This window comes from Poecilia reticulata, chromosome 15, assembly GCF_904066995.2.
Source record: "Poecilia reticulata chromosome 15, P_reticulata-male-v2, whole genome shotgun sequence".
Lineage (NCBI taxonomy): Eukaryota > Metazoa > Chordata > Actinopteri > Cyprinodontiformes > Poeciliidae > Poecilia > Poecilia reticulata.
Window position 1 is genome coordinate 11,820,480 of NC_088844.1, and position 251,249 is coordinate 12,071,728.

Below are 251,249 nucleotides of genomic sequence, written 5' to 3' on the forward strand. Positions count from 1 at the left end.
TAATAACAGTAATCTGAAATCATTTTGCAACTAAAACGGATGAATGCCACATTTTTAAGGCTGTGAGGATTTTGTACAAGTTCTTTTTTATTTTTTGCTACAAATCTTTTTGATCATCTGGACTTCAACACATAAGAGACCTTTCCGGACAACGTGAAAGGTTAATTCTTCCCATCATACTGTCAGAGGTGAAGAATATTAATTACAAAATGTTCACATTTTGAATTTTTGCAAGAATACTGCCTGTTTTCATAAAGCAGCCAGCATGGAGGCAGACATGAAAGTGCCTTCAATGTATTATTGTCCTTAGCAGCATGAATTTTCACCATTTGCTGAAAATAACCTCTTGTTACATCACACCACTTTCAAAAAACAAACGGAGTAAAAAAATCTCAATTAAAAAAATAACACGTTCGGTGGTAATATTTGACAAAAAAAGAAAAGTGTACTTTCCCTGAATAGTATGCAAACCATACCATAACCGACGATGTGCTTTTCTTTTGTTTTCTCCTCAGTGTTACATGTTCCACATGTACGTGGGAGTGCGAGCAGGTGGCGGGATTGGCGACGAGATCGAGGATCCTGCTGGAGACGAGTTCGAAGTTGAACGGATCGTCTTTGATATTACGTTTTTCTTTTTCGTCGTCGTCATCCTGCTCGCCATTATCCAGGGTGAGCACCACGTCGGAAATATCGTTCCCGCGTGTGTGCAAACAAACCGCCGCAGTTTGCAGGTTGTTGGCCGCGGCATGCCCGCGACTCACAGAAATGGCTTTTAGTCAGGCTGTTTTTTTTAGAGTGAATCGTGTCATGAATTTTTCATGTGGGAGTGAAAAGTCGGCCGTGTATCTCTTCATCCCTCAGTGCCAGGTGTTATTCACATGAAATGACAGCTTTCGGTGCACAGTTACACAGTTTTGTCCCTCTCTTAGGCTTAATAATTGATGCCTTTGGTGAGCTTCGAGACCAGCAGGAGCAGGTGAAGGAGGACATGGAGGTAAGGGTCGATAAAAATATCAGGATATAATTTTTAATATATGGACATGAAACAAAAACTTAAGCCAATGTTGTCGAGGTTATGAATTATTAAAGGAGACGTTCCTTTAACCACGCAGTCCTCGGATGTCTTACAGAATGACGTCAACATTCGGCTGATCCGTCTTATCACCTGACATGACCTTTGACATCAGCTTCATTTTATAAGTTCTGTTGAAGTTAGAGCTGACACTGTGCACAAATGTTTATAAATAAAATTACAAGTTGCGCTGATGGTTGTTTTAAATATACCAGCATAGCTGCTGTGCAGACTGCTGTCCAGGTTTTGGAATAAATGCAAAAAAGAGAAAGCAGCTCATTGTCTATCGATTCATCCATCTATCTGATAGCGTACACATCCATCCATTCGTCTTATCTGCCTGTCCTTCATTTCTATCTTTCTTTGGTTCTTGCAGGTTCCACTGCACTCATACTTGTCTTAAATCCCCTGTGAACATTTCTACTTAAACACATAAAGACCTGAGCATTCTGGTAACAATATGTTTTCAACTATTGTCAAATTCAGTCTAAAAAAAGAAATCTCATGACTTGCAGTTGTTGAGCCAACATTTGCATGCGAAAACTATTCTAAAGGAATCTTTGGACTAAATTGCCACAAGAAACAACCATCCTCAACTAGATGCTGCAAAGAAGACCGGCATAGTTGAAAGGGAGAGGCAGGCCGACTCTCAGCGACAGCAGCTGCGGTTTGTGGTGGAAACGGTCCAACAAAAATGAGAAGCAAGTCACCGAGTGCAGCTTTGATTACTACACCCAGGAAACAAGTTGAAGATATGTACTGAAAAACCAAGCATAAAGAATCGTTTCATGTCATTGAACAGTTCTGGCCACTGATACTCGGTGGTCTCACTCCAGTCATCATATGCAACGCGGTATTCACAAAAAAGAAAACAAAAATGAAGGAGAAATGGTAGAGGGGCATGGTTCAGCGCACTAAAAAAATGATTCAAGAGGAATTCAAGCAGCAGAAAGATGTTTTGTGGACTGCCGAGTGCTGAAGCGAACAAAACCAAGCAGAGGCTTTGAAATGTCACAAGTATGACTAAATTATGTTAACATATGGCTCAGTGTTGTCAATGTTTTTACGGGATAAATAATTAATTTGTTTTGTCATGTAGTCCCAGTTCTCAGTCTCTTTGGCAGTTATTATGGTTTTACACCTTTTTCCCAGTTGCTACATTTCTGCAGCACTCGGTAATAATAAATGTGGTTCAGCTGCTACTTTCAGCCTCACATAATTATTTGTTGTTAATATGACTGGCCCAACACACATATTGCATTAAGCCCCCAAAACAAACATTTTACCATCGTTGTTTTTCTGTCACCATGTTTGAGCCAAAAAACAAAAAAAAATCCTCTGTGGGGACTGGAAGAATAAATTACAACATTAAATGGTTATTGCTGGAAAACTAAATCCAGCATTTTTTGTCACAGAGCACAATGTTTCCGCTCTTAGGGTTTAGATGTAAGAATTCTTTTTGATGTTTTTTATATTTTTTTCTCTTTTTATGTGTTGAATGAGTCATGAGTTCTTACTTCTTCCCTCCGCAGACCAAATGTTTCATATGTGGAATAGGAAGCGAGTACTTTGACAAGATTCCTCACGGCTTCGAGACTCACACTCTGCAGGAGCACAACTTGGCCAACTATCTGTGAGTTTTCCGCTGGCTACTGCAGCGTGCAGGCTTGCAATCTTCTAAATCCTAAAATGTATAAATCAAATGCAGAGCATTAAAAGTTTTGATCAAAAATCACACGGTTTAGTTGACTAAATTGTGAGCGCCTTTCAAAACAATTAGTTGAACTAAAAAGAAAATTAAAATAGACATTGTTTTATTTATTACTCATGTCACTTAAAAAATCTTTTAGAGCTTTTCTGTATTGAAATTTTCTAATGGCTTGATCTGGACCTGCTGATTAAGAACATGAACTCTATTGGATTTATAGCCAACATAAATCCAATAGAGTTTTTTTTATTTAAATCCTTCACTATATTTCAGATACTATATCAAAAATGCAGTGCAGAACTTCACTACACTGAATGAAAATGAGGCATGTTAAACAGACAGATAAAAGCATTGTCATAAAAATGTAGCAGTTTATAATGAATATACATATATTTAACCAGGATTAAGGGGAAAATAAATCCTATATTTAAATATGTCATAATACAGCATAGTAAGAAAATGTGTGGGGATAAAGAGCTAGTTTCAGTCATGTGCAGAGTTGCTGGGATAAATATATCATTGACTTCTACTTGGTTTTATAAGGCATTAGGTTTAAATTTTTTAATGCACTGTATCTCTGAGACAAGCTCTGACATTGAGCTTATTCAATAAAACAACAGATTCTGCGTCTCTTTGTTCTCTGACGTAGCTCACAGCTACATTACAAGTCTTTTTTTTTTAAAGCAAACAAAAATGACACAATAACTGCGAGTCTCAAATCTACTTTCAAATTGAAAGTTGCCCATTAAACCTAAATTGCAGAGGGGAAAATGTAGATTAGTATTGTTATTGTTTCCAACTTATTTTCCAATGACCCTCAAGGCACAATATTTTTTGTAAAAACAAAGTGTATTTTGTCCCAACAAGAACTTCTGCAGAACAGCCTCGACACGAGAAAACTTTGTCTTCCTTCTGCGGCTGATGTTTCTATGCTGAGCAGTTTATTTCAGCACTATTTCATTGTGGTCCCAGGCATATGGGGACCAAACCTACAGAAAAAGTTGTTCTTATGCATCATTACCTTTTCAGAGTCTGTCAGATAGCCGTACATAACAGACAGTCAGATCTGCAGCAGCTGCTTTATTCTTTCTCTTTAAATTTATTGTCACATGACAAAGTCTCACACACACACTATACAAAAAAACGGGTGTTTAGAATAGAGTTTAGTTAGGGACTTAGTCACCAAATATTTTAAAAGAATGTTTTCACAGTTGTAGTTGGGCCTTTAGACCTCTATATAGTATCTCTAAATAAGTTTTTCTTCCGGTAAATGCAGGAACGTCCCGGTTAAAACGAACAAACAAAAAAAGGGGAAAACGCGCCTCTGCCACAGATCGGGGAGAGGCTATGGTTATTTTTGCATGTTGCAAAGTTGCTTCTCCTTAAATTGCCACTGCCCAGAGCTAACTGAGTTCAATTATGGTGGAATCCCTGAAATGCTGTTGCAGCTGTCGACTGACTGACTTTTGCTACTCATCATTATACATACATGTCGGTTCTTCCCGTGACATTTTGTCCCACTTGAAAAACATTCCCCAACTCGGATAAACTGAATGATCCATTGTTTTCAACATTGCTTGATTCACTAACAAAGTCACTAATTTAATATCTGCAAGCATTAATACAAATATTTACCCTTTCTGTTGTTTCTCCTTTTTGTTCTTGAAAATGGATTCAAATGATATTCATAATCAACACAGCCCAACAAAATATGTTTCTGCACAAATATCGTCTTCTCTGAATAAAATTTTAGAACACTCTAACACTTTTCCCATCGTTTGTGCCCTTGCAGATTTTTCCTGATGTATCTCATTAACAAGGATGAAACTGAACACACGGGACAGGTATGATAATTATTTCCTGTTTTATAGTGCAACCGAAGGTGGAATTAGGTGGCCACTTTATAGGCCCCCAGGCAGTTTAACTGTCAGTGAAAGATCACGTCTCTTTTAATTTATTCATCGCCAACACTCCGCCCCCATGTCTCGGTAGCCTATTAGTTCCAACATTTGCTACGATAATGACAATCTGTAGTGTAACCTTTTCCAGTAAGGATGAATTTGCATTCATGCAATCTCTCTAAAGCCACTGTACGTATCACCCTAGGTGTGCACAGTTAATAGTGACAATCAAATCCACGCCGGGCAAGTTTCCCATGATTTACAGCTTCTTTTTCTTCTGGACTGATATCATTTTTGCATTAAATTTCTACTGCAAAGGGGGCACATTGGGTTTTAAGCCTGTTATTATTTTGCCGGAGATGTATTTTTTCGTTTTTGTAGCATGCACAGAGCAACAAAACATGCTTCATTTTTCTTCCACTTCCTTGTAAAGAGCTTTAATATTTCTGTCACTGGTTGCGTCTTTATCTATGAAAAGATTGTACATCACAAGAGATAAGGACTTTCTAATCTTCTCAGGCAGAGTGTTATTTTCTCACTTTATAATTTAGATTTTGGCGCAGAGCGCCTCCAAAATGCTGCTGTGCAATCAATCAATCAAAAAAATAAATTATATATTTTTTTAGCATTGTGAAACAGTTTAACATTTGGGTGATATTTCCAAATCGAAATGAGGGTTGACGCTTAATACTAGATTTTTATTTTTTTTTTTTCATTCAGGGGTTTAATCTTCTCTGGTGGTATATTTAAAGGCCATGCATTATCATTTGTGTAGCTTTTGCTTTCCAGTTGTGTTCAGGTGTCTAGCACATTGTAAATCAAGAAATATATTTTAAAATATCTTAAATTTATGATAGTGTCGACATTGCATTTGAAATGCTGATTTTAGACCTGATTGTATAAAAAATGTTCACTCTAGCCACAAGTAGTGGCAACGTTGATTTATCCAGTACAAAGAAGGAAGTCAGGGGAAATGTCTAAGCAGCAGCTTGAAAACATAGCATACTGACACCCTATAGAAGGATTTAAAATCACTGCAGTGGCAAATGACTGCTTATGTTATAAACTGTAGATCAGCAAAATCCTGGCAGCATTGAGATGAATGTAATTTCTGCTCCATATTTGATCTGCGCTGTTACTCTGACTTGAGTATATCGTCACAGTCCTCCCAACAACTTTGTTGCCAGAGAAACTTCTTTCTTTCTGTGTCTCATTCAGTGGTTGTGTATGTCACTTTTCCCCCTACATATTCAGCCCATATTTAACTGAAATGCAACTATGAAACTAGCAAGAATTTATTCTGTCATGCCACCTAAACATCATCAGTGAGATGGTTTCCTCACAAGATTATATTTGACCCTAAATGCTCACTTTGGACTGATGCTACGATTGATAAATGAAAAGAAAGTTGAAATATTAGTATAGAATTAGATGGCAGCTGCAGTCAAATACTTTCCCTTTCATTTGCCTCGGGCACAGAGGGAAAAAAAGGAGCTGTAGTTGAAGATGATTATCTTAGCTAAACATGCAGCAGCATCGTTTTCAGACAGCGGTTATAGATTTAGCTTGTAGACAGAAGAAATAAAAAAGTAAAAGCCACTCTTCTGTAAGCCTCTTCTTGCATCCAAACATCATGCTCACAAACTGCAAGCTGCAATCACCTCGGTCATTTCAAAATATGTTGTGTTTTTATTAGCTCTAAGATTGTATATATGCTCTTATAAATGTTTCTTCACTCAGCATAAAAAAGGAAGATCTCAGCCCCACTCGTTTTGTACACCGTGTAAACTCGTCTTGATCTGAATGTGTTCTCGATCCAGCGAACTCATATCACAAAGATTTAGCTTTGTGATAAACGACGACTGTGTTGACTTTTCAGGAATCCTATGTGTGGAAAATGTACCAGGAGCGTTGCTGGGAATTCTTTCCTGTGGGAGACTGTTTCCGTAAGCAGCATGAGGATCAACTCGGCTGACAGAACATCCAAGAGGTCAAAAGCCTCCCAACATAGTGATATCGCACGGGAGCCACATTGCTTGTTGCCTTTTGATTCAGTGAATTACCTTAAATTTGCGTGTTTATGTTAATCTGATATTAGCTTGTGGAGTGATTTATTTTTCCCCAAACAGACTGTACTCTGATCTGACATTGAATAAATGGCTCGGAATCAAAAGAATGACAACCGCTTGTTTGTGTTCTGATCTAAAATAATGTGATTTTCGTTTGGCGAGTCTTGTGGGTCAGAACCTCCTCATTTCGGATGTTTACGTCTCCAGATGTGTTCAGAGTGATGTGACTGGACTCGTTATTTCACACAGTCGAGACTGGCATTCCAAATTCATGACCAGGGCGATTTTTCATAGCTTAAAACATCTCTTGTTTTCTGAATTAATTGTTTTGTCTTATCATGGCTTGATAACCATTCCCTCTGTGGGACACCCACAGATAAACAATTCCCCTTCTGGCTTCTTCATCCTTCAGTTTCATCTATTTTCCCATCTTATTACCAGCCACTTTGTCGGTTGCTGTCAGATGTCACATGGCTCAGGTCAAAGCTCTGTCGTGGAAATAGATTATCAGGCTTACTGATGAGTTGGATGGATTCTCTAATGACCAGGAAAGGAAAAAAAAAAAAGGTTTGTGTATTTCTTGGGTGTAACCCATTGACTAAAATAAGTCTTACAGGTTTTGTTAAATATCTGAAACACATTGAGTTCAACAGCAGGATGACAGCTGCAGGAGGGCCACCCACAGACTCCGTCCTCATTATGCAAATGTCAAACACTGAGCTTACAATATTACGCATACTGATATCTGATGCTTTTAAGTGTATACCTGCAACAATCATTCAAAGATTGACCAGGAAATGAGCTGAGAAAAAAAAGCTTTTTTTTCTTTTTCCCCAACTACATAATTTACAACCAGAACCTTTTGTAATTAACTTGTGACTGCAGCAATAACACAAATGAGTTTTCATTCACCTTCACATTTAAAAATCAAAATAGACCCAATTAAGATTGTTTAGAATGAATTTTAAAATAGGAGATGTAAGAACAAATTGTGATTTACCTGTTTTTATTTACAGTGTTTTATGAAGACACTCTCTAGAACAGATTTTTAAAAATTTTTTCGGTAGAATACAATGTTTTTATTGTCACTATATACATGTACAGTGAGATTCAAAACTCCAGTTTCAGTGCAAACATCTAAAATAGAGGAATAAAATAAAATGCGCAAAGGATGTGTGTTGTTGCGTAGTGGAGTTTTCAAATAATTCATGCCGATACACTTGTGAAGACAAAAGCTACCAGGGCATTCTTCACAGTCTACAGAATTGATTTACAGCCTAATCAACCTTTAGACTGGAGGGTGAGGAATAGGAGGCAACCTCTAATCACAAGCTTTTACTATGCACTGAAAGGTGGCCCGTTCTTATGAACATAAAAATCAATCATGCCGTCATAACATCGAACCCACAGAAATCAGACCCCTTTTTCCAGTTCCCCTGGTGAAACGGGACACAGTTTTGGACGTAGCTACCAGCAAGTTGATTTCCTCAGACATCTGCTTTTGAAGCAGGGGACCTCACGTCTCCCGAAACAAACCCAAATAAAATATACCGAGTGCTCAAACTTTAATTGCCACGTTTGGCGGATCAAACGATATTGTGGACAAGATGGATGTCCTTTTGTTCCTGCCAGACTTCCTCTTCTATCTCCTTCCTGATCTTTTCTTTCTGCAGTTGAATAATGCCAAGGCGTCCCACATGGTGTGCCTATTTATATCTATTAGTATACTTTCAGAACGGCGCGTCCAGAGTCATCTGGTATTGCATGGCGCACGCTCAATTTGTACGTTCACCGGGATACGCAAAGCAAACTCAAGGCCTCAAATGCGTCACTTTTTCATGCAGGACAGTCTATTTATTTTTGTGTGTTTTCTGCTAATGTAATAAAAATATATAGAAATTAAAGTGCAACAAAGAAAAATCCACTCTATTACATGCTTATGTAAAGGATTTTGTACATATCTATAAAAGGACGATAGGCATGAATGTTAGGTACCATCTAATTACTCTAACAACAAAGTCAGACTTTGCCTTAAATGGGGTTGCACTATGCATGACAGAGTTTATATCTTCCCAAGGCAATTTTATGAGGAGTGCAAGGGCATGGACTGTACTGATGGCATGTAGCCTTGTTTTGTGTCATGGTTAGTTGCACAAAATGTTTAATTTAAGTTCCATTCATTAAAACTGAAAACATGGAAAGTCTAACTGGTTTATACAGCAGTTAAAGCACTTAGATGCAGCAAGCTGATAATAAAATCGGTTTGCTGTCGGTAAAAAAAGAAAAATCCTTGAGGAGGCTTGTAACGTTTATGCATTAATCTTAAGTTAAACATTTTCAACATTGAAATCTTTCAGTCAATCTTTACCCGTAGTATGACGGCATCTATAATTAACCCAGGAAATGTGTTTGAAGTGGAGGGACGGACAAAGCTGTTTCCTGTGTTATCGGTTTTATTCTTCTTTCATGTTCCCGATCAAACCGTACTTTGAGGTTTATTTTGTTACCTCCCAGCACAAATGAAAAACACATTTAGCTCTTTCTATGTTTATCTAATGTATATAACTATTCTGGTTAGTAAAAAAAAAAAAAATTGCATTAAGTTTAAATGCCACATTTGAAAAGACAAATTGAATTTTTTTTACTTCAATTAATCAGTAAATGGGAAATTGATGGGTATTTGACATTAAACAATATCAAGACGGTTTACCAAACTTCATGTTTTCAGTGTTTTGATCACCTGGAGAAACCAATAATTTTTGCTGGATAATTGGATTTGACCAATTTGTTTGATCATACTTTTTATCTGCCTTCAGCTGTAATTTTCTGAAATTATTTTTTTTAATTATTCTCTTTTGATCTATTGGGCCTCGGCATATCAAAATACTTGGAACACGTGATTTTTATTTTTATTATTATTTTTTTCTGAGCTGTGCCACCCACAACGCCTTATGTATGTCAGGATAATCCATATTTACCATTTTCTCTGCTCTGAAGACAAATAAGACATTGAGCACTTATTTACTCTGCTACTAAGCCTGTTTAGACCTAAAAGTCTTCAAAATTCACGTCAAGATTCACGAGTATTTCAAAGGACAAATACAACAGTGGATTTCTTAACATCAAATGGGGACAATAGTGTTTCCTCTTTCCATTTCAAGCCTTTGAAAATACCAGCTTTATAGTAGAAATGTTTATATATTGCAATTTAATAAAGTTGAGGATTACATTTTTTTATTTTGAGTTAACCTCTCTCTTAGTGTGGTTCAGCTGTAGATGGCATGATGTTTTGATTAACTCATTAATGTTGAATGAAACATCAAAATGGTGCAGAAGAAATAAACATGTGGCTGATATCAGACCAAAATCCTAAGTGAAAAATGCCTGAGTAATGAGTATTTCCACTAGTCTTGGAGAATCAGTCAATATTTGTATAGCACATTTCAGCAACAAGGCATTTCAAAGTGCTTTACATCATAAAAACAGTCGAAACATTACATTTAGCCAAGTACCATGGTTAAATTCTTAATCGATTATGCTTCAAAGGCAACTCTAAACAGGTTAATTTTTAGTCTTGATTTAAAGGCACTCAATGGTTCAGCAGTTTTGCAGTTTTCTAGAAGTTTGTTCCAGATTTGTGGTGCATAGAAGCTGAATGGTGAAGTTGCTCCATGTCCCAAACATTGTCTCATATAGGACCATCCAAAATCTAGAACTGACATCTGTCCTCTAAACCTCACTTGATTCAATCTCTGAATGTTTTCAATGGGATTTAGATGAGTGGAACTCAAGATTATACAGGAACGTCTGTCAAGATATTGATTATGTCACATTTCTTTGGTGTTTGAGTTTTTGGTGTGTTTTTTTTTTTGTCTATGTGTTTTGATTAATGTTCAGCTTCCCCTTTATTACCTCCAGCTGTCCCTTGTCTCCTTTTTATCTCACCTGTGAGTTTAAACTTCCCTGTTCTCTGGGCTGAAATAAACTCTTCTTCTTCATGAAGATCGCCGCAACTGGATCCTTTACCTTCATCAAATGATGGAGTTTGGTGTGGAACAACATGACTGGCCTGTCCTAACCTCTAAAATCAGGCATTCTCAGCCGACATCAGTGTCTGACCTCGCCAATGTGATTTTACAGAAATGGTCAAGAAATTCCCATGAACACACTTCTAAGCTTTGTGAAAAGCTTTGCCAGAAGAGTTAGAACTGTTATAGGTGTAAAGGGTGAGAGCTGACATATCACTCTCTGTCTATTAAGAATTAGATGCCACTTGATTTTATATATGTGTGCGTGTGAGAGAGCTGATATCCTGTGGGTGTGATGCAGAGTTAAAAACTCCATCAATAATTAAAGCAACACACACAATGGCTTCTATAAATCGTGATAAAATGTTATGCAACATTTACTCATGACGTCATGTTTCATGCTCTTCTGAGAAACCTTTGACATCATTGCATCATGTGTTATAACAATGGGAGGCACACGGTTGTCACACTCAACAATAGGTAACCCACGAGGTGTGCGTGTCAACTGTTTGTTATGCATATATGGCACTATGAAATAACTGGGTGGCCATGGCTGGAATATTTTTGAATGCTGCCTTAGATCCTTCCTTGGTTTGTTTCCAAATACAGTATTTCATGGAGATAAAATCTGAGTCATAAATCAATGAGACGGGAAAGACAAACGGATGTGTGTTGGGCGGATTGCAGCTATGAGGGAGCTTTCGTCTGCCACAAACTTGACACCCGTTTTTGCACACGGGATTTGTAATTTTACAGCCAGTATTGATGAGATTGTTTAATTACATCTTTTTTTTTCTTTTTTATTATTTGTAATGACATGAAGATGTAATCAATTAGACGGAAATGTGCAACTTTTGTTTCATCACAGGCGTGCGACAACATAAAGCATGATCAAGGTTCAAATTATCTTTGCGTATTTTGTAGCAAAACGTTTTGTATCCATATTGCCTTCACCACAAAGTATTTCAAAAGTTATTTCAGTTCCTTTTTTCTGACCTGTCAGAGAGAACTTGATCCCTGTCTACCAGCCTCTGTTGTATCTGGGCTTAAGGAAAGTTAAATCTTGTTCATGCATTGAAAATAAGGCAAGTTCTTTCTTTTTTTTTTTTTGAGGCCCGAAGTTTTTTATATATATTTCACCCTGATGCCACTGAGCTGTTAGGACCCTTGTGTTATTGTTACAGCTATGAATCACTCTCATTCTACTTAAAAGAAGTAATTATCCCACAGTTTATTAAATATTTAAAGCCTTATAAAAAATTATTAGGATGGCTTTGAAGTGTTACAGTGCTGCAGAATGATCCATTAATGTCCCTTTCTGCAAAGAAAAGATTATGAAGACCCTCATTTATTTTATTCCTCTGATATTATTCTGGTGTATTTCGGTTTATGTTACCAGAGTGGTTTTAAACGCAGCTTTTACGGGACACGCAGGTGCAACTGAATGGAACTGCAATAACTCACAAGTTAAAGTCAGTGATGAGAACACGACTGAAAAATCCTGTTGTGATCGAAGCAGATTAACTATTTTGAGTAGCCATTTTGTGTGTGATTATAAATAATTTATTTTGACTCTTGAAGGTGACTTAATTAATCCTTACTTTAGCAGTTTGAGGTTTCACCCAACATCCATTTACCTGCATGATAAATCTAGAAATTGAGCATTAAAACAATACATCACTGTTAAAATTATGTAATACAGTGCTTGTCTATTTATATACATTTAATAATAAAGTACATATTAATTTTAAGCTATTAAATAGCTGTTCTAATTTCCATACAGCCACAATAATTTTCAGAAGCAAATCCTGACTGCATTTTTGAAGTTATGATTTTTTTTAATTTATTTTTCCTAATCCACACAGTGACTCAATATTTCTATATTAAGTAAAGTAGCCTGCATAGATTAGAGAAAACTAAAACTTGTGCATCTAATTATTGTTTCAAAAGTTGCCATTATTCCACTCAGGGAAAATAATAATTAAAATCAAAGAACTAAACTTCTACATAGAACTGTCTTCCATTTGGACACCTCGTAAATTCTATGCTATAATTCCCCTGAAGCAAGGATTACCAGCAAAGTCATGGAAAGAAAACAATTAGGCAGAGAACCGAAAATATACTCAGGCATGTGTGTCTTTGGCATCATGCTTCAACTATTAAACTATCCTTAGATCTATGCAGTGACTTATTAGATTGGAGATTGAAGAAATTAAATTAGTTTTTTGTGTGTGTGTGTGGCTTCAGTTTGTCATTGTTAGCATTGTGAAAGGACTCTTCCTTCTTCCAACATCTACTTAGTGGAGGGCAGCCAGACACCTTGGACAGGTCACGTCTGTCAGCTAAATACAAAGAGAATGAAAACGTATAGGCCAGGACAAAAACACCTGCCTTCCATGCGTTTGCAACGCAAACTGAAAGCAGGAACACTTTGAAAACCCTAAACAAACAGAGAAAACACAGCAGAACAGGGGCTTCAGTCACAAATAAAAACATATCTCCCAATTCCTACTTCATCCTCCCTGTTTGCGATTGTGAAATCTGTTCAATATGTTCCTTATCAAACGGAGTGCCCCAGACCGGATATTTACATGCATTGTCTTATGACAATTTGACAGACTCCTGCCTTCTTATTGCAAGCCTTATTTTCATATCGAGGAACCTCCTTCCAGTAAACGGGCACCACTGAGCATTCTAAATTACCATTTAGATTGGACAACTCCATGCCAAGAGAAAGCCAATTACTCAATGACACTTTTGGTGGGGAAGAAGGATGGAAGAAGGCCGCAGATGAGTGCACGTCCCGTTGGAGGTCTGCTTGCATCACTCCTCTTTGAGCGCCGTACCTCACAAACCTCTCGTTTCATATCCGTGGCTTAACTTTTTAGATCTGCAGATGAAGCGGCTTTTTTTTGCCTCTGCGAGGCTGTTCGCACACTTATCCGAGACGCTAAAATCTGAAAGGAGACGGGTGCTGCCTTTAATAATTGAAATCGGCAAATTGGCTCGTTCAAAGGTAGGCTCGAGCCGAAGGGGGAATGACCCATTTTCCGGCCAAATGGAATTATGTGCTTTTCAAAAACTCACACGTTGAGAAGTCCTAGTTTATTGGCATGGCTTAGTAGAAATCTTACATGTGTTCACTTGCTGCTACTGCTGGTGCTGCCACAAACACCGGACGTTAAATGTTAAATGTTAAATGTGAGTCCAAATACGGGAAAGGAATATTTTCATTACTTATTATTATGTCTAATTTTGAAAGACTGCAGTCCTGACTATCAGACTCAGCTTAAAAGAAGGATATCTGGCTTATGAGCCCACGCGGTTCAAAAGAAAACGTGGCTGAAGGTGTGATGTGAATCGACAGATGTCTGGACACCTGCATGCTCAGCTGTTACCCAGAAGCCCATGTGGGTGGATTACAGAAGTTTGGGTTGAGATCAGGTTTTAAAGGGTTGGGTGAATTTCACCCTCACGACATCTTCAGGATAAATCGTATTCTGTTTCATGTTCATTAAAATGAGTATTCAGAAAAATCAATATTTCCAGTTCTTTCCAGACTTATTGGCTATATTGTAAATATGCTGTACAATTAGGCAACTTTTTAGCATTTCAGCAAATATTTCCTCCTGAAATTATATATGGTAATTGTATACATATATATATATATATATATATATATATATATATATATATATATATATATATATATATATATTTTTTTTTTATTCTCACAAATAACGCAAAAATCTTTTCATATATTTAATATTAATTGAGAATAAGTTTTGAAAATGTTTTTTTAATCTGTCTGTGCCTAGATTTCATGTTCACATTCACATATTCCCCAACTGTGTTTCTTTGAGATCTGTTGATTTTTTTTTCTTTTACTTTATTGTGATTTGTTTTTCTTCACTGGTTTTAATTTTCTTTTGAACTCAAAGCCATCCAACCTTGCATTCCTTTTTAAGATAATCTTGTTTTTTCTCCTTTAAAGTTCAGATTCTTGTAGAATCCAGAATCCATTAGAGGGGAAAATGGTGCATTAACCCTGTTGCATATTTGCGCTAACCCTTTAGCCTTTACTTTGCTAAAAGCAGCTTTTATACTTAATTTCATCATTTAACCGTCTTTGTAAGGATTTTATCAGAAACGTGTTGATATTGAAATATCTAACTACTCTCCCTTGCGAAAACCTCACCAGATCCTTTGGATTGCAAGGAATCCTTCAGTCCACCGCCCTCTTTGGGTGCCCCATAAATTTTTTATCAGGTTAAGTTTTGAACTCAACCTGAATGTTGGGCCATCCCATATCTTGAATTTTCCTTGTAAATCTGTCCTTCGTTTTGAAAAGTAGCTTTCATGCACAAATCTTAAAACAACCTAAAGGGTTGGGGGTATTAGGTAAAATTATTAGGTAAAATCATACAAGCCACTTCTCAGTCTGTTGCAATGTCTGCATTTGAGACGATGTGCTGAAGGTGGAGTGCTGGAAAGAGCGGGAGCTTCAGACAGGATCATTTTCAAAGTATTAAATTACAAAGTCAATTTTTTAAAACTTATGTTTATATATAAATATACACAGCAAGGTAATATAGGTGCTTAATTGTGCAGTAATATGGCACTATCTGGCTGAAAAACACATAAAGCCCCCCTTTAAAAAATACCCAGTTTTATCTGAAGAAAAGTAATACTATAGCATGACACCGCCACCAACAGGCATGCTGTTCTAAGTGTTGTTTTTGTGCCAAACATACCTTTTTTTTTATTTTATAACAAGATTTTTGTCACACTTCTTTAGTGAATGTCTTTTGAGAACTTTATTGTTTTTCATGTAATATTATTTCAATAAATTTCTAGCTCTATAAGTTATCAATCTTAAATTGGTCTCAATACTTGGATATATTTTGACTCCATACACACACACACACACACCCACGCACACGCACACACACACACACACACACACACACACACACACACACACACACACACACACACACACACACACACACACACAGACACACACGCACACATGCACACACACAAAAAAGCTAGCTGGTGACATGAAACTGATCACAATCCAGTTGCCAAAACATGATAAAGTATCAATGTTTCTGGACACTAAGCAGGTCCTTTAAATGATGCTGACAGTGATGGAGGGAGCAGACACGCTGTGGCAACATTACATTTTGTAGCCAGTGTAATGCCAGAAGTCCTTTAAATGCGAGGCAGCAGCTGCTACCTGATAACACACATGGTTGCAGAAGTCATCCTGTTCATTATGTCCAGAGCATCAGTTCTGCATAGTAATGTGAATCCTCACATTCAACCCTCCCTTGCACCGCTCTGTCTCAATAAATGAGCTTTTTGCTAGAATGTCATTATAAACAGCATAAATATTACACACTATGCTCCATACTTTCCTAAAAAAAAAAAGTTAGCAAGTAGGAAATAAAAAAAAAAAAAAAAGATCTTGTGGTCTGGAAATAAAAGATAAGCCTGGACCACCACCAGCACTACCTGGCCAGGACACAAAGCAGGGTGGCAGATGGCTTTGACAGCCTTTGATGGCACACACTTAAATGAGAGTAAGTGTGTTGAGTGTGAATAGCCTCACTGTCTTGTAAAATGACCTGGATATTGCCAAGGGGGAGCCACATGTGCACCCAGTCATAATTAGGCTTAGCGTTACAATAACACACAGTCGTACTAATAACACATGGGGCTTTTCTTATCCAGAGAAGAGCCAATTAGACACTTACAAGGAACAGATTTGATCGTATAAAAAAATTTTTAACCGCTTTTTATAGTGGTCGCCATAGATGGGGCTCAAAGCAAAGGCCAGGTAATCCATAAGTGCTCAAAAATTAGCTTTGCAAGTACTAGTCAATATTGACTCGCCCAAGCCAGCTTAGTGTTTTTCCGTTTGGGTTTCTTTCATCGTGTAGCTTTTGGCTGGAAAAAACCAGCTGTGGCTGATTGCTTCAAATCAGAAAAGCAACAGTCTTGAAGCCTTCGCATGCAGGGAGAAAGAGAAATGTGTCTGCACTGCTGGGAGGGTCACAGGGAAACACTTTTTTTTTTTTTTTACCTAAAGAAATGTCTGGCTGCACATTCTTGAAGGAATATTTTCACCCATTATGGACAATCACGATCACCTAATGACCCAATTATACAACAGTTTCTGTCAGGTACACACTTGGTTAGTAGGTACAACGGTTATCCTCTTAACCTAATCAGTCCTTAATTGGTGAAAGGTTTTAATTATGCCTTGAAAAGTGAGCTCCAGAGTTCCACTTAAATGTTATTAGCTCATTTTCTTCTTACCCATTTGACCTTTCTTCAGAAGACGGTGTTTCGGTATCATATTTGAGATGACGGTGGCGTCTTGCCTGTTCACAGCCGCCGGCTGACAGAAACGTACAGTAGGTCAATCAGTCAGTCCAGACTCCGCAGTGTTTCTCATCCACTGTTTGGTAGCAGGTGTTTTCTTTAGCTGACAAATTAAGTAGTTAATTCCCATGTTGTCTTTATGCCTAGACAAACCAAATTGTCTCCTCAACGTGTCACCGAGCCAGGCCAAATTGTTTGCTCACTTTTCAGTTTCCAGGCTGACTTCCCGCTCTCTAATTGCACATACACTCCGCACTCCTCCAAAACTTGCTGCTCAGCTTTTTTAAATTTTTTTATTTACTTTGAAATTAATCAGAAAGGAAAGGCCTTCTTATGATACATATAGCGTCTTTTTTTTTTCACCATGACAATAAATTGTTCCAGACAGAGAAAAGCTATATAATACACTCTCGTGTCACATCTGTGTTTTTATCTTTACTTAAAGATAAATGCATTAAGGTGCACCTTAAACTGGCAGACAAAATATGCCTGCAGGCGGTTGACACTAACTGATAAATAACCGTTTATTTGCACAAAACAGATCTGATACAAGAAGCAAAAGACTTGCAACAAGCTGAGCACATTTCCTTCTTTTTATTCCAGTGCAGCTCACGTTGGAAGAATACGCTTTGACAGACGTATTTTTTGTTTTAAAGAAAGCAACCCCTCAGACATATGAGTGCTTAACTCAATATCCCCGAGCCTCGTCTTTTTCAATATTTGTACCTCTTGAGGGATTTATGGTTATGAAGGGTAAGACTGCAGCTTTGTAATACTAATACAGTTTGAAAGAGGCTGGAGGGAGGGGGGGGAGAAAAAAAAAGAAAAAAGTTTCAATATTTTTTTTCCAAGTGGATTCTTTTCAGGGATATTAGGTGATGTGCAACGTGGAGAACATCGCGTGGCTATGATAAGAATGTTTTGTCGTCATTGGACACAGTGTCCCTACATAATGTAGCAGTGAGCTCGGTCCGTCACTCAGTCTCCACAGAGCAAGGTGTTGCCTTCAGTCAGCGAGGGGGGAAAGGGTGTTTCAAACAGATAGACTGAGCACGGCTGTCCCTGAATACAGATTCCAGCTTTACTCTCAGTGTGACACACACACACACACACGCACGCACGCACGCACGCACGCACGCACGCACACACACACACAAGGCCCTTTAAACCCTTTAGATTTTCCATTGTTTCCTTACATTTTTTCACAAATTGAGAAGGTAGTTTTGCCTAAGCTATCCAAGCAGTAGCAGACAGTAAAATGCAGGTTTATTATTTGATTTGTAACGGACTAAATAAGTTAAAGTAAATGTGAAAGTTGGAACCAGCTAATTAAAATCAAATACTTCCAGTTATCAGGCTGTTCTTTTGGTTTTGAACTGAATAATTATATTAATATCATAGTAATAATCCAATTTTTTTTTTCTTCCAGCTGAATCCTTGTTTCTCAAGCAATGTGGCCAATGCTTAATTTGGTATGGCAGCTCCTCTATTTAAGACAAACAAATGCAAAGCAGCTGCCTCTATCCTATCAATAGGAGCATGTATGTCTCAAAAGAAGAGTTCTTCTTGAGGAGGATTGCACAAATGATTTACACACTATGCAACATTTCTACCGAATCGGGGACTTTGAACCGACTTGCTGTTGAACTTCACAACGCAGTTACAGCCGTGCAATTAAAATAAATGCATTTATCCAAGAGTGACTTGATGTAGTGCATGACAAGTCGTTCTCAAGTTCAGCAAAGAGTAAAAAAGGTTGACAGTCATGTCTCATTTTCCTTTCACTTCATAATTATTTGCTTCCTTTTGTTGATCTTCTACACAAAACTCCAATAAAATACATTATGGCTGGCCGTTGTGATATGACAAAATATACATGATTTAAAGCAGTAAGAATTGTTTTTATTCAGGTTTGGTGTTTAGGCCTAAATGCTATTTTAACAGACTATTTATTGGGGGATTTTCTCTTACTGAAACTTTCCACACCTAATATCTAATCTGGCAAGGATCTAACAACTGTCTAAAAGATTAAGAAGCAGCATTTAATGTTAAAGCAAAACTGCTGCATCTCATAACACCAGAACATTCTATTCTATTCTATTTGTTTATACTGTTATTCTTGTATTCTTAATTTTTTTCCCAGTGAGACACATGGAGAAAACCTTATTCTATGGTTTACCTTTTACAAAGCCCTCATTATTACTGCATGTTACCATATTGTTGATGGATTAGTGTCATTAGTGTTGATGTTGATATGGGTCAGTTTTTGCTAATTTACACAAATCCAAATTAGAATGCTATTCTTGAAAACAGTAGCATAATTAACACTTCCTTACTTTTTTTTTTTTCTAATTGGAATAGCCTGCTGAGATCTCATTAGGGTTGCTGCAGCGTTCCGAAGGTGACTAAAAGTACCTTTGGGATTAAGACTTTCTAAATCCTGTAAAAAATAAAATCTCATTAGCACCTGTGTATTTGTAATTATCTAATGCAGACAAAGTGGAGTTGATGTTTGAATCAGAGCAGCAGTCGGTTGGTCAGCTGGCTGCGCTGGCCTTTCAGATAATGATTTTTAACCTCTCTGTGGTTCTTCTCCAACATTCAGACATCCATCGATCGCTCTTATTATCTGTCCTGAGTGCTCGCCTTTCATTGTCAACTTTTGCAGCTAATAAGATCTGTGCTCTCGTTGCTCCCTGCCTTTATCACCTCTATAAACTCTCCCTCCTGTACACTTCTCTGCGCGTCTTATCTGGAGACATTGCTCAGCTGCTCTAACCTGCGAATGCTCATCTCAAAAGTAATCATTCTGGATTCACTTGTGTTTTTTCTCGGCCGTGTCTCCGTCTTCATTGCTCGGTTTACGCCACGGTTTGCATAAGTAAATGGAATGAGGACTCCCATCAATAAGTGGTAGAGATAAATGTTTTTGTTTATTTATTTCTTTTTCAAGGGAATGACTGGAAATCACTTAATGCGGGATTAAGAAAAGCAGTGAATCTAACCTAGTTTTAGATCGCAGCTATATTACTCTCTCAACAAATTGGACTTAATTTACAAGCTGAAATTGTGTTATGATGATTGGCACAGGAGGAGATGGAAATTTTAACTGTTCTATGCAGCACTAATTGCTTCCTTACAGTCTAATTTAGAGAAAGCAACCAGCATGTCACAACCCTTCATTGTTACTCTAATAGGGAAGACAAACAAATCATGCCGCCTTATGGCATTTTGTTTACTTGAGGAAACGACACAAACACGCAGCAAGACACACTCACACAGCTATTTAGGAGTCCTTTAATTAAGCGACTCCTTAATTGTTTTTAAAACTTGGCTCAGTTTGTGTTGTGGAAATAGAGAGGGAATTTAAGTCTTCAATAGATGTGTGTTCTCTTCTCTTTATTTTTTCTCGGCTTTAGTTGTGAGCTTCATGGGATTTCATGCAGGGAAATTGGAAATGGAGGTGAAAGATGTGAAAAGGACTAAAGTGTAATCAATATGCAATCCAGATTTACTGAAAGATGTGGAGACCCAGCTATATATACAAGGCTGAAGCAGATGCCTAGTCAAAACCCTAAAATAAAAACGCTCTGACCATGAATAATGAGGCTGCATCTAGTAAAGTTGTTCACCACAGTTACCTGACAACAAGAAGGTCCTGATTCAAATCCTGACATGTGATCTTCCTGCAGGGAGTTTACTAGCTCTCTCCAAGTAATCCAGCTTCCTTCCACAGTCCAAAAACATGAAATTTCCATAATTTTGTCTGTCCAAATTAGGACCCTGTTTGTGATTGTTAAAGTGTATCGTTGTTTCAGCCAATGACGAATCGGGGATACACATCAGGCTCCTGGCAACACTGCGTAAAGGAATATTTCTGATGTAGCACGACGATGCAGAAATCGTGGCTTAAATAAAATTGTCTGCCTCCCTGATCCAGGGTAGGTGGCTGTTTGCAAGGGACCGGGTGCCTGCTGTAGATGTCCTGTAATTGCACCTTGTCTACATTTTCCCATGTGGCCAATTTTTCATCAGACATCGTGCCATATCGCTGACGCTCAAATCAACATAGCCTGTTGATACTGAGGGTTAATATCAACCCATTGTCAAACATGTGAACAGTCACGGCCAAAAGAATGAGACGCTGGGAACAAGGAGATGAAACTCATGCAGTAAGGATTGAGGAGAAGGGTTCAGGTCAGTTCAAGATGTTCAACCAGCTGATGTTTCCCTTAGGAGATTATTTTTCTTTGTTTGACTGGGGGAAACCCAGGGTAGAGCCAAACCTCGCTTGGATAAGTGGTTTGGATGGACGGATGGATAGAGAGAGGGACGGATGGATTGTGTTATCGTTGCATCGTTATGTGTCCTTGCTCTACTTTTATTCTCTGCACCCTTCTTTTTTTCTATTCTTTTTCTTTTTTCTAATAATCTCCTGATTTCTTTAAGTTGAATGACTGAGTAGAAGTCTGGATCTCGGGGTTATGCAGACTAAAACACAACGAAAGCATCATAAATGTTTCTCTTTAATGTGCAGCTAAATTACTGCAGAATCTGTCGGATTAGGAAATTAAATTACCATCTAAGTTTCAAATAGAATAGTTATTTAATTATTTTTCTTGCTTCGTTTATGGCGTCCTTAGCGTTTGCCTTTACACAGTGGGCTTCCCCTGCATTTGAGAAAAGAAAACAGGCAATTATGTTGTACCTTAATAAAACCCTTCAAAAGAACAGAAAGTATGATTTCTTTCTACAAGAACCTTACCCACCCAACTCCTACTTACGCCCTACAAAAACAACATACATTAACCAGTTGCTTTTTCTTTGTCTTTATGCTTTGTTTGTCCCCCTACCAAAAAGAAAAAAAAGAAAAAAAAATTCCACCACTGCATTTCCAAGTACTTCCTGTTTATTGTATTAAGCAATAAGCTTACATGGGGGAAAGATAAGACCAGTGGGAGCTCATCCCTGAGAGTGGGCGACTGGCCCTATCTCTGTGCTTTTGTCTGTGCCTGTTTTTGTGAGCACTCTCTTCCCAGATGTTATTTGCACCTGCGGCACACGCTGTGTCCGTCCTCCCGCTGGTGGCGGTCTCTTGGCAGTCTTCAGTGGCTGAACCGATAACAAGCAGGAGTGATCCTAAACAGATAACAGAATCTTGCCACAGATGAAAAGTGGTACTAACACGGAGACACGGAAATGCGGGTTGTTACTAAGGAAGCCCGGAAGTGACTTGATTAATTAATCACCCAGTAAGTCGAGGCAGCTGAAGCTGAGGTTTCTTCCCATGTGTAGTGAGATGAACTCAATTGCATTATTGATGCTCATATTGTTTTTAAAGATGTATTAGCCTTTTTAAAAATGCATTAAGTATTGCTCTGTTATATTTTCTGTGAAAAGACTGCACAGCTCTAAGATGCTTTTTAACAGAGACCCAACGCAGTGCATAGATGATAAATATATTCTGCGAGCCTCAATGTGCGGCACTCGGCAATTTATCAAACAGTTGAAACTTGATGAAACAGATCAAGCATGGAATTTCAAATTGTACAGATTCACGATTTCCTGTTTATCCATGCGTGAGACATCAGAGGCTTCACGCCCGTATAAACGGTCTTAAGCAAATTGTGAAACAGGTGAAAACAACAAATCATCCTGTTTGTGCAGAGCGACCAATGTGTTGTACATTATTTTTATGAACTCCAGTAAAACTTTTGAAGTATTTCAATAGAGGAGCTATAGCCTCAATGCTGCATGTGCTATTTGCAGACAAGGCAGGAACTATCTACTCATATTTTTAGCAGAAATCCTACGTTTTCATACCCTGCAGGAGAAAACAAACCTTTTTTCTCACTGCCTTACTTTAAGTCAGACACATTTAGGAAATCTTGGCCTAAAAAATAAGGAAGTAAGCGGTCCCAGCATCCCTTCATAATTTGTTGTCTTTTATGCACTTTATTCTTCAAGTATGAATACAGTTGAATCTAATTTTTTCCTTAACTTCTGGCTCAGAGGTTTAAGCACACTATGATCACTATAACTTTTAGGAGTGATAATGTCAAGATGTCATGACTTTTTCGTGAGTTATCATCTTCAAAGAAAATTTATTTTATTTTTTTTAAAGAAATGATCCCTTCTTAATCTGGCATTTAGCAACTATAAAAAAATTTGTAGTCTGAGTCACCTAAAATAGGAAGATTTTGCTCTGATTTAATGCCAGACAATGAGAACAGAAGATTATGGGTATTTTTATGCAGTTTATATAAATATCTGGTTTGAGTTGTTTGCTTCTGTGATTGTCATCTTAGTTGTTTTTTTTTCTTCCTAGAATAAGCTGCCTGCTTCATGTGTGTTTTCATACCCTTTTCTTACACTTCTAACCTCTTCCTGCAAGTTGAGGCAGATGGCCTCCTTGTTCTGTTGGAGGTCTTGGTAGAGACCCAGTAGATATTCCTCTTGGTGGGTTGTTTGTGTGTGTGTGTGTGTGTGTGTGTGGTGGGTGTGTGTGTGCGCGCATAAGACTGTGGCTCCACTTTACCAGTCTTATTTATTTAGGAAGTTTCCCAAAAGACTGAAACTCATTCATTGTTCATGAAGTAAATACATTTTTAATTGCCACTTTCTCTTCTGCCTGACTTTGGATCTTTCATTTGTGACCATTGTTAATATATCATCGACCACAGTAAATTTGATCTAATTTGAGCGGGCCTTGCTTTATTTTATTTTATTTATTTATTTTTTTTTGCATAGTGCCCTGGGTTGACTCCTTTCTTCTGGATCAAAAAACACTTGGCTATGTTAAGCCGTCATATTTGAGATAACTAAGTTGAGAGCAGCTAATAATTTGTGTGAGAAGCAAGACATTTGCCAAAATAATTTGAAAGGGATAAGTTGTTCTTGGTGAGGTTTTAGCTTTTTATTGCACAGTGTTGCTCCAGATATCCACAAGCCTATCTAACGCCATAAGCTTTGACTCCCTAGTCTGCTCTGTGAAGCCTGTTGCAAAATGCTTGCCAGATACAGTAGAGCCAAAACAGTATCTTCAAAGATCTTTGGAAAAAAACCAAAAAAACATTTTACACTACAGTATTACAGGTTTAGCTGCACAGCATCCACTTATCCTTTACAATAGAGGAGTTATCTGGTAAATTAAGGCATGTAAATTTATCCCACAAACTGCAAATAGCACACATTACTGATGACCGAAGTATTTCACTTACATTTGGTCTTATTGCTTCATGGTACTCTTTACAGGACGTAGCAAAAAAAACTCCTGGTGTTATTGATGAAATACTGCACACTAGCTTTGGCATATAAATGTTGCTTTTTTGTTGCAACAGTTGCCACATTTTATGTAGATTTTTGACAGATTAGACATTAACTGTGGAAGTTGAAGGCAAGTGAAAATCCCCCTGGTAAATTAATCTGTTGACATGGAATTAGGCCTCAACAACAAAACCTTGCAGATGTATTCATGTTACCCTCTAAGGTGGTAAATAATTGGGAAGTGAAAGGAAAATGACTGTTGTCAATATTTATTAGAAGTACTTTTCACTTGTATTGATGATTCTAATGATGGCACTTGACAAAATGTAATGTCTGTTAATAGTTTTTACAACTGTTGACTAGATTATGTGCTTATGTTTTTTTTTATGTTTTCACGATATGAAGCACTTTTATCTGCCATGTTGCTGAAATGTGACGCATAAATAAACTTGATTGACTTCAATTTCAGATGCTAGTCTTTTGAGGAATATCTCTACCGGCTTTCCACATCAGAAAAGTTTTTTTCTCTGCAAAACTAGGTCAAGCCAAGTCAAATTCAGCAGAGAGCTTTTCAAGCATTTTTGTGTTTTGCCACAGATTCTCTACTGGATTTAGGCCTGTACTTTAACTAGGTCGTTCCAGCACAGGATTATTCTTTGATCTAAATCTGGGTTATTCAAAGTGAAACCCAGGACTCATGTGAATCCTTGGAACAATTTTCTGGGACTCATGTCTACAATTTGAAAATGGTGCAAATTTGGCTGCCAACATTGGGTAGGGTAAAAAAAATAAAAAGAAATTCACCAATTCAATGTAAAATATTAATATTTTAAGCTCTTCTTAAAATATAAATTACAAAAAAAATCTACTCAGAAGGCCGACCTCCAGGATAGACACATTTACAAGTCCAAAAAGTGATTAAATTGAACCAAAAATGTGGCATATTTTCTGCCTTTTCTTTTAAAAAGGAAAAAAAAAAATTTTATGTTTTGGATTTGCAATGATTCACATATCTCTTCTGTGTAAAAATCTCACTATTTTGTTATTTCAATGAAGTTCAACATATTTTGTTTGTTCTTGAGTAGGCAGGAAATCCATTCATTATTTGTATGACACTGTGTTAATCTAGCTCTGAGCAACATCAGGAGACGCGTACTCCGTCATGTCAAACTTTAATTTAACATCACGATGAATTGGTGGCAGAACTTTGCCTCCCTGTCCATCAAAGCGCTATGATCCCGTATTATCCCGTAAGCCCAGCTGGGATAGCTATGATTAGCACCAGACGAGGAGATAAAATGAGTCCAACAATTCAGACCAGATGTGGGCTTTATTCAGATGGCCGAGGAGCCGAGGAGGAGGAGGAGGAGGAGGGTACATTTACCAGCACTTAATATGATGAAGTGCAGCCAGATAAGCAGAGGAAAAGCAGGTGCTCAAAGGTGGACATGCATACGTGCTCGTTCTGTGCGTTGAAGCCAAGAATCTGTTCTGGAGGCAAAAGGGATAAATATCTTTATTTTGATCTTTAAAGTTCAGCTTTTGTCCAGCACATATAAGGTTTGAAGATGTAGAATTTGTGCTCCGTTTCACTCCATCCATTCACTTCTTGTTCTGACGTTGCTTATTTTTCTTTTTCTTCTTTTCACCGTCGCACACTTATTCTTTATCACGCACACTTCAAAAGTTAGCTCTTTTGAGTTGCGCTCTTTAAAAATATCCTCAGGGCGGTTTTCGTTTTGTTGAGTATTTCGGGGGAGAGTTTTTGAGTAGCCAGGTGTACAACTGGGAAATCATTTGGAGAAGAATAGAGCAGGGCGGACTTGGGGAAGAGAGACAAAGCAACATATGGTGAGCGAGTGGTCGCTCTATGACATGCTGATATAAATAGGTGATTTATACGGTTTGGCTTTGTGTTGCTGGTTGTTGTGGCTCGTGGAAGATATGGTTCATCCGAGTCTGTCAAAGCTCCGAGCCGTGCTTCCAAGTTATCCGAAGCATGAAAAAGCCTCAGTCCGCCCCCATGTGAGCTTGTAAGGTGGAGAATGCCAGTGGATGTGATTTGGTGAAGAATCCTGAACAGCAAAAATTTTCGGATTAATTGACTTTCGAGCTCATGCATGATGTGCGTTGAGAGCAGACTTGTTGAGGAGCTTACTGACGGAAGAGAGAGAGGTCAAAAGATAATTAGATTCATGTTCTTTATCTGAAGGGGATGTTCCATACCATTGATAGTGGTAATTAATTAGCTTATTCCTCTGGCTTTAATTAAAACCCACGATAATCTGACTTTTGTTCTATAGGAATGACACACAGAAGAACTGACCTGATTTAAATGATTCGGAGCGATACGCTGCTTACACTCTCAGCTTTAAATGCTACATTGGTGCATTTAGAACAAGAGTTCATATTAACAGTCATTTAGTTTTATCTGACTGTATTCAGAGTAGCTTGGGGTTTTCTGGAGGACACATTATGCAACACGCCTTAAAGTGTGTGGTATCGCTGAATCATCTTCTATTTAACAAATACAACTCTATGGTGGCTTTTACTTTAACCCATTAGCTGTCAAAGTGACACCAGTGTCCTCATCTCCCTTCTGTGTCCCAGCTTTGATTTCTCACATTGAGTCTGATTTCTCCAGTTGAGTCTCAACTGGGCCAGTCAGCAAACAGGACAAGGAGTTGTGAACAACAATGTTTTCTGCGCTGTTTTAGGATTGTACTCTGCTGATTTAGTGAATGGGTGAAATGTAAAACTTGAGCAGAGTCTACAGGATGGAGAGACAGAGGTAAACACAGTGCAGTATGATGGAAAACATGTTAACAACTGAAATATAATTGAAGGTTTCGCTTTTGAGCAACACAAAGATACTAAACATAATAGCCACGGTTATAATAGTTTGAATCAAAGTATGTTTATGTGTTAGCGTGGCTTAGACCTAAATCTAAAGGGAAATGCTGGTAAGACTTCAAATCTATTGTTCAGACATTCTCATTCCAATCTGCGATGTTTACACAGAAGATGACATTTTAATTTCTACATGTGCAAAGCTCGTATAAATATGCATCAAAAGACGGCAGATGTTACTGCAATGAAAGGATTTTATGTAAAGCTCTAAGAGGAGAGCTGAATACAAATGAGCATATCATCCTTTTGATTTTTATTTGTCAAAAATGTGCAAAAAGAACATTGTTCGTCCATCACACGAACATTTTAATGAAATACATTCAACATAGTTGCATTACTCATCATTTATATCAAACAAATATGCACCAAACAGCCACTGCTTACACCAATAAACTTTAGGACAAAGATATTGCTCCAAATCAACAAGGCTCCTCCACTTTTTAAGATTTACTGTGTGGCATTAGGCATAAGGATGTTGGCAGCAGTTGGATGTATTGCGGTAACTGCTATTTGATCACGTTGTGCACCGTTGCCTTTATGCGTTCGACTTGTACATCTATATGCATAAATGACAACTGAGCCTCGCCGCTTCTATCCATCTTTGCCGCACAGGCATCAATGAAGACAAACTGTAAATTTTGTGTCTCGCTCTGCTTTTCCACTTGAAACAAACAAAACACCGAATGGGAGCCGAGCTGAAAGCTTATTGAATTCAACCATTACGCTGCGCCTCTCGAGACAACGGAGCGCTTTCTCTGCGTTCAGCTCTGTTTGATTGTGATTAATCTTTGTCACGATGAGGCGCAATGTCTGAAAGCAGGCTGTTGACCTCTCAGGTGTGACAGACTGATTGTCCTCCTCATGGTTTCCTTATAAAATGAGCTGCTGCGACTCAAGCGAGCGACGACATTCGGATGCAGTGCAATCCTTTGGTTCGGTTTGGCCAAGATTTCCACATCATGTGAGCAATTCTCTGTCATACGTTGTACATTTCTGAGAAAAATGTTGCCAAATATTTCATGCAACAAGGTTCACTTTGAAGAGCTTTCATGGTGATAAGCCCAGAGTCTGACTGACAGACTGTGTGGCAAATAAGCTCCACAAGGCGATCGAGGGAGACTGGGCTCACTTGTATATTCTTTTAACAACTTCGAAAAGGAATGGGATGACAGTGGCAATGATAAGTCAGGCTATGATCAAGGTCAGTGAAGAAATGTAAAAAAATATATATATGTGAAGCTCTTTGGAAATAGACACAGGATTAACTTTTTATTTATGGTATGAGAAAGCTGAAAGGTTGCTTGTAAAAAAAGAAGAAAAAAAACATTGGACATGATATAAGCAGCGCAGGTCTAAAAACCAAACAAAATTAGAGAATAATAGAGGAGCAGCAAAACAGAGTGGGGATTGCCTCAGAATTTTCCCCATTATTGGTATTCATATGCAAATATTGCTTCTGTCAAAAAGAGTCGCATGCAGACAAAACGACACACAGACACGGTGAAATTGCTCCTGGGATGACGACTTCTAATTTTTTCAGCACAAACATCCACAAATGCGGTTCTATGAAAGCCTGCATTTGATACTTATTTGTCTTCCTCTCTAGACATTCAAAGAGAGGTTGTTTTTTTTATTGTGCCGTCACCGCTGGAGGTCAAAACCAAGACATGTATGGCAGCGTTTACTTTTCATTTTGTAAATGCCGCTTCTGTTAATATGAAAGGTCTAGTAAAAATGTGATTCTTTACTTTTAGTGGTTTCAATTTGCCACTCTGTGCAAAGGTTTGAGCAGAATGATTGGATATTACTCACACTGTGAAATCACATCTACCACTCTGTATTTGAGGCAATAATTTTTAAGCAAAAAGAAAATCCTTTAAGGTTGAAGCAGTGACGCAAGAAGTTTTCATGTTGTTGATTTTATTATTCAAAAATAGCAAATTATATATATATATATATATATATATATATATATATATATTTCTGTTTAAACTAGTTTGCTGTTTTGTCTCATGGTCATCAAATATTGGTTCTTACTTCAGTCAACCAATGTATAAACTCTGCATTAATGCAGCACAGTAGATGCCGTCTTACCACTACAATTGTGTCTCACAAAATGAGACAAATAGAACAGGGAAAATAAGATAACGACAAATAAGTAAATGAAATATTACATAAGCCGCCGCAGGAAGACCCTTCACATTTTAACTTACAGCCACTGCACTCCTCTGTTTATTAGTGCTTATGGTCTATTGAAAATAAACTGATGCAACACAGTGGCAAATGTGCCATATCCTACATCTTATAAAACCCCAATAAAAATAAAATGAGTCTTTCTTTGTTTCCTAATATTGTCCTCTGAAAACCCTGGAAACCCTTAAAATATCCACATATGGCACTGAGGAAATTGTAAGTGCAAAAAGTTATAAAATAATTATTCATCTTCTTAATAAACTAATCTTAAAAGTTTCTATTCATGGGGGTTGTAATTAAATTATGTATGTTTTTTTTATATTACTTTTAATAATTAACATTCATGGTGTGTCCTTAGTATTGACAAAGGAAACTTCCCTGGAAGGAAAATGCTTCTCAGGAGAGTGTCCCTTTTTTTTATAAGAAAGAGGGAAAAAAAATCTCACAAATAATTTCTCTGTCGTGAAAATGTGGATTTTTATTTTTATATCACCTGTGTAAAATGTATGTTTTTGGTTCTAATGTGAGCTGGACTGCCTCTGAAATGCAGTGACCTTTTTAGGCATTTCTCATATTCTTTATGGCTTTGTTGTGCAGTTAGTATAACAAACATTTGTGGTGATTTTTTTTTCTAGATCATATCTTTACCTTGCAGTCTTGAGCTCCTCTTGCTCTTTACTCTTTTTCACTGACTGTGATTCCCTGTGGGCTATAGTAGAATTGGACAAACATGTATCTGAGAAAGGATTTATCTTTTTTTAGCTTAGCTGTCTGGAGCTCCGACTGCTTGTAGAATCTCAAAAGCTTCAGCCGACTTCATCAGATGCCAAGCAAGTAAACATTTATTCAAATGTTTAAAATTCCTTGTTTTTGGTTTTTGCTTACACCTTTCAGGAGGTGATTGAACAGGTCATATTAGAATTAAAGTGATATCTCAGCGCAGTGGTTGACAGTTACACTGTTATCAGACTGTTCATGCAGTTCTTCAGGAGTCAGACAGTGTGAAATTGCAGGAGGCACCTATGGAAAGTGTTGTTGCCTTGAGTCGAGTTTTCTTTACTTCTTTTACTATTTATGACTTGAGGTTTATTTTACCTCGATATGTTTGACATCTTATTTCAGATTCCTCAATGTAGTTTTTATAGCAAATTAAAAAAGCTGAACTTCATGAACAGCAGCTTTTCCTCCATAATTTTAGACGCGTCTTCTTCCTGCAGAGTTTTCTGTCTGGCTGCTACTACACAGCAAGGGGATGAATTGCCTTTCGGGTCAATATTGCAACAACATATATTTTCACACCTGCAGCCACAGAAACATTTACGTTGGTTTACATCAAACCCAAGTTGAACTCTATAAAACTAACTTTCTATCCTCCCCATGTATTTACAGCAGACACAGTTTTATGCACAGACCATCCAGATGGAAAGAAGCGGCTCTTTTCTTGCAGGATGCAAAACAACTGCCGATGGGGAAAACACGCTTGTAGAGTGTCAACCGGTCTACACGGCGTTAGGATGACGGGAGTATTGCATATTTTAGTGGAAGTTGGCTCGGTACCTCTCACCATTCTGCATTTTCATGCAGTGGGACAGGAAATGTAGTCCAGTGGGCTGCCGTGACGACGCTGAGCAGGAAGCTTTTGTTTGAAGGGTTCATTTCCCACATCCCTGCAGCCACCAGATGTACAGTGCCTTGAAAAAAAAAATTCATACATTTTAGAACTTTTGCAAACTTGAAAATGCTTTCATGGGATTTTTTTTTGTTTTGTTTTCCTGATAGACAAATCGTGAAGTGGTGCTTCATTGGCAAGGAGGAGAAAAATAATAGTTTTAGAAAACATAGCTGGGACAGCTATTAGTTATGTATTCCAGAAATCTGGCTATTTGCATAGGAGGGGCAAAAAGAAGATGCTCTGTTTTGACCAATGCAAAATGCAAAGTTAACATTGCACTTTGTCCATTCCCAGCATGAAACCAGCACTATATTATTCTTAGACTTTCCTTTAGCAGGCACAGGGAAGCTGCTCACAGTTTATGGAAAGCACTGGATGAATGGATTGGGTAAAATACAAAACATTCTTTGAAGAAAACTTGTTAGAGGACGAGAAAGGACTTGACAGAAGGGTCGAGGTTCACCTTCCAGCAAGAAAATGGCCCTAAACATTATTCCATCTGGAATATAAATCATTTGCAATAATGCTAGACATGGGATGGTGTTCTCATGCAACAATGTAATGGGCAAAATGTAATGTGCAAATGGAAAACGGCCTGCTTTTATCAAGTCCAACAACTCCAAAACACTTTACACTACAATAATTCATCCACCAAGTTATTCACATAGAAGAGCCACTTCTGCCGACAACCCTTGACTTTTTCTTTAAGGAAGAGAGAACTCCAGAAACAGTGCTTCCATGTTGCTTGAGTGTCTGCTCTGTCTTTCGGAAACCCCTAGTTTGGTTGGAGCAGATGTCTGCTTCTCACGCTGAGCCAAGTTATGCTGGAGGTTCTTTGCGTGAAAAGGGAATTCTCTTTTCCGACGTTCCCACAAAAGCGCTCGGTAAGAAGGATTGCTGAAAAATTTAAAGACGTTATGTAAAAACTTGTCCACTGTCCTGGGAGGAAGAACTGCTGTACAATCTCGATTCCATGCATCTGGTTGGGCTTCTTTGCACAAGTAAGTAACTGAGTTTGACTGCTTTGTATCATGAAATCTAATATTTTTTAATTTCTATATGACTGGATTGAATTGACTAAGTCAGACCAGTTTATTTTAACGGCCTAACAATGAGACCTATTATGAACAGCCACTATATAGATAAACTGAAAACTCAGCTCAGTTGAATTGGAACAATTTGACTACAACAATCATAAAAATAGCTTGTTAAACTAATTTGGTGAATGAGTGCGTTGAACAAAATGACTAATTTGAACAAAATACATTAATTGTTCAACATACTTTATTTTATTTTATAAATATTAACTAAAATCTAAAGTGGAATATAGTTAAATTGCTGCGCCATTTTAATAACTATATATATATATATATATATATATATATATATATATATATATATATATATATTGCATAGTTTTATTATTATCACACACACTACGTGTTGTCTTGTGCGTAATCAATTGTTTGAAATGACGCCATTTGTTTTATTTTCTCCAAACCGCAGTCAAGATATGTGACCTCAATTAAAAACTCTCTTCATTGTAGTTTTCGTTTCCTTTTTTTTTTTTTTTTTTTTTTTGAGCGCTAAAACAAAACAAGGAAGACGGTGCTCGTCTGGCTGAATGCGTTTTTCGGTTCGCCTCCCCAGAGCCATTGCCCATGAATGAAGCCGAACTGTTTTTATTCGACTGGTGTGCCACCTGTCGGTGCGTCACAGCTCCCCCTGGCCAATCCTGACGCAGTGACTCTCCCGTGCGCCCTTGGAGATCCCACTGTGCTCCTCTCCTCTCATCCCCGCCTAAGCCACGGGCTCGGCAAGCGTGGAAGGTGGAGAACCTGGCCAGCGAGATGCCGTTAGCGCTTCGTGTGTGACCGGACGGTACTGGAATTCCGGCGAAGCCACCGGAGCCATAAACACGGACTGAGGAGTTTGAATGGATTGTCATGTTATCTTCTGCTTCTGCTGAATGCGACCGCTGACTTTAATGACTGATGTGAGGTAAGTAAGGAAAGTTTATAATTACTGCGTGAAAGTGATTCGTTTTGACGTGTGGTACGGAACCGATTCCAGAAGCTGCGTAAATGTGCCAAATCTTCCTCGACGCACTTAAAACTTGCTGAGAGGTGTCTCATTCTCTGATTTACTTATTTATTTTTTTGTATTAGTTTTAAGTGAACGAGCTTCGCGCAGGTTATCTAAACCAAACTCGATGTAATCCGCTTTTATTCGACTGCAAGTTTGGCAAACAAGTGCTGCTGCTGCTGCTGCTGATTCCCCCCGGTGCATCCATCCCTGCCCATCCCTCAGCGCTCTGTTGCTTCTCCCGAAATACGACGTGGAGAGTAGTATTTTGTGAAGTTAATTGGAAACACTAAAAAAAAGAAGATAAATGCGTTACTCTTCTGAATAAATAAAAGTGAAATTTATCATTTTTAGGGGGGCAAAGTATTAAAAGTTGCGTAGTCTCTCTCTCTCTCTCTCTCTCTCTCTCTCTCTCTCTCTCTCTCTCTCTCTCTCTGCTTAGCTTCGGACCGTGCCGAAAATGAATGGTCTCCTTACATGGCAAGTGTATGGCTTTCATGTATTAGTCTTATTGCTTATTTATGAAGGCCGTAGATGGCAATGTGAAGGAATGTGACCGGGGGGTACTTTGACATTGTGCTGCACAACGAGCGAGAGCAGAGCGAATGGCATCTGTGCCATGGTACAAATATTTTCCTTCTGGCCAGCAGTTATTCATCACAACAGAAGCCAGAGTGCTAGTTTGACATTTCCAGTAGTTGTGCATAAATCACAAAGCATTGCAGGGTGACTGTGAACCTCTGTGGTGCTGAGTTGAATTCTGTTGCATACGTATAAACGCAAACAATTAAGGTGCATTTCTTTCCAGAAGTCAACAAATCCTTGCTTACAGAGCTGTGAAATGAAATTTGTGCCTTGGTGAAGGTAAGGTAAGGTCTGTTAAGGTGTAAACTTGGGGGGGATATTACAACTTTACCTGCATTTTCTGGTGAGAAAAATAGCAGAGGAGTCCTCCACCTAAAAAAAAAAAGAAAAAAAAAAGAGACATGTGAAGGAGAAAACACAATAGAGCTTTCAAGGAGTGATGTATTGTTTGAGCTGTGGTCAATAATATATATTTTTTAGGCTTTCTTCTTTTGATAGATAGTTTTGTTGTGCTTGAAGGGGAGCCGAAGCCATTGTATTGATCACGGTGATGACTTTCGCAAATGGGCTGTGGGTGGAGGGCAGGACACTGAGAGCGCCGACCCTTGTGACAGAGGTCTGGATGGCTCAGTGCAGGATGAGAATGTTGTTTGCTTTCAGTCTCTGCTGTGTGTGTTGTTCTACGTGGGTGCTGCCTCACCAGACTGCTCCGGTGCGTTGGTTTTCACAGACTGTGGATGTAAAAACTACATATTTTTGGATGTAGTCTGTTTTGTGGGATAAAAAATGGGATTCAGATGGATTTGTAGAGTGAATTTTAGGCTGGCTGTTGTTTTCTGCTTTTTAACTTGTGCTCGTTGTTTGCAGCTGTGGCTCTTCAGAAGACAAAATGTGTGAACGTGTCTCACTGTTCCGGCAAGATTGTCATCTTTTTGATATTTGAAAAGCAAAACCAAAAGTGTGAGGCAATTTATTTTAAACGCCAAGCTTCACTTCAGATGGTAAACTGAATAAAAAAATATATATGTAAAGAAGATCGCATTCATTTCTTTTAGACTTTATCAGCTTTTGTCATGTTACAACCATAAAATTCAACACCCCACAAATTAAGCACAACACATTTAAAGGCTTCCTTCGAGGAAACGTTGCCTTACTGAAAAATTAAGTAACAAACAGCATACCAAGCTCAAATCAGAATGGATTTCAGCTTGTTGATTAACACATCTGCAGAATCAAAGCAGTGTCTTGGAGGCAAACTTTCCTCCAGCCTTGGAGTCGCAAGCTGAAATATTCTGCCCACCTTAAGATTTTTATCTGGAATCAAAGGCTGCCTTAGATAACCAGATGCTGGCTACTTAATGCTCAGTAGCAGTATGTAGTGTGAATGCTGTGGTATTCAGTGTTGCGCAGTAGTCTTACAAATACTTCAAAATGTGTTCTAAAAACTACCAGTGTCAAGAGTTTGCTGGTATTTAAGGAAAGCTAAACATTTTTTTTCCAAATCTGTATAAAAATAAACATCTGATATGAATCGTGTTCACTTGTTCAGTTCCCTTTACTTTGATACCTCTTAATAAAATCCAGAATATCCTATCACAATCAGAAGGTGCCTATTTAGAAACAAAGTCCAACCATGTGCGATAGAATCTCAGTATAAATCCAGCTGTTCTGTGAGAGAAAGTAAGTGAACGAGTCTGTTCAGAAGTTTAAAGCAGTGTGTTAAGGTCAATACATATTAGGAAAAGATCTTTTATCTTTTATTTAAGGTGACAAGAACAAGAACAAAGTTCAAACAGGCCATGCTTCACAAGAACTCAAGCTAGGTACTCTTGAGTAGTCCTCACAGGTCACTCCTATGGCAAATGGTGTGTATAATATTTGTTCTGTTTGATGGAGAGTCCAGGAGAAGCTGCAAGAACTTCAAAAGCAGTGCTGCAAGTACAGAGTGATATTATTTTGGCAGAGAAGAGAGACTTCTCTGTTCTTGCAGAATTTGTCCAGGTATTACGGTTATAAAATAATATTCAAAGCTTTGAACATCTCACAAAACACTGTCCAATCAGTCATGAGGGAAAGAGAGTATTGTACTACAATCCATGGTCGTCCAGCTGCACTCACAGGCGTAGGTTATTATTGGAAAAAACCCCAACAGTCTCAAAGTTTGCCATTAGCCAATTAGAGGCCATGGCAAATGTGGCTACTATAACAGTTTGAATGTACCATCTCCACGGTGAAACATGGTGGCAGCAAGTTCAATCTCAGGGCATTTTTTAATTTAGTGACAGGTCAACTAGTCAGCATTGATGGCATTTAATCGGCACGACCAGACCTTTTGTCCACCGCCAGCAGGGCAAAGCGGGTGAAGTGTCCTGCTCAAGGACACAACAACAAACTGACTGAGATGAGCATTTTGAACTGGCAACCCACCGGTTACATGAAGGACCCCTGCCTCTCTTGAGCCACTGGGAATCTGAGGCAAGACTTGGAAATTAATGCTCACAGATACTCAGAATGCAATTTGACTTAGCTTTAGCTGTTTTGAAAAGAAGGACGGGAAAAAAAAAAGCACAAAACAAAAAAAAAAATCTATCTATATGTTCAAAGCTGTAGAGACATGTTTGCAACATGTTAATTCGCAAAGTACTTCCAGTAGGCATGCTACACTTTTACCTAGAATTCCACTAAAACCAATGGAAACATTAGAAATCAGGAGGTTTGATTACTTTTACAAAGCTGCGCAGCAACACTGTCATTAGGCTGTATGCTCTCTGGCACCAGCAGCCTGCTTCAAGAGCATGCAGCAGGAGACAGTGATGGGTATTTTACAGGAGTCAGCTGGCCAAACAGAAAGGCTAACTCCCCCATTGGGTTTCATTAGAGCTCGTCTTGATGTTAAAGCTCGTTTAATCCACTTTCACAGCCATGCAGAAGACAACAAAGCAAAGCGCAGTGTCTATCTTTAGACGGCACACGGGCTCAAACTTTTCCATCTTCAGCTCAATTATTAAAACAACTGCATAAAAAAATATCCCAGCAGCTGGCCTTTAAATGTCTCAGCTGGGGAGGCTTTTGTTTTTTATTTATTTGTATTTTTTTTGTTTTGTTGGTTATCTCCAACAGAGCTGACAGAATAAGGTGTATTTTGTTGTGTTTTTTTTTTTTTTTTTTTTAGCTTTGGATAGAAGGCTGTCAATCACAGTCCGCTCAATTAAGTTTCCCATAAACAGCTGTGTTTATGCAGCCTCCTTCTCCCGTCTCCTGTTGTTCCTGTGCTGAGCAGACGTGCTGCCGGAGGGTGTGATTACAGTAAAGCCTTATGAGGTGAGTGCTTTGCCTCCATGTCTTTGTCTCCACTTTCTGGGCAGCTACTGTTGTCCCACATTCATGGCGCCTGCTTTGCCTCAGAGACGCAGTACTGGGAAGACAGAATCAGACTTGAGCTTGACATTTTAGATGTCTTAGACAGAAGAAAGGCTGCATATTTAATGTGGCTGGTGATGAAGAGGTTTGGGCACGGTTTTACAGGCTCCGAACGCAAATAATATCTTGACAGAAGATGATGTTTTTCTTTTATTTATTTTTTTCCCCATGCTTTTATTGTTTTATTACTGGCGAATATTGTGCCTTGAGGATGCAATTCAGTCTTTCATCGCTAACACGAGATGCATTCTAAAGTGACATTTATCACTCCCTGACCTTTGCAGATCGTCTTAACTTCAGCCACATATTGGGAGCAATAAGGTAGCAACTTTGCAGCTGTTAATAACGCAGGTGGTTTGTGTTTACCTCCGGAATTTGTGCACGTCGAGCAAACAAAAATTTACACACAGATTAAGACAATGCGAGTCGGTTACAGTTCAAGTGTCGCGCACTGAGCAGGAAATGAAGAAATGAAGAGGCAGACAACGGAGCTTTGTGTACAGTATATCTCAGCATGCATGTTTGAATTTGTCCACTGTGGCCATAAATGTTTCCTTAACAAACAGACCACATTTCAGAAGCAGGTAGCACTATTTACATTTAGTTTGATTATGTATACAAAGTCTTTGTTCACTCCACTGCAATCCTTGCTTGGACTGATGTTTTCCCCCTTTTTTTAGGCTCCTCCAGGGTTGTCAGTCTTGGCCCGTGTTTATTCCCTTTCTTCCCTTTGAGTCTGTAGTTAGTCTTTTTTTTTGCTTTTGCTAACCCCCCCTCCGTTATATGCCACTGGTTTTCTCACACTGCCTCACTCTCTGCTGCTCCCTCGATGAAAGCAAACTCGTTTATGCCCCATGAATGACTGCTAACGGTGTGTTGCTCTCTGTCTGTTCTCAGAAAATAATTTGATAACAAGTTGCCTGTCATTGTTTCCAGTGGAGGTTCATTGGGACAAAGAAAGATCGATTAAAAAAAACAAAAGTTAGCAGGTGTGCACTAAAAATACTGAGCTTAGCATACTAAAGTTCAAATTGTGCTGAAGTTTGGGCCGAGCCATCACGGCTATTTCATGAGAAATGTTTTGTTATGAAATGTAAATTCTGGTATGGTTGTCTCACCGTAGCTCTGAAGAGTATTAGGGTTCTGTGCAAACAGACTTTTTTTTTTTTTTTTGTCTGACGTGGGAAATATTTAGTAAAGTCTGTGGTGGAACTATCACTTCTGTCTTTTATAAAAGAGAAGGCGGATGTAGTTTTAGATGTTGTGATTGAATGTGTGATTGGTTTGACTTTCAAATTTCTCTGCAAACCTTGAAAACTTGCAAACAACACAATTAAAGAGCAGGGACTGAGAGTGTGGGTGAGGGGCTGCTGGGGAAGAAGGTAAACTCTAAAGAACAGAAAATAGAATAATAAATGTGAAGTAAATCCTAACTGAATGTTTTGCATTTGGCATCTACTCTTCCATCATATATTTCCCTGATCATGAGCCCTAAATAACCTCTGACATGGATGAGAAGATTACAGAGACTTTAGAGGCAGCAGGTCGAGGTGTGGGTTGTGAACGGGCTGAAAAGGTGTAGAAATTACTAGGAGAAGTAGTAGCCTGTGACCAAGATGTTTGTATCTTAAATATACCTCCTGTCCATATTGAAACAAGATGTTTATATTGTGTGGAGTGTGAGGCAGATCATGTATGAAGGAGCAGCAGCACATTTCCAGCTGAGTGTCTGACCCAAGGAAGTAGTCGCTTCTAAATGCCTGATTGCAGGATTTCATTCACCCAAATTTTGAAAGCTCCTTTCTTTCATTCAGTTCTATCAAAAATTATTGCTCAGTGAGTGCCATGGTATGTTTTTGACACATACTTGACATCTAAAGTAAGGGAAAGAATAACACATTAACCATCCATGACTGCTCTGTGTGGCTTGTATTAAACTTTTGGCTGGCTTAGTTGATTGTGTTTTTGTCAGTATGGAAAATGGAAGACATGTAAACAATGTAAAAACGATAGGTCAAAAAGACTTGATTTTTGTCAGTTAACACGGGAAGACAAAGTTTGGTCCATGAGAGAATTTTAATCCATCGACAGCATAGATGAATGACAATGATTAGCAAGATGCTGTTACTACATCTTAGTGACACAAATATGCATTGATTTTGAGGAAAACAATTCACACAAGTCATTGTTCCCAAAGCCATCACTGGAAAATGATAAAGGGCCTTGAGGAAACTGTGACTCTGTGGGGTGTCTTGTCTCTTGGCTATTTGGACTTTATTGTGTTTACAGTAGGAAAGGTCAGTGCAAATCAATGGAGTGGTACTGAGTGATCACTGTTACTCAAAATGATCTGCCTCAACACTTTTACCCGTATGCTGTGAATCCCAAAATATCATCAATAAATTCATTAGATCACTCGAATGCAGACACTGAATAACTTTCAATCCTTCTGTAATATTTTGAACTCTGTTTAAAAAAAAAAACCTCCAATCACTATGATCAAAAATGTTGATTTCGACATCCATTGGAACCGTAAGGCTATCTTTCCATTGTCAGCATGAGATGATTGCAGATGAACCCAACTAATGTCAAAACAAGAGTCTGATCTAAAGCAAAATTGAAAGTGTTTGAAGTCAAATTTCTCCAGCATAAAACAAGATTACATCCTGCTATATCATTAGGTTTCTGTCAAAACAAATTTTTCTGCAGTTATCACCGCGTAAGGCTTTATGGGGTTCTGCCATGAAACGTTTTCAACATTAGATGGGAAAAATATCTGCTGCACCCTTTTTACCTCCATTTGTTTGTTTCTGTCAAACTCCCACTCGCTTTTGTAATACAGTTCATCAGGCACGTTTCAACCAAGGCGAATTGCACGGCGGGCGCTGGGCATGAAAGCATAGCCTTACGAAATCACATTTTAAGTTGTTGCAGAGACAGGTGTGTGGTGGAAATCTAACAAATGATTTTATCATTTCATCTGTCTTTGTTTCATACGCCTTTTATGCTTGTAATGCAGTGGAGAAAAGAAAGATGATGACGTGGGTAATAACCGAAGCACCTCGGCACGTCAGAAAATGCTGCATTTCATTATGCAATGGCAAAAAAAAAAAAATCATTTTCAGAAGCAAAAGTATATTTAATGTGAGCCAAAACCGATCCATAGAATTATAGAAGTAAACCTAAAATGGATTGAAAGTAGCAATATCCACATTGAAAACAATATCTTGAGGTGTTTTGTAAATTGTCATAATCACACCAAGCATATCTTTAGACAGCTCTTTGTTGGTGTTGCTGCAACCCCCGACAAGAGATGTTTAAAAGTATTTTTATTTCCAAGTCCATGTCAGGTCTCGAGTCTGACGGGCAAAACCAAGTCGAGCCTCAAGTTTCTAATGACTCCAATCACCTGTAACCTTGTGTTTGCTTTGGGTTAGTTATTAAGACCTACTGTTTGTCCTTAGAGCTAAAATATTACCTGGCGATTGTATAACTGTCTCTCAAGATGGTCATATTTGTCAAGTTATTTTTAATATTTAACTCACCACTCCACAAAAGCTGGTAAAAGGCTGTCTTATGCTGATTTAAAAATGTTTCGCCACAAAGCTTTTGTGTTTTGGTCACCCAAATGTTGCTTCAACATGAACAAATAACCAAAACAAATACAGTGTTTCTTTAAATATGAACACATGCAGGCTGTTTATATGCAGCACTAAGTGCGTGATGCAACAGTCCTTAAATAGTGACACCAAACCAAAAGAGACGATTTCCAGCTACCGCTAAAGTTTTATGGAGGTACAGGGGAGAAAGAAAGGTGGACTGAACCACAACATTATGTCAGCACACACATTTTTCGACAGCCAAAAGGTACGTAGCTTGCTCTGCACTTAACTGACGTACTCACCTGAAACAAAGTCAAGCTGAATTGTCACTGGCAGGAGAGAAAACTCAGCAAAATGTCCAAATCCAGCTGCCTGCAGCATTCAACCACTTCAAAACTGTGGACATCATTTGAGATGTAAAAATACACTCTGGTCTCTCTGACCAAAGCAGATAGATGTGTTTTTATGGTCTATTCAAGTATATCGCATACGCTGGATTGTCTAACTTAAAAGTGATATCAGCCTTTTTTTTAAAATCCATTAGTGTCTGCACAGTCCTATTTAAATTTTTGGCAATAAAACTGTCGAGGAAGAACATCAGAGCTCCTAAAACAAACATGGCTCTAAAAATTAAACTCGCTCATCATTGCATAATCTCCTCTGTAAACCAGTTAGTTCAGTAGAAGATTTATGCTTCTAATCAGGATGCAGTGTCGTCACTTAATGGTACTTAAATGATTTTATATTTATTTGTGCTCTCTTTGTCAGGCAGTGAGAGCTTAACAGCAAAAGTAATTCAGTCTTGCTGTCAGTTTTTATAGATTATAAAAGTGGTCAATTTGAGTTGATCATGATAAATCACAAATTATATCCTGATAATCCTTTTTCCCTCTTTGCTATGCAAATGCAAATCCTTATTTTGACATCTTGTTTTTTTCTGTTTTATTTTGTGTATGTCTAACATAAGTACTGATCCAGACATCCCCAATTGAAAGAACCTCTAACTTGTCAAAAAAACAAAAAAAAAACCGAAGCCAATAATACATCTAAACATTACAAAACGGAAGAACAAAACAGTGACAGGAAACAACATCTCAAAATAGTGGGATGTGTCTGTACTGCATTCTTGTGTATTATTAAACGTTTCATTTTCTCTAAATATAACTTTGTTTCCCGCTGAATGTATCTTTTCCAAAGTCTCATTTTTGTTACTGTGTCTCACATGCCAATCCAAACATAACCCAGTATTTCCTAAAGCTGCCTGTACAAAGGCCAACTTGTTGACAAGTCGAATACATCCGTCTAATCTCGTGGTCACGCTTGCTTTACGCAGTGAAAGACAATTTGTTTTTATCCGACACCTGTTATGCCATTAAACAAAGTGAGCGATCTGATTCTGAAGAACTAATTGAAAACTCCTTGAGGAGCAGTATGTAGCACAACAGAGACTGAATGCTCTAATGACGTGATCGTAATTGTGGATCGAGAACAAGGACGCTCACAGAGCTCCCTCACAATGCTATGCAGTTTTCGAAGGATGAGCAGGAACATTTTTAGAGGGATTTGAACTTGCTGATAGGAGCCTCTGCCAACTCCTTTCAGCTATGCGGAGCAGTTGCCAGCTGCACTTAATAAGGTCTTAGAAGATTTGGCTGTGATTCTTTTTGCAGAAATTCAATGTAGTACATGGACAAAACTGTGTTCTGTGGTTTAAAGTCCTACTCTGCAGCATTTCATTCAAGGTTGGTTTGTTTTTCTTTTTATGACTTAATATGTGTCTAACATGAATGTAGGGTATTTACCTCAACTGCCATGATGACACTGCCCCATTGCCTTACGTGTAAGCTTTTTGAGGGTGGCAGGTAAGGGGTTAATAGCAACTTTTACTGCCTTGTGACGTAAATATTTAGCTGGAAATCACACACATTAGTGCTTATGTGCCTTTTAGGAAAAGCATCTGTTCTAACTTGTCCCTGAACGGCAAAATTAACCACTACACCAGATGTTTCACTCATGCTTTGGGGATCGATTATTGGTCTTTAATGTTGCAGTTAACATGTAAACTTCATATAAACTGTTTTTTTTATTGTAGCCATTCGCCTGATGAATTCATCTCAGGTTGGGTTGTTCTGCTCCCATGCTTGATGAGGTTTGAAGGTTGCCTTTTGTGTAGCTTAGTGCTTGTCGCAGCAATATCAGCTTCCAACCAGGCAACAAAGTTGGAGCGGTGCAAACTGAAAAAAAAAAGCCACTTTGCTGCTTAATGTTTCTCAATGAAGCAGGCGGGAGCAAGGCAATTTGTGGCGTTCAGAGCGACTGGTTCAGCATCTGCCTTTAACTATTCGTCTTTGTTTGACATTTTAAAAAAGGAGCAGGGAGTTTTGGAACTTATGCCAGACTTGGGCAAGATTTTAGAGCAAACCCCTCTGGCTAAACTATGGGGAATAAAAATTAATCTAAGCCAGCTAGAGCCTCAGCCTTCAGGCAACATGACATTTACATGAGTCTGAAGCATCCCAAGGGAGTGGAAATAATTTTGTTCCACTTTTTTTTGTTTTGTCAAGCTGTGCCTAAAGAGGTGTTTGGGTCAATATTTTGTTATCTTGAGCGGCACGGTTGGTTACTCGTATTGGATGAGCTGAAAACGGAGAACAAAATTAGACAAAAGGGACACAGATGTGGACGATGCTCCTTCGGGGGTTTTAAAGCGTCTTTTTTGGAACTGCAACAAGAAAAACATCTGATCGCAATCTGGAGGAGAAAGAGATGCTGCCTTGGTTTGTTAACCTAAATGAAAAAAATCAAAACAAACAGTATTGCTTGTTGCCTTAATCATTTGAACCTTATCTTGGTGTTTCTTCTGTACATTCTGTATGTTTAGCGATTCCTTCCGGCACTTAACTAAGGACTCGATCAGATATTGATAATAATCAGCTATATTATTATAACATTGGTATATTCTAATAGGTATGCATTTGAACTTAGACTTCAGTGTCTTTTATTGGATTTTTAAGTAACGGACCAAAACAAAGTAGCACAATTGTGAAGAGCAATGAAAATAATGCATGTTTTTCAAAAATGTACTCAAAAATAAATTGTATGTAGCAACAGTACCTCCCTTGACTTTCTATCAAGCTCTCGCATAAAGGCCATCTTTATATATTGCATACTTAATATTTGCCATGTCAACTGGTTTTGACACCTCAGCTGTGAATCTCCTTCAGAGTTAGCATGAGCCTCCTGGCTTCTTCTCTGAATAATGTCGTCCTTGCCAGATCTGTCGATTTAGGAGTCTAGGTTGGTTTGCAGTTGTATCATGCTGTTTTTATTTACAGATCCTGGTTTGAATGGTGTCCTATCAGTTGTCAAAAGCTGCTGCTTTAGGTTGAACTTCTTTCTTTGTCTTTTTTTTATTGCTGTATCACATAAAATCTTAATGACAAACGTAAAAGTTTGTGGTTGTAATTTGAGAAAATTTGACAAAGCTTAGTAGACTTGAATGCTTTCACAAGGCCCTGCAGGTTTCAAAAATATTCTTTCTTATTTTTAAATGATTTGACTAGACCAGTGACAGAATAATGGCAGAAATGTCAATGAAGGAAATTAACACCATGTTCAATGGTGTCAGAAAAAGTGACAGCCCAAATGAAAGTTTATTCACTTTCACTTCAGGCTCTTATGACTTGTAAATAAAAAAGGTCAGTTTTTGAAGGCTTTTTATGTTTTTTTTCCCTCTAACATAAATAAATATATCCAGGTTGGTCTCAGAGTTATGAAGCTGTTATTGACTGAACCTGAGGATGTTTTTCAGGAGGAATAATGGAGAAATACTCTCGGGGAGAGATGGGCTAACCAACAATACAGCTACATTGTGGCTAATTTGCCTCACACTCTACATGCCAGCTTGACAACAAGCTGCCACGGAGAAAACGAGTCTTCTTAACCACAGCGACAAAAAGGCAGTCACAGTGCAGCGTAATTAGCGACTCTTAAACCTTTAATTAGGAAAAGAGGAATTAAATAATTGCATTCAGACCCACTGTTTTGATTCAGTCTCTGGAGTCACATTCCCTTCGCTTACTAAGTGACTGCCAGATTGACGCACCTGCTATTTTCGAACCTCTCAAGTTTTTTTGTGCAAACCTTTAACACATCTCCGAGGATTACCTCCTCTTAACCGAGAGATAAGACTGAAGATCATTGCAGGAATTTGAGTAACTTGGCACAATATGAAAGCTTTGTTGGAGAATTACAATGACATGAGTCGGTGAGCTACTTTTTAGAACCAGTCCTCATTTGTCTGTTTGTCCAAACTTAATTAAAAACTATCTCCAAGAATGTTACTGAAAGGTCGTCCATGAATACATGAGCTACAGTGGTGTCTTTGGGATAAGCTGCAGTCCAGAAGCAGGAGAGAGAGAGAGGAGGAGGAGGTAGAATGGATAGAAATGCCTGGCATTTTTCCGCACACAGGTTTTTGGCATGGCTAATGTTAGACAGACTGTTTATTGGCTTGATACCCTCTGTGTTTCAATGAAATGTAATCATAACCCGAGCGAGGCTTATTAATTGCACATACAGGCACCACAAAGAGGTCACTGGGCCTTATTATTTATTAATATTTAACCAACTAAAACTGTGATATAAACATAAAAATACAATGGTAAAATCTGCCTGGTTTGTTTCTTTAGATTCCTGGCATGAAAGTGTGGATCTGTCCAAATGAAAACGGCAAAAATGAGAGATGTAGGACTTGATGGACTTTTGCTGTTCTGTTGTGGCAGAACTGGCAAGAGGCTAAAGAAAGCAAGGTGCCATCTTAGTTGGTAGTTTGGGGATTCTGCGGCTTCAAATAAACCTGCTCACTGTGAAGGAGTGTATTTGGATTTGGATCTGTGTTTGTGTCGATGGGGAGGCACAAAGCAGATTTGTTAACATTGCTTGCCATTAATTTGTGTCAGCACCACTGCTCCATTAAACTTTCAGACCTTTTTATGATCTTTGAATTATTTTATCATTATTCCGGTGATTGATTTTATACATTTCTGGAGTGGGCACAAATTTTCATATGAAATTTGTTTTGCATTTTATTTCAAAGCTGGGATTAAGAAGATGTATTCAACAGGGGGGGTGGGGGGATGTCACAAACAAAATTGAGACAGCCACAAACAGATATGTTCTGGGAATCTTATTAAGTCGTGTGTGGCTGTGGTTAAATCTAGCTTCAACGTGCTTTTTGATGATTTTACATCTGTTTGCATTTATATCTCTCCTTGTTATTGCTGTTTATCTCTCTGTATTCGTTGTGAGGCTCTTTCTCAGCGTCTACGAAGCATTTAAATCAATTTTAAAGCTGACCTATTGTGTAATATTCTCCTTTTGCACGTTTTTGTACTTCCATTTGGATCTCTACTACCTCTAGAAACAGTCTAAGTGTCCCTAGGCACTTAGACTGTTTGTAATGTTAGCTAAAAAATGACTAGCTATTATCAATACATCACCTTAAGCTTACTAAGTAGCCTGTAGGCTACTGATGTTGTTGTCTATGTTCAGCTACGTACATTCATTTTGGCCCCATAAAAGTCGATTCCCCCTCTCCCCCTCTCACACGCCTCATTCAATCAGACAGCCATTTGTAATCCATAGTGGGGCCCAGAAAATGTTTGGAAACCACTGGGGGGGCGCAGGAGAAAAACTTTGGGAACCACTGGTCTAAGCACTTTTTTGGCAACAAGTAAATATTTTGTTGGTGTATGGAAAACTAATGGTTTCAAAAATCTCCTGATTATTAATTCAATCTACCAAACCTCACCAACCCGTGCCGTCAGTGGAAACAAGGCGCATGTCTTAGGTAGTGAGTTTGAGTCTTGGGTTGGGGTCTTCTGGATGGGGTTTGCCTTCTCTTCCTGTGTATATTTGAGTCCTTTCACGGTGCTCCGGCTTTGTCCGTGTGAAAACAACTATTGTTGTCTAAGTTGCCCTTAGGCTTTAGGGCAACCTTGCAAGGAACACCGACTACAGTCAGTGGATGGTGCAATGGCCAAACTTGTTTTAAACACATTTTGTAGACAAACAAATGACATCAAACACAACAGATCAGTTTTTTTGTTTAGGCCTTCATACCCACTGATTTTTTATTTTTATTTTTTTTATTATTGTAAACGACACACTAAAACCGTATATTTGTTGACATGTATCTTGGTTGGATAAAACTACTTACACTTCACAATAAAACTGCTAAATTTTTTTTTGGTAAACCCCTTTTTAATCCTCTGAAATTTCTCCTTGCCACCTTTTTGTGTTCTCTCCTTGTTGTCCAGGCCTTTCTCACTGCTCTGTTTCAGCCAGATTAGCCCAGTAAAGCTCTTTAATGTAATCTTGTTACATTTCATTTTTTACCAGAGTTCATAATTGACCGCCTAATATTTCTGATGCCTCTTTTATTACAGCAGTCAGATCTCATTTAATCCTCAGCTCGGTGAGAACCACCAGGGGTGAGGAGTGACCTTGTGACCTACCTCTGTTTGCTATTTGAACACCGAGAATCAGGATTCAATGTGATATAACAAGTTGACAACAACCAACTACTCTTTTGAGAACAGCAGTGTGTGAGTCATTTCCCTGGTTCAGTAATTACCTCTTTTATTGTGTCTTGGGTTTGGCAGCAGGTTTAAGCAAAACACTTTACTCTCCATATATCATAATCAGGATGTGGCAGAGGTTATTTATACTGTTCTCAATCCACTGTTTGGACTTCTTAATGCGGTGGTTAGTTCTCAAAAACTATCTTACGCTAATGTCGAGAAGCGTAATCACATTAGTGCCAGGTCCGTGTGTTTTAATTGCCAGTGGCTCGGTGGAGTTAGGGCTCAGACCATTTGGCTGTTGCTACGAAATACTTCAGCAGTGACCAGAAACATTAACAAGGCAAGCAGACGAAGGAGAGGAGGAGACTGCAGACGGTTTAAATTCTTCAGCTTGTAATCGTCTGATTCAGTCTTTGGTGTTTAGGCCAGTGTTTAATTTTCCCTCTGCTGAATGTGTCTGAAAGCAGCTGAGGAGGGAAATGAGACATCTGTCAAAAGGCTTAAGGGTGGTTAATTCCAAATACAGGTACAGCTCCATGAATTAGAAGTATTAAACAATAACTAGGAAATTTCATTCTGAAAGTAAAACTCATTTGTCATGACATTTATTGGACACTGACTGAAGTGATTTTTTTCTTCCATTTGTCAGCTGTTTTCTTCTTGATTGAGTGGGCTTTGAAATGAAATTTCAGTTTTATTTTTGCTGGTCTTATTAAATATATTATTTTTCTAAAAAAAAACATCACTTAATTTCAGGTTTTCATTAGATATAAGCCTGAAAATATGTGAAATATGCCACATCGCCTTGTGGGTCATAACACTGAGAGTGTGACATTTTAAACTGGATTAGCGAAATAATCTTTCTTATCGGTCTTATTTACACAATATTTCGACAATATTCTACGTTAATGAGAAGGTTTTAAATCAAGAAAGATGATCCTTACCGATTTTTCAAATGAATTGGGTTTCAATTTGTTACAACTTTACAGCTTTATGTGCTTCAGTGTTTTGAGAACATCATGCAATTTAACTTCCCTGTAAAACAGGACCAGCCTGTGGGAGTGCTGGAGCAACACAGAGTCATCCTAATTTTTTCAACCGTATGTTTGCTGACCGTAATAAAACTACAATAGCTTTATAAAAGAACCTAAACAAACAAAGCTGTTGACCGTGTGTTTTGCAGACTGGGAGCTTTCCAGAATCACTTTTGCTTCTTTGTGAAATGCTTCGAACAGCCAAGGACAAAATAAAATGAAAGAATGTTGTTCAGTTTTTGTCCAGGGGAGGCATTATTTCTCTGGAGCATTTGTCCCTGTTATGTTTAAAACTTAACTGCTGCCAAAAAGAGCACATTGTTTACAATATTTTTTACACCACTCCAGCTGCAATAACTCCTCGCCTTGAAGAAAAAAGCTACTTTTTAAGTCACTGCAGATATTCTGTTTAGTTTCCTCAACACAATACAGTGGACTTGGCATCTGGCTAGAATGAAAACAAAAAGTTAATTATTTCACATTTTTCCTGAGCGTCAATATATGGGCGACTGTGGCTCTGTGGGTAGAGTAGTCTTGTAATCGGAAGGTTGCAGGTTCGATTCCAGCTTCCTCCTGCCACATGTCGATGTGCCCCTGGGCAAGGCACCCAACCCCAAGTTGCCTACCGAGCTGCGTATCAGTGTATAAATGCGTGACCGTTTGCGAGTGCGAATGGGTGAATGTGGCTCTAGTGTAAAGCGCTTTGAGTGGTCAAAATGATCGGATAAAGCGCTATATAAGTTCAGTCCTTTTACCAATTACCATGCATTAAATAGATAGGTAACATGGTTATTTTATTTATTCTTTTTACACTCTTATTCATATTACATTTTACATCATGTCTGAGGTAAAACTATTTTAATCCATGATTTTTACCCTTTCTGACAAATAAAGAAATCACTCATATATTAAGATTTGCTAGATTGCTTCATCCACAAAAGAAAACTCAGTTTTGTTTTGTTTTTTTAATTCAGCAGCACACACGCTCAGATTTCTTTTCACTTCTAATTTGTCTTTCTGGCAGGCCGCACATTGATTAGCTCCCTGCTCAGCCCCTCTTAGGCCCTCATTGCCATTAACAGGGCCTCGTCGTGATTATCTGGGCCATTTTCACATTCGCTGCAATCACTCAGTGGAAGTGACGGGACGTGGCTCAACCTTACACAGCACTTGTCTAAACACTGAGGTCATTCAATCTTTGCTTATGTTTCATCCATCAGTAAGACACATGCTGCTTGCTGTGCATTCAGATGGGCCTCAAGACTGGCTGCAAAAACAATACCGTGCAATTGCTGTAAGGTTGAAAAAAATGCAATTATGAATTATTTTTAAAATTATAGTGTGTAGCAATACATTAGCTCCACCAGCAGGTGCATGATGTTCAAAAGATGAGATGCAATGAAACGAAGCTTTAGCCATTTCTTTTTGAATACCTTAAATCATTTTATTGTTATTTTTAGCAGAGTGACATTTTTGCAAACCACAAACTCAAATGAATATGTGATCAGTGTAGAACCATCCGGTTTTGATGCTTGTCTATTTCTATGCATTTAAAATACTCTCATTTTGGGTTTCCATGAAAGAAAAAAATGCTGAATATTTTTTTTCTTTTAGAAAGTGCTTGCACGAGCCTTAATAGGGACTAACTGTTTGCCAGTTTCAAATAATTTGCATTTTGCAGTCGGAAACTGTAGTTCAGTGACCCAAGCAGTCTAAACCCGTCTCCTCATATGTGATTCCAATAATTCATAAAGGGGGGAGGGGGAGACTACTTCAATTGGCTGAGAAAATGATAAATATTCACAGCTGGGAGTAACTCATCTCGTCAAGGCATTACACTCAGAAAAGAGATCAAAATAAATAAAATAAGGCAACACATAAAACGAAGTTTACAGAAATTATATAAACTTACGAGGAAGCTCACACTGTGAGAAAATTGCTCAGCGGTTAAAACAGTCTAGCAAACCAAAACCACAGTTGTTTATGAAATACACTCAGATTATGCCATTAAAGTGCAGGACATCGATTAAACATTTATCTACTGGAGACTGTTTGTTGTCAGAGGATGTGAACTTTCAGAAGTAAATGGTACAATTAGCTCCAGGAGATGTGAGCAGTAGTGGTGTAAAAGCAAAACAGTCACCAACTTAATATTTGATCTCAGATGAAACTCATAACATAAAGGCACGACAGTTGGGGAAAAAAAAAAAAAAAAAAAGACTTCGCTGTGAACTGTGCTTCTGCTCTGCTGAAAATAAATGCAGGAGTGGGACTTTATGTTAATCGGCATGCCTTTGAGTTGTTTAATTTTTTTTTCTCTCCCTTTTGGTGTTGAATTTGAAGTCACTACAAATAAAACCTTTAAATAGTTAATTCTAATGTTTGATTAAATGTCAAACTGTGTGTTTTTGTAAAGAAAAACTTGAGGAAAAGTGAAATAAAAAAAATTAAAAAAACAACAGAATAGGAATTGCTTACCAAAACACAAGACATTCATAAATCTTAAACTTGGCTAAGACAGAAGCCATGTTTAAGGAGTCGAAGAAAAGCTATTACTATCATGATTATTATTTTGTGGACTGTAACTCTACAGTGAAAAGCATATAGCATCACCTGTGATTGGCGGTACCCACAATAAACTTTTTTGTAAACCTTGTGATTACAAAACATGCCCACTGATGCAGTTTGTGATAGATCGCTGTTGTGATGGTCTTCAGAGGGAGCTGATAGTCTCTTTGTCTACCTAGCAACAGAGCTGGATGAGTTCTGATTGGTGGCCTGGCTTCCACCCAGTAAAAGATAAATCCCAACACTTAGAAAATAATGTCATAAATATAGTTTTGATACAAATGCAACATTTACATTTACATTATCATCAGTTTGATAGAAAAACATTCTTCCTTTTTTCTACCCAAAATGTAGCTACACGACTGATGTCTTCACTAATGCTTTTACAACTGAGTAGTGTTAGCCAGCCTGAAAGCACTCTATTCACACAAAAAGGCAACCTAGGAACTAATTTTTATTCTTTCTTGAAAATAAGAGTCTTTAACAAAACGCATACATTTTCAAATTTGAGGGCTAATTGTAACAGAACAGCAATAAATTGCTTTTATTTCATTGCCTCAACTGTGTCTGGCAACAAAAATACTATCCTATTTTTAATGTTGGGGGGATGTTGTTAGATTCCAATTCACTAGTGGCACCAAGCTGTTTTTAAGTAAATATTTATAGTTAAAAAAGATCCTATCATCTTTAATAACTTTTATGTATAATAAGGACTGTCACATGCCTTTTGATTAGTGTCAGAAAGGGGTTTGAAACATAAGAGGAGCAGATGATTTGTGAACTTCAGCAGCAGTGTCCTTTGAATAAACCACAAAAAAAAAGACTTTCATCTGTGAATCTGTTATGCTCGGCTGGATTTTGTGTTTTAGGGAATTCGTTGACACAGGAGAATAACGGGTTTGTTGTCTTGTACAGGTGGAAAAGCTGTTGTATTATTTGTTTGCATGAAGTTCTGAACTACAGACGATTTCCTCTATCAGACATAAGCACTTCCACATCAGCCACATCACGAGTAAAGGCTCCCCGTCTCTTAATGGAATATGCATGTACACCACGCTCTGCAATTGTGCAATTTTCTCCATATTAATCCCTCGCTGGAGAATTATTTTTGACATGCTCACTCAAAATTTTATGAAGGTCTTTTCAGCATCAAACATCCCAAGGACTGTGCAGGCCTTTTTTTTTTTTTTTTTTTACAGTTTTACTTGATCTTGTACCTACAAACGCATAGCAAGGTTGAACTGCAGCAGTGGCTCAAGTGGACCTGCCTTATTGAGAGGAAAATGGAAAATTCTTTTGGCCTCAAGCTTAGGGTTCCATACATCTCATTTATAATGAATAATTAGGAGGAGTTTTCAGGTTCTCAGACTTGTCAGAGGATGAATCTAACCAGAATTTTTTTTTGAAATCCTGTGGTTTTTGCTGCTTTTACTTTTTTTTTCCACTTGGGTGTTTGAATATTCTTTAATGAACGAAGAAATGCCACGGTTTGGAGCTGGATATGTGTATAAATCCATTTTGCTCCATCGCCGACTCGCTGTTTGCTTACACTAGGCGTAATGAATCATTAATTCACCGCTGTCACTTTGCAGCCCACAGTCGCTATGAGCAGAATTACCACTCGATTCAGCAGAGAGGGGAGGCATCGCAGATATGGAGGATCTCAAACCTTTTTGCATTTTGTTTCGGTCCGTACTGGAAACCAGGGATCTGTTTATGAGCTGAATTGATGGAGCTGTTACACCAGCAGCTCTGGCTGCTGCGAGTTGTTTGGATCGTGCTTCACACTTTCGTAATCCTATTGTCTTTTATTATTCTGCAACCTTCAGCTCATTTTGTTTTCTTTTTTGTTGTATAGGTACTTTTTAGATCAAGTATTCATTTAAACTGAATTTCAGTACTTTAATAAATTACTTTTTTAGCTGTGGTGCGTAGAAGAAGAGGGAATTCTGATTAAATTAATGTATATTTGCATAGAAAATAAAAGAACATGATGATGGTACGGTTGAAGTACTGTAGCTGAGAGCAATGTATAGTTGCTAAATGTTGAGTGTTTTGAAGTTATATTTGTAATTCAGTTACATATTCAAAAGCAGCCAGTTGGTAATTTACATAAAGTACTTTAGAATCGAGGAAACAACTTCAAGTCTCAAGTAATTCTGTTAACTTCTTATTTAAACCCAGCTAAAAACCATGATGCAGACATTTACGTGTAGCTTTCTGTATTTTCATGAAGAAAGTATCCTGCACAAACTTGAAGTGAAATACATTTCTGCTTGAAAGACACTCCTTGTAATCCTGTTAAACACCAAACGAATGCTTCCAGCTCGCTGCTAATGGTTTAAAAAAATATTGTGCTTTGAATACCCTCGTGCTATCCTCTCCTTAGTTTAGGGTTATGCATTTAATATTGCTTTCATTGTTTGACATGTTTTTAAAACTGAGCAAGTTTCTGTAGATGATTTTAAAAGAAAACAGTCAGCAGACTGTGTGAATGAAATGAACACATTTGTTCTTAAAGCTGCAATACGTAACTTATAAAAAGTAACTTTTATAAAAAGTTAGATATGACAGACATGAGACAGATAATCTGCTCCTCTGCCTTCTCCCTGTGGTCCTGTTGCCATCTGCAGTAATGCATCATGAATGGTCAGAAACAACCAATCAGAGCCTGGAGAGCTGTCAAACATGCTTGTGTAGGAGCTGCTCACACCCTCTACCGCACTGCATGTATAAGCTCAAGATTGCTGGTAAGCTGCATCGGTGCTAATTGCAGAGATGCAATCCAAGGCTATAGAGAAACTGTTTATCCTCCGTCATCAATGGCTATGCTTACCACCGCTGTGACGCAGCAGAGGACAGTTTGAGCATGATTGACAGTACTAAGGCCTCCTCCTGGCTCTGAGTGGCTCAGTGATGTAAAAGAGAAGGTAAAGAAAAACAGAATATCGAGTTGCAAGTTTATTCCCATGTATGCACATTTACTCCTAACCTTTAATTGTTTTGTGTTATAGTAAAAAAGAAATGCATTAGGTTCTGCTGTTTAATGTGTTCATGCACCTCTTGGTTTCTCTGCACTCTTTGAAAAAAAAAAATTATAATAAAAATGTAATTTATTTTCATGTTCTGTCTGCCACCTGCCAGTCACAGCAGATCAAGGGGGAAATTTGTTTGCTTACAATCTTTGAGCCACCTAATAGTTTTGTCTCCTGAAATATTCACTGTGAACGTGCAATGAATAATATTTTTTGTACTTGCATGCTTATTAGTAACTCCTTTGAGCCAGTATATCACTTCTATTTTATTTATTTATTTATTTTTTTTTTGATTGTATCTGTGTCTCTCCTGAAGCTCTGGCATTATTGAAGTTGTGTTCAAAGTGTTTCTGATCAATTTTTTTATCTGATCAAGTTGTTTTTCTGTTCTCACTTTGACTCCTCTGTCTGTTGTGGCTTACTTTCTCAATATACTCCGCCAGTGGGGAGTCCTTGGTTTGCCTTTAAGTGTTTAGATCCTACTGTTTGCGACATATCAAAAGGTCAAACTGCACAAATAACTTGGCAAAAACCAAACAAATCGCCCAGAATGTTGTTCCCATGGTAATACTAGCAAACGTATTATTCTTTTCTAAGCAGATTCTTAAAAATGACAAACATTTTAGGATAATTTATACTCTTCCCTTATAAAAGTTCCCCACACGTCTCGTCAATGTATGTTTTTGTTGCGACATCCAGTAGTATTCTCTGATTATGGGATATGTTTAAAAATTGCCATTTTTATTTATTTATTTTTTTTTTTTTTGGGGGGAAGATTTTGTCGATGTCACAAAATCTTTTAGGGACTGCAAAATAAAGGCTAGAAGTTGCTTTTTCTTGATGAATGACCTTTTTTTATGTGAAGACTGAGAATACTTCTGAGTTGGCACGGGAACTCTGACAGTGCAGCTGGATTCCTCTCCGTATGGATAACTCTTTTTGCGCCTTTCGGGACACAGCGATAAAGCCCTGTTTCTCCTAGCTAAATGGAAATGGAATGAGGTGCTGTGTTTGGGAGTCAGTGTTCTCCCATTTCTGATGACCGATGGTAGGAGAGAGATGAAAGACCCCAATGTAAAAAGCCTTACTTCTGCTTCTTTCCTCCCTTCTTCCTCTCCTCTCCTCCTTTCTGCCTCCTCACCTAGCCGCCGTTCATCTTTTGAGTGTCATCAAAGAGCGCAGGTGAGGTAGGGAGGGGGTCTCCCAGTACAGTTTATGTCACAGTAAATAAATGCAGCCTCGTCTACCGTCCTTTTCTCCAGTCTCTGTACATTTCTCTAATTCACCTTTTCTTTCCACTGGGATACTTTACCAAGGGAACCAGCAGAATAACAACAAAGACAGGCTTGGCTGAGGGGAGCTTATAAAAAGGGCTTTATTGTTGCTGAACTATTTTAGGTTTCGTTGTTATTGTGACGATGAAACCTTGAGTTACAGCTGGACTAAATAAGCTTAGGGATATTTATTAATGTGCAGCTAGGATGGAGGTGATTTAATTAGCAAGATGTCCTCAAATATCAGTTTGGCTTAATAAGAAGAAAATGAATGTCATACTTATTTTTACACCAGTACTGCGTTGCACTTCAGAATCCCATATGAAAACATGAATGATGTAAAGTCTGTAAAGCTATTAAAATTGTGGAAAATTATGGAATTACAAATTGGTGTCAATTACAGCAAGTCATCCGGATTTTGAGGCAGCAAACAGACACATACTATTATACTATTGTATTACCAGCACTATGTTTGACTGTCACTGTGATGTTCTTCTTCTGGATTTCCTAGTCAGATGTCAGTGGACATATGCCTTGAAAAAGGTTACAAATTAGTTTTCTCAGTCCACAGAATATTCTCCTAAATGTATTGGTGATCATCAAGATGTTTTCTGGCTAATGTGGGATGGTCAGCAGTGCGAAAACACAAAATCTTACCAAGTATTTTCGGTCTAGTTTCTAGTGCTGGTATCTTAGTACACTTGAGATAAGACAAAAATAACTTGGAAGTAATCTTCTAGCAAGATATAGGAGCTTGTTTTAAGTGAAAAAGTACTAGTTCAGTTTTCAATTTTCCCATGTCAAACTCCCAATGGAGCGAGTACTTTTTCCATCAATTTTAATGACTTATTTACTTACAAACAAGCTCCTACATCTTGTTGAAACGTTACTTGTAAGTTGGTTTTGTCTTATTTCAAGAGCACTAAGATATTTTCACTATAAACTAGACCAAAACTACTTTGTAAGATTTTGTGTTTTTGCAGTTTTCATTGTTAGATCATGAACACTGAACTTCTTTGGTCCCACCGAGGTCCACAGTGTTGTGGGTTTAGTTTTGGGCTCTTGTCTGGATGACTCTGCGTTGCTTTTGTAGATATTTGGGTGGAATGTTCAAAATCTTTCACGTTTTCACATTTGTGGATTGTACCCCTCACTGTACCAAAATGCACTGGTTGTACAGGTCAGGCAGTGGTCAGTCTTGCACGTAGCTATTGGATTTGACCTAAGCTTTCCAAAGATTATTGTTAATCACATCTCATTGTCCACCATCCATCCATCCATCCATCCTGTTCACACCTCAGTGCCTCACACATCTTCGTCTGCAGTCAGTTCACACTCAGATCGTCTCTAATTGAGTTTTGGACAGCCAGCCAAGCCTCAAACGCTCTGTGAGAGATAAAAGAAATTTTGCATTACAACATCAAAGTGGTGCCTTCCCCCTCACACACATCCTCACACCATTTCTCTTCCACACTCACCAAAACATGATGAGATCAAATGAACATCTGAGGTCAGTGGAGCTCTGAAGGGTTAATGATCTGGAGACGATGATCTGATTTTTTATTTATTTTTTATGTTTATTCACCCCGTGGGCTCATAACTACCCTCGACATGCGACTTCTGCCCCTCTGAGTGTAAACTCATGCAATTTACCCAACAACCTGTGTATTTGAAACACTTGCATGAGTGTGTTTGACATGGATTTGACTTGTCTTAACACAGAAGAGCCAATATTTCACACCGCTTGTTTAATAACATTAGGCTTCAGCAGCAGGCTTCACTTTTAAAATGTGTTGCATCCTGTCAGGTTTTTGTGTAATTAAATCTCCCCTTAATTACACAAACATCAAAAACTCAATTTCATTTTAAAATGTTGTGTGTTTTCTCAGTGCAACACATGGATTTATTTAAGAATATCCAGTCAAGTGTGTATTTGTGGCGCCGCTGTTTTCTGTTTGGCTGCATTTACAGACTCTGCTGCAGCTTTACGAGGAGCTTCACATCAGTCATAACCCGGCGATCTATTGACGCAGCTAAATTAAGTTGGGGATTTATACGCTGGGAGTAGCGTTTATTTATTTTATTTAAATGGTCGTGAGTCATTTACATCTCAAAAGCCTCTCGTCTCACATTCCATTATGTTTAAAAGTTTCATGAACTCAGCAAGTCTTCCGGGCCGTTCGGGAGCCGTTTATCGCATTCTTAACCATTACTCGTCTCGCTGCCACCAGGGCTGACCCCGATGCAGTAAAAACTCAAACTAATTTGTGGAACTGCGCTGTTTCTCATCAAAGATGAAATCAGGGAGAGCGTGCAGATTGTAAATCATTTTTCTTGCGCCCCTAATGAAATATTTTAGGTCCTTGTGTTTCTTCCATTTGATTTCATCCTTAATTTTTTTATGTCCTTTGCTTAGCATTACAGTAATTCGGTGCAACAGTGTGAAATATTTGTATATTACAAATCAAATAGACTGATGTAAACTTTTTGAGATATCCATGTTTATTTTATTTTATTTTTTTACTGTGTAGAAAAGAAAATCTATATAAAGTCTATCTAAAAATCACATTTGTTAAATTTAGATGTTAGTCTTTCTTCCTGATTAGACAATCTAATAAATATTTTCTTCTTTGGATGAGCTCATTTATTTTTCATGCCCTTTCAGGGTCATGAAAGGGAGTTTTAGGGAGTGAGGTCTGTCTGAACTATCATCAGGTAAGACGTAAGGTTTAACTGGAACAGATACCCAGTCCAGACGCCCGCACTCCCTTTTATATTTGTCATAATCATCAGTCGATCTAAAGTTCATGCTTTTGAAGTATCAAGTTTTTGTCAAGTCTTAATCCCCGTGGAAATGTTGGATAAGATTTAAACATAATTGCTGATGTATTTAACAACATAGGGAGGCTGGCTGTTGTCATCTTTTAAAATTGACAGAGATATTGTCTCCATGTGGAATTAGATGCCTTTCAATAATTGCTAAGCTGAAAGTGGTTTGCTTTTAGCAAAGGTTCAAGGCCTGGCTGTTGTGTTGTCTTGTCCTTTTCCCTGGAAATATTGCACAAGAATACTCAGCAACTGACAGTGGCAGATTATTTTCACCCTTTGTGAGTTTTGTGAATATTTTTTTATGGCAGTCAAAGACACTGTTCAATTATTCGTCTCACCTCTTGCTCTTGAAGTAATTCCAACACAAGAACAGACTCAGTTTTAACCATTCTGACTTTAAAAGATCCTTTATCTCCCTTTAAGCCTTGGAAAATTAAGCCCCATAGTTCATCCAATCTGTCCTTGATTTCATGCTGTCTGCTCTCCGACTCTGTCTTGTTTTCATCTGCACCCTTAAAGCCTCATGAGCTTTATCGGGGCTGCTTCGCTTCCATCTGTTTCCCAATCAATTTGATCTCATTTCCTGCCAATTGGTCCACCTCCATGGGTTAAGGCTCATTTAATAGGAAGCGTTGCATGTTGAGATCATCAGCTGTAGTTATGGTGATGAGATCACCAACCTCTTTAGCGTTGGAGAAGCTTGTCTGGGTTTCAGTGTTGGAGGTAATTTGGATGGAGATATTTTTGAAATGTGTGCTTGCATTAAAGAAATGGTGGGCTTTAGCAGATGGCTCATCTAATAGATCAATTTAACAAAGAAGGAAGTTAATGAAGAAAAACGGAGTCTGCAGGTAGGTCCTTTGTTAAAAGTTTTTTTTTCTTTTTTTTTTATCCATGTTTTTTCATTCACATTAATTCTGGAGAAACCATCGAAAGACACTGCACCAAATTAAATGTACAGTGACTCTTGCATCATTATGCAGCTCTGCTAAAAGATCAAATACTTGACACCACGGTAAATCTTGTTTACTATACAGCATATTGTTACGTTTATTATTGGAGAAAAGTAATCCATAACCGGATGCTGCCAGTTGTTTTGACAAAATGTCACAAAATTAAACAAATTCATATGGAAATGTCAAAATTTGCACAGAAACAAAGATAAAACCCCAGATAATCTATTTATACATTTAGACAGCAAAAAAAACTTGTTGTTGGCTTCTTAGCAGCCTCCCTGATGAGTATAGACTCAAAGTTAAATCTAAATCAAAAAGTATTTACATAAAATGCTAGATTAACGGCCTATATTAATGCTTTAGCACATGAATTGTACACGAGGTTCGTCACATCATACATGTAAACACTTGTGAAATGATTTATGAAGTTTCTTTTTTTTTTTTTCAGTCACAAAAACCCGGCCTCTCCGCAGGGGCGTGTGCGCTTTTGACAGCCGTCGTAAAACAGGCGAACCTCCCAGTCTTTCGAATATTCCTCCTTATTGCTTTATTGCCACTCTCTTAAATGCTGTAAAATTTTATCAGCACCTCACATTTATTTAAAACTACCCCAAGCACGGCGCCTTCCTGTTTTCTTTAAAGAGCAATCCGATACACGCGTAATATTTGTCGTCCACATTCCCCATGCTGTCAGAGCTTCTGTCCTTGATTCAAGTCCGACTCTGAAGAGCAGCAAGGCAGAGGGGTTTACAGAACAATCCTCTGCGTCCTCTGCTGGAGTGACAGCCAAACATATTCTTTGCTCTCATGAATTTTAACGTGTGCTTTGATTCACAAAGTGGAGTGCTGAACAGGAGAAGTCGGAGCAGGTCTGCCAGTCGGCCAGCTGCACACATTATTAACCTCTCCCAATTTATATAAGCTGGAAGAGAAGCTGTGGAAAATCTTCTGGACTCCCAACAATCCATGTTGCCTTGTTGAGTTCCTGTAATTTAAGCTAAGCTGTTCTGGCCCCCTGACTGCATGCAATTGAGTTTTCTGGTTGATATGCATAAACCAATTAGCAGGATATCTCTTTTCCATCTTTGTGTCTAGTACAAATCTATTTTGTACTTCCTTTGCATTAGCGTTCAAAAACATGTTTTTTTTTTTGTTTTTTTTTAATGCACGATCATCTAGATCTAAACCATTCCAGAAAGTCCGCCTTCTTTTTAGCAGGGGGTAAAAAAAGGATATTGATTTTGCGTAATTGCTGTATGTTATTCACAATGCAGAGCTGTGGTGTCTGCATGCTGTTCGTGGAGTAGCCGGTCTTATCAGCGGGAGCAGATGGAGAGCGTCCAAGTGAGAGGCTCGGTCTGGCTCCATGTATGTCATAAGTAAGAGGATGACCTTGGCTGAGTCTCAGCCACAGTTCAGCTGTAAGAAACACTCTGTTTCTGTCCTTTTCCTCCTGTCCTTCTGTTTGTGTCAGTGTTTTTGCTTTACTCACACACACACGCGCAAACTGCTTTGCTCCTAAACGTTCCAACACGAACAGCTACAGCTAGAGACAAAATATACTCCTCCACTTTATCACACTGAGGTGCAAAGACTCTTCCTGTACATGCATTTGATTATAAAAATATTTGCAATTTTTCTTTTTGTTCCAACTATAATACTATTTTTATTGATTATGAAAAATGACTTTTGTGCCTGAAATTGTTGTTCTATTTTTTTGCTACGCAAGCACACATGAATCAAAAGCAGTTTTTCGAGAATCAGTTCTTCTTAGTAAGTCAAACGGTGAGCAAACGAGGATGTCAAGAGCTTTCCTGGTAGATTTATATTGTACTTAAGCTGGGCGAGATAAGAGTCTTCATTTCGGAAGTAGAGAGATTTGAAGTTGTCGTGACTTTTGTGCCGTTTATGGTTAATATGAACAGCCCAGCCTCTCATATGCGAGTTGTTGCTGCAATACTTTCTACCATGTTTTCTTTTACTGTGATAATGTGCAGTAATTGCCAGTCTTCTCTGATAACTTAGGAAAAAGAAGAAGAGAAGATTCATTTTTCACATTTCAGACATGAGCTTTAGCTCTGTGTAATAGAACATGATGGGCTACAACAGTCTATGTGATACTTAAATGTAGCACAGCAAAGCATTTTGTTTGGACACTTTGGCACAAAATAGATTGAATGCAGGAAAAATCAAAAACTATTTAAACCTAAATTTAAAATCTCCACCTGGATATTTTTGCTTATTTTAACTGTACGCACTTCTCTAAATGTCCTGTGAGTAAATATATTTGCCCATTTATCCATAACAACTGGAACTTTCAATATCTATCAAGTCATTTGCGCAATTTACCTTCTATTAAAAGAATACCCCTCAGATTAATTTCACTCGCTGCCATTATGGTGAAATTACTGTAATAACCTGATATTGGCTGAAAAGCGCAACGTCTCCCCTTTCAGAAACTGTTGGAATTTGAGGGCGCAAAGTGTGGCTAAATTACGGTTCTGCAAATTTGACTGAATTGCCGGCGCTCCGATTAAGACTTAGAGGGTTAATCTGGGCAATAAAATTGACAGAAATATATCCTTATGTTTGATACATTAACTAAACTTTTAGATGCTTTTTTCACAGACATGCTTCAACCCTAGTTTTTAGGATAGAGTGGGCACCCAAAATACAGAGGCCGTAGTCCTCGACATGGCCGTTGTGAACCTCTAGTGCCAAAAATATCTTTGAAAATAATTAATAAAATTGAGAGGTTCGGGGTTTTCTTCCTTAGAATGATTTATTATGAGACTGGGAACTAAAACTTTTTGACATCTTATCTCTCTGCTTTACACAAGACTTCTTCATATGTACTGTATGACAATATACTGCCGTGTTTATCTGGGTATGACAATATACTGCCGTGTTTATCTGGGTATGACAATATACTGCCATGTTTATCTGGGTAATAACCGTTCTCATAACATTGTGGGAACGTCCTCGTCATTACGTGGACGTCATTACGTTAATTGCCGTGCCATTTGAGGCTCAGATCAAGTCTCAGCGCAGATTTAAAGTGGAAACTTGAAAACGGTAATTGTATCGCTCAGTCCTCTTCACGGCTCACTCGAAAACGCCCCTGCAGACCCAGCTTAGCTTTAGAGCAGATAGGCCAAGCGAGGTTGTTAGCATTAAGATGAAGCACTCCATCCTGTAAGGATGCCTTAAAATAGGATGCAGCAGAGGAAATATTTAAATTCTACATGGTTTCTTATTTGTCTGCGTGCAGCTAGTGCAAATGTCAATAGTGGAGAAAAAAGAAAAAGATGCAAAAAGAATTGTAATAAATACCTCGTGGATGTCTTTTAGAACAAATATTTTACACATTGACCTATAGGATATAATTTGTATTTGCAACACAGAACATCCAGTGTTCATTTACTTAATGTTTCTAAAGGTGTTTACATTATTTGTAAATTAGTATCAAGCCTCAACCTTCTCCGTCTTCCACTTCATAGCCTTTTTTTTTGTTTCTCCATTTAAACCAGCTTCCACTTTTTTTTTTATTAAATGTACTTTCAGTCTGGGAACAGCTCCATTACTTCTGATTATTTTTAATGGCAGGCTCATTCTTTTGTAGTGCATTCATATTTGTCTCTCAAGACTTGAAGACTGTTTTAATGAGCTCTCAAAAGGTCTCCTTCCTTAGCCCTTGGCTACATCCAGCTATGTGCAGCAGGCAACTCTAGTAGACCCAGACTATATAAGGCATGAACACTTCCCTAGACATGAAGACATGCCATTCTTCCCTTTGACAGATATTATCCAGTGGGGAATTGTAGACACATACCTCAAGCAGATCTTTGATTAAAATGCATTAAACAAACAATGAATAAAGATTTTAGCAATGCCGCAATGTAAAGGTATATTGCAAGGACCACATAAAAGATCATCATAGACACTGAAAAAATTGTTTGAAAAGCAAGTAGAAGTTTTTGGGGTTTTTTTTGCTTTGCTTTATGATGAAAAATGTATAATTCCTTTCTGGAGAGAGCAGCCATTTTGGTTCAAGGCAAACATTCTGAGTGTCATAGTTCTTCCCTCCTGTTCATGTTTGACTCCGTTTTCAAACGCAGTGATGCTATAGGTATTCAACTTCCTAATTTGGACATATGCTTTTTAACACATTCGTTGTTTTTATTGTCTCTTTTCTTCCTCCCTCCATGTCTACCTCCAAGACACTATGATCCGACCGAAAGAAGATGATCGTGCACCTCCAGTTGACAGCATAGATGCCGAAAAGCGCTCTGCTGAAAGGTGACCTCCAGACTCTTCACCTCCCGGCAGCGTTTGGTGAGTTACCCATGAAAAAAGAAAAAAAGAAAGAAACCTTTTGTATTCACAAATGACACTGTTGTCTTTCCCCCTGTCAGCTGTTTGTACCTCCAGGGCATTTTCCTAATGTTCACGTTCACAATATTTTAAATTACGCTGTCAAAAACAGAGCTCATTATATAATGGTGACTTTTATTACCATCTCCTTTTTTGTTTTTTGAAAAAAAAATCAAATAGAGATTCAGTTTTTCTTTTAGCCATTTGTTGAGTCATGTAATGTTAAGTAGAATTGATGTTTTTACCTGTAAAGTGGTAATTTATATTAAATATTGCATCTCTCCCCTACAGTGAATTATGCAGTAGACAATATGAATCAAGATGTTCTTGGAAATATGTTTTTTTTTTTGTTTTGTTTTTTTCTGTCAACGAGGAAAACAGTAAAATATGGGTTCAGCAAAATCTCAATATATATAGCAAGTTCATCGCAATTACATATTTTCATGGGATCATTCATCTTTGCCATCCATTTATGGATTATTACTCTCACTGTGGGTCACTGGAGTCCCAAAAACTATTTTTGTCCCTTTCCAGACTGATAGACATGAATGACATTTTTTCTCGTCTGTTCTTAAACGTTGTTTAATTCAGGTATGATGACTTGATATTTGAGATCTTTTGCCCTACTTTGTGTTGTCAGCGCTTGTATTTATATCCATTTCTTGACTCCACTAGTTGGGCTGGCTATTGCTACTGAAATAAAACCAACATGTTCATAGTTAATTCGTGTTTTAACAAAGGATTATACTTCCACATAGGGCCTTGTTGGTTTGATAACTTTTCCCATTAATTAAGAAAATCTTAAGTTGAAATGAGCTTTTTCTATCCACTCAAATGATCTTTTATGCTAAAATTTGTTTGATGATTTGAAACATAAAGGTGTGCCAAAAAAAAATCCAAATAAAAAAATAAAGCAGTGAATCTATTTCGTTTTTTCAACACTTTATATGATGTATCTTGTTAGTTGCAACTATGCATCAATGTTTTCGGCTGTAACCCTGATCGTCTCACCTAAAATTTAACCCAAATATAACTTGGTTGACATCAAGATTTATGACAGAATCGGGTCCAGTACTGATATTTTTTATTAAACTTCTCCCTTTTCTATAATTTACATCTATTGTTAATCTTTTTTTTTTAAACAATTGCAATTGTTCTTTGCTAAACATACCCCTAAGTTACCTTCCTTTAAAATAAACAAAATGACTCCAGGCATGAAAATCAGCTCTTTTGAAATAAATGGAAGATTGTTCTGCTTGCAGTTTACATGCAAATTATGCTCAGTTATTAAAAATAACTAACAATATAAAAAATAAAAAAAACACCACAGTCTTGAGCAGTCCTTGAAGTGTGTTTTTGTCTTAAGTCTCATTAATTGGGCTAGAACTTTGATAGAGGGATCATGTTGTTGTCTCTTTGTATCTAGGAGATCAGCGGTTTGAGTTGGTATTCTCACTGCATGTCTAAAGTCTTTATATGTTGCTTCAGTGTCCTTCCAAAGTCCAAAAATGATACGTTAGATTTGCTTGCGAGTCTAAATAGACCGAAGGCAAAAGCAAATGCGTGCATGCTTTTGCTGTCTGGTCTTTCTTTGTAATGTGCTTTGGAGGTACCATTTTCTTACCTGATGATAATTGTAAGAAGCTTCAGTCCTAAAGCAACTCTGAACAATACAATACTCAGTGAACAATACAACTTCTATTTTGCTACGGCGGACGAAGGAAAATGGTCTGGACTTTAACCTTACATTGCTTTAATTCCATCTCTGGGATTTGCACATTCGTATAAAAAGCACCCACAAAATGTGTCTGTGCCTAAAAAAAGGAAATGGCCATGGGAAGCAATCAGTTGTTAAAGACTTCACTTGTCTCTGAGCTTGTTTGGACTTAGTGACATGTCCAACTTACTCCTGCTGTTACTTCCTTATCAAAAAAAGTGCACAGAAACTCACTCTCACCCTGAAGCTAGTGTGGGATGATTTAAAACAATCACAAAAGTAACTGAAGTAGTTTTCCCGTTTTTTTTTTTGTACCGATGTGATATACTTACTGTGATGAGGCAATTAGGGGGGCTTTGGAGATTTTTTATTTTTATTTTAATTTTTTTGCTTGTAGTTTTTGTGTTTTTGTATGCAGCAATAAGCTAAACTTCCAGTTTCAGTTTCAGTTGGCTTACACTATGATTATTACTCTAGATATGAGCAAGTTTAGGTCTGGATTCATTTTCTTCTAGCGATTTCCTAGAAGATCAACACACCTGCCATACATGGAAGTCCTGTTCTCTCTTTTTTTTTTTTTTGGCATTTGAGGAGTAATAATGAGAAATGGTCTACTCTTCCATGTTATATTTATTCCCTAGCAAAACAAAAATATATATATTTGTAATATGTAATTCCTGAATCAGTAACCTTTAACACAGTCTAAATATGATAATCTTATCCTGAAATAATATTTCTATCATTCTGATGAGAGGGCATGTCTTTTTTGAACATTATAGGTCTGGTATTGAATTGATGATTGATATTAAGCATTTATTTGAAGGTAAGGAACACAGAGTGATAATTGTTGCAGTCAAAGGCATACAAAAATGTTAACTCAGGCAAGTTAGCCAAAGGGGAAAGAACATCTATTATTGAAGTAATGGGTACACAGTAAATGCTGCTACTTTGTAGATGTCAGTGGGTTTACGGTTTGTCACCCAGCATTTCCCTGAGTGAGGGTATACCAGCAAGAGTGGTTAAAAGCACTCAAGCATCAGACAGACTTCCCTCAGTGCACATGTAATTTGGGTTTGTGGTAGCACAAGGCCCAGACACGGTTATACAAGAGATAATAATAAATACAGTTTTGTGCAAGTGTGACAGTACACATTAACAATCTGTCTGGTTGTGCACTGTTTTTTCTTCTTGTTGTTCGAAAAAATATTTGAAGATTTTTCATTATGACTCACAGTACATGGTGAAGAAGTGTTGTTGGTTCTTTTCTAATTTGGGGTTTTTAAGCACTTTTAAAATGTTCGTTAAAGATAAATCACAAGTGTTTCACATTTAATTTTCACTTTTTAATGCTATACATAAAAAAATCTGCCATTTGCAGATATTATACTGCTTTGTCAGAAACAACCAATCAGAGCCAGGAGGAAGGTGTTAGCGCTGTCAATCAAGCTTGTGTATGCTACACAACAGAGAGTGTTTCCTTTAAGTTGGTGATATTGATGTTTTGTTTTCTACAACATGATTGTCCCGTGTTTTTCTTGACAAATTAATGAGTTTGTGTTTTTGATTTATTTACTTTTTAACAAAGGTAAGGGAACAAATACAAATATTTCTCTGTCACCTCAATAAAATTTCACCAAAGTCTAATTAATGATTTTTGAACCACAGAAATTATATGATTGAATTACTTTTTAAATGTTCAATCTGTACTTTTTAACCCTTTTTCCAATAAAAAATATCAATAAGTGCCATTCAACCCAACCACTCTCCTGCATAAAAAAAAAAGTTTTTTTTTTCTTTTGTACATTGCTGCACTTCAGTGACACTTTAAGAAAAATCTCATTTAAATGAAATTGTAGGCTGTAGGTTAAATCATGGGGTTAAAATTCAGTTAAACCGCAATCAATCTGCTTGAGCCAATGGGAAGTTTTTCCATCAACTTTTTTAAAGGACCTCGCTAAGTCTCTATTATTATTCCTCTCAATTTTAAGCTGGAAATCCGTCAAAGTGGAACTGATGAAGGGATTGTGAGAATAAAAGGTGAATTGTAGTGAGGGATCCAGTCCACAGGGACTTCATTAGCTAGTCAGGGCTCCGTATTAATATACTTCAAACATTGTAAAGCCCTATTTGGTATTCAGCTCCAGTTCTCAGGGACTCAAATTCACAATTAATGACTAATCTTAGTCCTTTAATAAACACATAAATAAACACGGGTATTTACACTGAGGTCTCTCTGCTGGAGAAAAAAACATAACAAGCAGAGTGTTTTTTTTTTCTTCTTCTTTCCGTCCTACCAAAAGAAACTCTTCAACAAATGGCTATCTCTGTTTAAATTCCTCTGAAACCATGTTCGTGTTTAGAGGCATATCAATCATAATTTATGGCGTAAAACATGAAATGCACTATGTACAACTTGACATTTCTTTGCACAGGAGCACAGCAGCACAAGGCTTGCTCAGGGTCACTGGTGTTAATGGTCATTTTCCTGTATTTCTCCCATTTTCATAATGGCCCTTCAATACAGTGGGATCTGCAAGGACAGAAATATTTTATAAGGAATCTTTGCATCAAAGATTAAGCACAACTCTCTACCTTGCAAAGTGTGGCACCTTTGCCCAAACTTGTACCATCACTGTTTTTGAGCTTGGTTTTCTTTAAAGACACTTTTGTGAATATCTAACTAAAATAGCTGACTCCTCTTCATTTTATTTCTAGAATCCTTTCATCTTCTGCTCGATTGGTGAAACTATGTTTTTTTTTTTTTTTATAGCGGCTAAAATGTGTGCCAAATTATCTTATGCAGATAAGGGACCTTGTTAAAACAATCATACCACTTGAACTTAACTTCTGTCACATTACAACTACAAAATATGTATTTTTTTCTGATTTTGCTTGACTGACTAAAGCAAATTATGGGATCTCCGATGAGGTCTGATGCAAAACAGTTCAAGGATTATGAACACATTTCCAAAGTGCCTTATATTGCTCAGTTATGTCTGGAAACAACGTATTATACATGCTGCTAAGTGGAGCTGAACCGCCAGCCTGCATATTTTGTTCATTGTGAATTAGTTTTTATGTGTGTTTTGTTGTTTGGACCCAGTTTTCAGTAAAATTCATATTGCTCCATAGAAAAGCAGTGCTTATGAAGGATGCTCTATTTATTTGATATCTGAGTATCAACAACATTATGGCGAGTAGGATTTAGTTTGTGCTGGTTTTTATTAACACACCTGTTAGGAAAAAAAAAGTATTAGGAACAAGTCGAGACAGAAACAAATCAGAGACAGATACCGACAAATGTTTGTTTCAAGGATTTTTACTTTATCAAGGAGTGGGATGAGTTTACAAATTCAGGTCAACTCACTCTCTGTCTGCAACAGAAATTAACTCACCTTTATAGTTTGTCTTGGCAGCGTTGAATGTGGGCGACCTGCAAGCCCGTAAGAGCATTTCATGTGATGGCTTTTTGCGATACAGCACAGAGAACGATACATTTCTGCAACGTTGAAGAGTCTGAACAAAGCCACAGACAGCAAAAGTCATCAAAAGGTTTCATTGACCTTTCCACAGACAGATGTCTCAGAGCTTAAAAGGTAAATGAGCATAAAGTAGCATGAATGAGTAAATGATACGCCAAAAACAATTTAATTATTAAATATGAAAAGAATATTATGAGTAAAAGATGGAAAGTGGATATATGGGTAGATAAATATCAAAACTGAATATAGTAAAATGAGTGAAACACGGGTAACATAAATATTATAAAAATGATAAACTACATAATGTTTTTCCATAGCTTCACATTATGTTTTCTAAAACTTCAACTCGCTTCAATTACACAAACGTTCAGTCAGTGAGAGGACCAAAAGTCAGCCAAACTGGACAGCCTTTGGAATATATAGATGAAAAGGTTGGGGAGAAGACGAAATGAATCGCTCCATCACCAGACTGAGGTGATGAAAACCTGATTCATTTACCTCAGCTTACCTCACTACTAAATGTTACAAGAGCCAATAAAAAAAATAAAAAAAATGTATTTTACACCCAATTTACTCTTAGCATGCACAATTTCTCAGAAAAGGCACAAATATTATGGCAACATAGTACAAAATATTTTATGTTCTTATACTCAGTATCTTTAACTTTGTAAATGTATTTGTGCCCATGTGTGTCGGCTGCGTTTTGGGGGACACTATTGGGCTTGAAAAGCACACAGAAAGGTCGCAGAGATGGAGCTGCCCTGCGGGTAAGCAGTGAAGTCTATGTGTACAGATTGAAGAAGTCATGGGTGTTAAAGAAAGGAGAAGTATCACAGCTGGGATGGCGCAGAACCACAGGCGTGACATTGTGTCTGATGACTTTTCATGCTGGAGTCAGAACTCATAGCTACTGTCATGTAAAAATGAAAGCCGTCTCACCACTCCCACCACCCAGAGCCACGGTAAAAAAAAGGAAGTACACCCTCTCTCGGTTGGTGGTTTGTGATAGTCGCATTACTGATGAACTTAGCCAGGTTTGATAAAACTATGCAACTATTTTTAAAGAACTTTTAAGAAACGATAATACTTTTGTTAAAAGTATGCCACAAAAACCAGACATGAACCAACTAGAAGTTAAAATGAGGGTATTTTATTCTGTCATGACTGAAACTTAAACATGTCGGGTTGTCCTCGCAATTATTAGTTATCTGTAAGTTTTGAATGTTTATAAATAAGTTGTTTTGCAGTTCTAGCTCAATGCGTAGTGTAATGAGTTTCTGTTCTAACTCGGTATTTTCTGAGATCTTGACACCTGGTAAATGTATTGCATATTGTTCTGTTCCAAAATAAATTATGTCTTCCTTACTTTTTTTCTACATACAACTTAGACTCTTCCTTACATCAGATTTCAAACATGTCATATATGATATGTAAATAACCCTCCAGCTCTCACTTGCTTTAAATAGAAATTTAAAGTAGTCTTTTGATAGGTGTTGCACTTTTAATTCTGTTGTTTTAACGTATTCATTGAATTCCATTTGAAAGTAAACTTGTATTTGGAGGCCTAAGGAAACTTTATTTTTGTTTGAGTGAAATTTCCTTCTCCTTCTTCCTTTCTCTCCCTCCTACCCACAAAATCTCCTGCTTTTATTATTCCTTCCATTTTTGCTGCCAGAAAACACAGTACCTTCGACAGACACTGTGCAGATGGACCTTTCCAGCTTCTCTCCTGTGGCATAAATATATTTCTATGAGTGGTTTCGATTTTTTGCAGTTCTTCAGTCAGCTTGTAGGCGTGTTTTTTTTTTTCTTTCTCTGTGAGGCACAGAATGGTTTAGCTGGGAAAAAAAACTCCAAAAAACAAAAACGACAACAACAATACCCAACCTGTTCTCAGTTCTGAAAACATCTCACGGACCTTCAACTCTGTCTTGGCATAACACGAATCTTACTGGACTCATCCTATACACGGACCTTCAATTTTGGCCTCAACTGCAACTTAAATAAGTTTTTCTTACAGGTTAAACACACATAATGAAGCATTTTCTTTTCTTCACGATCATGGAAACTGAAACTACGCAACGGCATACTTTAATCCAACACTAAACCTCTAATTTCAGGGATAATTTATAATGATGTTCCTCATTCTAATGTGGACATTTACATTTTATTAGCTGTTGGTGACTCAGTCACACTAGAAGTGTTATTTTAGCACTAAAAGTTATAAGGCGACACAATTTGTCACTGTACACTGCCAGCTAGAGAGAAAAGTTTATTCCATGATTTTAGTGCTTGCTTTTAGTTTGAGGCTGGATACTTATATAGCCTCATGTGGGATGGTTGTTACATTCTAATTCATGCTCAGTCTACAGCAGACAGGTTGTTGAGAATTGCATTGATTCCAAATACATGAAACTGTGAAGAAAATGTACGTGTAATAAACAGCAAAAGCATGTGGTTTGGGCTTAGGGCTAAACAATCAGATGAAACAGGATGTCACACAGAGATTACTGGGGGGGGGGGGGGGGGAACCTGCTTCACATTGCATAAGTAGCAATTTAGATGGAAAGAACTGGGTTTGGTGTAGCTGGACGGTACGGCTGTTGTGCAGGGCTGCATCGGTTGAGTGGGGAGGAGAGAGGAGCTGCTGGTTTGAGTGGGTGAATGTCATAGAGCTGAAAGTGTGACAGCCTTGGTGGAGTCGCTTGGCAAACTGAGGAGTTATGCTGTGGAGACACTGTGATAAGCAGCAAGAATGAAGGTCTGGATCTGATGCACAGGAAAGGAGGAAAAAAAGAATGCACACAAAATATGTACCTGTAGAAGAAATCCATGCTATAGTGCCACATTTTTGAGCTTACAGATTTAACAGACAAGTGCAGCTATGTATTGTTGTAACATAAGTTGTCAGGTTTCAATATTTGAGCAAAAATGGTCTAAGAGAAAAGTGCTTGACCTGTCTGTTATAAAACGGCTACCATCTCCTCTGTAGGAGATTTTAACTAAGACCTTCACCGAAAATGTTTTTTAAATCCCACTGCATTGCAAAAATGAAGAAATTGTTGTTTTTCAGTCCATCCAAAGAATAATGCGAACAGATGTCAGTCTCTACATGGGCAAAGATGGCAGAAACCTAAAGACCCTCGACGTCATTTGCAGTAAAATGTCATTCTACATTTTTGATTAAGAGTGGATGAATACAAAGTCATGTCACACTTTTCAGATTTTTACTTTTAAAATTTACAGAGCAACAATTCTAAACTTTTTTTTGTGTGTTGGTCTATCATATAAATTCTCATGAAGATGCATTAGCGCTTGTGCTTGTATCATGGCAGAACCATTTTGAGAGATATGAATAATTATGCAAACACTGTACAATACACATTTCTACACTATTATTTTTTATTTAATACTATTTTAGCCTAGTTTTTTCATTAAAATTTGATTTCATAAAGGAATCTTCACTGAGATTTCATAATATCCATCCATCCAACCATTTTCTTTACACCTTGATTTCATAATAATGGTAAAGATTTTCACTCTTGGTGAACCAAAATCGAGATCAAGAGAGGATGGGCCTGTGTGATTGAGTTAAACCGATACAGTTGGCCTCGGTTGCCAGTGAACTTCAATGAAGTGAGCAATGAAGATTGCTGTTTGCTCGTCAAATCATCGAATGGTCTGAGACATATGGGTCATTTCTAAACATTTTACCGTGAACTTAGCTGTGAAAGTAGCCAAGAAAGCAAAGCTTACCTTGGGTCTGCGCCATTCGCTTTGAGTACAGTATGTTCTGTTTTTTTAGTCGAGGGTACATTAGAGAGACAGGCACATGCAAGCAACAACCGAATGTAAAAGCTGACCTGATGGTTAATGAGTGAAGTATCCTATCTGGTTTTTGAAAATTATGCCAAAAACATTTCAGCTATTTGTGTTCCCTCAGGAGTAGTCAGGATAAGGTCAGTGAAGCACCACAGTCATGATGACTTTTGCAGGAAACTCGACATTTTTTTACTCTGTGCGCAGTCCGGCAGGGTCACACTGACCCTGTATGCGCTTCTATGAGGTGTTTTTTTGTGTGTGTGTGTGTGTTTTTGGAAATTGGCGGTCTGACGTGTTGCACCTTCTCCCAAAGTAGTCAGAAAAGATAAATGAAACAAAAGCTTGAAAATGAATGCTCATATCCTCTTCATTTTATCTTTTGAACTTCTGTCTAAGCAGTTTAATTATTTGGATTACGCAACTGCACAAGAATCTTCCCTTTTTTAAGTCTATGATAAATAGCAAGCCATGCGTCACAGTGGGCCGGTGAAGAATTGCTGAACTGTATCTCCTGGATGTTGTTTCTGGGATGCTCATCACTGCGATGATAGATTATTACAGTTTCCACATTTGCTAACCTCTGAACGGCAGTAAAGCTTCCAGCTTTGACCAAGAGGCAAAATCTCAGGTGTTTTATTGAATAAACAAGCCAAGCCAAACAAAGGGAACGTCATCCTTTTGACATTTAAGTCTCAAACTCAAAGTCAGAGAAGTAACTTAATTATAATGCTTTTGGCTTAACTGTACTACTAGTCCTCTCTTAGGTCACCTACCTATACAGGACATTCTGCTGTATTTTATTTTTTTGTTATCCAACAATTGTATTGTTATTGAGCTGGTGGTATAAATTAGAATATATCTTTTTTTTTTCTCAAAACAAACTCATTTATTTTTCTGTCAAACTGGACATTTTTTATTTTCATCTTGGATGTTCATTTCTGCCCTATCCCACTCATCTGTTCTGCTCCCTCCATTTCTCTTTTATCAGGCCATTCATTGTGTGTTGGGCGTCATTCTGGTGTGATGCATTGTGCAAATCGTAATCCCCAGATTTGGCTCCTGTCTGATAGAAATCTACTTATTCTGGGGTGGAAGTGGGGTTTTCTATAAGCTAAAAATTAACCATGCGTTTAATTTCAGAGAGGGATTCTCAAACACAAATTATTGTTTGATTTAAAACAATATAAAATGCATTTTTTTCCCTTTGCAGTACAGAAAATGAGTTAACTCTGTTTTTTTTTTTTGTCAACCACCTTGTTTCTGATGCTAATGTTGATTTGTTTCTAATTTTAACCTCACTTGCAGCGAAACCTTTCTGTTTTAGGAACCCAGCTGTCTGAAGATCAAAATTGATGATTCTGGCTTTAATTAGTATAGCCTGTTTTAGTGATATCAGCAATTCTTTACAGGCTATGCTAATCTGTGCCAGAATCAGCAATGCAATTGGGATGGATGCATGTTTCTGGCACCGATGACACCTATAACCCAACAAACCCCACGCATTGTATTATTTAGTGCTTTGTCAAAGCTTTGTTATATAACTGACACAAAAAGATGGATGGCTACTGGTAACGAATGACCTCTTGTCCTGGTGTCAGACTGCAGTTGAAACAATAATTTGTAATAATGAGAATTGGAAAATACCAGGTGGCCCATATGTCTTATGTGATACAATCAAGTGGCCTTTACAGAGATTGCTGGGCGAAGCCTTTATTAGTGTAAATGTCAAAGATGATGTCAGTATCTCGAGCTCATCGCTGGAAAAAGTGGATGATCATTTTGAAAAAGGTACACACAGTACTGGATCCATAGCAGTTATCATGTTTGTATGGAATTTTTTTTTTTCCAATTAATCCGCTGTGACCTGAAAGTGTCTTTCAGGTCATGACCTGAAAGACACTTATTTTACAGTGTGACAGTCTGTAAGCGAAAAGGTCAGCACTGCAGGAGCTCATTTGACCTCTGTAATAATAAATGTTAAACCTGGTGCCAAACATAAAAAATGTCCTAAAAACAAAATATTTCTTTTTGGAGAAAAGCAACTCATTTTTTTGTGTGTGTCTGTATTTTTCTCAATTTATTTCTTTATTTTTAAAGCAATAAAAATTTTGACATATCAATATTACAGTGACCCTTTTTTGAATGTGTATGTATATATATATATATATATATATATATATATATATATATATATATATATATAGAGAGAGAGAGAGAGAGAGAGAGAGAGAGAGAGAGAGGGAGAGAGAATAAGAACAAGTTTGCAAGACTGAAAGTTCAGTAATGCTTAAAATAAAATACAACAAGCCACACAAAACTTTCTTTTTAAATAAGAAAGTTAGCTCACTTGTGCACTCTAATTCCTAAACCATGTCTGTTTCTTCTAATTTCTCTCTCACATTCCTTCTTTTAATTTCAGGGCGAATTGTATTTTTTCTATGACAGAAATGCTGGACACAACTTAATACCAAAGTTTAATCATTGGAACATCTGCTTGATGGGTTTTCTATTAAATGGCTTTTCTAGATGCAGCTAAATGGTTAAAATTCCAACTTTTATAGCCTCAGTTTTCCCATTAAGTGAAGCTCTTTTCCAATTAAATTGAACATGACGCTAAATTCTTGTCATGTCTGTGCAAGATGAGTATATAAAAATAATTTGCTCCTGGAAAACCGCAATTTGTGCTGTTGCCAGGAAAACCTGTATTAACCAGTTTTAACATTTGAAAAATGACTTGATTTGTAATCTTGATGTTCTCCCTATGGTCCAACATATTATCTTATGCGGAAAATTACAATATTTTCAGCTGTGGACAATAGTTTGTCCACGATTCTTTTGACGTGAGGCTTTCTCCCCTGATTTTTACTTAACTTTAATGTTCATATACAACAGGATGATTCTATGCATTTAAAATGTTTCAATTCACAACAATCGTCTTAAAAAAAACAACCAAAATCTATGAGGCCGGATTGGTGGTTTCTCAGCTGCTTTCATGTTTGCACATAAATGAGTTTTGTGAAAGCAGAAGATTGCAACTTGCACCTGGACTATTTTTGGTGCTGATGTTATCCTCTATGTTGAAAAGAATAAGGCTAAATTCGGATTAAGGCATAAGACTTGATAGACAATAATCAAACGCATAGCATGACCATTGTCTTCTGACGCAATTCCTCTCGATTCTCACCTCGCTTCAGTTCTTCGCCTGCAGTTTCTCCTATTGAGCTTGATTTATCCTGTTGAATTTCAACTGGGCCAATCAGCAGACAGACGGAGGAGTTGTGAACGATGACATTGATTTTCTGCTCTGTTTTAGAATTGCAATCTCTCTATGGTGGCAATTTGCTAATTGCAGATGAGGAAGTGAACAAAACCATTCAGCCTGTTCAAGATGTTATTGTCTGTTTGATGCCAACATATTATTTGACTACAGTCTTTGCTTCTACCATATTGTACATACACTTATTTAAATTCAAAATTGCATACCGAGTAATATTATTAATAAAGAACAATGCAGTCGGTCAATGTCATTTTTATACAATGAATAATCTGAGATCGAAGTGCAAGAGGATACACAGAATCTGCCTCTAGCACTGCTAAACTATCTGTAAAATACAGTTTTCTCGAAGCGTCTTGTTTAAAGTTATTCATTCATTTTTATGGCTAACATGCTTCATCTTGCCATAAGAGCAGAGGATTCGAGTATTGCTGACTAACGGGTAGAGTGGCGGTAAACTGGGACTCTGAGGAATTGCCATTCTGCTGTGGCCTTTGATTGGCAGGGGAGTAAATGGCAGCAGCATCTGGAAGCACTCGGATCAGAGCCTGCAAAAGTACACACACCCACACGCACACAAACATCTAATACATTTACACACAGATCCACATGCACACGCACACACACACGCGCGCGCAGATACACATCCGCTGGCCTTGCACTAAACCCTCAAGCCCCCTTTGCTTTGTGAGACTTGGAGCAGGAGTATCAACCCACCTGTGTGGGCTTCACTTTGAAGCAGCTGGGAGAGTAAATGCACTCTCATTAACATGATCCCCCTCAGAATTTCTCTAATGTACAAACTATAAAGCTTAATGTTTTAAGTAATTTGCCATTAGTTTGGACGGAAATTGGAGTTTAGCAAGGAAAATGATTGGGTTGCGCAGTCTCTCTATCTCTCTGAAATTTGCAGTGCGCTGAGGAATCTGGAAGATTAAATTTAATAAATTAGTCAGCAGCCTACTGTGCCATTGTATCTACATTTATGTTGATGAATAGTCGGTTTTGGTGGCTAACAGCCATTAACTTAGCTGTTTAACAGTCCATCCATTATGTCTGTGTTTAAAAAGCTAATGTAGCTGTTTGTATCTTTCCACTGTACGGAAAATCAAGGATTACATTTCCGCTCTTTGCATCAGCTTGTAGCTTGTAAAGCTAATGCTGCCAATTATCTGTTCCCCAGTCAGGCTTTTATCCCCGGCAATCTTTTGTCTCCTCAATTGTCTCATCAGAGGAAATGATGTTCTATTTACCTGGATAATTGTGAGTTCTGTAAGAGGAATTCACATTCTTTGCTCAAGCAGTATTACTAAGCCGCACTGTTCTTAAAATATACATTTAAAATTGTTTTCAGCAAATAACTAAATGGAAATAAATATATATATACTTGTGTTGATTTAATGACATCTTTTAGATAATCAATTTTGTTCTGTCTATGTATTCTCTACTAATTATTGGATTGTATTGTATTGCTCTTTATGTGTCTTAAGTGTTGTTCCTAGTGCTTTTTGCCAATTTGTGTTCAAGCACAGAACCAAATTAAATGTGATTAAAACCACTTTACTCTGCCACATTCTATCAATGACATCCTCTCTAAACATTTCATTAGATAATTTTAATTCTATACAGTGAAGAATTAAGTGTAATTTACAGATCGTTTTTCTATTACGTAGCAGAAATAAGGCTCCCTATTATAGCAAATGTATTCACCTCATCTACATAATGCATTAGTCTGCTGTTTGTGATTTTGTAGCTCTGCCTGCTATGAGTGTGGCTGCTTGACTGATGCTTCATGCTGAGAATCTCTCACACTTTCTACCATCACTGATAAATCACATGGAGGGGAATTTCCTTGTTTTTTTTCTAGCTTCTCATTTTGCTGTTTTGTCACACATAAATGTTTTGCATTTCTGAGGATTTTTTATTTGTATTTTTTTTTTAGGTCAAACATATAATTTGAGTAAAAACAAGGGGTAGAATCCAAATAAAAATGTCATTTGTTAAGGGGAAAAAAAGGCTTTCCAAATCAATTTCATTCTATGTGAAAACAGAATCTTTGCTTCATCTAAATGTTAGATGTTGGTGACCAAATTTTTAAATTGTGAACTCCTAAAAGTCCGACAAGCGGGACTTTTAGGAGTCCCGGTTGTGGTTCTTCTTTAATAATTTTTAACAAAATCATGAGCAATCACTTTTCCAACAGATGCACAGTGTTTGTATTTTGCTAAGTGTATAAATGATCAGATTATTTAATGTGCTACCTGTCCATCCTTCCTACCCTACAATGACTCTTTGTAGAAATGTCATACATTTATTTTTCCATTGGTACTAATAAAGTATTTTTGAATTGCAATATAACAGCATAGCTTATGTGTGATAATGCCGATGCTGCAACAAATGGTTTTATTGTTTTTCAAAGACATTGTTAAAAATATGAGAATTCGGTCCTTGATCTGATTGCACCAAAAATGTTTCTTTCAATAATCTGTTAGGTAATTAAAGTAGATTCAAAGAGGAATGTTTCATATCAGCTTTGTTTATCTTTGTCCAGAATTTTTAAATGTTCTTTTTCAAAATATTCCATGTTCTCAAATATTTAGTTCACACCGTGTCTTTTTTTTTTTGTTTGTTTTTGTTTTTGCTGTTTCGTATAACGAGCTTAATAATGTAATTTTTGACTGAACTTATCTTGTTCTGTAATTATAATTAATTGTTTATGTCATGGAGACTTTGAAGTGCTGCAGCCTCTTGTCTGTGGCATAGTGATTTGTGGAGTGCAATGATGCTCACGGTCATTTCCTGAGTGAAATATCGGTGCCAAAAATACCACCCCTCCCCGCAATTAATGACTCTTTGTCGATTCAACGTGTTCCCCTCTAACCTCTCTGCAGGGTTGTGCTTCCCTCAGGATCTGCTGTTTGTCACAGTTTCTTTTATTTTTTTTTATAGCTAATGCTTTTAGTAAAAAAAATTAATAAAAATCCTCAAGGGTCCTAACCATTAGAGCTTCACCCATATATTAAGCTAAACAGACTGCAAACTAACTCCACCTGATAATTAGTGTGCAAGCAACATACTGTCTGCCTTACTTGTGGAGTGTTATGCCTAGTGAAACATTTTAGCTTTTACTTCACCCAGAGATACTGAGGTCAGTTCAAGTTCACTGAGGCCTGAATATTCATGATCAGTTCAGGGTGCTTTTGGGATTTAAAAAAAGATCCTCTTAAAACGGGGAATTCAACTAGCGCGATTATGGTTTGAATTGAAATTTAAGATTGCCACAATTCTTTGGATTATTCCTTATCCCAGCAGATTTCTGAAGAAAGACCGAGACCAGTCGCTGACATTTCCATGATATTTCTCCCCCGTCTGTTATTCTGAGAAATGGCAGCAGGTAGAACGATTGTCATCCTGTACCCGCACTCGGTCTCTCAGTTATTGTTCCTCCCGTTGTCTTCATCTTCCCTTTCTTTACATATTGCACACCCAGATCAGGCAGGAATAGATGTACAGATAAGCTCCGAGATTCTCATCTGGCAGATGGCAGAGAAAACCTTCCATCAGCATTATAGGACCAGGGAGTGTATTACTGGTCCCAATCCAATACTAAGGGACACAGATTCCAGCCATATGAGGCAGAGGAGAATGCCACTGATACGAAGAAAACCATCTGGATAGACGGCAGGTGACATAGCAGCAGGGAAATTGAAGTTGTGAGTGGATTGTAGTTCATTTAAAAAACTGCTAACTTCCCCATGTTGTGGCATGAGGCATAAAAGATTTACCCTGAATAAACCTCCAATAGATTTTCCTCACTTGAGCTGTGTATACTCTGAGAAGATATGATTCTATAAATCTCATGCAGCTATAAAAAAGTAGGGAGTGAACGATAACAGTGTGACTGTACACGCATTTTTTGACCCCGGGTTGCCTTCCATAAAAAATTGTTATACAATTCCTCAACCAATCAAAGTGGCTCTGCTTCATACAGAGTTCACTGTATAACATTTGCACAGATTTACTTATTTAACACGACTTAAGGCCAGTTTACAAGATGGCGCATTGTTAAGCAACTGTCACTCTGTTTCTTATCTCACCGAGTTCGCTGGTGTGTCGAAAAAAACCCGTGTTAAACCAGACTAAGCATGAAAAAATGAAACATTTTGTAGAACATCAAGTTCTTTCTCACCTATAAAGCAAGTGTTTCACTTTTATGCAACCGCCTTTTGTATTTCAGTGAAGGGTGAAGAATTTTGTATTGTACAATGAGAGGTCTTTGCTACTTTCGTTTTATACTTATGTTTCCGTATGCATTCATAAGGAAAATTAAGCAAACATTGGGTTGTGCTGTTATTAGTTGAGCAGTTCAGCATATGGAGATGCAAGAACCTGTTTTAGTGCAGAAACAGCATCTGCATACTGTAGATTTTTGATTAAGTTATGTTATTATTGGTACAGGATTATTGAGCTCCTTATATTCATTATAAAGTCGTGTAGCATTTCAGGACTATATGATGCAAGTTCTGATGCATATCCAAAAATAATACATGGCTCAGCTGATTATTGTAAATGTCACATGGTCAAATGCCTAAAAAATTTAAGATGGTGTAATTTAATTGAAATTATGCATCTTTATAAGGCAGTGAAATACAAAGCATACAAGCAATAGTTTGCATCCATCTGTAGATTTTAATGACGTTGCCTTGATCACTATGCTACTAGTTGATTGAATCTGAATTTTTTTTGTTAAATTAAATGTAAGCATGCCTTGAACCTCTGAAAAAATGATGCATGTAATTCTTCTCAACTGACCACATAACCAGTGGGACTGTCAGTGATCAGGTTAAGTACTATTAGCAACGCAAGCCTAAATACATATGTATGTATGTTTTTTCTCCTTTTTTGTACATTCATCAAACCTTTCACAAAAGGTTTTAAAGAATCGGCTTCTGGTGCTGAATGAATCTGTGCAAGTTTGACCAGTAAAATATGGCTTTTCTGCCTGTTTCAATCTGTAGTGGTCTGAATGCCAAAAAGAAAAAAAAAGTTAATTATGCATTTTCACAAATTGATTAAAGGTTTTATTACCATAAAGCTGTGTTTTAAAAGAGCTGTTCAGGATATACTATTCCAGTTCACATCTGATGATGGTGCAGATCATTTGTGAATAACTAGAAACATGTTGGCATTCTAATGTCTTGAAACCTCATCCCCTGTAATATTTCTAAACTCTGTAGATTGTGTGTTACTATGTGTTCCAGTATTTAGATGTGATACAAATAATCAGAGCAGCAAAACAAGCCAAATAATAAAAAAAAACAACTGATAAATCTTTGACTTTGACAGCTATGCTGGATTTGGGAAACTCACAGCTTTTTGAAGTTTATTTCATTGTGGGTGATTTTTATTTTTTAAGTTGAAATCCACTAATTCCTACTTCCAATTACAAATTAAACACACCATCAGAGAAGCTCTGTAGGATGCAGAAACTTAGACCAACAAGTTTCCACTGCTATTTAGAGGAGTAATGATTCACATTTCAGGAACATGTGCATGACATCGTCATTTTCTTCAGACTAGAAAATAAATGGGTGTTTAATCTTCTAGCTTCCTCCTTTGCAGGGATGGAGTTTGACCTCAGTTATGACGTTTTCCGACCTTTCGCAAATTTCCTTCTAATGATCCAGCCTGTGATAGTTGCTGCAGATCTAGATAAAATATAATCAGGTTACATAGATTGGTTGCAAGACAGATGATTTTTCCATCCAAACATGGGTTACTCCTAATAAAGCCTGCTTTAGCTAGCCTCATTCCATTCTCTTCAGGTTACTGTCAATGAAACAAACCATTCCTTTTTATTTTCCTTTTCCTTTTTTTTTTTTTGTTTCACCAGATACACCCTGCTCATGCTGTAAACGTCTTGTTTTTGCACTCTGGTCTTCTCTGCTTTAGGGTCCCCTCCACAAAAATAGAAAATCACTTTTCCGACGTGACCTGCTGCAGTGAATGGTGTCTGGTCGATTTCGCAGCCGCACCTGCTGCCAGTGGAGAGAAAAGCCGAGACAATGAGCTTTGATCTGATGCGGGTTCTGACAGCCACCTCTGTGTGGCTGCTGACCGAGAAACATTTGCAGTGGCATGGTGTTAATTATTTTTACTGAAGCAACATAATTCAGTAACGCTAAGCGAGCCGTGCTTATGAATGTGTCCTTGTGAAGAAACGGGAGGGGTGAGCGTAAAAACATTTCTCTGTATTTTCCACTGTGATCGAGTGGGATAACGAAGAGTTGATTAATTGCTGATGCTGAGATATATTTCATTATAACTGCAGCCAAAACTTTGTAAAGTTGAATGTTTTGGTTTCTTTCTCAACATTCAACTTTTTTTTTTTTTTTTTTGAGAGGAACACATCCAATCAAAACTTTGGAAAATGTTTAGGACAGCTGATGGTAGAAGGAAACATTAAAAAGAAACGGCAAAAGAGAAAAGAGCAAAGAAGTGTGTGAAATCAGAGTCGTGCTGCAGGAAACGTCTGCTTTACCAAATTCTGTTGCAAACTAAATTAAAAGGCATGCATGTTAAAACTGACAGCTCTTTGTCAGCGGGTTCTAGTCTTGCTAGATGACACCAGCAGCAGAATCTTTTTTAACGAATCCATATCTGCTGGAATTAATTTGAGCTGCAGCTCAACATAACTGTGCCATGACATGCCTGACAGGTTTGTTTTCTCCCGACTGCTCTGAGGTCCTTTCCTTGACATTTTACATAATGCTGCAAGAGTTTAAATGGGATTCAAGCAGGCAGAAGTAAAACTAAGCCGATGTTGTTTTGCTTTGTGTTTATGATTGTTTAAAACCAGCGAGCTGTGGTTACCGAGCTACTGAGTCTTTTATTCACATTCAAAATTATTCACACCCTTTGAACTTTTCCATGTTTTGTCATGTTACGATCACAGACTTAAGTGCCTTTTATTTGAATCTCATGTGACAGACCAACTAAAAATACATGAGACGCTGTCTGGGCCTGCCCTTTGTGTCCTTCATGCACAGCCATCGCTCATGTACCCTACAACTGTAAACTTCAGTAGATTTTGGGGTGATTTTATGTGGTAGAGCAGCACAGTACAATTGTATAATTAAAAAGTGAAAGATAATGACATATAGCTTCAAAAATATTTCTACAAGCAAAAATTTGAAAACTGGTTTATTTACTGGGATACATAAAAATCCACTGCATAGATTTCCACTTTGAGTTACGCTCTGATTAAATCCATCTGTCTTATGAATGATTCGGAGATGTGAAAAGGAATATTAATGAACAAAAAAGACCAAAAAAACAAACAAAAACACACCAGACACATTTAGGAGAAAAGGGTTTAGATAAGTTTAAGTCAGGTTAAGGTTATGAAACCATATTTTAAGATGTGAACACATCAGAATACTCAGTCCTGATGTGTTAACACAACATGTGACAAGTTGGGCTACAAGACCATTAATAGGACAAGTAGCCAAGAGATACGTGGTAAATCTGTAGGAGCTGCTAAGAGCCACTTCTCAGGTGGAAAAATCTGTTTACACGTTAATTATGGATTCTACAAATATGGCCTTTAACAAGAAAAATGCCATCTTTGAAAGGAAGTAGAGGAAGTCATCTTTACAGTTTCTCAGAAGCTATAAAAGAGACATAAAAACAAGTGCAAAGGCCTATGTGTAATATATAAATGTACATCGTATTGACCTGGATACACAATCTGTACGCTGTAGTGGCACATGGTGGTGGCAGCATCATGCTTTGGGGGATACTTCTCCATCGAAGGCATAAGATAAAAAGCTGCTAAACCTCCAATACACAGAAGAGAGAAGGAAGACATCCACCTTCCAGCTTGGCATCAATTCCCAAAAGAAAACAAGACCTACAGAGGAATTGTGCAGCATAATGCTGCAGTACGTTACTTTTACAAAAGTGTCATTTTTACATATTTGTGGAAGCTGTCGCTATAACCTGATAGTAGAACATGAGCCAGATAATCTATGAAAACAAATCATTCTCTTCTGGTTCCTCCCAACGGAGCCTGCCATGATTTATGCTCAGGCTTGTTAGCATAGCTACCGATGATGGCTGAGAAACAGTTTTCCCTGGTGAGTTGTTTCTCTCTTTCGCACATTGAGCAGCGTGTATATGAGGATGATTGACAATGCTAAGACCTTTCTCCTGGCTCTGATTGGTTGTTTCTGACTGGCTGTATTTCTGCACATGGCAATAGGAACACCAGGAGGAGCTGGAGGAGCTTGATCTTTTCATACCGTCACAACACAGTGACAGTTTTAACAAATATGTGAAAAACATATTTTTGCAAAATTCACATTCAGCTGCTTTAAGACACAAACATACTTTTGCAATGCGCTGTAATGCAACTGTCATCATCGTAACAAAACGATTTACATTAGTCGTGCTTGTCAGCATCAACTGTTGCACTATTGAGAGCGGTGCTTCTAAACACAATGTTTATAGACCGTTTTCTTTTTTGCAGCTTTACCCAGAATGACTGCTGTGTCATCACTGTATCTTCCTTAATGGATTTCCTCCTCTTAAAGTAACTTTCAATCCTCTCTCTTTTGGAACGGTCTTAGCTCGTATTTGAAGTGACACCATGCTGCTTAGAGGTGCTCGTATTTTTTTTTTTTTTTTCCGGGGGTGAAACTACCCTTTTGTGCTCCGTGAGCGAAGCCTGGCTCAGTGGGTTGTGATGTTCGCTGCTTAGCAGGCGCTTATTGTGGAAAACCCTGGATGAACAATTGTTAAAGCAGCCGAAAAAGTTTGCCGTCGCAAAGGTTTCTCCAGGTGGATGTGTGTGTAATTCTGCATAGTCGGGAAGCCTGTCTGCTTACTAATCAGCCTGCTGTTACTTGAAGAGGGTGATGAATTTCTTTCCCCTGTCTTGGTTTTAGATACCAAGACAGATTCCTTCAGTTTCTGCCTCTGCTTCATTCATCTCAACATAATTTCCCAGGATCGTCCTACTTGTGCTACGCTCATAGCTGAAAAGGCTCTTTGACCAAATGAAGTTTACAGCACTCGTTCTGCTTGTTTTATTAAATTGTTGCTGTTAGCTAATTTTGCAAGGCCGTTTTTGGTGTTATAATAAAGGCACTCAGTCAAAGCTGTCAGGTTTTGTAATTGGATGATTATTTTGAAGTGGGACTGCCAAAGCCTCTAATGTCAAACAAAGGCTCGCCGTGCATTTTGATGTGGACCACTTGTCATTCATCTGAAGTGTATGGGGTTTGGTGGACTGCTAACATGATCACCTTCTCTTAGTAATGAGCCCACTAAGGACACCATTACTCTTTGTACGATCCCCTATTGTGCAATTAGACTTCAAATTTAAAAAGCTGTAGTAATTACCTCTTGTTTACAGTCTTATGTGAAAGTAGGTGTCGCTATTACTGGCGAGGTCTGTTGGAGACTCTGTCCCACCTCCCTGCATATGTTACTATGGGGGTCATAAACATCGAAAAGCGGCATTGGTAATGATCTTTTTTGTTCTCATGGTCGGCCTCAGTGCTTCAAAGACTTCACAAGTCAAAGCCACCGTATTCGTCTGTATTTTTTCCATAATTTATTTTGAATAATCCTGACAGATAGCATTAAGATCGGCTGCGGGGTTGAAGCAAGAGATGAAATGTGTTGCCGGATGAAGAGAGACTCGCATTTCTATTATTCAGGTTTCTGCAGCAGGAGAGAGGAGAGTCACTTTTATTAGATACTAAGACAAGGGCTTTTCACTGTGTCATGTCTTAGGATCAGTTCTGTAAGTTCACAGTACTTTTTTTTTTTGAATGTTTGAAAAGGAATGTGCAAAGGGGAAGCCTGTCTTACATCCAAGCTGATTATATATATATATATATATATATATATATATATATATATATATATATATATATATATATATATATATATATATATATATATATATATATATATTTTATTTTATTTTTTATTTTTTTTTAAATATAAATTGCCAAAAGAAATAGGTGGTGAGAGATTGTCGAGCTGAAAGTTTTCTTTGGTGTCTTGTTAATCCTTCAATATGTACTTTCAGTTTTTAGTTGATTAGTACATTATTGACATGTCAGCTATTAGAATTAGGACTTGTTTTACACTTGCTGATGAAAAACTCAATAAGTATTTCCGGGATGCAATAAATTTCTGGTATTATTCTTCTGGGCAAATAACTTGTTTCATATGACAATAATTAATTTTTTTAGAATTAAAGTTGCACGACCAATGAAAAAAAAAAGTTGAGTTAAAAACTGCTGTGGAAATCATTTTGATTGCTTAAAGCATGCCGAGGGGTCCATTTGTTCTTGTGAATGTAGAAAACAGGTTTGCTAAATATCCAAACCTGTCCATACATATTCATATTCATTGTACACACAATATTTTTAATGTTGTGGCATAATTAAGCAATATTAAGACCAAGCCTGCACTTCAGCAGCTTTAACACCCTGAAGGTAAAATGCTCATGGAAGTTCTCAACATGTTCAAAAATAAAAATCAGTGGTTAAATTAAATTATGTACGCTACATATCTGCAGAGCTGAAACTTCAAGCAGTATACCTTAAACAATTAGGAAGATGCAAAGTAAGACTAAGATTATTACCATCAAACCTATTTAAATGCTTTAGATTTATTGACTATTGGGGTTGCAGTGTTGTTTCAAAACTTGCGAATATCTGGAGGAACTAAATATCTGAACTTATTTTTCTGCACCTTGGCATGAAAAATTAGTCAAAGAAGAAAATACTAATTTTTCCTCTCTGAATCTCGTTGTGGTCGTATGTCACTGCTGCTGTGCACTGAGGAGGAGGAGGGAGCAGCGTATCCAGGTGGAACCAGCAGTAATTAGACCGCGGAGAGAGATGATGGACACGCAAACCGGTCACAGACAATTTACCTCACAAGAGAAGATGCTTTCTCTGCCTTTCTGCTCCAACAACGCCACCCCCCTCTTCTCTCCCTCCCATCCTGCAATGCAGATCCCAATACTTGTCTATCCCACTCAGATGTTACAACGACATAATCACCTCACTTCATAATAGCTCATAGCCGCTCTTATGATTCTTATATTTTATCTCTCTTCATGTCTTTTTTTCTCGCTAATGTCATGCATTGCTGCTTTTGTTATTTTTCTGGACTCTTCTGCTTCCTCAGTTTTGTCCTCTGCAGTTGCAACCTGTGTACTCTGTCCCCCCTTTTTTTCCTCGTCTGTCTACATTTTGTAAAGCCAAGTTTTTTTGTGATCTCTTCAGTCCATCATTGTTTTTACCTGGAGCAACAAAGTTTTTCATTACCTACTACCCTAAAGTTTATTTTTCATGATAGCTCGTACTTTCATTTTGGCGAAAGGCCTCCTGGCACTGTGACTCTGAATGCTCTCCATTCTTACTCTGCCTTTTCACATTTTAACAGCCCGGCTATCCATCATGAATGCATGTTTGAATGTCTCTGGGGTGTGGGTGATTTATTATCCAACTGGAAATTGCCCTATGGATGTTGTTGTTTGGTAAGAAGTAAAACAGCCTAACTTGGAAATTTTGGGGAGAGAAATGGAAACCAGCAACGCATTTTGCTGTTCTACTGAAAATGAGACTATTGTACTTTCACTTGTCTCTCTCTTGGGTAATTTCTTGATTGCATGTTCCTTTTCCCCCCATCAGTATAATTTGAAGAGATCTTTTATGGATTGCATTGAAGTTGCATCATCTTGCAGGTGTCATTATATTATTACCTCCTTTTTTTTTCTGATCACGTTCTGGAAACTGGCTGCAGGAGAGTTGCTCGTTTTTTTGTGGGGGAAACTCCTCTTATATGCTCAGTGAGTCGTGATGTTCACTGCTTAGCAGACGCTTCCTTTGAGTGACTGCGGACGAACAGGAAAAGTTTTCTGTCACGTTTGGATGTGTGTAACTCTGCACTGTTGAGATCCTGTCTGCTTATTGATCTCCCTGCTGTTACTTGAAGAGGATTGCTTCCCCTGATAGACACAAAGACAGACGCCTTCAGTTTCTACATCTTGTTTAATAATCCTAACGTAGTTTCAAGAATCATCCTCTTTTTATTATGCCAATAACTGCAAAGCATTTTCATCAAATCAAGACAGTGACGGCGTTTGTGTTTAATAATAGCACTCAGCCAAAATTGTCCGACTTTGTAATTATGGTTGTTTTGAAAGTGTCATTCCATTTATTGTTCTTATTACATTCTGGAAACTTACTTCAGCTACTTCATGTGAATAATCTGCATTGGTGCTGGTTTTTGATACTTTTACTTTTATTTCTGAGTGTTTTACATAACAAATTGGCAGAATTATTGTGAGAAGTAGTTGAATAAGATTTCTGGTCAAAGCCATTGGATAATTTTTTGATGTTGTTGTCTTGGTGTATCAAAAATACATTGTTATTCATGTGAAACATAGTTTAAAAAGCAAGACTTGTTTGAACAGGATTGTTGTTACAAATAGTTATTTTCTGAATATTTTCAGGGTCATTTTCTGAATAGAAAATAACTATTTGTTATTTTCTAACAAATAGTTAGAAAATAACACATTTTCTAACTATTTAGAAAATTAGTTAGTTGCTGTAGCTACTAAACAAAAATGTTGTAGCTACTGGTGCCTGAAGCTGGAATATAGTACTTTGGAAATCATCGTTTTAAGATTAGCCTCATGAAAGCTGTATTTTTTCCAATGTTATGTTGTTTAAATAAAGAGATTAGTATCAAAACAAAAAGAAAAAAAAGGTTTGCATGCAGAAAGTCAATTTTACCACTATAAAAATCTTAAGTAAAAGGGATACTTGTTGCAAACCAATGTCAGAAATGTGACTCATTCAAATAGTTTTAAGTTGGCAGATTGTTGTACTTTTGGGTTTAGAATTTTTCATCCCAAATGGATTCCTACAAATGTTTGTGTCTGTATAAAGCATGACAAATGCACAGAGGAGAGAAGCACACGGGCACATTTATGCTGTCTTTTTAAGTGAAAATGTTACTTTAGCACAAAGTGCGCCATCAGTCAGAGTTACTGCAGACGCCGTAAAATGCTTTGGCTTCTTGCCTGATTGCTAATGGAAAGTGTCATAAAAGCACATAATGCAGTTATGACATACTGTAGGGAATTAGACAAAAACAAATTACTTCAATTTGTGCAAGAAATTCATCACATTGTGTTGATCAATAATGTACATCTCTCCAACATTATTCTTTCTTTTTATTAGAAATGCATAAAACAGTTGAAAATGGCCTTTTAGCTTTTTTTTCCCCCTTCAAACAAGATGGGCAGAAAGTGTACAAAGTATCTTTCTTTTAGCATGTGACAAGAGTGGACGGGGCACATAGGGTCAGATTTTGAGCTGCAATTATCTGGTTTCCAACAGAGCATACCAACTCAGTAGTTTACGATGGGGAGAAAAGGAGGGCAAACTCTATTCGTGGCGAAACCCTCCACTAAAAACCTACCAACATGTACAGACTGGTGAGATAAACAAGATAATGAGTCGTGTGACTGAGCACACAGCAAACGTGGGAACTGTGGTTTCCAGTCGCAAAGCTCTGGGTTTATCATTGAAAGTTAATTAATTTCCCTTCGTGTGATGTTATCTCTGCTGGTCAGACACATTGAGGTGGATTATACAGAAAATACGTTTTCAGTTTCCCGTGGCATCCAGTGTCATTTATCGACACATTAGTGTCATTACAGACACTGATGCAAGGTCAGAGCTCAACGTTTGTTAATTAAATCCCTCATAATGGCTCTTTAACTCAGACTTCTATTGACTTTGACTCGCTGGAAAACAATACTCCATTAACCAAAAATAACAAGAGTAGAGCCTTGTGAAATTATCTTTTAAAGATTAAATGGCATAGTGTTCATACATATTCAGCTCACTGAGCTGGTGAAAGGTGAGAGTCTCCATTTTTGGTTTGCAGGCTCATCATTAAACTGTGTTTTGTTGAGCAATTAACCAAAAGTGTAAACTTCCATTTGTCACAAGCAAACATTTGGGCAGTTTATGTAAAAGAAACAAAAAGAGCTTTAAATTATCTTTAAATAGAGAAGGTTAGTCAATGAGAAGGATAATGCATTCCTGTCCTTTTGCTAAATTTCAAGAAACCTTTCTCAACAATTTAAACCGATCGCTCATTCCCCAATCATCAGAAGTCACAGATGATTTACTACACCTCTGTTTTGCTGCACAACGCAGATGATGTCTGTGAGTGATGGGCTACAGGGAAGGAGACCTTCCAATCTCATAGACTATCACTAAATATAGACTTGTCCTTTTCCCTTTTAGAAACAAGCTTTAAAATAATTTTAAACCAGGGGGTAAGAATAAAGTGGGTTTGACTATGCATATAAATCACTGATCAAATGATCAGGTATTTTTGCTTTGTGCAGGTGGATCATGCTGGTTGTAAGTTGAGAGTCTAATACAAAAGAAAAAAGAAAAAAAGAAAAAAACAGGAAATGGCACCAAGAGACAAAACACAAAAGCTGATTAACAGCTGAATTAAGCTTTACAGCAAATGTTAATCATTTCCTTGGTCTATTTTTACTTTGACATTGCAACATTGATCTTATTTGCATGGAAATAAGAGGAAAGCAGAGTTTAGTCTGCACTGACCTACTTCCGTAAGGTTAATAAAATGTAATACAAGACTGTTAAACAAGAATATCATCTAACTGGTAAGTTGATTAAAGAATCATGATCATCACTGTTACCAAATAGGAACAGATGTCTGATAAATTACGAATGATTAATTTCTCTCAAGATATTAATCAAAATAACAATTAATAATGATAATAATAGGCTTTTAAGCCACTTTGAAACTTCGAGCTATTGTTTTTGGTGCTGCGATACTTAGCATTTCTCCAATAAAGTCAAGGAAAAAAGTAACAACAGCAGGAGAGGGGAAGAAGTAACACAACTTCAAACCAGATGGAAAACGCCAATTCTTGTTCTGTTCCCTGGGAAACAATATTGTTGTTACACAATGCACATTATGATCTAACCAGCAGCAAGCTGGCTCACGTAAATTAAATGCTGTAGCTCTGAGTGAGCTTCACTGGTTTCATATCCCAATGAGCTCATGAAGGCTTTAAGCGTGAATGGCTGACATAATAGATGGCTGCCTAGAAGCCACAGAGGTTGCATGGGTTCACTTGGTCTCTAATCACAACATGATGTGATCTCATTGCAGCACGCAGTGACCCGAAGTTTATGTTTATTAATATGCTAACTTTCTAATCAGTTTGAATGTGCAGTGTCCATTGCCTGGTGCCGTTGTTGGTTTGATGTAATAGACTTTTTATAGACGTTTAGTGCCACATACAAAAACAGTGCCGTGAAAAAGAGTTTTCTATTTTTTGCCTGTTAAACCTATTTAAACAGGTGGCATTATGTTTTATCCAGGTTTTCTCCAGTGCCCACTTTGTACTGACTTAAAATGCAGATAAAAAACTGAACACTTTTACTGAATTAGCAGATTTCTTTCCCCCTTTTTACTTACGTGTCTCCTAATGGAATTGCTTCCTGGGTGGTTCCATTTAATACGAGTCGCTACATCGTCACAACTGTGTCTTTAGTGACTTATATTTCCATGACACCAAGAGAAAAAAAGAATCAATACCCATAGAGTAAGTGGTTTCCTACCGGAGGGTTTTTTTAAATGTTTGTTTATGCTTTTTAAGACACAGCAGATTTCCATAACTCCCGACTGTTATTTACTCACTTTTTTAGAGTCCAGACATCACAAAATCCACAAAAGGTCAGATTGCCTTTTTTTGTATCTTTTTTAAATTACAGAATTTAGATAGTTGTCAAATCTTAACACAAATGGATTTAACAAAGCACCCTTGCTAACTCTAATAATAACAATATGTATGTCCGTGTTAAGAAGAGAAGTGAGAAAGTGCAAATAACAACATTACTGTCATTTCACACCAGCCTACGTTTCTTTTGTTGTCCACCAAGGCAGCCTGTCATCGTTCCCCTTTTTATCCCACACAGTCAACAGAGCTCATTCGTCAGTGTTAACGTCCACAACTAGATTAAGTAAATGGTTCTGACATTTAAAAAAATTCAAAGGCTCTGCCAATTTTCCAACTTGCAGCACTGAAACTCTGGCTTATTTAGATACATCTCTCAACTGACTGAGCTTGATTTGTAAAATGAAAAGTGGCAGGCATGCCAGAAATGCTCAAATCTTTAATCTGATTATTTTTATTGATTCACGCCTGTTGAGTAGCACATCATAGTACTGGATATTATCTAGAAGCATTAATGTGCCATGAACCTGTTTCTGTTTAAGCTGGTAATGGTTGAGGTTTTGTAACAATGGTAGGCAGGTAATTATTGAAGATCCTGAGATGATAATTTGAGGATGACATAAGAAACATTTGTTTGTTGTTTTTTTTTTATTATAATCTTGGACATGTGAGATATGTGATTTGGATAAGTAGATTTAGTCTAATTTCACATATGCAAAGTGCATTAACTAAATGCACTATGCACTTAGTTTATGGGATATTTCTACTGTATTATTTGACAGTTTGTTAGTTTATAAGATCAGATATTTTGCATATTTTAAAATGGAATTCTTGAGCCGGATTTTCTTAAATATATGGCCATAAAAATGTAGAAATGAAAGCATAATGGTTATTTACATTGAAAGTGTATTATAATAAATAAACATAAAATAAATCAAATGAAATAATAAAACAGAATTGGCTAAAATAAGTACACAAAAAAATGAAAAGTGGAGGTGTTTAAAATTTTGAAAAATTTTCAAAAGTCTAAAAATAGAGAGTTTACATTTAATAATGTTGCACAAATTGTACAAGTACAAATGTAGTTTTGCCACAGATAATGCCTGTAAACATTTTAACTACATATCAGATTCTTCACATATTCATAGATAGCATTTAAAAAATAATACTTTTTTGCACAAGTTGATCGTCAAGAATTATGCAAATATAAAAGTAAGCTGTATAACTGGTTATATTTTACATTCCATACGGTCTATGAACTTTAATGAAGAGGGGAGAAAAAATATCATATTTTTCAGTGTTTGACTTGTCATTGCAGGTCAAAGCCAACAGAGAAAAACTGATTCCTGTTTCTGGATGATTAGTGTGTGCATCCGCACCAAAAAGACCCCAAACCTTTAAGTTCCTTGTAAACAATAACAATAACCAGCATATAAAATATTTATCTTCCCCGCAGTACAAGTAATCTACATAATATCCTCTCTCTGACCTCTCCCTGGGAACGTAGTCCTATCAGGAAAGTTTTCATTTAGCTTCCAGTGCGGACACGCATAGAGACCACTGGACAAACCTTCAGCTGAGTTTTGACTGTTTTAAAGATTTAGATTCAACATGTGACCCCGGGACTTGTGTTTGCATAAGATGATTTTGCAGGGAACTTTTTTTGGTCTCTTTTAGATTAAATAATTACCATGCAAGTAAGTGAGTGGGAGGTCACAGAGTCAATGATGTAACTGGAGCTCAGGCCTCATTTAGCTCTACAAAACTCTTAGATCTTCTATTGAGTTCCAAATTTAAGGTGAAGCTGCTGCAGGGAAACTGGTGTTTTATATATACATATATATATGTTTTTTTCTTGCCCTGCCTCTGGACTTACAATCCCTAGCAGGAGAAAAATATGAAAAAACAGAGTGCAATAGCCCAGAGCTGATGAAATAAAGGGATGCTTGCTTCTATTTTCCAGACCGGCGAGCTGCGTTTTCTCGCTGAAGAATGGGCGTCATTTGTACTGTGGTAATCCATGAGATTTTGAAATATGATCCATAAATTTGAGCTGTGTTTACAGAAGAGCCTGCCCTCACGGCATGAGCAGCATCGTGGCTGAAAGACAAACAACTTCGGAGGCTGCAATGAATCCATTAACATGACAGGTCCCGGATGTGGATTATTCCCAGGCTTCCTGGTTCAAACTTTTTATGTGCCCTAAAAACCTCAGTAGTGACAGGCACTGTTAGTCAGCACCTAATCTCTTGATTGATCTTAGAGATTTGTGCACTCACTAGTGAAGTGAAGCAGACCATGTCATCCAGTTTTGTTTTGTTTTTTGTTTTGTTTCTTTTTTAAAGAGGAGTATCAAGTTTCATAAAAGGTGTCCAGTTTCACTATTTTGGACAGATGGTGGAGAAAAAACCCCAGCAATTCCTTCCTTGTTCTGAGGATTTATTCACCAAAAATGGCAGGCACCTCACCCTCAGGCTTTGTGTGAATCAGATGAAGGTATTTCACATATTAATGTTTTTTCTGGGATTTAGCACATGAGAAGATATCACTTCCTTAATATGACTTTGAGTTGCTAAATGTTTTACTCTTTTTTTTTTCTTGCCATCTTGGGACTTGAAAGAAGAATAGATAAAGCAAGCTAATGAAGCATTGTGTTTGTTCAGGCAGGATATGTACTAAGTCATGTGCACCTGGCAGCTGGTTGTCAGATGATTCATGAATCACATTATGGAATTCGAAGAAGGAAGCTGTCTGCTCAAGCTGATAATATAGTAGGTGTAGATCTTTTAGAAACATTGCAGCAGTAGCATCAAAAGACAGAGGTGTGTAAAAAAAATAAAATAAATAAATAAAGTCAGAAGTTTTTCATGATGCTGACTATACAGCTAGTAATTTTTGACCTAATTAAGTTGCTCAAAAATCATAATAACCCCATAAAACCTAATGATCACTCAAACAAAACCTTTGTTCAGGTCCTCAGTGAAATCCATGACAATGCCCCAAAAGTGTTATTATTATTTGCTTAACCAACTGTAGATTTATAAAGGCAACTTGAGGCGTTTGATTAATTCAATATAAAACATTCAAAGAGCAATTAATTACAATGAATGTGTCAAATTTCATGTGCCTTGAAATTCAGTTTCAAGCACATGAAAGTCAGTTCTGTCCAAGTTCAAACGAGTTTAATTTACATTGCATTTGATCCAATATGGTAGAGTGAAGTTTAGTTCATCATATTGCACCAGTTAGTAAAAATTTGGTCTAAGTTAGCCAGCCACTTGAATCAAGTTGTTGGCTTTGCAGCAATTTGTTCTTATGCATGTGGGGACATTGGAAAGGAAAGATTTGCTTTTAACAGGAAGGAACCTCCTGCAAAACCAGCTTCAGTTTCAACCCCATCGACCCGGGGTTACAAGGAAGCAGACATGCTGAAAAACGCAGATGTAGTACTCTTAATTTTTTAAAGTGTTCAGATGGCCCTGTCACACTACTCCACATCTCCACATCTTTTTCTTTCAAGGGCTTTATAAAACTTTACTACGCATAGGACACTGAAGCATACAGTTTGATCACCACATAAACCACAGATTTTTATAGACATGTCATAAAATGTGCAGCAGCTTTCACAAAATATTTATGCTGCAGATGTGCATCACTGCTGGACAATTTCCATCATTATAACTCAAATACTACAGCAAATAAATACATTATTCAATCAAGCCACTGTTGCAGATGCTTTACTCACCAGACATGGCTTTTGCTTGAAAGTGAAAGTCGCCAGATGCTTTGTGATTAATTTGGATAATAATAAGCAGACTTCTTTATGGGACTAATCAACATTGAATTTCATTCTTAGACAATCAGTCAATCACTTAATATGAGAAGAAAGGAGACAAGAGAGGAATTGTCATGTACCCCTTCCAGGAGCATTATGAAGTCTACATTCTTTATCCCATTACTTAAACACTGTTCAGGTCGAGTGTGTATCAAAAGTAACACACAAACCTCAAAGATCTGAAGTACATTTAAAACGTTATTCTGCTAAATTTTTGCTCAGAGTTGGGAGTTATTTTTTACAGACGTTAACAGTGAAACTGCTGAGAAAATGTTTTTTAATATAATTCTCTCAATGAAAATCAAATAGATTTTTTTTTATCATTAGGAAAATTAAGGGTTCAGTTTAAGTTCAGAAGAATAAAGGTTTACAACAACATTATAGAAACCCATCTTTCGTATAAGGAGGATTGACACTAGTAAGTTTTCCTTAAAAATGACTGTCATACCATCTATCATGAAAAATGTGAGGTATATCAACATTTAATAAGCTAACTTTACAACAATGCTACTATAAATAGAGTTGCAGTCCATGCTCAGTCTTTGTCTTAGCTCGATGTCTTGCAACAACTTGTGTTTTGACTTTAGAGGACGACAGGTAATAAAATCCAGGACATTTATTAGAGGAATCCGGGACACTCTGGGATTTTGTTGCTGCCATTCATTACTTATGCTACACTTTCCACTGCCTAACTGCTACTTTGCCTTAGTCTCAAGCACATCTATTTCTCATGCTGTAAATTGAGTCATTGAAATGCATGAAATAAAGCCGTTAGCCCATAGGGTTAGAAAATCTGCACATAGAAAGATATAAAGCCAGAAGCTTTCCTGACTGGTATGTTTGATGTTGAATATGTTTAGTTTTTTTTTTTTTTTTTTTTGTTTTAAGCCAATTGTTGGAATCTTTCTATCATATCGACTTAAAAAATTACTGTGACACTTGAGCGGTTATGTGGTCTGTCTTCAGCCACTAACCTCGGCAATGAGTAATATGCTCACTCTTGCCTCTGTTTAAATAAGTCTAAGAGACTCAGAACCTCCTTCCTTGATTCTGACATCTGAAGAGGGAGCCTCTCTACTGCCTGAAGGGGGAAAAAAAAGTTCCAGTTTATTAAAAAAAGAGGTAGTTCAAAGTATAAAACCCAGAAAAACTAATTTCTTCTGCTACAAGTGATAGGAATGTGATGAATATTATTTCTGGCAGGATATAGTAAGATGTGAGCAGGAAACAAGAGCTTTACATCTTAGAAGTAAATCCATTGCAATTTCATAATTTCAAATGATTACAGTTCCTGCTGCCCTCAACAGAGTTAAGTGCTGCTTCACTTATTTTGTTTTTCATTTTCTGGTGTTGGAAATCATTGTTTTTTATTACTAAAGACAGCTTCTAAAATCATTCATGCTGATACTTTTCACAGGTCATGCAACAACCACAAAATTCATTTTGTATTTTATTAGAATGTTAATTGATACACCAACACAAAGTGGGGCATGACTGTCAAGTGGAAGGAAAACGATGCGTTGTCTAAAAAAACATTTTCACTCTTTAATACAGTATTTGAAAAAGAAACTGGAAAATTACCAGGGTATGGCTGTCTGTCCTAATTGAGAAGCTAAATGAGGAGAGCAATAATCAAAAACGCAAACAAGAAGCCCATGGTTATCCTGGAGGAACTTTAAAGAGCCACAGCTCCAGATAACAGATCCAATAGGCAAACCCAAACATCCCTGTGACAGGTGTCTCTTGAAAATAATGAGGCAATGAGTCTCAAGAGATTTGTCCTGTATAAATAAAAGATTGTATAGCCATCTTACGGGCAACGCCTGCTGACCAGTCCAAGGCAAGAAAGCATTGTTCTAGAGGCAGCAAATGACTGACAAGTTGGGTAAATAAATGTCACTAAACATACAAACAGAACTGTAATGTCCAGACTTAAATTAAACAGAAAATCTGTTACAAAACAGACATTTGTTCTTTGGCGCCGTCCATCCGATCTGACTAAAGACTAAAGACAAGTAAATCTAGAGCAATACAGCATTTTGTTTCAAAAAATACTTGAGTTGTGTTACTCTTTCATTTATATATATATCGCAAAAGCACTCACATAATATTGTGTTGTGATCTGCAACGTGCCTTTCATTGAGGACTTTCTTTGATGTCAGCGGAGTTGCGGGAGCAACGGGAGCCAAAGAGCGTGTTTCCCCACAGCATGGATCCATGCAGTATTAGAGGCTTATGAGGATCTCATCACTCTCCATCCTGGTAATGTTTCTGTCAGTGTGCCGGATGGGAACCATTACATCCCACTGATCATCATTCACAAGATGCAGTCTTACGTAGATGCTGTTGGTTTTATTGCGCACCATATTATACTGTCCGTGTGATGTAGCGCAGGAGTTTGCCTCAATTTAGGAGTTTGCCTAATTTCAGAGGTTTTTTTTTCAGGTAAGGGTGGCAAAAAATAAAACTAAAAATAGAGTTAAATGTTAATAGCCTGTTGATTTTGTATCATTGTCTTCGTTTCAGAACAGCTTCCCCATCTATGATACGGTTCATTCTTCATGTTTCGCTCAGTCAATCTCTGTGGCAAAAGGCCAGTGTGTCTTATCCATCACTAATCTGCAGCCATTAGCATTCATGGTCCATTAGCCATCAAGTAGCTAATATAAAATTTTAATTGTAGGCCATAAACTGTGTTGTAGCACTCTAACACAAGCTCCCATTGAGAATGTTTTATTACTCGGGCTTTGAGTGTAACTGTTCACATTATGTGGGCTGATGAGTTTTCATATTGTATGTCTGAAGTGGTCAAGTCACATTTAGTGTTATATTTGTGATTGACTACTAACTTTGTATTTGCATGAACATTAGTAATTAATGTCTATTTCAGATGTGTTTACAGAATGTTTGAAAATTGATCTTTACAATTCTGATCAGTGTATTTTCTGCACACGTGAATATTTAAAAGTTCTGGTTCCTGGTACATTATTGGCATCACTTGGTGTTAAATTCTCGATTTATGTTACACTGAGTAAAGATATCACCCATTGCGTTATAGCACCGCTGTATTTACATACAAGTTTAACACAACATATGTATCCCCTGAGCTAACAGCTTTTATTTAAACCAGAAAAGGCACTTTTTGTCAAGGTGTAAGTAAATACTATATAGATTTGAACAGTTTGATGCTGTCATCCATAAGATTTATTTATTGAAATTCATTATCTAAAAAGAAGCAAATATACATAATCAATACCCATAAAATCGTGAAGTAGTATTTATGTGCTTCTTGCAGAGAATGCTATATAGTTTTGATATGTGTACCTACATAGACTAACACGAGTGTAGAAAAAGGCAGATAATGACAGGTTAATTAGTCGGGGTATTTGCAACCAAATTTGTTTTGGCTGAATAACTAGAAGTATATCAGTCTTTTCCCCTTTAGGCCCCACAGCAGGTGGGGAAGTGGGATTGGTACCAGAGAAAATCCCAACCAATTACAAATTTTTCTGGCAGTAAAATGAATATAAAATTTCTGAAGTATTATTAAAAACATAATTCAAACCTTGATCTAGGCTCGTACCTACTCCTATAGTGTAGTGATGTCTAAACCATCTTATCCAAGACAATCTTTGCTCACAGAGAACATTAGAAATCACGCTTGCATGCCGCAGTGTCCTGTTCTCTTAATCTCCTGGTAGCATATCTATGTGTTTCCAAACACGATAAGACGTTGAGAAAGGGATGTTTACATCCGTACACACGGAGATACCTGAAAAATTTAAGATATTCAAGGGCACGTAAAATCAGACATTAATGGTTTTTTTAATACTTTCCCTGATATAAGATGTTTTCCTTCAAAGTGCATTTGCACTGATGCATTTTTATTATATTTATCATTTCAGATTTTACTTAATTTTACAACTTAAGTGCAATTTCTGTTTTTATGTCACTGCTCTTTTTGTGTTACTTTGCATGCTGCTAAACCAATGCCTTCAGGCATCTGGACCAGTGCAAACATCCTGCTCTAATTAAAACAGACTGATCTACTCCCATTGTCTAAAGACAATTATTATTTGAGTCACATTTTGGAGTTAAACTTGCAAGAAATTTCATAATGTACAAATCTTATATCTCTGGAATTTTAAACATTTACTCAATATTTTCGTAACCGGGCCTTACAAAATTATTTATGCTCTTTGAACTTCTCCAGATTTTGTCACATTACAATGAACCCAATGTAATAGGTCAATGTGTGTGAAATAGCGAAAGCGAAAAAATACGCAGCTGTCAATAGTTTTTTAATAAATAAATTTGAAAAACTTGGTGCATTTTTGTAGAACCACTTTTTGCAACAGTATTCCTGATTTCGTAAAAATTGTTGGAAACCAATTTTCTTTTCACCTTACTGTTATCCTTTGCGTTATGTTGATCTATTACACAACCGCAATAAAAAGACATTAAAGTTTGTGGTTGTAATGTGACAAGATGTAAAAGCGTTGAGGCGACATTTATGTGAGAATATGAACAATTTTCCTAAAGCAGCAGGTTTTTCCTTCATGTTCATACAATTTATCCCAAAATTATTCATACAGCTGGCAAAATTAGGTGTAAAATAAACTTCAAATTTAACAAACATATTTTCTCTTACTATACGTTCTCTTACTTAGACTCACTCGTCAAAACCCCAGTATCCGGCATGTTTTAGTTGTTTTCCTGGTTCATCACACCTGAATTAAAGATTAGCTCATTAGCAGGTCTCTCCAGTAGTTTGAAATGCTGATGACGTAGTTGGACAATTTGAATCAGCTGTGTTGGAACAAAGATTAATCTAAAACCAACAGGACAGCGGCCCTAGAGGACTGGAGCTGCTAAAAGTAATGTGAAATGGTAAATAATTCTAACGATTTTGTCGTATTCAAAATCTAAATACGGCAGGCAGCGCTGCCTTCATTCTGACTTGCTTTGTTAGGATCCTGTCACTGTGTTTGGGTTACTATGTGGCTGCTAAATAGAGAACAGGCTTGCGGTATTGAGACAGACAGATGAGACCACCATGACTTCCCCAGAGAATTTAAGGAATCAAATTTAAAAGCTATTTTCAGCTCCAATGCGAGGTAGAGTCACGTCACCTGGTTTGATATTATTGGATGAAATAGGATACTCTCATTGCCAAGTTTGTTTTAGGCTGTGCGTGTGTGTGTGTGTTTGCGTGTGTGTGTGTGTGTACAGGCATCGAAAGAGCTGAAGAGGCTGGGTCAGCATTGCTTGAGTGAATGAGGCAGAAGGGCAGATGCATACGCAAGACTGTGTGTGTGCGTTTCCACATCCCTGCCGAGCGTCCATGTTTGTAATACGTTTAGTGCTTTGTTAGCCGTCTGCGCAGGCCTGTCTATATCCGCCAGAACAAGTGTTTGGACTGCATTATTGCCGGTCCTGTCAGCGGCACCTTTCTTTGCGGCGACGCAGAAACTTGGACCGTTTTCAAGAGTCCGATGTTATCACCTTGTTGACTCACGGCTCCTTCAAGTGTTTGAGCTTTGGCAGTGGACGATGTGTGTTAAAGAGAGACAGTATTTGAGTCAACATTACTGAGGAGTGTTTTTTTTTTTTGTTCACGTCAGCCTTATGTAAGCATGCGTGTGAGATGTGTACTGTTTGCAGACATGGTCTCCATCACCTGACAGTCTTTTGTCCTAAAATCAGACATCTGTTTTATTCCACCTTTTTTTTGTTCATCTAAACAGATAATAACCCAGCAAGTTAAACTCACCAAGCAGGAGGTGTGACCACTTCCATCTTCTTGTACATTCCAAGCCCTGAATCCTTTATCCTCTTCACTTTTTTTTTTCTTTTTTTTCATTTCGAAACCCCTTTTCTCATGCTCAAGCATGTTTACACAGAAGAGAGTGTGTGCTTTTTCTCTTTCTGCTTCTCTTTTGAGCGGCTGTTCAATAGGCAGATGGCTGCGCTTCCTTTTAAGGAATGATCGCAATAACCTATCGCGCCAGTTACATGTGTATAGCATCTGTGCAGGACTCTATTCCAGCTCAGGCACGGAGACGAACACAGAGGGTCAGGGCTGGATTTAGATTTGCACAAAACAACATTGTTTTTCAGAGTGTGGTATTTCATAGTTTGGATTGTGGGAATTGTTAGGAACTAGCTGTCACTGCAGCTAATTTACTGCTCAAAGTCCTTCTCTGCTGCTCTGTGCTCCTAGGCAACGCTCGCCATAAAACCCGGGATAATTTCAATGACAGCACCTTTTTGCTTTTGTTTTAAAACCACACAAAAAGGTATGTACTGGACCTTATCCAGATTCAGATTTACTGCAGGAGTGAAGGAAATGTTAACGTTCAGTGTTCCTCTCTGGAGTCACCTCGAAGTGGCCGCAGCCTTTCCCCTTGACATGTTCCTGAACCTCCTCTCACCGTCTCTATTTTGCCTCTCTGTTTTTCCTCCTGTCTCTTGCTTTCATGTGCACATATACAACACAGGCATGTCTAAGTGTCTTAGAGTGCCATGTCTAAAGAGTTCCAGCAGCTTGTTACCGAGGCTGTCAGAAAGTGCGGAGACCCACCGCAGAAGTGAGGATGTGTGTGAAATCCCGTGAGTCTGCAGCACAAGAAGCCTATTGCTGTTCTCACATGGACAGTTTATTTTTCTTCACATTACAGCTGTAACACAACAATTGATTTCCGTACGTCGTCTAAAATTACTTTCAGTTCAGAAACAACCCGAATATTTTTTTCTTAAAGTATGTGTAAAACTATGCAATTTTATTTTAAGAAATCTCAAAGGAATGCATGCAATGTCAACATTTTCTAGGCGTTTAGTCAAGCAGTTAAAGGCTTAATAACATATTTTAGAGCCAAAAACCTAAAATCTTTAAAGTATGACGCTGATACAATAGATTTTGCCTTTCAAGTGAATTTTATATTAAATTATAAGCACTTTTGAGTCATGTCCTTGTGTATTATTGATGACGTGCTACTTATTGGCAACAAACAAAATGTATGAAGTGCATCTTTTTTGCTGCAGGAAATGTGAGAAACAAGAAAAGTTTGGAAACGACTTCCAAACTGTGGAAGTAGTTTCCATTTGGAAACTAGGAAAGTTCCCACATTGTGTGGCATTTTCAGATATATTGAGAGAAAACTTACTAAAGATAGACAAAGAGTCGCTTGCTAGTCGCTGTCCTCAGAATAATGCATTTACAGCTACATCTCCTTTACTTTCATGACTAAAGTACAAATTGATTGTGTGATTATGTCTGTTTTATACATTCAGGGCTCATATACTAAAATTGAAACATCTCTCGACCCATCCTGCGACTCCAAACTCCTCACCGTAAGCATTTTTGGTGAGGAGTGACCATGGGCTGTCACCATAGCAACGGTGACAGCCTATCAGGTTCTTATAGCATGATAGCCTTGAGTTATCATCAACAAACCAATAATATGACATGGTTGCTTTTACTTAAAAGCCTAGAATTAATTCTGCTGCTGCTGAAATGATACTTGTTGAAGTCATAATGTTTTTTTTTTACATGTATTATATGTTATTTTGATACATTAATTTATACCAAAATATATAATAACCAACTGGTTCTTTTTGTGTAAGGCTTTAGCCAGAATCAGTTGGAACAGCTCACCGGGAAAGCCAGCTATGTCTTATGATACCCCCACTGATCCACGTTGATCAATTGATCTCCCATCCACAGGTGGGAGACGGAAGACATTTTCACAAAAGGAACCATGTCTCCCACCCTATTCATGATATTGTTGCAGAAGTAGTCTTTCAGTGACCAGCTGCTGCAAGTAGCATTACCATAGGTCCTTCCTAACAGCTGCTATAGGACTATAACTCCCCAAAACCCAAGTTCTTTACGTCCCTTTTTTTGCAAGACTCTACAGTCTCATAAAATTCTACATACCGTATTGTCCACACTATAAGGCGCGTCGGATTATAAGGCGCACCTTCAATGAATGGCCTATTTTAAAACTTTTTTCATATAAAAGGCGCACCGCATTATAAGCCGCATAGAATAGACGCTACAGTTAGGGTTGCCACACGTCCCGTATTGAACCTATATGGGACGCGATTTGTTCCGTACTCTACAAATGTGGATGTGTAATAATAAAGAAGTGGTCTCCGAGTACTTTATATAGTAGGCTGTCCCAGTCATTGTTTCACTCACGGTGTTGCGATATTGTGCCCAACTGCTTTCTGGGTAACACAGACCAACCGACACGCTGCCGCCGCAGTCTCTGTCTCTCTTCCCCGGCCCCCCAGGCTTTAAATGTATAGGGGCTGGTCCCTTGGTAACCCTAGTCGAAGCACCCTGAACGAATGTCTAAAGCCACTTTGTTGACATAAAGAATATCAACAAAACAGTCCGACTCCGGTCGGCGAGGAGAGCCTTCCGCGACGTGGACGGACGATGGTCACCCTTCTCCGTTCGCACACAGCATGTTTGTAGAAAACGTGGTGCTAAATGACCTGCAGACGACATGATTTTCAGGTCCGTAGCTAGATAGGTCAGTCAAACTTTATTAACAAACCAGCGTTCTGACAACTATCCCAGCATGCACAGTGCACTTCTTCTACGGCGGCTGCTTACTATAGTTGCTAGACCTGTTGTGGATCAATATTGGTCCATATGTAAGGCGCACTAGATTATAAGGCGCACTGTCGGCTTTTGAGGAAATTGAAGGTTTTTAGGTGCGCCTTATAGTGCGGAAAATACGGTAGTTTTTTTTTTCCCTTGCATCAACATGTAAAGCTATATTTATAGATAGATATTGGTAATTAGAAGATTGTGAAGCAGAGTTGGATATTTCAGAATGCTGAATTTTCTGTATTAATTTATCTTTAGTTATTCTATCAAAATTAACAGAAAAAAACACTTCTTGCATCAGGTTTATATTATAAATTTGATTCAGTATTTGAATTGCAAAAAATAAAGGAACATTTTGAAGTCATACTGATGTACTGAGATGCACCTGCATCGTGGAAAATCCCAGATATAATATCTCACTGCAACTGTGTCGGAATATCTTCATAAAATTAAGACTTGAGTCAAACATAAGACCCTGACCTATTTTTCTTATCATTATTATTATTTGCTCCACTTTTCTTCTTCAAAATATTGGAAAACTTTCTCATCCCATTAACTTGTCAAAATCACAGATACACAAACCTATTCTATAAACAATTTTAACATAAGTGATTATGTTTTTTGTTTTAGTTTTTTTTTCTTTCAAGACAACTTAAAACTCGTTCTTTCTTTTCTGTGAAAATTCAGAACAGTCGTAAAATACAGTCCCAGTCTCAAAAATTGATAAATCAAAATTGGCTGTTTCTAAAAGGTAAATAATGGGACACTGAACAGGAGCATGCCACTAAATCTAATACTGCAGTTCGTAGCTCGTGTTCTCTGCCACTGTGGTTTAGTTCAACAGAGATCTATCCGACTGTCAGGTTTTGGCTGGAGTTCAAGTAGGGCCTCCTTGGCACTGTGCATAACCTCTCACTCTGATTATTATTTTACTTCCTCACATTGTTATTTTATCAGACTAAGCTCCTGTCAGGCTACAGTCTGTTTATGGCTTGTGGTGCCAGCGTAAGCAGAAATGAAGACTCTGTGGCTCAGTACTCTGGATCGCCACAAAAAAAAAAAAAAAAAAAAAGGACACCTCAATAAAAGCAGATCTCCTGGCTGCCCACAGTCATAAAGGAAAATAAACAAGATTAGGGCAGAATAATTATGCTGAGCTGCTTCCTGGTATTAAGCGAATGGCGGAACTTCTTCTATTGTGCAGGCACTTCTGTTTTTTTCTGAATAACCAGCAGGAAGAGTTTACAGTGATCACATTTAGAGTTTAGCACACTTATTACATAAAACGATGCTATTTTTGCTTCACTACACACATACCCTAAATGTGCTGTAGAATCTGCAATCCAACCCTGTTTTGATTTATAAAAACTAGATATGAGTTGATTCCGGCGCCTTGCTTTTATTGTGCTAGAGCAACAATATGTGGAAGAGGATATGTGGTTTACTTCTGCTGTCTACTCGCACATATCACTCATCAATATCGTAAAGACCTCTTTAAGAGTTTTGTGGCATTAGTGGTCTTTATTTGTAATAATCAGATCGGAAATGGGCAAAGATAAGAGGGTCTTGAATCAGACCCTATACAGCTGCGTTGAGAACTAGTACACTCTCCGAAATCCGCTGCTCTGCTGTTGCTAAAGAAGTGGTAGTATGCATTTTAAAGGTAACTATCAGTTATGTCAACAAAAAATTTGACTTGGCGTCATAACCGTATCTGATGCCTTCAAAGTGGGCTCTGTCCTTTCGACCCTTTGCAGCTCGTCCATTTAGCATGTCATTACAGCAAGGCTTCTCCATGCCAGCCATTGATCCCATTGCGTAACCCATGCACAATTCCATAACGGACTATTATCTGTAATTTTCATAACCAAAACTAGACTGTTTTTACGGCACAACACGGTTTTATTTAGATTAGGAGCTCCAGAGGCCTTCCATCAAAATGTCTCACTTAAAAGTGGCTAAAATGAGAAGCTGTGAACTTTAAAAGTTGACTTGACACATCCCTCATGTACTCGGGCAATTCTGTTGCCAAGAAAAGCACTAAATGGTTGTTCTTGTCAGCATGAGCACCTGACAGATGGCCTTGGGCTCCTCCACAAGCCTTTCTACCATCCTCTGGCAGCAACACCATCATCAACAGCTTGTGATAGCTTAAACTCCTCCTGACCAACTATGCAGAAAATGTTTCCCCTGTTTTTCCTCAGCACATTTAGATATTATTAAAAAAATAAACAAAGTGAATCATTTATAAACTCGATTATGTACAAGAGAATGGATGCAGCCGATCTTAATTAAGCTAATCTGTAATTATATTCTTTCTCTGTATCAAAAGGAGATTGTCAGATCAACACTTTTTGATGATGATGGAGTTTAGCTTGAAGGTCCAACTTCTCTAAAAGCTAAAGTTTAAAGATGGGTTTAGTTGACAACCTTCTTCAGACTTTTGAAAGTGAACGTTCACTCAGCGATCTACCACCGTACTCGTACGGTGTGTTAAGGCTCGGTGTGTTTCGTAAAATAAATAAATAAATAAATATAATAAAAGTCTTTAGGAAATTAATAGTATGTGTTACTAACAACAGTGAAGGATCTCTAATATTCTGTTTTCAATTTTGTTTTTTGTAAATCATATTTTACTGTTTTAATCCAACTGCAGCAACATCTGTACATCTCTGATTGTTTTGCTTTTTGCAAATTGTCTGTGTGCATGTGCATGTGGTTCATACTTGTATCTCTATGGTAAACACATTTAATGTAATTATGAATCTTTTGCGGCTCTTAATAGCCCTTATTTGCTTTGGCAGCGTTTCTGCTAATCGCAACATCATCTCACTTTTAATGGCTTCATGTACAGCGTCTACAGAAACTCTCATAATGTGTTTATGTGACTGAGGTAATACTAGACTGAATCGTTTGGAGAGTTTTTTAGTCTATGGACTTTTCACAAAATGCTTTATGTACATTTGTAGTGATAAGATTTACTCTATTACCAAGTAAATGGGTGATTAAACACCTTTCTGAGGCAAATTGTAGCATCAGAGAGTATTTTTATTTATTTTTTAAAAATTTTATATAAATACAGTTTAGCTCCTTTCTGGGTTGTTTCAAAGTTGTGTGGGCTACTGACTGCATTCTAATTACTAAATTATACATTTGTTAGACCTTTTCCAAAAACCTATACAAATGAAAAAGATGATTTTCTGTAAGGCTCATTTTACCCATTGCAATTTTCTGCTGTTTTTCAGACACATCAGTTTTAATTGTCACCTTGGCCTTTAGCTGAGCTTCATCAGCTCCTTTTAAGTTGTAAGACTTAAACTATTACTTATGGTGACCCTGCAATGTAAACCACACTAAACACAACTACAAATTAGAAAACACAAGATTGACTAAGCACAAGTAATCTTAATATTGTTGTGTTTTCTTAATTTGCTTAGTTAATGTTGTGGTTCTTTTATATGCTGTGTAGTTATGTTTAATAATTTCTGGATGTGGTTTTCACTTCAGTGCCACCCTAATTACCAGTTATAATGACTACCAAATTGATATTTAGTTTACATATTTGACATTAATATTTAACTATCAAAAACTCAGTTTTATTGTTCATAAAACACAGATCTACAATGGGGACAAAAGAAGAGGGCTTTAACTTAAGGGGTTATTCAAGCTTAATGATTCTTAGTATACACACAGCAAAAAAGAGCAATTCATTGTGTAAAATTATGGAACAAGTTAAATGAGGAGCTTAAACAGTCAAAATTTAATACAATTTAAAAGGAAATATAAGGAGGTAATTTTCACAATACCGTATTTTCCAGACTATAAGGCGCACCTAAAAGCCTTAAATTTTCTCAAAAATTAGCAGTGCGCCTTATAATCCGGTGTGCCTTAAGTGTGCACTGAATCCCAAAATCTGTCCCTGACACAGAGATGTAAAGTATACAGTACATACGCTGGCAGTGATAAACCAATCAGAGGACATTACGTAATACGTAAAGTACGTACGCCAGCAGCAATAAACCAATCAGAGAATTGTTGTCCGTGTTCTGCAGCATACGCCTCCGGTAAAAACCAGACAGGTTTTGACACGGTGATGCGTTTGAAAACCAGGCAGGTTTTTACACGCATCACCGTCCCTGTTCATCTGCGACTCCATGCGCGCCCATCTCACTGCTATTGTGAAAAAGGAAGTGAAGCAAACTAATTCGGAGTTTACCGTCATTCCGGGAGGATCAACAAAAGAACTCCAACCGCTGGACATTGGTGTAAATAGGGCGTTCAAAAAGAAGTTATGAGCGGCGTGGGAGCGATGGATGACAGTCTGCGAACGCACGTTTACTGAGCCGGGCGAGTTACGCCACCATGTGTGAATGGACTGTGGATGCCTGGGCTAATGAATCTGCCTTAACTGATGTCCGAGCTTTCGCAAAGCTGGCATCATTGCTGAACAGCAACCTGGCAACGAGACTGACTCTGACAATGATGAGAGGAAACCTGGCATGTTTGATGGCAAAATTGCCCAGCTGTTCAATTCAGATACAGAAGAGGAGGACTTTGATGGATTTGTGGAAGAAGAATAAAAAACAACGTGAGTGTATCGTTACATAGTCGAATAAAGTTTAACTAAACTTACTGTTTTGTTTCCGTTACCTTTTTTGACCGTCTGTTTTAGCACGTGTTTTATAATCCGGTGCACCTTATGTATGGGTTAAATACAGAAATGGAGGCCATAATTGAGAGTGTGCCTTATAGTCTGGAAAATACGGTTTATAGAAATATGGCTGAGAGATGGCAGTAATGTGAATGTAAATCGAGGCTAACGCATATGAGTGGGTAAGGATGTATGGATTATTTAGACGTATGTAAACCCAGATGGAAAATTAATTAACCTATGTTCACTTTTTATTTTTATTTGATTTAATAATGAGGGTCCATCTGAAAAAAATGAGTTTATGGTGTAGGAGTTCATAAGTTTCTTACTTCTTTCTACCCCTTTTCGAGCATGTTAAGATTATTGTGGTTCAAAAAATATGTGTATTTTTCATTTCTTTTTCATGTATGTTATTTTATACTGCTATCATGTTCAAAATAAAATAAGTCGGGGAAAAAAAAGCAGAAGGATAGCAGCAGGTTTCAGCTACCAAAAGGCACATTCTGAAATGTTAAACCGTGTAATTTGGCAGGAAAAAGTCTTCTAGATGTTTTTGTTGTTGCTCAATGAAAAAGGAAACAACACAAAGAGTCCTGTCTCTCCATCAGCCACTTCATACTGTGGTCTTCAGAGAGATGTTGGAGCTATAATTATAATAAATTTGGACTCATTAATCACAGTACAAATATTTGCATACCTTTGGCATCTCTATCTCTCACTATATGTAGGTGTAATTTACCACAGTGGTTTTGTCACAAATGGCCTTTTAAATCAACAATTATTTTTCATAAGGCAACAATGTTAGGGGAAAAGGCTTGCAGTTTCTAAGCATGTGCGTATTTAATGGTAACTACATTTGGAAAACATTGTCAAAATTGCGGAAGCTAATTAAAATGTGCCCATATTTTCTTTAAGAGTTTTGTAATAATAAATATATACTAAAAGAGATGCATAATTACCTTACATAATTACATTTTCTTTAATGTGTTCAACTGTTCATAAGAAAAGTGGGGACACTGTTGGAGCGCCTCACAGAAAACTATAAAGTGCAAGTGAATACAGTGTCATGCTGTGCAAATAAAACGGTAATGAAAAGTCAAGTACTGAATTACTAACTAAGCAACATAACAGTACACATCTAAACTGGTATTAAGGAAATTTATTTGAGTTATTGCACATTTCCTTCTTTCTCAAAAAAGCACCACTAAGATGTTGAAGTGTACAATCTTACATCAGCGGGGGAAAAAAAACTGCAGTGAAATTCAGCTTCAGTTGATCTATGAGTCTACTGCTGCAGTACAAGTTTCTGCTATCTGTTTATTTTGTTTAGGGAAATTGATGTATTCTACAGATTACATTGTCCTGATTTGTTCACTAACTGTGTTATGGAAAAGAATAGAAGTCAGAATTTAGCATACACCCAGCAGCTGCTTCATTCCTATGGGTATAATTTTAGGGCAATCTAAATCCTAATGTACGATTTACCAGCTGCAGTTGTACATGATGTCATTAATTGATCTACTCTAAGATAACATGGCAGACTCTGAGTACTATAGTTTGTGTTTCCCAGCAAGCCTTTATCTTCATACGGTGTAGACAAAATCAATATCTCTGCAGCTGTGTGGCACTTGTTGCCTGATCATGTTTCATTCACCGTTTGCTCAGTGTGAACTGTGAAGGGCCTGTCTGTTAATGAGCAACACCACAGCATCGAATTTTGAAAGACAGCCGGAGGCTTTACTTCAAAACATTAATTAACAGGCAATTAAGGAATTAATCAGTACTGGCATCGACATAATGTCACTGCTTTTACTCTCCCTAAATCTCTGGGACTCAGAGATTAAAGGCTCACATAGACTTTGTTGCATAAATCACAAGTTCAAGTTGAACTTGTGATTTATGCAACTGTGTGCTTTTGGATCAGGCAACAGAAAATGGTTATCATTTACAAACCAGTCCTCTTTGTTTGCCTTTAGTGGTCTTGCTTCTAGGATTTCCAAAATTGGTACAGCGCAGAAAATTAAAACTGACCGTCTAGTCTAATGCTGTGCTGAAATGCAATGTACAAAATTATGTTGCACATTTTCTCAGTCATGTACAGTAAGCTCAAAAAAGTTATTCAGCTGTTCCAGAAAGAGCACCTGCCCTCTTAAATGTTTGAGACCTCAAACCTTTTGTTTCAGACCTCATGGTCTGAAATTTTGGCAAAACTTCATCATTATTTGCCTTTGAAGATGAAATGAATAACAGCTCGTCACTTTCCATACAAATATTGCTTAGATCCAGAGAAATCTAGCTTATCATGATATTCTAGTACTTAATTTGACATTGTGTTATATTAAGGTTCAAACTGAATTGTATGCAAGTGAATTTCAATCTGTGTATATAAATGAAGACTAAATGAAGCTGTTTCTTTTCATTCTTAAGTTATTGTTCATAAAAATAAAAATAAAATCCACATAAGACTTTCATGGGTGATTAATTTGAGTTGACTTAGTTTATTTTTCACAGCAGAGTGACTGTCCAAACCTCATGGTAGAAAATGCCTGGAATTTTGCAAAAAATCATGTTGATTTTTCCTTTTTTTATTTCAAATTGTTAACCAGATCATTGTAGCAATGTGACCACAAAGCACTTTTAGTAGCGATGAATGTTGATATAAAATTGATATAAATTGCACACAGATCTGTAAAAAGCTAAAATTTTGGTCAAAAAAGACTAAAGCTCTAACTTTAGTCTCATAGAGACTTTAGCTGTAGTAAATTGGGGTTGCAGAAAACCCCCAATTTACTTCAGCTGATTTCAATGTCCTGTTCTTCATCGCTCTCACAATCGTCAGCAGAATCAGATCTGTTGTTGTATCAACCTTGCAGACCACTCAGATCTTTTGTTTCAAATCTGCTCTGCATCCACAGAATCAGAACCAAACGTGAAGAAGCAGCATTCAGAGTTTATGCACCACAAATCTGGAACAAACTTCCAGGAAACTGCAGAAACACTGAGTTCATTTAAATCAAGGCTATTTGCTTATTTACTAATTTGCTTACAGTTGCCTTTGATTAAAAGTAGCTGAAAAACAGATTAATTTTGCTGATGGTATTTGACTAAATGAAATGTTTATTTCCTGTTCCCGTTGTAGTTGGTTACTGTTATGTTTTTTAAAGCACTTTGAACTGCCTTGTTGCTGAAATATGCTATACAAATAAACTGAACTTGATTTTTGTATACAGCTCTACCTGAAATGACACATTACAGAAATGAGAAAATGGTGACCAGCGTATTCATAGTGCATCCCAAATGTCTATATCACTACACATCGATTGCTCAAAATAGAAATGGAAATCCGCTGAGTTGCCACCACCTGCCCCAATCACCCAATTTAGACAGATTTTTGGAGTCGACTTGGACTGTTCAGTCCACCATGGTGGGACACCGTGCCTCTACAAGAGAGAATGCTTATGGGTTGCAGCAGAGTAAATAAGTATTGATCTCCTTGTAACTGAGCCTGCTACACCTATATGTACCTGAGAGTTAAACTTTCTGTACAATGCTTGACTTAAGGCACAGGAGTAAAAGACCTCACAATGATGTTAGAGCAGCTGCAGCTAGTCGCCCACATGATGGGAATGTTAATATCAACCAGCACGTTTTTCCTGAAAATGCATCCCTATTTTTCTTTAGAGTTGTCAGCTTTGTTTTGTTTCCTGAGCTGTGGAGATGTAACATTTTGTTCTTCAATATTTTACCACTTTTATTTGATTTTGTGTTACAACATAAAAAAGTAATACAAAGAAAGTAAATATGAGCAAAAGAAATATTTCCTTCTTTCTGTGTTAGTATAATCAAATTATTTGACCTTTGTTGGATCTGAATATTTCTGGATTCAGTAGACGCTTTTTTGCAGTTGTTTAAATGACAAAATAAAGAGATCGCCCCCTGCTGTATATGGATGTTTTTATAAAGTCGGCAGATAAAAATAATAAATATGTCACGGACGATGTTCAATGAAAAAAAACGATATGCTGCTAATGCATTTTTTCTTGTATTTGTAATTTCTCTCTTTTTAACATGCCAAGTTGAAAACAAAAAATGTGTTTCAGTACCTTCTAAGCTCTTATCTTCACCCACACACATTTTGCCCCTCTATACCAATTAGGAGATGCTCAGAATTCATTAAAAACATGTTGCTTTATCATATCCTCCATAAAATTTACTTTGTAGAAGTTTAAAGTAGGCTTTGTTCTCTTAAGAGGCTTATAAGCTCATCTATCATAAATGTTCCTCTCTTTCATGTACATTGTTTTCTTTTTTGCGGTTCTGTATTTTTATTTTTTTTTTCTCTTTTGGCTACAACACTTCTATTTAGCCTTGCGATTCAGTGCATGCATGCAGTGTGTGTTTGTGTAGATATCCTGCATGCAATGTACAGTATGCCTCTGAGCATGCTTGCGCACAGCAAAGCAAATGGTACATATGTGAAATGATGGAGCATTCTGTCTGCATTTGAGCATGAATCATGATGTGTCTCCAACATGGACAGCAGGGGTGTCCCTTGATAAATGTAGCAGTTTGTGTTCAGTGTCCCAAACGGTGCTGGCTGCTGGGGTTATTTAACAGCTCTGCGGGAGGTCCGAGGGTCTCGGCGCAGGTGTTGCTCTTACCTTCAAATGCTTGTCTGTGAGATACTATACTCTGCGAGAGCCATTTTCATTTTAATCAGCATGGGGCTGCTGGAGTCAGAAATCAATGTACGATGGTGTTGATAGCACTGTGGATGGACCGCAGGAAGATTCAGGAGGTTTTGCTTCTTCTCAGTTTGAGACCGTGTTCTTAGTTGATAATTGATGAATCGGTATTTTAAAAGCATACTAGAAAAACATGATTATATTTCAAATTTAGTACAACCTATGGGGATTGTAATAATTTCTTTTTTAAAATGTATAAAATATGACTTTTGAAACCTTTACTGCAATGCTGAGCACACCATTGAATGTGCATTTAATTTCTTAAATTTAGGCATAGGCTGGGTGCCAGAATCCCTGTCATTCTGAGTTTCTATGCCATGGACAAATCCATCAGAGAACTGTGTATGAAGCTAACGGGGGCACTAACTCAGTTGTACTTAACATAGAAAGTATCCCCTGTCTCCTGGTTTTGTTCTTTTGCTTGATGTAATCAGCTTGGCTTCCCAACTGTTATGATAAACTGAATACATTGTGTTTTTATTGGATTGTTTAAAATCCAAATCAAATCCGTTTTGTGATTCTATTGTCCTGACTTTAGGAAGAAGAAAAAAATTTGGATAGTATATGTGACTATTCAGTGATGTTGGACCTTCTATCTTCTTGCAGATAGAGAAGGTCCTCGGTTCTAATACTGGCCTCTTTCTGCTTAAAGTTTGCATGTTCTTTAAACATGTGACGGTTGGTAAACCTCTCTATGTTGACCTGTAATGGGTTGGCAATCTGTCGAGAGTATTCCTTTCTCTAGCCCAACTAACAATTATGCATGGATAAGCTGACGGTGGATGGATGGATAGAATCTGGATCTGTTGTAGTACCTTCAGATGACATTATAACTTGCCCTATATGAAGAAACTAAAATAAGCTGAGTTGCTATGAAGGTTCTTGTGAAGTAATTTTTCCTTTTCATTGAATACATTTATTCAGATGAAAGGTCGGATGAAAAAAATAAAAGTTCAGAAACAAGACTCAATGATAGCAAGGAATGATTAATTTATTATGAATTGCTTCTCATCAAAAACTCTTTAACCATCTTTACAAGCTGTGCCATTAAGTGGGCACTAGATGCTTTCACATTCATTTTAACGTAACAATCTTTCCCTTTCAAATTAATCTGTGGTCAAGTTGCGTAAACCACAGAGATCATATCTAACAAATAAAAGGGTTAAATCGACATGTGTTGCTGGTAACAAACAGCCTCTGACATCAACAAGCCTTTTTATCAGGCCTCTGTGCTGTTTCTGTGGTGAAGGAGGAACCGCTCAGTAAAGGGCAGGGAGCCATTACGGTGTGTTTAATCAGTGCATGCCAATAATTAGAGTACTTCAAGCCTTTTCAGACTCCTCTGTTCAACCTCTGCATCTGTTGGTCTTACAGCAGCGGTATGAAATTATTTGAGTGCGGAAGTCAAAGTAAGCGATGCATTCAGGTCAAACAAATTGTTTCCCATCGTATTTTCCATTTGTCAAGACCTGGTTTGACAAATAACATCTATGTCTTCAGCTTATTTTGTCATGTGTGCAATGGAATTGTATTTAATAAAAAGAAAACATTTATCCTTAACATGTATGAAGCGTAATTTTTTTCAGGTTTATCTGCATCTCTCACTTAGCCAGGTTTTGTAATTTTTGCCTAGTATAGTGCACCAATGTTACAATTGGTTTTGTCTTGAAGTATTTTTAAAGTTATAACTAGTCCCATTTTGTTAGTGTTAAAAAATGCTTCACATCATGTGATGGCATAGTTTTCTTGGAAAACTGTTGCTGTGGTATTTTAACGAGAAAACAGTTTTTGGTCTGTAGAAAAACGTCGGCATGATTCATTTGTCAGTGAATTAAAAAGATGTCTATGGTGTCCATACACCCAATGTTAAATAAGTTACAGTATCAACGCTGAGATTTTTGCAGACAGTAGGCAAACGTGTAAAAACATAAATCCTGTGTATGGGGGAAGTTACTGTGCAATGTACTACATATCATGAAAAACAAGCAATGAATGTACTTCCTGTTCAATTTACTCTTGTAAAATCTTGATGATGTTGTTATAATAATTATATAAAGAAATACAGTACAATATAGTGTACATGCAGTTTGTTTCAAATTACATGTAAATAGATTGAGAAAAGTTAGACAAACATCTTTGGTCAACATGCAAGTTGTAGTGTAGTCCTACAGCCTCACCTGCTGGACATTAATAGCATTGTCAGCTATACTCATGTATTTTTCTCCTTTTTATCTTTCTTTTTCCCTCTGTCCTTTTCCCTTTTAATTCCTATATCCCACATCTTATTCCCTTCCACTCCTTCCCCTTATTTCCTTGTTTCTTCGTCTCTTTCTTCAGAATATGCAAGAACATAACAATGAGCTCCAACATCACGGACCCTGGTCTCATCTTGACTGCCGACACATCGCCGCGAACAGCCGGAGCCTACTCTCAATCCAGTGCGCATCACAAGAACCTTAATTTCACTCCTCAACCTGAGAATGAAACACCCCGTGACCCTCTTGGTGGTCATCCTGTGTGGCAAGTTGTCCTCATTGTTTTACTGACAGGCTCGCTGTCGCTGGTCACCATCGTTGGCAACATTCTGGTAGTGGTCTCCTTCAAGGTCAATCGCCAGCTGAAGACAGTCAACAACTATTTTCTACTGAGTTTGGCCGTAGCTGACCTCATAATAGGCGTAATCTCCATGAATCTCTACACAGCTTACCTTATAATGGACTACTGGGCCCTAGGCACATGGGCCTGTGACCTTTGGCTGACTATTGACTATGTTGCAAGCAACGCATCAGTTATGAACCTTCTGGTCATTAGCTTTGATCGCTACTTTTCTATAACCAGACCTTTGACCTACCGGGCCAAACGGACCACAAAGAGAGCTGGCGTCATGATTGGCCTAGCCTGGCTTGTTTCTCTTGTCCTGTGGGCTCCAGCCATACTGCTGTGGCAGTATTTTGTAGGTCAAAGGACGGTACCCCAAAACCAATGCTATATCCAGTTCCTTACAGAGCCAATCACAACCTTCTGCACAGCAATGGCAGCTTTCTATCTACCTGTGACAATAATGAGTATTTTATACTGGCGCATCTATAAGGAAACCCAAAACCGTTCAAAAGAGTTGGCGGGACTGCAAGGTTCAGAAGGTCGTGGAGGGCCAGGGGGAAGAGCAGGAAATAATAAACGAGGTCAGAGAGCTCGCTTTGTACATCAAACTGGAAGTTCTAGGAGCTGTGGTAGCTATGAGTTGAATAGGATGCCTAAGAAAAAGAGCACATGTCAGGAGCTGGTGGGGCGATTCCACTGCTGGCCAGGTGTTCGTTCTTGGAGACCTGGAAGTATCAGGCATGGGGATCGTGATCCGGACCAGAGCAGCAGTGACAGCTGGAACAATAATGATGCAGCGGCCTCTTTGGACCATTCTGGGTCCTCAGAGGATGAGGACTGTGGGGGAAGAGAGATGATTTCTCAAAGTCATGCTATTTTTTCGATTGTCCTCAGCCTCCCTGGCATTAAGGCTGCAGTCAACTCTCAGCTTACCTCTTGTGAGGATTTGGATGTGGCCTCAGAAGAGGATCCACTGAGGGGAGACAGTTTATCAACAGTCACCACTACCACAACTGCTCCCATTACACCTGAGGGAACAAACAATACAGAAAATAGCTACCACCAACGCTTCAGTTCACGCAAGACACGGTCAATGTCCACCATTCAGGCCAAGTCTCACCAAGGGTTTCTGGATGATACCCCATCAACGACTGCCACTGATGGCTCTACTACCTGCACGACCACCAAGTCCTCCTCTGTCCCCCTTTCTTTTAAAGAAGCTGCTATGGCAAAGCGCTTTGCCACACGAACCCGGACTCAGATCACAAAGAGGAAACGGATGTCTTTAGTGAAGGAGAAGAAAGCAGCTCAAACACTCAGCGCCATCCTCTTAGCTTTCATCATCACCTGGACACCGTACAACATCATGGTGTTAATCACAACCTTTTGTAAAGTTTGCATCCCGCAGACCCTGTGGGCAGTGGGCTACTGGCTGTGCTATGTAAACAGCACAGTCAACCCCATGTGCTATGCGCTTTGCAACAAGACTTTCCGAACAACCTTTAAGATGATACTGCTGTGCCGCTGGGATCAGAAGAAAAGGCGAAAGCTGCAGTTTCAACAGAGGCAATCAGTGGTCTTCCACAGGGGCATTCCCAGGGAGTCTACGTAAAATAACTGAGTAATGAGTCGGTTGTTGACAGTTTCAACATTCAACAAAGGACAATGGAAATACAGGTTTCTTGGCCTAAAAATCCACACTGTCCTTGTCAGCTGTTATGTAAAATACAGCAACACTACATGGTGGTCTTGTGATGTGTGTTTATGTTGGAGCATCAATGTACTTTGGCAAACGGGTGCCAGCGGGAAGTTTTGCCTGAGGCGAGGTCCACAGATGAAAGTTTTGTCTTTCTTATGAAAGAATTCTTTACCATTTCACTCTAGTGCTTCTGGCAGAAGATGACGAGGAAATTATCACAAAGGGCTTTTAAAAGGCATTGCAGGACAAATATGGAAGTGCAATTGACAAAACGTAAGCATGTCCATGTAAGGGATTTACATTTCTTACAACTTCCCTCTGTGGGTAGCTAGAACTGTAATGTGTAGACTGGTTTTACATTTCAAACAAAACTGTATGTCTATAATACGTTCCTGAAAGCCACAGTAAAAAGGAGTCTTGTGTTCACTGGCTTCTACATTTTACTAGTTTGCAGTGACTTCTTAAATGGCATGTGTTTTTTAGCAAAACTTCTGTGGATTATATTTCTACATCGATTTAGCTTTCTTGTGTATCATGAAATATAAAAGTTCTTAAAATGTGTCCTTACTCTCACTCATCAGAGAACTGCTTTTTTTTTTTTTCTTTGCCTTTTGTGATTTTCATCTTTGGTTTTCTAGGTACTCCAGAGATTTTGAGCCAGTTTAAAAATGATACATTTGATGAAGTGAGTTGTGAATATATTGTGGCACCACAGTGAAATGCTGTTGTGTTCAATGTGATTGTTGTGTTTTTCTATGGTGAACACAATGGGTACTTTGGTTGTGTTTTCTGTGCTTGCAGTTTCCTGTCAAAAGCAATGACTGTACAATGATGAAAAGGTTCTGTGTACATTTCTGACCTAGTATACTGAGACAAATGCACACAAAGATGTACATTTGATTTGCGCTGGCTTGGTTTCTAACTTTGAAACTTCTAGTCATGAAAGCAGCAATTGCGCCCTCTGGAGGGATATCTGATTGCTACAATGCAATTTTAACATTTACATAATAGGTTCTAAATTGGGACTAAAGAGGAATATATTTCCAAATGTTGAGTAACTCCAAATAGATTATCCATGCACACTCATGGTATAACTATGATTTTACTTTCATGTGTTGAGTTTCTTCAAAGTATTATAAAGCCATGTCACATGATTTGTACATAAAGTTGAAACCTTTTTATAGTATACAGAGAAATATCAAACACAAAAACTAAAATGAAAAATTAATTTGGTGTTTTTTTGCAATGCACATTAGTTTTTTTGAGGGGGTGGGGGGGTTAAACTGCAGAAACATTTCTAATGATGTGCAAAAGATAGTGAAGGTAAAAGGTAATCTGTAATATAACGGGTGTCATGAAGATAAATAAATTATTATGGTGAATGTAGTGTTCATCTTTGTTTTTGAATTATGTGCAAATTGGATGTCCAAATAAGACACCAACTGCCAACCGTAGGTATTTAGCTTGCTTTGAACTTAATGTGCTTCAGTGTCATCATCAAAATATATTTTTTTCTCTCTCTTAAATTTATTTATGTTCAAGTATGCCTATCATTATATTTTAAATAAAATGTTAAAACATGTTTTTGTGTTCATATTTGTGTGGTTTTCCTTAATATTTTTGATTTTACTTTCCCTTCAAATACACAGAAATGTTTAAATTATTAGTGTCCTCTGAGAGCATGACCTCATAATTGTTATGACTTCATGGGGGAAAACTTAGACCATTGTTTTGATAATGGAGTTCAATCTTATAGATCATCAAAAATAAAAGTAATTCATTAAATTCTTCTTATAGCATTTTTTTCAAAGTACTAATTGAAATAATGTTAATTAGTGCATACAGATTTATAAGATTATCAGCACCTTCTTTAATACATGATAAATGATTGAAAAGATGGCCTTAAAAGTGGCAACAGGCCAAAAGTGGAAAGAAAAAAAACGAGTTGTGATAGTTTTGGACTGTGCAATCACTTTTCTTCTATACGATTCCTATGCCAGCTATAAGCTTTCCAACTCCTCAACAAATATTAACTGAATAAACACTGTTGTTCTCTTATACATTCATATAGTTTTATTTGGCTCCACAATGAGGTCTGATTTAGTTAGTGAAGGGAGTCAGAGACGGTGCTAAATGGGAAATGGCCATGAAGTTTAAACATGTGACGAGCAAAATAACAACTTCATGTGACCCATTGATAAGGAGCGGCCCAGAGACGGAGACAGACCACCATTTGTGTTTTCAGCAGTCAGTCACTAAACCAGCAACGAGAATACAGCAGCCAGGCAAGTATAGCACAACTTTTCATACTGGAAAATCACTCATCATACCTTACTGTTGAATTTAAAAGTAGATTTTGTAACGTTATACTTTGACTGCTATAGTTTTCTTCACTTGCCTGAAAAGGAAATTAATGGTGTGTTTGTATTAGCTGAGGACTCATCCTTATAATGTAAGAAATTATTAGTTCTATAGTGTGTAGAGTCAACAAGACATTGTATACGGTACAGATGTTGCTGCTTTTCTAGCAGCAATTATGATTTAAACATCTATTTGGAAAGTTTTTATTTAATTGTATTTGTTTTTTGGGCATGTGTTTGCTTTCATACACATGCTGGGGACAGTATGTTTTTGCATTTTTATGAAGTCTTGAACTAATTTGTTGTGATTTTTTAACTATTTGCTAAGCACTTGTAAATATCTAAAAAACCAAATGCCTCAAATATTTGATCATAAGCAGAGATTGTTAATTTTTTGATTGTTGAACACTTAAATTAAGAGTTTATTTTTTTAAATAGAGTTGATTAGTGTTGGAGAGTTAAGAGGAGTCAGTGGGTGTAGTTCTTTGTGATTCTATTGCACATCACTCAGTTATAAATTGCGGTCAAGAGGAGAGTTTCTCAAATTTGTGACAATTTGGCTTTCAAAAAGTGTCCTCAATGGTTGCAGCCTAAAATACAGAACATTGCCTGCTGGTTTGTTCATTACAATGTTTAGACTGATTTAAAAAATATATTTTGGGGGATACTGGCTTTTCTTTTTCAGTCGTCTGGGGTGGAGGTAGGCAGTATAACGTCAATTAAACCGCTGATGTAAATGGGAAAACATGCCAGGAGAAGCTTGGGGAAAGGTGGACAGCTATAAGTGCTAAATTTGTACAGCACATTCAGCAGATGCACAGGCGTATTGGCTTTCTGAAACAATTTTAAGACTTTGTCTTTATGTACTGGCAAGGAAATGGAGATTACCCTCTGTCAGAAACGGTCTGTGTTTATGGGTTTGGAGACTAAGACATTAAAAAGAGAACACAAACTCAATTTACATATTATTCAGTTGCTCAAAGAGTTGGTTCTGTTTGTTTTGTCAGTGGTTTTTGTCTGTGTAAACTTTTTGCATATGTATATCATCAGTGATTAGTAAAATATTAAAACCTAGTGCTTGCTCTCAGCTGAAGAGAAACTCCTCGCACGCAGCTTCAATATCACATCTACCAGGGTAATCTAATAAGGAATGACTAACAAGGAATGCACCCACTGTCTGTAGGTTGTTGTTGTTTTGACATCCTTGCAGCGAGAACTACAAGTCACACCCTCATAGCACATGTTCAACAACATGAACCTCATTAGATTGAGTAAATAATGGCAATTATATCTTGGCTCATGAGTTATCACTGAAAAATTGGGACTAAAGCAAAAGAGTGGTCAACAGATGCGTAAAGAAAGCAGTGAAACAGAAAAGAAATGGTCGTATAATGTCAGTAAAACCACTGATGTAAATGGGCAAACATGCCATAGAAACAGAAATAATCAGTTGAATTTGTGATGTTTAGAAATAACTAATAATCCTTTCAGTCAAATTGACTGGCAACTTCTTGAAGCCAGCTGCTCATTGTTTTGGACCAGTGTCTTGCGAGGTTTACTTTCTCCAACAGATTCAAAAGGTTGATCATCTCCTCTCAACCTGTTTCCATGTGTTAGTGGAGCCCCCTGATGACACAATCATTTAATCAGCTGTATTCAAGCAGAGAATTGATGTGCATCAGTTAGCAGCTGGTGAGCAGAATGAAACACCAGGTAGATGGAGTTTGGACTCTACATGAGCTTGGCAATCAACCCAATTAGCCCATTTAGATTCACCAGCAAGAGTGATGGAAACACAGGTAGAATATGTACATTAGAAAAATGTGTTATTTTTGAGGGTTCAAGAGGAAAATGTTTCTTTCAGTGCCACATAGCGCCAGACAAAGTCTGCAGAATGTGATCAGCTTGTGATCTCTTTTAGCTGGAATTTTAACAGGACTAATTTTACATTGTCTGTGCTTTATAACAAACTCAGACCCATTCACAGTTGGCATTAGTATGCATGGTAAGTCAAACTATGTTAAGCCCTAACTACAGGTGCAAAAGCATTTGAGATGGAAAGAGGGCAATGATGTTCCTCTCACTGCCTTCAGATCCGGCTGGGGACACATTTGGATTATTGTGGCTGTTTGCATGAAATTTATCCTGAAACAAACCGAGTGACTAATATGACATGATTTCCCTCAACCAGCAAGTTATCTTTGCTGTACTCTTTAAAAGATTCAAATTGTTTCTATCACCTAACCTAAAGTAGAAATTATTGTTCAGATAAAAGTTTTCCTACTTGGAAACATTCTTGGTTAAAAATAAATAAATAAAAACATTGTGTTTTACAGTTTTTTTTTTAAATTAATCTTTCGATATTAGGATTATGTAAAAATGAATGAAATCTGTTTATGCAGTATTTGCAAGCTGCTGATTATTCTCAAATAGTTGCTACAGAATCCCAAATCTTCAATAACCACTTCCAAGGAAAATGATGAATACATTGTGAGAAGTGAATTTTCAGCTGTTTGACTGCAGAGTTGTTTTATAAACAATCTGTAAACTAATAATAAGCTTTAAAGATTTCCATATTTTTCGTCCATTTCCTCTTGTATGTCACATCTTTTAAAATCAGACGGTAAAACAGTTTGCAGCTGAACTCTGATGCTTTTCAGACGTCTCAAAGGTTCAGCTGATAGCCAACTCTGACATGGCGACACATTTACTTTCAAGAAAATCCGTAAGAGCCAGAAAATTGCTCAAAATGGGATTTAATACCAGGTGTGAATTTTTATTTTGTTTGGTCTGGTCTACTGACACTCCATTCAGCCGGGATGCATTTTGACACCAGATCTGAAAAGGTTGTTATAGAGATATGATTCCGTGTCCTTCTTCTATTTCTTTTATCTGTTTACACACACACACACTGCTGCATGCTTACATAACCATAACATATAAGTCTGGAGACAAACTAAAACTGGTAAATGGACCTGTGTGCTGCACAGAGAAAAAAATGCAGCACAGCATGACTATCATGCTTAATTGGCTTCACTCCCTTTTGTTTGAGTTTTACTTTAATTCTCCAAACTGATATTGTTCTGACAGTTTCCTCCTGTCAATGCTGCTCTTCATTGCCTCCTATTTGTTCCTAATAGGGAGATTAACTTGGAGCCTAAGAAAGTAGCCCTTCTGTGTTCATGCAAACGTATTTCAGTATTCATTATTTTTTTTACATTTAAATAAGTTCAGGGATAATGAGCTAAGAAAAAAGAAAAAAAAATCAATTAAGCCCACAAACCATTTCTCAAGGTTTGTGATAAAGCCATCACAAGCCGTAGTCACTAGTCTTTATCCTATATTTACCAAAATGTTATTCAGATTTTACAAATTTTCCAGCATAAAAGTGGCCACTTGGTTTGTTTTGTCCTCAGCAATGTCATCTGCACATCTACTTTAATGTTGCTTTTGCTTTGAAAATAAAGATTTCTTATCACAGACAGAAAATAGACATATTAGTATGCAATGTTTCAATAAAAAATCAACAAAAAGTTAGATACCACTACCATTTAGGGAACTATGCATTCCAAGGAACTCGTAACATTGACGTACATTAGTATACTCTTAGATGGCAGAAGTTAAAACTTTGGACAAAATTAACCAGTATGTCCAAGTCTTTCCTCTGCCCCTCCTGTTAGACAGTTTGAACTTAAACTACTTTCAATTAATTCAGTGTTGTTGTTTTATTTTTACTTCTTTGTTTACAGCAGCCTGTACAGATCTCATTCCTTCTGAATTAAGCCAAAGTGACCATAATGCACACCATCAAGACAGTGGAGACCCAGGTTCCCTTCCTCAAGGAGAGTTTCTTTACTTCCACCTTCAAAGGCAGGAGGAAGAGTAGCGTGACCCACATCCTCCATAAACAGCAATCGATCTTGGATCAACAACAGTGCATTTTAGAGCACCAGCCGCTAACTCCGAAGCAGATTCTCCCCAGCTCGGTTGAAAATGGAGCAGGGCAGCAGACCCCCAAGCAGCGGCTTGCTCGCTCGATCAGCAACCCGTTATGCAAGACGCTCGAGCCTGGACAGGCAGATGGGGACAGAAAGGAGGGGCTAAAGGAGAGAAGGGATCAGAGAACGAGTGAGGCTTTGCAGGGGAGGCGGAGGGGGGAGCCTGTGGCTGACAGTGCCAGTCTCCTCCTCCTCTCATCGTCGTCATCATCAGGGGCAGCAGCGCTGGGGGAGCCAGCATCATCCTCACATCTGCTGTCAGCTGTGGTGGGAAGACAGCAAGGATTAACTGGCTCTGGAAGAACTTGGACCAAACAAGGAGCAGCATCAGTGGTAGCCCATGGGGAAGCCCAGAATCCCCCACCTCAGGCCCAGCAGCATGGCCTGTTAGCCAAGGGTGTTCGCCTGATAAGGAATATGGGGAACCAGGAGACAAAGCAGAAGAAAGGAGGGGGAAGTGGTGGAACTGCAGGAGATGTCAACTGTGACGGTGAAGCTGATGAAAGGGAGGTGGACAAACAATCTAAAAAATCCAACAATAAGGCAAGTAAAGGAGGAGAACACAGTGCTAAGAAGAAAATAAAGCCCGAGTCAAAAGGTTCTGTGTTTTCTGGCATGAAGATTAGGAAAAGTCTATCCAAAGTGAAAGGTCTGTCTAAGGATGACACGTTGGAAACTGGGAAACCAGTGCATGTTGGCAAGGACGAGCTTAAGACTGGCACAGAAGCAAGTTCCTCGCCCGATGAGGTGGGCATGGTGTCGGATGTCGAGGGAGATCTGAGCCGCTTGACTGCAGACAGTCGGCAGTCTGTGGAGGACTTTGGCCGCAAGACAAGCTCGGGGTCGGACACTGACCTGTACAGCTTTCACTCGGCTGCAGCTGAAACTGAGGATCTCCTTTCTGATATCCAGCAGGCAATTCAAGAAAAATGTATAGCCAGCACCAGGGTTGTAGAAGCATTACCCAGGCCTGCATCTGAAGGGCTGACCAGTAGGGTGAGCGAAGTCTTGGACACAAACGTATCTCCACAGCTATTTACATTGGAAAAAGAAAAATTGCCTCAGTGTGAAAGTGTAGCTCAAGCACTTAAAAAAATAGAGAATACAAGTACAGACATACCTATGTCCAGAAACTCATCAAGTGAAAGCGCAGCACCGTCCTCTGCTCTGGACACAGAAATAAGCGGCAGCAGTGTTCTTCCAAAAACTAACAGCGACTACAGCTTCCAGGACACAACAGCAACTACTTCATACGAGAGTGCTGAAGAGCCCCAGGATGACCTAGAGAGCCCTGATGTACCACCACAGCACAGTCTAGTTCACGGTAGACAGGGTAGAAACACATGTGTGCCGTGTGTCCGTCTGGATCCAGTGTCACCCGGAACAAGCCCAGCTGGAACCCACAAGAGTGCGAGCAGTCTGGATCTCTCGCTTGCGAGGGATGACGAGGAAAGTGTTAGACCGGACTTTCTGCCACTCACACGGAGGAAGAGCAGCATGTCTGTAAGTCACCTGACGGTTGACTGCGTCCCTGGATCTCTGACTAGACGAACATCTGCCACCTCCCCTTCTACTGTCAAGCTCTACCCTCCAGTCCACCCGTCATATGTCAAGACCACCACCAGGCAGCTCACCTCTCCCGTAGGATCCCCGCTTACTAGCCCCAATGTGCCCAGGAAAAGGGAGGCCACCACTCCTTCTTTGGAATCCAACAAGCCTGAGGGCTTTGAAAAGCGCAAGCACAGGTCAAGCTCCATTACCGGACCTCATAGAGTCTCCGGAGACTGGTCGGCAGAGTTGGACTTGGGAGAGAGTCGGAGTGGGTTAGCAAAGTCTCCAGAGCAGGAGAACCCCGAGAAAAGTCACACAGTGGGGACTTATTGGACTCTTGGGTCAAAGAGGGCACATTATGGCAAGAGATCCTCCACAACGCCCTACCTTGATGTCTTCTCTGGTGAGTCACATACTCTAGTTAACTGTACAACTGTATAAAAGAACTAAGTCCATATCTGTCCTGTTTTGGCCAAGAAACTACAGTATTTTTCCCCTCTGTCCCACCAAGCTTCCATATTGGTATTCTAAAGCATTGTCCCATATTAGAGGGGTTACAATAATTCTAATATTACTCTAAATCATTACTGGAAGTAAAACATTTCCCTTGTTGTATTTTTCTATTTGTTTCGTTATTTTCAGGATACAGTTAAGGAACCTGCCAAGTAAAATGTAATTAAAATGTTTACTCAGTTATTACTATATTTTTACATTTGGAGTTTTCGAAATATGAATTTTAAGCAGAGCAGTTTTTTTATTTTTTATTTTTTTTAAGTTCATTAAACCAGCTAGATTTCGTCACTGAAATATACTTTCAGAGAGGATGTTTCAGTCTACCTACATGATGCCGTGTCCTTTTCTAGGCTGTGGGGTCTTTCAGAGGCTCAGCTGTTTATATGTTTGTGTCCTGATGCATTAGGCACACAGATCTGCAGCCCCCCCACCCGTGGCAATGAAATCCTCCAATTCCACTAGCTTAGACATAAAAACACACATGGCCTCTCATGAACTCATCAATGTGCACTAGTGGGTGTTAAACACATGTGACAGTTTTGCCTGCAGGAGAGAAACAAGGTCTGGTGGGAGCCTATTTATTTTCTCAAATAAAACTTACAATTAAACATGGTTTCTAGAGATCTTGGTGGATAGATTTTTTTTATTTAAATAAATGCAGAATTCGATATTTCATACACATTTTGAAACAACTATCAGTGTTATTTATGGTCATGGTGATGAGTGAGTTAATGTTAATACACCATACAGGGATTACCAGGAAAACTGCTGTAATCATTGCACCCATTCTGAGTTATATTGATATTCTCAAATGCACAATGCGCATCAGAGTGATCATTCATGTATGTATTTGCTTGGCAGCTGTAGGGATGCCACATTGAACAAAGTATATACACATGCATGATCAACTCTTTTTTTTTTTTTGACTCAATTTACAAAATAAAATTGCCAACTTTTTTACTTTGCAATTGAGGGCAAAGTATATAAAATGACAGAGAAAAATACATAACCACTTCACATGTTGGTCAGTATTTTGTAGAAATCTTTTTTTTTTTTTTATGAATTCTGCCACATCGGTGCATATGGCCATGTGGACTACGCTGCTGCAACTCGAATATCACAGCTATGACCCATTAATAATTTGATGTCATGTTGCACTACGGTTTCTGCGCTGATAAAGATTCACTCATCCCAACACGTGGGTGAAACTCAATGCTTCACTTACCAAATATGCAGTACATCTATTCAGAAAAGGAGTTCATCCAAAGTGACACAAGTAGTCCAAAGATCATGATAGGATTGTCTTGCAACAATCCACAACATCCATTTTATTTTCCAGTATGCATTTCACCAAAGCAGAGGGCTGGTTTGGTAATGCTGCATCAGTTGACAGTCTTTGTAGCAAGCTAAAGTTATTCTTATAAACTTTAAGGAATTTTCCAAATCTCAAAATATTCAAATATATATTTGAAACATTTGCAAAATATGCAATTTATCAATGAAGACTTAATCAGTTTCTCTAGAAAATGTCTATTTCAAATCCAACACAGATCTGATTTGACCAGTGTGTAATAATAAGTGCCTTGCCTTTAAAAAAATTCAGCACTAAACTCAGAATTACCTCTTTGCTTAGAACACACTATGTCATGACTTTATAAGTTCATGTGATATTGATCATAATGCAATGTTTGCAGGTCACATTTTTGCTTGCAACAGAGGGAAGGCAGAGGAAAACTCATTTAGCTATTTCACACATTTGCTGTGACTGCTAGATATTCAGAGCAGAGCAGCTCAAACCTGTTTTTTTATAGATATTCTCACAGCATCTTGTGTCATGAGACCTTTATTAATTAATTATACACTTTCCTTGATTCACACTCAGAGATTGATGAGGGGAAAAAAGTAGAACTTGCATTGTTGGCATAACTGAAGGAAGGCACAATAAGATTTGAGTTTCAAAAATACAGATTTATTTCAGCGTATAACAAAATGTGCTGAAATGAAACTATATGGTTTACAGTCAAAATGTCACAATGAATATTTCTTCCAGTCCTTGAAAACATCTGTTGACCTGCAACACAAAAAAGATGAGTTTTTGCTGGAGATTACCAATTATCTTACAAAGACATACACATATATATATATATTTTTTTAATTAAATCTTTGATTTTGACTTTTTAGTATAACTACATTATGTTTACCAACAATGTTTTACTCGTTTTGATGTGTACAATATTTAGATGCGGCATAAAAGCAGTTAGCTGTGGTATGCAGCAACTTAAATGCCTCACACCCTTTAATCGGTACTTGTTTTCAACAGTTCACACATTTAGTAACAATTGACATCTCCGGTGTCTTGCTTCAGCATGTGTGAGCAGAGTCTGCCCAGGAAGGTGTTTCATTATCGCATCTAAATTTGAAACTTTCCAAACTGTCTAGATTAACAACGTGTCTGTTCAGTTCCTTGCTAATCCTGCACTAAAACAGACAAACTGCAGGGTTCAGAACGACGGTTCAGCTTGTTTCTTGGTTTCATCCTCCTCTGTTCTGCTGTCAGGTCAGACTCTGTTGGAAAAGCTTTGCACACACAATGGGGGGGACGCAGATGACGAGGCAAAAGAACTGTGTCACCGAATGCTTGCCCATGGTCTGCTGCACCCCTTCAGTGACAGCAACACGGAGCACCGCAGTGATGGGACCGTCTCCACAATCTTCAGTGTAAGCCCACCCTCCATGTTCTGCCATCACACACTTTTTCAGAAATTAAGTTAATTCTATTAGCTTGGCTCCAGCCTTTCCACTGATGTAAAACGAGGCAGGAAGGTAATATTTTTAGTGCACGTATATAAACATTTAAGCCTTTTGTCTGTCCCCTTTTACACAAGAGGACAGAATTTCACTGCTTTACATTTTCTGTAATCAAGTATGACATTCCTTGCCAGAAGGAAAATATTCCCTGTACTTCCCTTTAACAGAATTTCTGCTTGGAAAACCAAATTAGTGTGAGGTGATGTGGCTGAAAGAGCACATGATCATGACATGATCTCACTAATATAGCTTTTTTTTTCAGTTTCTTTTTTTACGTGCAACGCGTAATGCACATATAAAGCAGTTTACATAGCCGTCTCCTGTCAGACAAATTTAAATGTTATTAGCGAAAGACCAGGGATGCATGCAGACCGACCCAGTCATGTGAGCTGACTTCATGAATGTTATTTTCCATTTCTGTTTCAGCAGAGATGGAATCACTGAGGCATCTAATTTACTTACCGACTTTCTCGGGGTATTTTTGCCTAGGTACTTCATTCAAGCAGCTGATTCCTCTAGCTGAACAGTATCGTTCTGTGCTCTTGAAGTATATCTTTACCAATTCTTTCTTTCGGTGCAGGTTTACTTACAAGGATCCGAGCTGGAGACAAAACTGGAGAAACCACATTGTTGTTGTTGTTATATCTAGGGACGTCACTGCCAAACTCTTTTCATTGTACATTCTGCCAGGGGGTACATGCAGGAGTGTATTAGTGATATTCTGATACAAAAGGCCAGCCTGAAACGCTGATACTGGCGGCGTTTGGCAGCGTCGGATTAACCGGACTCCCTCTAATGCTCATGAAGTCTCGCCTGCTCACACACAAGCATGCATCTGTGCTTGCGTAGCCCATCTGCTGACTGCGTTATGTAACGACTCCACGTGCCTTGGGCTCAGGCTGTTCTTCCCCACAAAAAGCTCATCATGACACGACTGGACAGAGTTGTCACCGCTCTGGCTGTGCCCTGGAGTTCTGCATTATTCAGCTCAACCATGAATAACCTTTACCGTTGCCGTCGAAAGTGCAGACTTTGAAGTGGGGCACGGCGACTTACCTATTGAAAGTACAACCCTTGTAAGCTTTTGATGAAAAGTTGGTCTGATTGTGTTTAGAGGTGCAACATTCCGACCACTTGTGTCCGTTGAGGCATTTGACAAAAACAAAAAAAAACCTGCTTGTTTTTGCCGTCCTTGTTTTACCCAAAATCTAATCCTCTAATTTCAATCAGCTTTTCAGTGGGAATATTCATATTCGATTTTTCAGCACGAAATGCTGCATGAAAGTCAGTTCAGTATAAGATTTTTCACCGTCTTCGAATAATACGTCACACATTAGTGCGTAATCTGAGCCTGAATGCAATAGACATTAAAGAAAGTGTGCCCATTTGCATCACACACAACCTCACACGGGTCATTTCCCAATATTCTGAGAAGGAGGTGGACATCTTTCGAAGATGGACTGTGCATTTTTCAGTCTGTGAAAATGCTTCTAATGGGTTTCAAGATTTTGTTGCTGATGACAGAAAAATTATAATTTACAGCGTTTATTTTTTCCAAATGTGTACAGCATTTACAAAACAACTTTCTCAGTTGTTACCTATTGGCTTTTCAAAGAAGTTGTTTTTGATGGCAAAGTATTTTATGCTGGTAAACGTTTGCTATATGAGTCCATATAATTGCAATTGCTAAGGGAGTTTCCACCTTAGGAAAAAAAAAAGATGGCAAGATTAATATATTCAGACAGGGAAGTGACCTTCGGGCTGAGATATGGAGTAGATATAATGGCTTAAACATTTGATTTATTCTCCTCCATCAAAATCAGGCTCTAAATCAGAGTATAATTTAATGAGGTGTAGAAGTGTCATAAATGTTGCTTTCCTTTTTCTTAAACTGTGCGCAGGAGGAGCAGTTGTACACCTGGGCATCTGTGGGCCTCCCAGTGTCTTCCCACTTGTGGGAGCTGTATGGGAGAGGCTTGAGATCCCCTTTGCACCGCTCATCGTCCAAGCCGTCCGGTGCACTGCACTTTCAGGTTGGTTACATTGCCCCAGTTCCTTGCACAATGTTAAGTCTCTGTCAAAACGTAGTTGAGGACAAACTGAGAGGTTTTCTTCTGTATCTTTTTTTCTTTTTTCACACAATTTTACAATATTAGTAAAAGAAGCATCAAATTAAACCTCATTTACCAAGATGAGGCGACTTCTTTTCAGTTGGCATTTATAGTCTTGCAAAAGTGCTCATACGCCTCAAATTTGTTTGCCATTTGAAAACGTTGACATGGTAAAAAGTCATTGTACACTATATTGTCAAAAGTATTTACTCACCCATCCACTTAATTAAATGCAGATTCCAATCACTTCAATGGCCACAAAGTGTTTAAAATCCAGGACCTCATCATCTACACTGATTCTGCAAGCAACTGTACACAATGGGTCACTTTCAGAAACTCCCAGCATTTCACCATGGTACTATTACACGATGTCACTGGTTCAAAACTTCCTCCTAACTTCATGTGGCCCTCAGATAAGCTCCAGAGCATGGTGTGAAAAGTTTCATGTAATGGTTAATGGCGGAGCAGCTGCAGCGTGCATTGCAAACGGTCAGAGGCAGCAGCATGAAGAACACTGCAGCTGGACTCTAGAGCGGAGATGTCTTCTCCAGAGGACAAATTCTGCCTCTCTGGCTGTCAATCCAGTCGAGGAGTTTGGCGGTGGCTTCTCGCCTGGCTGCATGTTGTCGGGTGTAAAAAGTTTGGTGAAGCACAGATTATGGTGTGAAGCTGATTTTCAGGAATACTTTTAATGCTTCAGCAAACCGAGACACTTTAGACAATTTTATGTTGCTAAATTTGAGGTAGTTTAGGGACAGACTGAACATCACTGTGAACTAGTGTAGATGATTAGCCATGAATACCTTATGAGTGGCCTTTGTATGACAGACCTTTACTGGCCTGACCCTGAGTCCTGAGTTCATAAAGAGCATGTTTGAGATTAAATTGAACGGACAACGCAAGCCAGGTATTCTCATCCAAAGTTACTGTCTGACCTCAGTAAACCTGTTTCTGAAAGAATGGTTGAAAGATATAAACACTCTTAATTTTTTTAGGTTTCTAGAAGAGCAAGAGCTATTAGAGCTGCAAAGGATGGAACAACATCATAGTAATCCCTTCAGATTCATATGATGGATAATCCCTATGGATTAATTTATATGAAGGCTGACAAGCCGATCCTTTTGCAATATAGCATATTTTATCGGGGTTTTGTGTGATGGATCAAAGCAAAGTAGTGAATAATTGGAAATTTTATTTAAGGGTGCAATAATTAATCTGGTGAAATGCACAAATGCACATCATGCCAGATAGGACAGGAAACTACTGTGAGACTTGAGTAGTATAGGAATTGTTCTTGGTCAGTTAAAAATAACCATGTGATTATACAGTGAAAATGTTCCCGTTTTATAATGGCTTCACATGCAACATTAAATGATCCGTTTGATGTTGTTCCCAATATTCAGGAATGCACTCGACTTGATGTTCTTTTTTTTATCTACTCGGATTTCTGTGGTTCGTCTGCAACAGCTTGATGGTTTACCCTGTAAAAATGTTTTTGTCCACCAGAGGTCAGGCTTGTTTAGAGAAATGATCCAAGACGACGTCCACTATTTCAAGAACAGTAAAATAAAAGTCGAGGTAACTAATTAAGCCATGACTCCTTGTCTCTCGGGTCACATTGGTATGGTTTTAAAATTTAATGCCGTGTTTTTCAGAATAAAAACCACAACTGTGGGTCCACCAAGTGAAGGCTCTTCAGATGTTCAGGATTATCCGCAAATACATTAACAGATGTTCAATTGTGCTAGATTGGAGCATTTTTACAATTATTTTCTATGATATGTAAAATGTGTAACTAACAATAAGTAATGGTTAAATTCATGACTCTGAAAGGATTTGGAAGTGGATGCAATAGTAATGTGCAAAAAATGGGGATACAAAGAGGCAAATTGACCTTAAGCCAGAAACAATAACACAGAAATTTCACAGATTAACACTTTATTTATTATGATTATTATTATTATTATTATTTGGGATCTTTGTACCAACTTAAAATTTGCATTTGTTTAAATTTCTCCCCTCCCCCTCCTTTTTTTTGTGTTGTCGTTCATTGACAGACAGAATCCAGCAGGTTGAAGTCAGGCCAGTCATCTTCAGAGGATGAAAACTGCCTCATCCCTCAGCTGGAGAAGAAAATTGAGGAGCTGCAGAGTAAGATCGCTGTCCTGCATCGGCCCTCCTTGGCGAAGAGCGGCGAGGACAGTGTGGAAGTTCTGGGGAACGCACAGCCCAAGGCTTCGCAGAAAAGGGCAGAAAGACTGGAGGCATCTGTTCAAACTTCACCCGTAGATGAGGGGTTTAAATTTGACGCATCTGTAAATGGAGGAATTGGCCCCAAGTCCTTTTCAGTCAAATCTTCCAGCCTCAAGTCTACAGAAAGCTTTGTGTGCACCTGCAAAGAGAGGCAGCAAAACGGCGTCACCCAAAGTCCTTCACCTTCCCCTCTTTCTGTTGCCCCTCCAACCTCAAGAGGCATGCCCCCTCCTCCTCTTCCTCCTCCTCCTCCTCCTCCTCCTCCACCTCCTCCTCCACTTGCTCCAATACCTGGTTTTGGACCTTGTCCGCCACCCCCTCCTCCACCTCCGCCACCAGGCTTTGGCCCTCCACCGCCACCTCCTCTGCCTGGAATAGGACCACCACCTCCTCCACCAGGAATGGGACCCCCTCCTCCACCACCACCTCCTCCACCAGGAATGGGACACCCTCCCCCACCACCACCTCCTCCACCGGGAATGGGACCCCTTCCTCCACCACCACCTCCTCCACCGGGAATGGGAGCCCCTCCTCCAGGCTACATCCCTCCACCTCCAGGTCCCATTTCTTCCCTGGTGGTTCAGGAAGCGACCCCTGCCAAAGCCGTGATGGAGCCCCCCAAGCCAATGAAGCCGCTCTACTGGACCCGCATCCAGCTGCACGCTAAAAAGTACGGGTCAGATATGGATCATTTGCACACAGACATTTTAACAGTAGAGATTTTTGAGAGGAAACATGTCCACTTAAGATAAAGATCAGCCACATGTTGTGATGGTAATGGAGATGCTAACCTTGTGGAAAATGAAAGCAATGCAGTCCAGGCGTTGTGGTTAGGGCAGGATTGACTCTAACCAGGTTTTCTTCCCTTATTAGGGCTTGAAAAAATGCAGCTGAATGAACGGCTGCTAAAAATAAATCTCACAATTTCTGCTGCAAGTGAGAAACTCGATTCTAAGCTTGTTGACTGATGGGCTACACGAGTGTATTACGAGGATTTGTAGTTTCCAAAAGATGACAAATAAGTACTTAGAAAACAGCTTCGGTATACTTTTTCAACCACGGAATGACATATTAAACTTCTCTTGTTTTAAAAGTAAATAGTTAATCTGTCATCCTGCCTCCAGAATCTCCGGACCGCTGGTGTGGGAAAAAATCGAGGAGCCAACAATTGATTTCGGAGAATTTGTGGATCTGTTCTCCAAAAGTGCTGTTAAGGAGAAGAAGAAACCAATTTCAGACACAATCAGCAAATCAAAGGCCAAACAGGTATGTGTCCTCCTGACTGTTGGGCTTAGTCCTCTCTCTCTCTATTCTGATTTTATTACTTTTTTTTTCCCCTCTGGCCTTCTTTGGAGCTTTCCCAATCTTCACTTTCCATCCATGCCTCGTTTCTTTCCATTTCTCCTCACTGTCGCTCCCAGAGTCACTTTGAGTGGCAGGAGGAACTGCTGCAGCCAGACAGTTATTATGTGGTGTGAGCTCTGGCTCCCAACCGACTCCCTTGTGACCATCCAGTGGCACGGAGCCAAAGACTCGCGTGCGGTGAGGAAACCTCACAGCCACGATGACTGCTAAGAGAGAGCGGGAAGGGAAATTAGTGAGGGAGAGCAAGAGAAGCTTGGGAGTTGTATTTCATGGTGTGGTTCCTCCCATTGTGCTTTCTGTATGAATTGGTTTAATAGTCGAGACTGTTTCTCTCCCCAATACACTTTACGCCACTCCATCAATTTCCAAGTCAAACATTTGATCTACAGTTTAAAAGCTGCGCTTGTCGTCATCTTTAAATTGATGTGCTGTTGGTCAAATTTATGCGTCTAAATCACAAATGATGTTGCACAGGGGAACTACGTTTTACCCATCTAATTGACACTCTAGGGGATACTTTGTGCTTATGGCAGAGATGAAATGTTAGTCTTAAGGCATAAACATTTTTGGGAAATCTTTTAGTTTATGAGACGTTGAACTGAACCATAAAATTAACAGAAAACTTTCTAGAAACGTGCCAAGTTTAAAGTTTATGAAAGCTTTGCTCAAACAGCTTATCTTTAAGTAAACTGCCCTGTAGTTCAATAAAAAGGAAGGGTTCTGCACATTTCTATGAGTGAAAAATAATGCCTGTTTAAAACGGTCTTTTTTGAATAAGACAATTCACTTTGGTTTCAGTTGAATATTTTGTAGTTAGTGGTGATTTTATCTGATTAATGTCATTTTCATGACTTTGATAACTTGCCTAAAGCTAGGTTCAGATGTTTCCTTGCTCTTAGTTGGAAAACTCGTGTCATTGGTTTTAATTAAGCTCATCAAATCTTTTCTGTAAAAGATTTCAACTGATACTTTCAACACTGGTGTGTTGTTTGTATTCTTATCCTACTACACCATACATTAAGTTTCAAAATTGTGGCAATGGGTTTTAGCAAACTGTTTTCAAGTTTATTTTTTATTATTATTATTAATTTAGGGCTTAACTAAATATCATTTAAGAACTATTATAATAGAACTTGGATGGATGGATGGATGGATGGATGGATGGATGGATGGATGGATGGATGGATGGATGGATGGATGGATGGATGGATGGATGGATGGATGGATGGATGGATGGATGGATGGATGGATGGATGGATGGATGGATGGATGGATAGATAGATAATCTAAGGAAATTATAAAATATAGACATACAATGCATTGTAGAGTGTGTGAGTCTTACAGAAAATCTAGTTTCTTCCATTTTTCTAAAACGTGTTTTTTAGAGCTGTATAGAATTTATGACAACCCATACTGGCAGACGTTACAATAACTGAAAGAACGATTTCTGTCAGAGGAAAACTAAAAGGACAAACAAGCAACTCCGTGGAGAATATTAAACCATTGCATCTGATGAATCTTTCAGGCACTGCTTAAAATTGGCATAAAACCATCTTCTGTCTTGTATCAAGCTGAATGTTATGAAGAATAAATCATTGTTGGGAGCGCTGATGGAATTTTTGATTTTTAAGAGGAATGATAGTCAATAAAAGTGTTTTGTTATGAGTTAAAGTTGTTTATGCGTTTGCAGCAGTGCCTGACAAAACCCTGTGTGCTGGAAAACGAACACATTAGAAACTGTTTGGAGTTGATGAAAAGGTGAACTGAGGTGAATGCAAGACGTTCCCAAAAGAACTCGTGTTGGAGCCTGCAACTCATGAGATTTTGTTGGAAAACAATAAACCAATGTATCCCCTTTCCTTTTTAAACAAAACCAAACAAACAAAATTAGAATAATTAAAAATCCAACATGGTAAAGTTATTGGTTGTAGCTTTACAATTTGTGAAAAAGTGGAAGTGGTGTGAATACTTCTGTTGGATTACATAGAATAAATTGGCCTATTAAAAAGAGATGCCCAGTCAGTATCGCATCAGTCCATGCCCATCAAAGCTGTGGTTATTTCCAGGGAAACAGACATTTGGGGCCCGGTGATACAACTTCCTGTATGTTTACGAGGTCTGTGGTCTGTGTGATCTGGTTTCAGTGAAAGGGTTCTGTCTGGATCGCAGTAAGCTTCGGGTTTTCCGTCTTGTTCATTCTCTTCAATCCCGTTCACGCTTTTGCTTACTAAGGAACACTGTGGCTTAAGATTTGTCCAATGTGTGTTATTAATTCACATTCATTACATATTCAAAGCTACAAACAATAATGATGTTAGTTTTGGGTGACGCCTTAATAAAGTTAACTGTTAATTTTAGGCAGTGTTTAAGATGCTCTGTCCTTGTCTTTCTGGGGTTTTGACTAATTTAATGTCCTTTTGATGGACTTTATTTCTGTTTCGAAAACTGTTTACTTGTTGTAGACTCACGTGAATCCTGAGCCAAAATTTCACAAGACTTTTTAGGTGTAATCACTTCTGGAAACTTAATTCATAAAATCCTGCTAATTTTTTTTCTCTTGGCAAATCTGTTGTAATGTGTTTTTATCAATATTTGCAGCGTACGTTCTTGCTCCCACAAGGAAACACACTGTAATGGTCTTGAGTCCAAAAACGCTTTGCTTTTTGTGTACATGTTTTTTCTGACCTATCCGCTGCTGTGTCTGTGTTCATTTTGCAGGTGGTGAAATTGTTAAGCAACAAGCGTTCACAAGCTGTTGGGATTCTGATGTCCAGTATTCACCTGGATATGAAGGACATCCAGAATGGTAAGGTTTTTTTTTTTTTCCTGAATCTGGATTTTGACTTTCTGCCAAATTACTGCAGTACTTTATGAGAAACATAGTGACACTGTATAATATACTTTTGTTTGGCTCAAATGCTGACACGTATTTGGTAAAAAATAAATAAATAAATATTAAACCTCATAATGTACTGACTGTAGTATTTATTTAGTACAAGACAGAAATGCGGTGCATTTATTTGGAAAGATGGAAATAGTGTGATATTTTCTAAAAATTCACAAAAAGTGTGATTTTCATTCATTCGTCTGCATTTCCAGTGTTGGTCTTTCTGTATATAGTTATTCCTGGATTCTATACTGCTTTCTAAGTGGAATTTATTTTTTTTTGATACCAATGCTGAACACTTCAGCTCCATAAATTCAATCCTACTGTATAAATAAAAGCTGTGAATAAGTGAGCACAGATTTTGAGTTGAAATCCTAAGATTATCATGATTAATCATCATGACAGCAGGCACAATCAACCTAAAGAAACAAGATGGCTACTTAGGCTTTACAATCTCATTATAATCCACTGATACTTCCCCAACAAAAGCAGTCTTATTATTCTGACAAGACTTTAGAGAGTCTAATTCAGTAAAACCTTCAGCTGTCAAATGAAATAATGATTGCTCTTTTGCTTTCTATTTTTGTTAAAACATATTCCTACAGATTGTTTCATCATTTCAAGAAAGCTGTAATCTGTGGATAATCCATAGTACTTAAAGTTTTCAGTAATTGCTGTCTCCGGACGGAAAAATCCAACCGTGACATTTAGGTTGTATATTAATGTGACTTTTTTCTCTTTTTTTCCTAATGGAAACATGGAGTCGTAGCGGGCTCCAGTAGGTACCATAATCTCAGTTACTAATATCAAGGCATTCCAAAGATTTAAAAGGTTACAGTTTCAGAACCGGTCCACTGGTTCAGAGTGACTGGAGGTTTCTCTAGTACAACGCCAGGTTCAACTCCCCTACGTGTTGTATGCGATACATGTGAGCTGGCTAAAAGAAGGTTTCGACACTTATTTACTTTTTTGCACTACAGATAAATTTGAGTCATCAGATATGTGTCTGGTTGCATAAAAACTGTCAAGCTTGGTAAAACCCAGCCCCTTAATCTAAACTTCGCTTCGTACAGAGGGTCTGGACCAATTATTTGCTGGAGACATGGACTTTGATGAAGTTTTAAATTTTACCCAATCACTAATATTTGCCCCTGACGTATATAATGCGCTAGCTCGATGCCAAGAAGCTTACAGAAACTTGCCGCTGTACACGACCATCCTCCATTCCTACGAGAGAAGTGCCGGGTCGCACTAGATGGCTGTTGATGTTCAAAACCAATACCATTGTTGGTATTGGTGATGCCACAAATCCAATATATGGATTTGTGGCATCACAGATCACACTCATGTCTGATAGAAAATTAATAATGCAATGCAAGAAATATTTTATCATGAAAAGGATTGCTAACAATGAAAGTTTTTTTTTTGCACGCTCAAGTATCAAAAATGTATCTTGGAATTGGTTGAGAGAGTACTCGGATTGCGTAAAGTCTCCCCTTCACTTTGGAACGTCATCAAACTAAAAGTCACTTGAGCTATTCAGCCTTTTGTTTGCCTCCTCCTCTCTGGTTTTGCTTGCTCTTATTTTTTTGTAATCTCATCTCATTTAACACCCACATCATGTTTTTCTGCGGCTCTCCGGCTCTCTGAGGTTGTCACCATCTTGTCTAGGCGGCTTTGTAGATGTGAAGTCATCCTGGAGACGTTGATGGGAACCGACAGTCTTCCTGTTTTAGTTACCCTCTGATTGCGCTCCAGTCTTCGCTCATCCGTGTGTCTAAACACTCTTCGTTCTTCCTTTTTTTTTTTTTTTTTTCTTACCCTAACATTTATTACGGTTTAAAACCTGCAGCATCTTCAACTATTACACACGTAAATGTTAAGATTCCAGCTTTAATGTATTTGACGCATCCATTTTGGGTCAGAGGAGGAGGGCAGGAGAGGGCCACTGTCATTAACGCTGCCATTTATCTCCTATGTTAGGACAGTTTTGAAATACTCTATAATTAGCACTAATTGGAAACTTCAGTTTATCACAGACTGAGAACATAGTGTGTGTCTTTGGTGGTTTTGGTGTAGTAATTCTCAGTATCTTTTGCTTCATTCCCAGAATGTTTGGATTCTAACATTTATTGAAATTAGAAAAGTCTTCTGACTTATTACAGACATTAGAGATCCTATTTATCTGAAATTATTTTATGTCCCTATGCGTCAGATTGTTTAGAGAAGCAAAAGATTCACTCATGAAAGCATTGTAATGCTCCAAATCGGGGTTGTGAATCAGTTTAATTTCCTTTTGAATTCCACAACAGTGACAGTGACTACCAAAGCTGTCATTTGGATGGTTTAACTTGAAGAAAAACAAGTTATGAATCATTAAATTTTTGTTGTTGGTTTAGAGCAGCCCAGCCGCTCAGTGGGGAATCAACACTTTTTTCCCTTACTTTCCTCGCAGCTGTTGTTGGTTGTTCTCAGACTTGGCTGACACACTACGTGTTTCATAGGACACTTCCGTGCAGTGTCTGCTTCCTGTGAGGCTTTAGAGCAGCAGTTTATTTTTTGTTTTTTTTTACACCCGACAAGACTGTGGTTGACGGCGCCGCCGTGCTGGGGTCACACGCGGCAGTCGAGGATACGTGTGGACAGATGGGTCCAAGTTTTTATTTTTTTGCGTGATTGGACTTTCCACGTCACGGCGATGACGCAACTTTCACCTGCTTCTTTTAATAACTAGTTCCAAATCAAAGTACCCACACAGACACTGGCAAAGATGGTAATGAGAACCAAATGGTAAACGTAACAGAATAGGATGTTTTGTAGTTACTTCTGAGGAATGAAACGTGTCCAAAAGGACGCAGGGAAGGAGTTGATCAAAGATATGCAGATTTTTGTCCAAAGGGAAGGCCAGACCTCAAGAGGCAAAGCAGGCCCTCATGTAGTCAGTGGTGAATGAATTAATTTAGATTTTTCAAACACTTTGAGTTTCAAAGAAGACATATGAGCTCACATCCATTTAAGTGAAATTTTTTTTTAGCTTTATATCATGTTCTAATTATTCCCTCATCAAAAAGCATAAACAGGGTGTTGCATTGATTCTTTCGCACGTGTTTGAGAAATAGTTGATCTCCGCTTAAGGAGGTGTTTAAACACTTACTCATACAATGCAACGCCTGTTTACCCAAAGCTACTCCTTGGAGCGAAGGATCCTGCCGAGCTCTCACCCCGCAGAGCACCCATTCCTCCTGCCTTCCTCCAAAACTCCTCCAAACTAGTGGCAGCAGCAGTCAGCAAACAAACACCTGGTGGAACTATGTGTCTGCCGAGTTTATCATATGAACTACTTCCCCGTCCAACACTCCTAAGAACGGAGTGTTGAACAGGGAATGGAAACAGTATCATGGATTGTTGTGATAATGTGCTGGAAAGAGACAGAGGTCAATTTCAAGGCATCAAATTTACCTTTAAGCTTAATGTCCTCTCCTCTCCCATGTCTTGGTTTTTCTAATCCTTTTGTTTTCCTTCATCTATTTTGAAACTGCTCTCAAAGGCTCATAACATTTCCCTCCATCATGTTCACTCTTTCCTCCGAGAGCCTGACACTCGAATCTCCCCCCTGCATCCTCATCAGATTTCCAACAGGTCAAAACAATGTGAATAACTTCAACACCTACCTGCATGATGAACTTGCACATCTAGGTGTTGACTGCTTCACTTGGCAATTGCGTGTACGGCACCACCTCAGCCTCGACACCACAGATCTCCCGGCTCTGTTTGTCTTTAAACATTTACTTTCAAAGGATTAATGCTTGCGGGCGCCAGGTCCTCGCGCCGAGACAAAAAGGCGACACGAGGAATTCAAACACAGAACTTCAAACACAGATCTTTGCGTCTTTGACAGATTTCTAAGTCCTACGTATGTACAGCATGTGGCTTTTCACATGCTATCCCGATGAGAACCGATAGCTTTACTTACTCCCAGCGCATGGCATGTGATATGGGGTAATTTTACCCTTGTTCTCTGCTACCTTTAGGCCTTGGGAAGCAGGAATTTCAGATCTGAGAAAGCGTTCAGTCTTGTTTTGTGGTTTATGTCAAACAAACGGTTTTAATCTGTTGCTTATGAAAGAGGGGCTCTGTTTGTGCTGCTGTGATTTCTGACTTGCTAATTGTGTTCTTTAAAGGTAAAGAAATGTCAAGACATGCCTCGGTGTTAGTATTAACACTAACCATGTCACCCTTGTGTTCTGTCCACAGCTGTCCTAAATATGGACAACACCGTTGTTGATCTGGAGACTCTGCAAGCACTTTATGAAAACGTGAGTGAGCTTCATTATCACCCGCCGTCCAGGTATAGCAAATATGAATTCTTCAAATTAACCTATTTAATGGGATATCTGTAGTCTTAGTAACAATTAGGAGTAGACATGAATTGCTTTCAGAAAGAACAACATAACACTAAGTGCCAGCATGTTAAAGTCTAGATTAATTTTAGATTACCTTAATATGAAAGGAAGAAAGAAATGGATAAATTGTTCCAATGTTTTCTCTGGTAACACTAACCCTAGGAAAAGATGGGCAAAGTAGATAAGTCTGTTTTGTTCCCTAGTCTTGATGTGACCTAGCCAGATGATTGAAAATATTCACTGAAACATGAAGCCATTATTTTGAAACTGATCCACTCTGGGATCTGTTTTCAAAAATAATTGTGTCTGACCTCCCAAAATGCCAGATCGGTGTTAACTTGCAACCTAAAGAACAAAATATCTTTGCGGACACACTTCATCCCGTCCCCATGAGGACGGGGCCGAAGTCAAAATGCCCAGGTCCAAGTAAAGTCACAAGTCAATGTTGGTAATGTCGGAGTCCATTCTGAAGTCATGGTATTTTATTTTTTGCCTCACTACATTTGACTCCAGTCACTGCCGTAGCTTTGAAGATCTTGACAATTTTGACACGTTGAATGCCAGTTGCCAAAGTGGTATCTCTTAGAAAAAAAATGGAAATTTTCATTGATGAGATGAATTTCTATGGTTTTCTGCCCTACCCACACGTTTAAAAGAAGAGGACAGGATAGATGATGACTAGAATGTGGGAAATAAAACGCACTTTAACATATTTGCTATCTATAATAAAATGAGATTTACATCCTCAGAGATGCCCCATCACTGAACAAATGTCCCTTAGTGGAGCTCTTAGTCAACTTGAAAGGGGCGAACAAAGGAAGTGTGTATTAGACAGAAAAACAAACAGGCAAACCACAAGTTGTACTGGTATGCGAGCTGTTTGGCTAGACTGCCACTCATGTGTTGGTCTGTCCTGGAAGAAAATCAGTGCGTCCTGGAAGAAAATCAGTGCTTTTACGTAGCAAACATGTTTTTTTTTTAGACGTTGAATGAAAATGACTCGACTTTTGTAATAATAAAACAGAAGACTTTGTGTCACAGCAAAGAGTAAGTAAGATTTAAAAAACTGGAAAGCTTTGCCAGCCATGATGGGCGCTCTGGATTGTATGACATTAGCAGTGAATCTCTGAGCTGTCATCAGTACATCTTAATATATCTTCATATTGGGAATGAAGGCTCTCTTTTATATAGAGTAAATCCATATTCATCAATCTCCTCTGCCCAGATGAAACGGTTCAGGACCCCTTTAAAGTCAGGTCAGTAAATTATGGAACATGAAAATGAGCATATTTTCCACATTTCAATGGAAAGCATGTTTAAGATGCTGTGAAATTCCTGCGAAGGGATTTTTGGCACCACTACACAGAAGAGGCCTGGACCTTTGGCCGCCAGAGGCATATTAATAATGCTGATCATGGGAATGAGACTGTGGCTTGAGACGAGCTGTAGTCATGAACCAATGTGTCATAACTTAGGATCAAAAGTCTTCCAACCTCTCTGTTCACCCTGAGACTTCAAGCCCCCTTCTCTCTCTCCTTTCCCCCTGTATGGCCTGAGGCTGTGTTATTGAGTCGAGGAGCCAAATTGTTTCTCTTTTGTATTGCAAGACTCCATCCTGTCTGTGGGTCTCCAGCCCCCTAAACCACAGTTGGCAGCACAGTCAGCCTGTCTTGAGGAATGCGAGGGGCTCCTAATGGTTACACCCTCACTCGCTGTGCTAGGAGCTAGATCACAAGCTACTCTCCCTCACTCCTTTTTCTTTCCTCTCATTCTCACAAACATGCTCACAAACAAACAAGTCGAACCGCACAGTTGTGTATACACTGCACTCTGCACTCGCAGATAGAGACGCACGGAGGCAGGGCAGAGTCGTTCAGTCTGCCAACCACAGATTATAGTCGGCGGGTTTGCCTGAACAAGGCCACCGCCATTCAGAAAAGGTCAATGATGGTGGAACGTTAATCTCGCTTCTGTTATATCAGGGCGGGTTAGGAGGACTTTTTTAGCTTGAGCCGACGAAATGTCATCGAGGTCATGATGAGACTTCAATGTCCCAGAATCCAATTAAGCAGGTCTACAAACGGTCATGTTGATAAACATGGCACACAGAGATCCTTGAATACAGCATCAGAAATTTGGGTATATTTAAATATTTCAGGTCTACATATATATATATATCCATATTGTTTTCAAATTATACATCTGTTGTTGTTTTCTTGACCTTTTGTATATGTTGATTAGAACAAGAGTGGCTAATTTTTACATCTTAAATGTTATATCGGTTCATCTCTCGGACGGTTTAAAAATAATTACATATTCCTGCAAAATTATCTGCCTTAGCTAATGAAAAAATGTTTTAATCTATAAAAGAATTGATCTGGTGTTTTCTATGATTTTACTTTATTTATTTGAATGTTAAGGTGGTGATGCTATTCCCTAATGAATTATTTGCTGCTTTGAAAAAGCATTTTACAAGTTTGGACATTGTTTCTGACATCTAAAGTCAAACCTGATCTGTTCTCAGCCCTGCTGTTAATCTTTTTTGAGAAGCCAACACCTCTTGGGTGTTCGGTCGTAACCCTAGCAAGAACCTTTTTTTTTAATTTATTTATTTTGATTCGTCGGCCCCATGTATCTTTATTCTGCATTTGTTGGTACCCAACGGATGGAAATTGTCGACGGCTGGAAGAATCCATAATCCTGTGGTGTTTGAGTAAAACATTCAGGAGCTGGAGCCAGAGGGTAAAGCTTTGTCTAATGAAGTTACAGCCAGAAATAACTCAACATAGGCATTTTTTTGGAAAAGCTTGAGCTTTAAAATGATATGTTCATAAGTATGTGATTATCATAACAACATTCATGAAGAAGAATATATTAGTTAAACTGCAAACCAGGTACTTCAAAAATGGGGCCTGCAACATATAAACACAAACTGCTACGCAGATCTCGTCATACCAGAAGTTACTAATATAATCAACCTTCCAGGCACGTCGCCAGAAATAATGAGCAAAAATAAATACTTTAGAAATTAAGTTTCAGAATAAAGTCTATATTCACATTTTTGTTGAGTGCAGAGTTGCTAAATCTGAACTGCAGACTGTTGAGAGGGAGGTAAAAACAAAAAGAAACTTCAGAATGTGGATATATTTTAAATAAAGCAAGGTTGTAATAAACAGCAGAATTAAATGGACCTTTTCAAGAGTTAATTTTTCTGAGCACCTGGTGCCATTATTGAATTCAAATGATGCAATTTCTGACCAGGGGCTTACTCATAAATTTCATAAACCTCAATGTTGAACGTGGAGTAACTTAAACAGTGATTATACTCTGGCTGGATCTGTTTAGCCTTGCACCAGAAACCTAGTTAATGAATACCACTTGGCTACTGCTAGGATTCTAGCATTAAAATATCATCCTACTTGAGTTTGCATTGGATATTCCACATGGGACTGCATTTCTCATGCTAACAACCGCTCCAACATGCCCTAGCAATTCAAGGATCACACGCTAATGCCTACTTGTCCCCAATTACACCAAACACTGCCGGGCTCCGCCGCTGCCCTTTGAAAAGGATCTGCTTTGCGTTAAATATATTTACACTTGAAAACATCTCGAAGAGCCTGCCCTTACCGACACAAGGCAGCGGTGTATAGAATACTAATCGGGCTTTCAGTTCGTTTGATGCTGGTGTTTGATGTTTTCCAAGGATCCATGCCGGGGCCAAACTCCAGAGAAGAGGGGGTGTGGGGGGAAATGGAGAAAGATAGGAGGGGCGATTGGAAAAACCAAAGTGCTGAGACTCGGACCGGTTGGTCAATCAACGTCAGGAGACAGTGTTTACATTTTCTTCCTGATGATGGTTTTAGTGTTTTACCTATCTCCTTCAAAAACATTAACATCCATTGTCTTTCCTCCTTGTGAAATGACGGTGCATTTCTGGCTGCTTTTATAAAACCACCTTGAATAAAACTGCGGTCCGGCGCCTGGCAGCAGGATAATGGTCAGGAATGTAATCAAGCAGAAGGCAACTATGGCAGTTGTGAAACTTGTAAAGTAAATCTAAAAAAAAAATTATAGTTGAGATTTAGTTTGTTCATATCGAAAGAAAGAAACTAGAAGGTGAGCCTGTAGGGGAAGAAAACTGAATGGATTTGATGGATTTTGAACAGATTTGTGATAGGCTTGTAATAAAATCCTTAAATCTTTAAAGAAAATTGAATTTTCTTCAGATCATCATCTAGAGAACATTTAGAATCCCTCCGGCTTTCTGAAGGTCTCTGGACATTTACAACTTATTAATTTACCTTCAGTTTTGCTTTTCAAAACCTGCGTCTGAATTCTGCTCATGGTTGAATTTCTTTTCTAATTATAACTTAATTTTGTTGAACGTCATTTAGGATTATGTTAAAGAAAGCATCACATTTCACTCATTTTCATGGTGTACATTTTTCATTTCACCTTGCACTTTTCCTTGACAGAGGGCTCAGAATGATGAGATCGAGTCTATTAAGAAACACATGAAATCCAGCCAAGACAAGGATGATGCAAAGCCACTGGACAAGCCAGAACAGTAGGAATAAAAAAAATATCAGGAATCAAATTCAGCACATAAATTGTAATGTTAATTTAACTTATTTTGTCCCGTCTCCAGATTTCTGTTCCAGTTATCACAAATTCCCCATTTCTCCCAGCGGGTGTTCTGCATCCTGTTCCAATCAACCTTTCACGAGTGCATCGCGTCAATTCTGCGTAAAATCGAAATCCTGCAACGAGTATGTAAGGTGAATTGTTGGTCTTTTCCTTTCTTTATTTTAATACATTGAGCATTAAAACATTTTTCACACCTGTTGAATTTTTTCCGATTTTGTCTTGTTACAACCACAAACTTTGATTTTTTTTTTTTTTTTGCACAGTGATGAACCAATGCAAAGAAGTGCATAATTGTGTCAAAGGGAAATATTACATGGTTCATGGTAAACAAAAATCTACAGGAATACATTTGTACTTGGATCCCATAATTCTGGGACCCTTAAATAAAATCTTATGCAAGTAATTGTCCTCAGCAGTCACCCCTTATAAGAAATAGTTTGCCTGCATATAACTACAACTGCTTGGTGAAGACCTCCCTCAGAGGTTTCTTTTTAGCAGAAATGTCAGGAATTAAGCTTTATTATGAAACAATATCCCAAACTTATGATGGCCATAAATGGAAAGAGACTAACTCTAACCCAAGACTTGGAGGTTCACAGGATGACAGACTGGGAAAAGGGAACATGAATGTTACTAACTCAGGATCAGGAGGGATCCACAAATCAGGGGAGGTAGATAAAATGTAACTTGTATGGAAACAATATGTCAGTGAAAAACCTAACTCTGCACATGACCCTGAACACACCATGGTGCAGAGTTAGGGCACACTGACCTGCATGTTTTGGATGTTTCCCTGCTGCAACACACCCCATTCAGATGATCACAAGTCGGCAAAAGCCTGTTAATCAACCATCAATTGAAGTCATGTGTGCTGAAGCAGGGAAATGCCTAAAACATGCAGGGCAGTGTGCCTTGAGGAACCAGGGTTGAATAACACTGACCTACATTGTGCTGTAGGGGGCAGTGAGGCTGGTGAGAAGAGATAGATGAAAGCTAAATACGGGTAAATCCAGGGAGAAAGTCTGCTGTACCTCGTTCCCATAGGTCAGCAGTGGTCAGTCAGTGCATTTGGGTGCGCTATTTTATATTCTGGTATAAGGAGAGCGTTTGTACTGTAAATTGGACTCTCACAGGGCAGGCTGAGTTAAACCCAAACGCCGAACATGGTCTCAAGCAGTCTTCTGTAGTAATACTGCTCGAAGGTAGAGACAGACAGCAAAATTACTAAAATTGCAGCACATAAACATAAGCACTGACTCAGGAGAGGATTTACAAATGCATGTCACAGTTTTCATATTATTTCTGGAAAAAACAATTGAAGATCAGTCATCAAGTCTCTTCACATAAGAACTACGCTCTACTTTGTATCTGGCTTCAATGTGACAAAATCTGAAAAAGTAAATATTTTGTAATTTATGTGTAAAGCAAATAATTTACAAAATGTATGTGCTTTACACATAAATCATCTGTCTAAGCTTCGTGTCTTCTGCTTTACCGCAGACTCTCCAAAGCAGTGAGGCTGTGCTGCAGGTGCTTGGCCTTGTGCTAGCATTTGGCAACTTCATGAACGGAGGGAATCGGTCTCGGGGACAGGCTGATGGCTTCACCTTGGACATCCTGCCAAAACTGAAGGATGTCAAAAGCTGCGTGAGTGTGTGTTGGTGTGTTATTGCTTTAAAGGTAAATTTAGATGTATACATTTGAATGACCAAATCTTAAATTTTCCACATCCATCCCCCTGTGTCTCGAGTTTAACGTTAGAAACTATTGTCTTATTTTATTTCAAAATCATTATCACATTTTCAGTTGTAATTTTTTGGATATGAAAGAATCTCGCAGGCCCCATATTCAAAAGCCGTTAAGAATTTAGACTCCAAGTCTGTCTGTTTACAACTCGAAGTCAGTATCACAACATACTCAGTGTGTCCTTAAAAATCCCATAAAAGGAAAGGGTGCCGTGCGTGTATGTAGCAATGGAACGAGCAAGTACTGAAACTTTCCACTAACTCTGAGTTATGATGACTAGTCTGGCACAATTGTGTTTTGTTGCATTGCTCTTCCATTGTCTTGATTTATTACCAGCTTCTCAGATCGCTCTTCGTTTTTATGTCAGCACAAATAAAAACATGCTGCTTCAAATTAATAAATAAAAGATGTTGGTTTATTTATTTTAATGTTTTTCTTTCTTGTCCTTTTTTTTAGGATAACTCTACAAGTCTTTTGTCTTACATTGTTGCTTACTATTTGAAGCACTTTGATGAGGTATGTTTTGGTTCCTGTTTATTTGAATCACTCCCCTGTTTTAGTCTGATTTGCTTAGAAATCCTTCCAGAGCTCTCTTTTCATTTCCTCTCTTGCCAGAGGATACCATGGCTTATCCTTTATCAAATTATTTATTTTCCCTTTTCTCATTTGCAGCAGAGACAAATCTCTCTTTTTGTTATTCTCATACGACGTTTTTTTGTTCTGCCTTCCCCTCTTCATCTCTGGCTTATGTTCTGCTTTCTTCTGGCTTCATTCAAATCTTCAGTTGGCTCCCTGGCACCGCTTCCAAAGAAGTGTTAGCATAAATAATTTGCTGCTCCAGATGAAATGAACTCAGTAACTCAGCCTGCCAAAAACAACCTGCGCGACATGGCTGTAGCTCATGTAATGGCCTTTTAGAAACTCGGATGGTGAGAAATGACACGTAGTTTCTGCATTAAGGATGATGTTCACTATTTATAACACTTTCTGTCCATTTTTTTTTCTAAAACATTTAAACTGTTGACAAGTCTGTGTCTGTCTCTGACGGCATTTATTTAAATCTTGCCTTTGCGTGTTTGGGATGGAGAGGCCCTCCCCTCCTTGAGGAAGATTGACTGTGACACAGTGGTGTGTTTTGCATCATATCTATTTTTTTTTCAGGCCTGTATGTGTGTTGTCATTTATCAGGATGCTGGCAGAGAGACGTGCCTCTACCCTCTGCCTGAGCCCCAGGACCTTTTTCAAGCCTCCCAAATGAAGTTTGAGGATTTTGAAAGAGATCTGCGCAAGCTGAAGAAAGATTTAAATGGTACTGCCGCTAACCTACATTACACTTATTTATTTTTTTTGACGTATCCATCAATTTTAAAGTGTAAATTTGGTGAAAGTCTACAAAATTGCAAACTTTGGGTGTTGCTAAGAAATCTAATTATGTTGCTATTGCATTGGCAATTTGGTTTATCACCTCGTAAATCATTTTTTAAAGAAATCATCTGAGACGCATTTTAAAATTGGTATTTGCAAAATGTATCGTAATTTTCCAATCTTAACCAGCTATGGTTACGCGTGGACTGAAGAGGCAGATCAACAGAGAGATAGCATCTGTTTGTCGTACAGACGAGGTAACCAGAACCACATGCGACTCTTCAGATATACCTCTGTCAGACCTGGCATGCCATTACCGTTTCACTGAAGTCCAAGTTCAGAATATATGAAGTTTGCAGTTGTGGCCAGGGAATTTGCTCTACCTGTCCACCCTCTTTCATCAACTGCACTAGCAAAGCTGAATGTGGCTGTGAAGAGAAAAGGATTGTTCATCACTCTTTCAAAGACTGACTCATATTTTCTTTTATTAGATGATCTTTAGCCATTTGCTTGCCAACCACCCACCGTTTTGGCAATTGAGGCATGTAAATCAGTTTGTTTAAAATCTGAAAGGCGTAATACAAGAGTAGTGGAAGTGTAGGACGTTCAAAAATAGTTATTCAACAAATTCTCCACAATGAGACCAAAAAAACAAAGCCGTCACAGCCCTGCAGACCTGAAGTAGCTACCAAACAAATGTTGATAATCTATTAATATGTTGAAACTGTCAAAGATCATTAGTAGTAATATTACTATTACTACTATGTAGTAATAGGAATATTTATTATGAGGAAGATAAAACCTGATCAGAGGAATGCTCCCATCAGGTTTTTTGCTGCTGATTCTGATACCGATCGCCTGGAATGACTGTTAATTTTTCGCTTTAGATATAAATGATACTATGTTATCTGGCAAAATGGAAAAATTACCTGGCAATAAATTCACCTAATGTCTACATTATATTAATTACATTATATTAATATATTGACAGACATAATAGGCATATTTTAATCCATATCTAAAATATTTCCTTTTTTAAGTTGTATGCTGTAGCTTTAAGCAGACGTTCGGTGTGAGACTTCACTGTCTGGTGGAGGTTGAGCGGCACTACGTCTGTGAAATATTACTGCCAGTATCGTGTAGCAACAGAACACAAGCGAGAGCAGAACCAGCGTCTTACACCACCAGCTCGAAGACTTGAATTATTTTTCGGGTTATTTGTTTAGCTTTCTAACCGTGATGCTAATCCGGGTGAGCAGGGCCGTGCAGAGACCACTAAAGGGGCAGGTGCTCAAAAAAAAAAAAAAAAAGGGCACATCTAACCGCATTTTAGGACCGAATATGAACAAAGCCTCTCAGCTTTCAGAGTTTAATAAACAATGATAAATAACAAAATTGTGAGATATACAATCAAAGCTAAGGAAAATCTCCATATAAAGCATACAACTATGCATATGTAAGTTATTTTATTAGTAATTTCTTTCTGCAGGTCTATTTTGTTATAAGAAAGTATTGACATATTCAAACCCGCAATTTAGCAAGATATGTAAATCAGAGCTAGACCACCAGACATATTTTGTCTTTACAGAATTAGACTATTAAAAATATAAACAAGGGCACAATGTAACCTTTTAGTGACTGTAATCTATAAAAAAGAGCTGCCTGTTTGCTGCAGTGGAGATGAAGATGGTCCATACTGGAAAGCAGAGCTGCATCAAACTTTAATGTGGAACTGCAGAAAAAAGAGAAAAACAAAACCAAAAATGTAATTGTTAATGCATGTCACCATGAGAAAAGCCTACTGAGTTTAACTTTAAAAACTTTTTTCTCACATGACATCGTGGGCAGGGCCCAAAATCACAACAAAATATTTCTGATGTGTGCAAATAAAAGTTTATGTTTGGCAAATAACTTTTGTTCACAAGACAAAAATGAGTTATTTAATTTAGAAAAAGTTAAACAAAACATTTTGTTTTTAAAAAAGAAATCATTACCATTCCAAAAGTTTTGATTACAATTTTATTTTACTTAACTGAGGATAATTTTATTTTCATTGAATAATTGAGGGGGAAAAATTACTTTATACTCTGCGAACCAGACCCTAAACTTACTTAAAGTCTGGGTTGAGTTTTTTCCCCTTCATTTTATTACATTCATTATATCTATCATGGTAATTCAGGGTGAGTTATTTTTAATTCTAAAAGAATATCCTTGTTGGACAATTATTTAAGTGTAATTCTCCTTCAAGATACATTTACCTAACGCTAGAATAAATGCAATGTACGTTATGCAGCAAAGGAAATTAGACTTATATCCATTATGGAGATGATCGGTTTTGGACAGGCGATGTGCCCCCTGTTGCATAAGCGATACTGAAGAATGACTGATATCATTAACATACAGGGAAGAAGCTTTTGGTTATCTTGCTTTGCTAGCAAAGTCGTTAGCTAGCAGCTAGCTAATATCACAACAACAACAGCCTAATGTCTGTATGATAAAAATACTGAATCGATAGATAAGAACAGTTTCTCCTCACCTGGCTGTCTCCTCCCGCTCAGCAGTTCTTCAGAGAAAGGCAGACGCAGAGGCCTGTCAGTGTCTGTTGTATTTCATTACCTCTCGGCTTAAACCGCGACTCCGAGCTGAAGCAGAAACGATACTTCAACGTTTTCCGTCATGTGACAAGTAGCAAGTCTACTCCACTTTATTCACCAAAAACATTTTTTTTTAATTCACCAAAAACTGTTCTGTAACCTGGAACGTTTGCTACGTTGAGCTCCACAGTTAGCCGCTTTATCTCACTGCGGGAGAGGCAATTGCATCATGCGTCACGGGCAAAAGGTCAAAGGTAACAAGGTGACCGGGGGGCTTATTATGTTGTACAAAAAAAAAAAAAAAAACAGCAAAAAACATTTTTAGTACATGTTATTATGTATCAGAAGATAATAATACAAAAAAATTAAAATAAAAAAAAAATAAAAATGGGCACTTGGGGGCAAGGAGCAAAAGGGGCAGGTACTCAAGCACCCCCAAACCCCCCTCTGCACGTGCCTGCGGGTGAGTGTTAATAGCTGTGCGCTTCTTTACCGGCCGCTCCGGATGTCATGTTTTTCCCCGCATTGAGCCTCGATGTAGCCAAACTCCATCAAGTGCTTGTTTTTTTAAATGCCATATTAGATTTTTTGTGTTGATGAATTTTGACGTGCTTCATCCCCGAGGTAATTTTCCGCCGCAACATGCAAAGGTCCTCGTTCACGCTCAGAGCGTTATAGTTCACGACAGGATTTGTTGTCACACTTGCGAAGTGAGATACAGGTGATTGGCAACAAGAGACCATAATCTGTGATCACCGATTATATACTTTTTCACGGAAATTGGCTGATTATGATCAGTGGCCTAATAATCGGCACACATATGGGGAAGATTTTTTTGGAAATGAAATGTGTCACAAAAGGAGCCCGTAGGGACGAAGGCTGAATGTTGCTAGCTGGTGGTAAGTTTGCTTATTAATTATCTTCATTTAATTATAAACAGTGCAGTAAAGATATATAACTTAAGTTGGTTTCATAAATAATTATTTTTTTTTATTTTATTGTGACATGTATGATTATTACAATAGGAATCATTCAGCTTCATATTATAACTGCATGGAGGCTGTTTGTTGCGACTTATACTTTAATTCATAAACTAACCTGGTTTTAATTAAGCTCCATAAGACAAAGAGACTTTGATATTGTGAGGTTGTTGTTCTAACTCGTTCATCAATGTTTTTATCTTCAACATATGTTTGCAGTCTAAGCAAATGAAGATGAAGGAGGAAGCCAGAGAGATCAGGTGTTAGAAAACCTAAAGACTTTTCTGTCTCAGAAGAGGATCTGACTCCACCAGATCACCAACCAGCTCTGAAGATGAACCTTCACATTGTCTTCGTGATGTAAGTTTGGTTTTGTTTTTTCAATGAAGAGCTAGCTACATTTCAACAACAAAAACTGCTGTGTTACCAACACCAAGTGCTTAACATGATTTGATTTAAAGATAACTGGAAATAATTTTTCTCTTCTTGTTAATCTAACATTTATCTTTAATTTTTTTTTTATTTGTTGCTGGCATTCAGGGCCCTGTGAACCCTGCCTCTCATCTGATGGCTGCTGGAGATGGGCACCACCAGCCCCCCTCACCACCCTGCAAAGATCAGTGTGTTCAGATCATGGATGGAAAGATTTTAAGGTAGTTTGTCTCCTTAAGTCCACACGTAAAACAGCTTCATAGTTAATGCCAACATCAACTGACTCTATGACATTGCTGACTATTTTTTTCTACTTCTAACATAAACAGGCAAAGAAGACACCCCAGGCATCCGGTCCCAATCATCATGAGTTCTGATGATGTCACATACACAGCGAGTACAAGACGTCTTAAAATTGTAAGTATTATTTTTTTATTTGCCATTTTTCTGTCTTCTTTAAAATGCAAATGCTTTCTCTGTTTAATTGCTCTATTGTTCTTTTTTGTAGGTTTCCGTAAGGTGCAGTGAACGGAAATGTTCTGTCGTTGATCCTCACTTTCATGTTGTATTGTCACACTTAAATTTTCATGTTCATTGTGTTCACTTTTGATGTGTAAACTGATCATTTATGTACAGTTCATAAAGTTGTGAGTAAACTTGGATAATTTTAAAATGTCGGTAATAAAACAAAATATTTGAATTACCTTGAACATCTTGTGTAATTAATCTTTCCATGTAACTGTAGCCTAAAACAATGAAAGTACTGTAGTGTAGTTATGCATGTAATGTACAAAGTATGACTTATGAGTAATTAAAACTGTACTTTATTAGCAATAGCAGTAAATCCAAAATAAATAAGTGTAATTTAAATGTATTACTAATATATTAGTAGTATATTAAAAATAAATTAAAAGTATATTTTTAATATAATTCTATGATGGAATTCGTACACTCAATATGGCATATTTTTGGAATATTTCTCTTGAATACTACATAAAAAAAGTATACTTAAAGTATACTAAGTACAACTTTAAGTTGTTCCAAAAAAGTATGTTGAGTATACTAAAGTATACTAAAAGTTGTAATTTAATACTATTTAAATACAACTAAAGTATACTAAGCACAAAAAAAGTTGTTCCAAAATAGTACTGTTTAAGTACATCAATCAAAGTATGTTAAAATTTAGCATACTAAAGCATACTTTTTTTTTTACTTGGGTAGGCCTCCAACAAGCTAAATTACTTCTGGTGAGGGAATTCAGCCTTTTGACTCAGAGCAGGAATATGCATCCAAAGTTGCAGGACGGACTTGGGCGCCCATGCTCTCAGGTGCTGACCATGCAAAAGCACATCAATTCATGCAATACCTGCATACTTCTGTATTAGCTAGCGAAATCAGATGAGTGCTGTAACAGACGTTGACATTAAATGTAGTTTTCATTGGGGGAGGAGGGCTCATCATTAGAAATAGCTCTGGAAGGACTCTGGGACATTCACAAATAATCCAGTATAGAGAGAGCACTGTTCCTTTTTGGCTGACTTACCGCATGGACTATAAATTTCCCAATCCCTACTTCCCCGTTCACTTAACTCATGGCCTCTTGAGTGTTGAGCTGAGTTTGAGTACCTGTTATGGTTGCAGATGGAGCGTGACAACGTCTTTCTCCGTGGGTTCAGGCCTACCTAGTTTCTAAAGGTTTCCCAGTAGTCATTATGATTTTACAGCCACTTATTTACTTATTCAGCAGAGGTGTATTGAAGAAAACTCGGCTTGGCTCAAGTATGACAAGAATTTGCAGTTGCCTTACAAGTGCCCGATGGGATGCTGTTTCTCTATAATAACTATTTCCTTCTCATTGCAACCACGTCTTGTTGTTTCAGCATGCTTGGGTGAAACTGAAAAAGTTTGCAAGGTTTCCTCCGAAGAGAACCTGCAACCCTTCAAGGAAAAAATGGAGGACTTTCTAACACAAGGTGAGTCTATTTTGACATCACTTGACAATTACTAAAGAAAAAAAAAAGTAATGGTTCAAGAGACCACGCAAAGCATGTCATTTGTAAAACAAACAAACAAATACCTTAATTCAAAGTTCGATTTTTACCATATTTTATCCATTATTGACCAAAGATAATAGGGCACTGAAAAGGTTATACTGCAGGGATTTTTTTTTCTATTGTAAGCAGAAAGAACTGTGTGACAAGGACAAACAAACAAGAACTCAATCAGCCTTTAAAAAAGGGCTGCACAGACAGAGAAGAATGCTTTTTAGTAAACAGTTCTCTGGCCAGATGAGTTGTTTGAACTGAAATATGTGGCATTCATTTGGCAAAGGGACGATGTATTCAACTTCAAAAACAATTCATTTTGATTCAAATGTCGTGTTTTTAAGGCTGTAAAGAAAACATGGGAGACCTTTCCAGATAAAACCTGGGTATGGGTCACATTAGACCTTCAGAAAAAGTTTGGTTTTCACAGCAGCATACCGACAAAAGAAAGAATGCTTTCAACCTTAAACAGTTTGTGTGTTTTTTTTTTGCCTAAAAATAAAAAAATCCTGGAACCATTTGGTTCCTTTGGGGGCAAATCAGAGTTTGGGTACAAATTTTTACAATGTATCAGTAAATATAAACTGTGTTATTTTACACGTTTTGATCAAACATACTTTATGACCAAATAATGAGGTCTTCAGCTCGTCAATCTTTCACTGTCAAGTAAAACCAGGGATATATCGGGGAAATAAGTGAAAATCCTGACTTCAAAGTCGATCCATTAGAAACAGGAATAACTGGGAAGCATAAGCAAAGAAGAGACTGTGTGTGATATGTATTTTATTCTCCATGTCCACTAGTTGGGATCAAAATTTTTCCAAGGAAGGGAGGTAATGCTGGTTTGAATAAAGACGTTAGAATATGCAGTGTGTCCCAGTTTGCTGTGTGTAGGGATTGCAGACAGTTCGGGAAGCCCAAACAGAGATGATCTAACATTGAGATAGCTCACAATGTATAGGACATCAGACTTCTGCCTCTAACATCTTAGGTCAAGACTGCATTTGCAGAAAAAATGGGGGTGGCAATGCACTATAGCTTGGCTGAAGAAAACAGTTTGAATTAAAAATTGCTTCAAATCAGTTTCAAATTTCATTCAGTTTTCTGGTTGATGAAAATGCTCAGGCTGTTTTTGAATATTTTTGTGGTTGACATAGATCTCAAGGGTTCTGCATTGTCTTTAAATATTTGCTTATTTTAGGAATTTTTCAATATAATTTTTCTAAAGATTTTGATTGACTGTTCTGATTTGACTAAAAATACTGAGCTGAGTATTAAAAACCTTATAACAGGGCTAGTTTCTAATCTTTACAGTGAAACACTTTTGTGTAACTGTTTTTTTAGTTCTTTAATGTAGAAGACTATTCTTTGCTGTCAGTGTTATTTCAAACATGTCTTTGTTTTAATTTGTAACAAACAATATTCAACTTTGCTATCATCAATACATTAAAAAAAGCCTCTGTGCAAAATGGAGTTAAAACATGAACAGCTCCCTGAGTTTTTCATTCATCTCACCCCCCCCCCCCTTCAATGGCACTGCGTCTCCCTAGGGGGCACGCCCCACACTTTGGGAACCACTGTCTTATGTTGTCAAAATCGCAACACATTACTTGAACTTGAGTTATTGTACAGTATTGAAGATTTTGTAAGACAGTTTATAATATAATAGTCCAAACTTAAATATGGGTTAATTTTTTTTTAAATCCCATTTCTCTCATCTCATAAACCCAAAATCTTGTTTCATCTTGCGCATGGATGAGCTGCTACACGTCTCTCATCTGTCCCTCAGTGCTGACATTCCACCCAAAGGTCAACTAGTAACATGACTTTGGCGTAGGATAAAAAGCTTTGTGCTAATTTAAAAAGCAGAAACGACTGACGGTTAATGACACTACATAAAGTACATTATGTGTCTAGACATACTTTGAAGAAGTTCACACTTAGTTTTTGCAAGTCACATCTACAATATGCCAGGCAGGTGGAATTGAGGCTTTTATCCTAAAAATCGAACACTTTAGACAATGTCAGGGTATTTTAATCTACATCAAATGGGTAAGACCTAACATTTAATGCTTGATTTAACATAACAGGCCAATTGACATTCTTTATGGAGCCCTCTCGTTGACCCTGCATATATTCAGCTTGCTGTGGCTAGCCTTCCTGAAGGCCTCAGCTCACAATCTTCCACTTCTTTTATATTTAAATGAGAGAATAATATATAGCACATGTTATTCAGCGGTAATGTTCAATGTTCATTTTAAAGGAAGTCTCCAAATGAAAGCAGCCCACTTTTTTTTTTTTCCAACCTCCGTCCCGTCTCTTTTCGTGTTTCTCCGCTGTGTGTTTGAGACAAATATGGGAGCTCTCTCTTTGATGCAAATGATGAGGTTTTTCCCCTGAGAGCAGAATGTAAGCACTACAGCATGGATGTGTGTATCAGAGCCCTCCAGACGGGATTCTTTGAGTTCCTCTATTGCAGTGGGGGGGGGGAGTAAAAGCAACGGCTAAATGTCTTATTTTTGTTATTTCTGTAATTTCTAAAGAGCCTGAGGTTAAACTGTTTCTGGCTCCACAGTTTAAACCACTTTTGTTTATTTTCTGACCATGAAACTAACCGCAGAATAACAGTGGGAGCGGACTTGTTGGAGCTTGGCTGTTTGGTCTAGCTTGATTTTCTCCGCTCACTTCACAAATTCTCATGCATGCTGGTCTTTGATGGAGTCAATATGACCAGCACAAGAGCGCCAGCCATGTGATAATCTGTTTCTGATGGATGTAAAGACTAGTAGTAAGATTGACGTGAAGCTTTCACTCCATTTCAACCAGCTAAAACCTACGTCAACCTGCTCACATCAACACCTAAACATGAAAAACTCTAAGGTTTCATACCTCGTCGCTGTCAAATGAGTAGCAGACACGCTGATAGTTTTCGGGTCAAAATGATTTGTGGAGGAAGACATCATATCATAAGAGGACAGTAAAGATGATCAGTTTCTACAAAAGAGATCTACTGTTTGTGGTGGTTTGCAAAAGTATTCACATCGTTTCCACATTTTTTCATGCTGCAGGAACCAACTTCAACAGCCATGTTTTCTTTTATGTTTATGCCCCTTGTCTAGCTGGAAGGTGGACCTCTGCCAAAGACACCCTGATAGTCTTTCATAGCCTCTGTCTTCCAGGACAGCCTTGTATTTAGCTCCCTCCAATCACCAGTCTCCATGGCCGATCTGAAGGAAAAAATCCCCTTCCCTGTTTATTGCTGCCACCACTATGCTTCACTGGGGAAAATGGTGTGTTCAGGAGAATGTGCACTGCTATGGTATTCTAAGGTTTTCTAACAAACCTCCAGTGAACTCCGTATAGTAATTAAGTGACTTCAAAAGACAAAACTACATTTTATTGAGGCTATCAGAGAAAATAGGTTGCAACACTTGGATTTGTTTTTGAGAACTATATATCATTTATCTTCTTTTGTGTAATTCTGCACCGTTTGTGACCAAACAAAACCCCAACAAGAGGTGCAAGTAGAAGCGTTTCTCAATTGATTGTTAGTAAAATCTTATGAAATGTTTGTTCCAGGGACACAAATTCCTACTAATTTTACAAGAAGTCACATTTATTATGTTCGGTGTCTCTGAATAAATTAAGTAGCACCAGGGACAGAACTGTAAGCTGTACACTGATTAAGAACCGGTGTGTATTTAGCACTTATCCAGGCTTCAGAAGCAGTTCTCTTGGCAATAATACCCAATTCTTGCTCTATCTGGCTTCTGAAAGAAATATTATCTTCAGCAAGTCCTGAGTCTGCTCTGAGGCCTCTTCTTAACCTTCCACTCCTTGTTCTTGCCTTAAATTTATGTTCGGAAAATTATGAACAGAACTGGCAACAAAGGGCTGCCCTGGTGTAGACCCAGTACTTATTGGAGACAAATCTGCCTTGTCACAGATGCAAATCACGCTCCGGCTCTGCAGCAAATATTCCATAGCCGTGTGGCCCGAAAACCTCTCAAAACACCCACCCACTAACAGTTATAATTGTAAGCCTTTTAGAAGGCCACAAAACACAAACAATGGCATAATCTCCTGCTTACATTTCAGTGTCTGTGCAAAGGTTAACGGCTGATCATGTGTTCCACATTCCAATAAAATAGAAACCACATTGCTCATCCTAAATCAGCTATCAGCTCTGTCCTTTGTGACCCAGAGTAGACATTCTCACGGATGTTACAAAGCGCAGTTTGATTTCATTGGTGTTTGTTACTTACTCGGCAAGGTAGAGTTTTTTTTTTAAATGTATTTATTTTTTTACTCTCATCAACTATGACAGAACTCTACACCCAAGCGTCCTACCACCGGTTTCAAATGTTATGCTTACAACTGCCACCAACCACTGTACGACCACAGCAATAAACATGACCCACTTGGAGCCATTGTCTCAGTCTCCTTTGGTAAACCAGAGAAGGACTGCCAGAGGTAGGCGTTCAAGATCCCTTGGAGTAGAGCCTCTGTCAGGCATTTGAAGCACACTACCACTGGACTCTTGGATGCATTGTATGTATTTAGAAAGGAACCCCACCATCTGGTCTGACATTCCATCAATACTGGTGGTTCAGCTGGACTCCTGTGCATTGTAGTCTCCTCGCAGCAATGGAGACGCTCAGCTACAAGACCACTGGAAGACACAAAGGATACCTCTGCCAACTTAAACATGAAAGGCCATCATCTATGAAAATATGGGAATCTCAAAGCTTGAGTGTTTCAAGCAAGCCAACTTGGTGCAGACAGATTCTAGCCCCCCTTGGTGAATCCACAAACCCACAAATCCTTGCAACACCTCCTTCAGATGTTGTGTCTACAGGAGGGTGGTCCCAGGCAGTTTGTTTGGTTTATGAACTGTCTGACCACATGCTTTCCAGCGAGTCTCTTTCCCAGGCACTGGCCCCACAATGATTGTTCAGATGGGCCCTTAGATCAGGACCAAAAACTTTTTTTTTTGTTATACATCACAAATAACTAGCTGCCAGGATTATAAAAATCCAGACCCTTAGATTTCCATTAATGAGATCTTTAACTATTAGTCAAAGACATGGTTATAAATTTTCTTCAACACTGAATTTTCAAACGTGTCCTCCATAATGGCGAACCCTATATTTGTATATCGCATAACATGTTAAAAACACTGCGGCCCACTTGGATGACATTTAAGCATCTCACAATTTAAGGAGCAGTTCCTTTTAAACATGTGAATGTAAAATTTAATGTTTACTGACCTGGACTTGTAATGTGTTGTTTTTTTTTTTTTTGGGGGGGGGGGGTTGCACATAGCTGCTGCTGTTTTATCATTATGTGCAACATTCTCTGGTATGTACATGCAGTCACCTGTCTCCATTTGAAGCAACACTCGACAAAGAGCCTCTTGTTCTCCCATCTGCCATTCATCAGTTGTGCAACAATCATGACATTCTTACACTTAATCTGGTGGCACACCGCTTGAACCTGAAAGTGACAGCTGAACTGAATACTGACATCTTGATTTTTGTTTTATTTTTTTTATTGTGCACCTTGAATGGTAAACGAAAGATTTGTGTTAATGTTTAGACCCGAGTGATTTAACATACTTGTTTTATACTCTACAGCCAAGACTGAACTGGAAACACAGGAAAAGCAGCTAACAGACACTCAGAAGATGTAAGACTCAATTTCTTCAACATTTTCCCATGGCAACCTTAAAGAAGGGTAGTTTTTTTAATTTTTATTTTATTTTTTATCATTTCACCGGTTTACATTTGGGGCTTTGTCAACTGTTGAACATTTTGTCATACCTGCAAATAACTAAACTAAGTGGTAATGCAATTCAACCCAACTGTAAATGCAATTTTAAAAAATTCTTTAGAGATCTATAAGCTTTCTGCTTTGTCGATGTTTATGCTTCCTGCTTGGAAGGTGCAGGCCATCCTGCCAGGCCTTCTGCAGACTCGAGGCCCCCTATGCGTTGTCTGCGCTGTTTATCTAAGTGGAGCAGGAGTAGACAGCCGTGGCTCCAGGCTTCTGTTTCTGCTGGCTAGGAATGCGTTCCTATAGCACACTCCAAACAAAGCCAGGCCAACCTGTCTGTTATATTGATCCACTGCAAATGGCTGCCACATTTAACACTTGAACATGTGTCATCCACTTGTATATACATGTTTTCTTTTGGTGGATGTGTCTTTTTCTCCTAGTCATACACTTTCACTCTTCCTGTTAGAGCATTAGCAGGGTGTGGATGTAGAAAGCTAATGGGGCAGAAGGCAAGTACATTCTGTAACGAGTTCTGCTTCGGTCATGGTTGGACACCGTTTCTGACATGACAGCGTTGGCATAAATTGGCTTTCCAAGTCCGAAATCCACAGTCAGTCTTCGCCTTCTCCTCATTTCACTATCAAATGTCAGCTAAACCGCATTATTCCAAGATCAACTTTTATGCTTTGCATGTTTCTGCTGTTCTGCCAGATTTCACAAGACTGAGTACAAGTCTCTGTAATCTGCTGTTGTAATAGTTTGGCCTTGAAGTGATTTTTTTTTTTTTTGCTCTTTTGTCCTCAGTTTTTTGGAATTGAGTGTGTCGTTCTCAGTAAAGCCCAAGGCGGGAGAGAAAGAAGTATCGCCCAACACATTCTTCTCCATTTGGCATGAGTTTTCTTCAGATTTTAAGGAACATTGGAAGAAGCAGAATAAGCTGTTATTACAGGAACGGTGAGAACATTTTACAACGTGACATTTTTAACTAAAACAAGTGTCTTGCAAAAGTATTCCTACTCATTAAACATTTTCATGTTTGGTTGACATTGGACAATTTTTTTTATGTTTTTGTATTTTGTGTGATGGACCCAAAGTAGGACATGCTTTAGAGGCAGATGTTTAAAATGTATATTTTTTAAACATTTAGTTTGAATATTTGTGGTGAGGTTTTGTTTTAAGCGCCCTTTGCTTAGTTCTTGTACGTAGTTCTCATACAAACAATCCATGCAAGGTACACCACAAATGTGTGGTCAGATGGGGCCATAAAATATGCTTCACATGTTTTGTTTTTTTTTATACATATTTTATAATCACTATCACTAGATGTGCATATTTTATGAAGACTTTAAGTGATATAACTTCTTTCGCGTGACACTTAAGAGATGTCTATTTTCTTTTCCATTCAAGGAAATACAAACCTCGTGACAATGATTAAGTCTTGTTGACCTTGGACCATCATTAGAGATTCAAAATTTGTTGCTCTTTGGTTACTCTCCCCGACTTCAGTTATGGCATTAATAACTTGCAGTCCATCTCGTGCTGACTGGAGATCGTATCAGATTCATTCAAATTCAGGAGGAGAAAAGAGCGTAAATGATCCACATCGTTGTCGTCGCTCCAAAACCAAAAGCACTCACGCACCTTCCAGTAAGCCTCCGGTGGTTTGATGGATATAAAGATGTCGTTGCTTATGCTAACAAACAGTAAATTGGTCCATTATTGTCAATAAAGATTGAATTGTGATAACATATTTGAAAAAGGAGTTGGATAACACTGGTGGGAGGTAGAAGGGGGTTGACTGTTCAAAAGGAAAGGATAAAAAAATAAGAATTTGAAAGCATTAACTTTTTGCTCTTTGCTACGGGCAGTCATCCCAGTTCTTATTCTCTTTGTTTCCTTTTTACATCCCCAAAGAATAACAAACACTTACCTGTGCCTGTGCTGCGTTGTTTTGTAGTCCTGGCACATACTGAAGTAAAGACTAGGCATCTGATGGTAAAGCTGTGTTGCCCGTAACTTGCTGTACTTTCTCAATGCCAACATGGGTTGCTCCAGGCTGCAGTAAACAGTAAATCAAAACAGACGAGGGCCGACGTCTTGACAAACCCCTCAAAATCCCACACGACTACAGGCTGAATTGTCTAAAAATAATCATTTGTGTGAAGCCGTGTCCTCGTAATTATTTGCCCTTGATGTTTCCTTGAATCAGTCACCGCTGCTGGTCTCTTTCAGGGTGAAAAAGGCCGAGGAGAGCTTCAAACAAGCCAGGCAGAAGGCCACCTATAACGTGACGACCAAAAACGCAACTGGAATAGTATGCCATATTCTTCCTTTTTTTTTTTCCACCTTTCTGCTCTTTCTCACTCGAGAAGACGATGCTGTTTCAAAATGCCTGTCTGCATATGAAATGTGAAGGTTATTGGGTGTAAATAACTCCCATCTATTTTTTGTATTTCACAGAAAGCAAAGCTGGGTAAGAAGATATGAAGCAGAAAATGGATGACTGCCGCTGAGCACAATCTACCACGGAGGATGTTAAAAATGATTTGTTTTAATTACTTGGTCGGTTCTTGAATTTAAGTGGACTTAATACGAAAGGTTGACCAAACAAAAAACTTAAGTCATTTTAACAGGAATATGTTCTTTGTCTCCAAATTGCATCTATTTTTTTAAAACTTTGGCATAATTGTGTTTCAACTTTTTTTGTGCAAGGTCCCCGTCGTATATTTGTTCCGAAAACATTTCCTTTTTCGTTCTGGTGAAAAGTGCATCTTATTTTTTTTTTATATGGGAACATGGTGCCTTATCGAAGGGTAGAGGTAGCAAATGAACAATGCAAAAACAGGTCTTATTTTTCCAAACCTCTCATGTAAATAACATGCATGATAAAGATAATAATCAATTTTACATGGGTTAAAATGGTTTGGATTTAGTCAACTTCACACGAGTGTCATAAATGTCTGATGGCTTAAATGTTTTCGAAGCAGCACCTCCTGTTACTTAAACCCACATATCCACATGGTGTGATCTGATGATTTCTATGTTGTTGTTTTTTCCAGTTAAACAACATTTCTTTATTAATATACTTTATTTTAAACACAATCCTATGCATGTAATTCATCTTTCTAGTTGTGTGACAGTGTGAATCCCTTTACATTTAAACATGCAATTGAATCCTGATCAGATTTTATTTTTAAATGAACAATACCAATACTGTTTTTAAATAACATTGAACATAAAAAGTGATATTTATTGAATAAAACCAAATATATAAATTTGCATTGAAACCGCTGGCTATTTAACATTGTCCTCTTTTGATACACAAGTGCATGCACTCTAAAGGGAGTTGTTTTATATGAAATAGATTTAATATATTTTAAAGAAATATACTTACACACATACATATACAGTATACATTTCATTGCACAACCATTACACAAGCTGCAGGATATTTTGCTCAACTTGCAGCCAAATTTCGAATCCGAACGAGCTGAAGCCACCGTCGTGGCGCTCGAAGTTTCTCTGTATCAACTCATCGCAGCTTCAGTTCAGTCAAGATGACGAAATGTAATGGTATGACTCCACACAAGGCAAAAACTGGCAAGGTAAGTGTCAGTTCATTTGCCATCAAACAGTTCATATCAAAGAAACAAGCTAGTTGCACTGCTCAGAAAATATCATTTTTAAAATACAATGGTCAGCATGATCACCCTGTGTCCATTAGACGTGTATCCCTTCAAAGTATAAAATTAGTTACACCTGGGAGAGAAAACATCCCCATTGTTCCACCCAAACGGCTGTATACCAACTTTGACTTGGACAAAAATGATTTCTAAAGTGATGAGTCATCTTGACCGCAAATCTCTGGTTAGTTCGATGTTGCCTTTATCACACAAGTTTTCTACGTTCATTTTTTGCTGGACAAGCCATTTTTTTTAGTATGACTTGACAATGTTCCTCACCCCTGACTCTGGCAAGTAATGCGGCAACAAAAATCTTTTAAGGTAGTCCTTCACAATTTTCCATGACCGGTCACATCCACAGACATGCATCGACACTGTTTGACTCTCTGCACCTTGCGGTGTCTGAAGGGGGGCTGCAGATCTGGGCAGTCTAACTGCACAGTGAGGTGTGTGATGCGGTGCGGCCTGCAAAAGGAGCAAGACTGGAAGGGCTCCTGGGCTTTATTGTGGCCCTTCCTTCCCGACCCTGAAGCTTGACCTCGACTGTGTCCATGACTCGAGCTGGGACCCAGATGCCGCGGGATGTAGAAGGAGTTGCACTGGCCGTAGCAGAAGCGGTTGACCACGGTGCGGCTGCGGCAACCCTCTTCACTGATCGTCTGGCGAAGGGGCTGGGTCTTGCACCAGTCTCTTCGGAGGTAACGCCGCTCAGTCACAACTAGGGCCTCTCGGCTTGAGGACAGGACTTCAGGTTTCTGCTGCAAAAGTCTGTGGGGGTGATCTGCAGACAGGTTTCCTTTGGCCTTGTGTGGGGATGGTATTGAGCCTTGGGGCCGGAGCTTTTTGGCCTCTGCAATGACGCAGAAGAACCCAGCAAGGAGGATGGGGATGGTGATTCTCCACAGCATTCTGCAAGAAAACAAAAAAAAGTACAATGAAATGTAAGGCAAGAGTTTCACTTTTAGGATTAGTCGGTTCTGGATGTGGAATATAACAAGTCCAAGATCAATGCTGTTTGGTTCCTGAGTCATCCAGGTTAATATTCCACATTTGAATCACTTTTCACAATCAAGTCTAAAAGGCTTTCATTAATCTGAGTCGTCCTGTGGGGTTGCTGTCAAGTATGTGAGGCAAATTTACGTGCGGTGAAAATGGTACCGCACAGAAAGAAAAACCTCGAGCCCAAGAAGGAGCAGAAGATGAAATAAGATGACCTGTTTTTTTAGGGGTGAATGTGGTGTTGACTAACAACTCTGATCTAAATGAATGAAAGTACATCAGTTCAATGCAGTGAATGGCTCAGAGTAACCAGGATTCACAAAGGAATCTGGATATCACCTGTATGCAGGAGGGAATAAGACCCAAATGGACTTCTGCCAGCCTAAAACAACTCCAAATCTCAACAATCTCATAGGAGTTTGTATATTTTATCAACTTTAAATCGTATGTTAGGCAGTTTTTTGGGGTTTTTTAAAACTCAGGAGATGAGCGTTTAAACTGGAAACGGCATAGGACATGATGATCTTCCAGTGTGAAATTTAACCTTTCTTTTCAAAGGAGCAATCACAAAATACTACGGTAAGTATCAAGTTTTTTTTTTTACAAACTTTTACATGTTTGTACTTTTCTTTTCGGCACATAAGCTCTTTTGGCACATGTTTCACTTGAGATCATCGGTGAAGCCTCATCTCCAACATTCACTTCCTGTGTAAGTAATTGACCAATGAAAGAGATTACAGATACTGGTTCATGAAGCGGTGATAGTGCATTAACAGCTGATGTTTTGAGACTGGGATTGTGTTACAATGTTGTCCACAATCAGTGGGTTTATTCCCGCACTCATCCCCCTCAACATGATGTGCCCATGTACAAGACTCTGACCCCAGTGGTCCCTGCTGCACTGAGCATTTGGGTATGAATGCGTGCGCCCGTTTAAATGTGGCTGAGTAAACGCGGCTCTTTTGTAAATCACTCCGAGTAATCCATATGACCATAAAAGTGCTATAAAGGTTTAGTCCATTTACCATTATCTTCTAATGGACTAATCGTTTTTGGTTGTATATTAAATGAAGTTAGGCTTCATTTAATGTAAGCTGGGGGCTACAGTTTTTTCAGCAGAATGAGGTAAAGCAGTCGCACACTTCCAAACATGTCTGCAAGTGTGGTAGGCCTATTAAAGGTGAACCACCTTTTTGCAGTCCGACCCTGCAGGCATCATTCAGAAAATGAATCCATCACCAGGGCCCCCATTTGTCAGCATCTCTGTGTCATTACTTCTATTTGCTTTCCTCTCGGCTCTGCAACTCTTACAAAAATAAACAAAGCCCGACCATCAAAGGATACACTTAAACACCCATAACGAGAAGGGGAAGTTGATTTTATTGGTCCCGTTGCTGAGTAAAATAATTAGGTCTTTGCTTACTTTACTCATGAACTATGCCGCAGATATGTAAACAAGCATTAGAGAAGCCCATCTGCATGTTATTAGGGGAAGAGTTGAGGAATTGTACAGTTCCCCTTTGGGAGTGGGCTTTTTTTTTTCTTACTCTGTGGTGATATACTGTGGAGAAACCTGAACTGAGAGTGACCCATGGTGTCCATAAATGCCATTATGTATGATACTAGGGCCAGATCTGGAGAAATGATCTCTCTGCCATTCAGGATGGAGTATCTGCCTGAGTGCGTGCACTGTCAGTATTTGTGCCAGCACATTTTTGACCATCACTCGAGCATCTTTTCAGCAGATGTTGCTCTTGACAAGCATTGCATGACATCAAGTCAGACTTTCTGATGTGAAACCAAACTGCCTCAAGGACATTGGCGGCCGCTGCTACTCGCAGACTCTTCTTTGCTGTGTAAATTCGTACGCTCGCCTTTCTTCCTTTCTTGGACCTGCACCTCAGTCTGACATGGAACAAATTACTTTATCACAATCCACTTTGTTTTTAAGGCTTTTATGTTTATATTTTTTCCCGTGCTCTTTGAGTAATCGCAGCAGTGTTTCCGTAAGCTATACAGCAGCTGTTTGCTCATCTTGTAGAGATGTTGCACGCAGTCTGTTTTTTTTTTTCTCTTTTTTCTTAGGATGCCACACCATCTCACACACACACACACGAGTCAAGAGGTTCAAATAATTGGAGAGGAAGACTCCCGTTGGCTACTTTCATCGCCTACCGCATCCAGGAGTCTGACCTCCGTTTTTCCCGCAGTGATCTGTCTTCCATGTAGAAGTCTCATTTAGCAAAAGCTCAATCAACCTCTTCACTGATGACAGCCATTTTAAATGCAGGAACCCCTTGCCTGGGGATCAGCATCTGCATTCACTCAGTTTTCTCTCTTTCCTGTTCTCTTAGATATGCCCTGTAACTTGGAGATTATCCAAAGTCTATTTCAGTAAAGACTGAAGACTGATGGGATTGTCAATGAGTGCATCTAAAAGAATTTAAATATTGTATTAAAGTACAATATTTCTTACCAGTCATCTGAGAAAGTGAACGTCATTTTAAAGGGAGTCATTACACATAGCCTATAACAGTTCAATATTTGAATTTATTAAATTTGAAATATTATTACGGCTTTCGGGTAAAGAAGTTCCTGTCTCAGAGAGTTGCATCGCATTAGACCAATCCGAAATTGTGTGTTTTAAGCACAAATGTCAGGCTTCTAAGATGTCAATTTATCAATTTATATGCAGCAAAAACTTGGTTTTTCCTCCTCTTGCATAAATTACTGCATCAATACACCATGGCAAGGAGGCGATCGCGATCATGATGGTTGCCTTCAGGTCACCTGCCTTGTTGGGTCTGCTGTGTCTTATCTTCCTCTTGACAACAGCCCATATATTTTCTATGTGGTTCAGGTCAGGAAAGTTTCCTGGCCAATCAAGAACTGGAACACCACAATCATTCAACCAGCTTTTGGTACCTTGGGCAGTTGGCAGGTTCTGATTGAAAATAAAATCAGCATCTCCATGCGACTTGTCTGACTGTAGAAACTTCACACTGGACTTCAAGCAACATGGCATCTGTGCCTTTCCACTTTCCCTCCAGACTCTGAGATCTTGACTTCCAAATTAAATGTGGAATTTTACTTTCACTTGGAAAAGGATTCTGGACCATTGTGAAACAATGTTGCTTTTCTCCTAAGCTCAGGAAAGACGCACGCCTCTTACATTATCTGGTTTAGGAAGAGCTTGACACAGAGAATGCGACAGCTGTTGCCCATGACAATCCTCTCAAGGCAATGCTTGTTGCTGGTGGACCCTTTCCTGCCACACTTTCTCCCTTCCACTCAATTTTCTGATACAGAACTTTGTGAACAACTTGCTTCTTCGGTAATGACCTTCATTGGCTTTGCCTTCTTGTGAACGGTGTTTATGTCTGCCTTCTGGACATCTGTTAAATCAGCAGCATTCCCCGTGTTTGTGTAGCCTACTGACCCAGGATGAGAGATAGCTGAAAAAGTGAAAAGTAATCAACGGGTTATGGTTTGACACAATAAGTCTCAAATAATGATCGTTTTCATAGCATTCTCATTTTCTGGAACACTGAATTTTGGGTTTTCATTATCTGTAAGAGAAAAGGCTTAGAATAGTAATGATTCTCCATAATATGTGAGTTTCACTTTGTGAGATGACTGTCAAGAAATATTGGACTTTTATGCAATGTCCCAATGTTTTGAGATGTACCTCTGTATAAGGAGCATGACTGATGAACCATACAGCTGGTAGCTCAGGTTCCTTTCCACCCCAAACTCATCCTGAACACAACAGTCCCTGGCAACCTTTCCTCATCAGTTTCCATGGTAAACAAATTGAGGTTTTTTTGGGTTGGGATTCAGAGGCTTTGGGGGAGCCCAGAGGTGGAGGAGGGGTGCTTAGTGGTTTGGGGGCGGGGGGGTAGAGGGATGAGATGATGAAGCGGGTTTGAGATAGACAATCCTCTGGGAAATAAAACCGACATCTCTTGGGCTCTGTGGACATTCAAAAGACCCACATTTAAATAACCGGTCTGCCTTTTCGTTTCACCTTGACGCTAATCACGGCGCAGCCATCGAGACAGAAGGAGACTGTGGTTTCCAGTGTTAATCTTCAGACAAAACTGAGCTGGACCTTTTCCGTACGCTAAATACTAATATTGTGCACAAACACAGCTCTTTGTTTTACCAGAACCACAAATTCTTTGGATTTGCTTCACTGAACTGTGGAAGACCCTGGTTCCAAAATTCAAGCCTCTAATGAAATTACAAATACCAGAGAGGCTGCTGAGCCCCACACAAACCTTCTTTGAAAACATCCATTATCGTGAGTGGGAACGCGCTGTGTTTTATTTTTTAGAATGGCATGATAATGCCATAGTGGAGGTTTATGTCTGGAAAACAATGGGTTCTCTTTTCTAATCATCTACTGCAGTTTCCAGCTCGGCCCTTGGATGTATGACTATTCTAAATATTGGAGTACTGCATCACAGAATAAAGAGACGCTTTTCAAAGTCTTTCAAATTTGTACACACAGATGTATTTCCTTTAAACCATGTGCAACGTCTTCCCAGCATTTCTTCAAAGGCAGGTTAAAACAAACAAAACATGATGCCTCAATTACTGGTGCGTCAGAAAGTCTCACACAGAGACTGGTAAGTGCAGTTAATTACAGTAGAACTGCATTTAATTCACCGTGCAGCACAAGCCTCAATCACTCACGGCTAGCCGCACATGCACATGCACGAAGGTCCACACACACCAGAGCCTAAACCACATGCTTGCTGTCTCACACAGACTAAAACAGATACACAGGATGTACAATATAAGAAGGGGGGGAGGTGAGGGGATGTAGGGGAACGGTATAGAGAGGTAAATTAAATGTTTTCACCCTGAACCAATTACACAAAAAGGAACCATGTCATTATCTGTGTTTGCAGATTGTATTTTCCCAAACTACACTTGGCTGTTGGCTCCTTGACAGCTAGTGGTTGGAGTCTCTTTAGGGGGGCTTTGCAATGTAAATGTGTCTAATTCCAACATTGCCAGAAGGCCGCTTTAGGCACTCAGGGATGCCATTTGTCATCACAATCCATCTTAATAATGACTCTCAACCCTGATCTAATGCTTACGAAATTAAGTAGTGGCAAGTATAAAAGCTGGCTGCTCTCTCTCAGCGATATTAAATATTTTTACGGGAGAATGAAGGCAATTGGAGATAACGTGATAGTACAGGTATTCCCACAGTTGAAGACGTTTGCTCTTAAACGGCAGTTTATTGATTAAGAGTCAGTAAAAAAAAAAAAACTAATTGATCAAAACTGAATGGGTGTTAGTCGCAATTGTCCGTTGGTTTTCAAAATTGATAATGAATTTTAAAAGGCACTTTTCTGAAATTGAGCTTGAGTCACGCCCACTAAAAGAGGAAGCCACTAATATTTCTGGGTGGCATTTATAGCTGCACTGCTGCATTGTCTAATACATCTCTGACTGTAGCAATAGAATGGATTATTTTCCTGATTTAAAAAGTTAAAAAAACTTTGTCACTGAGAAAACGTTGAATATGCTGTAACAAAGTTAAACCCACATAAGTAAATCACAAACTGATCATGTGGAGAAAAGTGAGACTTGCATTAACATTGTGTTGCTCTATTACATAAATCATTCTGATAAAAGTAGCATAGGAAAATGATGATCTTGACACCCATAAACAGAGTAATAATAGCGGTCAACGAAATTTTGTATATTGAATTAATTTTTTTCATAAGCATTCACTCTCCATTTTGGTGCATAACAAGTAGATTGAACTTGCCATAGAGCACGTTTAAATCCCCCAGTAAGTTGTGGGTTTATTAGTCTTACAAAGTCTTACAAAGCTCAAATTGGTCCTGTACGCTTTACCTCCACAACTTTTGTCTTGAGTGGACATCGTTACACTGATTCCTAAAAAGTAATGTTATCACTGGCGATTTATTTGCTCAGTTCTCAGCTGCTTTAAGTGCCCTGTTTTTTTTCCATATTGTTTTTTTTGTGTCTTTTTTTATCTGCAATTTAGACAAAAATAAGTAAAACTGTACATTATGTACTAGAAAGCCAAATCTTCTGACTTCCCAGTTGGGAAAGCAACGACAATACTCAGTGAAGTCAAATTTTCTCCTTTTTTCGAAAGTCAGAGGTCGCAGACCTGACGAGAGTTCAGTGTCCAACATCGCTGCAATGCATAAACAATGTATTGAAAGTTTCCATTACTAACTACTCGATGAGAGCACCTAGTGGCTCTCAGTGTGATGACAATAAAGACTGATCTGTTCTATTTGCAAGAGAGACACTCTCAGATTGGGTCCGATGTTGTTCCAAACTTGGTGCTCCGACTTCTGAGACGGAACAAAAGCGGAATACAAAAATAAGCCGCAAGCTAGAACACAGTTGTAAAATTATGTCCTTTAATGTTTAATTATTTTTCATTGTTTCCCGTTTTGTGATTCTAATGTTAAATTTTTTTTTTAAGAGTCCTCAAGAACACTCCACATATAAAATACGTCACGCCAGAGAACACAATTTATTCATCCATAAGTTGTGTTCACTCCTTTCTTAAATCTCAAAGAGAATTTGAAATATATTTCTTATGCTTGCCCTTAAGGCATGACTTAGCAGAGCGTAGTGAGCCGACAAGCCTCTGCATGCCAGTGTTTATACTAGCTCTTCAAAACCATATTTGCTTCACGTTGTAAATGTTACCACAAGTAGATTACATTAGATTTACTCTATAATCTAAATCATTTGCCTTAGCTTTTCTTTTGAAGGAGCCTCTTGACATTCAAAGCACACGTTTCATATCTTCTCCAGGTATCTCTGGCAAACGTCCATTTAAAACTGACTCAGGGGGGGAAAGAAGCTTTCTGTCACTAAAGAAACAGCAGCGTGTCTGTACGCTAAATCCTCTTTGACATCAGAGCAAGTTGTACGAGGTGGTGCAGTCGCCGGAGCTGTAAGCAGGATCAGAAAGCAGGATCAGAAAGCAAACTCCCCACCATTCACCACCCGCATACCGTAGGAACACACGCGTTCGCCCACAAATATGTTCACACACTCACTTGGATACGTGTTAGCACACACACGATTCAACATGGACCCAGACAAACTGTAAATATACACCTGTTCGGACGAGCAAAGCGATAAAGACCAGAGGCGGGTGGGGGTTATGAAGCAAAACACAAGTGTGCTATGTTCATCATTACGTCTCTTTCTCTTCTTTTCTGCTCACTGGAAAATACTTTTAATCTCTTCAAGAGACACGGTACAACTTACTGTCATCACTCTCTAATTCTCTTACTCATAACACTAATTATCTGCAACCTCCAGCCACTAATTACAGTAATTCAGTTGACACTTTTATCCAATGGACACCTTAGAGGTGTGCCTTTTTTTTTTCTTCTTCTTCTTTTCTTTACACTGAGTGGCCCTGGTGGGAGTCCAGCCTGAAATATGGAATAACTGCAGAATTTGTGCTGTTCCAATTACATGGTTCTGTGCTTAGTCACCAAGAGGCTCAGTGAGTCACTCGGTCTCACATTCACGTGGGAATTGTCAAAGCAGAGCTCAGAGAAGAACCCTTTTTTTTTTCTCTCCCCCCAATTAAACTGTAAGGTCTGATGTAGCTGTATCCTGTTATGCTCTGTAAAATAGCTTCTAATTAAAATGTTACCACCTCATGCGAATGTTAAATCGGAGTGACATAATCAATCAAAGCCCTATCGATTTTTGCGTTTCACAAATTTGCATCAATTTGAAGTCGGAACTGTTTACCACCACGAACTATACAAATGATTTTTGGGAGGGCAGGGAGAATTTCAGCTTGCTTGGTTGTATACATCCTCCTCTAACCCCTAACCTTAACATTTACAGACGTGTTCTCCATATTCAAGCACGACACATGGTCCATTTACCTCTCACCACAGTGTGCAGCAGGATAACGACGTGAAGATGCATTCAAGGGAGCTCATCCACCTTCAGTGGTCCTCGTGTCCGCTTCCTGCTTTTGGTTTCCATGGCAATGTAATCTCTAGTATCCTCCAGTTTGTCGCTGCTCCTCTTTCCTTCACAATAAATACAGTAGAAAGTGCTGAGCCTGCTCAGTTTCCCATTGTCCTGGGTGTGCAGCACCTTATCTGCCTGTCTTCAGTAAGTCTAAAGGTTTTCTCCTGTTTTTCGTTTTAGGCTGACAAGAAAAGCTGCAGTTCAGTCACAGTAAGCCCACTTCTTAGTGCTGTGGAGACTGTCTGCACTCAGTCTTTGGGAGGGTTTGAGTCACTTTAAAGCCTGCCTTAGTTTGAATCCCTTGCACCCCACCTCCTTTCTTAAAACTGGGAGGGTTATTTCCTATTGGCCGTGTTCATTGTGGGAATCGAACCAAAATTCACTGCTTTCGTGAATATCTGTCTCAGTCAGTGTGCCTCAGTCTGTCTTTTCTCCAGTCCAGTCGGTTTTCAGAGGAAAAGGCTGGTTGTTTGCTAAACCACTTAAGGCTGACTAATTAATCCATCAAGCACTTGAATGAGAGATCAAGCTTGTCAATGCAGAATAGAGACCTTGGCTAAGAATAAGTCTTTCCCAAAGAGAAATGGTAACGGATTAGGTTATGTGGAAGTGTTTATTTCCCGTGAGCTTTTATAAGCTTTACTGTTTTACAACTTAAAACTTCAGTGTATTTTATTACGATTTTATGAAAAAACACCTTAAAAATCAGTGAATAATTGTGTAGTAGAAAGAAAAAGATGCATGGTTTTCACATTTAAAAAATATGAAAAATGTGAAAATTGTATATTCTTTATTCTGATAACTTAAAGTGGAAAAAAAATAGAATTCAAAAGTCACCTTATTTTTTTTAATGAACCATCTGTTGTAAATTATCGTAAGTACGAATACGTCTGTTATTGAGACTATGAAGGTTTGTTATAGATCCTTATAGCATCATAAGGACCAAGAAACACAACAGCTAGGGATGATATAAAGTTTGAGGAAATGTTAGGTTACAAAATAATTTATCCATTCTTTATATTTATCATGGCACAACGTTCAAACCAAAATGTATGGCAAATAATCAATGCATTGTCAACTTAAACGCTAGACCAGAAGAGGGTTTGTCAGTTGTTTCTCACAAACACCATGTTGTGCTTTCCATAAGTCTGGCCTTTTGTAGAGCAGAGGCAAAAATAGCAATAAGAAGACCTGTTCAGATTAGACAAGTCAAAATTAAGCATTTTAGCCTAAACGCAAAGTGACACGTATGAATGGGGAAAAAAATAAAAGATATATATATATATATATATATATATATATATATATATATATATATATATATATATATATATATATATATATACACACATGTGTGTGTGTCTGGTGTCTATATATCTAAGTAAGTTCCAAAGACCGCCATTACATCTTTGCCACCAAAGACAATAAAAGCAGGGACACTGGAAAAACAAAGGTCTTCTGCAAACCTTCCATTGGCAGCAAAACCACATCACATTAAGTCTCATAACCTCCAGTCCATAAATCACTGGATGCACATCTACAAATCTATGAAGAGCGTGCTTTGAGAAACGCCACAGTTCGCATTCCTTGATGCAGTCGAGACAAAGATGTTTGTCTGTTTTGTGGTTCTTGCTAAACTGACTGCCGGGCACAGACAGTGGAAACACAGACGGTCACTTCTGGCATCAAAGAGCTGAAACATCAACAGACCCTGCAAAACATCAGAGGGCCAACGTATGAACAATAACCCTTTTCAGCAGGCCGGAGGATGATGGCACTTTTGCATGACAAATTCACATTTATCTGTATATTTACTGATCTGTGAAGACGGTCAGATTCTTGCAAGTCGTGGAGAAATAACTTATCGCCCTCTTGTGTTTGACTGTAAAAGTGCACAGCATAAGCCAAGCTCCTGGTGTCTGTTTCTTGCATTGCACGTTACAGAGGATGGGAGGTACATCGATCCCCGGAAGATAAACACAAACTCCATGGATGAAAGCACAAGACCAACACCGTAACAGATAGAGGATCAACTTTATTAATACAAGTAAGTAAAAGTGTCTTTAAATATGGTATAAAAATAAATGCAGGAGAGAATAACAAAGAATGATGTTCTACATAAGACAGGAGACAGAGTCTTTGTAAATCTGGATGAGACCTTACAGGTGCATTGAGAATCATATGTGCTAAATATTGTAGTGCAACCAAATTATGAACAGCAAACTAAATGCACAATAAATAATCAGAATCATTATATATATATATATGTATATATCTTTTGTATATTCATTCTGCACAACACTTCCCATAGCGTGACAAAGCTTCTGTAACCTCATGTAAAGCAATGACATTGTTTTAAAGTTATCAGTGTAAGCTGTTGCTCTCTTGGGGGGGAGGGGGAGGGGTTCTCAGTGTCTTTTTCTTTTTTCTCTCTGACATCATTTGTTTCTGCTGGAAGTGAGAGAAAGTGCCCCGACTGAGTAGTTGTCATGGAAAGAACTGGGACACTGCATTGAACTTTCTCCAATTTTGTTTCTTAGTCTCTCACTCCCCTCGAGTCCAACAGCGCCTTCTTTCTGGGAACACTGGAAATATCAGTACCGAAAGAGGAGAGAGAAACTGAAACGTCCTCTCCATGGACATGCAACATCTTGTGGACAACAGACGAACAGGCAGCTTGGCTCATTGTCTGGCTGAGCCAATAGTGGATGACGGACGATGAGGATGATGAGATGCGATGGCTCCCCTTCTTTGTACCCCGGGGAGAGGGAAGCCATTGATTTTTAGCATGGCACACAACTTTACAGTCTCTCGCTTGCCAGTGGTTCCACCTGTGCTTGAGAGGAAAGAAGAAAGAGTCGAGTTTCAATAACGAAAGTTGTGTAATGTGACCATGGAAAACGTCTTTCCCACTTTTGACATTTGGAGTCAACACTTCTCAAAGTTTTCTGCTGACCAATGGAACAAAAGTACCAAAAGGCATTTTATATCGACGTTTGTCATGTTTGTCATCAGAAGTAATCTACTTTACTTATAGTAGACTTACCTGTAGATTACTTACTTATAGTAAGTAATCATTCTTTATGCTTCGATAAACAGATAACCTGCAAATTAAATATGAACTACATCTTTTAGGATTTAATTAGTTTCGATATGACAAATTGACGATTCGTAAATACAATGCAACATATAAAAGTGACGTTTTAAAGAATTTACCTTTAAAATGTATAGTGGGCATGTGGTATGTACATGTGACTAAATAATGACCAAAGTCACTCAGAATAGGGAGATCCAAAATTATACTAACAAACAATATATATTTATAACAAATGCAGTAAGAAATTATTTTGAAACTGGAACTGGTCGAGATGGCAGAAAATTAAAAATTAAATATTTTTCCAGTTAGTAAACGTAAAATGCTGTCATGCTAGCCAGTTAATCAATTTTGTCACTTTATTTATTGACTTGAAATTCCTTAAGATTCTAATCTGAATCATTCACATGCGGCCCAGTCCTCGTGTTACAGTCCCTCTCAGCTAGAGGCAGCGCTGCTACCTCTTTATCCAGAATGATAATAGTTACATATGTGCAAAACCTACAAACAACAGATTCTACTATTATTTAGGGCATTATAAACATTTATTCTCACTTTTAAAATAGCATCTCTCCGACAACCATCCATTGCAGTTATATGAGTACAGTTTATTATGCAAATTGGGTTAGGGTGTCATTTAAGTATATAGCATAACCAATAGCTCAAAAACTACAAAAAAACAAAACTCCAGAACAGACAAAGATGTCTTCAAGTTGTTCAAAACGGAAGTTAGAGGAGGCTCAAAAGGTGTATGAAACTAATCAAAAGCTAATTATTTTCCACCGAGACTTGTCAGCTGCTTATTCAGGCTGCTTTTGTTAAACAGGAAGTGAGACTTCAGCAGATGCCAGAACATATTTCAGCACAGATGCTCTCTTTGATCTTTTTCAGTATCTGTTTGTCATGGAACATGCTGGATCTGGAAATGCTGGAAATCTTTTGATTTTCTCAGGGTTTAGCTTAAGCGTCCGCAGTCGTATTCAGTTAGCGAAAATTATTGAAAAGTTTATTTATTTCAGTTACTCAATTCACAAAGTGAAACATGTAAGTCTATATTTTTGTTAGCTATGATGATTTTCTGCTTTTAGCTAACGAAATCTGACATTTAAGGTTAGAACACTAAACAATAAAAAAAAAATTAACATGTAGAAATGTTTTAAAGTTGGTCTTTTAAAAAATATATCTAGGTCTGTAATATGAGCTTCATCATAATTAATTTTCTGACTTGTTTTATATAATTCTAACTTGTTTTAATTGTATGTTATTAATGACAACTGTGCTTACTGCTAATTTGAGATGCTAAAGAAAAGAATCTTTTTGTCTTTGGTTCATTTTTCATTAATGTCTTAAATTACAAACATAGCAAGGGAGATCTCATTAGAAATCATTGTCGGTGGGAATTCAACCACAAAACTCTGATCTGTAAATCTCTAATATTGAAAAAAAATTCATTTTAAATACTCCCTCAGTGGTAAATATTTGACTTCAATAAGCCTACCTTAATTCAACATTTAAAATAAATGGCTTTAATTTTTCTTGGATTTGTATTTTGAAACAACACAGCTAGTGTTTGACATGCATCCAATCTTTAGATTTATAACCTTTAAGTACCAGAAACTTTTACACATTTTAGTCCATCCATTTTCTTACACACATGCACAGGGAGAACATGCAAACTCCATGCAGAAAGACCGGGGTAGGGAATCGAACCCAGAACCTTCTTGCTGCAAGGCAACAGCTCTACCAACTGCGCCACTGTGCAGCCTACACATTTTAGTATGCATTTATATCAATAATTAAATATATCTTAACATCCTGAAATATTCGGTGTGTAGAATGAGACATGATGTTTAAATGTAGCATTACTTGAAAGACAAACAGACAAAACTTTATGGTGATGCCACACAACACATCCGTTTAAGTATTTTATCGTAGACATTACCTGGAAGTAAGAGACTTCAGAACAAATTTTTACTTTTCTGTGGAGACACAAAAGACAAATTAATGTATTTACTTTTAATTTGATCATAAAAAGTAAGTCTCACCTTAATGCAGTTGGTAATACAATGTCTTCTTTTTAAATAGAAGCCTGAAACTTTTGCCAAAATGACAGGCAGAGAAAATGTAGGTTTGAAGAACATAAACACACTACAGCTATTCTGAATTAACTATCATGTTTACCCACTGTTTTATTTCAGTTTTTTTTCCCAGCTTGACATCAGAGCTACAACAATCACAACTGAACAATACTAACAATTTCTGCTCTCTCTGCGTCCCGCTTTTTACTGAATGAATATTTGTTTTAAATGACCCTTTGTCTGAACTCCATTGAACAACAATAGATATTAATAACAGATTCCATCTAAATGTTGTCAATGCTGTATAGTTATTAACATTTACATGTAATTTGAGGTGTTATTCAATGTCTGAAATTAAGACTTGTGTTTTCTTGTACCTTCTTCTTTGCCTGTAACAACTCCTGGTAGGCACTGGAACGAATGAAACGGCTGTAAGAATCACTCTTCATCAGTTTGTAGATATGTTCCTGTTGAGGAAACAGAATGAGAGCATTAAGGACGAAAGCAGCAGATACAGTGAAAACGGTGCTTTAGATAAGGAGATGCCAGATGCATCTCGACTCCCAAACAGCAGGGAGCTACATACTGCAACCTGCAGTTTTAAAATAGTTTTGACTTAATTTAATATTCAGAGACAAACTTTTTCTACATAACTATTTGAAATATGCAGTGCAGATTTGCTTATAACTATAAATAGCTACATTATAACTCACCTGTGCATCTTCAAAGGCATAGCGTCCAGGGTCTTTGACATTCTGAGTGGTTTTGTCATAGCTCTTGGAGTCCACATTGATGGCACTGGGCGCTCCGGGGGCCAGAAACTCCTGCCAGATTTCCTGAACACGAGTTGGGACCTCTCTGATGGGTCGCTTCTTTAGTTCCTGGACTGCAAGCCAGAACCTGAATCCCAACAGTAGAGAGAAAAATGGTACAGACGTATTTCTTAAAAATGTACTTGGATTGCTTTGTTTACAACTTAAAATAATCTAGTACAACCTGTTTCCAACTCAAATTGGTGTTTTTGCCGCTTGAGTTTTACATATAGATTACCTCACTTTGATTTCCACAAGAAACTGTGGTTAGGTTCGAATGCGCTACTGACAGAGGATTTTACCCATATACTCAAATCTGTGATTTTAAGCTATGTCTTTTGAAATATACACTTCCTTGTGATCAAAGAACTGGCAGTGAATGGCAAAATCGAAATGGTGATTTGAATTTCCTAACTATAGAGGACACCAGCTTGTGTGGAAATAACTTGCTTATTGCTTCCCTGAATCACGGGGCTTGTAGTTTTGTCACAGCACAGCCACACCTGACTTGTCATCCAAACTACAAATGAGACTGCTCTAGGGAACTTTCTAAAAACATGTTTTTTTGTTGTTTTTTTACATATACGCCAGGAATTAAAACAAGAGTGATGAACAGTTATTTTACTTTCGTTAAACTGAGGTATGCGTGGTGTTTGAAGAATTACACTTCAGGCACATACCATCAGAGGGCGCTGATGAGCCATTTTCTGTCTGTAAGGATCCTGTGGATCTTTGGTGCTCTACACTTTCTTTGGTGTGTGAACAGTAAAAATATTCATATCTAAATATAACTACAGCATCACTTTTTTTTTTGCAAAGTTACTTTCAACAGATCTATGAAATTATATAAATTTTATAACAGAGTATTTTTTAAATGGCTTAAAAAAATTATTGGTCTCTACTAATTATTATTAGAAACTCTTTCTCTTTCTTTTTTTTCTAAATATTGCCATTTGCTTTAGTGAAAATAATCCTTGTAGCTCGTATACACTGAAACAAATAAATCTGCTTTCTAAAAAAAAAAAAAAGGAAAAAAAAAAAACTTGCACTATTATTCTTTATCAACTCTGAACACTTCCAGCTGTGTGTAGAGTGGCTATAATAAACATACAGAGCTTGAGGGATGTCTGACAACCTTTGAAGTTTCCCAGATGATAACAGTCAAATCTAAAGTTCAGCCCTCAAACCACAAAAGCTTACTGCATAGCAAATAATAATTTAACCCCTGCACCAGAGACGTTAGGTGACAAAACCACACAGCGCCCGTGATGTCCTATGTGTATACTCTGATTAGTCGAAGCTGCTTTGGTGATAGAAAGAAAGCAACCCAGTTGAGATCTGGTGGTTTCACTCCACTGCAATAAAAAAGCAATATTTAATCGCGCTCTATGTTGCGTTATCTTGCAACATAAATAACGCAACGCAGGTAGCCGCTTTAATCCGTGTAGCTACCTGGCTTCAAGTAATCACATAAAATAAAAATAAAACATTTTAAAAAGTATGTGTTGAAGTTTTCTGTATTTTCTGAAGCACCTGAGATTCTCTGAGCTGAATTCCGACTCGAGGAACTTCAGGAACTGCTCTCTTCCAACAGGATCTTTCAGGACCTCATCGATACCGAACGCCCACCTCTTTACCCTTTGCTGGCCTGGTTCCTTGCTAGAGAAGGAAACCGAAAGCAGGAATATATATATAAAAAAAGATACAAATCTGCAGTATCTTGTGAAATAGGTGAAGTTATTGGACTGAATACTTGATGAGGTCATGTAGCTACCTGGCTTCAAGCTCCCAGAGGGTGGTGTCATCTGAGACCCAGGGGTTAGATGGGTCTTGAGGCATGAGGCATGGGTCATATTCAACATACTGCTCTGTGTAACCCAGCAAACTATCGCAAACAACAGAACACGAGACAGAAACTTCACTGTGGCGAAACAGAAATATAAATCATAAAATTATTGTGAGGGAAAACATGCGCTCCTCTTAGAAATAAAGGGTGAATTTACAATGTCAAGAGTTTTCAAAATCTGAAATAAAATGTGTTTATTATCACCTAGTTTGGATGCAAGGATGGAGGAGCACTTTTTCTGAGTATTGTACACCAGTTTTTTTTTTTTTAATTATTGAATAAATGACAAACATGCACATGAATTTTCAAGTATCGTGTGATCAGAAAAGAATAAAAGATTTTATCTGAACCCAAAACTCTTGTTGAGGTCTCTAAAGTCCTCGGTTCCTCTGCATTTTACGACCGTTTAACGCCTCAATAAACAGATCGATGCCTAAACTTAATGAAGACACAAGGAACATTGCTCACCTCTCTGCCACTTTGGACATTTTCAGTCGATGCCGGTCTAATTGTAATTGCCAAAAGGTGATCTGAAACAACAGCATGGGACAGCAAGCATGCAGTAAACTCACAGAAGAAATTGCATCCATCAGATGCGATTATTTTACTCCATGCATTAAATTTACCACATTCAATCCAATTTTGAATGTGGTAATCACTGAAGTGTGCATCACTTCTATTTTCTTTGAAAATAGAAGTGATGCACAAATTACACTGAAATGAACAAAACCTCCTACAAAGAATTTACAGAATTGTCTCGTAGGTCCTCCTGTCGATAAAGCGTGATAACCGTTTTCAGGTCTAACCTGTTCTTGCAGCTCTTCTTTTGTGGGCTGTTTGGCCTCTGGAGTGGGGGTGTGGGTAGGACTGTGGGTACGGATGTCATTCTGTAGCCCATACACCGACTGAGATGACAAACCAGTCACAAGCATGCATCAGAATCATTAGCTCTGGAATACACAGACTAACGTTAGCAAGAACAAGAACGGTGTGTACGAACGAGGATACCTTTCTGGTTTTGTGTGGATTTTTCATTCTGGAGGACTTCTTTATGTCGACTTCTGTTGTATTCACACAACCAGGCTGCGATAAGAAAGAAATGTAAATAATAATGGTTTAATTTAGCTTCACCATTTCCATCCACCCATTTTCTTTACACCCTTGTTGGGAGAGGTGCTGGTGCCTATCTCCAGCTAACGATCCGGGCGAGAGGCAGGGTCACCCTGGACAGGTCACCAGTCTGTTGCAGGGCAACACAGAGACAGACAGGACAAACAACCGTGCATGCACACATTCACACCTAGGGGCAAATTGGAGAGGCCAATTAACCTGACAGTCATGTTTTTGGACTGCGGGAGGAAGATGGAGTACCTGGAGAAAGCCCACGCATGCACAGGGAGAACATGCAAACTCCATACAGAAAAACTGGGGCTGGGAATTGAACCCAGAACCTTCTTGCTGCAAGGCAACAGCTCTACCAACTGCGCCACTGTGCAGCCCCTTCTACTGGTTATTTTCCTTCTACTGGAAATGTTTCTGATGGAATGGATACATTGTATGTATGGCACTGTAAAAGAAATACAGTACATGAAAATAGTAGACCTTCGTAGCCAACCCCACACCCCCCAAATATTCAATGATTGAGTTTGAGTAGACTTTTTACCCTTTTTTTTTTTTCTCTTAGAGTCATTTCTGGGATGGCTACTTTTTACTTTTACTTGAGTGAAAATATGTTGAAGTAGTGCTACCATGCCTTGAACACAGTAAATGTGTCGTGTCATGAGACGCTTGTGTACAACTGAATTACTGAGCTAAACTCCACTCAAGTCTTCTCCAGGTTCCAATGGGTTTGTTGTGCTCTCCACATAAATTTAGGAAAACAATGGCTTTCTTATTTCTGCTTTTCCACAAAGTCCAGATCTGTAATGAGTACCACTAATATTTCACAGATTCTTCTACTTGATCATTTTTATCAGATGTACTCGTCATGTTAGGAAGTTTTAGTTTCTTGGTCTTGTTCTCCAAAGTTCTCTGGCATTCCCCTAAGGCCTTCACAAGGTACTGTATTTTCTATTATATATATATATATATATATATATATATATATATATATATATATATATATATATATATATATATATATATATATATATATATATATATATATATATATAAGATTAACAGCCCTTTTGATCTTTATTTTATCTCCCTGAAGCTTACCAGATCCTCTATAGTCTACACCACCTCAGGGTTCAAAGTGCAATTTTTCCTGCACTAAAAGAGTATCAGCTAATCAAATCTAATATGCCTAATCATGCAGTGAAATATCTAAGTTAATGTGTCAAATGGTGTTTAATTAAACAAGAAATGTCCCAGCTGATGGAAAAAAAAAGTCAAGGAGCAGGAACTCAGACTTTCAGAGTATAGCTTCTGGCTGATTGAACAAGTGGTCATAATCTAGCCCTCTTGCAGAAAAACTGCGCCAAGAAGCTCGACGGCGTTACTGTGAAATTTGAATTAATATTGATTATGTTGCTCCAAGGACGCATAAATTGAACTTGTTATTTTCCAATTAACCACCAAACTGTCTTTGGGAGAAACGCAGCAGAGGAGACGCTTTAAACTCAGGAGGGAAAAAACTAAATGCTAATGCAAAGCAAGTGTACAGAGAACAAGGTAAAAAGCGCTACTGAAGCTGATGTGTTGTGACAGTTATTGATGTGGCATTTCATGTGTATGACAAAGGCAAACACACGTCAGTGGCTCTGCAGTGGCTTTGCTTCTTTACAACATTTAAATGTTGCAGGAAGCACATAACATTGTATAATCCATAGAGTGCTTATAAGTGCATGACATTTTCAAAACATTATTTCTTTATTAAACACCTTGATACATCCCTACTGGGATTGAAAGGTGTGAAACGGCAACCCATTAGGTTTTAGGCTTTATCACATGTTCAGTGCTTAATCCGTTTAACCTTTGAGTTTTATCATGTTATGAGGTGCATTACAAAAAAATTTAAGGTAGCATGCATTTGTATTCAGACTACCGGAGTTGATGCTTTGTAAAACCACTCAAGAAACTGAAAAAAATGCCCATTCTTCTTTTCAAAAAGAGCTCAGTCAGAGTGGGTAGATTTTCATTTTCCAAATCTAGCTTAATTTCTGACTTTTCTACCATGTTTCCTGTCTTTCATGCTTTTTGTTCTCTGATGTTCTTGAAGAAACCTCCCCAATTTTCACAGAAAAGTTATTTTTTTCACTGAGATTGGATTAATGATGTGAGTTGACCTTTGACAGCAGTTGGTTGCTCTGGGATTTATTTGGGTTATTTGAATAATGGGGGTTTCATACAGATGAGCGACATATCTTTTCAGAGTTTTGTTTGTAATAATGTTGAAAAAATGCATGATTTTTTTCTTAAAGTTTATCATCTATCACATACAATTTCAGCTAAATTGATTGCCACCAAAAACCTCAAGAGGTACAAGGTATGTTTTTCTTCACGGTACTAATTTTCAATTGAGAATGCTGGAGCAGGGTGTGCAGGTTGATTAGTTTTTTTAAAGGGATCACAGTGTTGACCATCTGAAATGTTATGAATTCCAGCATTATTAAGCCACAACAATATGGCCTGAGGATTTACTCACCACTGGTCGGTGCACATCCCAGAATGCTCTTTCCTGACTGTCGAGAATTTTCCTCTCAATTTTGTCCCTTTTTTTGTCAACCCTGGAAATGGAAAAAAAATAACAACCATCTTAATCAAAACCCCCATATTCCCTCTGATGTGCACATCTCTTAATAAGCATGATGGTATCCTCCTAACATGATTCATAACAAGAAGAGGACTCGCTTATCATGGCTCAATGCATATGTGGTTCTTTTAGTAACTTACTTTGCTTGTGCTTCTGCTTGCATAAAGATGAACTCCCATTTTCTGGCAAAAGCTCTCTGTAGCCTTGCTAAGCTCTCCTGTGGGTGAAACAGAAAACAAATGAGAAAAGAAAGGCTTTTGGGGAAACTTAGCTTTTTATATCTGCTTGATAGGCAGATAAGTTCCTATCTTTAAAATCAAAAAAGGACCCTAGAAAATGTCTAAGTCACTGATTAAGCATGAAGTAAAAGCAGTTGTGTTCATTGTTATCTTGAAAGAAAGTAAACGGAGAGAGAGTCGGTGAGATGTGCCAACACATAAATAGCGGCCACACTTGAAGAGGTGACACTAACAACAGATCTTTTACTTACCGCTTCATAGTCAGCGAGCTCCAGACGTGCTTTGTTTTGCATTGTTCTTTTGCAGAGGTAAACAGCTGGAAAAGACAGAGGGAAAGATTGGTAATAAAAAGAGAACAGAATCTCAGCTTTGCTTTAACAGCCTTAAGTGGCTCTGCGTTTATGCGTTTAATCCTCTCAACTGCACATTTAAACTGGCCTGCAAAATCGCAAAGGTCATTTAGCTGTGCACGCTGCGAGCGCGTCTGTTACTGCGAGCGCTTGTGTGTGCATCCCTGACTTTTTGATCTCTTCCTGTGCTATAATCGTCCCTTCATCTCTTTGTTAACGGACCGTAATGCGGGAGCTTCATTATGCCATTAGAGTGTTTTCATTATGGGGCATCATTCACGTGAATCAGCCTCGGCATCTGCTGCTCTCAAAGTTCCCCTGGCGCTCCCGGGATTATTCCCACAGTGAGCTTTAGCCCTTTCCCTCTTCTGCTGCAAATGACAGACCTACCAGGGTGCGGGCATTCATCAAAAAAACATTTTTGGCATTATGAAAGCTTTATCTCCACTCTGCTTGTCTGTAAAAATGAAAAGCTCCTCCCCGTATCAACATTAAAATGCTCAGCCAACTGTGAACAACAGGTGCGCGCAAACAGACACGTCTCCGCTTTTCTGTCCAGATGCATCACATTGCTGCTGTTGAGGACACTGCTACATGGAATCCAGGAGCATGGCTACAGTTTCAACTTCAGGAATATTTATAAAACCACAATCTAGGCACAAGTTAATTCAATTAGCGTTGTCTAAACACAGTGACTTACTAAAGCATTGAAGGCCATTCATTTATTCTTATTTTGTGACATGTGAAGTGCAAACGTTGGATTTTATGCCACAGAAGGTCAAGGAAAATTGTGAAGTGGAAAGAAATCGATTTGTTTTTACAAACAACACTGAAAAAAGGTGACATGCCCTGTTGAGTGAATACTTTGTGGAATCATGTAATTGCGCAGTATAAGCATACTCACAATAGTCATAAACTCACAATGGTCAAAAAAGTAGCAATACATTTAAAAAAATTACTGAAAATTGACCAGTGAAAGTCAGACAATGCTTTTGAATTATGGTTCAACGGAATCGGTTTCAGAGCGCTACCAACAGCGTGAATGTGTTATCTTGTGTCTATTTCATTGGGGTGTCTCCAACACCCCAATAAAATACTTTAAAGTCATGGTTGTTATTTGGCAAAATAAGAAAATGTTCAAGGGGGCTGAATTCTTCTGCAAGGCACTTTAATGAACAGATCATTGCAACATTTCTTTCACCATAGTCTGTGTTTTCAGGTTCCCAGCAATTTGACGGCCAAAAGTATGGAGTCTGAAAGAAAGATAAGAACATTAGGAAACAAGACACAAAGAAACCGGTACATAACAAAGGATACAGTTCTTCTAATCATTTTTATTTATCTATTTTTTTGCCATCATGATAAAGGGGCTTAGAACTACAGTGTGACATGAGTCACAGAAAACACTTTGCTGTATAATGGGTTTGGTGTTGGGTCTAAAGGACATCCGCTCTCTTCAGAAAGACAGCTCAAAGCAGACACAAACATGAATCTTGACTCTCCTCAGGGCAGCATTGTATAGACCAACCTCAGATGAGAACCGATTACACATAAAAAGCAAAGTGACGCCATCCACCAACACAAACAGTCTTAGATATTGATTTACTCAGGTCAGCTCTTTGTAGCACACTTGGGGAACCAAAAAAATAAATACAAAAATCACTACAACTGTCTGTCTTTGAAGGCATTCGGAATAATGTGCTTTTTCTTCTATATTTGTGAACCATTGACAACAATGAAGTACTGCAACTCCTGATTTACTCCTGTTTCCAGCCACAGTCTGTATATTGGTTGGAGTGGAGACTAGAGCACATCTTAAACTGTGTAAAGGTTTCTATAAATTCTTGGCTGAGATTGACATAACACCAGATTAAAACATTCTGGTCAGTGGCTCTGCATATTTATTTGCATTTTTACAATTCAGTGTCCTCTGTGGTTACCTGGAAATTATTTTAAAATGTATTTAGCTTGAAATTGTCTGCTGCTGTTTCTATGTATTTAAATCTGTTTTATGCATTTGTAAAACACTTTGTTGCACAATGTTGCATGCAAATTGCTATAAATAAACTTTGAGCAATGATTGACTCATCAGTGGATCAAAAATGAGCAAAAGCACTTAAAAGAAAATCCTGCATGCACAAAAATTTGGAAAAATAACAGGACGAATTTTGAAACAAGTACATCGCAGCTATCTCACTTTCTGACACATACACATCTAAACACACCGGTTGCATGTGTGAAGGATAAATATAGTTATAAAACTGACACTTAACTGTCAGTTTTATAACTTCAGACTTTATTGCTGCCCCGGGCAGCAATGAATTAGGTTCCAGATCCCACTTATGTAGATGTTAAAGTGAAATGCTTCTGCGCACGAATGTTGTTACCTGAAACCTGTAGAAAGTGCCGTCATCTTTGAGAGTAAGAACATGGTCTGAAATAGGGAAGAAGTAACCATGTGCAGCCATCAGTGTCCCTAAGTGAAGAGCCTCCACTAGGAGAAAACAGATGAGTGAAGAGTCAGATTACATTTTGGTCTTCCAGTGTTGCTGATCCAAGTGCTGGTACAAATAACTATATACAGTCTAATAAAAACCTTATAATCCACAAACTATTGTTTTGGTCTACACTTTTTCTGCTTTAAAGCACATAGAAAATTAATAGTGCATAAAGCCCAGTCATAGAGATGTTGTCTATTTAATAATTCTCCTTTGGTAGGAATTATGCAATAAATTGGATTATGTGTTCAGATGTTTGTCAGACAAAAGGTATCTTTTGAAAATAGACTTTAATCAAGTATTAAACATACTTTTTATTAAGCTCCTATTTTTGTATAATTATTCTTTTATTGGTCTATGGTGATAAACTACTCGTCATGTTTCTTTAGCTGTAAGCTGAAAATCATCACAATTAACTCAAAATACCTTTCAAAAACAACAATCTGCATGTAAATAATCCATGTCACATTTAATTGGGACCTTATATAATAGAACCAAGATAAATTGACCCATAAGTAAGCTAGACGGATACAGGGAGTAGCGTTGTATTGAACTACTTTATTAAGACACGTGTGAATTAAATCAACTATCATGAATTGCTTTCAGAGGGTGAGGTTGGTTAATGCAGCCCACCATCTTTCCAAGATGCATATCCATCCTGGACTAAATAATGACTCTGAGCACCAGTCCTTGAATCAGGAAGCGCTGCTTTGACAGTGCTTTGACAGATGGATAGGCAGACCTCCATTCCAACAACACAGCGCAGCCGGGGGTCTGGCTGATTAGCCCACCTTCAGCGGGAGAGGCGGAACTCATCAGTCACATCACCTGGTGTTGTGCCTGGTTGGAGTGAAAACCCGCTTCCCTCCCCCCCGGGCGCTGCGCAGCACATGGTTTACTGTTCCTGATTTAAAACCATCAGATAATGAAAACATCTCATCATCCTCCACTGGGTGTCTCAATATCTACCACCAGGTATTTCCTGCAGTTGTAAATCTACAAGACCTTCGTGTTTCTTTCAACGTGTTGACACATTTTGTTCGTTAGCAGCCAGCACAAGAAACACGTCATTTGCATGAGGTTCCTTAAAGCAGAGCTTCAGTCTCTGTTTCTAACAAAACTGGAAGATGGAGTTGAAATGTCTCTTATAGTCTAAGAATACACTAACAGAGACTTGCTGCAGAAAACAAGTACATCGCAGCTATCTCACTCTCTGACACATACACATCTAAACACACCGGTTGCATGTGTGAAGGATAAATATAGACCAGCTTTTCCCTTAGCATTGAGGAGACTGTTGCAGCTTTAAGAGGTCAGGATGTCTGCGTGTGTGTGTGTGCGTGTATGTGCGCAAGCACATTTGTGACAAGGCTCAATTTATTAATAAATAATGACTCATACTTTATTTAAATCTGTTTACTTATAACACAACCTCTTCCTCTTCAGCTTCAGTGTTATTTCTAAGAGCAATTCCTTATATGAACCATTGGCTCTGATTTCTTCATATCATTTAGATTTATAAAACCTGAAGAAGGAGCTAAGGATCTGACAAAGCTTGTCAGGTCTTCTGAAAATACTAGATAAAAAATATATATTTTTTTTATCCATACAGCTATCTAGAGTCTACACTGACATTCACAATATTGCCAGCTTTTTGTATCTTACTTTAAAAAAAAGCCATTTTTTTCCAAGACTTATTTTTTGTGTACTGCAGCATCAACAATTTTCCATATATATAGTTTTGTCATTATAGTTACCATTATTAGACATTAAAATAGTAGAACAAAAAAATGTTGTATTAATGAAGACCTTAACAACAGTGTTATGTATTTTCCTGATTTGTACAAAGGAAAAATGACTTGGCCATTATCTGTCATTATCTTAAAAGCTGAATTCAGTTGTGCTTTGAATATTTACGTGAGCACGAAATATTAAAAACTGTTCTGATCATCTCAGATTAAATGTACACATCACATGCAATGATGACAAAAAACAATAAAAAGGAAAAAGCATATATTTATTTTTTATTTACGTTCACAGAGAAATGTTTAGCTGTAAGTCTGGCCTTACTTTTCTATCCACCTATTGTCTATATCAGTGGTGTCAAACTCATTTTCATTTTGGGCCGTATCGAAAATCTGAATGTTCTCAAAGGGGCGGTTGTTCTAGAATATATTGATAAAAACCATTAAATTGTTAAAATATTAATAAATAAATGTTTCAGCATCCAATAAGTGTTTTTTAAAGTGAAATTATGTTGAATATCCTTTCACACTGATCAGCCGAACTTTGTGATTGTTTTTATGTTTTTTTGCAATCAAAATCATAGATTTTGTAGTGATAATATAGGAATATTTGTCAGAAATTTTTACGATATTTGCGCTAATATATGATGTTAAATGTGATTTTTTTATTAATTGCTGTATCAGTCACATATATAACGACATCAAGTGAGGTTAAATTAATGTTTTTGGCCAGTTTTGAGAAAAAATGTCAGTAAAATCAGAATAAATGTGGGGATCTGTTGATTTTGTGTGAATTTTGCATATTTGTGGAAAAACTGGAGGGACTTATTGATGTAATCTGGAGTCTGGAGGACCTAATAAAAAGCTACGGCGGGCCAGATTTGGCCCCCGGGCCTTGAGTTTGACAAGTGGTCTATATCCTCTCAGGATTACAGGCAGGCTGGTGGCCATCTCCAGCAGTTACTGGGTGAGAGGAGGGGTGGACTCTAGATAGGTCACTAGTTCAACACAGGGCAACACAGAGACACACAGGACAAACAGCCATGCATGCACACACTCTAAGACATGGTAACATATTAACCTTACAGTCATGTTTTTGGACTTAGAGGCATGGCAACAATGCTACAATCAATGTCACCAACCAGCCTTTTCCTCCTTCCTTATATCTACTGCATGCTCGATGTCAGCTTGTACACATAACCCTTCTAATCACCCATTTAGCATTTTTGTAGCAGTTAAAACATCTTTTATATAAACACGATTTAAAAATGTGATTATTGACAATGAACCTTTTAAACATGCAGCCTGTCAGCTTCAATGTGTGAAGGGGGGCAATCTCAGCAGAGAGGGAAATGTTATCTACAGGAGAGAGTTTTGACTTAGATGGGGAAAAGATTTTAAAAAATTAAAAAAAAGCTTGACACAGAAGATAAAGATCATGATGGAGAAATAAATGTATCCTCTCCAGGCTAAGCCCTGTGTCCTCCCCTGAGATCATTTCCCTGCTACAACTACCATTGTGGATTAAATGCTCTTTCATATGCAAAACTCAGACCCTACCTGGTGCACACTCGACAGTTTAGCACACTGTTGGATTATTATTAGTTTCCTTTTATTTGTTGGTGTCTGCTGAGTTCCCCTCAGGTGTTTATCGAGATTTGCTTATTCATGTAAGGTCTGTAACTGCTTCTATTCGAGAAATATGTTTTACCAAGCATTTAAATAACAATAAAACCACTATGTACATTGTTGAATTATTATGTCCTACAAAGCAAATGTCAGTGATGTATAAAACTATTTTAACCTTAAATTTAATCCATATACTCCACTGCAGTTTTATCAAATTTTTAAAGTTATTATGTAACAGATTTGCATCATGTGGACAGGGCAACCGTGGCTCTTTGGATAGAGTAGTTGTCTTGTGGTCGGAAGGTTGTAGGTTTGATTCCAGCTTCCTCCTGCCTCATGTCAATGTGCCTCTGGGCAAGGAACTTAATCCCAAATTGCCCACCGATCGGTGTAGTATAAATGTGTGAGTGTTTGTGAGTGCGAATGGGTGAATGTGACTCTAGTGTAAAGTGTTTTGAGTGGTCAAAATGATTGGAAAAGTGCTATATAAGTCCAGTCCATTATCATATCAGTACTTGTACTTTTAGCTTCAACTAGCTGGTCTATTATGAAAATAGTGATTTAGGGAAAGGGCTTGAAAATAAGTTCATTTTCTACATTCTCACATCTGTGTCGTTTTTCTTTCCTGTGGGATGAACATAATTTGAGCTATCCCAGCAGGGTTCATCATTAGGCATGCAGTGGAATATAAACAGAGCCATGCTTTCAGTACGTTATTAACCTGTAAGCTGCACCTGAACTCTATTTACATACATTATATTGGCATTTTGGTGCGTTTGCGTAATGGAGAGCCACCTGTCATCTTTTAAGGATCTATCCTATCATTGCCATACAGATGATATTAAGCAATACATTTATTCCAAATGAATTTCAGAACTGCATGTAAATTAAATAAAAAGCTGGATGCCTGACAGATTTCTTTAACTAAATTAATACAACTGAAATAATTATCTTCTCATTTAAGAAAAAAAATCTCAATGTTTGCTTGGAAAATACAGAAATAGACATATTTATTTATCAAGAGATTTTTTTCTCACTCAGCATAATAAGGTCAAATTGACATCAATGTTTTCAATGTGTTAACCTACAGCAGGGTTAAATAGGTATTGAACGTGTCCACATTTTCCTCAGTTAAGATGGTAGGGCCACTGACATGATATTCACACCAGATGTCACAATTAATCCACACATACAGAGAAAAATTTATCGGCAAAAAATTTTTATTTGAACACAGAAATTTATAAATTAGTGACCCATCTCTCACAACGCCATACACTTCAACAAGGTCTGAGACATGCCAAAAGCATCATAGATCCTAAAGCTTTACTCCTCTCTGACTGAAGCACACAGTTCCACTAAAAGCCTTAGAAGAGTTTAGAAAACTCAATGACTGTAGAGCAAAAAAAAATTTATTTAATTTTTTCTGGCATCTCTCTCAAGGAACTGGAGAAAGTGTCTAATAATGGTTGTGAATGAGCTCTGTTGGCCTTGAAATATTGCCCTTTGCAGTTATTCAAATGTGAAGTTTTTAGCTTTAACTCAGGTCCTTGTCCATCATGATATAAGCTCCTATATTAACTATAGGAAAAATAGGTAAAATATAGTTAGAATTAGATCATCCACTATGTAACTGAACATATTAGATTGAAATAAATAAAAATAAGCCACATTAAAATGGGTCTGAATAAACTGAGATTTCCAAATGAGAGGATAATGAGTTAAACGGGGTGGTGTGAGTGTATTATCTGAGGGATTCATTTAGCAAAAAAGAAAACTCATGATCTCCACTCAGCTCAAGCTCATTTGACTTCACTTAATAAACTTCGTGTGGCTGCTGCTGTTGTGCTGTGCTGAGCCCAATTAATTGCATCTTTTTTAGTTGTTTGTCATCTCCTGCAGGAGTTGGCCTCAGCGAAAGTCACAGAGACTTAAAAAGAACATAGCGTTTGCCCCTGCGGGGTTACTGACAGCATGTTTTGTGTCCGTTCTGCGGAAAGCGCTCAGATCTGAAAGAAACAGTCTGTGGGGACAAGAAGTGTTGCTCGCTGACATGTTCTCAGACAGGTCACTGTCACGGGACGTTTTAGTCTGCACTGATAAAGAACCAATCTTTTGGAAGACATTTTCATGTGTATAGCTAAACATTAAATTTACAATGAATGTAAATTTGCTCAGTGCAATTATTGGTGATGGAAGACAGAATGATACAACAAAGCTTGGAATCTACAATACAACATCACCACGTTTTGACAACTGACATACTTGCACATACTGTGTATAAAGTGGAAAACATGTTGACACATCTGAAACGACCAATATGAAAGCCTGACTGCACCTTTTCACATTTGGTATTCTTACTATGCACTCATTCATTCACATAAAGTCTTCAGTGCTGCTATTCCAGTTTGCCTTTCTTTCCATCTTCAGTTCAAGTGAGTGTTTTGTTTTATGTTTGTTATTTTACTGCATGTAACACAAAATGTTGAAATAGTGATCTGAGTCTTACAGATTGTCACACAAACAAAACAAATAAGACAAATAAGAATATTAAAAATAAAAACAAGAGTAGGAATTGTGACTGTTCAAAAGTTTAATGTCAGAAAGACAGCTGAAAGAAAAATGTAACACTGGACTGCTACATTTGCGTTAGTGTGTTCTTCATGGAGTATGACGTAATATTAGCCACCATTAAATATTTGCATGGCTTCGTTTACACTAGAATCTTATTTTTGAACACTGATTAGGGAAAAGTTCCATGTTTAGCCACCTAGACAGCTTGACTGCCAAACCACTACATGGCTGACAGCTGGCTGAAAGAACATTACTACACTTTTAAGTGACTTGCATGAAGTACAAGTGTAGCAGTTTCTGGTCGTAAATGGTATGAATAGTTATAATTGGAATCTAAAATCACACCACTTCTCACTCTGTTTAAGACTAGCGGCAACAAAATACGAACAGCATGCTGGTTAATCAACCAACTGCAGGCTGGCGACCCAAACATCCCAGCAGCCTGTTTTTTACCAGGGTTACTTCATGAAGAACAGAAGGGCAAACAGGGATATTTTTACAGTAGCAGGTTTATTATTAGAGCTACATTTAGTTTGTAGGGACTAGAAGTAGTTTGTCAGATTTGAGATCTTAGTACTTTAACTAGAACATTTCTGAAGAAATTTAAATGGGGCCTGCCAAAGTGTGCCAGTCTGATGCTACAAATTAGCATCAATGCTAAAGTAAGCTGCAATGTACTCAATAGCATGTGGAGAGTCACAAACATGTTGAGTAACATAGACTTACTCCATTCTGTATGTTAAAATTAGTGTACAAGTTAAAATGAGCCAAATTACTAACATTAGCCTAATTGCTGTCACTAGCATGTTGTTTTACATTTTCTTCCTCCATTCAGTATACTAAGTGTGACTAATAAATATGAAAAAAATAGATAAAAACTATTTTTTAAGGAAAAGGCTAATGCTAATGGGGAGCAGTGAAATGCTAATGTTTGTGCAGTGTATTAACCGAAAAAAGAAATGTAACTTCTATCATGAATATAGATTAGTCAAAAACCCTATAAATTACAATAAAATACTGCTACTTCCGCTAGTCACCAGAAGTAAGACCCATAATCGTTTCCCCAGTAAGCCTCTCATGAAGGTGGATAGAATGTTCAGTTCCAATGGTATCAATGACATCAGCAGTGATGTCATCACTCTATGATATCACAAGGGAATCTCTCTCTTAAATGTAGCTGGCAGACAGGATTTTCTCTGATCCGCTCCACAGTTCTATCGCGACAGATCACCCTTCAGAGCACGTTCGACGTTCAGAGAAGCAAGAAGTTACAGATATGAAGCAACAACAGATTGTTTGCGAGCATGAAGCTTTTCCAGCTAAGCTTTCATGGGTCGACATTGTAGACCGTAACATCCAAGTCGACTACGACGCTGTCATTTTCCCTGTTGAAGATGACAGCCCCATTGAGCCGGAAGTTGAATCAGAGATCCAGGGGGAATCAAGTCCTTCCGGCAACTTTGAAAGTCCAACATCTTTGGAAGTCAAGCAGAAAATAACACCCTCTGCTGACTTCAAGATCACCCCCTCAGTGGAAGACGTGGCAAAGACTAGCCAACACGTCAAAGATTTGACAACGCAGGTAGACGATCTTAAAACAGAACTGCAGAAAATGAATTCTGAACTCCACGAGGAAAGAGACAGAAGGATTGCATGTCAGGCTGAAGTCAAATCCCAGCAGGAGGAGATTCAAAGACTGCAAAACATGTTGGAAAAAGAACGTCACCTGCAAGTCAAACGTGAACAAGATTCTTGCTCTACCAAAGTTACAACTGACAAGAACGTTCTTAAGCAGCTGGAATACTTCAAGTGGGAGGCTGTAAAATACGCCTCCCACAATAAAGGTTTGATTGAAGTAATGATGGAAGAATACCAAGTGAGACTCAAATATGAGGAGCAGCTAAAAAGTCACTCTGAGCAAGCTTCCAAATTTAAGTCTCAGGAGGAAATGGTGAAAGCTCTACAGGGTCAGGTTGCGGACCTGAAGGTGGAGTTGAAACTTGCTCTAGAAAACAACCATCCTAGAGTCTCCACCCGACCAGAGGTCCCCTTGCAAAGAGAAGGCTCCCCACAAACAGAGGAGACCAAGGATAGACAGACCTCCAATCAACCAGGGAAGTCTGAGGAAAGATGGGCCTCCAATCAACCAGGGAAGTCTGAGGAGAGATGGGCCTCCAATCAACCAGGGAGGTCCGAGGAAAGATGGACCTTCAATCAACCAGGGAGGTCCGAGGAAAGATGGACCTCCAATCAACCAGGGAGGTCCGAAGAAAGACAGACCTCCAATCAACCAGGGAGGTCCGAAGAAAGACAGACCTCCAATCAACCAGGGAGGTCCGAAGAAAGACAGACCTCCAATCAACCAGGGAGGTCCGAAGAAAGACTAACCTCCAATCAACCAGGGAGGTCGGAAGAAAGACAGACCTTGAATCAACGAGGGGTCTCCATGCATAGCCTGGCTCAGCCTTTGCACCGACCCACACTCAGGTTGCAAACGGAGGAGTCCACGCAAAGCCAAACCTCCACACAAACATGGAGGTCCGAGGAAAGACAGACATCCATGCAATCAACCTCCACTGGTTGCATGGAGGGTCTTCATGTTGGCGTTGGCAGGAAGGCCAAGAAGCTAAGCCCAGCTCGGCCTTTAAAGCGACCCACACCCAGGTGGCATTAACCTAGGTCACTATCCAAGACCAGGTTTTGCTAACACTTTGCATTATGAAACTTTGAGGCTTTGCACAAATTTGGCAAAGCATCAAACTGTTGAACAAATATTCATCCATCATCTAACATACCTATGTATGTTAGATGATCAACATCAATGATCAACATCAATCAGAACCAAAAGACAAACTTTTGGTTCTGATAGGTTTCTAATGTGTTGAATGTCTCTCAGCACATGCAACATATTAGACTACTAGGGTACTGCAGCTATGCAATTGGCAGAAAAACAACCTAACATTATATCATCATTATATATATAATGATTTAGAAAACAAAATTTTATACAGGCTTGTCAAAACTATTTCGACCAATATTAGAACTTTGCATTGATTTCCCTTCATTTTAGTAGCTGCGTTGTTGCCTAACCCAGATATTTTCCCTAACCCAAACCAATACGAGTGTATTCTTAACATTAACTAAACCTTAATTCACATCTTACCTCTAAACATTACCCCTGACCCAATCAATGAATCCATCATAGTAGGACAAGACTTTGGTCCTAATATGGTGGACCTAATATGACACTGGACATATAATGGTGCGTTCACACCAAACACATTTTGACCGTCAGGCGCATCTGGTTTACGTTCAAACTCTATGTGGAGGCGCGTCGAGGGCAGTTGTGGCGCTCTTCGAGCGTCTAGCGCAGCACCATTTGAACAGTTTGGAGCGTTTGACGCATCCAGTGCATCAAATACTTCACATAGACTTTGAATATAAACCAAACTCGCCTGACGCTCAAAACGTGTTTGGTGTGAATGCACAATTAGAATGTTTAATGGTGCATTAAACATGCACCATTAAACATCACTGACATCACTGACATCATTATGTCTGTGATGTCATCACTGACATAATTAGTGATGACACTGATTATGTCAGTGTCATAATCAAGAGTGACATCATAATCAAGATGACAAGAGTGACATCACTCTTTGATGACATCAAAGAGTGATGTCAGTGATGACATCACTCTTTGATGCATCAAAGGAATCTCTCTCTTGAGTGTAGCACACAGACTGTTTTTTCAGACCTGTTCCTTATAAGTTAACTTGTAGGTTCCTGAAACTTTTAAGTTATGAATCTTCTACAGGAGCATTAAAATTATTTGAAGGTACAGAATCAGCCTAGTAGGTTCACATTCTCTGGTGTAAAGTTAATTTTTCGGTACTGGAATTGCACCGAGGATAAATTACTTTAATCAAGGCATGTCATGAATATATGTGCATACATTCCATCTTAAGTACATAGCATAATAGTTTTTTGTTGCTTTTTCCACCACTAGATGGTATGACATAAACAGCACTATTCAGAGATGCAATGAGTTTATAGCAGCGGCCCTGATGCCAACATCTCCAGAAAACATATTAAAGATTGTAGCATGTGTTACACACATCAGGACTGGTGTCGCTGTAACAGATGCTGATTTTCCTGTAAAAAGTCTAGAACAGGTAGGAGTGATGAGGCAGAAACAAATCTGTGCTTCACTAATCCTCCTGGAATCTGATCTGGTTAAATAGTTAACATTTCCAAACAGCACCATATCTGATCTTTCTTCAAAATAATCATTATGTCCATGTTATTTTCTTTGTCATTCTAGACAATATACTTATTCCTGTAATAAACAGTTTTAGATCCTTTAATACAAAGGTACAGCTTATGTCACACACTTAAGTCTCAGAATATCCCCCCATCTGCTACTGCATAAAAAATATACAATATATTTGGGGGGGGGGGGGGGGTTTCTGTACACCAACATTTTCACAGAAAGACACAATATAGCTAAACAGATTCAACTCATGTAAAGAAAAAACAATCCAAACATGTCAATATTACTTTCCAACAACTTCCAGAACCATTTTATTTCAAAGCTGATAACTGATGGTGTATTAAGCAATCTGTACATATAAACAGATCACAATTCAGCTCAGTAGGTTTATACCTCAGCTAACTAGAACCGTCATCGCTCTTTTTCCTCCCAGCTATGACAACGGTAAGTAAAAAACAAAAGGAAAAGGTCTTGTAACGGAGTGTTCCACCATGTCTGTAGTTCTAAAGAGCAGCTCTGAGGGGCAGACAAAAGTCTACGTCTATTTTGAGTGGCACTGTTTTATGTCAGACTGTTGTTTTGAGTTGAATTTGGCTTGTTTTGTGTTAATTATGTCACCACAGTTACTCGAAATGCCAACAAAAGCAATAGCTCCCCTCACGGGATCGAGCCACACGTTTTGATTGTGAAGGGGGCACGCAGTGGTACGAGCCACATTAACGGTACTAGGAAGAGGCAGTTACTTTGAGGTGTAGAACAATAGGTGCCTGCCTATGCACTGCCATGGCAGGGCCCAATTCCAAAAAATTATAAATTCAAGATTTCCCCTAGAAAACTTGCCAAGCCTGGTAGTTGGGCTCTAGGCTCATCCATCCAGTGGCCCGTCGCATTTTGGGGTTAAAAATGTTTAAAGTTGACAGAAAAAGTGCAAAAGTGTGCCCGTCACTTCAGACCCAGCGTTCTAGCTAGAGATTGAACAGTTGGACTTGCCCAGGAGCACATGTGTAATACTTATTTGCTGATATGGTTCATCACCAAAGTGCAACAACTGAAGTTTTTGTCAGGTCCATCACCATAGTGTTATGGCTGACCCGGTTCAATACAACAGAACAATTGCTTAACGTGATGCACAATAAAATTCAGTCCAAGACTGACGACTATAAGCTTCACACATGTGGTTCTTACTCACGGTCCGAAATAAATAAATTTATGTCTCGAAATTTTTCAACCTTCATACTAAGGATTTTAATTCACACTCAAAAATTCAGAGAAATAATAATTTTATGTAAGCGAAATATGAATAGTCACAGGAAATGTGTATTCTTCCCACAATGCATTGTGAGACCTGTCACTGCGCCTGTTTGTGAGACTACTCACTGCCTCTCTCTGGGCCCCTATGCATTGCTATGGCAGGCCCCAATTACATTTTTAGTATCAATTTAAGTGAGCACCAAGTTGTCAGTTTTAGCAACATTTGTGCTCTTGATCTTCTAGCTGTCCCTGTTTTCTGATAACTATATCAGCGGTTACACTGATTTAGTTACCAAATCAGGTTATGTTGGTTTTGTTCTGTTTTGTTCTTCGACCAATAAATAAAATTGAATGCATCTTATCAAAAACCTACCTTGATCTTCAATGTCCAGGTTCTTCATGAGCCATTGTACAATATCAGAACCTGTAATAAGAAAGCGTAGATAAGTATGAATCATCGACATAGCTAAGAATTTACCACCGCGCTCAAATGCCTTCTGCAAATAAATGCGAGTGAAACAGAAAACAATGTCACCCTTAACCTTGTCCACCTCCCTTCATTATCACAGCGCATACAAATGTCTCTTGCCTTGCACCATGTAGGTGGGTAATAGGTCATCCATTATCCAATATTCTTTTCTGACACCCTCTTCAGGCTTGCTCTCTTTGGCTCCAAACCATTAATATAAATGACACCGGGTACAAAGGCAGGTTGAAGCACGTATTATGTGCCGCATAACAACAGAATTTGTGACTCAAAGCATTTAATAAGTCAGTGATTGCATGCTATGTTGCACACCAGCATAAACAAAGTAGAGGTGAGAAAAGGGGATTGTCCACGTGACTCATGCGCCACTTTTACATGCAGGAACGTGGAACGTCTTTTATATGACGGCTGCCATTTTTGCATCTTTACCGCTGAAAATGTGACTGAATCATTTTCACATCCCAGGCAAACATAACAGCATCCTCTGCTCTCCCTCGAGCATTTTCACACTCCGACACAACATGCGACTTTGGCACTTTGACTATATATTTTCCGAGCAATCATTACTGTCTGTCATAGTGACAGGTGAAGGTGTGTTGAGCAGACCAAAGGCACAGAAGGCATGAAAAATGTGTGAAATGGAGACATGAGGGAATTCATGCAACGAGACAGAGCAGCCCTGTGGCTGATGTTACGTCCATCACGCTGCTACTCTGGGCTGCTGAATTTTTTATTTCACCTCTATTGCATCCCCCTTTGCATTTGCTCATACACTAGATGTGAGTTTTGATGGGCGAACGTAATTAGCACCATCCCATTTTCATCCTATGAAGGTTGACCTACTTTCTTAGAGCCAGCTTGAATACAGCGTGTGTTTAATTCTCCTTTAAGGCTTGATTCTAAATTGAGAAGTGTCACAACCATACACTGGTATATTCAGGTGTCAGTTTCAGTGAGCAGTTAATTTTATTTTTTTTTTGCATCAAAATGATTGAAAACTTTACAAGAGCTCAGAAAAAAACATTACATATCAAAAAAAAAACTAATTCAAAACAAAGAGTAATCCAAGAGAGAGAAAATTAATGACAGTGCAACATTTTACTGTTGCAAAGAAAAGAAAAGCTGATCCTTTACTGACCTTCATGTGTTTGAGCATACGCAGACAATGGCAGCTGAAATGTTTTTTTAGCCTTAGATCAGTTGCACCGTAGCTGGCAAAGTGCCACAATATATCACGTTCTCGCACTAAAGAGACACACTCATGGTAAACAGATATCTATTTATTTAACCAGTGCTGTGCTTCAAAACATAAAAATGGTGATTCATTTATGAAAAAAATGAAACCCAAAAGTATTTATTTATTGATTTATTTCATTGTGTAAGTTTATTAGATGTTATAGTTTATTAGATGTTATAAACATGTTATAAACGACAAATAAAATGACTAATACAATGAATGTTAAACATTCAAAGAAGTAGATAGAAGTATAAACTTATAAAAATCCAGCCCATTTGAGGAAACCTCACACTTATTTCTTCTTATTCATAGCTAGTGTAGCAATATACCTTTATTCTACTCTGATTAATGTCGTACATTAAATGATGTGCTTACAATATTCAATAGGTATTACTAATAGTAGCTATAGTAGTATTAACAATAATATTGATATCAATGCTAAAAACGCTGTAATAATAACATGTCAAGGTAGTTTCTCGTATTTAGTGTGTAGACCATTTCTTTATACTGAAATTTGAATTATTTAATAACCACAGAATGGGATCAGAAAGAAAGTCAAATTAAAAAAAATAATTTATCTTACAATAACAATTTATCATTCAATACAATTCAATTTCAATTCAATAAATTCAGTTTCATTTCAGGCATACTGAATTCACACAGTATCTTGTTTTTTCTTGTTGCCTTCAATTGATGTGTCAATATATCTCACCACAAGCCTGCAGCACATTATGAAAACCACTGTAGGGAACGGAGAAAGTGAGTGTGTAAGGAAGTTAAAGCTGATGACTGAGTAATCGATGATTGTTACTAGAAGGTGGTACCACCTTTAAAATATAAAGTTGAAGCAAGATGTTTAGATAAATATGCAATATTAAGACACAACCATTTTCCCATCACTGTCTGATATATCGGATTTGAATATTTACTGTTTGACTTGCAGTCTTCCCCCTTTGTCCTTCAACAGTTTAGCTTTCATGAGACCACATGACATGTCTTCAACAATTAAGATAATTATCCCTGAATACATTTGCAAATTTGGTAATTGTAACTGATCTGGAACAAGATCTTTCTGATTTACCGTTGAGAAGAAAAAAACATTGTTTGGATCGGATGCAGTTACAAATATAACTTTAAATTTTGCTGAACATTAGAGGAGATTTTTGTTAACTTTCTCCGACAGTCACACCGACGTCTTTTTAAATGTGATGCATCTGAAATGTTGGGGAAAAGTGGACATCCAAAGGTTCTGTCAAAGTATGAAACTGACAATTTAAATGAGATAAACACTAAAACTGCCAAGGACTGCACAACATGCCAGGTTATTATATTTTGAGCATAATGCTTTCCCACTCTCCATGCCAAGAATACGCTTTACCAGCTGGATGAAATCTCTTTGCAATTATTAGACACACATCCCCAGCTTAGACGGCAGGAGCTCTAAAAGGCTTAATATTGGAGTTCAGTGATGAAGAAAAATATGTTTGATTCGGGCGAAATGCATGCAACCATTCAGATAATGTGTTTATCAGAGATTTCCATGCTTTTCTTATCAAGCCAATATACCACACTCTTCATTTCATAAAAATATTGTCCCAATAGTGAATAATTTGGAAAATAAAAAAAGATATAACACACCTATATCAACCTTGTCCAGCACCTTTAAATGCTATCAGTGTTGATGGCTGGAAATATTTACCTCAACCAATCATTATTGGAGTAAAATAAAATCTACTTCATCTCCTTGGCCAATATAGGTTAAAGTTTCACCATTTAATACCACGTGTTCCCTGTTTAGGTGTGAATACAGGCACAAACAATTTACAGTAAGTTCAACAATGTCAAGGAATTTCTTAGTGTGTTTTAAAAACTAAAATGTTGTGCTATTATCAATTATCTAATTGTCCAACCGCGTTTTCGGAATATTACTATCACTTAAAAGGCTGAATTATAATATAATGTGTGGGGTTTTTGGGGTTTTTTTTGCTTTCTTTGTATTTGTGTTCTAAGAAATGTATACTTTTTAATCCCTTTTTTATTTAACATTTTCTCTTAGACAGTTCTCATAAGTAGCACGTGTGGAGTATTATCACCAGCTCAGCTAATGAAACAAAAATTGGGCAACTGACCACAGTAATTTCAGCAGTCATGCACAAAAAGGCAGGAAGAGTGGTGATCTCAGACAGGTGGGAGTTGGGGGCTTACCTGAAAAAACACTGGGGATCTTGGTGAGGAAACTTTTCACCGTTCGTATGGGGATGCCGTTTTTCTCGTCCTGCATGCGTGCTATTAACTCCTCCATCTGGACAGCATAGTGATAGAAGAGAGGGAGAAAGTGAGGAACAAAAAGAAAGTAAGAGTGGATTCCATAACCCTTTTTCCAAAAAGTGTGAGTTTAGATGGCAAAGACAAAAAGAGGCAAACAAATACAAAGAGGTTCTTATGTGGTTCAGCTGTGTCTCCAGGCAAGAGAGAGTGAAGCAATGAAGTTGGTGACTAACAAGCACAGCTGTCAGATTTCTGCCTCTGCTATGACAAATCTTACTGATGCTTGTCATTTGTCGCATAAACCAAGCCTGTAAGCTACACTTACTGAGTGCTGAACTTTAGAAACCTTGCTGTAAAGTTTCTTGGTATTATCTACCACAATATTATTCTGTCTTCCACCAGCCACAGATCTAAACTACGCAGCACAGAGTCAAAACATATCAGGCAGAACTGTTTTAAGTTAGGCTGTAATACAAAATTGAACCAAAAACTGCCTCAAGGAATGACATGAGTGGGTAAAAAGCAGCACACCGACAAAAGCGCTAACATACACATAGATTTGCACACACGACTGTGGCAGAAATCTTCTGGGATGTAGCTCAAGGAGCTGGCAGGACGGCACACAGCAACCACTTTGACAACAGCATGCCAAAGGCGGCAGGGTAAAGAGTGGAGCAGACCTTCTGATGCACAATGAGCAGATCACACACCACATCATTTCCCCATAGTCTGTCTTCGATATTAACATATGACTCAGAAAATATGTACATAACAAAGTTGAAGGAAAATCAATTTTGAGAATAGGAAAGATTTTTTAAAAGTGCCTGTTCCACTGTTTCCCATCAAAGTTCTCTAAAGATGGAAGCCAGAACCATATCTCTCACTGACAATACATTTTGACTATTTTGATGGATTACATGCCACTAACAAAAAGGATGTAGCAACCACTTGTGCCACAAGCATCCTCTATGCATGAATATAGGTGAGAGGAGGTTTGGATTTCTTCTCACTCTCCAAAAACCACCAATGCATTTGAAACATTTTGGATTAAACAAAACATTTAGAACCTGGGATTTAAAGGAAGGTTAGACAGGAACTTTTCACAAAGGATAGTGAATACTTCTACTTTGTTTTATTTACTTATATGCATTTACATCTAAAGGCTATCAGAAACATTTATAATTTTGTCTTATCTGGATCGTATGACTATTACTGTTGATTTTTCCGTGCAAGAAACAAGTACAACGTTGTCATGTGTCAAACTGCAGGATCATCCTCCTCAGTTTTGTTTACTCTCTCTTGAAAACTGTATGACAGACAAACCTTATCAGAGAAACTCATCTTCAACAAGGCCAATTCCTTCTTACGTTATTGAGGGTTTTGTGTGGAAGAAATGAATTTCTTGATCACACTTGATTAAGAAAAGGTTGGGGTTCATATGTAAATGTTGAACCACTCAGATTGGGCTGTTCGTGTGACAGTACTGGATGAAGAAAGCTCCTTGCTACTCAAATACCCTGTAGCTAAAAACCATGCCAGTTCGTGATTGGAGCCTAATTGACAATGATAGAAAACAGGCAAATACTGAAACTACATAGCTGATGGGTTACAGTCAGAAGGACCAAGAAAGTCAAGGATGAAAGGAAAAAGATCCAGAATTACTCTTAAAAATATTTCTTGATCATTTTCATATTATTCTTTAAAAAAACAGTGTGCTTAATTTTGCTGATGGAATTGTTCCCCAGGAACACTGAAAAGACTTCTAGTGCTTGTAAACCAGGAATTTCTAGTTACAATGAGAATCTTTTCCTAACTTTTATGAAGTCATTGTGTTGACAAAACCTTTACCAAAATAACAATGGAAAAAGACATTTTTTAGACGACAAAAAATATTTTCTAACACTGTTAAAGATTCCAGATAATCGGATCGTCACATATGACAAAAGCCTTATATCATGATTTTGAGTGGCTGGATTGCCTCAGGATCTTCAAGAACCCTTAAAGGTATGATCCCATTTGACAGGTTCTTCAGTTCAGAACTTTTAACAATCCTAAGGAACAAAAGGAACAAGTCTTAAAGCGATGAAAGTAAATTTTTTTGCTTGCTCTCAGGGCCATTGGTGTATGCCGTTATATCAAGTAGTAGAAAAGGAGGACCGGAGGGAGAGAGAGTATCATCCTGCTGTCTCTTCTCTCCAAATTTGAAATTGAAACACGATATAATAGATCACTGGGATTAGGTTGTGTGTGTACTGGAATTCCACTGGGACACTTGAAGTGATTCATCTTTTTCTGGAGCAAATTTGATTGCTTTTGTATTGCTTACAACTATTACCATGCTTCAGACATTTTCATTTAAATATGTTATTATGACCTATTATAATGATTTTTCTCAAGCCCATTTTATTGGTGCCGCACCAGGTCACTATGCCTGGTCTAGTGTGTTCAGCTCTGGTGACTACTTCCTGATTTTGTGATGGCACCTCACCTTTGTACAACACCCCTTTTCCAGCAAGAAATTTTATAGTCTTTTCCTATAACAATTTTTTTAAACGTTTATTTTTTCTCACTACCAGCATAATAGCACTACTTTCTGTAAATGGTGTACTGAAGCATCCTACTTTTTTGTTTGTTTTTAACTTTTTTTTGTGAGCCAAAAAGATGATGGCAGATTTTATGCTTTTTTATTTGGTCAATTTCAGTGTAAAGTACCACCTCTGACACGTCTTTTGAGTATATCACATTTTACTATACATTTCAGTCAAATTTACTGCTAACTTTCAGCGTAAACTGTATAAGTAATTTCATGATTAGTAATTCAGTATTCATGTAACTGGTGTAACCTGCTTTTGTGCGATCTGTGGCATTTTTGTTCGGCGTTTATACAGACCGCTAATGCCCTTATTACACCAACTGTCTTTCTTTGTCTTCGTCTCACTGTTGCTCAGAGAGTCAGCTGGCACACAGAAACAGAGCAAACAAGGACAACAGCAACAGTGATCAATACTTCACACGCTCTCTCCAATCCCTGCAAAGCCTCACCACCCACAAATGATAAAATGCCACCAGCGTGAATATTCAAGATCTAAAGCTCTTGACGTTGGGATGCTCTTTGGCTTCATGTAGAGAAAAGGAAGAGAGGAAAGTCATTTCCCTCAAGAGAGAGAGACCAAGACTCTCTTCCTGTCTTTCTTTCTCCATCCCCCACCCATCCACCCACCCAGCGCTGTCTGACTGCGTCTCTGCAGCCTCTTAGCAGATAAGAGTGAATGTTTTGGCTGCACAGTGTGAATCACTGAATAATGATGGCACTGGACTCAGTACATATGAAGTGACTAACAAAAGCTGCGGATATAAGCACACACTGAGCTTCAGTACAGAGCTTGAAGCACTTCAAAGACTATCAGTGAGGGCACTTGCGGTGCAATCAGAACGTTCTGAAGTACCATTTGGAGCAAGAAAAAAAAAACATCTCAAATGTGGTTTGTAAATCAGGGCTGTCCTCTTGGATTTCTTTTAAGCCACTGTTAAGCAAAACCTGCCCACTCATCAAAGGGGCCAGGTTTAAGTTGCGTAAGATGACGAAATATAATGTTAAATGTGCAGTAGTAAGTAAATCTGCAAGGTGCTGTATTTTTAGAATTTGATCTCAAGAGAATCCGTGTGGAGGTGACTATTGTTAGTTTCTCCAACAAGAGAAAAATAGCTAGCACAGAGGATGGAGGAAGTCAAACATGTCTCCACTTGACGTTAGAGCAAACCATTATAGCTTCATGCGTTTAGAAATACGAATGTGGGTGAAGTGATGATGGACTTCTCTCTGGTCTTCAATCAGCTGCTTACAAGATGCCTCAAGAGACATGGCTCGAAATTGCAGGGAACTGCTATGACCTTGACATTTAAGTGAGCTCTTCAAGCCAAGGGAGATCATTTGTTGTTAGGGCTGCAATACCTGCAGATTTCTAAGTATGGCTTAAGTACACAATGTAGGTCATGTAGACTGGGCAATGAAACACCTGAGCCGGGTTGTTTTCCTTGCTCAGTTTTGTGCAAAATATAGTTATCCAGCTCTAGTTAAGTTAACACAACAAGGTTGGGTTAAGAGTTTGGCCACATAATGAGACGCCAAAGAGTTTGAAGAGAAGCTGCACAACCTCCAGATTCTAACTAACAATAATGTCCAGATTGTTTTCTTTATCACAACGTCCAATAGGCAGTCTTTGTAAGTTTTCTCATCTTGTAGACTACAGTAATGCAATAAGTGTGGGAAAAGAGAAAAATGAAAAATGTGTCCACAATTGGTATGAAGAATATGCATGCACAGCACTCAGAATATAATATCCCACAAAATATTGTAAGCATACATAATAATGATATATGCAATAGTGATATTGCACAGAATGATACTGCAATGGCCTTTGAGATTAACATATTGGAAGACGTGAGGTAGACCCTGGACAAGTCACACAGACAAGACATACTGCCATACACATTCTCATATCTAAAGACGATTTATAGTGCTAACACATGCGTACTTTTGGAAAGTGGGAACAAATCAAAGTATCTGTAGAGAATCCAGGTATGTCCAGTGAAGAACATGCAACCAAACAGGCCTGAAACCCAGAAGTCTTTTTTTAAGAGACAACATTGCACCACTGTGCATGTAAGTGTGTGCTAAATAATTAGGGGGGAATTTAAGACTATCTGAAAAGATCTGAAAAGATCTTTCAACAGTCAAGCTCATTGTTTAGCTATAAATAACTACCTAATTATTTTGACTTTATCACAGTTCCTTTGGTGAAAGTGTGACTGTTAAACACATAAAACCTGCTTACTCTTAGAATGCGGACAAAGTTGTTCTGTAGTGACAATATTCTTATTAGGTGTGTTCCAAAAAAGAGATTCACATAAGAATGACGATTATTATTTACTTTGATTCAGACTCAATATAAAATGTCCCAAAATTGATTTTAAAATGTAAGTGAGGATCTTTTGCTCAACAATAGACTGAAGCAGAAATTATAAATAATTGTTTTGAATCAACCATAAATTTTGAACATCGTAAATGAATCATGATAGATTTCCATCCCTAATATTTATATAGAATATTGCCGCAACATATCTAATTTAATACAGGGGAAGAAGGTCAGTAAAGTCTAATCAAGTTGTTTAAAACTTGAAAATGGTGATCTGGACATCCTTTAACTCTTTTCTCTAAACCACAGTTTTTGACCCTATTTAGTCAAACCTAAATCAATTCTGTTTTAACAGCTTGAAGCCAGAATTTAGGTTTAAAATATAAACAATAAATTTTTTTGTATGTATTTGTACATGATTAACCAAGGTTTAAATAATAAAAAAGCTCCAATGCTTTATAGACCAACTTAATTTTTAAAACAGGCCTAATTAGCACACTATTAAATACCAATGTAGAGCAGTGCCTACAGCTAGCGCTGATATCGATTCAGAAAATGTACTTTCAAAGTATCCAGCTCTCTTGATAAAGTTTAGAGTTCACAGTGCAACTCCTTTTAAAAATCTGAATATGTTGATTCATATCTCCCTTTTATCTAATGATTATAGTCTTGACAGTCAGCTGGAAACTAATTTAGAGTTCATGCTAGCTTTTGTTGGTCAGTTCGATGCTGATAGAGAGGAAATTAAAAGAACTTGAGCAACGTTTTTGTATCTCGCTCCCAGCACTGCTGTGATTTCTAAATGTTGCTGCCTTGAATGCTGTGGTAGTACCTCAGTATTACCTTGACAGTGGACAAATGTGTCTACAAAGAGAGAATAAAAAGTATTCCTAACTCCATATTATATAATTATGCAAATATACATCATGTTTTCAGAATAGTATTAAGCCAGAAGGTGCAAACTGTCTTTAAAAAAAGAAAAAAAAAATGCAGCATCAAATAGGTGAGCAACCCAGTTAAAAACCGGCTGCCTGAGGTGGAGTGAGAGCCGCCTGAGCAGAACCTGTGGCTATAAACCATGACAGCACCAGCAGATAAAACAGTCTTTGATGCTGGTTGATCCTATTTTTCTCTGAACTCCTGTTAGACTCAGTGAACCTATGTGGAGGCTGAGGGATAATATTTATCTTCTGCTGCCCCCAAAAAGCCATGTGTTAATTTCCGGAAATCACAAAATGTCCAGCGTGCAACATAAAATGCGAGATCAATAAAAAGCTACAAAAAAAAAAAAAAAAAAAACTTAATGTCTACATTACAACTTTGTTAAATAACTCTGAAAAGCTGTGTCGTCACACATGAATCACCCACTGCTTCTGAACAGGCTTGTGCATTTGCATATTGAGCAAAAGCAGAAACAAAATGTTCTTCGTGCAATTCTAAGGTGAACAGGGCAAGCCGTATAACGCAGGAAAAAACATAAAAACTAAATTTGCACAGTACAACCGACTGCAGATATTTTGTTCAAGGCCAGTAAATGACAACAAATGTTTCAGTTTGTCTAACCGGATACAGTGCTTTAAGATTTTGAGGAAAAAAAAAAACACTACCTTAGTTTTTAACTAAGGCAGTTCTAAACTTGTTAAATGCTTGTTAATCTCCTCTACACATAGGGGGAAAAAATGTTAAGTTCATGCAGATAAGGTGAATAGATTCCATGTTGTTACACTGACGTTGCCATATTAGTTACCACAGCAACACATTCTAAAACCACTATTGTAAGGATGTATTTGGCAGCTTGCCACCACTCATTCATATGAGAGAAAGAAAGAAAAAGAAAGGAGTCTTGAGGAAAGCGAGGGGAAGAGGTCATGCAGCGCATAGGACGGTGCATCTAATGGAATACCCTCCGGTCATGTTTTTTGTTATTTCTTTACAGTCATTACTTTATTCAAGACTGCAACTGAAGCAAAAATACATAAGTATATTAATATTACTTCATTTAATTAATACTTTTTTTTTAGCCACACACACTAAAATATGCCTGAAATTACCCAAGAAAATAAAGGTATCTTTCTGCTCAATGTAGTTTTGTCTTAGACAAAACAGAAAGCAATAAATGTAAACCGAGTCCTGATATGCATTATGCACAGTTTATCACCCAGAAGCCCAAAGTACAGCATGTTAACCATCAAGCATTCAGAGTAATGGGAATACTTGAAAAGGACAATTATGTAAGAACAGAAAAACAAGGAGCCAAAAATATATTTATCTAAAAATGAAAAGGAAAAAAAAAGCAGTGGAGCTGTGTTTGCTTTGATTATGTTAAATCTTCCGTGAAGACGTTAAGAGCATTATGGATCCACATAACATAAATGAGGGCTGCACAGTGGCGCAGTTGGTAGAGCTGTTGCCTTGCAGCAAGAAGGTCCCGGCCCTGATCTTTCTGCATGGAGTTTGCATGTTCTCCCTGTGCATGCGTGGGTTTTCTCTGGGTACTCCAGTTTCTTCCCACAGTCCAAAAACATGACTATCAGGTTAATTGGTCTGTCTAAATTGCCCATAGGTGTGAATGTGTGGGTGCATGGTTGTGTGTCCTGTGTGTCTCTGTGTTGCCCTGTGACAAACTGGCGACCTGTCCAGGGTGAACCCCGCCTCTCGCCCGGAACATTAGCTGGAGATAGGCACCAGCAACCCTCCCGACCCCACCAAGGGACAAGGGTGTCAAGAAAATAGATGGATAACATAAATGACTCAAAACTCATGTTTAAATTCAATCAAATATAATTTTTGAATATTTTAAGCAACATCTACGGTGATTCTGCTTCCTATTCGGGTCACTCAGCTCTTATGGAAAATGACAATCTATGAACACCAAAATAAGTATGAAGAATAACTATTTTTAGGCTGCAGGAGAGCGAGAGAAAGCATGACTTTGAGTAGATAGCATTGGCTGACAAAGTACTGTAAAGATGCCTTTTTATCCTTCAAGCTACAACGTCACAGTTGTGAAACATGCAGGATTTAGGATGTGTTGGCGGCCTTCTGGAGCCTGAGAGTTGGGTGAGGCCCTACATTCTCCTTAACATACACAGCAACTACAGCTAGATCCTCCTGCTAGCGTCAATAACTATGCTAATTGCTAATACAAGATTCTAAGAACAATTTAAAATGCTCAAATGTAATCATTTCGTCTTTGCTTTTACATAACAGTAATTCCCTTATCACACTTACTGTTCTCCCACACAGCAGTGTGCGTCTAAAAGACTTTTAGGCAGGAAGTCAAGAAAAAAATATTTCCAAAATTGTTCTTCGGTTTTCTAATATTGTCCCACAATTCCTAAAAAGAATTAGAATAAGACAATGTCTCTATTTGCAGGTCAAAGCTTTATTCAGACACAAACACACCGTAACCCCGCACGCACACACACACACAAAGTCTTCTGGCTTCGTAAATACAAAGGCTGCCCACTTAGCACAGCCCACTTGAAACATAATCGGTTGATTTGTTTCCTTGCCCAAGATTTTATGTCCCTTTATTTTTCCACTTACAATTTTCCCTGTTCATGCAAGCCTTCATTTATCATAGGTTTGCTGATGGGGGTCCTCAGATGGAGAACAGACAACAGTCTGCTTCTCAGCAGGCCAGGGTCACATAACGAGAGGAGCAGATGCCCAGGTGAGAACAGCGCCCGCAGAGAAGGCAATTACTCTATCCAAGCAGAGGTTTGGTTTTTTCTGCTCTCTGTGAGGGAGATTGTGAAAAGGCACTGATGAGCCGTTTAACAACATCTGCAATTTGCTGCTTTGTAAGCCTCGTTTTCAGTTGAATTCATCAATACAATTCTGCCTTTGCATATAAACTCACGCTCCAGCAAGCAATCAATCAAAAGTGAATGTCTGTTTCTTAAAATGACACTTTACTGTTTCACATTTCAGAATGTTCTCGCTCCCTGCAGTTTCATTCCTTATCTCTTTTTATATGTCGTCATGTGACATGAGCAATAACATCACAACCTAATCACTCATTATAAAGAAACCCTGGAATTTTTTTGCTTCTAAAACCTCCTCTCACTACTGATTTCATTAACATGCTACACAATGTACCAGCTGGTACTGTACGTCTTTGTCCATAACACAAGAGAGAATTTAAGGGAAGACCTCTTTCTCACAAAACAGAGCTTTGGTGGAACAGTGATGACAAACATCGATTTATCTGAAAGATTACGCCTGCATGTTGTCAACCATGTTGCCTTCCCTGCTTTGAAATGTTGTTCGAGGTGTGACTGAGAGCCTGTTAATGGCTTGATCTGATTTGGGCTGAATTGCTAATGGATGAAAGCGAGTCTGATGTTTGCAGGCAAACAAGCAGATCTTTGATTCTCAATTTAATGATACTCTGACTGAGTGCCTTGTGTTGTTTGGTCTGCATTTTGTTCTTTACTCAAGAACTATTTGTGTGATACTGTATGTACTTTAAAGTTAATGTGCAAATAATTTGACTTTTTTTTTTAACCTAGTATTAAAGATATAGAGGCCTGACTTAAATTTATATTACCTTTGATGTTATCCAATACAATAAAGTGTATTTTTTACCATATGTGAGCAGAAATTGGATTAGTAATAAGAAGCAGCTTAGCTCCCACATACATTTCTAAGTGGGTGGAGCATTGATGGTTCAGGGAAATGTACAAAGATTTTCTAGCTGGAAAAGTAAATGTTGATAATTTTACCTCTGCAATTTCAAACCTTTGCAGCTTTGGCCATTTTCTTTCTACCTAATTTGTTTTTGTAAGAATTATTACTTCTACTGATGCATATTTCATACCAAACGAGTCATTTTGAGAACTAACAATTTCTGGTAATTTTCTGAATTCTACTTGTCGGCTGAAGAAAATGTGGTTTTATGACTTCAATAAAAAACATCTGTGAGCAGCAGGTGTGCTGTAGTTACATTGGTTTGATCAGGGGTCAGAATCTCTCATAACTTCATAAATAGATGCATAGGGCCCATTTAGGGATACAATATCTTACAATGCATTTATTTTTGTTTATTTAAATCAAAAGTACACAATCGAAATAAAAGACATATATTTGTGAATTTTCTGTAACAATTTATTCTCAAAACTTGTGAAAACACTTGGTGTATCTTTTTATGAGTTCTGACATGAAGACATACAGACCAGCACTTTGTCTTCATGTTTTGAAGTACGTGATGGTTATGATGAGTCAGTGATTTACAGTGTGTGTGTTTGAAGGCATAAGTTAAAATATTGTCCACTTTTTTTTTTCTCTTTCCATACTTAGAGATCGCTTGACCATTGAGAGACTTAAAGTGGTCAAAAAATTATAAGATGGAGTTTTCAGAGACATTTCCATGACCTTGGTGCAACCGCTCGCCATGCCGAGGTGAGTATGTCGAGGTATGGAGGTGCAACAAAAAAATACTTCTATTAACAACCATCAGAACACGATTGGGCAATTGTAGTATTAGGTCAGTGCTACAACAATTGAGTAGCACTATTGTTACTCAGTTGTGTTTGCCACATACAAACACACGAAATGTAACTCTCATTTAAGCAATTTTTTTAAGTATCAAAAAAATCTTTGGGAACCTAGCTTAGCTGAAAATAAAAACAATATGTCACAACATCAAATAGATATAAACATAATCTTAGAATTTTAGCCTCTTAAACCTGTGTATCTTCATTTGCCGTAGAAAAACAAGACACATAATTAGCAGTCAAAGGTACACTATTGCCGAAAGTATCTGTTCATCTCCCCCCAACCTCCCCAAGCCATTTAGTTTATATATTACAATACTTTCCACAGCCATAGCTGTATAAAATCATCACCAAGACATGAAGACCTCTACAACAAACATTTATGAAAGAACAGGTCACTCTCTGAAACTCGGTGAATCGCATCTGTGCAATAAAATCCAGTTGTGAAGTTGCTGAAAAACAGTCAATAATGCCCATAAACATGCTCTTAAAATTAGAGGAAAACCTTCTTGAAAGAGCTGAGATTGCTATAGCAACAGATGGTTTGCCAATGGGTTAAAAATTGGATGTCACTAAAGTTTGTGTTTGTGAAGACAGAAGAGCAAATATGTCTGTTATTATGAAAACACAATTCTTTGTTGTTTTATATTGTCCCACACTTGCATTGGTTTTTTGGCTGTTTGGGGTTTTTTTATGATTTATTTTCAAAGTCTAATAATATTCATTCGTTAACCCTCAAGGTTGCCATAAGAAACAGTTGTTGAAGAAGCATTTTGCTTGATGGACAGATGGTATTGCCACTGTTTCTTTAAGAATGCTTTCCAGAAGGCTATAAATCATCACAGTAAACCCATCACTAACAGTGTTTTTAACAGTTTATTGCGAAACAGATTTCTTCTACACATCCAATGATGATCACTGTCCCTGGTGTATGGCTTTGGAAGGATGTTTGATATTTTCCATTGTTCTTCAACGGCTCCTTCTAATCGCCCGCAACAAGATAAAGAGAAGAGGATTGAATCATGGATGAGAGATAGTCATCCAGATATTTCTGCTACTACAAGGATAAAAAAAAAACCTACCATTTGTCCCCATTTGACCGCGCTGCAGTTAATGAAGATTCTGCTCCAAATATACCAGCTCATACTTTATGCAATACATATAAAATGATTTTTGAAAGAATGATAGCACATCTCCACATCTTAGGGCAGCCTTTAGCCTTTTGTGATATATTTTTTAGTTAAAGTGATTAACTTTTTATTTCAGGACCATTCTAGTTGCCTTGCGGTGTATTAAAACCTTTAATATTTTTACCAAGCTGCTATTTCATTGACCATTTCAGAAGAAAATTGATGCTGTGACTTGTTTTCTTTCATACTTAGATTATATTCAACTAAAATACGGTAAAACATGTTGCAACAGTTTAACATATTTACAAATCTTGTACAATGTTCAAAAAGGAGAAAATAGACCTTAAAAGCATATGAAAAAGCTGACTAAAAGTGAATAGCTCAGTGGTTCTTCAAGGGAACATACTTCTTTTTCCATGTAAGTGAGCTGCTGGAGAACAGCTTAATTTTTGCACCTCATTTTAAGGTTTAGATCTTAAAATAATTGTTTTCAAGTCAATTTTATTAACTCATCTTGTAACGTTTAATCAAGACTGCAAATGATTTACTCGGATGTGCATTTATGTAAATGCAGTAACACTCAGAAGTCTTTTGAAACTAAACCTTGCTAACTTGTCAGCTTCATCAGCTTATTCCTTTGCTATTTTTTGTGAATCATTTACAACAATGTTGCTTCTAGTTTATCAGAAGAGATGTAAAGTGCATAACATTTTGCCTTAACAGTAAACCCAAGGCTTATTATGCAGGTTTTGTCATATCACAATGGTTTGTTTCAGGTGGCTACTGTCACTTGCTTTACTTGTTTCTGCACATTTTTTCCCCACTGTAACAAATGTCTCCATCTCTCCTTCTCCATCAGATCATAGGTCTGCATGACTTTGCAGGCTACTTCTTCTACTGGGTTCAACAGGCAGCCTGTTGATTAGCAAGAGTACTGCTGCCACCTAGTGACTGGAGGCTTATTTATCATTCAAGCATGAATAAAGACTAAAAATATATTTTTTAAAACATTTTAAAAATCCTATTTCTGGTGCCTCCCAACACCGGAATACCTGAAGTAGAGTTAATTCACCAGGTATTTTGCCTGTCTTCTTATTTAAGATAGTCAAATCCACAGCTTACATGTTGAGAGTCCACATTGTCATGAATAAGCATTATCTATGTGCGAATATAAGTTTAACTAAGACTTTGGATGAAAGAGTGTGTTAAATAAGTATAATAATTGTATCAAATAATTAAGTAAGTTAAACACTAGTTTGCCCATGGTCTCTTGAATTTACTAATAAGTAACTACAATTTAAACAAAACTCAACAATCTCTGGTTACACGTGTTCTGAAGAATTTTTGTTTTCACTCCCAGCTTGACACTGCTATTTAGCTGACTTTGTTTTCTTACTGTCTTTTTCAAAATCCACTCTGATCTAATTGGTGGGATTGTTTAAAGGGCGAGGCCACTCTCATTGTCCTCATCTCACTCTCTTTTTCTCGGTGGGCGGGTAGTGGGCGCAGTGACTAAGCCAAGGTTAGCCATCCACTCGATAATCCACTGAAAGCCCATATCCCTCCTGCCCACCCACCATGATTTTATCACTCAGTAGTATGCTATCATAAGTTAGCAGATAATAATATGTGAGGCCTGATACAGATGAATCCTGCAGAAGTTTTTCTAACAATTTACCCAGTGGCTTAACCCGTCGTTTGTGGCTGCTCGGTTCCTCGTACACACACCTCATTTGCTCATATACAGATCTACAGCACTGTTAACATCGATTTTTGCACCTCTTAATGACATTGATTATTTACTTTACAGTGGTTTATTGTGGAAAACTGGCAAAGGCAATACAGTGTTGGCAAGCAAAAGCAACCATGTAGTTAATCCTATTTCAAGGAATGTGTGTAAGCTAGTTTTCAAACTGTCTGGCATTACGCTTGAGGAGTCTTATCTCAGGGCACCAGGAACTATATTTACGTAGACCAAACATGGAGACAAGGAAATAGGGATCTTAGGGAAGTAAAGAAAAACAGGGAAAGAAGCTGGGTATGGAAACCGAGATACACGGGGAATGGAAAAGAAGAGAGGATGCTGTCTATTTTTAGGTCTGCACAACATAAGAGAGAGTGGGACTCACTATCCCTTCATTTCCCACATTCCTCCTTGGCACGTGCAACAGACACTCGGGACGGCTCTGTGTGCCCAGAATATCAATAGGCGAGAAGCAGCTGGATACTGGCAGGCTGACATCCTTCTGCCTTCTCCTGTCTGCAGAGTCGAGACAAGGACTGGGTGTCCGACAGGACTTGCACACATGCACATCAGAGGACATATCACTCAGTATAGACAATAAACCAATAATGGCAGAGTGTTTGAAGCAAGTGACACTTGAACCGCCGAGTGAGGACATGATGGATGATAGATCATGGTTGAGAACTAAATACATGTGAAGTGATTCAGACTGAATAAATCGTTAATACAGACTTAAATGGTCCTGTAGATATTTTAGAAGATCACAGGATAGGAATGATTAAACATTTCTTAGTGGTCCTTATGGTAAAAAGAAAAAAACCTCACAAACTAGATTAAGATTTTTTTGAACATGGACAACTTTAAAGATTAAGCTGCCATATACAGGAAACCAAGGCAGAAAACAAATTGTCTCAATTCATATGCTCATACTGGAAGGCTTTATTAATAGCATATCTTGTCACCTTCACACTGTCGTGTTGTTCAATCTCCACTACTGATAACTTCATGTTCACAGGGGTCTGCTCACACAAGCGAGGAAAGCAATTGCTAACACATCCAGTCAGTTCTCTGCGAGGAACAGAAGGACACTTTTCAGCACATTTGCAAGTATTGTTTGTCTTTTTTGATCCTTTCAAGGGTAGACAGTAATGTTTTTTTTTCTTGTTTTTGTACAGAATATTGGTGACATGAAAGTTATTCTTCTGACTGGGTTTGACTGGGTTTGACTGGGTGACAATAAGCACTGATATCAACGTGTGACTACTTATTGTTTTTTAGAGTGAATATAAAATACAGCATGTTAATTTGGTCTGTCAGGGAAAACAGAACCAGATTGTGTGAAATGGTGTAAAAGTTTTGTTGTTTTGGTTGAAGATTAGATTTGTCTATAGTTATATTCTAGGTGTAAATATCACAGACTGCTAAACAATGATTTAATTACATATATTTTTGGATAGTATAGTATTAAGACTAAAATGTGTAATGAGTCAATTGGGTGTAGGATTTACTAATAACTGGCTTTTTCCTGCTCCTTTGGATGTGCCATATAACATTAAAGTAGGGCTGTAACAATTCCACAAATGATTTGAGTACCTTGATTATTAAAATTTCTCAATGCAAATTATCTGCCTCGAAGCTTCATTAAATTATTAAATTATCTTTTACTATTTAGTGCACTGTGTTCCACACATTTGATTATTAATGTTGCGCAATCCTGTCACTTCTGCCTGTGAGTTATCGATGAATGCTAAATGCTAGCTGCATAACGTCCAATTTTCAAATTTGGTTTGTGGCATGTGGAGGGATTTCATTGATTGATAATAATATATTTTTGTCGTTTTTCGGGGGAGCTGCTGTCTGGTTTGGAGAGAATTGCGGTGAAGTGCACGTCGGGTGTATGTATAAAGGTGGAGCGGAGACATGCAGATAGACAGAACACAGCGGCTGCTGCAGCTGATGCTTAGCATAGCTTTACAGATGAACCGAAAAATACATTTCCCATCATCCCAGTCACAATAAATGGGTGGCAGAGTACACCATGGCGGAATGTAGCTGGCAGATGTTTTTTCTGTTTGCGATGAAGGAGTAAAATCCCATTGTGCCTACGGACACAATAGCTGTAAATGGCTGGATAAAGCGATTGCTCATGTATGTATTTGACTGAAGATTAATACATAAGTGTCTTCGTGAGCCTTTGTGAGCCTTTGGGCCGATGTTGATATGCGATATTAATGCTGCTATTATGGCAGCATTAATAGTAAGTACTTATTTACCAATAAAGGATTTGTAAATCACTCGATTAATTGTCAGAATAATTTATAAATTACTCAATGACTAAAATAGTTGTTTACAACAGCCCTACATCAAAGTACTGTAAGTGAAGAACATGGTTTGTAACTTTACTACCTTTTTCATCTGTCTTAGTTACTTGAAAGGCTGGAGGCAGAACAAAGCAACATTTAATTAATTTTACCTTAGTAAGTGCTAAAATGCTGTATGCTGCAATTTTACTTCACAATTTAATGGCATAATATTGGCCTCTTTTTTCTTTATGAAGTTCCTACTCTTTCCGACATGTTGCCTTCACAACAGTGTCTTTCATGATGCCTTTTACAACCATTCCTAGGAGTGTTGCACTGAGAACCAGCTCCTATGATCAGCTCAGCAGACCTGAGAAATCCCCCTAAAAACAACTTATCAAACCTCCACCCTTAAATCTTAGATCTCATGACTTCATCTCAAAAAATAAAAATATATGAAGATATCAAACTTGTAGCAGATAAAATAACAGAAGTCATATAAAGTATAAACAACCTACCTGGTATAATATGATCAAGTACGAAAAGAGTAAGCCTTTACACTTTGTATCTGTGTACTCATAAGTAAAATATTCTGGAGAAAGATGCTTGAATATTGCTGTGCAGGCTTTCACAGACTGCACAGTCCTCTTTTTGAAATGGGCAGATGTTTGCTAACGCATGCGTATAAACAACCATGCTCTGCCATTTTGCTAGCTAAAGGGGTTCTGGACACATCGTGGACGTGTTATGAGATAATTGTGTTTGACAGACGGCTGGCATGGTGGTCTTGGGAATCTGATCAAAACAGCCACCAGCGAATACCACAGCAGAAACAAAACAGAGGGCAGGAGAAAGCACAACCATTGCACACAGCAGCAGTGTCCACAGGAATGCCATCTCTCAATTAGCAGATGAGGCACTTTCAGCAGTCAGTGTCTGGGAGCCAGGAGGAATGAAATAATGACAAACAACTAATGAATGTTGTGGTAGAGTTGTTTTGTTTTGGCTGCCGGCTATAATATTCCACAAAGGAAGATAATATGAAATAATGTTTTCAAAGTGAAATTTAGCAACTCTCTATAGTTGCTATGTTTAGTGATTTTTTTTTTTAAATAAATGTTATGAATATACAAGAAGGTGTGTGTTAATTTATCATTTTCACAGCTAATCATTAACTTTCAACACTATTTTTTATGCATTAGATGATTAAATTACAAACAATAGATAAACATATCCCTAGTGGAAATTTCCAGGATCACAATAAACCAGATCCTTCAGTATGAGGTAAATGTTCTCAAGAACCAAGAAGGTCATATTGGCTGCATAGTTCATTTAGTTTGGGATATTTACTCAAAACATAAAAATAATCACCTAAAGTCTAGTTTTCTAAAGAAAAAAACTCAGAATCACAAATATTAAAAAGGTTTGAGTGTTTAGACCTTTAATCTTTGCTGTACATTATAGTGTTATGTCTTCAATTTATTGAAGGAAACAAAGGTAATGTGCTCATCTATCTGTGATGTGGACATGAATAATGACATATCACTATTATGCCACTGTGGATGTCACAAGAAAAAAAACCCATATATGTTTCAATGTCAATTGCACCCCAAGATTGCATAAAATGCCTAAGTTGATATTTATAAGGTTAAAATTTACTGAGTTAAATCAGTTTAAAACGTGCAATATTAGGTTTTACTGACGTTAAGCTTCTTAAGTGAGTCAGCAGCCCAGCTCCCACTGGAATTTAACTGAAAAAATGTATAGCAAGACATTTGTCTAGATGTGAAAAACAGTTTTTTTCTAATACCCAGCTCAAAAACGGATTAAGTCAAAATGGCATTTAGACTCATAGACTAGATTGCATTTTAATATTAACTAACAATAATATTGTTAGCTAACAGCTGCAACTGTTAGAATCAGTGGGTTGCAGCTAAGGGTGCATATAAACACAATTTCAGACCAAAAGTCTGTCTTTTTTTTTTTTTGTAAGATGAAAATGCGGTATGTCTCTACCATTTTTAAATGTACCCTTTGGAGTGATTTGGCTTTTATTATATCTGCTGTATTGGATATGTGAATTGGCACTCAGTCGTGCCAGGCTAATCGCTGAGACATGATTGCTTCTAGGAAAACAACACCTCATTGTGGAGAGGGTCACCAAGCTGCAGGGGCACAATCAGGCTCGCATTCTCAGTTACAGCCACAGTCCATTTGGACGGAAAACACTGCGTCCAATGGTTGTTTGTTTAGGGAAAGCTCCCAATAAAGCTGTGAGTCACAAGTGAATCACTTCACACAGGAGGACAGATTACTGTACTCCAGCAGAGTCTAAATGCATTCCTCTCTTTTTCTGTATGTGAGGATAAAAGCTGACTGGAGAGGCACGGGGCTCTGATGACTTCAAAGAGAGACGAGGGATCTGAGAGGAGGGGGACACGGTGATGGATGGATGCTTCTGTGGGAGCGGAGGGCGAGAGTGCACACGTGTGTTGGGCACAGCGTGAGAGAAACAAAGAGAGAAAGTTAGTGTGATCTTTTCAGTATTTGAGAAACATCAAAGACCTGAAATGGAACAAAAGAGGGCATGAAGGTGGGAGGGGGAAGAGTGTGACGGGGCGGGTGGGGAGGGGATAAAAGAGACAGAAATGAGAGTGTGAATGCCAGTGACAAACAGACAGTGCCTTCCCAGTTTGTTTGTGACAAACAAACTGGGAAGGCAAATTTGTGAGTGAGAGAAGTGTCTTTACAAACTTGGGAAGACAGACATATCTAAATACCAAGAACTTGCTTTGAGCGTGATATTGAGTGAAGATAAGATTTCTCTTTTTTCCGGTTTCATAGTTAAAAGACTTGCTGTGCAATTGTCATAATATGGCAAGCTCAGAATCTCTGGAATCCAGAAAAAATAAAAATAAAAAATGCCGTACACTCATTTAAAGCTACGTCTATGCAGTTGCTTTCAGAACAGTTAAGATATATACCTGGAAACTATGAGGGAGGGAACACACCAAGCTTCTACAATAAACAGACACAACACCATAAACATCAAGGCATAGAGACAAGCAGGCAAGTGGGAATTTATACACTGTTGACGGTGTGTGGGAAGGAGCAAAGCTTCACAAGAAGTGACTGGATGGTGTGTTAGAAGTGGAGACTGCATGGGCACGGTTTGGCTGCAGATGGTGTGTGCTGTAATGAAGGAGTAAGGCGAGCGGGGACAGAGTTATAAACAAGGAGAGAGCAAGAACTTATTATCAGTATCTTTATGTGAATATACAGACAGTGTGCACTTAATGTGAAGAGGTGAATTTAAAATACCACTGTACGTTGTATAAAGTTGTTTTTCTTCTTTTTTTTTTTTAGACCTACAGTCTCTGTGCTCATTAAGGCCATCATGACAGAGCTTGCAGTTAGCAGATCTGGTTCAGGGCACTTCTATAATCTTTTAGAAAATGTTGAACTTGAAATAATGATTAGACTAAGGCGATGTCTGAGTCAGCCTCTATCTGAATGCACAAGCTTCCTTACACCATTACGTAACCCTGACAGACACGCCTAAAGAGTCCAGCTGTGGGAGACGTATTTAGCTGAAATGGCTTAAAGCAAGTAGCAGCTCACTTTCGTTACAGAGCTGTTGTGCTCTTTCAAGTCTGGATGAAGCTTTAAAAACTTTTTTTCTCTGCAGACACACACTTTTGGGTAAATGGGAGCGAATATCTGGGTTCAGTATGTTACCCAAGGACACTGACACACACAAGTGTCGAGGGTCGATCTGCTCAAGTGTTCATAAGCATGACTGGTAAGTCAACATTCAAAAAGTGTCATGTGAAAGTATTAATACCTTTTGAAAGCTTTGAAAAAAATGTTTCCAAAATAAAACTATTAAAAGTGGGTTGTGCATCTGTATTCAGCTCCTGTGATTGAATACTTTGTATACTTTATTATGTATGCCGTTGTGCTATAGGTTTTCCATTTCTGGATGATAAATAGAATAGTTTGAAGCTTAAGATGTTGTTTTATAGTCTAGTCCTGATGTAACTTCTCCACAACTCTCTATCCCTGATCAGCTCGCTGTGTTTCTTGGTCTTTGTGATGCTAGATGTTCATTAATGTTCTTAAATGAACCTCTGAGACCTTTACAGAAAAAAGTTTATTCTGAAACAAATGAGGAAATTCCTGAACTCTTAGGTTATGCTGACTTTTATTTACAGTATTAGAGTAATACAATACATACTGTTGTGATCTTTTCTACTTGAAGTATCATTTTTCGCCACACTTATTCTACTAATTTGTGTTAGTCTGTCAAATGAAATCCAAATAAAACACTTTAAGGTTTGGGACTGTAATGTGACAAAATGTGAAAAATATTTAGGAGTTATAGAGCTGTGTGAATCCTCGGTTATCGTGGCTCACCTCAGCCAGATATGCTTAAAAACTTACAGGTTTTAACTACATGAAAGACTGGCATAATATGGAAAAGGTCATTTAAAACAGTTTTTATTTGAATTAAAAAACGCTCTGAGAATGACATTTTCTCGATGTAATCTGTGTCAGAAAAATACTACTAAACGTATTTAGCAACATATTTCATTGCTCGTATATCAGCATGTAATATAAAAATGTTTTTCAGTTTCCCAACTTTATAACTTGCTTTTGTTTCATTACTAGGTAATGTTTGAGAGTCAGTTGATTTCATTTTTATTTAAACTTTACATTGTTGTCCACACTTCCTTAGAAACAGGCTTGGCATACAGTATTAAAATAATTCTCAGCAAATGGCTTCAGATTGTCACTTTAACAGCTTTCAGCTAAGGGATCATTTATAACTTCAACCAAAACAAGCTGAAGCGTTTCAGGAGTTGTTTTCGCTAAATGAGAAAAAGAGGAAGTATTAACATACAGTAAGATACAGAGTAACAGTTAAAATATGGAGCTGAGAATGTCATTTTATCTATTATTCTTTCACTGCCAAGCTTTATGTGTATTCATGGGATTTTAATATTGCCTTGAAGGAACAAATTAAAACAAGAAGGAAACAACCCAAATAAACTGTCATCTACTCTACAATCTGGTGGCATATTGAAACCCTCAAGTCAAATATGGTATTTAAATGTCACTGTTTAGAGTTTTTTTTTAATTCCCCAAAGCACTCCGTCTTCTGCACCTGTCTCTCTGAAAGGGTTTGGCTTTGCATATTACTTCAATTTCTTGCCACTGTAAAAAATATCTGACAAAGTAGCCATGGGGTAAAATCTGAAATGATAACAGTCTGATCATTATTCTTGTAGAGGATTTGGTTTAAATCCTATCTATTTAAACTATGTTTATTTGTTAGTCCTCAAATGATGAAACTCACACCGTTTCAGTTTCTCCTATCCTTATATCTACTGGCGTACCCCAAGGCTATGTGCTCGAGCCTCTCCGGATCTCATTACTTAAATCAAATCCCATCCTGGTTCTCTTGCAACATCCCAAAACCTAATGGGGTCAAAAAAATTTGCTGTTTCTCTTGATGCAGTGGCGCAACTACACATTATTCAGGTGGATGCAAAAACATAGATCGGCGCCCCCCCCTCCCCCCGACCGAGGGAAGGAACGTCAGGGTGAAGGAGCGACGCTCACTCAGCCCCCCCGCCCCCAGGCGACGATGCGTGAAGGGTAAAACTCGCTACATTTACCTTGTTATATGCGCGAGGTGAAGGAGCATAAGGCGCGCAGAAGTGTACGGGAAAACATCATCGTCCTCCAGACGGGGTTTTGGCGCCCCCTCTGGTGCTGCGCCCCTATGCGTTGCATACCCTGCATACCCACTTTTTGCGCCACTGTCTTGATGGTTCATCTGTTGCTCTTACCAACCAGGTTAAAAGTCTGTGTTTTATTCTTAACATCATTGTAATCCAACATACACAATTTCATGCAATCACTTTGCTTCCATTTACAGACTATTCTACCTCTGTGCCCTTTTCTCACATCCAAGAGCGCCACCATTCTGGTAACCTCTGGTTGCATTCTGTTGTGGTTATTCTAACCAGTCTTTTTTTTTTTTTTGTCCATTCACAGATTCAAACCTCAACTGCACCCAAAGTTTCCCAGAATACCTTCAACCACATTGCCCAGTGTATAACAGCAGCTTTACTCGCTCTCTGCATCAGTAATAGTTGTTTATAAAATTTTACTTCTCACCTTCATGGCTGCCAGCAACTTTGCCCCCTCTGTGTCTTCCTGAGCACATTCATACTAAGATACACAGTGATACTAGCAGGCCTGCAATCAATCTCACCCCATCTGCCAGCTTAATTGTCCACTACAAAAATGGCCGTAGCGGACAAGCTGCTCGGCTTCTCGCCACAGGAAGTCTGAGCAATTCTGATTTGCTCAACTCCTTCAAACCCCTAAGGTTCCTGAACTAACCTTTTCGGGCCAGACAATAAAGCCCGGGGTTGAAACAACCTCACTGTTTCTCATTTTTAGCTGCACATTATAAGTTTGTTCCTCTCTCAGGCCTCTTCACTTAGAAAAAAGTTGCAAACATGATGCTTCATTTTTTTTAAACTGTAATGTGATCATAACTTTTTTCTTGAGTTTTTATTAAGATCCTTAATTTCTAAAATCCTTGACAGCCTCTTAATTAGTCTTTTGCTGATGTAACTTATCTCATAATAAGGTAAGTTATGTTTGTAAATATATGATTCTGTGTCAAACAGTCCTTGTGGCATCAGATTTTAGTGTAGGATTTGAGACTGGAAATCATAGATTTGAAAGATTAAAGAATCCCAGTTTGAGATCGTCAGTTTTCATACCCATGCAAATGACAACAAGGTTTTCTAAGATATTCTAGCTAAATTGCAGTAAAAATATGGCATCATCAGACAAGTTATCATTTCTTGCCAGAAAAAATAACATAACTTCTAGAGACTGTAGCTCAGATTACTGAAGTCAACCATTAATCCATGTCTAATCATTTGTTTTCTCAAAGACATGTTAAAGAGAACATGAATATCTACAAATGCATGTTCAAAGCAAAATCACCTGGTTCACAATCAGACACACAAAGCGCTCCACTTTATACAAAGATCTCTCTCTGATCTGCCAATTATGGATCATTCCACCTCAAGCTCCCATTTTCTCTTGGTCTTAGTGATCTTCTGATTGCACACCAAGGGAGAAAAGCTTTACAAGAACCCTCAAATCTGGCTCTTAACTGAGAAAACGCTGAAAATGTATTCAGTTCCCTCCGCTTTATGAGTCATAAACGCTGTGGGATGGTTTGGAAATTGTGTTGATAACATGGAAGGCTGATGAAGCAGGTGTTCAACGGATGCAGATTGAAAATACAAAGGAAGTGCCCTTCAACGAGACAATCCATGTTGATTTTTAACTGTCTTAATCAAAAGTCTAGGTCATGATACCTGAGCAACATTTTTTTTTTAAATCCAACACAAGCTATGTAATCTGAAATTGTAATAAAACGTAACAATGTGAACTCGTTTTTTTTGTTTTCAAAGAATCATGCATACGTATCAATGTACATAATCCTCGAAGATTTGCAGCTACTGTACATTTAATAAGTTTATTGGGCTGTGCTGTAGTGATACTGAGGAGAGTGAGGGTTTTGTCTATGCAAAACAATCTCTTTTCCACATTAACCTAATCAATTGACAAATCAATTTATGACTCGATGACTCGGTTTGTCTTCTCTGTTTGTTCAGTGCCTCATTACTTACACTCACTGATGGGACAAAAGTTCAAATCTAATCATAAAAACATGAACACGTTTGTTACTTTAACTTTCTATGTCTATTGTAGCTAAATGTTGTAAATGGTTGCAATTGCTCAGCTTTGAACGCACAGATTGGAAAATAATGGTACCAGACTCACAACACACACACATGCAAAAATAAAAAATGATATGATATGAACATATTTTATAGAATTGTGTTTGTGTTATTTTCTTTTTGGCCTCAAACACCAATATTTAGTTTTAGTCTTTTTTATCTTGCTATCTATTACTAGTGATAATGTTGCTGGATAAATCATTATTCTTTATAAAAGTTACAACTTGCCTACCTAGATCTATCCCAAGGTAATTTATATAAATAGAAAAAAAGTCTTGACTATGTAGTTATCTATAGACACGCTCTTGATTGTCTCAGTTTGGTAGCTTAAAAACACAAGTCAGTACAATTTGACAAACTGGGCAACAAAAACCAGAGCACAGCAATCACATCATGTTTATATCTGTGAAAAACAGTTAGCTAATTAACTATCTGCAGGCAGAAATAATTAGAACAATGATAATGTTTTTATTCATTTATTACATTAAAGGCAGTTTTTTTGAACGGAGGACGGTCTGAAAGCAGAAGTACACAGCTGGATTTTTTCATAGCCTCTGCACAGAAAATGAAATATTGAAAATGAGGCAACATTAGCAGCACAACCATAACGTGTCACATTTTATTTGTTCATGTAAAGTGGAAGCAATGGCATGACTACACAACATGCTGATGATTTGAGGCATATTTCCCTTGGGGACTGGTTAATTTTCCACCAATTATTGCAAAGGAGTGAAACAAAAAGTCACAACAATGACATGAGTAAAGCTGTGTATTTTATTAACATCAAACCTAAAAAAAATTTTTCATTTATTTCATTATTTAACAAGGTTAATTGTCCAGCACAAGTATTACCTACTCCTTCAGGCATAGTTGTTATTGGCTGAACAATACAACACAGACAGCAAGTTCTTTAAAAATGCTATCCATTAGCGTATTTTCTCACAATGCCATAAAACACAGAAGGGTAGTGAAATAGGAGTTTCCAAATGCAGCATTTCACAAAATCCAAAACACAAAGCATTTAAACAAAGGCTGCAGAGAAATACTCAATCATGCTTTGTGTGTATCTGGGTCACTGGCATCACAAGACGCACAGGAATCAACCTGAAAAACTCCCGTTTGTGAAACGCATAGAGGACGAGCAACTTTTGACAGATATCAACAGACTCTGAAACAAGAAAAATAGATATATTCAACATAGAAGTTATTTACGCCACATATTTGGAATAAGTTTCAACATATAATTCTTGAGACATATCTATCTTCAAATTATTAATGGTATTCTTAAAGCTACTCTGAAGGCAATGTAATTGTTTTGTTTTGAATTTATATTGAAATGGAGTCTTGACAAAAGTTCAGTCTGGAAGACTCTTGTCGCACCTGCCTCATCAATTAGCGCCTCCCTCTCTGCAACCTGGACCTATGAACCTATCAGCGTCGGTCCAAGCCTCGCTCATTTGGGCTCCAGTTCAAAAGGACCTTCACCCATGGCCTCCTCTGCTCACCAGCTGCGATCAACCCACCTCCGCCCCATCTCCACCTTCTGCTCCCGGCTCTCAGGCCTCATCCTCCTCCGACCGCCGCCACCAGTACAAGCCACCGGGGGGTCTACATTCCTATGCTGCATCAGGAATGTTCATCGAGCTTATCGAAGTCCAGCTTGACATCCCCGGCCGGGGCCTGAACGCCAAAGGACTTTGTTTATTTTTTTGTTCATTTTGTCATTAAGCTCTTTTAATCACGTTCTTTCTCCATCTGAGTCTCTCCAGATTGATCTGTGTTTACCTTTTGTTGGTATGGTTTTCAAAAAACGTTTTTTTTATTAAATTATGTAATAGATATTTTTGTTTGTTCTTCCATTTAACTTTTCTGCTTATGTTTTTAACTCAAAAGAGTTATAGATGATCTTTATGGTACCATTTTTAGCTCCCTGGAACAACAGATTCTATTCTATTTCAGTGGGTCTTTGATTAAATAGATCTTGACTACATATTTATTTTAAGCTAACTAGCAAAAACATATTAAAACTGATAAGTATATGTTGCTCTATAGGTTGCTTTCTAAAGCATGTTTATTGATTTTCCATAAACTCGAGGTAAAAGCTTTAAAAATTTAAGATTATAACGTTAGTTTCCTAAGCAAAATGCAAGACACTACTCAACTGGGTCCACTAACTGCAACATTAAAAACTTATAATACCGTGTGTTTTTACTGGGAGAAAATAGAGCAAGACTAATAAATACAGCACATGCAGGATTAATGGCTCTGGACAAATATAGAATCCAAACTGGCAGCTGGAGGACCAATTACTGGATACCCTACGGCAGCTCAGATGTAAGTAAGAATGGGCTGATGTCTCAGCTGTCAGTTAGCAAGCCACCGAAGATGATCAGATTCTAATTTACTGCAAAAAATATGCCAAGCCTAATAATCTATTCTGTTTTGTTTTGAGTCTTTGAATAATACGTTTCCCAAGAGCTAAAATTAACTTTTTGTGTAAGCAGCGTCAATTGACATTAACTTATATCTGAGACAGCGTTGACTGAAACGTTGTTAAAAGTATTACATTAATAGTAATAGTAACATTTGACAAACAACAAATAGCTGAATAAACGATTTTAGAAGATTTAACATCAAGAATCATCTCAGGTTTTCATTTTTGCAACCAAAACTGACGAGTCAAAAAAAAACAACAAAAAAAAACAGACAGGTACTCTGCAAAAAGGATCTGATAATTAGAACGTTACAAACTTCCTTTACTTGATTACGAATGCACATGTGTGCTCACACACAGACACGTGCATGCAAAGACACAAACGTAATCACAGACGCACCCACAAAGTGAGAGAGGATGTTTCTGCTTCATGCTGAGTGGCTGTGAACCAAAGCTGTTTTAGGCTGGCATAAAAAATTCACAACTCTCTCTTAGCAATATTCGCCCTACATACAGCACTCACACACATCGCAGCGTTATTTATGGTGCTCGCATAAAACGACCCATAAAGAGAGCAACTTGGCATGACTTAACATTAAAAGAGGCTTTAAATGGTAAGTAATGGGGAACAGCATCATATATTCAGGTATTAAATCCAGTTGATGCAAACTATTTTCACATTTTTTCTTCTAAAAATTTGGGGGACTTCAAGTTTATCGTTTTATTTGACACTGTTGGGGGATAAATTTTTCAGAATTGCCATTTCTTCAAAGAGAGATTCAGCTCAAAGCCGTATTTGTTTATTTATCTGTACTACTTAGGGTTTTTTTTTTCAGACTGCTTATGTGCATTCAAGCAATTCTTATTTGTCCTCGATGCATACTGGCATCTGTGCGCTCATCTCCTCTGCAAGCAGGTCAACATCCAAGCACACACACACATATCAATTTTCATTAGACATTAATGACAGGAGTAGAGGAATGGACGAAGCAGGGAGAGAAAGAAAGACTGAGAAAGAGAACGGATGTAGTTATGCTCCCTGTGGAAAGACTATCAAACCACTATCTGCTGTCCTCGACCATAAAGCTCCCTCTGCTCGTATTACATAACACATCTGCTACTATGCTGTATTCACACATCACCAGATACGTAGTAGATGTGGCTCGTTGCTCTCTATCAATGTTTCTTGCAGCATTTTCGGTGCGCACTTATGATATTGATGTGCTGGAGGTCTGAGCAGCAAAGCAGGGCCCTGAAAGTGTGTTTCCCACTCGAGAATTCACCTCGTCTCATTGTGGGTTGCATCACCTCTGCCAAGCTATCTCCATCTGAAAAGTCTTCAGAGCACCTGTTCATCTTGGCAGCATCCGCGTGTCTGCAGAGAGTGTTCGTCCAACTGCAGTTTCAGTTAAGCCCACTCCAGTGTTATGATTTTGTGCTTAATGTCTTTCAGTCTGTTGTGTCGGGGGGAAAACACCGAGCGGTGGCCATTTGTATGCATGCGTTAAGGAGGAAAACAGACTTACAGTGAATGGATTGATTTAAAACAATTATTGTTCCCCCAAGCTTGTCCAAAAAAAGATAAAAATGCAACAGTTGAATCCGTCACTATTATCATTATGTAGTTTTGCAATCAGTTGAGATAATTCTGACTATTTTTATGTCAATATAATTGCCTGCAGTCACTTGCAGCAAAAGAACATAGTGCAACTAAAGTTGACAGTGTGAACTTGATGACTTGACAGATGGAGCTTATCACCTTAACTGGTGTTTTGTTGTTGCACCAGGCATAACACAGAGACTTTCAAAAGAAATAATTTATTAATTTTCAATCTTGTTACAGCAACAAACTTAAATGCATTTTATTGGCATTTTATGTCATAAAAATGTGTATGCATGCTTATTCTTAGCCCTCTTTAATCTAAAATACCTAAATAAAATGTCATGCACTTTACTGCCTTCAGATGTCATCGAATTATTACGTATATTTTCTTTAAAAAGCATGGAATGCACACGTATTCAGCCCTCTCTGATTTTTGAACTCTGTAGGACCAGCAAAGCTTTTAGTATGTTGGGCATCACCAACCAGTGAGTGAAACTTTTCCCCGTTCTTCTTTGCAGTATAACTTAAACTGGATGTAGAGCATCAAAGAAATGACCATGTTCAAGTCTCGCTTAAAAGTCACAGTCGGTTTTAGTGAAAGAACTTCAATTGGGACCATTTTAGCACATGAATATGCTTTGATATATACTACAACTGCACAACATGTCAAATAGCAAACGTCGTCACAGCATAAGTTTGACATTTTACAAAAACAAAGGAATGCATTAATGAAATATTTGGTAGGTTTTTACAATTTCAGTGTCATGCATGTATGCCCTGAATTACCATGAACAAATCCAGTCAGTTGGATGGACTTTCACGACCCACGTCTAATGCCCAGTTTAGTGACAGTGATGGTAGAGCTCTTGAACACTGGGTGGCATTGGGATAATACTGCAATATTCAGTAATAACATTACAATTACATGTTTTTTTAATATTGGGAAACCATAAAAAAAATAAATAAATTTTAAGCTTAGGGTTGTAGTCTTACTGGGAGGTGAACCTCCAGCCTCTAAAGTCTCAAGTTTTTAGAGGCATCTGAAAGGTTTTCTTACTGGATTACCCTGTCTTTAGCTCAATTAATCTTGCCATCAACACTGATCAGCTTTCCTGTTGCTGCTGAGAAAAAAAAGTCTTCCCCATAGCAGGATTCTTGGAGCAGATGGTGTGCTCAGTGTGATCTGCAGTGTTATTTTTTCTGCCACGCAAAACATTGGGATTGGTTACATAGTTACATTTTAGTCATGTCTGACCAGAACACCTTCTTCCACATGTTTATCGTCATCTCCACATGTTACTTGAACAACAGAATATTTTAAGGAGGAAAAAAAAAGTTTTTCTTTTACCAACCGCTTTGTCACTCTTCCTTAAAGGACAAATTTGTGCCGTGATTAATTACTGGTTGTCTTGTCAACAGATTCTTTCACCTTAGGTGCAGGTCCTCCAGAGATGCCGCAGACTTCTTGCCAGATTTCATCTCTCTGCTGTTGTTCATGATGCTGCTGGTTTACTCGTGTTCACTAAAAAACCTCTGAGGTCTTAGTTTGAAAAATATGGAGATTAAATTACATGCTGCAAAGCTGTTTTCTAATCAGGTGATTTCTGAAGTTAACTGGTCGCAAAAAATTCCCTTCTCACCCTCCGCGAGTGGTTTCTTACATCCTCTGAGCTCAGGTCCTCCACCAGAGGCCTGGGAGCTTGAGGGTTCTGCGCAGTATCTTGCATGTGCCTAGAACTGTACATTTCTTGACTGAGATGTCTGATGTTGTTCCTGGGATCTGTTTTAGCCACTGCTCCAGTTTGGGGGTGACTGCCCCGAGAGCCCCGATGACCACAGGCACCACTGTGGTCTTCACCTTCCAGGTCTTTTCCAGTTCCTCTCTGAGGCCCTGGTATTTCTCCAGTTTCTCGTGCTCCTTTTTCCTGATGTTGTAATCACTTGGTATTGCGACATCCACCACAACGGCTTTCCTCTGTTCTTTATCCACCACCACAATGTCCGGTTGGTTCGCTATTACCATCCTGTCTGTCTGGATCTGGAAGTCCCACAGGTTCTTAGCTCGGTCGTTTTCCACCACCTTTGGGGGTGTTTCCCACTTCGATCTCGGGGCTTCCAGTCCATATTCTGCACAGATGTTCCTGTACACTATGCCCGCCACTTGGTTATGTCGTTCCATGTATGCTTTTTCTGCCTGCATCTTGCACCCTGCTGTTATGTGCTGGACTGTCTCAGGGGCCTCCTTGCACAACCTACACCTTGGGTCTTGTCTGGTGTGGTAGAACTGAGCCTCTATTGCTCTGGTGTTTAGGGCCTGTTCCTGGGCAGCCAGGATGAGAGCCTCTGTGCTGTCCTTGAGTCCAGCTTTTTCCAGCCATTGATAGGATAGGATATATATATATATATATATATATATATATATATATATATATATATATATATATATATATATATATATATATATATATATATATATATATATATATATAAAATTCAATCGCAGTCTTATTGTGCAGGGTTAGCCTCAATTTTGCTTCTTTGCACATGTAAATCCAATGACTCAGCTGCACAATTAAAAAGTGCAAGGCATGCAGATCAATAGGGAGACAAAATAAGAAACATAACATGTATCTATATATCTGGACCTCAAGTCAATATTCATTCAGGATGCAGTCAGAGCCTAATAACTTTGTATATTTTAGTAGTGTGTGCTATAGGCTAAAGCAAATTGTAACAACAGTCTTCCTATAGAGGCTTCACATATCCAAAACTGACTAAATAAATCCCATCAAACCAGTCTCCTCAAATCTAGCCTCTGAAACTTTTGACCTCTAAAACAGCAAGCGCTTGCTATTGTGAGAAAGACAGCAACACTTATTGTCCCACACTGGCATAGAGATTGCTTAACACAGTGTGAATGTCATAAAAAAACAAAAAGCCTGCCAGTCTATATTATCATGCTAAGTGCATCCTCTTCCCATTGTGCAGGAGCATTTTTGGATGAGAAAATAGAAAGAAAGAAATCCAATCATTGCTTGAGTCACCCATAAGTAAAGGGAGCAAATGATCACCTCGTTGGGCCATCTAAGAGTGAAGTAAAACAGGCAATTATGTCATCATACACAACCACTCCTGCTGGTATTCAATACATGTGCAGGTCGCCATCAGCTCTAATCCATTGGCACTTAAGTATGAGGCATTGGCTTTTATTTGCCAGAGACACACAGCATGGTTTACATTAGGAGATCAGGGGGAAAAAAATTCCAACCATCACACAAAGGCATTGCCACTAGGGAACTAAAACCCCTCCCGGTTAAAGCAAAAGCAATTTTCTAAATGGCTTATTTGTAGGTTAATCTTAAATCTAGCTTTACAGCTTTTGTACAGCGGGGAGAAAAATTTGCAAACATGCAAACGCCTTCAAGAACTAGTGTAAGTAATCTCCTAAATATATATATATATATATATATATATATATATATATATATATATGCAACTGCATTTGGCTGTCATGGTTTGAGTAAACAAATGTTATCTTCCATGCAGATTAAAATCTCATTAATTTGTTCAATGTTGGAGCAGTGCTGGATTAAGGTGTCTCAGCAGTGAAGCCATTTCACTCTCTCTGCTACTTTTAATTACCTAATGTAGCAACATATTCATCAGCAAAGAAATACATGACTTTCAGTGTAATAAGAAATGTTTTAATTCCCTTTGACTTCCTTTCTGTTATCTTAATGTCAGCATAACAGGGGGAAAAGACATCGTCCAATAATATCCAATGATTCAAGTGGAAAATATGTGTATTTAGGTAACTCCTGGCTATGTAATACATGCAGAGGCAGTTTTTTTTTTATTTCAGAAATATAGCAGACTGCTTAGGGCACCAGTCTGTCTAAGGGGGAAGCTCTGTGAGCTACAGAGTGGGCCCCTCCTTGTAAAGAGTGGCAGCGCCGTAATGCAATAGAGAACATTTCATGGCTGGCAAATGATGCCCAATTCGATGTCTGACTTGAGATTCCACATTCATGCTTAATTAAAGGGTAAATTTGCTGTTTTTAAAAAATCTGGACTGCATTTTATCAAAAACTAAAACTGGCCAAACTGAACCGGATCTTTCTGCAGTGCACAGAGATTATTAAAATACATTTCAAACAAAATTTAAGATGTATGAAATCTTTACTTCATTAGGTAATTTGCAAAAAAAATCACAATGAGACAAACTTATATTGAGACAAGTATGTTATATATTTCTGGACTTCCATATCAACACATCGACAACATCTCCTGTGTCTTATGTTCCGATACAAGTATCTGCAGTTTCTATGCCACAGCTCATTATCAAGCAAAATTGATGCCGGAGAGTCATGCATGCTCACACAAGAGTGAGCTAAAAATAGCGCCAGTCTTACCTTTCTGTACACTATCATGTTGGGGGATTCATCCGCCACCCCGTTGGTCCCCTGCCCGCTGATGTTGGTCTGTGCCATGATCCTTTGAGTAAATCTGCCACGGGAAATGTCAGGAGCTCCTGTTGTAGACAGAGAGGGATATTTTGGCCCATCAGAGAAACAATGCAGCAGCAGCCGACCAAACGTGACTTGTGCTTACCTTTGGCAAGACGGGAATCATAAACAATGCTCATGGGCTGGATCATGTTTCAACACATTTGACATTTTAACATGAATTGCGAAGGTTAAGACACTCAGACATTGGCAACTCATATGTTCTAAGCACTGGCTGATATGAGGTGGGATAACCGGATGTAAAAATGCCCCAATTTCACAGTTTTTGCACAAAATTGCATACCATGATAAGAACTTGTATTTAAAACAGAAAAGCATTACGTCTTTTTACAATTGCTAAAATAAAAAATAAAAAACAGCACAGTTGTACCAATCCACTTTTTTCACTTTTGATACTGATACATATATCTGAGGTTCAGCATCGGCACAAACAGATCTTACAAAGAAAGAAAGAAAAAAAAAAACACATAAATGTATTAAATGACAAATTTATTTTATAACTACACTATTAGAGCACTCTAAAGTATACCAATAGCTTCATACAGGTCAAACGTTTAAAGACAACACAACTTTAATTTGTTCGGTCAGTGCAATTCGTATAGCAGCAAATGTCAAACCAATCATAAAGAAACTGACAAAAACAACAGGCTGAAGACCTTGGTCAAACATGCAAAAAATTAACTGCAACAATCCTTTTTTCAAATGGTTCAGAAAGTGCAATTAGTTATTCTAAACATAACGTAAAATAAATAGCATAACCTGTCTCAGAGCACAAAGAATAGAAATAGACAGAATAGATCTGTCCTCATTTATTGAGCGCATTGTCACGATAACTGATCTTTTTTTTTTTTTTTTTAAATCGGGACTGATCCAGATATAAATAAATGGATCGGTACATCTCTGGCTAATATGAACTAATTAGTTGTGTTATCTGCTCAGGTAGCCAGTCTGCAGTTTGTTGCAAATTTTGCTCTTACTTAGTTAAATTATGTTTTAACCCCAACTCAACAAATTGGTCCGTTTTTTACTCCCTTAGTATTAGGGAAATGTGCAGAAGCCTTGCATTAGCAAGCTGAACGGCAGTGCAGAACAACAGGTGGGGAAGGGGCAGCAGTGTATTACTTCATAGTACATACGAGCACATTACTCTGGGATTTTTTCCAGCATCTCTTTCAAAGGACATGAAGTTACAGAGATTTGAAAATTATGAATTCAAGACTATTAAAAATAAATAAATAAAACATGATAAACCCTATTAATACTGGAAACTGACAATGCTTCAATGACACCGTTTCAGAAAATGTGTCAGAAAAGGATTTCATACAAAGCCCTGCTTGGTAAATAGAGACAGTGGTTAAAGTTATCTGTGGGCAGGACAAAAGTTCACCCTAAAATAATTGTTGTATCGGCCACTGTTTCAAATGGACTCGTTTTCTGCTGTTAGTCTGAAACAGAAACATTTCAATTGTAATTAGAGATTACACTGACTGGATGTTTGCAATGGAAAGATGAGGAAAGATAAGGTGAGACAAAGACCCTAACAACAGTAAAACACACCGTCCCTAGAGGAGGTATCATACTCTACAGCGCAGCTTGGAAACATCCATTTGAGTCGGGCAGCCATTGTCAAAATGAGTAAGACTTTGCAAAATCATCTGCATTGTTGTTATTCTGCCCTCCCATTGACACGCTCACGGCATCCTTGTGAGATGTAGTCTGCAGAAAGAGCCACCTTGTAACATTCAAAGAGCGAAGTCATGCGACCTGCTTTTTTACCGTGAGGCCATAGAGTGGTGCCGTATTGGGCTTTTACTACAAAGTGTCGATGCCCTTTCAGCACTACGGACAGCAACCGTAAAATAGCACCCGCGTCCCGTCATTATCCGCTCCCCCTCTACCAACGCGTGAATACAGTTAGAACCACGATCACCGAAGGAGAAGAGACAGAAGGAGAGGACAAGAGGGGAGAGAAGAGGGAGAGGCTTACCTGAAAAACAAGCTGCCCGCTTTAGGACGCCTGAATCCCGGCAGGGTTGGAAGCCTGGTCCTTCAAGTTCAGTGTGTCAACTGGCGGACATAGGAATGTGAGGGGTGTGCATTGGCAGCGGGAAGAAGCAAACATTCGGCGGACGCTCGGTGTGTGGTTCAGTTCAGGCTCGGGTTCTGCTCTCGTCCCTTCGAAACGATGCTCAGAAGAGCGGGCGCGTCGCCGCGTAGCGCCGCGAGCGCGCATCGATCTGTGTGACCAATGGCGTGTGAGGAATAAATTACAACCTGTTTTGGAGGCGTGAGGCTATTTTTCTGGCACAAAATGTGACTGTTATTAACTGCAGTGATAGCTCTGACAGTCAAAGGTCTTTTAGCGATAGAAATAGACTACTTGCAACATGTTAAAGAAGGCTAAAAGGGTTCATGGAAACTATAGTGGAGCTGCAGCAATTTACGTCCCAGCTGGTAGTGATATTAGTCGGTTAGTCCACAATGCCGGCCTTTATTTAAGGTGGTAAGAAGAAGGGCATTCAAAAATTCAATTTAAGGTTTGCCTAAAGCCATGTAGAGGAAGAAGGTCCACAACAATATGTGAAACTGAGACTTAATTTTTGGTTTTTGCATTATCATTGAATCACCTTCAGCCCACAGTGGTGGCAGGACCATGCTGTGGGAATGTCTTTTAACAGTATGGACGAAGAAGCTGGCCATATTTTATAGATAGCTCAAAGTAGGTATAGATACAGGGCAAGCCTAGACAAAATGAGACTGCAAAAGTCTTGAGATTTTTACCTTCCAGCAGGACAATAAATGTTAAAATGGAATGCTTCAGATCAAAACGTATACATGTGCTAAAATAGTTCAGGTAAATCCAAACTGTATGTACAACTGACAAAAAGCATAATGAAAATTTGCCGATGTCTTAGGTTTTTACCCATTTTTTCCAAAATAACCAAGGTCTTCAAATATGGAAAGCTGATAGTTTAATGTTAGTTTAGATCTGTCAGCTTGTGGGATTGTTAGTCTTCTTTTAGATCCAAGTGAATAAATTCCAGGCTGCTACCAACAGACTCTAAAGATCCAATTTAAAATTGATTCTTTGCTAAGTTGTCTGTTGTCTGTGTGTGGACAAAACACTGCTGCAAAATCAATGATTTGATGTTGGTTGGGTTTCCTTAGACGGAAATGTTTGTTTCCCCTCAACTGGTTTAAAAACAAAACAAAAAAAGAACAGAACCTCACTGAACTTTGTCATAAGTAGAATCAAACTGAAAAGCGTGCCGTTGAATTTTATTCTGTCTGTGCGCTTTTGCTGATTTGAATATTTAATATTCAGTGCATAATTTGGACTGTTTTGTTTTGCAAAGTGCCTTGAGATGACATTTATCTTGAATTGGTGCTGAATAAAGAAATTGAATTTAGATGTCTTATAAAGGTAGGTGTTTTTTTTTTAATTATTATTAAATGTTTGTAGATAGGATTATAATGGAGCCAAAATAACTTTTAATCCTCTGATAATATTATCATGCTGAGTTGTTTTTGGGACCTAAAACCTAGGAAACGGAAATTGCTAATTTTAAATGTACAAGGATTAAAAACTCAGTTGAAACAAAATAAAAAGATGCACGGTGGGTTCACAGACATATAATAATACTTATAATAATAAGAAGAAGACGAATACACAAGTTTCACTGACAAAGTACTTATGTGACTCTAGACTTCTATACTTTGCAGTCTTGAGATCTAGTCAGACACTGAATGGAGAGTAAGAAAAATTTTTGATATCCACTGAGATAAATGGATATAAATACTTCTCGATTTTGTTGCTGTGTTTGGCTTTGAAGTATCCAACAGTCCAGGCATGAAAGGCGACAGATGTGCCCCTTCCCCCTATGTGTTGTATGTTCCTGTATTATCTAACACTGATGTCCTCTTTTGCGCTTTCAAGATTCATCCCCTTCACACAGTTGACCAAACATGCCATTCACTCTCCCTGAAAGACGTCCAGTTATACTGTTAGCCTCAACATCATAAATATGCTGTCTTAAAATTGAAAACAGGTAAATACTGAACAACACTAAACAGTATACTCATGTTAAACTGCAAGGGTGAAAATCTCTCCTTATCTTTGCTTCAATTTGATTATTTCTACTAATGCATCGATCCGACTTCTACCTGTTTTATTCTGATCAGTCACAGAAAGGCGAGATGCACAGGTTCATATTCTACAGCGGGATTTTGGTGTGTAGAACGCCGATAAAGGCAGGAAGGCAGGTTCATGGTGAAAGCGAAGAACTGTATGAGAGCAGAATCCAAACTGAACATGAAGAAGAATGCATAAGAGCGACAACTGTTGTCCTATTCAAAAACGGTAAGGAAAATTAAGCACTAAGCGAGAGGAACACAGGGGGATCTGATAAGGGCTAAATAAACCTGGAGGAATTTTTCAGGATTAAAACAGAAGACTGATTAACTGATGATGTAAAGGCTGTGGGGGAGCAAAAGATGAGGGAGTTGGGTGGAAAAATTGTTAATCACGAGAAACAGGCAACAATCAGAACAAAGCAGAAACAACAACTTGAATAAGACCCTACGCATAAACTCCCCCCAAAAATACAGAACAAAACCACAACTTTAAGACACAGTCCCTCAACGCCAGCCAAACGAAGGAGGCATAGAGTTAACTCAGAGGCAGCTGTGGTTACCGACAGGGCTAGAATAGAATAGAATAGAATAGAATAGAATAGAATAGAATAGAATAGAATAGAATAGCTGTATATATCTTTGGGGAAATTCAGGTGTAATAGCAACATAAAGGCTTGTAGGGTCACACAAAGATTAAAAAAATGGATGGACGAATGGTCCAGTGACTGTCAAAAAGACTCTGAAGGACAGTGTTAAAGACATAGTTAAGGACAGTGTTAAGGCCAAGTTAAGGCGGTGGTGGTGACTAGGTTCAGAGAAGAGGCTTTATAGCAGGAGTTCCCAAATTCAGGCCTCAAGGGTCAGTGTCATGTAACATTTGGGTGTCCCTGGAATCAAATGGTTGAATTACAGTCAGGTTCTCCAGAGTCCTGCTAATGACCTCATTATTTGACTCAGGTGTCAAATAATGACACCTGATGCAGAAACTTTTAGAAGCGAAGACGCATCTATAAGTTGCAGATTGCTGACCTTCAAGGCTTGGATTTGAAGATCCATATGCTCCACAGGGTGATCTAAAAGCTATGCAAAGTAATAAAGAAATCCAGGAACAGATGTTACTTGAATAGCAAGGAATTTATGGAAGACACTGCACAAGAATAGTTAGCAAATTGCCAAAATAAAATGCATAAAATAAAAGAACTACAACTCAAAAGAGAAATAATACAGAAAACAGCCACAATGTTGACACAAAGTCCTTTAACACAATTAACAGGGTTTCATCGTATTTTATTTGGATGTAGTATTTTTAAATGGATTTGCAGCAAACGTCAACTAGGTTTTAGTTAAAAAGAAACCTTGAACTGTGTCTTAGTATTTTTATTTTTTGATTAATGTATCACAGATTTTCTTTGTCTATTTTCAACAATAAAACTGGATCTCTAGGATGTCCTTAGATTAATGTCAATATTAATCTACTGCGCCGAAATGATCATTCATTATCTGTAATTGGTAACAATTACCAATTGTTGTGTATCAAATCAGATGTAGTTAAGCTAAATCCTTCTTTAATTTTCCCTGCAGATCATTTGGTCATAACAAGGCCTTTTAAGATGTTGCCATACGGTATTTGCTTACATCTTAATTCTTGCTTCCAGTTAGTTGAAGAGTGCTAGCATCAGCTTATACGCCATATCTCTTAGTGGCTTGCAGCCAAAATAAATATTTAATCTGCTTGATAAAGACATAAATGCACTGCATTCATTGGGTCTTCAGGAGGCAGTCAGCTGTAAAGGCCTGGAGTCAAAACGTTGAAGTTGAGTGTCAAGTTAAACACGTGATGAGCCAACTGCTGATGAGTGAGAAAAAAACCACCCAAACTCTATTCTTTTCATTGAAACACACATTTTCGGTCCATTTCTGCCCTGCCTTCATTTTTGTCTTTATTTTAATTTGTTTATTTTACAAATGGCATGTTTATGTTGGTAAACCTCTAATATATGTCTGTGCCATTTCATTGTATTTCCCATTAATTTATAACTATTGTTTTCTGAAAACAATATAATGATGTGCACATTTGGCATCTGACTGGATGCACAGCCATTTGTCATTTCATAGCAATGATAAATGCTATGAAATTTGTCATTTCATAGCATTTCACAATTTATCATTTCACTTGACAAATTGTGGCTTTGAATGACTTATAGAAACATGACTTATGTAAAATTTTCTCTTTATCCAAATGCTTAAGATCTATATTTCCATTATTCATTTCCGCAACAATTGTTTGTAAGCATTAGGATAGATTAATTCTTAAAGTAAATACAATAAATGTAAAGCTTAAAAAAATAACAAGAAAGTACTGGACTTTATTATGCCCAATTTCTCATGGAGCAATTTAAAAATAAATATTTACCTCTTTGACTCTCACTGAGTTTTTAATGTTTCAACAGAACCATATTTTAATTCTGTTAGTTATTTTATCCAGCCACCTACTCACACCAAGTTCATAGATTCAAACACTGGTGGTTCCTAAAATTACAAGCATATCAGACAAACTAAAACAAATACTAACCCAAACAAAATTTTATTTAAGACATCCTTTAATAGCATAGACTTGCATTTGGTACCTTTAATTTTCTTTGGGAACAATGAACTATTTTTGAATTGGAACTGAGCAAAATAGAATTTTTTGCTCTATTTTGAGGAACTGAAAAGCTGTATTTTTGCTTTAGTAGGAGGGAAGCAATGTGCATTTTTCCAAATAAAGTTTTAATTAAATATTGTTGAGAGTACTATAGCAATACTGCGTTTGCCTAAGCTTTCAGTAGTTCGCCTTAACGATAATTTTGACGAAAAATATTGAAGTGGGCTGTTGCGTTTTCAAAAACTGGGTCAAAGACTCCATCTCCCACAATCCAGCTGCCCATTCTTCGTCGTCGAACAAAAACGCGGAAACAAAAGAACTAATCAGTTTTTCAAAACAAGCAACGAGTCGGCATAAAGTGAACCTTGTCGTGGGTGACAGCTGTCAGAGTTCAGACCGTAGCTTCTCATAACCCACTCACAAAGACATAGCATGGCTTTGAAGAGAATACAGAAGGTGAGAACAGTCGTCCTTTCCTAATTTGTTTAATGTGCCCGACAGGATGAAGCTATGCGGCGGAAACGCCTATGTAATGTTAGCCATCTGTTTGTTAGCCGTTTCTGGTGGCTGTTTGTTGTAACTCATTTTCTCGACTTGATGCAGTTAGCAGGCTGCTTCAGCAATCAGCTTTTGAATCAATCGAACTTTTGATTAATTTGTGTCTTTAAAAACAATCATATTTCCTGTGGATGTCGCTGATTTGCAGAGTGTGATGAAACGACATGAGGACACAAGCCATTTATTGGACTTGTAGAAAGGCTCACATTTGTACATGTGACGGCTGTATGCCGAAGCTTATTGTGCTATCAGCAAAAGCGGCATTATGAAACCATTAATGACAACACATTTTGGGTTGGTTTTTCACAGCGTAGTATAGTTTTCTCCCTTGTATGCTTGTTTGCTAACACTAGTTGACACTTAAGTAAAAGTAAATGCGTGTAACCATTGATATTGTTATGGTGGGCAAAATAGTCAAGTTTTTGTTTTCTTTTCAGGAGTTAAATGACTTGCAGAGAGACCCTCCAGCTTCATGTTCTGCTGGACCTGTAGGGGAAGACAGTAAGTGTGAGGATCTGCATCTGTTGACATCTTTAGAAACCATATGTTCTCTTTCCTCTATGTTTTTAATCCTTGAATTAGTGCTGGATCTTTGAGACTGACTTGTGCCTCAGATGTTGTGTGTTAATCGTGTAACCTGATGTTTGTTTATCTTTGCTTCCTTAAGTGTTTCACTGGCAAGCCACCATCACAGGACCGGTAAGATGTTTCTGCTGGATTCTGGATTTGCTTGCAGCATTTTTAAAACCCAAATTGCTTCTAGATCTTTAGACAATAGTGTTTTATGTTGACTTTACAGCTCTTTCTGTTGTGTGTGGAGAACACAGACTAGCATACTCTACCGTAATGTTATTCACTGAAGCCCATGACGGTGTTGAGCCACAAATATTGGGCAGGCTTTGGCAATAATCTGCTCTTGTGTTTCAGAATGACAGCCCTTATCATGGAGGAGTTTTTTTCCTTTCTGTCCATTTTCCCACTGACTATCCCTTTAAACCACCAAAGGTAAATATAGAAATGTCTTTTAAGACATCTTTGTTGTCAGATATGAACTTGCTACCTAAAAACATCAACTACAGCCTTGTATAGCTGGACTTCAACCACATTGTAAAAAATAGCTTTTTCTTTTTTGGGCTTTGTTTTCGTCTTTAGGTCGCCTTTACTACAAAAATCTATCACCCAAACATAAACAGCAATGGCAGCATTTGCCTTGACATCTTGAGGTCTCAGTGGTCCCCTGCTCTTACGATTTCCAAAGGTAACACAGCTTTGTATTTTGCCAATTCATTACAGACTTCACTGGAACAGATGTGGGTCAAAATGATGCACAACAATAGAGTTTCAAATGTAAATTGGTTGAAGGACAAAAATGAGCCATCAGCCACATGTTCCATACTGATCCTGCCTCAGTTTGTACAAGCCATGTAAACATAGTGTACCTGCTTTGACAACTGATGATTAAAGTAATTTTCTCTCATTTACTTGTTACCGCATCTGTTGCACTGCAGTGGAATTCTTTCCTTTTACATTTATTATACGGTATGTAGGGGTGGGCATTTACTGTAATATCTAGCATTGCCTTAGGAAAAATGGGACAATTCATCATATTAAACTGTTGGTTTACCTCAAAATTGACTCTATAATTGAATAGCTGGAGAAAGGGTCTGATTTTTTTTCCATTATTTCCATGAAGTTATCAATAAATGCAGCATTTACATTTAAAAATATGACTTAATATCATCTTTAGTGGCATAGTTGTGCTGCTTAATTTAATCATCGAAGTGAAGTACCCTTTTTCAAATTGCGAAATGTTATTGTTAGAACAGTATGAAGTGTTTGAGTCTTTTTATTGTCACTGTTATCATATTTTCAATAGATAGCACAAAACTTGTGAAAAAGGTACATATCCTCCTTATGTCCTTTCTGCTGAGTCATTTTGGTTTGTTCAAGGTCACAGCCTGGCCCAAAACGGGATTGGAATCAAAATCAATGGAAACAGGCTGTCATATAAATTTTCAGATATATATGAGATTTGAGCTTTTGTGGCAATTCATCACCACAACTCATTCCAAGATGATTCGTTACAGTGAGAAATAAATGGCTCTGGTTTCATTTACACCTTCATTTTATCCCTTTTGCTTCGATTTCAGGGCCAGTAACCACCAATTTTATGTCGGATGTAGTCTGACATTTCCTTGCATCTCTCCTTGTCTTTAACTATTTTCAAAAATTATTGAAACGATTCACCATGAAAATGCTCAAGTCTCATTTTTCTCACATGCTAATTCCAGTTATTTTATTTCTTTTAGTTCTGACACAAGTGTGGACTCGTTGACACTTATGCCAGATTAAGATACTTACGATCAAACCAGATCATAACTCTTAAGTGACCTGCTGCTTTTTGTTAAATATAACATAATATTTAGCCATATAGGGACATTTCATTTTAATATGAATTGGTTGCATGACTGACATAAAGTGAATCCAAAACGGTGGAATCCGCAGTGGCAACAGCTTAAAAGATTCAAACGGATGAAATGAACAGCACCTAAATAAATTAATATGCTGTGGTTTAAACTGGTACAGCTTTCTATGTATAGTGGTGTATTACCAAAAATGTATGCCATTTTGGTCTAAATATGAGGAAATTGAAGGGTTTTTGTGGGATGTCAAATATCTTAAAGATATACGTGTTGCTTTTAATGTCTTCTTCTTCTGAATAACGCACATTCAGAGATGTTCAGGTGCATCAGGACCATTTTTCAGAGGTTCGAGAGTCTGGCTACCATTAGCCAAATCAATTAGAAATTAGGTGAAACTTTCAATTTCTTGTCTGGTTTGCGTCTCGGAAAGCCGGCCGCTTTAAAGTACATTTTAACCTGAGAAGAATGTCATTAGGCTGTGATGTTTGAGTTGGGGTTGTGTGTGGTATACATGACATGTGAGAGCTGCAGCAGAGTCTTTCTACATGTCCATATAAGAGCTTCCTGGTATATGTGGTGATCAGTTTGTGTTTGCCACAGTGTAACCAAGCAAATCAATCAATTAATCAAATTTTATTTGAATAGCACATTTCAGCAGCAAGGCATGTCAAAGTGCTTTACATAATTAAAATAAAAACAGCATGTAATAAACAGTGAGAAAGGGAGACATTTTGAAAAAATAAAAAACATTAAAACCCACACCTCTTTTAGGACTTCAGCTAAACGTCGTTTAACTGGGACTCTAACACGTTTTCCGGGGGGGCTTTACATCATTAAAACATAAACGGTGAGAGAAATAAAAAGCTGTATAACTTTAGTTGAGACGCCGTCAACTGGGACTCCAACCCTTCAGACTTTAGTCAAAACGCCGTTTGACAAGGACTCTAACCTCTCGGACTTTAGACAAAACGCCGTGTTGTAGAAGTGTTGCATTTTGTCTTCCTATGCCATTAAAACAAAAGGCATAAAAGAGTTTGTTTAAGAAGTATGAATGAGGGTGTTAATTGCAAACCGACCTTGGAGGCTTGGTGTGGAGTCGTTTTTTTTTCTTGAGAAACTCTTAGCTAAAATACAGTCAGAAAGGTGAGGATGTGCGTAGCGGATATCTGTGTGTAGTGCACAAGAGGCAGGAGAAAGATGGAGCATACATACGATAAGAAAATCTCAATTCTTTTGCTTATTTGTTGTCTTTTCCGCAATAGACAGCTCCTAGAAAGATCTAAGCAGGAAGTGTAAAGCAAATTCAAACAAAAAGGCATTTCTTTTACACACATATTTGTTCTTTTTTGCTTTTTAAGTTTTATTGTCCATCTGCTCCCTTCTTTGTGACCCAAATCCCGATGACCCGCTCGTCCCTGAGATTGCACAGATCTACAAGACAGATAGACAAAAGTAAGTAACTTTGTATTTAATTATCTGAAAAATCTCTTTTTTTTCTAATTATATTTTTATTTGTCCTCTTAAGGTATAACAAACTAGCTAGAGAATGGACCCAGAGGTATGCAATGTGACGGGAAAATATAAAGCAACAACTTCTGCCAGAACGTCTCAACAGATGACAGTACTGTTCAAGTGCTTTCTCCACACTGGTTGTAACTGAGGTGTTTAATATGCTTAATGCACTTTCTCTACTGAGGTTTTACTTGACTTACCCATTTTACTATTTTGGCATTATTGGAATTATTCAGAATATTTTATTTGAAGTGTTGCGGTGGAGCGACTGTATGTTTCTTTGAACAGATTTGTATTTATATTTTTCATTATCTTGAAATAAAGATATTTAGCAGAATATGAATTCCATTTACTTTTTTTTTTTTTTTTATAAAGCACGCCTCATGCAATGTGTTGTAGGAGGACTATTTAACCCCGTTATTGTCTGTTTTATAGTCTACATGACCACTAGATGGCACACCTCACTTTAAACTAACCAAGCCGTTTTTAATGAGGCGTTATCTGTTCCCCTCCACACGATTTGTTTTATTTAATTTCGGTCTATTTGCCAAATGCCTAATTATGTGGACTGTGGTTATTACTGTGTTTTTGCTGGAGTGATGAAATAAAAATAGAAAGGATGTTCTATAAATTAAAATTGAATTATCTTCTCCAACAGCTGTCCCAATGTTCTTGTACAATTAGCAAATACAGATTAATGAATATGTTCCAGTTTTCTTTTAAAATGTTCATTAGTGCTTATTAATGTGAAGGGATGCAAACGTGCTTTCTCAGTTGATTGTGTTTATGTTTTACAGTTACATTTTTGCAGTTTGCAAAGCATTTAATTTTTATCTTGCTATACTTTAAAAAAATCATTTATATTTTGGCATAAAATAAACTTCATTTCAAGGAATGACATTGTATGTCACAACAAAATAGTTCTGAGTTCTAGTCGTATAACATGCAGACATTATTTATGAGGATGCCATTTTATGGTCTGTACTTTTATTTTATGCAGTTCATATTGTGTAGTAAATCTGCAGTGTTCACATAAGGTAAACTGGTTTTAACAGTTTTTATTATTTAATTCCTGTAGGATATGAAGATAAATTAGGGTTTTATGATGCAGATAAAGTCTGCGTTCAGCTTAAAAGCCATTCTTTAACAGGCCAATTTGGTTCACGAGATCAGATTGTAGTTAGTTGATAGGGGGAAACCATTTTAGGTGATTTATTATGGCAAAGATTCTTTTGCTATATAATCGAGCATTCATTATTTCAAATGTTCGTTTTATTTTATATGGTGCAGTAATTATGATGCAATAGATGTTGTGACAGACAAGTTCAGTGGTTATATATTTGTATATTTCAAACAACTGGGTGCACAAGCTTAAATTTGCAATGAATTTTCTCTACACAGGTCAAAGTAATGCATACAGCCCCATTATTATCCATCCATTCATTATCTTACATGCTTATCCCTACTGGGGTCATGATGGGTGGTGGTACCCATCTACAGTAGTCGATGGGCATCGGCTTAGGCGATCCTGCAATGGACAGATGGCCAGTCCATCGCGGGGCAACACAGAGACAGACAGGATAAACAATCTTTCAGGCACACATTCACACCTAAGGAGAGTTTAGACAGACCAATCAACCCAACAGTCATGTTTGTGGACTGTGGGAGGAAGTCAGAGTACCCCGATGCACAGGGGGAACATGCAAACTCCATGCAGAAAGACCCCGGGCCGGGATTTAGACCCAGGACCTTGTTGTTGCAAGGCAACAGTGCTCCCAACTCCTTCACTGTCTGGCTCACCCCATTATTATTTAAGTAAATATCCCATAGCAAGTGGCAGAAACTATACACTTTAGGCAAAAAGATCTTGGCACGATTTGGACTGGATATTTGTTTGATATCAGGATTTGTCGAGTTTATCTAAACTGTAGTGAGTAAACTTTCAAAAGTGTCTGGGTCATGGAACCCTCAATTGTATCCAGTTTTCAACCTGCTGGCCCAAACTTTTACCTTGAGATGAAAGGAAATAATTTAGGATGTATAGGAAACGAGCCTGACGCCTGAAATTGGACATTGAGAACATCGGTTTTCTTTCAGCCCATGGCCATCAAGAAGTCTCTACCTCAAAAAGAAGGAAAATGATCCACAATATTAAAGTGCTTTTAGTTCAGGATAGATGACATCAATCTTCTTGAAAGTGGATGTACTGTACTTAAAAGCCAACCAATTTAAAAATAAGTTTTAGCACTTCTAGAAAGACAGGTAAAATATCTGGAATAAACTTGCTGGTGGCAACAAATGGCATGTGATTTCTCGGCAACATGCTAATTGGAATAAGAAAAAGTCTAGCAATCAGATTAGGGCTGTCATTATTGGTCACAAAGAGTTACTCCCCTGTTGAATCAGAATCACACCTTATGTACACTCACTGGCTACTTTATTCGGCACATTGTTAAGTTGCTTGTTAATGCAAATAGCAAATCAGCCATGCACACGGCAGCAACTCAGTGAATTTAGACAAGTAGATGTGGTGAAAATGACTTGCACTGAGGAAGAATAGTCATTTAAGTGACTTTTGAATGTGATGTGGTGATTGTTGCCAGATGGAGAATATTGTATAAATTGCCAATGTTCTGGGATTTAATGCACAGCCATCTCTTTGGTTTGCTGGGTGGTCCAGGAAAACATCTAGTTGTGTGGAAGAATTTCCTTTTTGATGATTGAGGAGATTAGCCAGAATGGACAATAGAGAAAAACAACAATAGCTAAAATAACCAACTTATGATCAGGGTATGCAGAATACCATCTCTTGAATGTGCAACATGTTGACCTTGAAGTAGATGGGGCAACAGCAGCAGACCAAACATTCATGTTGGCTAACAGAAAAATAAATTTGGAACTAAAACTTACACCAGAACTGGCAAAATGTTGTCTGGTCTAATGAGTCTCAATTCGAGCACCAATATTCAGGATCAGGATTTTGTGTTTACAACATGAAAGAATGGATTCATCCTGCTTTTATTAACGATTGAGACTGGTGGTGGTAGTGTAATCCCATGGGGGATATTTTCTTGCCACACTTTGCGCTCTTTCCAACCAACTGTACATTGTTGAAACACCACTTCCACCTTAAGTACTGCATACATCTCCCCCTTTGTGATCACTTACCCGTCTTCTGATGGCTATGTTCTGCAGGAAATGTACTCTAAGCTGAAGTCCTCTCAAACTGCATCCGTGAACATGACGAGGAGTTCATTGGACACTGATACCCCTCTTCTTGTCACCAGATCTCAGTCCAATACAGTAGCTTTGGAAGGTGGTGGAAAAGGGGGGATCAGCAGCGCATCAGTAGGAACTGCATAAGACTCACTCGAATCGAGTACATGCAGGGTGTTCCTAATAAAGTGGCCAGTGACATGTAGCATCTAATTTCAAAGATGGCCTGCTCTAAATGTCTCTATGGTTCCGTTCATGC

At 38.1% G+C, this 251,249-nt stretch overlaps 6 protein-coding genes and 2 long non-coding RNA genes across 11 annotated transcripts in view; 5 read left to right on the forward strand and 3 right to left on the reverse strand.

Annotated features, from left to right (window-relative positions):
* ryr2b (ryanodine receptor 2b (cardiac)) overlaps nucleotides 1-6,860 on the forward strand; it is a 72,723-nt gene extending 65,863 nt beyond the window's left edge. The window contains exons 100-104 of the mRNA XM_081616627.1: nucleotides 516-672; nucleotides 933-997; nucleotides 2,608-2,708; nucleotides 4,576-4,627; nucleotides 6,564-6,860. Coding sequence (XP_081472753.1) covers nucleotides 516-672; nucleotides 933-997; nucleotides 2,608-2,708; nucleotides 4,576-4,627; nucleotides 6,564-6,659 — 471 coding nt within the window. The 3' untranslated portion in view covers nucleotides 6,660-6,860. The remainder of the gene's footprint in view (nucleotides 1-515; nucleotides 673-932; nucleotides 998-2,607; nucleotides 2,709-4,575; nucleotides 4,628-6,563) is intronic.
* A 25,925-nt stretch (nucleotides 6,861-32,785) lies between these two features.
* chrm3a (cholinergic receptor, muscarinic 3a) lies at nucleotides 32,786-119,424 on the forward strand. Of its 2 annotated transcripts, XM_008429242.3 has the most exons (3): nucleotides 32,786-33,216; nucleotides 63,411-63,525; nucleotides 115,880-119,424. In XM_008429242.3, exon 3 carries the CDS (start codon nucleotides 115,899-115,901, stop codon nucleotides 117,753-117,755), a length of 1,857 nt encoding a protein of 618 aa, XP_008427464.1. In that variant the 5' UTR covers nucleotides 32,786-33,216; nucleotides 63,411-63,525; nucleotides 115,880-115,898; the 3' UTR covers nucleotides 117,756-119,424. The 2 variants fall into 2 exon arrangements, with proteins under 2 accessions (XP_008427464.1, XP_008427466.1); XM_008429244.3 differs by lacking the exons at nucleotides 32,786-33,216; nucleotides 63,411-63,525 and adding an exon at nucleotides 108,222-108,734.
* Nucleotides 119,425-123,932: 4,508 nt separating this feature from the next.
* Nucleotides 123,933-164,970, forward strand: fmn2a (formin 2a). 2 transcript variants are annotated; one of them, XM_008429245.2, is made up of 17 exons: nucleotides 123,934-126,154; nucleotides 128,822-128,982; nucleotides 130,974-131,105; nucleotides 133,241-134,106; nucleotides 134,561-134,702; nucleotides 137,520-137,607; nucleotides 141,943-142,004; nucleotides 146,570-146,661; nucleotides 146,743-146,872; nucleotides 148,242-148,388; nucleotides 148,944-149,003; nucleotides 149,676-149,796; nucleotides 155,739-155,831; nucleotides 161,540-161,591; nucleotides 162,486-162,635; nucleotides 163,914-163,995; nucleotides 164,142-164,970. In XM_008429245.2, exons 1-17 carry the CDS (start codon nucleotides 124,000-124,002, stop codon nucleotides 164,166-164,168), a joined length of 4,560 nt encoding a protein of 1,519 aa, XP_008427467.1. In that variant the 5' UTR covers nucleotides 123,934-123,999; the 3' UTR covers nucleotides 164,169-164,970. The 2 variants fall into 2 exon arrangements, 1 of the variants encoding a protein (XP_008427467.1); XR_014091195.1 differs by lacking the exons at nucleotides 155,739-155,831; nucleotides 161,540-161,591; nucleotides 162,486-162,635; nucleotides 163,914-163,995; nucleotides 164,142-164,970 and adding an exon at nucleotides 149,272-149,416 and having other exon boundaries at nucleotides 123,933-126,154; nucleotides 149,676-149,780.
* LOC145555110 (uncharacterized) lies at nucleotides 128,212-129,931 on the reverse strand. Its single transcript, XR_014091197.1, has 2 exons — nucleotides 129,535-129,931; nucleotides 128,212-128,335 (listed from the first exon to the last, which is right to left on the reverse strand). It is a non-coding gene; the product is annotated as an uncharacterized LOC145555110 (long non-coding RNA).
* Nucleotides 149,804-154,561, forward strand: LOC145555109 (uncharacterized). The gene is made up of 4 exons (XR_014091196.1): nucleotides 149,804-153,786; nucleotides 153,967-154,079; nucleotides 154,188-154,275; nucleotides 154,367-154,561. It is a non-coding gene; the product is annotated as an uncharacterized LOC145555109 (long non-coding RNA).
* A 57-nt stretch (nucleotides 164,971-165,027) lies between the features above and the next one.
* Nucleotides 165,028-174,674, reverse strand: grem2a (gremlin 2, DAN family BMP antagonist a). The gene is made up of 2 exons (XM_008429248.3): nucleotides 174,286-174,674; nucleotides 165,028-166,273 (listed from the first exon to the last, which is right to left on the reverse strand). Exon 2 carries the CDS (start codon nucleotides 166,270-166,272, stop codon nucleotides 165,694-165,696), a length of 579 nt encoding a protein of 192 aa, XP_008427470.1. The 5' UTR covers nucleotide 166,273; nucleotides 174,286-174,674; the 3' UTR covers nucleotides 165,028-165,693.
* Nucleotides 174,675-176,391: 1,717 nt separating this feature from the next.
* rgs7a (regulator of G protein signaling 7a) lies at nucleotides 176,392-238,719 on the reverse strand. 2 transcript variants are annotated; one of them, XM_008429249.3, is made up of 18 exons: nucleotides 238,491-238,719; nucleotides 236,390-236,508; nucleotides 204,449-204,545; nucleotides 200,893-200,943; nucleotides 188,940-189,046; nucleotides 187,754-187,805; nucleotides 186,454-186,518; nucleotides 186,104-186,180; nucleotides 185,856-185,937; nucleotides 183,215-183,289; nucleotides 183,013-183,111; nucleotides 182,675-182,736; nucleotides 182,135-182,245; nucleotides 181,894-182,019; nucleotides 180,262-180,448; nucleotides 179,926-180,015; nucleotides 179,413-179,449; nucleotides 176,392-177,207 (listed from the first exon to the last, which is right to left on the reverse strand). In XM_008429249.3, exons 2-17 carry the CDS (start codon nucleotides 236,465-236,467, stop codon nucleotides 179,429-179,431), a joined length of 1,380 nt encoding a protein of 459 aa, XP_008427471.1. In that variant the 5' UTR covers nucleotides 236,468-236,508; nucleotides 238,491-238,719; the 3' UTR covers nucleotides 176,392-177,207; nucleotides 179,413-179,428. The 2 variants fall into 2 exon arrangements, with proteins under 2 accessions (XP_008427471.1, XP_008427472.1); XM_008429250.3 differs by having other exon boundaries at nucleotides 176,392-177,212.
* Nucleotides 238,720-243,558: 4,839 nt separating this feature from the next.
* Nucleotides 243,559-248,111, forward strand: LOC103476725 (ubiquitin-conjugating enzyme E2 D2-like). Its single transcript, XM_008429251.3, has 7 exons — nucleotides 243,559-243,737; nucleotides 244,277-244,340; nucleotides 244,507-244,538; nucleotides 244,767-244,844; nucleotides 244,992-245,097; nucleotides 247,621-247,714; nucleotides 247,788-248,111. Exons 1-7 carry the CDS (start codon nucleotides 243,714-243,716, stop codon nucleotides 247,831-247,833), a joined length of 444 nt encoding a protein of 147 aa, XP_008427473.1. The 5' UTR covers nucleotides 243,559-243,713; the 3' UTR covers nucleotides 247,834-248,111.
* Nucleotides 248,112-251,249: the final 3,138 nt, after the last annotated feature.

Bases quoted from the DNA above. Each gene is read 5' to 3' on its own strand.
- LOC103476725 (XM_008429251.3), top strand. From the start codon at position 243,714: ATGGCTTTGAAGAGAATACAGAAG. The intron at 243,738-244,276 runs GTGAGAACAGTC...TTTTCTTTTCAG, and splicing joins CTTTGAAGAGAATACAGAAG to GAGTTAAATGACTTGCAGAG. The intron at 244,341-244,506 runs GTAAGTGTGAGG...TGCTTCCTTAAG, and splicing joins TGGACCTGTAGGGGAAGACA to TGTTTCACTGGCAAGCCACC.
- chrm3a (XM_008429242.3), top strand. From the start codon at position 115,899: ATGAGCTCCAACATCACGGACCCTGGTCTCATCTTGACTGCCGACACA.
- grem2a (XM_008429248.3), bottom strand. From the start codon at position 166,272: ATGCTGTGGAGAATCACCATCCCCATCCTCCTTGCTGGGTTCTTCTGC.
- rgs7a (XM_008429249.3), bottom strand. From the start codon at position 236,467: ATGGCACAGACCAACATCAGCGGGCAGGGGACCAACGGGGTGGCGGAT. The intron at 182,737-183,012 runs GTTAGACCTGAA...CTGTTGTTTCAG, and splicing joins AAGAAGAGCTGCAAGAACAG to ATCACCTTTTGGCAATTACA. The intron at 182,020-182,134 runs GTAGCTACATGA...TTCCTTCTCTAG, and splicing joins CTCTGGGAGCTTGAAGCCAG to CAAGGAACCAGGCCAGCAAA.
- fmn2a (XM_008429245.2), top strand. From the start codon at position 124,000: ATGCACACCATCAAGACAGTGGAGACCCAGGTTCCCTTCCTCAAGGAG. The intron at 142,005-146,569 runs GTGAGTGAGCTT...TTTCCTTGACAG, and splicing joins TGCAAGCACTTTATGAAAAC to AGGGCTCAGAATGATGAGAT. The intron at 162,636-163,913 runs GTGAGAACATTT...GGTCTCTTTCAG, and splicing joins AAGCTGTTATTACAGGAACG to GGTGAAAAAGGCCGAGGAGA.